This window comes from Paramisgurnus dabryanus, chromosome 7 (assembly GCF_030506205.2).
Source record: "Paramisgurnus dabryanus chromosome 7, PD_genome_1.1, whole genome shotgun sequence".
In the NCBI taxonomy this organism is placed as follows: Eukaryota; Metazoa; Chordata; class Actinopteri; order Cypriniformes; family Cobitidae; genus Paramisgurnus; species Paramisgurnus dabryanus.
The window spans coordinates 21,933,030-22,221,387 of NC_133343.1; the positions used below are offsets into that span (position 1 = coordinate 21,933,030).

The following is a 288,358-nucleotide window of genomic DNA, read 5'->3' on the forward strand; positions in this document are numbered from 1 at the left end:
AAAACTTTGTGCAGCATGTTTGCTTACAACACAAGCAGCAGACTCTGACCATATGTTGGTTTGCGCCATTTTAAACCATAATTTCTCCCACTCGAGTGTAAATGAAATCAGAGGGACTCGCCCAAAGACCACCTCCTCAGTAATCAGGATAGAAACAGTCGAACTGGACAAAAGAGACGGATTAAAATACAGAGTGTAAAAGTCTCTCTCGTCCACTTGTGATCCGATTGACCAAAATGTATCTTAATCCCAAGTATAAACAGCCCCTATGATCATAAGTTTCATCTTTACAGCATAGTTTAGCGGAAACTTGCAGTTGAATGAAGCTTCGGAAAAGCAAAACAACAGAGAACAACGGGGCGTAACTATCGGTAAGCAGGGTAAGCGTTGCTTACGGGCCCGGACCAATCAGGGGCCCGCCCGACTGGAAGAATTTGATTGACAGTCGGCAGCCCCTATCACATATTCGTTACTATCCGCTGTTCCCAGGCTTTCTCATGGGTTTTCAATAGGCTTGTTCAACTTCATGCGGCGCCACAAGAACCCGCATTCGGATGATGTCAAAGTTCCGCGAGAGCAATTTAAAAGCAAACTCCTCCGTATGGTTTCGCGAATCACTTTCGCGGTAGTTTGGCGTCACCCGGCTGTCAATTCTTGTGTCGCATGAAGTCGAACAAGCCATCGCCCAATGAAATCACCGCTAGCGAAAGAGCCCAACCAACCACAGCCCAGAGTTTCTGTGCACGTTTGAAATCGGCTGGTTTGTATCTTTTTGTTTCTTAGCACAAACAAGAAACGATAATGCTTTAAATACCCAAACACTACACCAGACACCTAAAGCAAAGCACAAAGTGCAGCAGTAAGTAAACACATTAGAGCTGAAGATCTTTGCCCGAACCCGACGGGACCCGTCGGGACCCGACGGGCTCGGGCGGGTTCGGGCTTCATTTCTAACATTTTACACGGGCTCGGGGCGGGCTCGGGCTTCCGCTCCGGCTTTGTGAGGTAAATGAGCGGTCAAGTTCAAATCAGTAGCGCAGGATCGCGCTGAATTCATTTACAGTGGATTTAATGATTTTCCTCATCAAAAACATGTAGCCTAATCTTGGTGAGTAGGTTTTTCAATGTTTAACTAAATATGAATCGAGTCTTACATAATTTAGACAGAGGATATAGACTAATGTTGGCAGTAATGGAGAGAAGTGCCGACGCAAATCCCTTGGAGCCTGCCTCTTAATTTCGTTATTGCCAAATACCCATCTTAATTCAGAATGTATTATCTTAATTTAATTCGTTAAGAAATAATAATTTTATTGGCATATTTATAGTGTTTTGCATAAGCCTATTTAGAATGAGATGTTACAATGTTACAGATTACTTATTTCTTTGTTTCAACTTCCAAGTGGCGTGTAGATTATTAGTCATGAATAAATAATGTTAAAACCTGTGTAAATTTCTCATTCTTGACAAAAGCTGTGTGTGTGCGCACATTTAAATAATGTCGGGCTGTAAACGGGTTCGGGCTTCTAAAAAGCTGTCAATCTAAATGTACGTTCGGGTTCGGGCTGCATTCTGTCGGGCTCCGGACATTTCGGGCCTAACTTTTAAGGCCCGATTACAGCTCTAAAACACATGATTTTAAACTGTATGGATCGATCCTGCGTATGTAATGATTGAGCTGTGTTTTGTCTGAAGTTTAGAGCTGCTGTGTGCATCATGCCATCCAGAACTGAAGCCCGGAAAATGCCGCTATAAATTATAGTGTGGTTTTAATGTAATGCTATAGCCTATAATGTAAGTGGGCATCTTTTTATGTAATTAGACCTAGGTGTATGTGTGTGTAGTCATAGCAGTGAGTAACAAAATGTTATATTGTGCTGTCACCAGCAGTGTTTTTTTCATATGTTATGGTGCGCTGTCACCAGGGTTATGTTTTTGTTGTGGTGCGCGTAGGCTATTTCTGATTTTGTCAGTCATCTCATGTCTCTATGATCCTGTCCTATAAATTGTAGCCTGCTTGTGGACATTGCGTCATCACGTGCTGTAGTAAAGGGCCCGCCTTGATAATCCTGCTTAGGGGCCCGGTGTTGGTTCGTTACGCTGCTGGAGAACAAATAAGAGATAAGTAGTCTTCAGATGTCGTGATCGTTGCAGCAATAATCTTAAAGCAATTATTTATAGACATTATTATTCACCCACCTTTATGTTGTTATAAACATGTATAAGTGTCTTTATTCTGTTGAAGATAAATGAAGATACAGTATTTAGACGAATGAGTGTAAGCAGACAGTTGGCGGTACCTATTGACCTCTATAGTAGGAAAAACTAACACTATAGTCATTGGGTAGTGTCAGCTGTGTGATTGCCATCATTTATTAAAATATCTTCTTTTGTGTTTAACTGATTAAAGAAACTCATGCAAGTTTAGAACAACATGAGGATGTCTACCCCCCCAACATATGTGCGACAAAGCTACCATGGTATGGGAAAACATTTGTGCTAGTTTCTCCAGCTATGCATTGTTCTATGGTTAAGCAGTAAGTTACGACGTTGTACGGAAAACTCATCGCAGTTTAGTGTCTGAAAGTCCCAAAAGCCATTATAAAAGTTTATAAAAATGTTTCTAAAAATATCATTGAAAATTTATTTAACTACTGAATCTAGTTCATGCATTATGACTTTTTCTAATCTTATGAGAGCAGCTTATCTATAGCACACTTTAAATGATCTTTGTAAAATGCTGTATTATTTGTAACCCAGTCTGTGAAAACCCAGCAAAAGTCATTATTTTTGTGTGTGTGTTTACAGTTTTCCTTATAAAATAATCCTAGATAATGTAAAAAAAAACATTCTGTGAAAATATAACCTTGATATCTTTATTATTGACTGAGTAATGTCATGTCAAACTAAAGTGAAATTAATATTTGCTCCTAATCTCATAATTATATTATGAGACGTTAGCCTGGATTGAACAAATTAGGTAACATTTATGTTTGTTATACCAAATAAAATATATATTTCACATGGTTAGATTAATGTATATAGTATTGCTGTGTTTATCTTAGTTGTTTATGTTTATTTACCTTATTATATTTTTCCACACTGCATTTTGCTGGTTTCCGATTGACCACAGACAAAAACAGTATTATTATTATTATTTTTTGGGCCATTTTTGCCTTTATTTGATAGATAGTTATTAGGAGGTGACATTGGCAAAGGACCTCGAGCCAGGATTCAAAGTCGTGTCGCCAGAAGTGCGTTTGCACTATGTGTTGGAGCACTGTCCACTACACCATCGGCTCCAACAAAAAAAACGGTATTATTATTAAAGGGGACATTTCACAAGACATTTTTTAAGAGGACAAATAAATCTTTGGTGTCCCCAGATTACGTATGTGAAGCTTTAGCACAAAATACCATATCATTTATTATAACATGTTAAAATGACCACTTTGTAGGTGTAAGCAAAAATGTGCCGTTTTTGGGTGTGTCCTTTTAAATGCAAATGAGCTGATCTCTGCCCTTAATGGCAGTGCTGCGGTTGGATAGTGCAGATGAAGGGGCGGTATTATCCCCTTCTGACATCACAAGGGGAGCCAAATTTCAATAACCAATTTTTTTACATGCTTGCAAAGAATGGTTTACCAAAACTAAGTTAATGGGTTGTTCTTTTTCACATTTTCCAGGTTGATGGAAGCACTGGGGACCCAATTAAAGCACTCAGATATTTATGATATGTCCCCTTTATAGATGACGGTCAGATTTATATCTATTTAACAATTATTTTAACATGTACAGTACAGTTATCAATGAAAACCGAGATCTAGAACATAAAAAATGCACAGTTAACCTTCAAGGTTAAAAAGCAAAAAAAAGGCAATTACCAAAAGTAATTGAACGTGTACTTAATGTAAAGTGTCACATATGAGGACCAATTGGCCAAAGTAATTTTATTCTGTGATTCATCTTGGGACCACTAATCAGTTTCTCTGTGATAATAATGATCTTAATGTCTTCAGCATTAAAAGCCACTGCAGGTGTCTTCCTAATGATTAAAACTCATTTGTGTAAACCCCACGAGACGAGTCTCCACTGTGTCTGTGCTTTAAAAGATGAATTTCTTGAATCACTGACATATATGAATCCTAAAAAGGTTCTTGAAGGATCTAGATGATTGTTAATTACATAATTGAGGAAACTTCTCTTTCCTCAATTATTTAGCGGGAGCCCATAGGAATGAAAAAATCAAGTGCCAATGTCACAATTACCTAAATGCATTTAAATGTTTTTCAGAAAAAATAAACACCTATTTTAGAGCTTCAGGAGAGATCCCAACAGTGTCTCAAACCCTGCTCAGATTTCCCAAGATGCCAACGTGTTCAATCAAAGGTCAGATTTCATTATGAACTCAAAATTTCTAATCATCTACATGAGCAATGCAACTCACATTAATTTTATGAGAACTTAATTAAGTCTCCTGTGTGATAAAAGAGCAACCACTGAGCAATAACATTTTCCTCTGGGAGACATTAGATCGTAGATCAGATCCTAAAAAGCTTTTAAGCTTAAACAATGGAGGATTGACCAGGGTGCTCATAATTTATAGGTGTAATGAATAAGTTATACAGTCTTGTTCAAAATAATAGCAGTACAATGTGACTAACCAGAATAATCAAGGTTTTTAGTATATTTTTTATTGCTACGTGGCAAACAAGTTACCAGTAGGTTCAGTAGATTCTCAGAAAACAAACAAGACCCAGCATTCATGATATGCACGCTCTTAAGGCTGTGCAATTGGGCAATTAGTTGAAAGGGGTGTGTTCAAAAAAATAGCAGTGTCTACCTTTGACTGTACAAACTCAAAACTAATTTGTACAAACATTTTTTTTCTGGGATTTAGCAATCCTGTGAATCACTAAACTAATATTTAGTTGTATGACCATAGTTTTTTAAAACTGCTTGAAATCTGTGTGGCATGGAGTCAACCAACTTGTGGCACCTCTCAGCTGTTATTCCACTCCATGATTCTTTAACAACATTCCACAATTCATTCACATTTCTTGGTTTTGCTTCAGAAACAGCATTTTTGATATCGCCCCACAAGTTCTCAATTGGATTAAGGTCTGGAGATTGGGCTGGCCACTCCATAACATTAATTTTGTTGGTTTGGAACCAAGACTTTGCCCGTTTACTAGTGTGTTTTGGGTCATTATCTTGTTGAAACAACCATTTCAAGGGCATGTCCTCTTCAGCATAGGGCAACATGACCTCTTCAAGTATTTTAACATATGCAAACTGATCCATGATCCCTGGTATGCGATAAATAGGCCCAACACCATAGTAGGAGAAACATGCCCATATCATGCTTCACTGTCTTTACTGTGTACTGTGGCTTGAATTCAGAGTTTGGGGGTCGTCTTACAAACTGCCTGTGGCCCTTGGACCCAAAAAGAACAATTTTACTCTCATCAGTCCACAAAATGTTCCTCCATTTCTCTTTAGGCCAGTTGATGTGTTCTTTGGCAAATTGTAACCTCTTCTGCACATGCCTTTTTTTTAACAGAGGGACTTTGCGGGGGATTCTTGAAAATAGATTAGCTTCACACAGACGTCTTCTAACTGTCACAGTACTTACAGGTAACTCCAGACTGTCTTTGATCATCCTGGAGGTGATCATTGGCTGAGCCTTTGCCATTCTGGTTATTCTTCTATCCATTTTGATGGTTGTCTTCCGTTTTCTTCCATATCTCTCTGGTTTTGCTCTCCATTTTAAGGCATTGGAGATCATTTTAGCTGAACAGCCTATCATTTTTTGCACCTCTTTATAGATTTTCCCCTCTCCAATCAACTTTTTAATCAAAGTACGCTGTTCTTCTGAACAATGTCTTGAACGACCCATTTTCCTCAGCTTTCAAATGCATGTTCAACAAGTTTTGGCTTCATCCTTAAATAGGGGCCACCTGATTCACACCTGTTTCTTCACAAAATTGATGACCTCAGTGATTGAATGCCACACTGCTATTTTTTTTTAACACACCCCTTTCAACTAATTCAACTACTTGCCCAATTGCACAGCCTTAAGAGCGTGCATATCATGAATGCTGGGTCTCATTTGTTTTCTGAGAATCTACTGAACCTACTGGTAACTTGTTTGCCACGTAGCATTAAAAAATATACTAAAAACCTTGATTATTCTGGTTAGTCACATTGTACTGCTATTATTTTGAACAAGACTGTATATCTAACTGTATTATTATTATGGGAGAAGAGTATAGAATGGGACGCTAATACTTTGCTATTCATATGCTTTTAATTTGTCATCAACCCTTGAATTTTCTGTATTTTATGTACTAAAATTGAAATTAAATAAATGTGGTATAGAGAGGCATTGGCAGAGGCACTATAGGAGGTAGAAATGTGTAGAAATGGGTCATTTTCATTGCACCCAGAGACTCACATGAGTGTTATTGAAATGATTATGTAAGTGACTTTGAATTTAAACAGCACACCAACCAATTGACAGGATATTGAATCAAAGGATTCCCGTGCGCACACTGCTCTCAATTAAAATAACAGTAGGTTTGGCAGGATTTGACAACGTGTCATCTATGAATCTGTCAAAGCACATTAAAGGTAACGTGGTACTGTATGTCCGCTGGGAAAGAAAGATGTTTTTGTCCTTTTAGGTAGCAAACTTTTACAAAGGTACTCTCACTGTTTCTTACACAAACGATGCCTGTCTTTGTTTCCCAGAATGTGGCGCGTTCATTTCCCGGCTGAGAAATGTGGTACATAAACACAGGCACATAGTTGAAACATATTTGCCCCAAGGGACATAACAAAGGCGACATTACCTAACCACATACCCATACGTTCTCACAATGATCCTTTTTCTGACAGTATAAGTACACTGACCCCAACCTTGAAGATGGATGGGCGTCTTCCCCATGTTCATTGCAACGCTGAGATTATTAGCTCTTTTGCTGTTAGTCTTTGGGTTTCTCTCTTCTTTTTTATACCATTATAGCTCCTCTTATTGCTCCCTGTCTGCTCTTCCATGGGAATCGTGGGAGATGAGCTATATGTTTACCTGTGGCCCTGACCTGCTCTCTATATTAGATGGGGTCTTATATTGGACACGAGCCATCTGCACAGAGCCTAAGGTGCTCCTTAGCCTACCTGACATCAGTTTCAGTAAAAAGTCCTGCATTAAGAAAACATGAGGTCTAGAGTGCTTCTAGCAATTTGGCTTTTACCTTAAAATAAATCTATTTCTACCTTCCTTTCAGAAATAATTCATGTATTCTGTTGGATGGAGGTGGATGACCTTCCTTTTTCTTTTTCCTCCATCTACTTTCGTTTACAGGATGGCTTTCCTCGTTCTTCTCCATTATCATAATCATTGGTAAATTTTGGAAATCATTAATTTTTGGAGGTCATATTATGGATATAAATTTGCATTGATCTTTTGAGATAAGTTCATAGTGCTATGAAAACATACCAGAAATGTTAAGAATTTAAAAAGTTAAAGGAAAACACCACCGTTTTTCAATATTTTACTATGTTCTTACCTCCACTTAGACTAATTAATACATTATTCAATGTTTGCATTTAATCTTTTTACAGCGTATCGTGAATGTGTTAGCATTTCGCCTAGCCCCATTAGGATCCAAACAGGGATGAATTTAGAAGCCACCAAACACTTCCATGTTTTCCTATTTAAAGACTGTTACATGAGTAGTTACACGAGTAAGTATGGTGGCACAAAACAAAACGTGCCAATTTTTTAAGCGGATAAAAAAATGAGAACTATATCGTATGGCGTAAGAGCAATTGTTTGCTGCACTTCGACCACGGCGTGGGGTAATATTGATGTAATTTTAAGCAAGAGGTGGAATTGTCAGGAGTGATGATGTTACTGCGTTACTAGCAATGTGATGTCATATTGATTATGCCCCAAGAGAGACACACACAAAAACTAGCGCATTTTTCATTGCAGCCACACATAGCCATGTTCAACATCCTATAATAAAGATCTGTGGTGTATTTTGAGCTGAAACTTGCAGACACATTCTGAGGATACCAGAGACTATTTTTTATATTGCTAAAAACACCTACAGTACATTAGGGGCCCTTTAGGTGTTAAAGGGATAGTTCAGCCAAAAATGATATTAAACTCATGATTTACTCACCCTCAAGCCGTCCGAGATGCATATGTCCATCATTTTTCAGATGAACACATTTTCAGTTATTTTAGAAAATGTTTTAGATCTTTCAGTTAATCAAATGTAAAGTTACGATGTACACTCATTCAAGTCCAAAAAATGTGCATCCATCCTTCACAAAATAAATCCAAACTGCTCCACAATGATAAACAAAAGCCTTGAGGGTAATTGAGCGGTGTTGTTGTAGAAATATCCATATTAAAAACTTTATAAATGAAAATAACTAGCTTCTAGTAACACCGCCATCTTAGTCACATCCACATTCAAAATGAGAGCGTATGCAGTTTGTGGAGGGTTCTGTGCTGCTGCTCTGGACCCTCGCATTCCGAATTTCGCTCTCCTGAATACAGAGGAGTCTAACATGGCGCCGTTACCGGAAGTTAGTTATTTTTTTTATAAAGTTTTAAATATGGATATTTCTACAACACCACCTCGTGGATTACCCTCAAAAGACCTTTGTCTATCATCGTGGAGCTGTTTGGATTTATTTTGTGAAGGATGGATGCACATTTTTGGACTTGAAGTAGTGGACCCTGTAACTTTACATTTTATTAACTGAATCATCTAAGACATTTTCTAAAATAACTGAAAATGTGTTTGTGTAAAAAATGATGGACATATGAATCTCGGATGGCTTGGGGGTGAGTAAATCATGGGTTTAATATCATTTTGGCTCGAACTATCCCTTTAAGAGCTTATGCATTTCAACCCTCACCCCCCAACCGCCCCAAAAAATTATTTACATAAGGCAGACTTTCATCCAAAATGACATCCAAATTTGTGTTTTCTGGGTTTGAACCATAACCTTTTGTGCTGCTCTACCACTGAGCTATACAGGAGCACAAAAAGTATTTAAGTATTTAATTGAACAGGCAACGAAATATGAATAATGAGTATGAAAATAATTAAAACGATTTGACTATGTACGCAGAAATTTAATTGTATTCCTTTACTTCACTTTCATCTTTTCCTCTTCATTGGAGTGTGACCCAATTTCTTTGCTTTTGAAGTCTTTTTTAAGCAGGCTGAGTAAATGAGATAAACTAGACACTAATAAACACATATAGTTGTGGTTTGTGTAGTAGTTTTTTTCTTATGGAGCCTAGTTATTCGGCTCGAACTGCAATGCGTGGACTGTACATGGGTTTATCACAAACACACTGTTGGATATCTGTAGGTTTCGGCGAGACACAAAGAACAATTTTCAGACCCTGTGTGCTCACACAGAGTTAAATAAATTCTTTGTCATTTCTAATGAATACCTTGACCTTGGTTGAAGGTGGCAGCCATTGGACCAACAATGAAAAATGTGGTGATGCTAACAACCACAGAGGTCCGTATAAATGATATTCTATTTTTACAGGGAAAGGAAGGAGGACTCTGGAAAACCACGGCATGAGAACGTCTCCCAATACAGCAAAAATGAAACATTTCTCACAGCGACATTATGTTTGCCTCTCTAAATGATCAAATATTGACCCTTGTTTGCTTCTTTTCATGTGTGTGCATGCCTAACCAGGCTTTTACCTAAGGTAATACAATCATTCTACTCTACTCTGTCTGTGATGTCACCCTCATATCATCTACATGGGGTACATTTGCATAAGTAACCTAGCAAGTTGATTAAAACGAACCCCCTTCACCACTCCAAAACAAACCCCTGGTCTCCTAACCTTTTACCACTATACCTCTCAGTCTCATTCGTTTCATTTCCCTAAGTGGTATGATGAGGTGGCGGACACTGTCAAGTTCAGCACTCCCATGTAAATGATGAACAACTTACCCCCACCCCAAACACCCTGCCCTCGTTCAAACCCACCGTGTCTCTCTCTCTCATTCCCTCTCTTCCTTCTCTCTTCCAGACACGCACAAGCGTGCCTGCAGTCACCGAGTTAAATATTTGATGCGGTTGTCGAAGCTGGTTATGCGGCACGGCGCTGCCTCACGCTACAGATGTAATATTCATAACGCCAGCTCCACTAATTATAATCAGTGCCTTTGAAGTGGTGGCGAGACTCAGTACTGAGTGTGAGAAAATGCTGTGAGAAAAAATGTGACGGCAATGGAAAAACATCCCGGGAGAATTACAGTCATGAGTTGAGTGTAATTTCTTAATTTTCAATGGAAAATCTGTGGAGCTTAAGAAACTCCTTTGTGTGATCTTAGCGAAGAGGAACAATGTTTGGCCTTGTTTGCAAATGAGCACACATACTGTACCTCTATGTACCCGTGTGTTCAAAGAAAATGCAAGAAACTACCCATAATGCATCAGTTAAGCAAAGAAGGAGAAGTTTATGCTTTTGTGGTGGTCTCCAAAGGCTAGCTGTACAATCTTTTCTTTATCTTTTTGTCCTCTGAAGTTGAAATAGCAAAGAAATCTGCTGGGTCCCTGCTGCCTTTTTCTTTCTCTCTAAACCTTTATCTGCTTCTCTGATAAGTTTTATGGAGAATAAGCAAATGAAATCTAACTTTCAGGTCTTGGTGGAAATAAATAGTGCAGAATACTGCTTATCATCAAAGATCATTGTCTTAGATCTTTGAAAGCATTAATACTCACTGGAAGCGGAGGCAGGCCATTATATCCCAGACTTCATCAGCATCACACCACATTCCTTATGTAAATGTGCAAAACTCATTTTCATTGATGTTTTCTTCTTACATTACCAGTCTTGACATATCTAGATCGGTGTTGCATTTTAATACCTTGTTAGGGTATTTTATTGAGCCATTTTTCTGATAACTCAAGTAAAGCTACCGAACAATGCAACTGTAATGAAATCATTTATTGTTAAAGAGGTGTATTGAATGTGGAATGCTATTAAAGAGACAGGGCAATTTAGAGTTTTCCCAACAAGATTATTGTAGATCCTTGAACTAGTAACACCATAAATCAGAATTAATTGCATTTCTGAAAACATCAATACCTGCATGTGTCCAAGATTTCTTTTTGTGTTAAGAGTAATGTAGATGGCTGCTGTCCTGTAATGGCATATCTGATGGACAGTTAATTATAAAGCAGCATTGAAATTATGCACATACTGTATCAATGTTTTAGTGTCTTTTGTGTGCTTTGTGGTTGAAATTGTGTCTGAGTGAGCGCTAGTGCATATGTGGGAAGGAAGCCTTTGTTCAGACGGATCTCCTCTCTGGGTCCCTCTAGGAGATGAGAGAAGCTTATGCAGTGCAGAAAACAAAGACGACAAAGAGGCTACAGGCACTGCAGAGCATCTGCAGTACTGCACATTAGCGAGAGCTTTGTTTGCAAAATGATAATGCATCAAACTTTACAGCGGTACTTTACAGTTGCTTAAATAAATATGTTTGAAGATCATTTAATGAAGAATCTTTAATAATAATATTTGGCAGTTTGGGGTTGGTTAACTTTTTTTCTCCTGTAAATATATGGTGTATTTTTAGAGCTACATATTTGTATAGTAAAATACCATAAAGCAAATTTCACATTGCCAAGATATAAAGGTAAAGTTCACTGCACACTCGATGGGGTGTAAGTTGTCGTAATTAGAAACTTGACAATAAGCAGCCTATTGTTTTTTAGTACAATTTAAACACTGTAAAAAGTGAAAGCTGCTCTACTTCAAAAAGACTTATTGTACTTTAATTGCAATGTTATTGTCACAAAAAATTTGATCAATTTATTTGTGTCCATGGCATGACATTAAGCTTTTTTTGTGCCTTGAGCACAAATGTCTTTTTCATGTCAGTCACTCAAATTTCTATAAATAGTTTTTCTTGTCTGTGGCACGACTTTCTTTTTCGTGTCATTTTATGTATTGTTTTCTCATTTTTTCTCTTTGTCGTTTGGGGTAGATTTAGGGTTTGTGTTAGGATGTACTTTTATGTATTGGTTTTTACATGTTTTTCTTTCGTTTTTAAAACTATTCTTGCCTGGTGTTGGGGTTAGAGTTGGGGTTTGGGTTAGGATGTCTAAAAATTTAACAAAGCGACAAATGTAAGAAAATAGGAAAAAACTATGAAAACAATACATAAAATGCCATGAAAAAGAAAGTCATGCCACAGACATGAAAAACTATTTATAGAAATTCATGCAACTGACATGAAAAAGACATTGTGCTCAAAGTACGAAATAAAGCTGATTTTTGTGCCATGGACACAAATAAATTAATCAAATGTTTCATTACTATAACACAACTTTCCTTGAGTTCAGTCTGTTCAATTGGTAACACCTAAAATATTAAGTTTTATACATTTTAATTTTCTCACGTGAAGTGACAGATTTAGAGTGAATTGGTAAAAAAATCTAATGGTAACATCTAAAATATTAAAACATTTTTAACTTAAATTTGAAAATGTAAGTTTAAACTTATATTTTCAAGTATATATATATATATATATATATATATATATATATATATGAAGAGTTTCATTGCAAAACGAGATAACTTTTTTATTTTTCAGAAATCTCGTTTTTTGAGTGTGCATTCCAATTAATATCAATTCAGCTGCAGTGGTTTTGTTTTGATTTAAACCTTCATAACTTAAAAAATACAGCTAAGTAGGACCATAAAATAAAATAATAACATGATAACATAATAATAAACATTTTTGGATAAAAATGTTAAAAACAGAGTTTTAAATCTCGTTTTGCATATACATACATACATACATACATATTTATATATATATGTTTAATTGGGTTTTACCAATTAAAGTCATTTTAAGTTGATCCAACTTTTACTTTTTACAGTGCAGTAACAAAAAAATCATAAAAGAACAAAAATGTAAAATTAGATCTTATGATTGACAAGGTTTTAGCCTGGTCACTTATCGTCACTTATAAATTATATAACTTTATAACAAAAACACATTTGACATTTAATTTCCTTGTTTAAAATAAAAGTAATTGGTTACACTTTATTTTGATAGTCCACTTCAGACATTCTACTAACTATAAACAACTTTGAAACTATATGTCAACTAACTAATTAGTTAACTTTATGTCATTAGATTATTAGTAGACTGTAAGGGGTAGGCTTAGGAAAAAGGTAAGGGTTAGTGGAATTAGTTGACATGCACCTGCAAAGATACTGATAGTCAGTAGAATATCTGTTGGAGAACCATTACAATAAAGTGTTAGTAAATATTAAACAAACAGTTTACTAATACTCTAAAGATTGTTAGTTGATAAGTAGTTGCAAAGTTACTTATAATTAGTAAAATGTCTAAAGTGGACTATCGAAATAAAGGGCCCTATTTTAACGATCTGAAACGCAAGTGCGAAGCGCAAAGCGCAAGTTAGTTTGTTGGCGGATCTTGGGCGCTGTTGCTATTTTCTCGGCTTGAGAAATAACTCTTGCGCCGGGCGCAAATCAATAAGGGGTTGGTCTGAAGTAGGTTCATTATTCATAGGTGTGGTTTGGGCGTAACATCAAATAAACCAATCAGAACGCTATCCAACATTCCCTTTAAACGCAAGGGCGCAAGTTCCATGGCGGGTTGCTATTATTATGACGGATTTACCAGGCGTACGCCAGGAGCGGTTCACAGCTGAGAAGACCGACGTTCTTGTAAGAGCAGTCAAAGACAGAGAAGTTGTTTTGTATGGGGATGGGAGAAACCCGCCCAAATCAGCGTAGGTTAAACAGGCGTAAGAGGAAATAGCCACAGTCTCATCAGCTGGCATCCCCATCGTTGCGCCAAGCGCTACAATGATGTCAGGAGACGGGGGAATCCCAAGCTTGCCAGCATAAATCGGGCACGCCGTGTAACGGGAGGTGGATCTGCCTCAGGACCTGACGCCAGCAGAGGACATCGCTGCGTCCACCCTCACCGCTGAAAGGGTTTGGGGGCTTTGAAATCGGACCCAAGAAAAGCAAGCAAGGTCCAACCCCAAAGTACTCTTACAAATCAAGTTCATATACATTAAGGTTTCTTATGAAACATATTATTTACATAAAATAAACGTAATACAGCCACACAACAAACTTATGAAAATATTTTAATCGTTATTTGCATGAGAATTTTTTTACGCAGCCACACAATAAATAAAAACTATCACAACAATGCTCACCACAATGATTTCCCTGATCTCATGTGTTAATATTTTTTATTGTAACAATTTATGATTTGCAAAAATAACTGTTGCATCTGTGTAGATTAGATAAGCAAAGTGTGTGCGCGTTGTGCACGCTATACATTATGGTCAATCATGCGCCCTTAAAATAGCATAATGAACCACGCGCAACGCGCCACTGACTTGAGACTATTTTTTTTTGTCAGTAGCGCAATTGTTTTTTGAAACTGCAAAATAGCATCAGGGATGGTTTGCGCCGCAACACGCCTCCTTTTTTGCGCTGAACCGCCCAGGGAGCGCAAGTTCATTCCCTAGTTTGCAGACGTGCGTCTGTGGAGGGAAAAACCCGCTGTGCGCCGGTGCAAAATACGAATGATACATGCGTCACTGACAAAGTCAATTGCGCTGGGTGCAAGATAGGGCCTAAAGTGTTACCGATAACCAACAAAACATTCTATGGGTCAAAATTATAGAAATAAAAATTATTTTAAATTAAAAATCAAAACATATTAAGTAAAGATAGTGTTTCATGAAAATATTTTGTATTTTCCTACCGCAAATATATAAAAAATTTATTTACCATTAGTAATACAGTATGTTTTACTAAGGACTTCATTTGGACAACTTAAAAGGCGATTTTTTTGCACCCTCAACTTATTTATTCAGCTTTCACAAAATTGACCCTTAACAACGGTTTTGTGGTCCACGGTCAAATTTGTGTAATTAAACTTTTGAACTATAGAAACCAGTCACTTTCCCATGTGACAACTAGCCCAAATCTCTATAAACTGCATATCACCAGCCATTGGAGACAAACTTGACTTACTTAAAAACTTAAGTGATGATTCCCCAAGCTATGTTAACCTCTTACGAAAAGTTTGCCTGTATGTCTTTTGTCTGTTAAGCAGAGGTTTCCCTGATTTTAAGCAGAGGCAAGCAGGGATAATTGGGATGTGGGCAACAGCCTGTGAGATCTCTACTCATTAGCAAAAGCACTGAAGGCAAAACCACAAGTAGGTCAGAGAGTTCCTTCACTGCAGTACAAAGCAGCTCATCAGCTTTAAGTCTGCACACCTCTTCTCCAGCTTCTCTTTCTCCAGTGATCAGACACCCTGTAACCCTCAAGTACATCATATGCCTCACGGGCACACTCTCCATCAACCCCCGTGAAAGTAGCCCTCCCTGGGGGAATCCATGGGCTTATTTGTGTGCCATTTAAAGCATTGGCAGCAAAATGATCATAAATGTACGGGGCGAGAAAATGAATGCTTTAATGACTAACATTTGCATGGGAGCTTTTGCCAAGTGACAGGAGACAATATAGAAATTGTTAGTTTTTGTGCAATTTTAATGAACATCATCTAAGATTCGTTGAAAATCGAAGTAGCTGGAGGGAAACTGTCAACGGTTTGACAGTGATTATCTCACCAGGGCAATGGTGTATTTATAAAAATGTATGAGATGTCTTTAAAAATCTTCAGGCTTGCGGTAATAGGGCTTTTTTAAATATGCAAAATTATCACATATTTATTATGTGTATGTTTTTCTGTGTACGATGTGAGAAGCTGTATGAATAACAGATGTAGACCCGCAAAAACTGAAGAACCTACGACTGACGGGATCGTCTGATCTTCTGTCTTGGGAATGTGAAACAGAAGGTGGGTGACATGAACAACCACTTTACCGGTGTTATTTCACCAGTGTTTTCACAGATCTCTGTGATTGGTCAGGGGCTAATGAGTGTTGATGAGGAAGACTCCCTGAGTACTAACATCTGTTTTCAAAGCAGAATGTTTGCTGAGCTCTCATTAATAATTAGCTGTTTACCTTTATAGGATGTTGAGCAATCCCACATGAAAAAAATACTCTAGTAAACTTTAATATTTACTAAAGTAAACTGTAGTTTATTGTAAATGACATAACCTTTAGCTACGTCACAAACCTTTAATGGAAACATGAATGTGGTGTACTACTGAAACAAAAGAAGTAAAGTGTGTTAATATTATTACAGTAGCCAAAATCATTAATTAGATGTGCTTGTCTCAATCATCCAATTGTGTCTGGAAAAAATAGTTTAGGGTCATTTTAAATAAAGGTATATGCCACACCTTTCTTCATCTTATAGCAACATATTCACTATGAATGTGTTATGTTGGGCTGATGTTTTTAATTTATGGCCAGAAACTTCACAAAAGCTGAAAATTCCTATCAACCTTAATTCACCATATGCACTTTCAACCTATATCTCATAGGAAAACATACCTATTACTATACACTCTCAGAAATAAAGGTACAAAAGCTGTCCCTGGGGCAGTACCCTTTAAAAAAGTACACTTTTGTACCCAGTGAGTTGCTTATTAGTATTTCAAAGGTACATTTTACAGGCAATTGTCTGTATTTTTTACAGCATTTCCCAACTTTTGGTTATCCACTGAAAGTCTGTTGTTTTACAGATATTTTCTGTAATTGAATGTTTTACCATTAAAATTACAGATAAAAATTTTAATGAAAAATTAAATACATTTTATGTTTTTTATAACAGACAATTCATAGTATTTAATTTTTTTTTTTTTACAATTATTTGGTGTAAAAAGATGGGCTTCAATTTCTACAGATAAATGGACTGCATTTATATATCGCTTTTAACAGACCATGCATGGCCATTCAAAGCGCTTTCCATGTTGCCTCACATACATGGTGCTTGACACCTGGTCAGGTGGAACCGGTGATTGAACCACCAACCTGCCGGTTTGTAGACAACCTACATGGACCACTGAGCCACTGCCGCCCATAATTTAAGGAACTGGCTTTAGTGACGAGTCATGGCCGTTTCACACGATACTGGGCAAGCGGTGAAATCAGGCTTTTCTCGTGTAGTGGAAGCATTTTGTGCAGCATTTAGTGCCAATCTGTTTATCTTCAATGGTGCCTGCCATAATAACATGGGATTTACCATGTTATTGTTATGTTTTTGTACATTCATTTAGGGTTTAGGGGATGTTTATTAATGGTAATATTCTGTACTTTAATTAATTTTGACTGTGAAATCATCTCTGTATTTTTACAGTTTCACCATAATTTGACAGAATTTGTTTGGAAACTCTGCTACCAGGCTTTTTACCATTTTTTTACTGATTTTTAACAGCACATTTCTGTACCTAAATGGCATGATTATGTAAAAAAGAATAATTGTAACCCAACCCCAATGCACCAAAGTGAAGATTGAACTAAAATATACAAATGAGATTGCATATTCTTATCAAGTTGCATCCACGTAAATCAGGTATGTCTTGAATAAGCAGGTATAATTTAAAAAAAGTTAAAACAACTCAACACAGTCAAGATATAAAATATTAAGTTAAAACTACTTGTACAGCCAATGTGATTAAACTTGAAAAAAAATCATATCTGTATATACAATAGCTGCTTCTTACTCCTTATAAACACATTGATATTCTGTAACAGACAATCAAAGGTGAGCCAATGCAGAGGACACCTTCAACGTGAGCCAGTTAGGATGTAAATTAAGCAGCCATCTGTGTCCGTCACAGCTTCATCGGAGCGGAAAGACTTTCTATTTCGTCTGTTTCTCACAGACACTGGAGTTGACTTGTTCTTTATAACTAGTTTAAGATTAAACTATAGAGACTCGGTGAAAGAAAGACTAAAAGCTAAAGGGTTAATTCAGTCTTAAAATATAAATCTGATTTTGGTCTAGATAAACCACTAAAGATCTCACTAAGCATGTCAACATTGTGGCTAAGCCAATGGCATGATTTTGTGGTGGACTATACATTTTTTTTTCTGAATAGCTGGAGGGAGTGTTGTGAAACATTCATTATTTTGCATTATTCATTAGACTGCTGTTGCCATCAAGTACTATTCAACTTTAACTATAGGCATTGTGATATTTGGAAGATTGTACATTGTTTTTATTTTCTAAGAATATAAATGGGTGCCAAACTGAGCTTTACAATTTCTCTTGTCACAATTTCTCTAGATTTTTCTATTAATGCTGTGTCTTGTTAATACCAGCCCCATACACCATCTATACTAATTATATTTTACTGTACTGTACTGAACATATACTTTATTATTTGTAAATAACATTCTTTTTTAATATATCAGAGTGAAATAGCTACTAATATAAATACATATGAATAAATATGAATATGAATAATTATATTAATGAATGTCTTCTTCCAGTTGACATTTTGTTTTGAAACGTAACTAATAGTGAGACTGGAAAAGCGTGAAAAGCTTGAGCGTGCAATGCAAAAGCATGGGACCAAAACAACAAAAGAAAAGAGAAATAAAGAGCTGCTGTTGAAGACTGAGTGCATAATGTGTGACATGCAATCCCACATGATGAGTGCTCTACTTATCACTTCTAATGAGCAGGTTGTGTGCGCACGCATAAGGAAAGTTTGCTTTGAATTGCCAGAATCTTCCACAAATGATTATTAATTTACAAGTCAACATGTTCACTCAACAGTAGCAGCTTCCTGATAAATTGGTGTTGATGTGTTAAACTTCTGGTTGAACTCTTGAGAACTGTTTAAACAGCTTTGAACTCCATCTGACCTCGTCTAAGATTAGATGTTCAGTTTCTCTGAGGGCTGATGGGAATAGATACAGACCAGAGAGAATACCGGATAACTCAAGCACAGCAACAAAGTAAAGCGCAATGCCATCCGGCCCTAAATCATGACAAACTATCTGTACAGAGATAAAAAATTGAGAACCGTCTTGACAGGGTGCGTCCATAAGAAATGAGATAACGCTGCATGTTCTGACAGAAAACAAAAAATACAGTACACTGCTGTCCTAGAAAAGTTTTGCCACTAAATTAAATATATACTCCAAACAAAACTCTCATTACAGACTTGCAAGTAGCAGAATACTGTATGCATGTATTGCCACAGTATGACAGACAGCTGCTTTGCTTCACAACCTTTTGAACTAGCTACAGAAGAAGAATTTTAAGGCATCATGGAAGAACTCCTGAGATAAAGTCTGTTTCAAAAGATAAAAAAACCTAGTTGTAACCAAATTGTAAGCACTGTAAGAAACAAACATTTTGAAAAAATGATGCCCGCCAGCATTTTTTGTGATTTACACAAAAGTTTCACAAAGTGCCTTCCAGGAACATTTTCTTCAAAAAATATATAAACATACAAATATATTAAATGAAACAGACCCTCTGCTTTCAAACAAACAAACATAAAAAAAGTTTCATCCTATCTATATTTTTTCTCTGCTTATAAACTCTTAAATATGTGTATTTTTCTCAACAACAAAAAAATTAGCAAAAAGTTTAAATAATTGCATTTTTGTTATAGATCAGATTCAGAACAATTATCAAAATATACACAGAGTTTAAAATTAGTAAAAAAAATTATAAATTGGGTAAGTGCACATCTAGTGGATAATCGCGGTATTACAGATTACCATAAACCCTCATCAGGAACACGGTTTTTTTATCCAAATATTTTTTCTTAATTGACGAGATAACTCGTCAATGGCGGGGAAAGACTTAAAGGACAAGTTCGGTATTTTAGACTTAAAGCCCTGTTTTCAGATTGTTTATGGTGAAATAGAATGGTTTTGACTGAAATTTCGACATATGCGGCTGCCCTGAGAATTTTCGCGTGTTTGTGTTTCAGCTCAGACCTCTACAATGGGTTTAATGGTGCACTGGAACAATCCTTCCTAAAATGCATTAAACTTTCGTTTACAAAGACGTGAAACTCACCGAGTGGTCAGGGGTGTTCACTGGTATGCTCACCAAAAAATCGCTCCAAAAGACGCATTCCAACAGGTTTTATCGTAGTTTTTACCAACTCCATTGACTTGTATTAGATGTCCTGTGAGGTACGGTATTACTCCGCGCCAGGAACTTTGTTTCTATTCTTGCAATTGGCAAAGGCGGATTAGCGCCACCACCTGGGCTGGAGTGTCTATTATTCAAGCTCTAAGCGGAAGAATATACGGGTGTGAGGCGTTTGGAAAAATAGGTCCACAAGTTAACAACGAATGCTAAAACAGCTGTTGGAAAGCATCTTTTGCAGCGATTTTTGTGTGAGCATATCAGTGAACACCCCTGACCACTCGGTGAGTTTCACGTTTTTGTAAATGAAAGTTTAATGCATTTTAGGAAGGATTGTTCCAGTGCACCATTAAACCCATTGTAGAGGTCTGAGCTGAAACACAAACACGCGAAAATTCTCAGGGCAGCCGCAAATGTCGAAATTTCAGTCAAAACCATTCTATTTCACCATATACAATCTGAAAACAGGGCTTTAAGTCTAAAATACCGAACTTGTCCTTTAAAGTTTTGTTAAAACATTTCAATTTTGGTAAAACTCTCAGGGATTCAAAATAGCAGTCTGCTATCAATGGGCCAATCAGTTGTTGTCCTTAACCCTACAAGGAGATGTGTCTGGAGATGAACATGTTGGTCATGAAGCCAGTCATGAAGCCCTCAGGTTCTCCCAGTGCCAGACGAATCCTGCTGGCCTCTCGACCACACATATGCTCAACATGATAACACTCATCTTCTGTAGCAAGTGGTTACTTTTCTTACTCCATTCGTTTTTGGTTATACCTTCAGTGTAGCATTTAGTTGGACTTTCAAGAAAAATCAACTCCTTTCATTGATTATTTGTTAAAAAAAATGACATCCAAGCACAGGTGTGAGCACACATTATTTTATTTTTATTATTATGAAATATTACACAATGCACACATATGATTCTGAATCCATATTGCATGTGTGCAGATTTATTTATAATGTCCTCACTGATACTAATCTATAACAGTAGCGTACTATAAGTACAAAATACTATCAGGCATTTAGATTTTTGTCTGGAAATCTTCTCCTAAATCCCAACATTTTCATTTAACTGAAGGTTTAGTAATTTAACACTTTAAATGTGCTCACTCTTTCTTAGAAATGTCAATCACTGCCTATAGCCTGTTCCTTCGTGATCTTCTATAGATACGAAACACAACTTAAGCCTCTTTGCTAGATTGACACCTGCAAATGATATCCAAAATCTGCCTGTGCTTTTATTACACACTTCAGCAGCTAGTTTCCCCCACAACACCTACATTTGAAGACACATGTTTTTATGTGATAAGCACAACAAACATTCCCAACAGTAATATCAACAAAATTACATTCTAACATATCTGTATTACGGTCAGCTTTGCTAGGCATTCGACTGGATCTGTCTATCTACAGTTGCAATGTACGGACCATGGGTCACCAATATGCATTTTCCAGATGTTGACTGGAAAGGGACAGTAAATGAGATCATGCAGGCAAACATCCACCCTCAGGGCTTCTTCAGGACAGGGAGAGGTTGTCATTATAGACTATGAGATCCAGCATTTTAACTGCATAAGCCCTGGTGGTATACAGTATTAACAGTATACACATAAAAAAGTGTAATCAAAATATACACATACAACATCAATATATAGACTACATCTTCAGGCCCTGCAGAAACCAGTGGTTTTATTATTGCAGTCGAACAGTTCAATTCAAGCTTTCCATGTAGTTTTATCAGTGGCCTCTTAAATGCAGCTGAAGGACAAGGTTCAATGTTGGTGGGTCTGCAGACAAATGAAAACAGATGGTCTTCTTAAAAACATCTGGTATTGTGTGGATTAGTTCTTTGCTTTGGTTAGTGCGGGAAGCCTAAAGCTTTAAAGTGATCTGGAGTAGCATAGAATGAGCCTGAACCAATAAACTTTAAGAGAAGGTGTTGAACTTTGGCATTGTTCTGTCATCACTAAATCCAAAGCCATCCAAAACAGGCAATTTTTTTTCTTTTTTTCTGGTATTTTTGTGTGTGTGTTGAGGAAAGAATTTTCCAATTGAGAGTTTACAGAATTTAATTACGTAATAAGTATAACAAATGACTTTTGTGCTCAAAACAAAAATTCCGGTAGACTTCAGCAAACAAACAATAACAACAGAGTACCCATAAAGTGGATTATTTCTGATAACAAGCTACATAAATAACAAATAAATTACCTTGTTCAAATCATAGCTAAACCGTATCAACTGCTGTAGTACAGTGAGCTAACGTTACTGTGTAAAATTGATGTATACAATAGCTACAGATCTTGAACTCTTGCCTGGCTGCCAAACCTCTCTTTACACAGTTTCCCCTCGTCATTAAATCAAAACATTTTTATTTTCGACAAGGTATTTGTTCCAGAGGTCATTTAGCCACGAGCCAGACAGATAAACAAACCAGACTGATCTCACGCAAAGTCGTGTTATTGTCATGAAAAATGTGATTAATTTATTCGTGTCCATGGCACGAAATTCAGCTTTTTTTGTGCCTTGAGCACAAATGTCTTTTCCGTGTCACTCGCACAAATTTCTATAAATAGTTTTGTTGTGTCCGTTGCACAACTTTCTTTTTTGTGGCATTTTATCTATTGTTTTCTCATTGTTTTTTCTTATTTTCTTACCATTGTGGCTTGGGGTTTGGGTTAGAATCACTTTCTGTTACATTTTTAGGCATCCTAACCCAAACCCCCACTTTTTAAAGGAGACATATCATGCTAAATCCACTTTCTTAGCTCTTAAATGCATTTTGTTGTATATTTGTAGTGTTTAGAAGTACATAAAAGTTGAAATTAGTCTCTTCAGGTGCTTTGTTGATATCTTTATATTCTGTTTTGGTCATATTTTCCAACCTGTTCTGATTTTGCTATTATCCTTTACGTTTTTTGAAAAATTACGTCACAGTATTTGCAGCGGAACTGCCAAATAAGGACATCAACTCCCAGCCCAACACTACGAGCAATCCGCCATTTTCAATTTCTCGCTGCGATATTGTAGTCCATGCTCAAGGATGCAGAAGTTACGAGAGAGTAAATCAAAATGTTTGGTTGTTGAACCTGTGCCTGGTTGAGTTTTATTTTTCACGGAAATGTCATTTTTTTGTGCACTTCAAGGATAACTATTTCACCCACCTCCACCAGTATAAAGTAGGATTTGCCAATAGACTTCATCTGATTGAGGGGTCAATTACTTATATCTTTGGAGACGACGAGCAGAGCACTTCGGTAAGCTGTAAATAACTTTAAAAACAGTAAAGTACATGGTGGTTATGGTTTAGCAGTGCTGTTTCTCAATCCGAAGGCTGCAGCCCCGGATTAAGTTATAGCATATTACAACAACTTACAATTAACTAAGAATAATAGTCAACTTTATAATTGTTTATATTCTGAAATAAGACAGCCTTGATGACGTATGCAGCCTAGAAATGCGACCTCCGGAGGCTGCAGCCTTCGGTTTTGACAAATGGCATTAACACACCATTGCGATACCTCCATATGAAGGCGTTGTTCTGCAGGTTCGTCGTCCTCATTTTCATCTCGCTCCATTTCCGACTCTGCCGCGAACATATAAGGCTGGATGGACAAGTCTTCCGTTGTTGACATTTTGTGAATAACGAGTGAATAAAAAGTTTCTGTGCAGCTAGATAATCGTATCTCTGCTATAAAACTACAAAAATGGCCGAACGGGGTGGAGTTTAACGAGTGTCACCTCTGAAACCTGGAGAGGGGGCAGGGTATGACGTGCATTTAAAAAGACAGTACCAAAACGAGTTGCTCTCAGATGCACATCAGAAAAGGGGTAGAAAGGGGGCCTGTGGGGCTATAATAATGAGGAATTCAGACCCAAGCATTGCAGTTTTGCTTTATATAGACCACAAATAGATGATTTATATGTAAAAAGGACAGATTTAAAAGCATGATATGTCTGCTTTAACCCCAACTCCAGACGAGAATAGTTTTAAAAGCAAAAAAAAAAAACGTGCAGAAACCAAAACATAAAAGTACATCCTAACCCAAACCCCAATCTAACCCCAAGCGACAATGGGGGAAAATGAGAAAACAATACATAAAATGACACGATAAAGAAAGTCGTGCCACAGACACGAAAAACAATTTATAGAAATTTGTGCTGAGAGACATGAAAAAGACATTCATGCTCAAGGCATAAAAAAAGCTGAATTTCGTGCCATGGACACGAATAAATTATTTACATTTTTGTGACTATAACACGACTTGCCGTGAAATCATGTTGAAACAAACACAAGTTAACTTCGAGCCAGGCCCGTAACTGTGACAACATGCACGCGCCCATCTATAAAATCTGTTAAATGCAGAACTAAATTCTGGTTCCATTACTTTCTTCTTTAGGTCCTTTTTAGGTTTTAGGCTTTCTTTTGGTGACATGCAACCAGTGAGAAACACATCTAATATTGTTCCAGCTTGGCTGTCACTGATTGAAAAATAAATGGAGTTTCATGTCACTTGAGTGTTGAGGGTTGTTGAAGGGGGTATCTCAGACTGTGTGGATGCTGTGAAGGTTAATATAAAAATGCCAACGGCAGAACTATACAATTTGTTTCTGTCTTTATGCATAGTATATCATTACGCTATGGAAGAGAGTCCAGCTGCGTGACTTTCAAGTTTACTGGAGAAGGCGACTGGAGAGGTGGTCAGTGGCTTTTTACCTGAGCTGCTGTTTTCCATCCTTATTTTCTTAACTGATTTGTCGTTGATGTATGGAATCCATCTCATGTGTAAAGATTGCATGTATACGCCTAGGCCCGGGTGGCTGCTTTATCTTGATTACATCTTATCTACCTTTCTACACCACAAATTGATTTCTGTCACTTTGGATTTGCATAAGGTCTTGATTTTTAGTATTGTATTTTCATGCATTGGGCTTTGGTGGCTTTTGTATCAGAATTGCACTTTCAACCTTATGGCCTATAAAATTGCTTGCATTATTCAAAGGCACAGAATTGCAAAATATTGTAATAAGCACCAAGGGTAAGCAATGACAAGTGAATCCAGGTTGTTGCAGTGATTCTGCAATCAGAGGAGGATGAATGATTAGGTATTTTACTGCAAGAGAAGATACTGTGCAAACTAGAGATAGGAAGTTATGTGCTGTTTTGATGGATAACCATTAGGGATTTAGTCTCGTAGAGTATAAATCAAGACTCGTATTAAAATATATATACAATCTATTACAATTCATGATTAAGCTAATCATAAATGTCTTGAATCATTTTGCACTAATTTTTGCATAAAAATCAAATCCCATTCTTTATCACTGCTATAGAAGAGACATCTTAACATTGTATGCTGCTGTAGAAGAAGTTTCTACTATTTAAGCTTTTAAATGAACTGTACAATAAATAAGATCAGTGTCTGGGTAACACTTTACAATAAAGTTGTATTTGTTAAAGGGGCCATATCATGAAAATATGACTTTTTCCATGTTTAAGTGCTATAAGTTGGTCTCTGGTGCTTTTATCAAGCTAGAAAATACGAAAAAGAACAACCCAGTAACTTAGTTTTGGTAAACCATTCTCTGCAAGCATGTGAAAAAATCGGTCATTGAAATTTGGCTCTCCTTATGATGATACCCAACCATGGCACTGCCATTTAGTGCAGAGATCATCTCATTTGCATTTAAAATGACACACCAAAAAAAAAAAAATTTGCTCACACTTACAAAGTGGCAATTTAACATGCTATAATAAATGATATATATATGGTATTTTGAGCTATAACTTCTCATACGTACTCTGGGGACACCAAAGATTTATTTGACATCCTAAAAAGTCTTGTGAAATGTCCCCTTTAAAATGGATAAATGCATTAACTAACAATAAGCAATATAGTTTTTTTTAAAATGTATTCATAGTTGATGTAAGTACAAATCATTTATTTACTTATGTTAACAGATATAACGTTTGATTTTAAAAATGTATTAGTAAATGCTAAAATTAACATGAACTATGATTAATAAATGCTTTTGAAGTATTGTTCATTGGTAGTTCTTGTTAGCTAAGTAATAACATTATATCTATGAAATATTTTATTAATATTATTTTGAATGTATCAGTATTTATTTCTAATATAAAACATACAAGAACAACCGTAATAATAATAATAATTATAATTATAATAATAAACATGTTTATATTATTTTAATTTTATTTTTACAAGCAATAAAATAAAGTAATTCCGTTATTTATATTTTCATTATTTAAAAAAAAGTTTTTTTAATATTTGTGTCTCACGCCAAAATGTGTATTATAACTTAAGCAATATTTTCCCGCTACCTCATGACAGGCAAGTTCCCAACTTTATCCCACAGTGTTGTCAAAATCAGACAGCGTGGGCGTGGTCTGTGACGTCACTCGGGCAGAGTCGTACCACAGCATAGTCTGGCTGGATGTCTGACTCAGCCACGCAGGTTATTTGGGGATACTTTTAAATCGCGTATTGCATCTAATCCGACTACAAAATGCTTATTCATTCTTCATATTCTGGACTACGTGCATTTTGTATCATGGACGCTTTTGCTCGGTGCGACACGAGGTAAGTTATACGTAGTAGCAGTATCATGCGAGTTTGTGCACGCTGTACTCAACTTGGCACTGTCCCAGTCACGCGCTGTGAGCGAGACATGTTGTATTTGTCTGCGTTTGATGGAATGACATTGCTTGTGATGCCATGCAGTAAGATCTTGCACATATCTGTAATCATATCGCAGAAATATTGCAGGGGTCTTAAAATTGCAATGCAAAAGTTTCTCTTATAATGCAATGTTTGTATTGCATTTATAAACTTAAATCAAATGGTAAATTATAAAATTATTTGTCAAATTAATGCTTTCAGGTTTTAGATATTTTTCAAGAAGAAGACCAAGACGAAGAAAAGACTACAGAAACTGGCACTGCCCATGTGCCCATGTTAATGTCTTTTCAACCACACCTGCAAAAGGACTAAAAGGGCAATTCAATAAATGTTTGCTTTTTATCACTGGACTAGTGCCAAAGCTGCAGAACATCCCAACGTCCTGATTCCAGGTCTCTGTGTCCCCAAATTTGTGCTACGACTCTCATGCACCTCGCCCCTGTATTCATCCCTGGCTTTGTGGGGCTGTATGTGTGTTTCTGATCCCTGCCACAGACTGTAAGGATCGTTATCACTTCCATGGTCTGATTAGTTGGAATTTAACTTTTATTTGTGAACCGAATCTAGAACTGCGCAATAACAACATATGGTAGTGGTGGAGTTTTAACCCTCTCAAGAAACTCAAGTGAATGTCAATGGGCTCTCAGGATTTAACTCAAGGACTTTCCAACTGAGTTAGCACTCAGGATTTTATCTAAGGACTTAAATCCAGGTTAAACATCAGCATCAAAATACAGATAAAAGCTCATGTGAATAACAAATGATGAGCTCTGACAGTTTCCAGTACCGTGCACTGTTCGAGTACAATCAGGAGCGGGGTGACGATATCTCCCTTCAATCTGGAGATCTTATCACAGTCTCCAAAATGGCTCTTCTGACACCCGATTACAAGGAGGGTGATGAAAAGTGCCCAAAGGGCTGGCTACATGGCACCAATGAACGGACTAAAGAGAAGGGCAACTTTCCTGGCACCTTCGTGGAGTATGTTGGGGTCATAAGGGCGGCCCTTCCTTCAGGGAAACCTTGGCCAAGACCTGTACCCCCAACACCTGTAGGGCCTCAAATCCCAGGGGCCCCTGCATCAGAAGGTGAGTCTGGTTTGTCTGTAATTCAACAGAAAATCTCATGTACATGATTATTTTTAAATAAAATTATTTTTAAAATAGCACTTTTTGTTTTAATATATATGCAGAGTATATATGATATATTTATATGCAGAGAATACTGTCATCATTGATGGAATAAACATTACCACATCTTTTTGGCATCTGTAATGTTAGACCCTCAATCTTAAAAAGCAAGATGGTTAATTATCCTCTCCCTGCTTTTCGGTTCAGGCACCACAACCCTATAATAAAACGCTTCACTTAAATTTTAAAAACATTGTGTACACATTGTAGAGTTGCACTCCAACTAGGAACTTTACTTTTTTGCTGAATTTAGGGATTTATTATGGAGTCTTTAATTGATTAGAAATCAGTACTTTTATATACATTCAGCATCAAACACAGCACTGTATTTAAAATGTTTTTCATGTTTGCCCCTGTCTGTCTGATCATGGTGCAGTCTCCTTGGTGGGATGTTCGTATGCTAACTAGGTCAGACAGCAACTCTGGTTGTTCCAGCACCACTTCTCTTTTATAGTCTAGGGTGCTTGTCTCTTTTATGGGGGAGGTTTAGGTCGCCTTTGTGGTATTTATGTGTTTTATTCACTGTAGATCCTCGTTTAGTGCCTTGCTGAGTCCATTTTGATTCAGACAAGATGCAGAGATAGTGATAAACAGCATAGCAAAGCCATTTAAAGCGCTGGGAGAGGCAAAAACATGCAGTTCTTTTGAATAATTGATTATTTGGATGGCTGACGGTCAGCCAATCACTGACTCACCCCGTGCCAAGGGATCTTTATGAAGCAAAGACACAACACTTTTATAGATTGTAGAAATTTATGAGCCTTGCAAATTCAAAGTTTACAGGTATGGTGGGTCATTAGCCTCTTTCACACAGTAATTCTGGTAAATTACCATGAATTTACCAGAATGAATTTACCAGTAAATACAAAAATGTGCTGTTCACACATGCAGTGACATTCCGTCTTTTTACCAGTAAGACATCATTCACACATCAGTATCAAAATACCGGTAAATTCGGAGAGAAAGCGGAAGTTACCTGTGGCGCGCGGCCGGCGAGCTCCGTCCGTGTCGTATTTGTAAACGGCGGGTTATGACTTAATACCCACGGTCCGTATTTTGTTGTTTTCACATCTGTGGCAAACGGTCGCGAAGTTGCTAGTGACCAAACAACATTGCGTTAAGCGGCGTCAAACAGAACCTGCGCGTTAGCACATTAGGCTTCACAGATGGTGTGCTAAGGACGTCGGCAATTTGGCAATTAGATGGTAAGCTGTTTTAAACAACTTTGGTGAAGAAATGTGGATGTTAACTTCAGGTGTGCTCGACTTTTAAGCAACATGTGTGTGGAAACGTCCGTAAACAGTCTGCGTCACCTGTATAAAAAACTTTCTGATTGGCCCGCCCGATCTGTCAGCGCGGTCTGACGTCATCTAAATGCCGGTAATGCTATATTTTTCGTTCACACACAGCGCTTACCGGCAAATTACCGTTAATCTTACAACCTGTCTTACTGGTAAATTGGGAGCACTCATTTACCGGAAAGGTTCTGTTCACACATGACATGTTAACTGCAATTTACCAGTAAATTACCAGTAAAGACTGTATGTGTGAAAGGGACTATTGTCAGGATAAATAATTGCAGTGGGAATGCGTTAGTTATTATAGTATTTATTTACTAGGGAACTATTGCAGCTCTAGCAGTACATCCAGATGGATTGATAACATAAAACAAGAAACTGTAATATGCTATATAATTAAAGGCCAATTTTTATGTAATTATAGTGTTGTTGGCCTACTGCAGAGTCAAGAGGCGGCCACTCAAAATTATTTATGGCCCAGTATTAAATATGTTTATCTGGATATGATGCTCAATCAGTGGCTTCTGGTTTAAAACTCACACACAACCTTACTTTTCATTTAAGTTTAAATTATTTTTACATGTTCAATGCAAATTCACAGGTCGGAGCTCATCAGAACTTGAGCCTTTGTACTGTATTAAGGAAATAAAATATTGTTAAAATATTATACTACCGGTATGCATGGAAGTCAATGGATCCCAAAATTGTAACCCCATCTTTATTAGTGCGTATAGTGTTTGACCTCATCTGACCGAGTTGTCCTTGGGCTGCCATTGCGCTAGTCAAATATGCTTTTGACACATGAGGCGAACCATAGGGGTGTAACAACAATACATCGATAAGGATCGATGCCACAAATAAAATATTGATAAGAGGTACCTTTATTTTGACACTCTCTGCGTCCTCATTCCTTGGCATAAGGTCCATCTACACGTTTCTGCCAAAGCACGCATTTTGTTTACTCTCATGTGCTTAGTGTCAGCAAGTGAATGCAGTTCATCAACAAAGGGGTTGTAGCAGCGAAAATACAGCGAAAGAGGCAGAAGACGTTGTGCGTTTGTAAATATTTTGTATTTGGAAAATGGATTGGACAAACAGATTGGCAGAAACCTTTGCCAGCTGAAACTCTACACTGCAAAAAATGACTTTCTTACTTAGTATTTATTTCTTGTTTTCAGTAGAAATATTTAAAAATTCTTAAATCAAGATTATTTATTTTTTGATGAGCAAAATGACTTTAGAAAATACGTTAAGTTTTTAGACAAAAACTATACAATTTAAGTGAATTTGTGCTTGAAACAAGCTAAATTATCTGCCAATGGGAGGTATTTCTCACCCTATTGGCAGATATTTTTGACAAAAATACTAAGTAAGAAAGTCATTTTTTGCCGTGTAAAGACTTTTGCCATCATACGCTTGATTTTATGTGACTTATTCCCTAATAATTTTTTTTTCTCACCCTATTGGCAGATATTTTTGGCTTGTTTTAAGTTTAAATTTACTTGAATCGTATATTTTTTGTCTATAAACTAGACTTATTTTTTAGATATTTCTACTGAAAACAAGACAAAAATACTAAGTAAGAAAGTCATTTTTTGCAGTGTAAAGACTTTGACTTTTGCCATCATAAGCTTGATTTTATGTGACTCTTTTTTTCCCTTATTATTATTTTTTCTTTATAAAAAAAAAATCCTAGTTTGTTGTCCTAATTGGGACAAAGATTGTGCCATTTTCAAAGAGTTTAATTAAACGTTTATTTTATATATTTTGGTTGCATTTGTGAGTTATTAAAAATATAATTGCTTAACAAGGCACATAATATTAAAGTATCAAAATATTCATCAAATCGAATCGTAATGCATCAATGAAAATTTTGATGTATCGGCAAATATCACATCGCTGGCAGGATAATCGATAATGTATAACAACGTATAACAACAAACTGTCCAATTTACAGCCCTATAGCGAACCAGCCATTAAGAAAATACAATTAGATTCAAATATTGCATATGCTTGTTTACCTGTGTCCATGTGTATATATGGATCCCAAATTTTTAAGCACATTTTTATTTGTACACGATATTTGACCTCATCTGACTGAGCTGGCCTTGGGCTGTCATTGTGCTAGTCAGATATGCCTTTGACACATGAGGCAACCATAGGGGTATAACAATACATTTCTAATGATACGATCCATCGATGGCACACACAAAGTATTGATAATCGATACTGTATCGTATAACAACAAGCTGTCCGATTTACTACCCTACCGAACCAGCCAAAACCCACCTAAGATTTGCATTTTTGCTTTATGAACATGGTGGTGGAAATGAGATGAGGGCCAAAATCACAAGCAGAGAGATCTTGAGTGTTTTTCCACTGAGATGAGATCTGTACTATCAAAAATGTTTTTACCACACACTAAACAGCCCTTCAGTTTCAAGTCTGATTTTAAAGGTCTCACTGCCTCTACTGTTATTCAATCAGATTTGTTTGTACACACACAGTTCAGGTATTGTATTGTAGGGTATCTGCATTGGTTGCTCTAGTATTGATGTAAGCATCAACATGATGCTTAGGACAGAAAACCATTCATTTTTACCTCTTTTGTCTGTTGTGACATCTCATCACATTGCTGAACTCGCAAGGGCGCACGAGAGAACGTAAGATAATATTCACACATAAAGTATACCATGTCCAAAACCTCTGACTTATGCAAATGACACATAGTTTTCCATATGAAGAATGAGTGTATTTTGACATCTTCAGACAATATTGCACACATACTGTACAGTACAAAAAATTTTAGACAGTTTGTCTTGTATCATAAATTAATAATAGATATGTATAGATTTGAATTGGTTTCTATGTAGGGACGTTAATATGCGCACACACAAAACTTCTCAAACAGCATGTGAGAAGCTTATTGAGATCTCTTACGTGTCTTCTTTGAGCACAAATATTTACTTTGCCAAGGTCTAAAAGCATGTGAAAATGATAAACGTTTGTAATGATGCATCACTGCGCTGTCAGTTGTGTTTGAGCAAATTGCAAAGTTGACGTCACATCACAGGGTCTCTCTTGCTGTGTACCAGTGTTTTGAATGTAGTACCGACATAATTAGGTCTGTCCTCTAAAAAGTACCCAACCCTAAACATAATTGAAAGTAGACAAATGCCCTTAAAAAGTATACAAATTGATGGATTTCAGGGTATAAGAACAAAAATATTTTTTGTAGAGAATCACCCATGCAGTGCACCTTTAACACATGGATGTTTTTAATCCGCATCATGCAGTTTTGATCTTGTACTGACTTCAGATAACTGGAAAATAAGCAGGTCCAAGTTTCTGCATAGGAGTGGACAGGCAACTGCTTTGTGCATTAGGCTAGTTTTTTAAGGTCAGCAACCAACTTACTTTTGCTCTCTTTTTAACCTTGGCAGAGCCATCACTATTTTTTGTACCGTCTCAGAAAGCAATCCACCATGTTCCTTTAATGTACTAACGGCCGTATATCATTCCTATCTCATTCACAATTGGCTGTCAAGCGTTTGGCGGGTGAATCCTTTCTCAGAGATGCCATGTTGTGTAGCTGGTCTCTCTCTTTGTCTTTTTCTCTTCTCTGTCACTGTGAGCAGTTAATAACCTGACATGTTCAAAGGAAACATCGAGGCAAAGTTCCACTTAGTAGCTCCTCTCCTGCTTGTGAAAGTATCTGTCAAATCCAGCAGTCTTCACGTTCGCCATTATCCTTTTTATTGACTGTGGTTCTTACTCCTTTGAAGAATGATGACTCTCGTTTCTCAAAGACCCTGTGCAGTCGTACGGTTGATGAGGGACAGCCACTAATCTTACCGTGCTCTGATTAAGCACACAGTTATGTGCTAATAGATGAGTCGGAGAGCAGCCAAGTGGGGCGATGGGGTTCACAATTGTTTTTTCTTTTGCTATTTGAGACATGAGCGGCTCACGTTAGGATCAATTTTTCAGTGTCGGTCAGACGTGCAGGTTAAGCATAATGGCCATATTTGTGGCTGGACTTAATGAGGAACAGAACGAGAGTGCGATCCGCCGTAGATTATACTGAGAACATCTTGTACCAAGAAATGCATGCACCGTTTTTATATTAAAACAACCTCAGCTTTGACGCATTTTGTATGAGGGCTGTAAATCTATCAGACAGTGCTCCATATTAAATCAACAATGCGATCCACATCCTTTAGAACACAATATGGAAACTCGACTGGGTGGTATTTAACACAAAAAAGCATTTTGGCACTCTTAACTCTTTCACCGCCAGCGTTTTTAAAAAAGTTGCCAGCCAGCGCCAGCGTTTTTCATGATTTTCACCAAAGTTTAATGGCTTCCAGAAAATGTTCTTCTTTAAATATATAAACATACAATATACCAAATGAAAGAACAGACCCTCTGCTTTCAAACAAAAAAAACCGTTTCATCCTACCTTCAGTGGTTCTTTTGTAATCAGTTTTTGAATATGGGTAGGTTTCTGCAAAAACACCATATTTTGAGCAAAAAGCTGAGATAATTCCATTTTTGTGACAGACTTTTCATAGAGATCCCATTCAGAGCGATCTTTAAAACAGACACGGACATGCAGCAGCTTGCCATATGGCAATACTTCCGGGTTTAAAAAGTTGCGGAAGGGCGCCACCTGGTGGATAATAGCGGTATTGCGGAAAGACGGAAAATCTCGTCATTGGCGGGGAAGCGTTTTCACTTAATTGACGAGATATCACCATCAAAAATGAGACTAGATTAATGACGGATTGGAATTAGAAGTGCATGAAAGATGGATTAGATGAATGACGGTGTGCGAAATGACCGTGGATTACATTCAAACTTTGTCTTTTGTGAGTACTTGGACCTGAATACAACCAGAATGTGGATCGCAGCGCCCCCTAAAGCTTGGTTCAGTTTCTTCATATTTATATTATTACTTTTATTATTTGCAATTTTTCTAGTCGCACCTATAGTGATTTGTCAACCGTTTACTATGTCTGGTGCAAATAAGTGGATTTTTGAGAAGGTATTTGCCAAAAAGCTTACATGCATATAACCTTTTTATTGTCATTAAAGTGAAATGATTGATTCTAAATATTAGAGCTTGATAAAAATGCTCTTTTACATGTCAGATACACTTAGAGGGTTTTGCAACTTGTTCTCCGTCGTTAAAAAAGGCCCTTCAGATTATAAAAAGGTAAGAAAGAAGTGGTTCTTTAAAGCAACACTATGTAGTTTCCATGTAAAAATGACTTACAGCTCCCCCATGTGGTTGAAAAGCGCAACAGTGCCTGGTATCAGACACTCTTCTGCAGGCAGGGGGAGGGGCGGGGCTGTGTGCTCTACCCTCCACTGCCACTTTCAGAGTGTGCTTGTAGCAGCTAGGAGGCTGCTCAGGTTGCAGCAACAGTACAATTTGTACAGTTAAAAGTTGTTCTATCACTGAAGTAATTTTAGAGACATTATTTAAAGGTAAAAAAAACTACATAGTGTTGCTTTAAAGAAAGTGACTGAATGGTTCTTTGAGGAACCATGCATGGTTCTTCTTGAGCATCACTGTAAAGAACCTTTAAAACACCTGTATTGTGTGAGCGTATATAGAGTAAGGGGGAGTGTGCACCAAAGTGTGTAAACGTGTCTGTAAATCCCAGGTGGAGGCCGACTCTGGCCGCTTGCCAGCATTTTTTCAGCTAAACGCTTTGGTTGTTGTAATACTTCTGCTTTGTTTATCAGTTGGTTGTTTTGATATTTGTCGCACTCCTCCTTTACTGTGATTGGACAGCCGAGTGAAAAGTGAGCTGAACGTTTCACCCAATGTTTAAAATTTTTTCCACTTCGGGCGCTTATTAAAAACAATTGAAGTGTGCACGGCCTTTAGTACACTATTTTTTATACATTCTTAGTTTTGAAAATTTATTTTAAAAAATTTCACATTTTCTAGGTTGATAGAAGTCCTGGGGACCCAATCATAGCACTTAAACATGGAAAAAGTCAGATTTTCATGCCATGGCCCCTAAATATTTAGAATCTCACTGGCTATAATGGTTGTACCCTCAAAATGATTTACTATTATTGTGAAAATACTCTGAATTTATATTTATGAAAAAATTGAATTTCAGCCTTTTAATTTTAAAGACATATTGAATTTCGCCAACAAAGATGTAGTTTCACCTAGGCCTACCTGAGACACTGTCAGAAAACATTTGTCAAAATATGTACCCAAATTCTAACTGGGGCAGTACCCTATAAAACGGTCCTTTTTTAAAAGGGTACTGTCCCAGTTACAGTTGGGGTACATATTTTGACCATTTTTTCTGACAGCGTATGGGTTTCAAGTGTTGCCTGTGTATTCCTCAAAGAAACATTTTTTTTTCACTTGTTGGTGTAGATGCTGTTTGTCTACTGCTCTGCTTAAAACCCCTGTTTAAGTTTCAATGTTACAGGCTTCATTTACGGCTTTTGGCTTTTACGGTTCTGCTTAAAATTTGCCTGTGTGTTAGTTCTTCATGCTCCCATGTGACAGGGAGGTTCAGACACAGCCAGTACTCTGGCAGAACACTCGCTGGCTTCCACATTCAGCAAATGTGTGGTGGAGCAATTTCAAACGCGTAACCTTTTCAAAATCCGATTAGGACTTAGTAATTTTATAGCGCCATGTCGGATTTCCTAATCGAATGGCCCTGCGCAACCCAGGTGGATTTGACCAATCAGCAGCGGCCACAATTCAATAGCACAATAAAACTGAAAGACAGCTTTGAAAATAAGCTGCAGTGTGATGCTGCTGCGGATAATAACTCGGGTTCCTATTCCGAAAATTATGTCTCACTGCAGGTGAGGGTTTTATATTCCTACATAACAAAAGGCTGTTAACTCTTAAGTCGGTAATAGCTGTGCTTGTGTTAAGAAATGCGGAAAATCCATGCGGTAGATGTTAGCAAGGATTTTGTGATTATTTCCCCATGGAAAGTACAATTTTATTGTTTTAAACAGAACGAGCCAGTGTTTTGAATGCCAATTACATCGTAGAATAGCGGGGAATTGATGGCTTGGCCTATACAAGACAAATGATAGAACCATTGCTATTCATGAACAATAGCAAGCATTGTGGTGAATGGTAATTCATATGGTGAAAAGTGAAAAGGAATTTCAATGTCTAAAGACAGTTCATGTGGAAACGTATTGTAATTTTATAGACTATTTTGCTGTTTGAGTAAATGCAGAATGCTACAGTATAAGGTTGTGGAAATTTTTTGTTCAAAGGGTCTCGGCCTCCAGGAAACTAGTGACCCTTGAACTCAGATCTGCTTGACTAAAATCACACATTGCTTTTATGTTAAGTAAATCTAGTATCTAATATGTATTGAAGCTTGCATTATGGCTTTTGTCCTTAAAATTATTAAAATAGTTATGTTTTATTATGTGCCACATGAATACAGTATATGACCCTGGACCACCTCTAGGGGTGTGCCATATCATACCGTTCACGATTATACCAATATAATTTTTTACCTGATAAAAAATGTCATATCATGATATCAATGACATAGCGACGATACAACTATATGAAAATTTGGAATTTGACGATGCACAAAATTTTTATATTAAGAAAATTGTCTATAATGTTGTCTAAATAAAGCTTTATAGTAGCAACTACATATGCATATATATATATATATATTTATACATATGGTATGTATATATATGTACATACCATAGGAAATGTACAAAATATCTTCCTGGAACATGATCTTTATATGGCAAGCACTGTTTTATTCGTACATATTTTGCAGGCATCATGTAGCTGTTTAGCATTAGAGCATTTTGTCCCATGGTGCATTTCTAAACAGACGTTTGAAAGATTTCACTTTAAACATGGCAACGGGCTGGTTCAGACATTATAAATCATGAACCCTGACAGTCCATCGCTGCAGTCTCACTCAACAGCATACCAAGAGGACAAAAAGCCTCATTCTCTGTCCCTGTTGTTTTCCATAAAGCTCAGGGGTGATAATAAACACAGCTTTCACTTGGGGCAAAGTTGCGCCATAAATCTGTTTCTATCCTTATTTCTAGACTGTGGCTCAGGATTGGACTGTGGTTTTTGAAATCAGAGAGAGAGAGAAGTGCAAACCAGCTAAAACTGCTCCTCAGTATTACACTTTCTCCAGCTATTTATGAGAGCCTATAAAGACTCATACCTTTTATGTGCTTATTTTATGTCCCCTTCATCTCTGCATTTTAAATGTGGCCCGAAAGGCTCTCGATAAATGTGTCGCAGTGTAATTCAACCAATGCAATACCCAAAGATATAAAATGCAGCAGAATAAAATGATTGGTGTTCAGGGTTTCCCTCAGAAAATGTGTTGGTTAAGGTGGTAGGGTTGTGCAGGTGGGCGGGCCGGGGGCGTGGCAATCAAAGGGGTGGGGTGTACGCGTCATAGGAAAATATTTTTATTTAAAACACTCAAATAAAACTCAATTTTGAAGAAACTTTGACAGAAAATTAACACATACTAGATTATTAATGAATTAAATGTTTAATCAACAGGCTAGTTATCCTCCAGACATTGATGGACCATGTCTTTCTCTCATTTCGGCATTGTGGCGCGTGCCCGCTCGCAGTGTGAAGCGCGTCCACGCTATTCTCCAAGATGCACTTGACGGCCTTTTGTGCAGCAAATGTTTTTTTTGGATGACCTTGTTAAGGTGGGAGGGTATACCAGCTTAGGTGGGCCGCCCGAACTGAAAAGTGCTGCGGGAAACCCTGGGTGGGCTTCTTTTTTTTAAACAAGCATTTGTAAGAATTCACTCTGTTTACGCGTATTGTATACTTTATATTTATTTAATCACATTTGTATATTCTGCAGTTGAAAGATGTACAGTTGACGCTGTTCAAAAGTGAACAACACATTTCCTCCTGTATATGTGCTTAAAAGCAGTACACTTTTTAAATAAAGGTACAAAAGTTTAACTTTTTGTCACTGGGACGGTACATTTTAAAAAGGTCCTGATATGGGTATGTACCTTTGAGGTACCAGGATGTACTTTAGAGGTAGCATCATGTATTCATGAATATCAGTCATGTGACCTGTTACGTCATTCCAGTTGCCTGCCACCATCTTGAGTACCTACCGAGTATCAGTAGGCTACTGACAAGCATTGGCTAGCTTGCTACAATTTACGGATTTCTTATCTTTTACTGCCTACGATTTTTACGGATACAGGAAATGGCTACGAAAGACAATATTTCGCACCTCGACTGTCATGAAAAGAAACGCTACTTTAAAAAAATATCTTGTTAGGGTGTGATGCCTACTCGATCCCTGATGTGTTCTTCCAGCCGCTGTCCGCTGCTACCGAACTACCACTATTTTTACAACACTAAGAAGGCACGACACAACATGAAACTTTGTTCAAAGTATTACCTGGATCTCTACACGTGAACGTGAGCATTGAGAACATTGTTTGTGTACAAAGAGTTTACTAAAAAGAAAAGTTTTAAACACCTGACTTTGGCTGTTATGGTGTCCGCTCGTCATCTTTGCCAGATGTAAAGAATCGATTTCCGAATGCGAATGAATGAATCTCATATAAGGCTCATTTTTCAACTAGAAGGTGAATATTGTTTTTTTACTTGCAACAAAACAACTAATTATCCATGCATTTATATGGAACTATGCTTTAGGAGCTATCCATCTTTACTCTCCTCCCTCCTTACGTCACATTTGGAGATTGATACAATGACTGGGACAATGGCAGCGAGTCAGTTGTTCAAAACCTTCTTTTTAGTAAACTCTGTGTACACAAACAATGTTCTCAAGGCTCGAGTTCACGTGTAGAGACACAGGTGATACTTCGAGCAAAGTATCATGTTGTGTCGAGCCTTCTTAGTGTTGTAAAAATAGCGATTTTGATACTCACAACATATTCAAGGCATAGCTTCTAGTTCTTTTGCGACCACTTCAGGGACTCAAAATGGCGGAAGACAAGTTTAAGATGTGAGTGACGTCAGCTGATATTCTTGAATAGACATCCACAACCATGTTTTTTTGTTATGGATTGCTCAGTTGGTAAACATTGCATTTGCAGGGTGTGGTTCAAATGGGTGTGATTCCCAGGGAAAACACATACTGTCAAAATGCATATACTCTACTAAAATCCACTTTAAGTGTTATCTAGCACCTAGATAGAACCATAAATGGTGCTATATCATGACTATAGCTCCACTTATGGTTCTACACAGCACCACTTTTTGTGCTATTTAGCATCATTTTTGTAGAGTGTACATTGTAAGTCACTTAAAAGCATCTGCCAAATGCCTAAAAGGTAATGTAAATGTAATATCTAGACATATAGCACTTCAGTGGAGTATCCTTCAGCATTTCCTTTAGCATTGATGTGCTGCAAATTCGATTAGGTGTTGACATGCCTGGATGGCAAAGCTTGCTTTTGGAAATGAAGTACAAGAATTCACTGGATACAGATCTGTTTAGAGCTGTATTTTTATCAGTGTCCTGCACTTTAAAAAGTGAAAAGTTGGATCAAATTTCAATTGGTAACACAGAAAATAAACTTTTTCAAACTTTGACAAAACGTAATTGAGGTATTTTTTAAGCTGATCCAACTTTTCACTTTTTACATGGTTTATCTTGGTTTAAGTGATCGTGTCCTTAAGCTTTTACTGCTGTCCATATGTCCATATGTCTTGCATTGAATGCTCTTATTGAGTTGACCCAAAATAAGAAGCAGCAAATGCCCAGTATGCCAACTGTCAGTCGAGGGCAGGAGACTAGAGCCCCTGTTTGGCTTTATAGCAAGAGGTTTGAATGTGTTTAGGGTGGCACGTGTATGCTCGAGGTGTGTTTTTTTATTTACTTATTGATTAAATGAGGGAAGTTTACAAGATACTGCCAAATGTACCAGCACTATACATTTGAATTGCATATAACATGGTTAGCTGCATTGGAACTGAATTGTTACATATGATATTACAAATTAGTTTGGACACCTTTTGGAGCACCTGCCTTCATTCAGCCAGGAAGAACAAATAACATCTATGAAGGACATCAGAATGGCAAGTGGTGTGTTTTTTTACTCTAAGAGATGAAAGTCAGTTTATTCTTTTCATCCTTATCGTGTGTGTGTTACTTTTTATTATATGGGGCCGTTGAATGGTTTATTCTGATTGGTTGAGAAATGTTCCATGGGTGTTCATAATTTTTCTGTAAACTGCACACCTAACTTGTCAAATGTCAGACTGGCAGGCACCAGAGCAATATGAATTATTTGAATTATTTCAAAGGACTGGATATTACTTTCGTTCCACATACCACATTGGGTGTGCATTATTTTCTTATAATTCAATGGCCCATCGTCAAATATTCCTTACATATACAAACTTAACACAAAGAGAAGAGGAATTTCCAGGGAAAGAATGACGAAACAGAATTGTAGTTGACAGCGAATTTATGTTGTCGTTTTTTTATTCAATGTGTTTTAGTTAATGTGTAATATTTGTCTATTTATATATTGTATAAATATATATGAAATATGTTCTTGATGTAACTTGATAAATCACAGGAGCTGTGAGTCCACTTTAGTTTTTTCCTGAGGAATAAAATACAGGAATTAAGTCAGGTAGATGTCTTGCAAACCCATCAAAAGTTTTTTCAACAAGCTCCTACTTTGCCAGTGAGTGCAGTCTGCCAACCCTCTCTCAAGTTAAATAGCTACTCTCCATCCCTCACCTTCTGTTGTCTTTCATCTTCACTGGCAACTTGCAGAGTCTCTGAAGGAGGCGGCACTCCAAGGAAATTAATGATGCATTGGTAAATATGACCCAGGGATCCATGTTGACACAGGTGGTACTGTTTTACCTTGGCCTCATCTTCAATTTGCTCTTCTTTTACTAGTAGCGAGTTTGTTTAAAGTCTTCCCATCTGTCCTGACCTACACAACCTGCAAAATGTTTATACTGGCACATAGAAAAAAGCCTGACTTATTGCAAGGTAGTAGATTCACAGCTTTCAGTTCCATACTCGCCAAAACATAGAAGGTATTTTATTTGCTCAAACAACACCATGTTGACCTGCATTAGACTTTTTTAAACAAAACTGTTTGCCAAGGCAGCTTAGGTTAAGCTGCAATAAAGATCGACCCAATTTCTTTTTGACCACCGAGATTTTAGAAACTGAGACAGTCGTTCTCTGTTTGATGGTTTTCATTAAGTGGTACAGCGGAGCGGGCCATTTATGAATTAAATTAAAGGTAGTTAGATAGATAGTAATTTTGGTCAATATTTACTCATTCTTGTGTTGTTTTAAACCTGTATAAGTTTCTTTATTCTGTTAAACACAGAAGATGATATTTTGATAAATTAGGGTACATTGTAAAAATTCCTTTTTACACATACATTTTTACATTAAATCAACTTAAATTTACAATTAATTTCAACTTTATTGACTAGTGAGTAGTTGCAATAAATTATAGAAATAACTTAAGCTTATTGAACTTTATTTCTACAATTTATAGCAACTCTTCACTACTTGAAAGTTTAAATGAATTTTTAATTAAAGTTGATTAAACTTAAAAATTTAAGTGCACCAACATCTTGGCAGTACACTGTAAACACAGTTGATGATATATTTCGTAGTATTTGTTTATTCTACTATGAAAGTCAATGGATACAGTGGTCACCATCATTTATCAAATGATCCATTTAAAACTGATTAGATGAGCTGCATTTAAAGCAACTGTTAACTCTTTTACCGCCAGCGTTTAAAAAAAAAAGTTGCCAGCCAGGGCCAGCGTTTTTCATGATTTTCATCAAAGTTTAATGCCTTCCAGAAAATGTTCTTCTTTAAATATATAAACATTCAATATACCAAATGAAAGAACAGACCCTCTGCTTTCAAAAAAAAAAAAACTTTCATCCTACCTTCAGTGGTTCTTTTGTAATCAGCTTTTGAATATGGGTAGGTTTCTGCAAAAACACCACATTTTGAGCAAAAAGCAGAGATAATTCAATTTTTGTGACGGACGTTTCATAGAGATCCCATTCAGAGCGATCTTTAAAACATACACGGACATGCAGCCGCTTGCCATAGGGCAATACTTCCGGGTTTAAAAAGTTGCGGAAAGACGGAAAATCTCGTCATTGGCAGGGAAGTGTTTTCTCTTGATTGACAAGTTATCTCGTCAATGGCGGCGAAACAGTTAAATATGGATAAACACATATCACATGTATGTAATAATAACTTTTTTTTGGTGAAAATGTTTAACATTAATGCATTTTATGGTTTTACTAGGGCTCGGCGATTAATCGAAAAATAACCGAAACCGAAATTCAGAACCTCTAACCGACATTATTTTATCATGTCGGTTATTTCGGTTTTTAATCCTGTTAATACTTTCCCTTTAAAAACAAACTGCTGCGTGTGATGTTGCGTAACTCCGCCCCGTCCTGTCAGTGGCACAGCGAAACATGGAGGAGAACTCAAACACTGTTTAACTGAGCAGCAGGATCATCTAGTGCCCAAAAGAAGCACAGTACTTTTTTTTTAAGAAGTACTCGCGAATGTGCAGGCACCTGTGATAAAAATACGGAATGCGCGATCGGGTTTTTACCGCACACGCGCTCAGTTTAATCTACCGATGGGTCTCTAAGCAGCCCGGGTAATGTCATCACATCTCACTCACTCAAAACCGCGAAAAGACGCGCCCGCGTGAGTTTAATTAGACACTTCAGACGTTCAGAGATGACGGAGAGAGAGAACGGGAGAACTTCTAGTCTACATTAACACCAAAAGCATTACAGATGAGAATAAATGGTTAGACATCAGTGCCCAGTTAAGAAAAAATGGATTGAATACAAGAAACGTGTAAAGGATACAGTCCAAGTATGTATTTTGCCCTACTCTTCTCATTACAATATGCTATCTGGATACAACTTATTATGTATGTATCTTATGTCTATAATTAGTCATGGGGGTTGTATGATTCTTTGGTTCATAACTTCCCATTCTGAAAGTTTCATCAATTGTACATAATGACATGCAACATCTGCATAGAGTTAAGTCTATTTAATATTTTTCAGTAATGCAGTTATTTTGGGAAAAATGTGAATAATTGCATTGCAGGCTGATTTAAGGTGTGCCCTAAACTTTCCAACCTTGTCAGTGAACTATGAGGCAAAAAAACAATCGTTTATTAATCGTAACCGATGTCAAATGTTAGATTAACCGAGGTTTTGATTTTAGGTCAAATCGCCCAGCCCTAGGTTTTACCATAAGTAAAAGTAGTTTGGATATCTAAGGCAGTGACCTGAAGGTCACAAAAATAGTTTTATATTATGTTAAAATGCCATCATGTGATCCTCTTATATTGGGCTCAACACGGCTCATACAAAAAGCACATCCATTCATCAATAAGGATCAACCTGGTCCATTCAAATATGGTATGACATCAATGTTTTTGAATTGTATTTTTTCCTGCGTGTCTCACGACTTTCTGTCATATGCGTGTTTCAGCACTAGAGTTGCAAAAAAGTCTTTCCAGTTCCAAAAATGGTTATTTGTACCATTTATGTAGTTAAGAGTAAGGTCTTGGCTTAACTTTATTGTCTTTCAACTTTTCAACTTCCAAATTATGGTTTGAACAGTCCCAAACCTCCAATTGGTTTGCCCCTTAATTCCTCGGCACGAGTATGGCATCACCCCCAACATCCTGAAACCTCAATTACTGCATTAAATTAAGTCTGTATGGTTTTAGACTGCCTAGGCAACATTAGCCTGAGATATTTTTGGTCCAAGTGTATGTCTATTTAAACCCTTAAACTCGCAAAGGAACAAAAGTTCACAGCAGTCATTTCCCTGAAGATTGTTCCCTGTTGACAAGAACCAGGGCTTAAAAGACCTTTATTTGATTTGTTCTTTTCGTCCTTGGTTTCACAAAATTCACTTTGTGGGTTTGCATTTAGGGGGTGTCTTTGACCACAACCTGTTGTTGGCCCTAGTTAATTAGCTTCTTCAAGTCAAATGTACTGCAAGTCACAGGTTTCATGGAAAAGAAGACGGAATTTGTGGTATTTGTGAATCATTCACATTTTTTAGCATCCATTATGGTTTACATTCTTTTCCCTCTGGTCAGACAATATTGTTAGTGGAATTTGCAGGTATGGACACCCAAAACTGTGTATTATTTTAAAAATGTTCCCAAAAATAGGATAACTATTGACTGCATGAAGGAACTATGCCTATTTGTTTTGTGTTGACAGTTGTTATAAATGGTGATCGCCATGGTGATAAAGGAATTTCTCAGTGCTCCAAGGCGCACTTGCGGCCTGTGTAAATGGACATTTTGATCCAGTACGGCCCACGTCTTTGTGGGGTATGTTTCTGGCCCCGCCTTGGCCGTAGTTTGGCCTCTCATTGGCCTGTGTACGCATAACAGATCAGAGCCAGGCCACTGTATTGGTCATACCTCTTATTAAAAGGAAACTCTTGACCTTTGCAAGACACGCCAGACTGAAGCGTGGCCTGGCTCACTTACTTGTTTGGATCAAACAATACTTGCTGTTGCCATAGACTGATTTTATATAGGCATCAAACTCAACTGAAGTGCATTTGAGTATTGAAGTATGCTGAAGGGCAAAAACAAAAGGAGAATTTAATAGAAAAAGCATTTGTTGTTTCTCCATTAGTGGATTTTGGAAGACTAGTCTAATGTTTGTTTCTTATTTGATTTATAGATGGTGCTATATAGAATTCAAAGGCCCACAACCACAGTATCTGTCTTCATCTTACCCTTCCTGCATGAAAGGACATTCTGATCCCTAAGTACACCATAAAAAGAGCGACTGCAATAGCAAAAATGTGGTCACATGGGAAGCGCTGCGTACTCGTCTTTGTTTTACCGGCTTGCTCCTTTTCAAGCTGAGCTATTGGATCGTGAGATGCTGATTAATGTCACAACACATTACCCAGCTCATGCGTCTCTTTCTACAGGCCTGTTTCTCTTCCTCTCTTCTCCCCACTCTCTTTCTGATTTAATCATCGAGCATGAGTTTCTCCTGTAATAATTTATTGTTCTTGTTCTTGTATACCAGAGTTACCATTTCGATGTTGTTTTAAATGCTTTGTTCTCCATAACCTTCTCATTAAACCCACCAAGAAATTTAGCATTTAAAGACATCCATCCAAACACAACCCAGAACGAGGCAAAATTTGGGCCATGAAAATGTAATAGACGTCTGACAATAGCCCAAAATAAATAATCACAATACATTTTAATCACTGTTGACTTTGCTTACATAATGGAATATCATACATCTCTTGCAAGTTATTTTTGTAAAAACTATGTAATCTCATTTTGAGTTTATTTTAGATTATTCATAGCTGGACTATATCGAGTCTGTAGTTAACTTAGACTGTGAAAATGACGGAAATTACTTCCTGGGAAGAATTCGTTTACCCAAAAGTTAAAATGCCATTCTAAACATTTATGACATCCTTTCTTCAGTTGAACACCGAGTAATTTTATATAAAAAATTGAATCAATTCAAAATGGTAAACGGACTAAAGCGCTCAACGCACAGTCTAAAAGTGCATGTCCGAATTCACTTTTGCTAATTAAACCATGGGAAAAATGGTTTGTGCGCTTAGCACACAGTCTGAAAGGGTTGTTCCTATTCTCGTAATGAGTAATGGGTGTGTTTTGGGCGTAATGTGCAATAAACCAATGAGAGTCTCAGTGTTCATCCCCTTTTTGCCGATTGCCTATTTAGATGGCGGAATTTGTAAACTGAAAAACACTTCCGCAACTTATACAACCCGGAAGTAGCGCCTCACGTGAAAGAGAAAGAACTCTGTGTATGTTTTAAAGATCGCTCTGCATCTGATCTCCATCAAAAGTCCTTCGCAAAAATTTAATTATCTCAGCTTTTTGCTCAAAATTGGGTGTTTTTGAAGAAACCTACCCATGTTTGAGAAGTGATTACAAGAGAACTAATGAAGGTAGGATGAAACGGTTTTTTTTTTTTTTTTGAAAGCAGAGGGTCTGTTCTTTCATCTGATATATGTTTGTTTATATATTTAAAGAAGAAAATTTTCTGGAAGGCATTAGACTTTTGTGAAAATCATGAAAAATGCTGGCGCTGTCTGGCAACTTTTTTTTAAAATGCTGGCGGGGAAAGAGTTAAGATTGATGTTAAAATTTTGTTGTTTTTACTTGCCAACTCATCTCTGTTGACATGACTTGTAAATCTGGGTTGATTTAACAAAAAAATTGAAGGCAGCAAAGTATTTTTTACAGTGTACATGGACACAGGGATATATTTTTATAAAAAATATTTAAAAAATTCAGCTTGCGCTGAAGAAAGGAAGTCATACATCTGTAAATTATGAGAGAATTTTAATTCTTTGGTAAACAACTCCTTGAATGCTTTAAGTCTGTTTTCACTTTTTCTATCATGGGTTTTTATATGATATCAAATGTGCCGCATTTGCCACAAAGAGTATTTTTCATTAAACATCTAAAGGACATCACAATAATACTGGCTCCATTACAAAGATATGATACTTGTTTGCTTATATAACAAATCATTGTTTTTTTTAGTAAGTCACCAAAAGTCACATTTGAATGGGACTGTTTAACAGTGCAGATAAATGGATGATGTATGGAGCTACAGATGCCAGCACATTTACAGTACTGTAGCCTAGAGACAATCTGTATAGTATTTTCTTTCTCTATTTCTCTCTCTCCCCTTCCTTCATTCCTTAATTTCTTTCCCTGCTTCTCTCTTTGCAAAGCATTTGAAGTGGACGCGATTATCACTTTAGCTTATGTGCATCTTAAAATAGGTCTGCAGCCCCATGGATGGAGATCAAACAGCATGTACCAGCTTTTTCTTATTACTTGGTTATAAGATCTATCTCTCTTGCTGACATAAATGGGGGCATGATGAAGCGGTGTGGTGGGGTACAGATATGTGATGGGTAAGTATGTGGGAGACACTGGCAGGGGGAATGATTAGGGTTTTCATTAAAATTGGAAAGGAGTAGACTCAGGAGGCATAGCTTTCTTCTTTATTATTGAAATAGGAGTAGATTTTGCTGCCGTATGTAAAAAAAAAGTAGCTAAATCCAAATTTAAGCTTAATTAAAGGCTACACTGTACTTACTTTCATAGCTAGAAAAGAGGGAGATTTTTTTTATTTGAACTGGAAAGACCTTCCCGCTAGGGCATTTAACTAGTTTACATTTTTCTTAAGAAATTCATTTAAACAGAGTTTCTGCATTTGCATTTCATTCAGCCCTTCAACATACTGTAATTGGCTCTACAGAGACAAAAAAATCCCATTATGGTACAGATTTCATTGAAATAGATGTACTTGAGTATACTGTCCAGTACTGTACATGGATCGCCTGGAGGAGAACTACAGTATATTCTGTGGTGGCCGTGCTGCAACATATAGCTGGCATAAGCAAAATGCAAGTTGTTTCTTACATGGTTCTTAGTTAGTCCACAGAGCCCGTTTTCACAGCAAGAATCACAGCGCGGTTTGTTATTTTAATTGCCAATTATAGCCTGCTAGTTGTAGAAAAGCGATGAAGAAATTGAGTATCGTTCCGCCTTTGTCTGATGGTTACCCTCTTTATCACCCACACATTTCCAACCATCCCAGCATTCCTCAGAGGAACAAAACTCAACAAGATCCCCTCACTTAACTAAACTGTTACATTTCCTGTCATTCCTAACCATTCATCTGCGCTCATCTGTGAATGTGGATGTGTGTGCCGTTGAAAGAAGAAAGGTTCTCTCATCTTTATAGAAGATTGTCAGCGTTGCTCTCAAAGTGTCTGGAAAGCTCACCTATTAAATAAAGGCAAGCCCGTTAGCTACGTTTTCTGCAGAACATGTTGCGTTTCTGCCATGCTTTTGCTCTTTTTTTGCTTCCATCACACTCTCAGTGGGTTGTCACGGTTCTTCATACTTTGAAGCTGTTGGATCTCTTAAGATGTCGACACTGAAAGGTTTTGTCACTTTTAATAGATAGGATGAAAATGGAAAAATTCAACTGAAGAAAACCCGATTTCTGTATGTGGAACAGGCTGGATTTTCCATAAGGGGGAAGATGAAAAGATGCATATGACGTTTGACTGCACAGTTGCATGCATACTGAAATCCAGTGTTGTCTTTTTACCTATAGTATAAGGTGTTATTAAAATAGATTTTTCTTAAGAAGTATTTAATCTAGTGATCGGTGGTCTTTAAAGGAATTCAGTTGTGGTCTGTTACTACTACCTAGTTAAAGGAATATTCCACTTTCATAAAAAATTATGATAATTTACTCACCCCCATGTCATCCATGATGTTTATGTCTTTCTTTGTTCAATCAAGTTTTTTAAAGGAGAGCTTTCCAAGGTTTTTCTCCATATAGTGGACTTTAGTGGACCTCAACAGTTTACAGTTTCAGTGCAGTTTAAAATTGCAGATTCAATGCAGCTTCAAAGGGCTCTAAACAATCCCAACAGAGGTATAAGGGTCTTATCTAGCGAAACAAATCACAAAGGAAAAAACGTTCCGACGTTGTTGTATGTAGAATACTTTGTGTCAGTTTATTGTTTAAAATTGTCCGCAAGTGTCCATTTCACATTTGTAATGCGTGACCTCTCGTTGTGATTATGTAATACGTAAGGTCGTGTCAAACGGTTTAGTAGTTGTGGTTTAAAATTACCTTTTTTAAACAATACAAACATAGTATTATATGTTACAATTGATAAAACCAACAACATTTGATTGGTTGATAAATTAAAGTGCACCTATTTCATTGCTAAAAACAACGTTATTTTGTGTATTTGGTATGCTAGTGTGGTTTATGGTTAAAAAACACATTATTTTCCACATACCGTGCATTTTTGGCAAGGCAAGTTTATTTGTATAGCACATTACATACACAGAGGTCATTCAAAGTGCTTTACACAGAAATGAGAAAACAATATATAAAAAAGAAAATGTAAAATTAAGAGATACACGATAAAATCACAATAAAAACAAAGATACATGAGAACAATTAAAGAAAATTAGGGATACACCGAATCCAGGATTCGGATTCGGCCGAAAACTGGGCTTTTTGACGGGGTTCGGATTCGGGCGAATCCTAGATTTTTTTTCCACCGAACCCTAGGCTTGCGCTATGCTGGTCGACGTAACGCGGCCGTTGATTACACACATCGGGTGCTGACGTGGAGATGAGCTTTTTCTTTCGGTGAGCCTTAGGGGCTGGACACACCAAAACTTTTAAACACAGCTGAAAACGCCTTGAGGACGCCAAATTCCAGCTGTTTTTCAGCCGAGCGCTTGGTAGCTGTGATGCTTCAGCTGTGAGCCGGTTGGTTGCTGTGGTAATCTCCCGCCCCTCCTCCACTGTAATTGGACGCCGTGTGAAACCTGACATTGACGAGCGGAGCTTCTCACTCAAAGTTAAATATCGTTTTCTGCGCGGAGCTGCTTGCTTATTGTAAAAACGAGCGTGTCGCAACGCATCGCTTTCATTATGCATAGGCTTATGGTAATTGTCAAAATAGTTTTCCAACTTGTCATCCTGGCATAATGTACAGTTAAAATTAAATAAAATGAAAAATACACTGCTGTGGACGCGTTGTTTACTTCATTAATGTGTTTTACTGTGTTAATGGAATAAGGATGCGAGTAGGATTCGGTTTCGGATTCGGCCGAATCTTAAACGGTGGATTCGGGATTCGGCCGAATCTTAAACGGTGGATTCGGGATTCGGCCGAACCTAAAAAAATCTGGATTCGGTGCATCCCTAAAGAAAATAAATGTGATTTTAATAAAAACAGTTTAAAATGTTAAAAAGAATAAAACAGGAGTAAAAGTGACTTGAGTTAAAGATGGTTCACTTCAAAATGAAAAACTCCGCCACCACCCACCCATCCCCACGCTGCTCCAAACCTGCACGCATCCCCCTCCCCTGACGAACACAAAAGAAGACACCCCGAGAAATGACGGCAAACACAGATATCCTGCCTTCCTGTAGCTCCAGATATCCTGCCTTCCTCAAACGCTTTGATTTTGTACAAAAATCTTTACGTTGTGATTGACCTGTGATTGGCCTGACGTCAGCCGGAAATGTGACGCTATACTTACCATGTTTGAAAGATTCACTCACAATGCAATGCTAACAGGAGTTAACTTACAGGCTGTGAGTCCGAAGCAGGAGGAATTATGATAATGTTGGTCGTGTCCACATCAACCAGCCCAGAAAGTAAACTGTTGCCTACAAATCTGTGTGTTTGTTGTGGTCCAAAAAAAGAGATTTACGTTGAAAACGATAACTTGCGTCATCGTTTACCTTGGGGTTTGTACCTTTTGCATATCGTTAACATGTACTAATACACACTACACGCCAAAGAAAATGTAAAATTGTGAATCAGACCATAGTTGCTCTTTAATAGTTTCTAACAATGGGCCATATTTTAACGATCTGAAACGCAAGTGTGAAGCGCAAAACGCAAGTGAGTTTGTGGGCGGATCTTGGGCGCTGTGGCTATTTTCCCGGCGGGAGAAATAACTCTTGCGCCAGGCGCAAATCAATAAGGGGTTGGTCTGAAGTAGGTTCATTATTCATAGGTGAGGTTTGGGCGTAACGTCAAATAAACAAATCAGAATGTCATCCAACATTCCCTTTAAACGCAAGTGCGCAAGTTCCATGGCGGGTTGCTGGATTTACCAGGCGCACGCCAGGAGCGGTTCACAGCCGAGGAGACCGACGTTCTTGTAAGAGCAGTCAAAGACAGAGAAGTTGTTTTGTATGGGGATAGGAGAAACCCGCCCAAATCAGCGTTGGTTAAACAGGTGTGGGAGGAAAGAGCCACAATTGTCTCATCAGCTGGCATCCCCAGGATGTTGCGCCAAGCGCTACAATGATGTCAGGAGACGGGGGAATCCCAAGCTTGCCAGCATAAATCGGGCATGCCGTGGAACGGGAGGTGGATCTGCCTCCACACATGACCTGACACCAGCAGAGGACATCGCTGCGTCCACCCTCACCGCTGAAAGTGAAATCAGACCCAAGAAACGCAAGCAGTCCAACCCCAAAGTGCACTTACAAATCCAGTTCACATACATTAAGGTTTCTTATGAAAATATTTGAATTGTTATTTACATAAAATAAACATAATACAGCCACACAACAAACTTATGAAAATATTTTAATCGTTATTTGCATGAGAATTTTTTAATGCAGCAACACAATAAATAAAAACTATCACCACAATGCTCACCACTATGATTCCCCTTATCTCATGTGTTAATATTTTTTATTGTAACAATTTATGATTTGCAAAAATAACTTTTGCATCTGTGTAGATTACAAAAGCAAAGTGTGTGCGCATTGTGCACGCTATACATTATGGTCAAGCATGCGCCCTTAAAATAGCATAATAAACAATGCGCAACGCGCCACTGACTTTAGACTAGTTTTTTTTGGTCAGTGGCGCAATTGTTTTTTGAAACTGGAAAATAGCATCAGGGATGGTTTGCGCCGGAACACGCCTCTTTTTTTGCGCTGAACCGCCCAGGGAGCGCAAGTTCATTCCCTAGTTTGCCGACGTGCGTCTGTGGAGGGAAAAACCCGCTGTGCACCGGTGCAAAATACGAATTATACATGCGTCACTGACAAAGTCAATTGCGCTGGGTGCAAGATAGGGCCCAATAAGTGATTGTTGGTAACAAAATTGTTTTTATAGTGTCTCATCTTTTCCAAAAAGTGCATATCTGTACTTAAAGAGTGCATATTAGTACCTGAAAGGTACATATTGGAACCCCACAGATACTTTTCAGTTCCTCACAGGTACATGCCTGCATCGGACCTTTTTAATGGGTACTACTCCAGTGATTTCTTTTTTATGTAGTTTACATCAATTCATTGTGTGTCACTATACAGTATTGAACTTAGTTCCACATAAAAATCTTCATTGTGGAATGACTCATTAACTCACCTTTTTCTGTGAAGTACGCACACACACACACACACACACACACAACTCTTGTGTTCAATACGCTTTTGGCTCATGTACTTCATAATCTCAAACTTCCGCAAACTCCCAGTGGCTGTTAAATCAATCATCTTATTTCTGCTAACATTATTGATACTCTTCTTTCAACTCTCTGGATCTTTCAACACTATACATTCATTAAGTTTATTGTTAATCCCTTTAATGTAAGATAGGGCTGTCACTTTTGAGAAAAATCAAATTCGAACGGATTTCGAATATCATGCAAGTGTATCCGAATATATTCGAATATCTCCCCCCCCTGTGCGCATAAAAAAAACCACCGTAATGGAGATTCACAAAATTATTAACAGTGACAGTCATAAACAGGGTTGTCTGGATTACTCTTTTACTTAATGTTTGAAACAGCAGGTTATCAACTTATGAAGAACAAACTTATATATATAGAAAACATGATTCAGAACAGTTACAAACAATAACGTGAGCAGGAGTATATGCAGACCCAAACGGAATTCGCGCCCGCAGATTTCGGCAGAAAACTCTGCGGAATTCGACGGATTTAATGCCCGTCATTGACAAGCACACATATCCCGCGCTTGAGCGTGTTCGTGAGAAGTAATCTCATTGACAACAAGGACACATACAGCCTATAACCCGCGCGTTTGTGAGCCGTCATTGACAAGGTCATTATCTCTGCGCGTGCTGTTTGCTTGACCATTTTTAATGATAGAGAGCAATAACCCTTTGATACTTGAGATGAAATTAAACTTTTAGATGAGTTAAGCAGATCTCACTTGACTCTGTCGTCTATGTGACGCGCGACAGTCAACACATCATCATTTCAAATCCGTTTACAAGACGAATGCTGTTGTTGTTTAATATAAAGTTTACATTGCATTGTAAAAATGATGAAATTATCTTCATACATGCTAATTTCATAATGCGAACGTATTAACACGTATTTTTATTCTCCTTTAATATTTAACACTATAAACAATATGCCATTTTATATACAAACTATAATTCTATCTTGACAGGCACATGAGGTTCATTTTGGTCCCATCTCGTGCGCACAGTTGCTGTCGTCGGTCTCACTGTCAGCCTCCTTCCTATTACGAGGTGTTACTGTAAAAAATGCGCCACACATGGCATTTTAAAAACCGGATGGTTTATTTATAGTTCGAATACGGATATTTTACGTCATGTTCGAATGAATATTCGAATATCGAATAAAAAGTGACAGCCCTAATGTAAGATAGAAAACTTGTTGAAAAAGATAATATTTGCCATTTCATTTGCCGATGCAAGTAGTGCAGATATTACTCACCAAATTTGAGAGAATGTTGTTATTAGCACATATCCACATTTATAATTCTTTTACTTCTGTAAAAACTGACCAAAAATATTAATGTTGGTCTCTAGTAATGTCGGTCCTTCCCCCTAACACCTGCAAATGACTATCGAGTAACAAAGTCTTTAGAGGCTTTGTATAATAATGGACCACCAACAGAGCTGTGAGCCCAGTTATGCTTACTCGAGTCTTTATGTGTAGCGTGAAGGCCTTGCATCTGGCCGTAAATCTCACCTGCCACACGTCTCCATCTTTCTACGTCCCCTCCGGCTTCAAACAAACCTCCTCATCTTCCATCCTTTCTTCTATGCTTTGATAAGCTCCACAGTTCAACAGCCTACAGTTTACCCCTAGGGTAACTTCGGCACATGCATATATGAATGCACAGAGTGTCTATTAACCTTTACAAACAGCTGGACTGTGCCATAAACTATCAAGATGAAACGTCCTGTCGAGTTTAATATGTCCGTTTCATTTCAGTGCAATCTCTGCTGAGTTATAGTAAAGTCATGACATTTGTGAAATTCAATTATAATGCTATTGCTCATTAATACCTTGAACACCTGCCAATCAGATATGGGGGTTGGAGGATTTGAGGCTTTGCGCATGCATGCGTTTTCCTTGTTTTTTGTGTTTTATGGCTCTCATAAAAGGTCTCGTTGTTTTTCTGGCCCGTTATTAATCATTATATGTCTCTTACATGATATTCATCTTATTACCGCTAATCCTTTTAAATACATCCGCAGTGCTCCTCAAACCCGTCTGATGTTCCCTCCTCCCACAAAGCTGAGAAAAGGAGATGATGTCTGTCTCCTTGCACACAACATTAATTATTTAAGCCAAACTGAATGTAAGACAATGGGACTAACTGAGCATAAAACAATGGAATTTATTACAGATTCTGACTGGCATCCCGTGGGACACCCATTTCTGCACTGAGTGGGTCGTATACAGTGAGGGCCACACATTACTTAAAGTACTGTATCAGAGAATAAACAGAACAATAGATAGTTCAGTTGTGGTATAAAACAAAAGGTAGCTTGTCCATATCGAGTTTGAAGAAATCTTGCAACTAAACTCAAGGTAACTAATCTACACATATAAACTTCCCAGAACACTTTTTTTCTATTCCTGACATTATCGGCTGGGAGGTAGAGCTGCCATTGTTTGTTTTTTAAATGGGGAGAGAGGCATATAGAATTGACCGAGCTGAATGTCAATTCAATCACTTTGTATTACTGTACTCTCCCAGGACACTGCATGTTGAATGGATCTTTACTTTGTGTCACTAAATTCTGCCCCAGTCGTAGTAATTGGATCAATTATTAGCATTGATCACTTCAGAAGACTGTGCATGTCAATATATTTCATTAAAAGGGGCTTTTAGATATTGCTGATTCTGCATGTGCTCAAACAGATTTACATAAAAAGCACATGCAGAGTTGCAGACAATCACAATGAATCTGAACTTTTACAAAGTCTGAACTTTTACAAGTTCAGGCCCCCAGTTAAAGTCCCTTAAGGCAAATTATTTTAGCTGATGGCCATATTTGTAATTTACACTGCCAGCATTTTGCTGTGTTGATTACAATCATAAATGTATATTTGCAATATTTTTAGCATGCGGCCCCCTTTGCATCCCTTCGTGCCCCCCCCTAAAGAAAATGTAGGACAAAAATATTCCAAAGCTTAAAATTTGAAATAAACAAAACATATTAAATTATTCAATGTAGTGCTCTTGGTTGTAGACTTATTCTTCTGCGATTTAATTACACAGAATTTATGTTTAATTTATTTATTTGATAAAATGTGAGATTGTGCCAGAGCCCCCATGATACCATCTCAGGGCCCCCAGGGGTCCACGGTAGATCCCTGCAAGCCCATTTGGGCCGGGCTCGGGCGTTTTTTTTTTTTTACAGACTTTTTACAGGCTTATTTTAGCGTCTCTCCTCATTGTGTATGTGTGTTTGCGTGTGTAGCAGAGACAGGGCGCATCTGAGAGCGCGCATCCGAGAGAGAGAACACGCATCAAAGAGTGCGCGCATCAGAGAGAGCTTAACTCTTTCCCCGCCATTGACGAGATATCTCGTCAATTAAGAGAAAACGCTTCCCCGCCAATGACGAGATTTTCCGTCTTTCCGCAATACCGCTATTATCCACCAGGTGGCGCCCTTCCGCAACTTTTTAAAACCGGAAGTATTGCCCTATGGCAAGCTGCTGCATGTCCGTGTCTGTTTTAAAGATCGCTCTGGATAAGATCTCTATGAAAAGTCCGTCACAAAAATTTAATTATTTTTGCTTTTTGCTCAAAATATAGTGTTTTTGCAAAAACCTACCCATATTCAAAAGCTGATTGCAAAAGAACCACTAAAGGTAGGATGAAACGTTTTTTTTTTTTTTGAAAGCAGAGGGTCTGTTCTTTCATTTGGTGTATTGTATGTTTATTTATTTAAAGAACAACATTTTCTGGAAGGCATTAAACTTTGGTGAAAATCATGAAAAACGCTGGCGCTGGCTGGCAACTTTTTTTAAAAACGCTGGCGGTGAAAGAGTTAAAAGTGATTGATATTGGTCTCGGGTCAGGTCGGGTTCGGGCTGAAAAAATTGCAGGCATTGTCGGGCTGGGGTCGGGTAGGGCTTGAACACTACGGGCCAGGGCCGGGTTAGGGCTGGAGCTTTTTTCCCGGTGCAGGGCTCTAGTCCACGGCCCCCAGTTTGAGAACCACTGGCTTAAAGGGATAGTTGACCCAAAAAAAGAAAATTCATCATATTTTGAGCAATGTTTGTAACCAAACCGTTTTTGAGCACCTTTGATTTCCATAGTATTTTAAGCTGGGTTTCCAACCAAACGTGAAGTGAATTTTTTCAAAATGCGCAATAAAAAAAGAAAAACCAACAAATGCGAATTAGTTGCGTTTCCATCAAGTTGTTTGAGCTTTTGATGGTGGTATGGTAATCTAGCAACCAACAGTAAACAAAAAAGGCACCCTTGGAACACTTAATTTTTATGAAGACACTAGCAGCAAGGAAATTGCGATGACGGCAAGCCCCATATAAGGTAAAGACAACAACAGCTGAGACAGTTAGACGCTCAGTCAAATGGGTTTAATGTTCACTACGTCAGATTTAATTCGGCAAGTACGTTTTTATTTCCCATTATTCACATTTACTCTTTTTTGCGTAAATCAAAAACCACCTGAAGCGAGCGTAAAAACTTTTTTGGGATGAATTAAGGGATTTTCAATCGAAAGTCGGCATTTCCTTCACTCGTTTTTGATGGGATACTTCATAATGCACATAAAATCATGGTGATGAAAACATGGCTAATGTTGCTCCTGTTTCCTGCTTGAGTACAAATATCTTCCTTTGTGTTCAGCAAAAAAAAAAGTATACTGTACAGGTTTGGAAAAACTTGAGGGTGATAAATAATGAGAATTTTTATTTTTGGGTGAACTTTTTAAAGTTTCTTTAACAAGACTTTTTTTAAGATAAAAAACAAATCTTTGAAAGATAGTGGATAGTGCAGATTAAAGGGTGGTATTATTATAATAAGATCCCCTTCTGACATCACAGGGGAGCCAAATTTCAATGACCTATTTTTTCACATGCTTGCGGAGAATGATTTACCAAAACTAAGTTACTGTTTTTTTTACCTTTTCTAGGTTGATAGAAGTAGTGATGTAGTACGGGTCTCAAGACCGATTTCTGCTTTCTCGGACTCGTCTCGGACTTTTTCCTTCAAAGACTCGGTCTTGACCACAGTGGGAGGAGAAGGTCTTGTAATTTCAGACCGAGCCCTTGAGACCAACACCTTTTTTATGTTCATAAAAAAAAACACAACACATAACAATAATAATAAAATAAATAAAATAAAATGCAATGTTTATGGACTCGGACTCGACTGTATTTGAAAACCAATGGACTCGGTCTCGACCATTCAAAGACTCGGTTTTGACTCGGAATAGGCGGTCTCGTCCCCATCACTAGATAGAAGCACAGGGGACGCAATTATAGCACTTAAACATGAAAAAAGTCGGATTTCATGATATGTCCTCTTTAAATGGGAAAAGACCAAAATCTTCAAAACCATTTGTCAATATTACATTATTCCGTAAAATATTTCAAATTATACTAAAAATAAGTAAAAAATAACAATGCATTTTTTTTTGCTGAAATTAGGGCTGGGCAGTATGACGGTATATTACCTTGAAATAAAAAGTGCGCTGCTGGAGCGATGTAGTTTGACGTGCCATTTGCTTATACTGCAAACATCTTTGATCAGAAAGACGAGAAAGAGACACAACAGTTAAGGTCTAATAGAAAGTAAAGGGCGCCAAACCTTAAAACAGACTCCATGGTAATCGCCTTATAGCATCTGTCATATTTTTAATATCAATTTAGATCCGTTTCTCATACAGGTATTTATTCTGTTTGTAGGTTTGTGCATATATTCATAGCTGTTCATTTTACATATTCCCTATTTTTAATGTACTGTATGCATAAATAAAATGAATGCAACTATAGCTTCAATAGTCTATAAAATTAATAACGCAATTAAAAACAAGATTCTGTCTATCAAGACTTAATCTGTTGTTACTGTATCTTCTTGGCATTTTCACTTTAACACTAGCTTTATCTCTTTAATATTTTAAAACTGTGGTGAGTATTAAGTTAAAAGCTATAGTGAGTGGCAAATGTCTGCAAATTTTTATATTCCAAAAACAATTTAAACAAAAAAAAAAAAAAACATGAACTATATGAGTGTCAGGCTTTATAGTATATACAATTTTAAACATATAAAATTTCTCTATCAGCAAATGTCCAGCAAACAATTCAACAAGCGTCGTCTTTACAGCTCCAAAGAGAACAATGTCCTTACTTTATAATAGTTAGGTTCAAAGATATTGCATGACATTATATTGAGAGAGATGGAGTGGAAAATCACTTTCAGGCTGCACATTTGTCCTGTTCGGAAAGATGAAGGTTCTGGTGCTGTTACAGAATTAGTTATGCATCATTTACAGAGCAGCATGATGAAGGAGTGTTACCGATCAGGACCCTTTTAGAAAATGTTTAGCTTGCATGCGTCTGCTGGAGATGTGGCTTGCTTTGGGTCAAGTCACTATGGTGTACATTCCTGTTTGGATCTGCGTTTTTTGGGGGTCTGCAAAAAGAGAAAACATTTGTAGATATGCATTCCTTCTCTCTGATCACTGAAGTAGCAGTGTCATCAGCTCTAAGCGGGCGGGCTAATAGTGGTCTGGCTTTAATTTATTTTGCACGCTCGTAGCGTGAGACGGGGAGCTTAGCTGGCTCTTTGTCACGAGATGATAAGTTTCTTAGCCGTTAATACGGTCTGTGCCCCAGGTGTGTTTTCAGTTGCGGAGACTTTCCAATGACCACATTTAATAAACACAAGAAAGCCAGGATGCCTGGCACTTCAGCGAGCCTTAAAGTCAGGCTGACCTGTATTACAATACAATCACAGCCTTTATAGATCTTTTTTGTTATAATTCAAGTAAATGTTCTCATAAAAGTGTCATTATTTACACTCATATTGATCCAAATGAAAAAAAAACACACCATAAAACTGTTCCATATGACTTTTAGTGTCCCTAAAACAAACAGTAGCTTAGTTTGTGCACGAATTTTATGCTTTTAGAGAATCAGAGCTCTCAAAACTCATTTGCAGATAATCAAATGTAATGCATTGGGACACATTGGGCCAGGTTGGAGATCATTGATTGATTTTCATGTCTTATAACCTATAAAACTTGGCAGGTAGTAATATGCATATGCAGCTGCTCTCTGCAAATGCATGTTAGCCAATCAGAATGATCTTTGCCAAGGGTGTGAATTTGGGCCAGGGCTTACCCATTTTGTCTAAACAAAGGATGATGGGGGAAGTGTTTGAGACCCTGTTTGAGACGTATAATTTTGAAGTTCTGTTCAAGCTATGAAGAAGTGATGATGTTAGTTGTAGTTGATTTTTGTTTAGTTGCATTGTAAAAGTTTCTGAAATCTTGGGCTGTCAAACTTAATCTTTTACAAATAGTGCTGGGTTTGTAATTTTTACTGTTAGTAATAAAGGTGCTGAAGAGGTTCTTAGCACTGATACCATAGAAGAACCATTTTTTGCTTCTTTATGGAACCATTTGGCTAAATATGGCTCTTTTATGACATTTTGACACGTGTGTGAAGGTACCTTTAAAATTATACATGTGCACACAAAGACATAATTAAGGGGGTACTGTAGGTGGAGATATATGAATCAAATGACAGGTGGAGTAAGGAGTTGAAGAAATAGAGTGATGGAGGGTGAACTCCATGAGGCACTCTGGGACAGTTGTTGAATTGCTGCCGTCTAGTTTTCAGGGGTTGTTTTAATTGGCTTGTTTTTCTCTCGGACGTTGCCGGAGGTGTAAATGTAAAGCTATAGTGTGCGGCTCGGCAGTATTTTTTAAGATAATGGTAGCGTATTAGCCATTGGCCGATTTAATTTGCACTTTCTCGTAATTACTTATGTCTTATTGTGAATATTTGATGAGGGTTATACATTAATGCATGTTGCCTGCATATGCATATCTGTGTGTTTGGTTCTAGGCCTCACAGAATGTTTTTTTTTTACTATGTGGCTGTGGGTAGTCCAACATGTATTAAATTAAAAAATCAAACCATTTCCTTTTTTTATTTTCCAACTTTGTGTAAAACTATGCATACTACTGTGTGTTTTGACTATTCCTGTAGGAATTTAGATGTCATAAGCACCAAGGTAAGTCTGTTTGATTGACAGCAATGGAGTGGCGAGCAAACAGAGGGCAGTCCTGTCCACTCTATAACTTTCACATTTCAACACCTCACCCCGACCCCACGAGACCACATTTCACACATGGTACTGTAGTCTGACCTTCAGAGAGTAATGCACTGTTGCCTCTCTGTTCATTGCAGTGTCCACTTCAAAGGACCTGGTCTCAATGTTTTGAAAGGAACTTTTGTCCTCTGTAAAGAATGAAATGGTGTGATATATATGCTGTACATTATTGTGCAAAGGTCTTAGACTTCCACCAGAAGTTATTTTAGCAAAGTTTAATTACCGTCCATATTAAAATGTTCACGCTCTTTATTAAGATACAAACAAAAAATTCAGGAATATGGACAGAAAATGTAAAAAAAAAAAAAAACATTAAGAACATCTTAAATTGACAAGACATTTGGGTTTCACTGCATTAAGATTTAAGAGAGCCTGCAGGTGTAAAGTGAGGTCACACCAAAATAACACTTTGCTTATAATTTATTTTATTCTGTTTTTTAATACTGCATACAAATTTCCTGTATTTTTGATTGTATTGTAATAGACTGAGAAATAATTATATAGTGCAAAAAGATTGAAGGGGACATCTGCCTTTTTCCGTGTTTAATTGCTATAATTGGGTCACCAGTGCTTCCATCAACCTATAAAATGTTAAAAAGATCAACCCAGTAATTAAGTTTTGGTTAACCATTCCCTGCAAGCATGTGAATAAATAGGTCATTGAAATTTGGCTCCTCTTGTGATGTCAGAAGGGGATAATACCGCCCCTTAATCTGCACTATCCAACCACGGCACTGCCATTTAGTGCAGAGATCAGCTCATTTGCATTTAAAAGGACACACCTAAAAACGGCACATTTTTGCTGACACCTACGAAGTGGCAAATTGAACATGTTATAATAAATTATCTGTATGGTATTTTGAGCTAAAACTTCACATATGTTCTCTAGGGACACCAAAAATGTATTTGACATCTTAAAAATTATTGTGAAATGTCCCCTTTAAGACTTTTGCACAGTGTTGTATAACTTAGTCTTGGTTGCATTGTGTTATAGCATCTGTTTGGTTTGTTTCAAGACGTACTGAAGAGCAAATGAACAGTGTTATTGTATAACATTCAAGCCATTAGCAAATCGCTCATTCAAATGTCTGTGATGTATTAGCAGCTCTTAGTCTGTTGGGATATGTTTTGGTTCAAATATTGACACACATTGAATCTAAGAGTTGACTAGGCCAATAGTGGCTTGCACACACAAGTCTATTTCTTGTGCATGTAGAGAGTTCATCTGGTCAGTGACTGCTTTGATGTTCTTGATAATTAAACCATCATTGTGCGTTGCGACATTCAAACCATTTTAGAATATTTTGTATCTTTACAAAGGGTTGTGAGTTGTATATGAGTTGTGGTACTCCATGTGTAACATTTTTGGAAAGCTCTTTGGAAGCATTTATGGAAGAAAGGTTTAATTAATTAAAACGCTGAATAAATTTTTTTTGGTCATTTATTCTTATTAGTAGCCTAGTAAAATCATTCATATTGCTGTTCACTTACCAGTTGAAGGCTTAAGCACAGCCACCACATGTAGCTAACTTTTAACAAGATTTACTGTACACTAAAAAAATGCTGGGTTGTTTTTAACCCAGGGCTGGGTCACTATTGGACAGGACACATTGCTGGGTTAGAATGACCCAACTGCTGGGTTGTTTTCACCCAACTGCTGGGTTATTGTCAATCAACCATGTTCGAACAACCCAGCAGTTGGGTTAAAACAACCCAGCAGTTGGGTCATTGTAACCCAGCAATGTGTCCTGCCAATGGTGACCCAACCCTGGGTTAAAAACACCCAAGCATTTTTTAGAGTAAACTATATTAACATTTACCAGATAAAAATGATTTTGCTAAAAACATCTAAATAAACGTCTGTGGATATCAATAAATTATTTATTACCTCCGCAGTTCATGCGTGGGTAAAAACATGGATAAACAGCGCTTTGTGAACCACCATTTCATAAACTATAACAACAAAATATTAATTATTCTGACATAAAATACCTGTTAAGAAATTCAATGACATATAAGCTGGATTGTTTTTTACTTTTCTGAAAATGTATTATTCCAGTTATAATATTTATTAAATTAATATTCTTCACACTTTTAGACCCCTATTTTTACATTGTATGTATAGAGGAAGTGATTGTTATTATTATAAGAGTTTGTTCAGTTCAGTAGTGTTGTAATTGTGTCAAAAACAGTGTTATAAGTAAGGAATAATTTACGACAGGCCATTGAATTATAAGAAAATAATGCACACCCAAGGTGCAATTCGCGTCGTGCCGTTACACCGCGGGTGTGCATTATTTTCTAATAATTCAAAGGACCGGAGTCAATTATTCCTCTTATACCACGGTTACCACAAACATTGCTCTGGTGCCTATTTTTAAGACATTTGACAAGTTAGGTGTGCGGTTATCAGAAATTAATGCATACCCACGGAACATTTCTCAGCCAATCAGAATACAGCATTCAACAGACCCGTGGTATAACAGTAAATAAAAATGGGATCAGCATATCGGTTATCGGGCACATAAGCAACCAAATATTTGGTATCGCTTTAAAAAATCAGTATTGGCCTTATAACATTATGATGTCCCACACTTACATCAATACCGTTTATGCATCTTTTTTAATATTAAATATCATTGAGCTTAGTTAATGGCTCACCTGTTGTTGTGACAACGTATGTCATGTGATGTGTCAACATGGTGGATGTAGTGCGTCCGAATTTCATTCACACAATCTACTATTCATACTGTTGTAACTGTCGATGAGTAGGTACTGTACTTCTTTCTATTCAGGATGTACAAAGCATTGTGTAACTGATACAATTGTAATTGATTGGATAACCTGCATCTTTAGTGTCATAGGTCATTTTCATTTTCCATGAAATCATCATTGACTTTTTTTCCGTTTGACACTGCAATATATAATGCTTGTCCTTTTGAGACAATTTCAGAAATCTATTTCTCATTGTTTAAAATGGATTATGTTAAACTGAATATATGTATGCTTTGCATGTTTCCAATATCCATCATCTGTGCCATTTGTGCTTGTGTGTCACCCCATGGCCTGATGTTTGTACGCAAAGTCTAGAATCATTGGATATTTGCCACGCGAGGTACAAATAGACACTCATTTGCATTTTATGAAATGGAAAAGCTGTGGCATGAAATGCGGCATTATTAAAGGATTTGCATAGGTCACCACTGCCCGCAAGTACACATCTTTAAAATGAGCAAGCTGACCTGAGACAGATGTCTACTGCTGTTAACTGCTTACGGTTTTGTGGAAATAGCATGTTTGCGAGTGTAATGTATGCCAAGGTAGTACTGTATGTATATGCATTTAATATGTATGTAAATAAGACTATTCCTAGAAAGCAGATGCATAGATTTACCATTAGATCTAGGGACGGATAGAGATGCTGTCCCCACGGGCATTTGATACCGGGTAATTTTGTGTTCCTTCTGCTTTGCATTTTCATATCAGCAGTGTCATTTTTTTTTTTTTTTTTGTGGTGGTATGTAATATATTTACTTAGGAACATGCGCCTTTTGTATCTACGCTATGTATTTCCGCTGTACTCCCCAAAACATATTTCCGTGGGTAATTGGACACACTTAAATCCTTCCACGTTGTTGAATGCATAAACACCACTCATCCTTGAAATTGTTTTGTCCTTTGACTTTCTTTCAGCTTTTTTACAGTCGCCTGTGCTAATACAGTATGCATTCAGAGTAAAGCTGCTATGCAACAATGCAAAATTGTGAAAAGCGCCATACAGTAGTAATAAATGGAGATTGTTTTGTTGTGGTACATGCGCTTGAGTTGTTAGAGCAAGAACAGAGGGATTGAACAAGTCGCAAGCGATGTTTGTTTAAGGAAAAAGACTAAAGCACACTGGGAAATAATCCAGGCAAGATCCTACAGATTTCCATTACCGAGTTTCCAAACACCGATGAGATGGCACGCACATAATCTCACACGAACGCCCGCTTAACGCACACTAATGAAATGACATTCAAAAGCACGACTGTAAACAAACAGATCATCGCATGCAAAATATTCACGCCAACAGATGTTTCCCCTGGGAAAAGGTTGCGGCCTCCCATTTCAATCCAATTTGTCTGTGGGGAGCACTTTGAATAACACACAAACACTTCTTTCCAAGCGCACACAGGTCTGAATTCGAATGCACACCTCTACAGAGGTGTCTTTTGTGTTGAACTCATGGGTAACTTTGGAGAATAATGCCGAGGATATGCGGTTGTCGATGCTGCACAGTGCCGATAAAGTTAATTACATTCACAAACACAGTCGCCCTGCACCTCTGCCCTGACTTTGGGTGGGAGGGATTAGAGGTGTACAGGAGCAAAGCATGATCCACGAGCCTGTGTTGACAACAAATATAGAAAAGTTTATCTTTGTTCCAGAATATATAGAGATGCTCTGCGGTATCTGTGTTATCTCTTCGCCTCAGTATGCGGTAACGGTTCTTTGTTCTTTCTCTTGCACGCTTCTTCTGTATTCCCTGTTGGCCAAGCCTGACTGGGGCAGTATGTTGTGTCTTTGGTCTGTGCCAGTCTGTAACAGTAATACAAGGGACAGTGCACCTGTTCAGCCCTCTCCCTGATGCGCCCTCACAGCGGAGTGCACGGTTACGCCCTCAGGCAAGGACACCTGCAATCTCTAATCTTCAGCTGTCCCGTTCTCTCTCAAACCTCGAGTTATTTCATTTTTTCCTTCAGTCTGTTGCATTTACATTTTCTTTTACCTTGCTTTTTCTGAACCCTCAAAGGTTTTCAAAGTTCTTTGTTTCACAGTGGTCTTTGAAGGTCGTAGTTTTTGCTGCCATCTGTTCTTTTCATTTTCTTGTCTTTTGTGTTTTACCTGTCAACCCTTTCATGAAAGTTCTGATGGTAACAACATAGTTTTGCTGTTGTTTGTTTGGATTTCATAGGCAGGGTCACATATAATGATTTTTTACGTAGAAGTATATATGAAGAGTTTGGTTCCAAAACTGCGATAAACGCCATTTTTATTATTTATCGGAAAAATCAGTATTGTATCAGGTCAGTATTTAAAAGTAAATTCTTAATTTTACGTTAAATCCGATATCCGCAATGTTATTCTGTCATCTTTTCTCCCTTTTTCCCAAAATGCAATAAACGTCACTCCTCCTTTTCTGCAGAATGCAATAAATCCGTAAACAGCAATGGCGGCACGTTGAATACACACAAAATCCTAGTATTCCTCATCTACTTTATACTTTGTGATCAACAAACAAACAAAAACTTGATGGCATTGATAAACCTGTGGTGGTTTTCTCTAACAGGAAATAAATGTAAGCCATCAACATCTAATAATTTACACGAGAGGCACTCGGGGGATGGAAAAATGCCGGCTGTTGCTTGTTCTCCTTACAGCATCAAGCTTCTGTCATGCTTACACATCGACCCCAGGGGATCTTATGAAAAACTTTCCATTATTTTACGCCAAGCCAACGAAAATGGAGCAGGACCAAAACATTTTACAGCTGATCGCTGTCAAAAAAGTTCAGCGACGATGTCCCAAGTATAACCGCAGCAATGACAGTGTTCTTAATATGACAAAGTAAGTGTGTAACATGGCAAAGATTAATGCACATTTATATATTGATTCAATAGTTTATAGCATTTTGATTTGAAAGTTTGTAACAGAAAATAGTGATTTTCATCTTGTCACTTTCTTGGTATAGAAAACACGTTTTTACCAAAATCAGTCAAAATGGATTTATTGCGTTTTGAAAACAAACTCTTCATATACAGTTTATCATTCAGCAAACTAAATAAGAAGAACAAAAAAGCATCTGTCTTTAGTAGGGCTCTTCTGAATACCATTTTTTGAGCTTCGAAGCTCTAGTAGAAATCAAATCGAATATTCGAAGCTTCGGTAGGAGGGGCTGAACATATTTTTCTCTTTAATAAAGGCAGGAATCTCTGTGTATGTGTGTGTATCTGTCTGTCTACAGTTTTATCATGTGGCGGATGTGTTGCTGCGGACCCAAGGGAGTGTAGTGCCTTTTTTTCGCGCAATATGGACATGTGACACGTTTAGAATTAATAAACTTTTAATAAACTACAGAACAGCGCAAGCCGGAAGCGGCGTGCCTGTCACGCGTCCTGCGAGAACAGCATTAGTGAAACAAAACACAAGAGCAATACTTTTAATAAGATAGTCTAACAAACAAACATTCCCGTATCAGAAATTAGCAGCACAGTAATTACTGACAACGTAAAGGGTACGCCATTTAAATAAAACAACGAAAATGAATAAACGAAGTTCAACAAACTGTAATAAAACGGTAGCATACTTTCAAAATCAAGTTTATTTATAACACTTACACCATCCAATATGTTTTTTCATCAGTAGAACAATAAAGAAGATATTTTGCAGAAACCCCGGTGCTCCGTCATGCAAGTCAACCGATCCGCCACTTTCAGAGCTAAAGCATATATATCCAATACAAAAGTAATCCCCCATAACTCCGTGACAAGCAAATCAATCAGTTTTTGCAAGAAACTGAACGTTATTTACACACTATTAGCGTGAATGCCAAAGCAGGAAGCGCGCTTTCCGTTTGAGGCCATCTTCTACTGGTGGCGTTTGGTGGCTGTTGGCCATGGATGTTGGTCTCTCTACGCCACCTATAGAGCGGGAGCGTGAAGCGCACTTCCTGCTTGGCAAAAGCTTTGCATTAACACTGTAAAAATATTTATAATCGAATCTCAGAACTGAAAATCGAATGTCAACCCACAGAACAAATATTCAAATATTCTGGTCCAGCCCTAATCTTTAGGAACCCATCTCTCTTAAATCTGTAGTGATGCAGGCCAAGAAGAGCTGGCCGAGTCTATTTTTCCACTTTTATTTTTCTCGTCATATCCCTTTTCCACTTTCTCTCACCTCTCCTGATCTTTGTTTTTTACCATTGCACGCACTAAAAAATATTTAGTTTACTCTCTCTCTCTCTCTCTCTATCTCTTTCTCTCTCTCTCTCTCTCTCTCTCTGTGTCTTTCACACTGCCTCTCATTCATTTCTCATGAATCCCATCAATCTTTGCTCTGCCTGTTCACTTCCTCCCCACTCCATCCTTTGATGTGTGAGATAAAAGTGAAATACGGGTTCAGAGAAGTTTTATGATATCTGATAAACTCATGTTTCTTCCTCCAAATTTATTCCCCCGTCATAAGTGTTTTATGTAAGCGGTGATGCAGTGGCCTGTGAGGCTGACAGCCAGCCTCTCCCTGCAGGCCTGAATCACAACCCCAGCTGAGTGGAACTGACAAACATATACACATTTGGGCTTACATAAACACCCCCCCCCCACACACACACATAACCCACAACCTTTATTCTCTCTCTCTCTTTATCACAGATGCTCGCTTAGTCATACATAGTTTTTTCTTCGCTGTCTGTCGGACAAGCACCAGTCTGGAAGGATACGTGTTGTACTCAAAATTTTTACAGATTGGTCCTGGTAGAACACGTCGAAAACAACAGCTGAAATGTCAGCCTCTTGTCTGCCCTTGTTAAGCTCAAAATAAAAATAAATGAAATTAACAGAAATTAATTTATTCGGAAATAATTCACACTTTACTATTAAAATAATGGAATAAAAGATGCTTATGAGGGACAATTTTACCGCGTTGTCCCCTAAAGGAAGAGCCATTGCTTTGAGTTATTTTGCTACTCCACCTTGCAAAATTGATTTATATGCCCACTTCATATTTCTATCATCTAACTTGGGCTACTAGGGTACTCACCTGCTGAGGTTAAAGGTTTAGTCCACCTCCCATCACTCCCAACAATGATCTGTGTGGTGTGAGAACATCAGGTCTAGCTGTTTTCTTTATATCTGGATCTGACCCTCCTTCGCCTCCAACCAGCCCCCCCCCCCACCCCAAACGCTATGTACACTCCCACTTGTCACCTAAGTGTGCTCTTATCTTCTAAAAATATCATGGTCCCATTGCTCAAACGCATTAGTTTTTCATGTGCTGAATTCCTAATGTGACAACTCAAACTTGCACCTTCAAAGTGAGATGAAACAAAATAAATAGTGAATGAGGTTTGCGGTTTATAGAGGGTTGTAGGGCTTTTCATTCAGTCCTTTGTTAATATTTTGTATGGAAAACTGTTTTGTATGCAATCCATTCGGCTGCTGCGTAATATCTAGTGCTCTCAACGTTAGTTGTTTAGTCGACTAATCGGTCGATGCCGTCTTTGTCGACTGACATTTTCATTGGTCGACCAGTAGCATAATTTATTTATTTTCACCAATAAAGACATTTTCATTGATGTACTCCTTGATATTTATTCCTTTATAAGCAGCTATATATTACTGTATTCTAAATATAATTAGCCTATGTTTTATCCCCAACTTTAAATGGTTTAATTTAGGCTATTTTGTAACAGTGCCACATTTAGTGCACCACAGAGAACACTGTGGAACCGCACCTGTGGCTGGCTGCACTGCTACTTCGCTCAGAAAGGAATTTAGGTAGTTTTACTTTATTTATTCAGTTCGAACGCTACTTGTTTTGACTTTAGTCTGCAAAATGTCCAAGAAATCTAAATCTTTTTTCTGGCGGCATTTTAGATAAAACGTCACAGAGTTTGGGTTCGCCTGCTCACAAGGTTTGCGAAAAGTAAACGTTACAGGCTATTTTTGTGTAATTCCTTCATTCAAATAGTAAATGAAATACAGAAATAAAATAATTAAAATGAAATTCTCTCCTGATTGTGTTCCAAATTATTAACATTTACGTCTTTGGATTCTCAGTTGGCGGAAACATCCTCTTTTGCGCCTTTAAGTTTTGCTTTATAGAACGAATTTCTTTAAAGTGAATTTTGTTTTGTATAAATTGTTTCTTAATATATTCTACTCTTTATTTCATACCTTACAAGCGGAAAAAAAGTACACACAAAGTAGTTTTACACTCCAAGAGTGTTTGTACATTGCAAACTTTCCTTCTCTTCCTATAGCTGGCCTCACTTTCCTCTTGGTTATAGAGAGCTCAGAGGAACTACTTTAAGAACAATAATGTAAGCCACATAGTGAAAGATCTTGAAGAGCCAAAACGGACACTGTGCGTGTGAGTGAGAAAGTGAGAGTTTCGGCAGTTGGAAGTGACCCCTGTAATGCAGGTGACGTCTTCCATCGGCAGCGGGGTGCATGAGAGCAAAGGTTAATGGATAGTGCGGTCCTTCTCCTGACAGCCTACTTAAAACGTGCCCTGTGAGAGGCATTGAAAGTGTAAGAAGGAAGAAACTATGCCAAAATGTACACACACGCACACAGAAAGACCAGGAGCCATGAATCGTGTCTGTTTTACATTTTTTAAAGACTCTCTGGGCAGCAGTGATCGGTTTCTACCCTATATCAAAGCGGCAAAGCATATCCTGAAGTCAAGTGCACACCTGTGTGTCCCGCTGAGAGGCACTGATGAAATTTAAAGCGGATGTCAAAAATTCTGAGATGAGCAACCAGTGGCCTTCCAGCACTAATAACTGTTTAATGGTTAGATGAAATGCACACCCCTCCCGTACACTGCACAAGTGGCTCTTTGTACTTCTGTGCTTGACGGTTGATTCTGGCCAGGGATGTGGCCTTTTTTTATATAATAATTTTATTTTCTTCCTGGGTCAGCACAATTTGTGTCTTAAGGAAAGAGACATTAGTGATGATGAATGTGTTTTTTGTTCCATTAATCACTTGGTTGAAAGGAGTGTGGACTAAAAGAGAGAGAGGGAGAGACAGAGATAGCCTTCTTTGTTTGCTGTCCAATAAATGATTTATGTCCTTGTGTGGTAAACACCACCTGAAAACGAGCTCCAATCAAACTGACAAAATGAAATACATAACAATATTTAAGTTCTGTAAAGAAAATGGGAGGTGGAAGTTATATTTAAAGTAGGTTTATACTTAGAAACAGTCATTACTTAGACAACCTTTGTTGTTACACCAAACCGTGACCAATTGGTAAACCTTCTGGCTTTAAAGCTAACATAACACACACTGTTTTTGATTATATTACTGTATGTTAATCTTGAATTCCTATTAGGGATGCATAACGATTAATCGTGATTAATCAATAGCAGAATAAAAGTTTTTGTTAACATCATATATGTGTGTGAACTGTGTATAATAATTATTATGTATATATAAATATGCACACACGGCGCACAGCGGGTTTTTCCCCCCACAGACGCACGTCGACAAACTAGGGAATGAACTTGCACTCCCTGGGCGGTTCAGCGCAAAAAAAGAGGCGTGTTCCGGCGCAAACCATCTCTGATGCTATTTTGCAGTTTCAAAAAACAATTGCGCCACTGACCAGAAAAAAAAAGTTTAAAGTCAGTGGCGCGTTGCACGTTGTTCATTATGCTATTTTAAGGGCGCATGCTTGATCATAATGTATAGCGTGCACAACGCACACACACTTTGCTTATCTAATCTACACAGATGCAACAGTTATTTTTGCAAATCATAAATTGTTACACTAAAAAATATTAATACACGAGATAAGGGGAATCGTAGTGGTGAGCATTGTGATGATAGTTTTTATTTATTCTCATGCAAATAACGATTAAAATATTTTCATAAGTTTGTTGTGTGGCTGTATTTTATGTAATAAAATAATTTTATTTATAATATTACGTTTATTTTATGTAAATAATAATTTAAATGTTTTCATAAGAACCTTAATGTATATGAACTTGATTTGTTAGTCTACTTTGGGGTTGGACCTTGCGTTTCTTGGGTCCGATTTCAAAGCCCCCAAACCCTTTCAGCGGTGAGGGTGGACGCAGCGATGTCCTCTGCTGGTGTCAGGTCCTGAGGCAGATCCACCTCCCGTTACACGGCGTGCCCGATTTATGCTGGCAAGCTTGGGATTCCCCCGTACAAGGACGCCGGTCTCCTCGGCTGTGAACCGCTCCTGGCGTGCGCCTGGTAAATCCGTCATAATAATAGCAACCCGCCACGGAACTTGCGCCCTTGCGTTTAAAGGGAATGTTGGATAGCGTTCTGATTGGTTTATTTGAAGTTACGCCCAAACCACACCTATGAATAATGAACCTACTTCAGACCAACCCCTTATTGATTTGCGCCCGGCGCAAGAGTTATTTCTCACGCCGGGAAAATAGCAACAGCGCCCAAGATCCGCCCACAAACTCACTTGCGCGTTGCGCTTCTCACTTGCGTTTCAGATCGTTAAAATAGGGCCCACAATGTATCAAATGAAAGTACAGACCCTCTGCTTTCAAACAAAAACAAAAAAGTTTCATCCTATCTTTAAAAATACAAAAATTTGAGCAAAAAGCTGAGATGATTGCATTTTTGTAAAGGACTTTTGATAGTGATCAGATTCAGAGCGATGATCAAAACATACACAGAGTTTTAACCATTTTTAACTGATTGAATGCTTTAGTGTTTTATAAGTTGGGTAAGAGCACCACCTAGTGGATAATAGCGGAAATAGGGATTGCCGTAAAAACTCGTCATTGGCAGGAAAGTGTTTTTTCTTAATTGAGAAGATAACTCGTCAATGGCCTACAACTTTGACAAAATCAGAATCAAGGACTGGAACTGTTTTATAAAGGGAAACAAACCATACTGTTACACAGCTATACTATATTAAAACAGTACATTAGCACTATTATGCTGTTGTTGTTGTTGTGCGTGCATACATTTCTGTGTGTATTTTTTAAAGTAGATTTTGTTTAATTCTTATTTTTAGGTATTTGCAGTGTTACACATTTTCATTTTACTGTGAGATGGACAATTACACATTTACCTGAACCTGGGCTATCAGTTTATAAAGATGAGGTTGTTCTACTTTATAATTCTTGTGATTAAACATCATTTGGCGACCCCCAGTTGAAGACCCATGATATAAAACATACCACAGGTCTGTGAATAAAAGTGTCAGGAAACTTTCCATAAATAGTAAATGGGATTCTCAAAATGTGTGTTCCGCTTTTGTACCATTAAAGATAAGCATATGCTCCACAGTTTCTCCTTTAGATGTTGTTATATGTAGGTAAGAAAAAGGATTAGCCAGGCTTTATCAACCCAGAAGGGGATATCTCCATCTTTCACATTATTTATCTGTGCTCTGAAGCGACTGCTTATCTAAATGTGTGAACTGTGAATTTTTATATATCCATTTCTAGGCTAATAAGTTGGTTTTACAGCATTGCTGTGATAAGATGTTTATTTCAACTGCATCTGAACGCCTGATGCGAGCTAGAAATAGGAGTTCTTTGTTTCGGCTCGCACGTTGGAAATCACAGCATCGTATTGTGTTGGGCAAGTAACAATAGAATGATGGGAAAAAAAGATCTGTTCTTTCTCTTTTTATATGAATATTAATACAAGCATTACAGCTATTCCTCCAGAGGAGGATTCATTTGAATTCATTTAGCTTTTATTATCAGGTCATCAGGCGTAGTTGCTTCAGAGAAAGCGGGGGAGAGAATGCAATCATATCAGATTGTTAATTGAAGTGGCTGTATATGAGGGTCTTTTATTATGTACATCATTCTAATCTAACAGTGTTTTGGTCAAGGGAAGTCATGAGAATGAAAGCTATCGTGTATTTGATTGCTTTGAAAATATTTAACACTGCTGCCTATAATCAGTCATAATAAAGGTATAGTTCACCCAAAAACAAACAAAAATCTGACATTGTTTACTCCCCCTTAATTATTTCTTTGTTCTTAAGAGCTTTCTTGGTTACAGTGGTAGTGGATGGTCATGTTGTGTATAGTAAAACCCATAGTAAAAAAAAAAATTTTTATCGGCATTTAAGTTCTGAAGAACAAAGAAAGACATTGGGAATCAACTGTCACAAGGGTGTTTAAATAAAGTTTTCATTTTTTCACAACTTCTCGTTTATCTCCGGTCCTGTGATGCGTTGGCACGACCTCACGTAATTGTGTAGTGACGTAGAAAGGTCAAGTGTTATATATATAAAATGCACATTTGCGGACCATTTTAAATAATAAACTGACACAAAAACATTAACTATTATCATTCGACATACAACAACATCGGAACGGTCCTCTTTCTCCACACTTGTAAACACTGGTGCGTAGTTTCGCATACGTCATCTGTGACCTCTTGACGTGATGACGTATTGCGGGGGTCGCGCTGGCGCATCACAGGACCGGAGAGAGACGAGAAGTTGTGGTTTAAAAGTGAATCTTTTTTGAAACTCATTTGAAAAAACTGCTAAATGTTGAGTTAAGTGTTAAGTGTTGGGGTCCATTATAGTATATTCAAATTATACAAATCCTGGAATGTTTTCCTTTTTAAAAAAATTATTTGATGAAAGACATCAACATTTTGGATGACATAGTGGTGAGTAAATTATTATATTTTTTTAAGAAAATGGACTAATCCTTTAAGACATGAGAGAGATCGCATTGCGCTGTTAGGATCGGAGGGCGTCCTCATAGAAAATCTCTGTAAAAGCAAAGAGAGTAGACAGATTGGTTCATGAGATTGGCAAATTTAGCGAGGACCAATCGAGTCATTTAAAGGTGCTCTAAGCGAATTCACTCATTTAAGGCCATAAAACATTTTTTGTTTCAAACAGTAAACATCTCCTCACTATCTGCTAGCTGCCTGTCCCCTGAACACTATAAAAAACGCGGTCTCTGTAGACAGCCCAGGCTCCACAAACTGCAACAAAAACAAAGTGGTCAAACCTACCACCACGAAACATAACAAAGTGTTCCCGCCAATAAACAACAAGAAGCATTTGGGAGTGGGGGCTGGGCGCATTCATGACTCTTTCAGAAAGTACGGAAGGGAGGGGGAGGGGAGGGGAGGAGTTAGCTACAACACTTCAAACGTCAACAAGAAGTGACATTACACAGATTTACTTAGGGGCTAATCACACCAAAAGGGCTTTTAAAGGCGGAGTCCATGATGTTTGAAAGCCAATGTTGATATTTGAAATCACCTAAACAAACACGCCCCTACCCCAATAGAATCTGGACCTTCTGTTGACAGACCCGCCCCACACATACGCAACCCGGCATTTGATTTGATTTGATTGGCTATAAGTGTGTTTTGGTAGTCGGCCCGTCTCCTTTTCCAAACCGTTTTTCAAACATCGTGGACTCCGCCTTTAACACTTGGAAACGCAAGGGCGCATAAAGAGCGCGCAAACGCTCCCTGCCCATAGAATATCATTCAAAAAAGGCGCCTGCAACTGCCATAAACGCTTTTTGTGTGATTAGCCCCTTAGAGTGCCTTTAATGCCGTTATCGGATTTTTGAAATGCCGTTTACATTGTATGCGTAGGTTGCGCATGGGCATACAAGACTCCGGGCTAAAGTCATTTTTTTCTGGTGTGTATCCTGTACAGTAAGTACACACAATTTTATCAATATATCTGACTCAGAGAGTCTTAGAGAAATTAGTAATCTGAAGGAGAGAAATTAATAACATAGATCTCAACATCCTCTGGCTCTTATCCTAATTATAAGGAAGATGATCTGCGCAGTTAAAGTGAATGCTGGAGTCGCTGCTGATAAACTGTGGTGCCATTTGTCTAACCGCACCCCTCCGCTCGTGTGTCCCAGGATAGGAGGTGTGAGCGAGTGGGCTGTCTGATGGCAAACAGGTGGGGCTGTGGAGGAGAGTTTTCTTTTTAATTGCATCCCTCTGTTTTCCGCTGCTCTGTTGATAAATCTGTCTTTTCACTCCGAGGGAGTTCTCCTCTTTTACGTGTGGGCACATGTGTTTGTGTGCACCTGCGTGCGTCTTTGCGTGTGGACGAGCATAGCTGGAGTGCAATGGAAATGCGAGCGTATTGTTGCGTCTCAGTGTGTGTTCTGTTTACACGGGAGATGTTTTAGGCTCTGCATGAGATGATGCTGTTTTATCGGCACATGGAGGGCTGGTGTGAATGCACGGTATCCCTTACTTCTCTTTTCTTTATATGGCCATCATTCGTCTTTCTGCGACTCCGTATTAATCAAGGTACAAGAGGGACAGCATGTGACAAAGCAATCTCCATTGTGCAAGTACTGTCATCATTCATCAGGCTTTAACACAAACATGCACACACACACAGCACATACAGCACACACACACTAAAGATACAACATTGTGTAATATTGCAAATGATAATTGTTATCTTTTTCTCGTGAGGTAGGTTTTTGTCAAATTTAGCTGACTTCTGGTGGCAATTATATGAAATTATTGGAAAAAAATACATATAAATATCCCATGTGTGCATTCACACATACTTAGCTCCTCTATTCAAACCAATCATTTCCAAGACCTCTTTATAATGTGGTTTGAATAATCTCTTTTAAATGACACCATCATTATACCAGCATATTTTCCTCACTTCTAAAGATATCAATTAGTTAATGAGAGCTCAGTAGCACGTCTGCTGGATTGCAAGCTTGGTTTGGTAGTAAAGATGAAGGTGAACAAAGAGAGCTTAGATGAATGAGGTGTCCTTCGGGGAGGTGCTTCGAAAAGTAAGTGAGGTGTAGATGTGCAGTGGCACACTTTGTGACAAAGGGAGCCGAACGGCAATGAGGGAAGTGACAGCAAAGCAGGGAAGCGAGTTAAGCACTGGCGAGAGAGAAGAGTGAACCGAGACACCGATTTGTGTCGCTCACCACCAGCTCATGAGAAGAAATGCTAATGCATACACGATAAGCACACATGATTGGTACCTACTTCTCTTGTGAGTTGCCTTTAAACAAAGATTGCTGTTAACATCACCTGCACTGCAGAGATTGTGTTTCGTGCATAGCATCTCAAACGTGATGTCTAATTTAGTGCGATTTTACAGTTCATTTCCAAGCACAAGATGCTTCTAAATGTAACTAATCCTTTTCTTACCAATGGGAAAATAGCTTTCTCTTGTGAAAGGCTTTTACTCATAAACGATTCTTCTGTAGGATATTGTGGGTAATAACATCAAGGTTGTTTTAATACGATAAAATACTAGTATAAGAAACAATACAAAGATTTCACATCTACACATCATAATAATTATGATAAAAAGCTCAATTTTGGTTTTCTTTGACCATAAAACCATTTGAAATTAAAAATGCATTTAAAGAGCACCAATGGTCCGATTCACGATTTTACATTTCCTTTGGTGTGTAGGTGTGTATTTTTAATGATATGCAAAAGGTACATACTCCAAGTAACGATGACTGCGTTTACATGCAGCCAATAACCCGTTCAAATCCGGAATATTAGCAATAACCCGGTCGCGCACGTCCATGTAAACACCGGCAAAAACCCGAATATGCTCATATTCCTGTTTTTAAAATCCCGAATATTACCCCTGGGTTACCTCCTTTCTAACCCGAAATTTTGGTCATGTAAACGCGCATCGGGATATTCCCATCAAAAGGAACATTGATTTGTGTACTGCGCATGTTCTATTCGCAAGGAATCTTGGTCTTCTGAGTAGAGAAACTTCTTGTATGCGCCAAAAAACCCGCAGGGAGTAGAGGTAAGCATGGCGAGAGAGATGCGCCACACTTTTAGAGCGTGGAGGAAACCAATTGCAACAATCGCGTTTTTCACGTTAAATTAATATATAGCTATTCTTGTTTTTCAAAGCATACATGTATAATAAAGGCCAAATAGATTGTCAATAGTTATGAGAGTAACTAGTTTTTTTGTGTGTGTGTGTGTGAATTTGAATTCAAAATGTAATACTATGCTATTCATATTTCGTTAAATACAGTGAATGTGTGAAAAAGTTAAAGATGACAGCATAACTGCAGCGTCGTCTGCATCTTGATGCAGTTTCTAAGATTAAAATTACTTTAATTTAACTGATCGACACAAATACAAAGCGGCATAATATAACTGATTGCTTACCAGCATTAAAACCACTTAAAATAAAAACCTTAGGTTTTTTCTTTGTATACAGCGTCCGCTCCGTGTATAAGGATGTTGCAATAACGCCGGTGGCTTTATTATTAACTGACTGAATACTTATACCTGACATTTAGATATGAAAGTTTATCATCAACAGTACCTGCTTGAAACATTATAAACATTGGTGATCATCTGCCGACTCGACTGTTTCTGCACGTTCTCAGTCCGCTTAATTAACGGCTTTTCGTTCTATCCGCGTGAGGTAAACATTTTTGTTCTGTACTTTTTTACTTGCATGTATTTCTACATATTTTCGTCCAAGTAACACTCAGGATATAATGTAAGTTATTATAGATAGCATATAAGCTTGTTCTGAAAGGATGACAATTATAAAAATTATCCATCCAGCTTAATTTAGCCAAAATAATGATTTATTCGTTTTCATACTTTATAGATGTTAATTTATCTACTAATATATTATTGAAAATGCCATAAATAAATATTCATTGCCTTCTGTAAGCTATTGCATTCGTTTTGTACATTTATAGTTGCATGAATACTGTCTAATTTTAATTTCTTTAAGACACTGTTGTGTTCTGTATTTACCGATGCTCTGTAAATATGCACTTAAAAAACCTTCTTGTTAGAAAATCGTTCTTCAATTAATTTTTTTTTTCAAAAGTATATTTAGCTGAAGGCTAGTATAGCTTGTTAATCTTTTTCTCATAAAAGGAAAGACATGTAACTTAGCCTACCCTGCTTCTACATCGGTGCAGCTTGTTCTGGATTTAAATAATAATTTTATTTTAGTAAATGAAGGCGGTAAAACCGCATTGCGCAATAGTGAGCCACGCAAAATCACCGCATTTACCTTTTAATCACAGTTTACATCGGGATATTGCCAATTCCATGTATACAGGGGTAACTCTCTCTGCTCACGCATGTACACGGATTATTCCGAATGTTTCAGAAACCCGAAACCCGACCTTAACCTGATCATAACCCGAATATTTACAGCATGTAAACGTAGTCGATGATGCAACGTAAATCTTTTTTTTTGGACTACAACAAACACACAGATTGTAGGCAACAGTTTACTTCCTGGGATTGGTGATGTAGAGAAGACTGACATTATCATAATTCCTCCCGCTTCGGACTCAGCCTGTAATGGCGCTTTTCCATTGCATAGTACTCCAGGGTTTAGGTCGGGTCAGCAGTCAGCTCACCTCACTTTGGCTTGGTTAGCTTTTCCATCAAGTTTAGTAACACTTCGGAGTGGGAGGGATTATAGGCGTGTCGTTATATTTGCGCTGCCTACTGCTGTGACATCATACAAGTGAGAGCACTGTTGGAATGCTACACATTCCCATGCATTCATTTATTTCTCAGTCCGGACCAAAATTAAAATTGACCACCACGAATAGATGTTTGCACATCACGTTTCTCAAATGACAGTTTCTGTACAAACACCCATGGCGTCAGTCATATTTAAAGAAACAGTATGTAAGAAATGTATATCAATTAATCATAAAATGGCCCTGATATGTCACTAGACATTAAGAAATCATTTTCATTTCAAATACTTATATCACTGACAACAGTGGTCTGGCCAGGATATTGTCATTTAAAAAGTGGAGTTGCAGCCCTCAACTGATGTTTATGTTGTCATTTTGTGTATTGGCCACCAGTTGGGTGATTGCAGTACCAGTTTTAGCCACAAGTTTTGTGATTGCAATACCAGTTTTGGCCACAATCCTACATACTGTTTCTTTAAGCATATAGCGAATGTGCCGCCACAAACTGCAAGTTTGGAAAAAAACTGGTATGGTGTTCCTGATTGTCAACCTGTGGATGTTTTTCATCTCTTAACGGGAGTTTAGGAACTTACAGCAAAGCACAGATGACAGCAGGTTTACTCGAGACAGCGCAAGCTAGCACGAAGGTAAAGCTAATCTTTTACATTATAGCGATGACGCTGGCATTGATGATTCTCTCAGACCAGTCAGTGATCTACAGTGTTTGTGTCACGGTATCAGCTCTGGTCGCTTGAAACCCCAACTGGGTGGTACAAAAAAAAAGTATCGGGTACTACATACTACACTCTGTGGAAAAGCCCCCATAAGTAAGCCAAACCGACCCTAACCGTAGGGTACTACGCAGAAGAAAAGCACCATAAGTTAACTCCTGTTAGCATTGCATTGTAACCGAATCTTTCAAACATGGTAAGGAGCGTCACATTTCCGGCTGACGTCAAAGGTATTCAGGCCAATCACAACGTACAGATTAGCTGGCTTATCAGGGACACAGCGCTTTTTAAATCCATGAGTTTGGTACAAAATCAGTGCGTTTCAAGAAGACAAGAATATCAGGAGCTAAAAAAATGTATGGTATGTGGAAAATAATGTGTTTTAACCATAAACCACGCGGACACATTGTATTATACCACATACACAATATAACGTTGTTTTAGCAAGGAAATAGGTGCCCTTTAAACAAAAAAGACTTAAAAAAAGCCGCCTTTACTCATATTTACCAAATGCCAATATAAGTGAAAGGCACTGTCATTTCTAATATTGACTTCAATCTTCTCAATAGAGTGAAGATGTGCTTAGTGCATTGTTTTTTACATATTGTGGTCATATTTCTTACATATTGTTTTTATATGGTCTTTAAACTTTACTAAAACAACAAAGATGGTGGTGGAATAAGACTTTTGTCCATGATATAATTGTTTGATTTACATTTATGCATTTGAATTCAGTCTACACATTTTTAAACAGTATGCTTGTTCTTTGGGTTCAACACACCTTTCCAAAGCTAACGCAATGCTCTTCCATTTATGCTACAGGAACGTCGTTTACTAATGCATACACAGTGTACATTGTATATATTAAGCTGTCATTTAAAAAAAAACTTGCATACACAGATAGGGCTTATTAAGCAATTGCTGCCTTTCTCACAAGGTGACATCACATCAACATTGTGCACGTCTTTTAATTGCTGCAGCAGAACAGCAGTTATAGTACAGTACTGCAGGATAATTGCAGGAGTCTTTGTCATCATGTAACCACTGTATGATGAAAAGGAAAGTTAAAATCGAGGCACAGAACATGTAAGACGTTTATGTCATATTAGCTTTGTGAGGTTTGAAGGGTTGTGTAAAGAGGTTGTCAAGACACTAAGCGAGTAATTATGTGAGCGGTGGTGTAGAGACGAGATTCCTTGTGTGGATAATATACAGTAGTAAGACGTTCTCAAGTCAGAGGATAAACTCCCTCCATTATTTCTTCAAGTGTGGAGAAAAGTGCACTGTTTTCTATCAACAGAATGTACAGACATCATCAAAATACTGATAAATTGTGCTTAACCTACAAAGATATGTTTAATTTTTTTTATTAATCTGCTCATTTTAAGATGCATAAATTTGCTCACAAATAAAATTAAAATAGATTAAATAGGTTTCTTTTTCAGATTATGCACTTTCTTAGACATTTTGAGACCTATGCTGCACTGTAAAACAAATGCAGCATTGATTTCAAATACATATATTTTTATGTTACATTAACTTAACAAATTAAGTTTCAACAATTTCATCTTGTTTTTATAAATTTTGTCAAATTATCACAAGAAAAAACTTAAAATAGGTTGAATTGACTTGCAAAACCAATTTGTTTCAATTTCATGCTGCATTTTTTTACAGTATGGGCAACAGCCTAAATATTAATAATGCTAGGCCTCACTTTGTGTTAACTCTTTCACCGCCAGCGTTTTTAAAAAAAGTTGCCAGCCAGAGCCAGCGTTTTTCATGTTTTTCACCAAAGTTTAATGCCTTCCAGAAAATGTTCTTCTTTAAATATATAAACATACAATATATACCAAATGAAAGAACAGACCCTCTGCTTTCAAACAAAAAAAAAACGTTTCATCCTACCTTTAGTGGTTCTTTTGCAATCAGCTTTTGAATATGGGTAGGTTTTTGCAAAAACACCATATTTTGAGCAAAAAGCAGAGATAATTCCATTTTTATGACGGACTTTTCATACAGATCCCATTCAGAGCGATCTTTAAAACAGACACGGACATGCAGCAGCTTGCCATAGAGCAATACTTCCGGTTTTAAAAAGTTGCGGAAGGGCGCCACCTGGTGGATAATAGCGGTATTGCGGAAAGACGGAAAATCTCGTCATTGGCGGGGAAGCGTTTTCTCTTAATTGACGAGATATATCGTCAGTGGCGGGGAAAGAGTTAAGGACCCAAAGGTGCAAACTTTTGCAAAGTAATTTGGTCTTTCCCTGCTTACCAAAGTTCAAAAATTGATCTAAATGTTACAAATGAATCAATACAAATACATAGATACATAGTTCAGACTGATCTCACGGAAAGTCGTGTTATAGTCACGCAAAATTAGCTTAATTTGTTTGTGTCCATGGCACGAAATTCAGCTTTTTCGTGCCTTGAGCACTAATGTCTTTTTCGTCTCACTTTCTATAAATAGTTTTTCGTGTCCGTTGCACGACTTTCTTTTTCATTTAATTTTATGTATTTTTTTCTATTTTCTTACCATTGTCCCTTGGGGTTGGGGTTGGGGTTAGAATCCCTTTCTGTTACATTTTTAGACATCCTAACCCAAACCCAAACTCTAAACCCAACTCCAGTCGAGAATAGTTTTTAAAGCGGAAGAAAAACATGTAGAAACCAATACATAAATACGTCCTAACCCAAACCCCAAGTGACTATGATTTAAAAATAGGATAAAGCTATGAGAAAACAATACATAAAATGACACGAAAAAGAAAGTCGTGCCACGGACACGAAAAACTATTTATAGAAATTTGTGCGAGTGACACGAAGAAGACATTTGTGCTCAAGGCACAAAAAAATTATTTTGTGCCACATGAATAAATTTAATATAATTTTTTGTGACTATAACACGACTTTCCGTGCCATCATTGAGATTTTGTATTTTAAAGTTTTCTTAAAGCTCACGTAACACACGCTGTTTCTGCATTTCTGATGTTAATCTGGAGTACCTATAGAGTAGTATGACATCCTTTATATCTCCGAAGAGTCTTTAGTTTAATCAGATTTATAAAAGAAAAATTAGCTTTACCGAATCTTTCCGATAACGTACGAAAAAATGAAGAAGGAGGAGTTATACCGCAGGAGGAGCGAGTACAAGTCATGCAACACTATACAACACTGTTTTAACTTATGATTCACTACATGTCCGTGTCATTTATATAGTATGCACCCAACTATTTCCAACATAAGACAGAAGTCTTACTTACCGCGTGCAACTCGTGACCCGGTTGGGAAAATCCACCGCATCAAACACACACGCAAAACTCCGCTGCTACCCCGGATAATAAACTATATCCATCGTTTTCATAAGGCTGGATGTCTTCTCCTTACATCCAAAAACACACTTCATCTTTTGTGCCATTGTTGAGTTTTGAAATTAAACAAAGCTGAGTGGCGTGATAAGCTGTTTGCAAGCTCTAGCGTCTCCAGCTGATTAACGCGTGGGCGGGGTTTTCCAGGGGAAGTGTCCATTTAAAAAAGTGATGCGTATAGAAAACCCCTGAAACGTCAGTTGGACATGTAATCGAAAAAAACTTTCCGAAACTTGTACGAACCCTGGCGAAGTACATTCGGCACAGAAATACTCTGTAACATGTCCAACTGCTTTTTTTGACACTTTGCCTACGTTTAGCATGAGGAAACAACTCTATAACTGTGTTAATAAGTCAGAATGCTTGAAATACCATTGAACCCCCCCTTTAAACACATAAACCCTACAACGTGACATCATATCCTGTTTTCTTTATTTATTGCAGTGTCCGAAGTAATTCACCGTGCAGTGTGACCGCATCTTGACACTGATATTTTATTTGTCATTGATGACATTACTGTTCATTAAATGATGATGGCTTGAGATACATTACGAGAGTGAGATAAGATAAGTTTAACAGCCCTTAACGGGCAGATGGTATGCTGTATTAGTTTTATTTTCAACTATCATTACCTCCACCATCTCATCAACTCCACACACAAACAGAAAGAAAAGCGCATGTGTCCGGTGTGGCCTGAACACAGAGGATTGCCTGCTGTGCCCTTTAAGTCTAATCAATTACAACATTGTGTGCATGTATGGCACTGCGGGAAAACCGGGGTCCTGCTTTAACCCTGTTTCGAAAAACTGCTTTGTCGACCTATTTATTTAATTACAATTGATTTTCAGTTTTTACTTAGAGCTGAATGGTTTGTTTTTTTGTTGTTGCTGTTGTAGTTTTGCCACCCAGTTGTTATTACAGACTACTGTGTACCCTCAAGGCACAAAAAGAATTACATTACAGCAGAATCTCACTGTGCTGGGTGATGCACTCTTTTGAATGGATAGTTTTTCCATTTCTTATTTTTAACCATTACAGAAACTCACTTAAATGGTAAGACACAGTAAATGAGTACTGTTTTTTTAGTTCAAAGCAGCTGGTGGATTATACTGACTAAAATCCTCCTTTACAGTAATGCAGTATGTTTCATCTGTGTTGGGTAGTGACAGTCGGGGAGATAAAATCACAGTGTCTAAGAATATGACTGTTTGGGTAGTCTGATTCATATAGGTAAATTAAATAGTATGGACAGTTCATTTCAATGAGTCATCTCTAAGTTGTGATCTCATCAGTCGGTGTGGCATTTTATGATTTTTTTTTTTTTTAAAGTTTTTGCAGTATTAGTTGCATTTATTTTGTATGTACAGTGGGGTCTGAAGATAAAGGTACATGCAAAATGAAGAAACATTATTATATAATTACTTGGACATATTTAACATGCTGTACATTTTTCAGGTCTTAAAGAAAATGCTATAATTTGTGACGTCATTAACAAAGTATAACAAAGTGTTTATTTAAGCATTGTCTCAATTAAACAAATAAACAAACATAAATTCTCAACATGAAAAATAAAGTGGCACTGCCAAGGAAATATAACATCACATAAAAACATTGGCATATACCATATTTTCCAGACTATAAGTCGCTTCGGAGTATAAGTCGCATCAGTCAAAAATGCGTTTTGAAGAGGAAAAAACATATGTAAGTCACACCGATGTCGCGTCTATTTAGAAAATGATTTCACAAAATCCAAGCCGAAGAACAGACATTTAATCTGGAAAGGCAAGTTATTCAACTAAAAAATAGCACACAACTGATACGTGTCCGTGCATAAAGATACCTGGGAGGCTGAATAGGCTAAATTAACACAACAAGCCAAATCAAGTTCAAAAAGGTCCTGAAGTCATTCCGCATCACTGAATAAATCCATTGAATAACATAAATACAGGAGCAGCATAGAGGAGACACTCAGTGAGACGAAAAGTTGTGGTTTAAAAGAGCATATTTTTTATTTTTCTTGTCAAAAATGACAATCGTTTCGCTAGATAAGACCCTTATGCCTCGTTTGGAATTGTTTAGATTCTTTTGAAACTCCGTTGAAAAAACTGTTAAGTGTTGAGTTAAGTATTAAATGTTGGGCTCTATTAAAGTCCATTAAAATGAAAAAAATCCTGCAATGTTTTCCTCAAAAAACATAATTTCTTCTCGACTGAACAAAGAAAGACATCAACATTTTGGATGACATGGTGGTGAGTAAATTATCTGGATTTTTCTTTTAAGAAAATTGACTATTCCTTAAATAAACAGCATTTACGCTGCTGTTACTTCAAAGGACTGCATGCCAGGCATACCTAACAAGACGAGCTTCTGTAATATCTGAACAAATATTCACAAAAAAATTAGTAAGTTAAGAACTCCTAGCATATGCCTATCAGCTCTCAGTGCTTTTTACATTTAGTAATTTAGCAGACTTTATGTTTAAAAACGCACTGTAATAGTTCAAATATATATGCTGCTCTCTCGTCATTTTGAGGTTGGAGAGCCCCAGGATGTTTTCTTTTGAGATGTTCATGCATACAGTAGATGTTTTGCTGCTATGGTATGCCATTTCAGTTTTACACCGTGTGGAGAGCACCATTTGATTTGCACATCTCTGCTTAAAGTATCCCCACACTTTTGATCACGTTCTGGCTGTTCGGTATAACGCCTGATTGTCAGTATCACCTGGAGCTGAAGCCGGCATCATTTCAAAAAACAGTGCGACGCGTTCCAGCCCTAGATAAAACACTCATATGACAGCTATTCTTCAAAAGACAATTTGTGATGTAAAAATAAAAATGTGCAAAACAGACGTTTTGATATGGTTATGGCTTGCATACACACTACCACACGTAGTTTTCAGCCCTTGTAAACATCATATAAGTCATTTTCTTTCTTGATGTTTTATTACCAACTATTTCTACAGTATGGCTGCAACATCTATTGGTGACATTCGAATGTACACAACAACAGTTTGCTGAGGTTAAAAAAAGCCACAGTGCAATCAAAACTGTTAGCATAATAATTTCTCTATAGAGAAAGAAAGAAGTACTGGAATATAATGACAGGCTTGCTGGGGCCTTGCCTCACAGCTTGCTGTTTACTCCCCACTATTACACATCTGCTGTGCGCTGATCAGGACAAACACACGTGTACCGCTTTCTCAGTGGACCCCGGTGTCATCCACATGACATCCGTGTGGACTTAAACTACGCGTCTTCACATCTATTTTCTCATTCACCTCTCTCTCAATTATTCTAATATGCCGACCTGCTCACCGAGCCAGCTGTGCCGTTTTTTACATTTGGTTTGTTGGACGGTGTGGGGGATAACTAAATATAGGGGGCAACCAATGGGTTACCTAGCACAGGTGTGTATGATAAGGTATTGTAAATCATGTGGGGAAATGCCGTTTGTCAGCGTGTACTGGGAGCCCCCTAAGCAGATGCAATCTGTGAAGTACAGCTGGAGATGAGGTAGGGGGTCAGATACGACATTGAAGATTCACACACACCCTAGTCACTCTCACTCCCTTTCTCTCTCTGGGTCAGAGGAAATGATGGGGGTCACTAGTGATCTGTCTCTGTCTGTAGTTTGCATATGGGATAAGATGAGTGAGTTTTGGTCGGTTAGATTACAAGTGGACAATACTAAATACAGGTGTGAAACGTTTTGAGCTCGACCACTTTCGACCACATTCCGAGGTAGTCGAAAACGCATTGCCCGGATTGGTTTATGTGGTAAAATGTGTTCGAGCAGCCACAAACTGTCCATTTATCTAATGTGATTTACCGAGCACAATGTTTTTATATTGGCCCTGACTTCTAGCGCGAACCCACAGTGTTCAGCGCGCTTTTCAGGCTTTAATGGATAAAACTAAAGCGGCTTTCATTATTGCGAGTGTGTAAAGGTTGCATGAGCTTATTTCATAAATTGCTCTTTTAAGTGTCTAAGAAAGCTCTTGTACAGAACTTGCAGCATGTTAGGCTACTAACAACACAAGCAGTGGTACTCTCACATAATATTACTGAGCATCAACTTTAACCTTTCATTACTCCTGCTCGTGTTTTAACAACAGCAGAAGCACTCACCCATAGATAATAGCAGTTGTAAACCGGGCCATACAGTATGCACTCATAAATAAAGTGTCCACTCACTTCATTTTAGGCAAAATCTGATACCCGCCGTGTTATTCTGTCATCTTTTCTCCTTTATTTCCAAACCGCGACAAACGCCAGTCCTCATTCTCTGCATAATGCACTAAATCCACTTAACCAATCACAGCGCACCATTCCACGCATTGTAAGCAATAATGGCGCCGCTTTGAATACACACATAGTTTTCCTCATCTACTTTGTACTACGTGATCAACAAACAAACAAAAACAAAATGATAATTTTGATGCAATTGATAAACTTGTGGTGGTTTTCTGTGGCAGGGAAGAAACGTAAGCCATCAAAATCAAATAATTTACGCGAGAGGCACTCAGGCGTAGGAAAAATGCCGGCTGTTGCTTGTTCTCACACGACAGCATCAAGCTTCTGTCATGCTAACACATTGACCCCAGGGGATCTTATTAAAAAATTCCATTATTTTATTTAAAGTCAACGAAAATCGAGCAGGACCACAAATTTTTACAGCTGATCGCTGTCAAAAAAGTTAAACTACAACTTCCCAAGGATGACAGCAGCAATGACAGTGTTCTTTATATGACAAAGTAAGTGTTTTGTTTTAATGGCATTAATGTTTTTTTTATCAGTGTATACCACTAGTCAACTAAATGAATATAACATGGCAAAATTGAATGCACATTTATATATTGATTTAATAGATTAATAGCATTTAAAGAAAAGGATTAGTTTTTATAATAAATCTTTGAAAATCAAATTATGGATTTTAATTTTTAATGTTATTATAAACTAAAGATGTTATGTGAAAGTTTGTAACAGAAAATAGTGGTTTTCATCTTGTCACTTTCTTGGTATAGAAAACACATTTTTACCAAAATTAGTCAAAATGGATTTATTGTGTTTTGGAATCAAACTCTTCATATATTGTTGTGTGCCTATGTGCATACTAATCTTCTTTTACTTTTTATTATTAAATAGTATTTAAAAGTATTACTGTATTAATAATAAGCTTTGTAGTAAATGTTTATACTGTGCAGAGCTGGGGGGATTTTTACTACAAGCAATTTTTAGAATGAGAATTGCTTTACGTAAAGAAATTTAAAGTTAAACTTTTTGCGTCTTAAGTTTAAATGAGAGACACTATTAAAACATCCCTGTCTTCACTTTACTCATTAACTCGTATTTACATTTAAGCCTGTGGCAGATGCTTTTATCCAAAGCGACTGTAGATTCAAGCTATACATTTTTTATCAGTACTGTTTGTGTTCCCTGGGGATTAAAACCACAATGTTTGAGCTACACAAGCTCTTTTATACAATAGTCAGATGGCAATGTCTTTCTGAAACTTGTGAATGAGCATATAAAGAAAGAGTATTAAAACTGTGATCATGATGCTTAGTTTAATATAGAGGCAAAATCATTATGATTACATTGTGAATATAATCTAGCATAGCTACATCCCCGCAATCACATAATATTGCCTCAGCGTAGCCAACCTTCAAACAACGTTGTAACAACATGATCAAAAGGTTGATATTTCTACATTGTGCGGTAAAGGTTGTCACAATGCTGTCACAGTGTTGCCTTTTAACCAGCCTTCAGGGCCCTTTAGGTTGTGCGTATGTATACAAAACCAGCGAACATCAGCCTTTAAATTTGACAGCTAGATTCATAAAGAGAAAAAGTTAAAGAAAGAAGGAAAAGTGAAACGCCATCAGAAATCCTTTGGTAACTTTTCTCCTCAAGTAAGTGCACATGACCCTCAGTTTTCAAGGTTGGTCTTATGCGTTCTTATTTCATTTACATTCAGTCGGATAAAAGCCTTTATCTTTCTTTCTGTTGTATTCTGGTAAATGTGTGGATTGGAGACAGTATCTTATGCATTAGATTTGGTCATTGCATTGGTGATTACCCATGGGAATGGGCAGACGAAAAGAATGAGCTTACTTACTATCCATTTGGTCATACACATCATACTGTATGTCTCATTTCTTATTATTTTCCAATCTTGCAATTATGTATCTATTCTTTACATTACTTTTCCTATCTCTTTCTCGCTCTCTCAGATGCAGTCTGGAGCAGAATTTGTCTGTATTTCATGTGCTGTATTGAGCTGCAGGGCTTGGATGTGTAATACGTGATAAATATTTAGTGGCCAGCAGGGGAGATTTGGCCTACATTTGCTGTCTCTTACTTTAAACTGCCAATAACTGTGAGGAAGACTACCGACTACTTATCTCCCACACAAACACACACAGGCTTAGACGGCACATGTATACATCCACCGCACACATTAACGTCAAAAAGGAAAAAAATAACTTCAGTGTGCTTTTATCTCCCTTTTCTTATTAATTATGCATGCCTCAGTGGGCCACGGCCAGGCACTTGTGAATGAATACATTTGTGGCACACAAACACACAGTCTACTTCCCCTCATGGTAGAGACGAGGTCTTTAATAGCTCATTAAGTGGCATGCTGTAAGTGAGCGTTAATGTTTGCACCACACTGGATGGAGACCACCATAGATCTCTTTCTAAATCACACATCTACACATTAAAAATATATATGTAGTGGTCCTAATACATATATGCATATATTTAAATAAATCAATTTTTTTAAAGCTACACACAAATCTTTCTTTAGTTGCTATGATCTGCCTTCTGCCTCATGGAGGCTTTAATTGAAGAGGCATGTGCTTTACGCCCCTCTAGTGGGACTTTGTCATTGGCTGCAGGCTAAACATCCGAGGCCAGGCCCATGCCAGGTGTCATCATTTTGGGAGAACCGAACTCTCACTTCCCTCTAGTTTTCCTGGATCCATCACCTGCTCCACTCTCTCGTTGCATGCATTCGTCTTTATTGAGATTGTGTATTTCTTTGTATTGTATTCACTTTTAGTTTATGTCCCATTGTCTGACTAGAGTGTTTCATATAACTTGTCTTTCTATCGTGCTTTTTTACAGACAAGATAAAATATATACAGCGAAAAAGGCCAGCAGCATCACACATCCAGTATCAAAATCTATCCCTCGGAGGCACTTCATAGCGCTTGAATTTACTGAAATTGCTCTGAATTTAATAAATCGACAACCTTCCTCTTGGCATCACTTTCTTGCGCTTCATCATAATTTTTATCTCGGCCTGCGTGCACCAGATAAAATTTGTAGTTACTATTGATTCCTGTAATGTATTTTATTTTTCCTTCAGGAATAGACAATGAGCACGTAATCGATAGGCTACGAGGATGCGAGGGAGGAGCTGGGTGGTGCTATTTATCTGGACAACTGGTTTGGATAGTGCATCGAAATTCAATTATTTTCACCGACATATTTTTGCCATTATCTTAATAAACTATTCCGAACGCACGCTCGGCGGGTAAATGCGCGCGCAGGTGCATGAGAATCTATAGCAGTTTGGCAGTTTGGAAACAAGCAGCAGTAATCTCTCCCATGTTGCTGGGGGTGGGACCTGCTATCACTTGTGATTGATAAGGATGTGGATTGGAGAAATTAAAAAGCTGTGCGGTGTGTGTGGCTGTGGGTGTTGCATGCGTCTGCAGCGCATGGCTAAACATAACGTTTTACTGCGTTAGGTGTTCACACTGGTTATTTGTGTGAATATATTTGTGTGCCATGACAGGGGTCCTCCGGTCTCTCTAGTCCACTTCTTTCATCGCTCCAGCCTGTGGTGAGGTCAAAGGCTAAACAGCCCTTATTGACACAGTGGGGCAAAGCAGGTGAAGAAACAGGAGGGAGTTTCAATTTCACACTGTAATGGAGAAGATGACTTTAGCTGTGAGGGGCGGGAGGTGAAAGAGAACTAAGAAATGGAGGTAAATCCTTCAAAAACATTGTAAAGGTTTACAGGAGAAGACTTATCCTTTATCGCTGTGGCAGGAATGTCGTGGCTGAAGACCTTCAGTTAGACCAGTGCGATTCTTTATAACTCTTACAGCGTGTAGCTTTTGTATGGATGTTGTGCACTTTACTCACCCCCACACTCTAAAAAAACAAACGGTGCTATATAGCACCAAAACTGTTGCTCTAGATCGTAACCATAGAAGAACCATTTTTAGTGCCATATAGCACCGGTGAAGCACCTGTGTAGCACCTGTGTAGAACCATATAGGGGCCATATAGCACCACTATAGCACCACATATGGTTCTACAAAGCACTATATGGTTCTACACAGGTGCTTCACTGGTGCTTCACCGGTGCTATATGGCACTAAAAATGGTTCTTCTATGATTACGAGCAAAGAACCACTTTTGGTGCTATATAGCACTGTTTGTTTTTAGAGTGATGTCATTCAAAATTTTGATGTCTTTCTTTGTTCAGTCGGGAAGATATTAAGTTTTTTTTTAAACATTCAAAAAATTTCTAATTTTAATAGACGTTATTGGACCCCAACAGTTTACAGTTTAAATGCAGTTAAAGGGACACTACACTTTCGAAAATATGCTCATTTTCCAGCTCCCCTTGGATTATGCTTAGCAATGTCTATCGCATGATTAGACCATAAGCATCACGCTAAAAAGTAACCAAAGAGTTTCAGTAATTTTCCTATTTAAAACTTTACTCTTCTGTAGTTACATTGTGTACTACGACAAACTGAAAATTTAAAGTTGCGATTTTCTATATGGCTAGGAACTACACTCTCATAATAATTTGACTTGGCTGCAGCAGGCGTAGTGATATTACGCACTTAAATGGTCCCCTTGGTTACTTTCGATAGTAGGGGAAATTTTTCAGACGCTGCGTAATATCACTGAATGGAGATCAGCTGAACGGATTCCAAAATGGTAAAAATCTAATGTTTAGGGGAGCTGGAAAATGAGCATATTTTCAACAAAACGTGGAGTGGCCCTTTAAAATTGCAGCATCAAAGGGCTCTGAATGACCCCAACCGAAGCATAAGGGTCTTATCTATCAAAAAAAATTCTCATTTTTTTGGCAAGAAAAAAAGTTCTTTTAAACCACAACTTCTCGTCTTACACCAACCGTGTGACGTGCCATCGTGACCTCACGTTATGCGTCATCACGTCCTCACGTTATGCATCATCACGTCAAGAGGTCACGGGTGACGTAGGCGAAACTACCGCCCGAGTGTTTACAAGTGTGGAGAAAGAGGACCGTTCTGATGTTGTTATATGTGGAATGATACAAATTAATGTCCTTGTGTCAGTTTATTGTTTAAAATGGTTCGCAAGTGTGCACATCACACATGTAACGTGTGACCTTTCGACGTGCTTACACAATTTCTTGAGGTTGCGCTGGGGCGCCACACGGCTGTTGCAAGAAAAGAAGTTGTGGTTTAAAAGTGCATTTTTTTCTTGCCAAAAATGACAATCGTTTTGCTAGACCCTTATGCTTAGTTTGGGATCGTTTAGAGCCTTTTGAAGCTGCATTGAAACTGCAATTTTAAACTGCATTTAAACTGTACATTGTTGGGGTCCAATAAAGTCTATTAAATTGAGAAAAATCCTGGGATGTTTTTCTTAAAAAACTTAATTTCTTCTTGACTGAACAAAAAAAGATATCAACATTTTGGATGACATGGGGGTGAGTAAATTATTAGGATTTTTTTTTAAGAAACTGGAGTAATCCTTTAAAGGTGCAATGTGTAACTTTATGAAGGATTTCTTGACAGAAATGCAATTAAACAATATCACTCGAGTAGGAGTGTGATATAGGTCTGCAGCCTCTGGCCTAATCATAGCCGTGACGATATAGACCTATATCACACGACTCCGAGAGCGATATTGCTTTTATACAACAGTTCAACGGCACACGTTTGAAAAAAGAAAGCAACAATGGAGTTATTTTAAAAACCTATTGTTTGGGAACTGTCTTCCACCATGACTTTGAAGGCGAGAATGACAGGTAACACTTTCGGCGGTTTTGAATCTCATAACAACTCAATAGAAGGAACAGCTGTTTCTAAATATTACCGTTTCTTGGTCACAAAGTGTAGTTTTAAGATTAGTTCAGTTGAGAATATATATGTATTATATCCAAATCTGCAGTCGATTAGTAAAGATAGTGCCTATTTGAACATTTGCTTAGAAAGATTCACACTCAGAGACCCAGGCTGTTTCTCAGTATGCCTTCTTCAGTGATCTTGCATCCTTGTGTTTTCGCTCTACGTGATCATTAACCGTTGAAGTTCAATTCCAATTCTCAAGAACGCAAGTACAGAGGATGCATGAAAATATCCAGATGTGTTCTTGATATCGAGGATGCATCGAGTGCAGACTTGCGCGCTGAAATCGCTTTACGCCCCAGAAGTATTTACGGCAAAACAATGGCGGAGTTCATGTGACCAACAGGAAGATCGCACACATCTCAATTCTCACAAGTGCGTTCTGTGTTCTCGCGACCTTCTGAGTTCGTTCTTACAAGGTTGTCTGGCAAGACCGATCTCCACGAGAGCACAAGTCCGTTCTTTGCGTTCTTGGAATTGAGAAACAGCCCCAGACACACCAGCGGACATCAGTGTTCACTTAAGCTGGGCGTACACGGTGCGAATTCTGACGGTCGGAACGTCGTGAGCTCTCGCACACGACACGAGTGAGTTTATACGAAAATAATTCGGACGCAGTCACACACGACAAGATTTTACTGTACGACTTGACGAATTCTGACGTAAGCATTTTCACACCTGTGAGGATGAAGTAGGCTACCTTTCGTTGTGGCAGAATGTACAAAAAATAAAACAAAAAGAATAGGGTAAAGATATTGGCTTAGTATATAAAACAGCCTGGAATTTCTGTTCTTTTGTATTTCTATTTATGCATTCAGAAATTGCAATATAGGTCTAGTTCTGTGGCGGTGAAGGAATTTCTCTGGCAGTGATTGTTCGTGCTAGCGCATATGCGGTTTTACCGTCTTAATATATCATTTTGTAGTGCCAAGTAAATATCTATATTGCTATTATTAATGTTACATATATTGTTGCTTTTTTATAAATATGACCGTTCAAAAAACACATTCAGTGGGCCTATTTATTTATTTGTAAATGCAGAATGAGGAGCAATGAGGTAAAACGCAAGCTAACGTTACACGTCTTTCCCTTTATAATTAAATTATTAAGACAACACATCTATAGCCAAATATTTATTTGTAAAACGAAAATAATTTTATTTAATATAAAGCACATTGTCTAGGCTTGTTATGTGCAAATGTTCGGTCAATGCGGTGTCTTGAAGTAAAAGTGAGACCGCAGCATTTATGCTCCTGTAACTGCACAAAATAAATGCCATACAGAAGGCATTGCATATAATATAGTGCATTTTCACAGTAGGCCTATATGTAAATTAATAAATAGCAATACAAATATAGTATGAAAACAAATTAATCATTATTTAAATAAAGTTTCAGAGATAGCCTACTTTTTTAGTCATTTAAATGTTCTCATCATTTCAAAACAAGCTAAGGCTACCATATAACTTACACTGGGCTATATCATTTGTTCCTTTGGTCGAAAATATGTAAAAGAATATATATGTGGGTAAAAATACCGAACAAGCTCAGTTGTTAAAGCAGAAGCTCCATAATAAGATGGGAAACATCTTCTCCGCATATGATCATCATGTTTATGTACTCTCTCTCAATAAATGCATATCTTAGCCTATTAAACACATTCCGTTGCTTTTTTCTGTCGCGACAGCCCTCTTAATATCCAATCATTTATGAAACTACAGCAACTTTGGCACAGCTTGGATTACACAAAAATTGCGACATTCTTTGTACATCCTGTACTATTTAAACCAGCGGTCTCTGCACGGAGTCTAATAATTTTTAAATGTATTTATTACATAATTTAGTTGGCTTATTTTATGTTTACATTGTAAATAATGATAAAACATATTAACAAGTAAAGAAAAATCAACAAGCAAAACAAAAAAGTTTTAATATCAGCCTCGTTTAATGCATTGTGGTAGCACTTATCAGAACAGCGGTATAGCCTAAAACAACTACACTCTCTCCTGTTTCCACACACATCCAAAGCTGTGACCCGACATCACAAAAACACGTATGACAGGTTTTTTTCAGGCAAATAAGCTGATCAAGAGGTCGTCACTGAAAGGACCTGTACATATTTGTCATGATGTCTGGTCACCGGAGTGTGTATGTGCGCGAAACATAGCCAGCTATAGAGTAGTCATCAATATTTGAAGTAGCAGTGCTACATTTGTCTTTCTTCTTCTGCGTTTTGTACATTCTGATTGGTCAACTTCAAGTGCTTTGCCAGATCGTCTCGTACACACGCACCAACACTACGAATTTATACCGACAGCTCCCGAACTTTTTTGACATGTTTAAAAATTATCGGGAGGTCGTAAGGTGCTCGTAACCTGCTCGGCTCGGCTCGTAATTCCTCTCACACGGTGCGAGCCGCGACCATACGAGCATGAACGATTTGCTCCCGAGGAAAAAAATCGCATGCGAGCCCCTACGACAGCAAAAATCGCACCGTGTACGCCCGCCTTTACACCGCAGACCACCGCCCTATCTGGGCTATAATCTCTGACAGGGATTGCCTTGCTTTGATGTAGGCATATCTGTGTTTGATGATTAAAAACGAGATCAAACCAGCAGTATTTGGTGAACTTATTGAGACACATGGAGAGAGTATAAAAACAACGTGTTTAAAGGAGCCTTACTCACTAATACTAAAATGACCAGTAGGTGGCGGAATGATACAAACAATGAAGCGGTTACTGTTATGTTATCAGTACAATATTGCACGCCTGGAAAGAGCTCTTAGCCAATCAGATTCGAGAACCAGAAAGAACTGCTGTATAATTTAATATACATAACTATATTAGCAGACCTTTCAAAATGAACTGTATTGTTTTATTACCTTAGAATTGAGAAATTAGCTGTTTTATTTACATAAATCGCAGGTCACTAGGGATGCGCGATAATTTGCATGCGTTAGACATTGCGCAATCCCAGGGAATGAATAATATCCTAATACAATGTTAAATATAAATGTACTGTAAATTTTCTTTTTTTTTTAAGAATGAAAATGTTAATGTACTTACTGTTAAAAAATTCATCCCCTTCATAATCGCACTAATATTTTTAATAGTGAATTTGCAGTTTTAATATTGGTTTTAATATCCAGTGACTCCCACCATTCTTTGTTCCTTTCAAAGCATATACATCTCTCTATCCCACACACTGTAGTCCCTTCGGCACACAAAGGCTCTGTATTACTGTATAAACATTACTATGAGACACTGGATATTGTGGCATCCCCTAGCGGTTACAGAGACACATTACTGAATGTCATATAATGAGAGAGGGGGTTGTGTAACACACATTTAAATGTATTGTTTTAAAAGTATGAGGGGAATATTAAAAAAGCAAATGCTGATGGTGTAGCGAATAAACAGATCACCAAGGTATATAAATTCCATGCAGTCCTTTGATTTATGTTTGCTCATGTTTGCTTATGGGGCCTTACGTGCGTATCCACGTTTTCAGCTGGCTGCTCCTGACTCTGGACACTTAATGGCTTTGAGCAGAACTGCTGATCCATTCAGTAATTCCCTGTCATCCTGACCGCAGCTTGTTAAAACACACACATGTAGGGCAGTGAAAATCCTAGAAATTGCTTTCTGTCCTCTTAATAGAAAACGGATAAGATCTGATAGGCTCGAGAGCACCTGGGTTACACACATGGGGCTTTGTACAATGACAGAGATACCCCCACAGTTTAACATAGTCTTGCACTTTAAACTCATAAACGCCTATAATTGGATCCACAATGGCCATAAGAAGTGAAATTTATTTGCCCTAGAGGTCCTGTTCCAGTAGCACCATTTTTTTTTCTTTGTTGAAATTGGAGATCTTCTGATTGTATTCAGGTTCCTGCAAGCTAATTACCATATTTTGAAATGCTGAACCCTGAGGAATAATACTGACATTATCATACATCTTGGCCAAACCAAACATAATATGACATTTTTTTGGTATTTTTGTCAGTTTTACACCATATAAGCTGGTGTGTGAAGCAAGACTTTGGCTCAATCAAATTAGTACAGATTATCCATGTAGATGTGACATCTTAAAACAACCCAAAACTGAAACATATTTAGAGATATAAAGTAGAGAGCATCGCTGTATTCGTTTACCTGTGTTACTCTTATCTCAGTCTTATCTAAGTGTTCTGCGCTTTTCCTGTTCTACCTCCACTCTTTGCGCCTCACCCATCAGCATGTGCCTCACGTTTTGAGAAATTGCCTTTGTGATGTTTTCTGACAGTGATGTTAATCGAAGCACAACTCTCATAGTATCACTTCAATTGAAAAGAAATTTGTCCTCCACCTCCTTTACAAAGCCAAACAAACTGTGACCACATTTACACACGCATATGAATGTAAAAGTCCTCGAACATGTGTGGAAACGTAAACATGACTTTACGCTGCCACAGATTGAGGGCATTTCAAACCCACAAACAACAAACAACTGAGTAAATACTAGCAACCCTTAATGTCAGAATAAATCACTGATTCCTCTATATGCAATATTTATTTTTTTTTTACATTTATGCATTTGGCAATTGCTTTCGGGGAGAGCGGGGCACATTTTTTCTGAAGTTTGCTAATTATCCATAATTTTCATTTTAGTTTATGACAAGATCATAAGGAGCACGTGATGGACTTTTCTGTCATTCTGCTGAATGATCTCCCGGATAGTGACGAGCTCCCTGATCTCTGCTTCAGTCCAATTTGCCACCATTTCTCGTTGTGAATATTGATCTGCATTTAAGTCTCTGTGTCAAAGAGATGAATCATAACTTCTGGTTGCGATGACACACGCGTCCTCACTATGACACGCCCCTTAATGTTTATGCATCTGGTTCACACAGAATGCTTTCCGTGTACAGTATGTTACGGCAATGTTACTACTGTAGGTCCTCTTTACAGGATCGATCCCAGAACATTTACAGAATGCATTTTTTGTTCACACAGAAGCCTCTCTGCCAATTTTACGGAAATTTTCTGGGACCAAAGTGCTGTTTGAATATGGTTTAAGTTGCAGTAATGGAGTCAGACATCAAAACTGCCAACAAAGCTTTTAGAAACTTTTCAGCCCGTTATCATCAAGGCATACTCCTACATAAAACAATGCTTTTTGTGAAGAACAAACTTTAAATTGGTACTTGTCATTTATAGGGCACGGCAGCTCAGACCAACAGCTTTAGTCTTTGACATGGCCAAAGTAGGCAGTTGCTGTAATGCAGCCCTAAGTTACCTGACTTCTGAGTCCAGTTAGCTTTAGTAGTCATTAGTCTAGGGTTTCACTTACATTTTCCATCATGAAGACCGAACGTTTAGAGACATTTTATTGTTTGTCTGTCATTCAAGCACCCTGTCTTTGTCCATTGTTGTGATCTAATAAATTCAATTGAATGTGAGAGCACATTTTATGATGAAAGTGTGCAGAAATTCATTTTTTTACAACAGCAATTTTCCAATTAATCATTTGAATAGAAATAAATCACCAGAAAAATGCTCCTGAATGTTCACTTTCACTAGATTACACTTGACATTTTAAGCACGGCTCTGCATTAATCTTTTGTCTAATAAATCTTACATCAGCTGCTCACTAACAATTAAGCAACATGAAGCTTCCCAAACAAAGGGAAATAGGGAAGGACAGAGGAAGTCGGAGAGAGAATTATGATTCCTCCCACCATACTCTGACCTGTTTGTTCATTCATAAGGCGTTTCTTGTCGAGGTCCATAGAGAAACCTGCTGGATGTTGAGCAATTAAATGCGCCGTGTGTTGCTGGAATACCAATGCGCTCCGCTGTTAACTTGTTTAATCCCAAACCCCTAAAGTCTTTGTGCCACCTGCATCAAAGCCTCAGAGGTACTTTTCATTAATCTTTGGGTTTTTACGCTATCATCTGCTTTTTTTCTAATACTTGAAGCCACAACTATATTATTAGTAAAGCATTACATCAACCTATACATTTTCATATGGTGTAGTCTAGAATGTTGATTGTCATAAGTAAATCTCATAGGGGAGATTTCACAAAACAGTTGTGCAACTTTTGTGCGCTGTAATTTATTGTAAAAAAAAACTGCATCCTAACTGACTACACAACCCATTTTAAAGGGGAAAATAATCTATAAATAATCTGACTTTTTCTTTGTTTAAGTGCTATAATTGGGTCCCCAGTGCTTCTATCAACCTAGAAAATGTGTAAAAGATCAACCCAGTAACTTTGTTTTGGTTAACCATTCTCTGCAAGCATGCGAAAAAATAGGTCATTGAAATTTGTCTCCCCTTGTGATGTCAGAAGGGGATAATACCACCCCTTAATCTGCACTTTTCAACCATGGCATTGCCATTTAGTGCAGAGATCAGCTCATTTGCATATACAAATACACACACATAATGGCACATTTTGGCTCACACCTACAAAGTGGCAATTTTAACATGCTATTATCTATATGGTATTTAAGCTAGAACTTCATATGCATACTCTGGGGACATCAGTGATTTATTTTATTTGACATCTTAAAGTCTTGTAAAATGTCCCCTTTAAAGGAATTTTTTTCTTAAAAAAAAAAATATTCCGAAAAATGTACGCACCACCAGGTCATCCAAGATAGAATCTATGTTTTTTTGAGGAAAACTGTACAGGATTTTTTTCTTCCATATAACGAACTTGGACTTCAACAGTTTACAGTTTCAATGCAGTTTAAAATTGCATTTTCAATACAGCTTCAAAGGGATCTAAACAATCCCACCCGAGCAAAACAATCTCAATTTTCACCCCAAAAATTAATTTTTTTTAACTTTTAAATCACAACTTGTCTTCTTGCATTAGCCGTGTGTTGAACCAGTGTCACCTTACGTATTACGTAATCACGTTGAAAGGTTACGCATGACAAATGTGTAAACAACAGTGTTTACAAGTGTGGAGAAAGAGGACCGTTCCGACGTTGTGTGACGTGGAATGATACTAATAAAAGTCCTTGAGTCAGTGGTCCGCAAGTGTGTTTGACACGCGTGACATTTTGAAGTGATTACATAATACGTAAGGTTACGCTGTTCCGTCACACGGGTGTTGCAAGACACATCTTAACACATCTTTAAATGTGTTGTCCTTAACATGCCTTACTAAAAACATTACTTGTGTCAGAGCTGATGGTGTAGTGGGCAGTGCTCAAACAGACGGACTTCCGGCTCAAGTTCTTTTGCCGATCCCATACTCCTCTCTCCACCGTTTCCTGTCATCTCTTAATTACTGTCTATCATATAAAGGCAAAATTGCCCAGAAATATACAACCCCAAATCAGAAAAAGTTGGGACACTGTAGAAATTGTGAGTAAAAAAGGAATGGAATAATTTACAAATCTCATAAACTCATATTTTATTCACAGTAGAATATAGATAACATATCAAATGTTGAAATTAAGAAATTTTGAAATGTCATGCCAAATATTGGCTCATTTTGGATTTCATGAGAGCTACACATTCCAAAAAAAGTTGGGACAGGTAGAAATAAGAGGCCAGAAAATTTAAATGTACATATAAGGAACAGTTGAAGGACCAATTTGCAACTTATTAGGTCAATTGGCAACATGATTGGGTATAAAAAAAGCCTGTCAGAGTGGAAGTGTCTGTCAGAAGTCAATATGGGCAGAGAATCACCAATTCCCCCAATGCTGCAGCGAAAAATAGTTTTCTGAGTTTCTCAGAGAAAAATTGCAAAGAGTTTTAAGTTATCATCATCTACGGTGCAAAATATCATCCTAAGATTCAGAGAATCTGGAACAATCTCTTTGCGTAAGGGTCAAGGCTGGAAAACCATACTTGATGCCCGTGATCTTCGGGCCCTTAGATGGCACTGCATCACATACAGGATTGCTACTGTAATGGAAATCATAACATGGGCTCTGGAATACTTCCAGAAAACATTGTCAGTGAACACAATCAACCGTGCCATTCGCTGTTGCCAACTAAAACACTATAGGTCAAACAAGAAGCCATATCTAAACATGATCCAGAAGCACAGGCGGTTTCTCTGGGCCAATGCTCATTTTAAATGGACTTTGGCAAAGTGGGAAACTGTTCTGTCATCCAACGAATAAAAATTTGAAGTTCTTTTTGAAAAACTGGGACATAATTTCATCCGGACTAAAGAGGACAATGACAACCCAAGTTGTTATTAGTGCTCAGTTCAGAAACCTGCATCTCTGATGGTTTGGGGTTGCATGAGTGCGTGTGGCATGGTCAGCTTACACATCTGGAAAGGCACCATCAATGCTGAAAGGTTTATCCAAGTTCTAGATACATATGATTCCATTCAGACGTTGTCTCTTTCAGGGAAGACCTTGCATTTTCCAACATGACAATGCCAGACCACATACAGCATCAATTACAAAATCATGGCGCGTAGAAGAAGGATCTGGGTACTGAAATGGCCAGCCTGCAGTCCAGATCTTTCACCCACAGAAAACATTTGGTGCATCATAAAGAGGAAGATGCGACAAAGAAGACCTAAAACAGTTAAGCAACTAGAAGTCTGTATTAGACAAGAATATGACAACATTCCTATTCCTAAACATTGGTCCTCCTCCAGCTGTTCCTTATATGTACATTTAACTTTTCCAGCCTATTATTCCTACCTGTCCCAACTTTTTTTGGAATGTGCTCTCATGAAATGAGCCAATATTTGGCATGACATTTCAAAATTTATCACTTTCAACATTTGATATGTTATTTATATTCTATTGGGAATAAAATATGAGTTTATGAGATTTGTAAATTATTCCTATTACTTTTTTACTCACAATTTCTAGTGTCCCAATTTTTTCTAATTTGAGGTTGTATAAAAAAAAACTTGTGTGCATTTTGCAAGGGGCAATGATGTATTTTAAGGTATGTCAGTGCAAGTTGTTTTTATTTTGGACAGCTCTTATATTTATTTTCTACTGTAGGACTAGTCTATTCCCTGTCCTGGTAACCGCTCATAAATGAGTTATTATTGGAACAACACATTTTGTGTTGTTTTAACACATCTTGTGTTGTCCATTTTATTTATTTGAACACAAAATCAACATAAAATGGCATATAATAGGGTAAAATAACACATAATATGTTAAATAGCATAACATAAAACATTGTGTAAACAATTACCACATCCTTTCTTATTCACGATTTGGATGGGATTAGTTTTCCAAACAACGTTTGAGCTTCAACATATCCCCCACAACGTCTGTAATTTTATGTACTGATTCGGACGGGACTAAAATTCTCGGGTTATTCCAAAGATGGGAGTGTCTGTTTTGAGCATTTGGGCATTGCAGAAGATCACATGCTGTGAATACGCGTGTTTGAAATGTTTGATATTTTGCTTTAAATGTAAAATTATTACAGAACATGTAATTTATCAAATCAAAAGAACTTAAAATAACTTCTACTAAAGTTGCCTTTGTGTTTTATATAACTGGCTGCTTATAAAAAATTATTATCTTTATTAATAAACATTACCATTCTGGAGTGGAACAAGATATGGTTGAGTTTCTTACCAGTCTTAAAGAATCCTGCTTTATTTTTGGCAAGATTTTGATAACTTTTTATATCTACTTAAGGGTTTTTATCATTTAACTTTGATTGGGTGGTTAAGAACACACTTTTCTGTGGTGTGACAAAAACACATATTTAATATCGCTTTACAAAGACTTTAATGTGATTCTCCTGTGTGAAAATTTCAGCGGGGTGCAATAGGGGCCTCTGCTGTGCAGATTAACACGCCAATTACACGCGCTTCCAAAACACAACGTTTTCCTGCTGTCAACAAATGCTTGTATGGAAGATTATGTTAAATAAACAGCCATATTACATAAAAAAGGAGAGATACAGCAGTAGGGTCTGTGGAAACATCAGCGGGTGGTACACATCAGATTAATTAGGGTTGTCACTGACAGTGATTCGCATGGGCCCTAGAGTACTACAGTTTCTGGCACCTTATCACTCTTATAATCACAAAACAACCTCAGATAAGAATTTCTCCACGGTGAGATTGTAATTACGCAAATGGAAATGTGATGTAAATGAATTGGTTACCTGTTCAAATGTCAGTCTGTGGCTTTACCTGTACAAATCACATAACCAGAAGTGTCACACCCATTCACACCAAGGAAGCACGCCTGTACGCAATTGTATTTGGAATAGGACATTAAAAAAATGTCTTTTTGTTTTTTGAAATTAAACAATTATTGTAGGTTATTTAATAAATACATTCACAAAATTTCAATATTTTCCCCAAATTTACATTTACATTTACATTACCTGGGATTTATACTGAACAATCTATTACCTGTTTAAAATTGAAATGCATATTATATAATATTTATTTATGTTTTAATATTTAGAATATTATTTTTTTCTTACATTCAATCCAATTTCATATTAATATTTATTATTTTTTATCTTAATATTTTTTTAAAAAATTTGTTCTTAGAACGGACACAAAGTTGTGTTCTTAGAAAGGACATTATTATGCTATTTTATTGTCATATCTAATCAGTGACATAAAATGGTCTCAAGACAACACTATCGACTATCACCATTATTTCTGGGGCAATTAAAGGGATAGTTCACCCAAAAATGAAAAATCTGTCATCAATTACTCATCCTTATGTTGTTTTAAACCTGTATGAATTAATTTTTTCTGATGAACACAAAAGAAGACATTTTGAGAAATTATGTTAAACACATAGCATATAGTGTCCATTGACTTCCTGTCGCCAGCGGTCACTTCGCCGGAAATCGACAAGCTTCCATTGAAATCAACGAGATTGCGTCGCTAACCGTTGCTAGTTGTTGGTGATGTGCACATAGCTTAAAGAAATTCATTTTCATACTGTCGTTTGTATTGTATATAGGGCTGCAGCTAACAATAATGTTTTTTAAATATTCGACTGATCTATCATTTTTTTTATTTTATTTTATAAAATCTAACCTTAATATCTAATATTCCCTGAGTATGCTCATGTCAAAGACTGAAATCAATGTAAAATTAAAGAGTGAAATCAAACAACGTAGCTCATAATAGCTGCGTTTCCATAAAAGATTTGCACAAAACTTAGCGTTATTTTCTTAATGTTGACAAAAAACTGTTGCGAAATGACAGCGTTTCCATTTAACCAATGTTATGTGACAAACATAATTATGTCTCGCGATGAGTCATTCCAAAAAGAATGGCGTTGAGTGGGTTCGATTTCATATGGTGCCGCACAGACCGACATGCAGACCGACATACAGATGACATCAAAATACCGAGAGAATGATCCAAAAGCATACAGAGCAATTGACTCCAAAATCGCTCTTGCGGTAGTTTCATGTTTGAGCATGTTGGATTTTGTGACGCCACATGAAGTCAATCACCCCCTCTTCTGTCTTTGTCTTCCAACCAAACATACTGTGCCATATTTAAAGGAAAACACCACCTTTTTTCAATATTTTACTATGTTCTTACCTCCGCTTTACAAATTAATGCCAACCTGTCTTTTTTCAATGTGTTCACTTAATGTATGCGTGTTGTGAATTTGTTAGCATTTAGCCTAGCCCCATTCATTCCTTAGGATCCAAACAGAGATGAATTAGGAAGCCACCAAACACTTCCATGTTTTTCTTATTTAAAGACTTTTACATGACTAGTTACACGAGCAGGGGCGCCGCTAGCAATTTTGGGCCCTATGAAAAAATAGGGGGTCAGGCCCCCCCATACCCATTTTGTACCAAACATACAATCCAACCTACTGTAGCTATTCAAAATCTTTGTCTGTAATTTAATAATACAGAACTATTTATTTTGCTATTGTTTTGACCACAGTTATCAGTATTTATAGATACCTAAAATGTCTGCAGCTAAGATAATTTATTGTGCAAGGCAAATTTAATTGAAAAATACAGTACATTAAATGAAATATTCAGAGAAAATGCAACATTCTTAAAGAGTAAAGATAAATGTGACCATGTCTGTGAAAGCCCAGCTGAAGTATTTCTTTGTGATTTACTGTTTTCCACATAAAATCATCCTATATAATGTAAAGAACATTTTGTGAAAATATAAACTTCACTGTAAAAAATACTTTGCTGCCTTAAAATTTTTTGTTGAATCAACTCAGATTTACAAGTCATTTCAACTTACTATTATTTATCTTGACTAGAGATGAGTTGTTATAACTACAGGTGAGTTGTTATAACGTATAAATTTAAGTTGACTTTTCTCAACTATATTTTATAAGTTGTGACAACTAATTTGTTTTGACATGACTTGTAAATCTGAGTTGATTTAACAAAAAAATTTAAGGCAGCAAAGTTTTTTTTACAGTGTTGATATGTTTAATGTTGACTGAGTAATGTCATGTCAGCGATTGAAATCATAGTGAAATTAATGCTTGAAATTAAACTGTGATGCTTTTTATCTCACAATAAGATTTGAGGCTTTAGTCTGGTTTTCAGAGACAGTCTTAGTGACATACTGTATACTTGAGCTGTTACACACACGACATTGTAACATTTAAAAATGGCGAACAACAACAATGCATCTTTTCTATGTACATTCTGCCTGAAATAAGACTGGGTCAGCAATGCTTGACCAAAGCGGCGTGGTGAGCTTGAACCTGCTTACATCACGAGGCATTTTTTGGACCCAACATTCAATAGGAAAATTCAACTGCAGTAGCCACCCTTCAACCTGAAGAGGGCAGCACTCAGACGTTTTTACACCATATATTGTAGTATTGAAACACTTTATATCCAAATGTCAAAAAACTTACTAAAATCAATGAACAGCACTAATAAAACCCCATTCTTACAGATCATTAACTAAAAAAAGTTGGTTTAGGGTTTAGTTACTCTTTAAGAAAACAGCCATACTGTTATTAAATGATTCTTCAGACTGTTTTTTAATCAACGGGGCTCTAAAATGAAATGAATGACAACTATAGCAGATTACGACATAGATTTCCATTGATTTCTTAACCCTGTTGCAAGTTGAGATGCTTTAATATACATAATTTGACTAGTTTAGCCTTAGTTGCATTTCAGTTTTATCACAACCAACTCGATTTACGACTGCATAAAAATGCTTCCTTGGCATATTGCGTTACACAACAAAACAGTGTGTAACCGATCGCATTTCTAGTTTATGTTAATTAGCTTATACGGGCTACGTTAATTTATATAAGGGCTGACTTCGCGTTAGAATCATAACATAAAACAGGGAACGTAAATCACCTTGTGTTTTTTTAAACTGGGGTGAACAGAGCGAAGACTTAACAGTGGAAAGAAAACTGCATTGTATTGCTCCAGCGTCACATTGTGTAAACTGCATTTATAGTAAGGAAGTGCACATATGCAGATATCATAGCAAATAGCAGTAAATACACACACCTTATTCTCTTCTGAAGTTCACGCGCACTGTGAGACCGTGGATTGAAGACGGCGCTAAAACGCAGAGTAAAGACGGGGCGGAGCTAAGAGGGCTCAGCTTAAGGGGGTTGCGTGTGCGGCACAGTCCTTGGCTGGGGCCCTAAAAAGTTCATGGGCCCTTAGAATCGTCCTAACTTTCCCCCCCTTACGGCGCCCCTGTACACGAGTATAGTGGCACAAAATAAAATGTGGCAATTTTTTTAAGTGGATAAAAATAAAAACTATATTGTATGGCGGAAGAGAACTTAGTTTGCTGAACTTCGACCTTGGGGCACAGTAACATCATCACTCCTGACTACTCCCCTCTCGCTCAAACTTCCCTCAATATTACTGCGCCCGAGGTCGAAGTGCTGCACTAAGTTCTCTTCCGCCAAACAATATAGTTTATAGTCTCATTTTTTATTTGCTTAAAAATCACCACATTTTATTTTGTGCCACCATACTTACTCGTGTAACAGTTTTTAAAAAGGGAAAACATGTAAGTGTTTGGTGGCTTCTAAAATCATCCCTGTTTGGACCCTAAAAAATGAATGGGGCTAGGCTAAATGCTAACACATTCATGATGTGCTGTACAAAGATTAAGTGCACGCATTAAAAGATAGGTATGTATTAATTCATCTAAGTTAACGTATAAGAACATAGTAACATATTGAAAAACTGGTGTTTTCCTTTAAAGAAGATCTTGTGAATAACACATGTCAGGTGACCTGTAAATGCGAAAAAAAACTTTTATGTGGGAGTTTATGTGAAATTATGTGAAAGGGTCCATTGGGCGCATTTTCAATTCGCTATTTCATTTTGCGCAATTTGAAGGGGAAATGGAAACGCAGCTTATGAGTCTTTATTTCATAAACAGAGTCACATTTGGCATTTCCTAATGCAAATCGCAGTGCTTGTTTGATTCTGCATGGTTGCTAGAGAGGTTGGTTACACTGAAAAAACGAACTTTTTGGTGTAGTAATATTTATTAGATTAACTCTCATAATTTCTACATAATAATATTAACATTTATTGAGAACTAGATTTTCCTAAGTAAAATGATGATAAATACACAATTAATTCATGTAAAAAATGAACTGTGTGGGAATAGTAAGTCTTATTAGATATTTTCTTGTATTATTTAACTGTTTTATAGTCACTGCACATAGTCCTAAAATAATTAAGTAAATTTTAAATCCATTTAACTAAAAAATCTAAGTAAAATTTACTTACATTTATTTGCACATGTTGTAAGGAATACCCACAATTCTTTGCGCCTGAATATTTTTATTTTTTAAGCTTTATCACATAATAAGAACCGATAAGAACTTTAACTACTTAAAGCTCCAGTGTGTACTTTTTTTAGTTAATTCTTAGCAAAAACCCATGTTTTCTTCCAAAAGTATGTGCTCATTCATGTGTAATTACTTCCACCCCACTAATCAAAGTATTCTCGTAAGTGTAGAATCTGCTATTTAAAATACATACCGCCGTAGCGCTCTCTGGCTGAATCCATGTTGTGCCTCCATCTTTGAAATACATTCGCCGACGAGGGACATTCCTGAAATTCAAGCTCCGCCTTTCGCGCTTTCAGAGCACACTCAAGCTGGCCGCGAGCTGAAGCCTACGGAGGTTGCATGTGTAGGCGGTATACGTCATCAAGACAGTCTTATTTCAGAATATTAACAATTATAAAGCTGACATTTATTCTTAGTTAATTGTAAATTGATGTAATATGCTTATGACTTGCGAATGTAATGCTCAGTTAATTTAAATAAACCAGGCTTGATGACGTATGCAGCCCGGATATGCGACCTGCGTTAGACTGAATCCTTCGGCCGCACGCCGTGATAAACCTGCGATCTAATGCTTTGAAAGCCTGTTGAAGAACTATTCTCGAGGACATTAAAACAAGTCGCCAAGGAAGCGAAACAGGGATTTTAAACGACAACGCGACAGGAAAAACATCAAGACCAAAGTCAATATTGGAGTTAGTTTTCCAAGACGGGGCTCATTGGACTCAAGTTACTTTCTATCTTCACCACAGGTAATTCAGCATATTCGTTTACATCTATACAGTTTATGTTGTAAACTTGAAGTTTTATAGTTCCTTGGCTAACTATAGCATGGGTATGCGTAACACTTGTTAGTGTAAACGTTCATGTGGTTTAATGTCTTGGAACAGCCACACGCCGTCTCTCCGCCCATTTATGTAATCTGAGGTACTGAGATAAATGTTTTTCATCTTTTCTGAACTCTAACACAAACACACGGTGTACAGCGCTATTTTTAGCCTTTCATTGATAAAAGCGTCTGATCTGCGCGTCTTTCGTTTCATTTTACAAGCGTGTGAAAGTTGAGCGATCTTATTACCAATATCAGAGAAAGCTCTTACATATACACGGACATGTAACGTTTACTTAAACATAAGCATTGGACTCTGACATAATAGTTCGCGTCCATTTAAACCCGTCATTACTCTAGCTCATGAGTAAATGACAGGAGAGGAACTGGTCCACAGACCATCTCCTCAGTAATCTGAAGAGAAGCGGTCGAAAATGGACAAAAAGAGACCGATTTAAACACCAAGTGTAAACGTAATGTCTCTCTCTCGTCCACTTGTGATCTGATCGATGAAAACACATCTTAATACCAAGTTTAACAGCCCCTGTGATATTTTTCCTCGCGTGGATGAAAAAGGAGTGTCTAAGCTACGTTTATGATTGCTTTTTGTAACTTATGTGATTTTAAGCGGACATATCATGACAATCAGACTTTTTACATGTTTAACATAAATCTGTGTGCTTTGACGGATCACAGGCAAAGGACAATGCAAATTGTTCATTTTTTTTCATTGCTTTTGCTTTAGCTACTGGAAGCCATGTTAACCTTGGCATGACAGGGCCACCGTACTAGTTAAAACGCGTTCCGAATGGGGGGGGCTAGAAACTAATAATCAGTTGGTTGTCATATAGAGCTTTACCGCTAGATGGGAGTAGATCCTACACAGTGGGGCTTTAAATATTTGTTAGCAAAATGTCATAAAGGTTTAAGCTCTTATATTATTGATATTGTTTTTTTGTAAATAATAATTTTGTGAAGTCACCGTTCAGGTGATCAGTGTTTCCTTACATGAACCCTGTTCAGAACATTGTATTGTAATTCTCTCCACAGTGCTACTAATGCATGTCAAAAACGCAGTTTGTGTGCGTTTCTGTTCAGAATCAAGTTTATTCAATGACTGACTTGTTGTCAGTCATGAATTTTGTGTTATAATGCCATTTATAACACTAAAAATAACTAGGTCCATAGAAATATGTAAAGAAAATAACAAACAGAAAATACAATTTATTTATTTTAATAAGGACATGCTTCAATTTTCAAAAAACCTAATAGACTTTACCTAAACGATTAAAATAAATCTAACTTCTAAATAAAATAATTAAGTAACATTTAATTAATTATTTAACATATGTTTTATTATGCAATTTTAAGTACATTTTATTTGATTTTAGTAGGTAAGTTTTACTTATAAAAAAGCAGTAAATTTTACTTTAAAAAGTTCGTGCAAATTGTTACGAGGATTTTTTTAAGTAAATTTTACAAGTTGTTTTTTTTCAGTGTACCGACCCAGGTCAAAAAAGTTAAAAATATTGCCAACTCATAAATATAGACCTATAGACCTTTTGAAAGTAGACGTCAAAGTTAAGTCACTGCAAGCTAGGCGCGCAATGTGGTGGCAGAAAAACAGTGGAAATGAATTGTACACGAGTGAAACGAGCAAGATAACTCACTAGAAAATGTCGTTGTGCTGTTGTGTGTCAAAATAGGAATACCAAAAAAAAGATGGCCTTTCTTTTTATAGAATACCATCGTCGAAAACACAATTTAAAGATAATCGCAAGTGTTTATGGGTGCAATAAGCCCATAAACGGACCGAATGTAGTAATGAAATTATCGGAAAATCTTTTAATATTTAGAATAGAAAATAATTAGAGATGTCTGGTGTTCTATCGAAGTTTGTTCCCTCTTTGTGTTTCTTATAGCGTTTTCATCACATTACGTTTATCATTTGTTTGAAAAAAATAAAGATTTGAATGGGTTATACTGAAAAAGCAATAATATCACAATTTATTAAGTATTTCATAATTTTTCCATTTCTATTAATGGTTTTTACCTTATATCTTAGCCTGTGTCTTCTTCCTGTTTGTTCTACCTATTCATTTAGCTGACGCTTTTATCCAAAGCGACTTACAATTGTTATATATGTCAGAGGTCGCACGCCTCTGGAGCAACTAGGGGTTAAATGTCTTGCTCAGGGACACAATGGTGTCTCACAGTGGATTCGAACCCGGGTCTCTCACACCAAAGGGGTGTGTTTTATATACTGCACTGCACCATCACCACCCAACAAGATTATTTATCTAAAATTATTATGTTCACATAATTAATAAATATAACACACAAATTATATGAAGTGTTATTAATATATAAAGAGGACTATGCATATTAATTTGTATGTTAACATAATAGTTTTATAATAAAAAAGTTTTAGTTTAGAACAAACATGTAGGCGATATATATAAGGAAGAAATAATAGAAAACTTATTATGAAATATTTAATAAATGGTATTATGTAGAATATAAATAATTATGTTATATATTATATAGAAAAATAAACGTAACGTGATATCAACGCTACGAAAAACATTACACTTAAGGAAACATATGAAAAACAGACCTTGACAGAACACCGAATCCATAACAATCACAGTTTAATGCTAAAGCACTTCACTCCGCTACTGCAGAGCTGCCACTTTCTGGCTCCAGTTGTGCTCCCCCCACAAAAACATCATCTTTGCTTGCAAACATGAATGGTCTATACTGATATTATATGTAGACTGATATTGCTTGATGTTTATCAGGCCCTCCATAAGTTTCCTGTAAGTCCACTTTCAGTATATCACTGTTTATTTCCTGGGATTCCTTACTGTACCTCTGTGTGTGGTTGAGTATTATTAAGTTGCATATCTACCATGCTTGCATGAATATGACAACCTAACCATTCCCTAAAGGGAAATGATACTTGGGTTTACAGGCAGCCACCTAAACAGGGAATTTGGTCTCAGCAGTGGGATTTCTCATCTCTCTCTCTCTCTCTCTCTCTCACACACTTTCTCTCTCTCTCTGACAGGCCCTTTTGGAAATGCTGTAGAGCAGTGTGCTCTGTCTGACCAAATCCCAGCGGTGGTACTCAGGCTGACAGAAGCTCTGGAGAGACAGGGTAAGTTTTGCCCTCCACATCACCAATCTAATTGAACTCTTTAGAGAGTTGAACACTACGACTTAAAGGCTCTGATCAATTATACCTGTCACTCCAGGAATAATAATATTGTTTTTTGAATTTGTACTATGGTAATACCATACAGTATTATTCTTTGACGTATCTTGGAATACTATGTAAATTTCATACCAATATCATGACTATTGTAAATTTATATAAAATAAAAAAAATGGTTAACGCCATCTCATCACTTTTTTAAATACAGTTTAGTGGCATGTTTTGCTTAACATGTGGTAACATCAAATTAAACATCTGACCTCTGTCCTGTGATCAAGGCTGGGATAATGAGCCATTGTACCGGACCACCCAGACCTCGACTGGACCCCCAGAATTATATCAGGCTTTAGAAACAGGTCAGTCATTGCCTATCTGTTCATCTGTGGTTTATCCTGTACGTGCTAATGACAGAGCATTAAGAGAGCCAACTAAACATGTCTTTAAACTGCTGCATGGGTAAACGAATCCTGTGGCCCTTTCTTAGTGTGTTGTACCAGGTTTCATGAATTCTTCTGGTGGCCCGAAATATACAGTAGCAGATTAACACCTGCAGATGCTATATAGATTTAGAGATTGTTTGAGATACCCGAAAATAGGATTGTTTGGCTTTCATTGGCTAAAAGTAATTAAAATGTATTAAAATCATGAAAGGGATATAATTTATTCAGACATGTACTGTAAATAAATGAAAGGAAAAAGTTTACTGAAAGAGGAGATTGGAGGCAGGGAGCTTGCAGTGTTTACATGAAAATATAACCCAGAAAACCAATACTAATGGAAATAGGAATAATATCAAAAGCACTTATTTTTAGCAACTGCATGTCAGCAGTGTATATCCAGGGCACTGCTGTAAAAAAGTTAGCAAAGTTCAGCTGAAGTTCATATTTCGCACCACAAGGGAGTGCTCTGGCTCTGTACTTTTTTGGGAGAGTCTGCTTCCAAAAAAACTCTGCACTACCATTGGATAAGCAAGACACACACACACACACACACACACACGCAAGGGTGCGCGTACTTGTGATCTTCTGCTCGAGTAAATGAATTTCCCACAGAAGAGGAGAACATTTCTTCACATACAATAAAGTTTTTTCAGACTAGGAATTTTATTGGATTTTTGGAAAGTATGTGATAGACATACTGTCAGAGTATGCATTGCAAGTAAATACAGTATGGTTTAGCAACAACTATACTAAACCCCCATCTCCTGAGTGTAGGCTATATAGAACATGTGCACTGTTAAAAGCTGAGCTGCCGCAACTTAACAGCCACAGTCGATCCTAAAAATTATTTTCAGGATTGATACATGCACAGACATAACCTGAAGATGTGTTCACATCACTTTCTTTGAAGTACAGGTACACATGTTCACATGTACGTGCACGAACAGGACAACACAAAAATCCATATAAGGGCAAAGGTTTCTTTACGACTTACTGCACAGATTTTGAAATGTATGTGTTTTGACACATGAGCATGTCCATTTTTCTACCTAAACTTAAAAAATATGTGTACAGTATAGATATGTGAATGTAGATAGCCTATTGTCTAATATGTATGTGCTCTAACAATGTGGTGATGCATGTAAGTCAAGTTAGGTTGTACAGTAGGGTGCTTAAAATTTAAAAAAAAAGTTATTTTCATTATCTATATTATTTTATAGTTACCTTTTTACTCAAATTGCTCTTGCTATTATAATTTGCAGTACAAAGGCAAAATATACAGTTAGCATTTATAATTATATTTATATAATTGCATTTTCTTCAGCGCTTTTTACAAATTTGCAAAACAGATTTACACAAGGTCAGTTTAAGAATCAGTAAATTAAATTAAAAAGGGACTGCATCAAGACATTTTTAGCATGAAAACAGTAAACATTAAAATTGAGGCAATTGTAAATACTTAAAGGGGACATATCATGAAACTGACTTTTTCCTTGTTTAAGTGCTATAATTGGTTCACCAGTGCTTCTATCAACCATAGAAAATGTGAAACAGAACAACCCAGTAACTAAACCATTATCTGCAAGCATGTGAAAAAATAGCACATTGAAATTTGGTTCCCCTTGTGATGTCAGAAGGGAGTAATACCACCCCTTAATCTGTACCTACCAACCACAGCCCTGACATTTGGTGCAGAGATCAGCTCATTTGCATTTAAAGGGACACACCCAAAACAGCACATATTGCTCACACCTACAAAGTGGCAATTTTAACATGCTATAATAAATTATCTATATTTTGAGCTAGAACTTCACATACGTACTCTGGGGACACCAAAGATTTATTTGACATCTTAAAAAAGTCTTGTGAAATGTCCACTTTAAGCTTTGCAAAACAAAAACATTTTAACACAGAAAGTAGAGACAAAAGATCTCTGTACAATAAACTGTATTTTCTTTAAAACCTCTGTAAAGCCTCCTGTAATCTCATCAATGCTCCCACGTTTCCAACATTTGATTTATTTAAAGGGGACAGAGAATGAAAAACCATTTTTACCTTGTCTTTGTTGAATAATGGTAGTATACCTGCATTCACGAACATACAAAAAGTGCTAACATGCTAAACATCGAAGTCTCATAGAAGTTCCTCTTTTAGAAATGTCACCCAGAAAACGTCCCAATCTGAAAAACTGAAGCTTATGACATCACGGGCATCTCACTGCCCCTCCACTTTAAAATAATTGGCTACATTTTTTGAGTGGCAGCAAAGTCAGCCAATCAGTAATGAGATTGCAAGTTAAGCCAGTAGGGGGAGCCAAATAGGTGCAAAACCACTTGTTTAAAATCCCCCACCCTAATAGAGCTATCTGAGAGAGGTTTTTAGGAAGCTTCTAAGGCATTACAGACCCAAACAAAAAACTAAATTGTCTACACGTCACATTACAGAACAAGGAGAAATACCCCGTTCAATCATTCTATGTCACCTTTAAGTGAGAGATGTGAAATCATTATACTGTATATGTATTTTCTCTACAAGCATATCTCTTTACAACTATACAAGTACTTCCATGCAAATCTAACCTTTGACTTCTATAAACAACATTAACAACATATCCATCACCCGTTTCCTGTAGTTATATAAGAGGTTGAAACGTGGAAACACTTGCACCGTTTCACTTTCATCAGTGTTTTGGCAGACACGCATCATGGTTGCCATTCACAAGCCCAGCCAAAAAGCGGTGAAGTCCGGTGGCCACAGAAAACCAGAGACAACATTACATCACCCATGCTAGAGCTTGCGCTAACCAGCCACCGATTTGTGGATCAACAGTGTGTTGTCATAGGGACGGCAAGCTGTTTTAGCCACAGGGTTACATCTTTTTTTATGAATGCAAAAGGGAGAGGATGCAGAGAGAAATGAATCAGGTGCATCAAAGATCAAGTGCACACATTAAATCCATCTAAAGGAGGATTGGCAAATATGTGCATGCATACACAGTCTGCGATAAACGAAAGCTAACTTTACTGTAGTCTCCGTGGATACAGAGACAGGAATAGAGAGTTCAGCTAACCTGTGCCCACTTGACAACATACCAGCAACCGCTCTCTTTTTGACTTTTTGTCCATATATTCATTCTGTCATTCATCATCGTCCCATTTTTCCTCTTTTCCCTGCGTGAGAGAAGCTGAGCTCAGCAATACACAAATTAAAAACACTGTTCTCATCTTCCACACTTCCTCCCCTCCCATTGGCTGACAATGATGTCATCCTGTCTCATATGCAATAGTCAATAACCTATTAGAGTCCAGCGTTTTACAGTCAGCTTGGGCAAAAGGGACTTCTGCCGCTTGAGCTCTTCCACAGCCTTTGTCTGATTGGAGTCTTTTAGCGTTTGTCTTGATTAACACACCACCAGTGTCCTCGGTCCTAAAGTCGTCAAGATTTTTAAGGGCAGATAGTGTAATGCCCCAGGAGCATTGTGTAAGGCGTATGGTGTGTGTAATTGTTTTTCACTGCATAGGATGCTAAGTCTTTTTTATGCCATGTCATTTATAGATGGCAGAAATGCAATCATATGTGCGTATTCATTTTATATAGCCAGAGTTTCCGTGCCCATTAAAGTACCCCAGAGGGTTCATGGTGATGGTATATAAAAACTTAAAAACTTTTGGAAAGAACATTTTCCTGTGATCTTTAAATCATTATAATGTTTGTTATTAGCATCAGTTGCAATGTTTTTATGAAAGTTATTATAAAGTTGCAATTTAGCGTTTTTGGGTTGGATGGGAGGTCTCATCTGTTTGTTTGTATACTTTTATTGATGAAAATACTTGTTATACTATATCCTTTATTGGTGGTATACACACACACTGCAATTCGCCTGTATATTAACCGTAAACACAATCTGTAATGATTATTACTTCAGTACACCACAACAATATTTCAACTGTTCTGATTGATCAAACATTGCACCTGTACAGACTTACTGTGCTGTAGATGTGCTGACCTTTCTGCAAGATTAAACTGGCCTCGCTAGTTTTGTTTACACCCACTGTACCTTCAGCAATCCATCTTTTTTTATGTCCATCTCTTTTTCTTCTCCTTTCTGCAGATACAGCCTTGGAAGTGATCACTAGCTATGATGTCATCCCTTTACTCTCTCTCTCTCTCTCTCTCTCTCTCTCTCTCTCTCTCTCTCTCTTTCTCTTCCTCGCTATCACACACACATATTCAGTTACTCCTGCCTTGCTCAGCCTTTCTGGCTTTTAAAGTTTTCTGATCGATTCATTTCGGTACGGTAGAGTTGGATGTTTGATTTCGGATAGCTGGGCTGCTTTGTTCTTGGTGCTGTGAATTTGAATGATTTTGTTTCAATTAAGATGCTCTCGCACAGTTGTATGGCCAGTTGGTTGATGTAGTGTCAATAAGTAGCCTACTTAAAACACAGCTTTATGTAGTTAAATAGCTATTGGACAAACAATAAAAATGCAAACCTGCACCACTCTCATTCATGCACACACATTCATACTAGGTATGCACAGATATATGGCCTATTTTTTTCCACTATCGGACATATCTTGATTAATCACATACAAAATAAAAGTTTTTTTGCATAATTTATGTGTGTGCACTGTGTGTTATTATTTTATATACAAAAATACACACACATTGATGTTTGTTTTTAAGAAACATTTACATTGATATGTAGATATATTTTGATATATTTTATATTATAAATATAAATAAAAAATATACCTAAATAACATTTTTTCAAATTCATACGTGTGTGTGTATTTATATATATACATATTATATACACACCAACTACATAATATATACACGCAAACACAAACTTGCTACACTGTAAAAAAAAATAGATCAAACTGACATTATGTTAAACCGACATTACTTTAAAGGGCACCTATTTAATATTTATTAGAGCTAAATATTCCGCTTATACCACGGTTACCACAAACATTGCTCTGGTGCCTATTTTTAAGACATTTGACAGTTTAGGTGTACGTTTATTGAAAAATAATCAACACCCATGGAACATTCCTCAACCAATCAGAATACAGCATTCAACAGCCCTGTGGTATAATATGAAATAATGCATCTCTGTAAGTTAACAGGCATATTTCACCCAAAAATGAAAATTCTGTTGTCATTTACAGTACTCACCCTCATGTTGTTACAAACCTGTATAAGTTTTTTGTTCTGCTGAATACAAAGGAAGATATTTGTAATGAAGCAGGAAACAGAAGCACCATTGACTTCCTAGTAGGAACCAATACTACTTTGTAAGTCAATGATGCTGAAATGAATGCAGGTTTGTAAAGACATGGGGGTGAGAAAATTATGACAGAATTTTCACTTTTGGTTAAACTATCCCTAATGCCCTTGATAACCAGCATGTTACATAATATGGCGGAGCTCTGCTTCTTTGCAGTGTAATGCCAGCTTTGTACCATCTCTGTTTTTCCATTCCCATTTCTGCCGGTCCTGACCTTCTTTTCATTTCTCCATTTTCACTTATTTCCCTTCTCTCACTCTTTTCATCTTCTCCTCAAAGGTTTGATTAGATGGTGATAGTGCCAAACCACAGATAAATTCAATTTTGAGCTTACAGCAGCTTTGTGTCTCCATATGCACCCCCTTCTCTCCTCCACATTCATTTACTTATTTGTCTTCCTTCATTTGGGCAATTTTAATAATTTTAAACTCTTGTCATCTGTTATCGATGACCAAAACACATTTTCTCATCAGCAGCAGGAAGAGTAATTTTATATAATTAAGATTGATTTTTCTTTGCAATGTTGCCATCTTTTTATTTTATGAGATTAAAGTCATTTAATGACCTGCAGCTTAAAATCAGTCTGGGGTTTAGTCTTGTACATTAGGTATACAATATAATGAGGTTTTCTGTATTTGTGAACCAGTTTTATTGGTCAGATTTGTTCATGTCCCTATACACTGGCTCATCTTGTCTTTGCTTTCTTTGCCTTAAATGTTTACATCTCCCCCTCATTTCTTACACTCATCATCACCTTCTCTCCATGCGTGCTCATTCGTACACAAATGCAGCGCGCCGTAATCTTGTCCCACCCCAGAGGGTAAACAGTGGCATGCCGCAGTCACCCTGAACTGAACTGTTGCATGCTACTAATATCCATGCTTGTGAGTGTATGCATGGGCGAGACTGTTATTGTGGTGCTCAACTAATTTTTTTTAGTCCACAAAAAAAACCCCAACACAGAACAGAATGAAAGACACTACAGTTGTAGTAAAAGGTATATTTCACCCAACTCCCCCCGCCCCAACTTGTGTCTTTTTGACCACTGTCAGAAAACATTGTCAAAATGGTCCCTAGCTGTCACAGGGGTGCGGTACCCTTTCAAAAAGTACACATTCGCTCAGTTCATATTAGTATCTAAAATGTACATATTAAAAGAGTGCATATAATTATCTCAAAGGTACAATTTGGTGCCATATGAATTAATATCTGTACCTAAATGATGCACAATAGGTTTTTTTAAAGGGTTAATAAATATTCTTCATTAAAGTGAAAAGGGACCAGTCAGGTTAAATACAACACATTTTCTTTATGGCAATTCTTTTGAACTGGTTTTGGGGTCTGTGAGCCATAAATAAGTTGAATGAGTTCAATTCTTTGAGGAACATGGCGCTGCTGGCCGGGTCCACTGTGGGCCTTGCGGTCACACTGGAATGATGGCCGTCATCTCTAAAGATATTTTCCCCACCCTGTTCCTAAAGGTCACGATTTACTGGAACAGCCCTCTGACAAAACAACTTGTACAAAACAAGTGTGACATCAAAGCTAACAGTAACACGGCACACTACACCCGTACCCAGAGGAAAATTTAATTGGCCAAATGTTGGTCTTTTCATAGTTCAGGGGACTTACTGGAGTTCTCAGTTTTATTTTGTGAAGTATCAAATTGATCCCAGATATTTCTCTTGAAGTTCAGGACAAATTAAACAGACACAAACTTGTTGATGTATGATAAGAGAATAGAGCTGTGAAAGTAATGTGGTTTGCTTAACTAAGATAATTCGTTCAAAGAATTAGAGAGAAATGTTTATGTTGACTCTCAGTTTTGAATGCAGACTTGGGATGCAGAATTTGGTGTCTTGACCGAGGGGCAACCATCCGATATCTCTGATAAAGCCAATACGGAAGTGACTTAAACTGCAATTCATCGACTGGCCACTAGAGGTTGGCTTCAAAAGAGAGTCAATTCCCATAGACCACCATGTTAAAATGCCCAACTTTACATTAGAAATAATATGTTTACAGCCTGGTACAAAAAGTGTTTTTGGTCTATATAGCAAATTTTGCCCTTCATGACAACTGTGAGGGGGGTGAATTGTTTTTGTAACTCATCTGTTTAAATATTTAAGCCTTAAAATACCGCATAATTAAGAGCGTGGCCACTTGAATGATGGGTGAACTTCCATTGATGTCACTAGAATCGAGTTAGGCGGGTGTGGTTTCAGAAACTAGCCACCTCAGCTTCATCCATGTCCCACCTCTTTACCCATTTTCGGATATCCGCGAGTGATGCGCAGTGACACGCGGCCAATATGGCGACGGCAGGCACCGCCTACTTTAAGCTTCAAAAAAGCTCTTTACAAACCTATGGGTGATGTCACAGACACAACGTCCATCTTTTTTTACAGTCTATGGTCTTGACAAATCTGAGCAAAGTCTTTTTAGAAACTATTTAAACAACACAAGTACAGTTTTTAAGGGGGCATTAAAACACTTGGAGACCGTTATCATCTTTGTGTAAACTAGAAAAATGTGAATTTGAGTACTAGGTGTGGGCGGTATAACCAAAAATCCATTTCACGGTATTTTAAATTGTATTTCACGGTAACTGTATGTTTCGCGGTATATATGTTTTTCAGTTTATATTGTTTTTGGAATATAAAAATTTGCAGAAATTTGCAGAGGAAATGTTTAAGTTAAAATGCCCAGAAGATTAAGTCTTGATTGACAGAATCTTGTTTTGGAATCAGATATTTATTTTATAGGCTATCAAAGATATAGTATGCATTATATTTTGTATTTATGCATACAGTGCATAAAAATAAGCGGTATGTAAAATGAACAGGTATGAAAATATGCACAAACCTACAGGCAGGATAAATACCTATGAGAGATGTTTGTACTATGAGCAAACAGCGTGTCAAACTACATCGCTCTACCTGCCAACGCCTCACTGATATAAACATGAGTTTTGTCTAAGCTTTCTTAAAGTTCTGAAAACTTTTATTAGCTATTAACTATTGGCATTATATGCAAGAAGTGACGTAGCTCCTTGTGCACGCCTCGAGAGAGAGATAGAGAGAGAGAGGAAATTACAGAAATTTCTCGTTGGTCTTGACAAATCTGTTAACAATCTGTTTATATGGTAAGTGCATATAAACAGATAAACTAAAGACTCTTTGCAGATATGAAGGATGCAATACTACTCTATAGGTACTCGATATTAACTTGATATAAGCAGAACCATTGTGTGTTATGTGACATTTAATGCTTTAAAAATCCTCATGTATTCCACAATAAAAAATGTTTTTCAATTTTCATTTTCAGCCACTTTTCCTTTAAGCCACCACACATCTCCCAGAGGTACGCAAACACACATACAGCCATTCACAAAGCATAACCTCAAATGCTTTCTGTGTCAAAATAGATCAGCTGAGCAGACACTTGCTTAAATCCATGAGATTTGAAAAGCATTACTTAAACATAAAGCTGGCTTGTTTTAAATAAACCGTAAGGCTGGCTGACCCTGTCAGGGGTGTGGGTATTCAGCATTCGGCCTTAAATGCCCCTGTGCATGTCCTCTGCGAGCCCAGTGTCTGAATGCCTTTCTCTGTTTGCACCCGTAAATACCATAAACAAAAGCCTCTGGGACTCTTATGTTGCTTCAGAGAGTGTCTGGTGACAGGAAGATAGAAGAGGTGACGGAGAAAATGTAGCAGGAGATCAAGGGAAGTGCCAGGTTAGTAGAGGAAAGGGACCGGGACAGCAACCCTAAGGGTTAAAGTAAGCTTAGCAGAGCATGCTTTCACACTGTGTTAGTCTGTCTGTGCGTCTGTATGTGTATATGCAAAGCCTGATAGTGTCCTGGACAGGGTCAGGTATGCTGTTTTGCATAGTTGCTGTACAGACTGTCACCAAATGCCTGTAACTCTGGTAATCTGCAATGGTCAACTTTTGTACCCCAGTTGTCAATGGGGCTGTACCCTTTCACAAAGTACAGATTTGCACCTAAAGAGTGCATAATAGTAACTGTGAGGTACATATTGATACCAAAGAGTGTTTATTAGTACATCAAAGATTCATATTTGTACCTAATGGTACATATTGGGACCTTTTTAAAGGGTACCATTTTTTTCTAACAGTATATTGGTCAAGGGACTTAAAGAACAACATTTTAAACAAATCTTAGCCAGTTTAAGTCTAGCTGGTCTCCCAGCCTGCCCAAACTGGATTAACTGGTCGGCTAGTTAATCTTCCAGCCTCTACTTAAACGTAAACCAGTCTAGACTGTCAAAACCAGCTACAGTAAGACCACAAAAGCAACGTACTGTACAGTGAGCTGTTTTTTGCAGACTGGGATTGTGTTATTATTTCTGCAATTTTATTTTTAGTTTGTTCTCTCAAGCAACTGCCTTTTTGTATTCATGATCACAGTTTGGAAGAGGTTCACATGAGGAGATCAGAGTGTGGTGCCATGAAGGAAACACTTTGATGTGTGGTTGAAAATTCAACTGAGTCAAGTGGAGAGAAGGAGGAAAAGGGGAAAATCCAAATCCATTTTTGTCACGGTGTGGAAGCTTCAAACATCAAATTACAATGCGGCGCACAGTTGAACATCTCAAATGCCTACACACACAGACAGCGAATCCAGCTGTGAGAAATCAAATTTTTCATCTGGATGTCTTTTGAAAGGTGGTGAAGCCAGCTGTTTATAAGCGGACATCTGTGAAGATCTGAAGTTTTCCCTTTTCAAACTCCAGCAAAAATGTACCAAGTTAAAACTTTCTCGAACTCTGTGTTGTTAATGATTAAACTCGAGCATATATTGCAAATGTTTTAAAACCTTGAGCTTGCTAGCTGTCCTTCCAAAGCTACTCGATTAGATTTGCATCTGCAGTCTGTGTGATTCTCTCAAATGAATGTCACCAGACATGTGTTATTCGATACAGGCCAAACAACCAGCAAGTTTCAGACACATATTTTTCTTTACCCTGACTTCATAGATATAACTAGATATTTAAAAAATCTACTGAGCAAATATGTTTTAAAGCAGGGGTTTTCAAACTGTGGGTTGGGACCAGCTTGTGGATCGCACAGTGGGATAAGGTGGGTTGCGCAAAGTCGCTTTGCTGTTGTGGTGAATGCCACAAAAAAAGTAAATTTAGTCCAAATTATAACTAGCAATGATGATGATTTTTGACGATCATTTTACCTCAGTAAACATGAAATATTTGAAGTACTTTTAAAAAGAATAGATGTGATGTATGCTGGGTTTTATACGGTATAATAAATAAATGGGTATGTTATTTGCCATAAATGCCTGAATAGTCTATTGTGTATATAAATTAAATTAATCCTGGCATTTTAAATTGATAAACATATCCCAATGCATGTCATCGTAGCAAAATTATACCCCAAAATATACTTTCATACCTAAATATATTAAGTTTCACCTGTTGTCGGTAGAGATGCTAATTTAGTACTGTAAACGCCTCTGTTGGTCATATTCGAGGAAATGTGCAGACGACCACATTGGTTGTATGAATTGGAGGACTTTATGAAATTATTTTGATGTAACATTTAAGTTTACTGTCACCGTACCACAGGTGGGATGTTTGGCATTACATACTGAAAACAATATTTCTTGGTCTAAACCTACATTAATCTTGACAAACTACATATAGTTGGAAAGCTCTATGTAGAATGTAGTTATCATATTTCATCACAATTTTGTAAAAAGAACGACGTAGTAAGAGTATTTTTTTAAAGGGTCACAAGCCAACAGGTGGGCCCAAGGTGTTGTTACATATTTATTATTACATATCCTAAAACCTAAAAAAATCTTGACAAACTATATTTTGTTGAAAAGCACTAAGAATATTGATGATAGAAACTTATATTGGCAATCATTCGGTTAAATGTCACTGACCCCATAGGAATGCATTTGAATAATTAGATTTTTACAGTATAACAGTAATATCCTATAAACTTTAAATAATCTTGACAAACAATATGTTCTAAGATTTTTTTTCATATTTCAAGGCCATTTGATGATATAAATTGTATAGTGACAGTCATTTCGTTAAATGTCACTTACCCTGTATATGAATTTGTATTTATTCATAATTATTCAAAATAAATATATAAACCTTCAAAATCTTAACCTATATATCATTGGAAAGCTCTAAGAATGTAGTCGTCACCTTTTTGCAATTATAACAATAATACAGTGACAGTAATTTATTAATGTGTGACTAAGAATATGCAGCTTACCATTGACACCTAGTGACCTAAACCACTAAAAGTGTGACAGAAACCAATATTTTTGTGATTTTTAGCTTGAAATTTTGATCAGAAATAGTTGAGACTTGTGACTTTATTTCTTTAGCATTTTGGGCATAAAACATTTTAATTTTTATATTATTTATATATAGATAAAATACATAATTTGTTACATGTAAAATGATATATCTATTTTCTAATGTAATATTCACAACTCCAAACACTTCAGTGAACAACTGTTAAGTGTCTTTTTTAAACCTACATTTTATTAATAAAATGAAAAGGAAAATAAAAACTAATCAATTATAAAAGAGTAAAAATTTGTTTTTCCATTAAAAAAATATGTTGGTGGGTAGATTATACATTTTTGAGTGGGTCACAAAATGCTAAGTTTGCTCTAAAGGAATAGTTCAACAAAAATTAAAATTGTGTCATAATTTACTTACTCTCATGTTGTTACCAACCTGATGAACACAGAGGAAGATATTTTAAGGAATGTTTGTGACCAAACCGAGGATCTATTGTCTTCCATAGTATTCTTTTTTTCCTGCTATGGAAGTCAATTTGCTTACAAACATTCCTTAAAAATCTTCCTCTGTGTTCATCAGAAGAAAAATTCATACAGGTTGGTAACAACATGAGAGTAAGTAAATTATGACACAATTTTCATTTTCGGGTGAACTATCCCTTAATTTCACCTCTATTCTCAATGGAGCTAATATACTTGCTTTTGATTTAAAGGTCCATTTCTTTTTCGCAGTCATTTCATTTTTATGCTACACAATCACAGCTTAAACCATAGTGTGAGCGAGCAGTGTTATCTGCATGGCACAGCCCAGAACTGAGTAAAAGATGAGATAATGCGACAAATGAAATTATGGTGAACTGCTTAATTCCCTTAGGGAAGAAAAGCACCACTGCCTTACCTATCCACGCCTTTTCTGACTTTTATATCAGGACATATAGTGCATTAGCTTTCATTTTAATTATTAGATTTGATGTGAAAACTTTTCTGAAAATAATTAAATAATTTGATGCTTTTTCCCTTTCAACTGTCCTCATGCTCCATGAATGGATGAAAATGACGTTTCAATAACTTAACTGTTATCTGTCGAGATTGTTTCTGTTACAAGGTTTTCCTCACCAGTTTCTACTGTATGTCTTAATAGCAAGAAAATTATATTTATGTATTTAAACAGTAAATTTCCTTGTTTAATTGACCAACTATGCACACAGATTATCAATAAAATAGCAGCGTGTTTCTAACACATATGCTCTCGTGTATATTAAGGGCCAGATTTACGAACAGCTTGCGCCAGCGCAAACCATAATTTTGGCGTTAAAAATAACGACTGTCGGGATTTAATAAAGACGTGCATTGGATACTTAGCGCTGAAAAGATGTGGTCTAGTTATTTTTGTGACAGATTGCATATTAAGGGTGTCACGATTTCGATCGAAATTAAGTCACAACCTCGAACTTCTAGTTAAAAAATGGGATCGTCGATGCTGCCACACCCCACGTCACGTCCGGTCGGCTTGCCAAGCGGTGGAAAAAAACCTCTCAGAGATTTATATTTTAAACACAAGGGATGTATTGCTACAACTCCTTGAAATGCATATCATAAACAGGATTACTACCTAGAGATCTGACTTCGACAGAGCACAGCTCTCTGCACGTGCGCGAGAGTGAGAGAGGCGCCAAGATGCAGCGGGTAATATTTTTAACAAAAGGGATAGTTTGCCTCAGCTTACAGGAAACGCATAAAACTGAACAAATACGTAAGGATTACTATTTTAGTTTGTTTAGGGTTCGGACAGATGCGAGAGCGCGTGCACATGAAACAGAGAGAAGCGCAGCTGCTTATCACAAGCTGGATTTATTTGTAGACGCTATCCAAGACGCGCGCATTAAGTGCAGGTGAGTCCAAGAAGGAATCTTCTCTCTACAAGCTCTCTCGCGCAAAGTGAAGCCCACAAACCCCCATGCGAGGAAAATCATGCAATGTGCATGTTAATGTGAAACTATAATAGTAATAATTAATAATGGCATAGCATTTTTTGTCTTTCAAAAAAAGTAAAAACTGAGAATCGAATCGAATCGTGACTTTAGAATCGAAAATGTAATCGAATCAAGGGTTTGGAGAATCGTGACACCCCTATTGCATATGCACTTCTAGGAGTTTCCCTTTCAGACGCAAAATTCGGAGGAGGGAATTTAAATGACTCAGGCAACGAAATTTACAAATGTTTGCGCGTGTGATATTACTGGTATTTGCACCATTATTTAATGTTGAATAAAAGCATGTCTTAAATCATTTTACACCTGAAATGGCTGCAATTGTAGCTGATAAAGAGGAAGTTTGGCGGAGACAGTACAATGATTTTTTCCACACGTAAGAGTTTATTTGTAATACCAGAAGAACATATTATTCAAAAATACTGTTTGCCAAGCCTGAAGTCACAGGAGGAAAAGTCAGACAATACTTTCTCTTCATTTTTTGTTCTCCATTTTTTTCAGTTTACATGGCTTCATTAGCTGGGATTTGACACCTCGGATTTTCATGTGTAATGTCCGTGGTGCTAAACTCAAGATCATCTCTGCTTATTTGCGACCCTGAACTAATTAGCGCTGCTCTTAGTAGATTGCGTTGGTCATTATAGAAATCGGCTGTTGCTTCTGTGTTATTTAATATGCGCCTTTTTAGTAAATAACCTGCAGATATTACCACTCCCGTCTGCGCTTTTTTTAAATTGCGCTCTTGCGCTAATTTGCCCCATTTAGTAAATCTGGCCTTTACTGTAGTGTTTTCAGTTCTCCTGCTTCTGTTTTGCGCAATGTAATTCAAAAATCATGGATGAATGGGTTATTACTGGTTGCAAAAAGTATTTAAATAAACACGTTACTTCTAGTTTGCTGGATTTTTGTTTAGTCCAAAACAGTTGATATGACAGTACATCAAGGGTATTGTCAGGAATAGCGGATGGATGAACCCAATAGCAGACGATGTCGGGGAAAACAGAAAACACTTTATTTTGACAAAACAAAGGCCCACGTGGGGGCAAACAGTAATGTATAACAGACACAAAAACACTAGACTAGACCGAAGACTTGACAAAACACTTGACTAGATACCTGACTGGAATACACACAACTTGGAACATGAACAATACAAAATGAACCTGCACAGAAACAAAGACAAGAGAACATTATATAAGAGAACCTAAACAAGATAACGAGGAGGGAACAGGTGATGGGAATAAGTAATAATTAACAATAAGCAGGCGGACGAGGGAGCGGGGACAAATGACAAGACACCGGAGGCACATGCCAAACACAAAAACAAGGCATGAACCTCCACACAAGGCCAGGGACTGCCAGAACTCTGCCACCACGACAAAATACAAATATAACAAGACTTCAAGGCAGAGTCCTGACAGGTATGGTTTGAAACAGATCAAAATATGCAACTAATGGCCGATTCACACGGTACGCGGCAAACCGCGAGTGTTTAGTTCTTTTTCAATAGGAGACTTGCGGAAAGCTGCAAAACAGGGGCGGTTACAGAGGTGAAGCGGAGTTGGTCCACACGCCTTGCTCGTGCACCCAAAATCCTATTCCTTCTCCGGACATGGTACTTCATGACAGGCGCCTTTGAAGATAAACATATTTGCACTAAATGCTGCACAAAACGCTTCCAATACAAGAGAAAAGCTGAAGCCGCGCGGCGATTTTGCCGCTTACCGCGTACCATGTGAAACCGCCATAATCCATTCCAGTTTCTCAGATAAGTTTTGCCCATGCATTGTTTATTGCTTGTGTTTTCCTAACTTGAATATGATTATGCAGAAAAGGGATTATATAAATAATAATAAAGGATAGTGTAAATCAAAATAAGGGATACATAAATCATAATGAGCATTACAGTTTGAAAATATGACATACTTTTTATTGTTTGGTAAACTATTGCTTTTTAAAAATAAAGCATATTTTGATTATTTAGATCTCTGTGTTAAATTTTGGCTTTTGTTGTGAAAGTGTTCATGTGTAAATATCTGGTACTGTACTGTAGCTTAAGCAGAGTCTCTGTTCCTTTCAGAGGTTTATTACTAACTTTTTTCTTGCCACTGGTTTTTGCTTTCTCTTTGGGAGTTGGAAGGACTTGATTCTTTGTAAAGTCACTTTGGAACAATAGCCGTGTTGGGAAAGGTATGCGTATAAATAAATTGAAATGAAATAGTTTCAAAAAACACTCATCTCCGGGTTCCTCTAACTTTGACATAAAATGTATTTATTGGGTGTATCCTCAGCCTGAAACACCAGCAAGGCAGTAAGGTTTCCTATCCTACACAATTTAATACGAATGAGTGATGTTTTTGTTTTTTTGAACAACTATAATTTACACTTTTATTTTTCTCCACGGCCTGCATGAGATTTGTAGGTCAGTGCTTCCACAGGGACTAAGCCATCTGTAAAATTTGAACAGCAGATAATGACCAGCTGAGGCGGCTTTATTCAGAGCCAGTGCTGACCTTTACTCAAAAGATCATGGTGAAAATGCTTTTAACCTCTAAAACCAGTCTAAAGGCTTTTAGGCCATTATCACAACCTTCTGATCATGTGTCCTAACACATTTTAAGCAGGTACTATGGAAAAGAGTAGTATTGGGGTAAAAACCCCATCTCATAATGATTATGATTAAGTCTCCTGGTAACCAACATAAGGTACCAGGCACAATAAACAAAGGATTGTCTGATCAATAGTTTTAGGCTAGACAGATTGCAGGGTTGAATTTGACAATGACTTTAATTGACAGGCATGTAAAAGGGTGAAAAGGAGAGAAGGGGTGCTGTTAAAGCCTCTTGATGACCTCAACAAATCTGTTTGTAGTGAGTTGGACACTTTACAAACTGGGCATTTAAAAGCACAGTCAGAGAAATCCCAACGATATATGGATTAAGACAAACTGGGGAAACGATCGATTCGGGCCACTGGCAGGTGAGAAAATAAAGATCAGCAGATGGAAATCCACTGGGATGGTGATTAGAAAAATAAAAAATGCGTGTGGAACCACATGATGGAAAAACAGTACAAGCCTTGGTTAGACTGCCTCAACAAATATTTGACAGGTTTTTGATTTGGCTCTTGGATTTGGAATGTTGGGAAACATACAGTAACTGGCATTCACGGGAATCCACATTTTTGCAATTGTTGTGTAACAGTGCTGGATTAAAATAGATGTGCAAAATTTTTTTTCAAAATTTGCCTATATAGTATGTATATGGTCACTTGATGTGGATAAAAAAATCCATACCAAGACATGCACATAAACTATGATGAAAACATTTACTGTTTAAATTATTGCTAAATTATTAGAGATCTTAACTCTTTCACCGCCAGCGTTTTTTTTAAAAGTTGTCAGCCAGCGTTTTTCATGATTTTCACCAAAGTTTAATGCCTTTGAGAAAATGTTCTTCTTTAAATATATAAACATACAATATACCAAATGAAAGAACAGACCGTCTGCTTTCAAACAAAAAAAACCGTTTCATCCTACCTTCACTGGTTCTTTTGTAATCAGCTTTTGAATATGGGTAGGTTTCTTCAAAAACACCACATTTTGAGCAAAAAGCTGAGATAATTCCATTTTTGTGACGGACTTTTCATAGAGTTCCCATTCAGAGCGATCTTTAAAACAGACACGGACATGCAGCAGCTTGCCATAGGGCAATACTTCCGGGTTTAAAAAGTTGCGGATAATGGTGGATAATAGCGGTATTGCGGAAAGACGGAAAATCTCCTCATTGGCGGGGAAGCGTTTTCTCTTAATTGACGAGATATCTTGTCAATGGCGGTGGAAGAGTTAAGCATGATCCTTTAAGTTGTTTAAGTCGTCCAAATGCTTATAATCAGATTTTTTTTAAATAGACTTTTACAAATCATTTTAAAAATGTTTCTTATTGTCCCTATTATTATATAATGATCACTCATTTTGCCCCATTTGACCCTGTCATTGCCGGGACCACCCATAATTGTTTTGTTTTTCAACTTAGGTTTCTTTGTTAAAGATTGGCTGCTCAAAAGTATACTCGTAGTTTTATCCAGATTTGACTGAGTTTGTCAAGATTACTCATACATTTCTCATCATTCATTTGCCAGGTATTGTGCTTTCGTTGTCCAAAATCCAGCAGGTTGTTGAACGTACTGTCGGAAAGTATTTATGAGTCTGCACTCATGCATGATCTGTAAATAAAAACGATCTCATCTGAAATATGAGGGAGATTTGTCAGCCTCTTTTACACCTTTCCAATACATCAATATGCCATTATGATTTCAGCGCAGTGAAGGCCCCTTTAAAATTACTACTGTATAATTGCAGTCTTCCACGCCACCATTATCCAGAGCTTTAAGTTATTGACTAAAAGACGACCACTCAAATGCACTCTCTTTGTTAAGCTTGTGACTGGATCATTGTCCCCAGAGGGCATAAAAATGGTCAGACCACCACTGTGTAAGTGAATCGTTATGGGTTTTGCCAAAGGGGGAAAAGGTTTGCGAGGGTAAATAATGGAGAAAGCACTTTGGATGTCTATACTGAAACATTCATTCTTTCTTTCTTTCTTTCTCACAGACCCAGCAGTTGTGGATTTTGAGCAATATGAATTAGCCGTTTTGGCTGATACTCTCAGAGGTTACCTTCAGGATTTGCCTTGCCCGCTCATCCCATCTGTAGTGTACAGTGAGCTGATCTATGCAGCGCAGGGTAAGCAAAAACATTCAAATCTATTTTTTCAGTTTTTCTCATTTCTGTCATTATTTATAAAAGTCATGATTTCGTCCTGTCTCTCATGCAAAGCTATCTTGAGTTTTAGAATATAACACAAATCATATCCACCTTGAAAAGTTTCATTCAGTACAGTAACCTGGATAAAAGTCCTCAATTTTAGTAGGGTTCCACAAAAGAAAAGAATAAAAGCTATGTTTTTTGGGGTAACATGAGAAGTACAGTAAATGATGTAGGGCTGCCTAATGATTAGTCACAACGAAATTGTTTGTTTACATTATTATACACACTACATCAACAAATATGTATATATAAAAACAAACACATTTATGTGTAATTTTAACGAAAAATATATTAATATAATAAATATTTATGTATGATATACATTTTATGTAAATATACAAATGTTTATACACATGCAAATATTTCTTAAAAATATACAGTACATGCATGTGTGTGCATTTATATATACATAATTATTATACACATTACACACACATTTCATATGTAAACAAAAACTTTTATTCTGTAGTCGTGAATTATTAGTCGCAACTAATCGTTAAGGCCGTTTTACACGGTATGCGGCAACCAAAGTCAGTTGTTCAAAACCTTCTTTTTAGTAAACTCAATGTTGTCAATGCTCGCGTTTATGTGTAGAGACACAGGTGATATCATGGTGTGTCGAGCCTTCTCAGTGTTGTAAGAATAGCGATTTTGATGCTCACAACATATTGAAGGTATAGCTTCTAGTTCTTTTACAACCACTTCAGGTACTCAAAATGGCGAAAGACAAGTGAGTGACGTCAGCTGATATTCATGTATAGGAGACGTGCGAAAAGCGGCAAAACAGCGGCGGTTACAGAGGTGACGCGGAGTTGGTCCACACGCCTTGCTCGTGGACCCAAAATCCTGTGCCTTTTACCGTCAAGACTCTTAATGGCAGGCGCTGTTGAAGATAAACATATTTCCACTAAATGCTGCACAAAACGCTTCCACTACACGAGAAAAGCTGTAGCCGCGCTGCGATTACGCCGTGTACCGTGTGAAACGGCCTTTAGGCAGCTCTAAAATGATGACATAGATTGTATTTTTGGTTAACTATTCCTGTTTGGCTCTTCAGTTTAAACTCACAACCAAAATTGTTGCCTTTTTAAAAAATATATATAAAAAAAACCTGACAGATTTCAGTGGACAGACACAGGCTTAAATGAGAATGAGAACAAATGCAGTGTGTGTGTGAGAGAGAGATGCTTAGAAAGAGAGAAGAAAAGGATGTGTGTGCGCGTATGTGTGTGTGTGGAGGCGATGCTATAGCAAAGGGTAAGTTTACATCTCTTTCTAACCTCCCTCTGCATAACACCCACTAAACATGAAACACAAATGCACACATGGCGACAAATTATGTAAGAAACATTCTTGAGTAATGCCTGAATCATGATTTCTATGGTTGAAAAATAATAACAAGGATTCTTTCAGCCTTAGAGGAATAGTTCAAGAAAAAATGAAGTTCACCCAAACCTTCTTTCATCATTTAATCTCCCTTATTTTTTCCAAACCTGTACGACATTTTGAATAATACACTGGTTGCAATTTACATTTACATGCATTTATGCACTTGGCAAACAGTTTTCAAGGGATTTTTTTATTCAAGGGATGTTTTTATCTGTGTGTGTGTGTGTGTGTTCTCTTGGAATTGAACCCACAACCTTTGCACTTACCAATTGAGCTACAAGAACACACTTTTCATGCATTCATTTCAATGTTGTGACCAGCGTTGAATTCAAACAATATAGGTTGGGTCTTGATTTACCTACCGTCATGTAGTTATATGGCTGTGTGAGTTTCTTTTTTCTGATATACACAAAAGAAGAACATTTGATAAATGATGATAAGCACACAGCCGGTGGAAACCATTGACTTTCATAGTAGGATAAACAAAGCCTATGGAATTCATTGGGAACTGTCAACTCTGTGCTTAACATATTTTATCATGAAGTAAATAAATATGAAAAGTTTGGTTCCAATACTCGATAAACAGCATTTTTTTATATTTGTTACCACCAAAATCAGTATTGTATCAGGTCAGTATTAAAAAGTACATTCTTAATTTTACGCAAAACCTAATATCACTGTGTTATTCTGTCATCTTTTCTCCCTTTTTTTCCAAACCGCGACAAACGCCAGTCCTCCTTCTCTGCAGAATGGTATAAATCGTCTCAACAAATCACAGCGCACCATTGCACGCATTGTAAACAATAATGGCGCTGCTTTGAATACACAGAATCCAAGTTTTCCTCATCTACTTTGTGATCAACAAACAAACAAAAACAAAATAATACTTTTGATGGCATTGATAAACCTGTGATGGATGGAAGAAACGTAAGCCATCAAAATCTAATAATTTACACAAGAGGCACTTGCGAGATGGAAAAATGCCGGCTGTTGCTTGTTCTCCTGACAGCATCAAGCTTCTGTCATGCTAACACATTGACCCCAGTGGATCTTATGAAAAACTTTTCATTATTTTACTCGAAGTCAACGAAAATCGAGCAGGACCAAAACATTTTACAGCTGATCGCTGTCAAAAAAGTTCAGCGACGACGTCCCAAGGAGGACTGTAGCAATGACGGTGTTCTTAATATGACAAAGTAAGTGTTTTTTGATTAATGCCATTCATGTTTATTTTTAATCAGTGTATACCACTAGTCAACTAAATGAATATAACATGGCAAAGATAAATGCACATTTATATATTGATTCAATAGATTTATAGCATTTTGAAAAAAAATTATGGATTTGAATTTTTTATGTTATTATAACCTAAAGATGCTATGTGAAAATTTATAACAGAAAATAGTGGTTTAATCTCATCACTTTTTTGGTATAGAAAACACATCTTTACCGAAATTAGTCAAAAAAGATTTATTGCATTTTGGAACCAAACTCTTCAATCATCTTTTATCACAATACTTCCATAGTATTTGCTTATCCTACTATAAAAGCCAATGTTTTCCACCAGCTTTGTGGTTATAATCATTTATCAAAATTTCTTCTTTTGTGTTCATCAGAAAAAAGTAATTCATGCAGGTCTAAAACAACATGAGGGTAACCGATGACAGAAATTTCATTTTTGGGTGAACTATGCCTTTAAGACAGTGATTCCCAACCAGGGGTACGCGTACCCCAGGGGGTACGTGAAGAGTTTCCAGGGGGTACGCGAAAAGATTTAGATTTTGCTTTGATCTAATTTACTTCTAATAAAAATTTCTTTCGTTTGTCCAGTCATTTACCTAAGATTGATTTTTGTGAGGAAAGCATTGTAAAAAGGACTACTTTAAATGTAATTTTAATCTTATCATTAATATTATTCACCCGTCGTGAGTAAATGCGCTGCATGCTCCAAAACGCAATAGCGATGTCCAATTCAAGAACAATCTGACTATTTTCAATTAACCTGAATAGTTTCTAAAGACACTAAATGTATTAACTACAAATAATGTTCAAATAATAATATTCATTCCCGCTGCCTTTGCATTTTCAAATGATGCAAAAAAATATTTGCATTGTTTTTGGCTAACATATTTGATGTCTTTTGTATTTATAGTGAATGTCTTAACACATTTTATTTCTCTTTAAATTTGAAATTATTTAACTTATTTGCACATTTTAATTATCAGTAACTTAAATTAAGATTTTAGTAAATTTAGGGCATTTACTAAAAAGGACGTTAGAGCTCAATTCCAAACTTGCGACAATTTGCGTGTGATTTACTACAAAGGCGCAAATAAAATACCCAGGCACAATAATGACATAAGCACATTTTCATAATGACCGTTGCAATCTACTAAGAGCACCGCAAATTAGTACAGACTCGCAAATAAGAGAACTCGGCAGGACATCGCAATGAAAATGCGGACTGCGGAGTGTGAAATTCCAGCTAAGTAAGTAAGAACCGGAGGACGAAAGATGATGGGTTAAAAGAAGTTTTGAAATACCTGATTTGACTCCTCCTCGTGACTTCTCCTCCTCTTTTCTCCAGCAAATTAAACATAGCATGGCAAATTATATATATATATTTTTAAAAGTAGGTTCCTCTGGCAAAATGTAATATTATCCTCCCATTAATGTTCCTTCTAAAAGGAAAACTTCCACAAATGCATATGCAATAAGGTCGCAAAAATAACACCTTTTCAGAGCTAAATATCTACTGCGTGTCTGTAGTAAGTTCAGTCGTTATTTAACACCAAAATGATGGTTTGCGCAAGCCGTTAATAAATCTGGGCCTTAAAGGGGTGATATGATGAAATTTTTTAATTTGTAACATAAGTCTTTGGCGTTACCAGAGTCCGTATGTGGCGTTTTATCTTAAAACACCCTACAGATAATCAATTATAGTATGTCAAAATTGCCATTTTGTAGGCCTGAGTAAAATATGCCATTTTTGGGTGTGTCTTTTAAAATGCAAATGAGCTGATAAAATGCAAACACTGATCGCAATGATAGTGGTTTGTTGAAATAAACATGCTTCATCAGTCAGTGCTTTTTACTTTAATGTTTAAAATGAATGAATGAATTAATATTTCTAATTATTTGTCTTTAAAACACAACTTTGGTTTAGTTTCGATGAAGGGGTACTTGAGCCTTACTGATAGGGCTGTGGGGGTACTTAGGGCTAAAAAGGTTGGGAACCACTGCTTTAAGACACAGCTCAGCCAATACCTCCCGTCCTTATCTGCAATCTCCTACAGTAAAACCATTAATAAATGAATTACTTCATAATGTCTGAGTTGCTGGTCCTATGGAGCAGGGTGCAGCCTAATTGCATCCATTTAGTTCAGGCAATAGGAACATATTTGATTGATGGCCTATACACCTAATAATTTAGTCTTGCATCTTCAGTTATGCTGGCGCTGTTATGTGCGTTACTTAAATGAATTGCAAGATTTAACGTAAAATATTGCTCTCCCTTCCCAAAGGAGGAAACTAATATTCGTTTTGTGATGCAGTGAACAGCTTAAATCAAGGCAATGACTCAGTGTAATGCGCTTGGGTTTATAATACATTGTATTGGGTATATGTGTTCTGCAAGCCTTACAGTGCTAAGTCACTACAGGATGTGCCATATTGCATATTCAGCATTTGTGCATTAACCGATTTAAAGAATCAATGGGCTGTTATTGCAAATAAGCTTTCCTGGAAAGTCCCTTTGTCAAAGCGTGCCCCCAACAATGCCAAACCCCACCTCTCGCTTGTTTTCTTTTTTGATAAAACCTGGCATGCTTTTGTTTGACACCCATACATTAATCAACAAACCTAAACAAGCTATTTTTATTTGTGTGAAAAGCCTACGCATTGTTATTTTAGTCATCCATAATTTCCTCTGAGTTTTATGAAGCATGAATTCAAAGTAGAACAATCTAATTAATTTCAAGCTTTTGGTAATTTACTCGTTTAAGACGGCAAAAATTGCCTTTTTCGGAGACTCTGTGTTGATGTGTTCAAGTCTCATTTTCAAAGCATTGTTCAGGGTTATCTGTCATGGTTCACATGCCTGGAGCACCGGTGCCCATCTGGCTGACCAGGAGCCAGTGTGCCCCCTTCCAGGAATGCGATTGGTTGTCTGCCTGGCTATCGTTTCCCGGGTCGTGCTGAGTCCAGATGGGCTCGGCCAAGTTCCCAGCCTGCAGCCCGTGACGCTGGCCTTTATTGAACCAGGGTCACTCACTATCGGCAATCCCTGTGTGGGTGGAGATGTTGGGACCGTCCGGCTTCAGACCGGGGGTGCAAGGTTACATGGGTGTGTGTCTGTGCATCTATTATGTGCGTCTGCATACTCGCAGAAGCCCTAAATTGGTTCTTGTACGAGTGGTTTGTGCTCCGGCCAAGGTCATAGTATTGACCCGTTTTTCAAATCGGCAGATTGTCAATCATTCATCACTCGACCCTCTGCCGCAGACAGCCCAAGACCTTTGACCTTTTAACACTTATCTTATATAAGCACCATGGCAGAGATGCCTTAACCAGCCAACACCTTAATGGCTTTGTTCACGCTCATAATTCATGTAGGAAATGCGGTTGGCAGGGGATCGAGCGGGGGTGTTGGGGGCGTGAGAGCAGCTTTTAGGCATGAGTCTTACTTACATTGAAATTCTTGTGACAGGTGAGATTTAAGGAGACTATATCACAGGACTGGCCTATGTGCAAGCTGCCCCATTGACACTGAATTATGACCATTGTATAGAAAGATACAAACTACCAAGTGTGAAAACAAAATGAGACTTAGTAAATCGGTCTGTCTGTCCATCTATCTATATCTGTCTCTTTGTCTGTCTGTCTGTCTATCGTATCTGTCATGAACAAGAGACTGCTTTTGCATTAGTAGACAGCGTCTCTGTTTCTACAAATGATGAAGATAAATATTTATTGTGTCTAAGGGACTTTGGGATGATAAGCTGCTCATATCTTTGCTGTCACAAGGGCGCTCTTTACTGCAGATAACACAGATGCTTGGCTCTTTACTATGGGAAACCATCTCAGAGGAGATCATCAATAAGTTGCAAGCTGTCTAATAAAAATGCATTGTCCTTGTGGTTGCTTATAGACAATGGATGAGAGACCCATGTTAGCCTAGCACTCTTAACTCCTGCTAGGCTGACCTCCTAGTCCTAGGTCATGGCTTTTGTAATGTGCCCGGTCATCAGTAGCACTGTGCAAATTTAGAACTTCAAATTATTTGGGAAAATAATCAATATGTAGTTACCTTATATCAATATGTACAGTAGTAACACAACATACAAATCTCTAAATGCTTTTGTAACACAGTCTCTCTCTTCTCAGAGATCCAAAGCATGGAGGAGTGTGGACAACAACTGAAAGGAATCCTTGACTCCCCCAGTGTCCCTCAGGCTAACCATCAGCTCCTGGTTCATCTGACTCGGCACCTATGGAAGGTGACACAGACTGGAGGAGCAGCTCAGGCAAGCCCTAGGCTTCTGGCTTTGGCCTACAGCGAGGCCATCTTCAAAAATAACCACTTTAGGTATTGTAAATCTTATTTTTTTCAACTTAAAGCTGCCAAAGTATTCATTGAAGTAATATGTTTAATTGTTTCTGATATCTACATAGAAGGTATGTGGCTTTATTAAGTGCAAAAATGTGTGAGCAAAAACGTGACGTTTTTGTGTCCTTTTAAATGCAAATGAGCTGATCTCTGCACTAAATGTCAGTGCCGTGGTTGGATAGTGCCGATTAAGAGGCGGTATTATCCCCTTCTGACATCACAAGGGGAGCAGCATTTCAATGACCTATTTTTTTCGCATGCTTGCAGAGAATGGTTTACCAAAACTAAGTTACTGGTTGATCTTTTTCACATTTTCAAGCTTGACAGAAGCACTGGGGACCCAATTATAGCACTTAAAAATGGAAAATGTCAGATTTTCATGATATGTCCTCCCCTTTAAATGCTTTTGTCATATGTAAGTACATACAGTAGTTAAAGACACCAAATTTAAAGTGTGACGAAATCTTAAAGTGACTAAACCATTTAGCACATGTTCTCTGTGAACTATAGTACACTATACAGTAAAATAATCATTTAGTCTCTGACATGGCCTTTCTCAGTCAATATTAAAGATAACACGGTTATATTTTCACAGAATGTTCTTTATATTCTGTATGATTTTAGGTAGAAAAAAGTAAATCATAAAAATGACTTTAGCTGGGTTATCACAGACAGGGTCACATATTAGCAGTAAAACCCTTAATATCAGAAAATGGTTCTTGATATAAAAAGTTTTTTTGCTGAATCTAAGTTAGTTTAAGGTAACTTGCTGAATTAAGGTAACTTTTTGAATTATGATAAATTATGGAACAAGTCAAAGAACTTTATCTCGGTCTAAAGGAAAAGTCATTTCCCCCTGAATTGGCTGGCTCACAATGGAAATATGTATAATTCAGACCTGCGCTGAAACCGGAGAAGAATATATCACCATGTAGAATTTCGTGGTTACTCCTGTGGAAAAAAAAACTCTATAAATTTGAGTTAAAGCATGTGCAAGTAACTGCGCATATACACGTTTTTCAAATTGCATGTACATCCAAATTATTGGTTTAAACAGGAAGCCCAGTTTAGCTTATGTCGAGACCTATCTTATTTTCCCGGTTTAATTAAAGTAGAGCCGGGTGAGATGAGGGAACTGTTATGCCTGATCTATCTCTCAGCCAGTATACGACAGCTCTTAATGTCTGCATCCCCTGTACAATCTCCTGAGAGGAACAACACAGGACAAATAACAGATGGGAATGCTTATTAAAATGTGTTGCACTATGTTACTGTCCCTTGTTCCTGCCATTTAAAAAGTACCAGGATTGCATGTTGATAACTCTCAATATGTTTCACGAAAGTTATTACATGGCTCACTGGAACGCTGAATTCTGATTGGCTAGTTGCATATTCCATGCAAACCTCCGCATATCCAGGGATTAAGTGGTACCGGATATGATCACCATATTGTGGTTTATTTTGTGATAATGAAGGACTGACTCCATATTAGATGTTGCTACATTATCATATTACTGAAATACATTTATTAGAAAGAAGGTGGATCTTAACTTTGATAATAGGGTCCTTAAGAAGAAAAACTGGTGATGATATCACATGGTAATACATACTGTAGGCTGCACAATTAATGGATAAAATAATTCATAACACTTCACAATAAGGTTTGTCTATTGTTTGTTCATTGGGCATCAGTTACCATGATACCATGTCCAAAATTACACTGCAATGCCATTTACTTTTTTGTGTGTTATTACAAAGCATAAAGTAGCTAAGGACGTCACACTGTCCTGAATAAGGGACTTTAGTGCACATAATAAAGAGTAGAGTGCAAGTGAGTCACTGCTAACTCAGTCAGCTCATTGTAGTCCATTAAGTCGCCTCAGTCTTATTCGATTGTGAGCTACTTTTCTGTCCCTCCGCCAAGAGACTCCGGTGGGATTTTCCCTCCTTATAATGGCCTGTCAATAGTCCCCTTGCTCTAGGGCAGTCCTGGCAGAGGGAGAGAGAAAGGGCAAGAGACACAGAGAGAATGCATTATGCCTCCAACAATTATTCTGGTTAGTCATCCGCTTCGGCCACTTTAAGGAGGTATCACAGGACCTAAATTACAACCAAATGCACAAGTAAATGAACATTTGGCTGACCTCATGAAAGAGAAGAATCCAAAATGTCATAACCATAAAAAAGCAGTCAACCACTAAAACTCATGACATGACGTGTGTGAGTGAGTGAAAGTATGACTAATTTAATTTTTGATTCATTGGTGCATGTTTTATTCCAATAGTTTTATGACTGGGAATACACACAAGGGCGAAGGTTCTCATGGAAGATAAATATAAAAAAGGCAGGACTGTGCAAAAATCTAAGATGCAAAAAATAATACATGGATTTATGGGGAAATCAGATCTCTTTGTGGGCCATACCATCTGCTGTGAGACTCCAAAAAATGTTTGGAAATCTTTACTGATATTTAATTTTCACTGATTTTAACAATTAACCTATTTTACAATGACCTGTCAGGATTTTTTAATAAAGTAATGATTATGTTTCCTAATGAAACTCATTAAAATACATTATATATTATTACAGTAGTAATCTTATAGTATTACTAAGAAAAAAATCTCTCTCTTTTTTCACGCCAGTGCGGATGTAAACCCAGAACATCATGTTAAGATTCTCGAAGCGCTCATCACGATTGGAGGCCTTGCGGAAATACAGGCAGCACCAGGTAAGCCGTCAGAAGTCCCCATAATTTTGTGCATCATGAGTCTCGGATTGCTTTCCGTGTAAACTCATGCTTCTTAAATGTGTTGTCTTTAAATGAGGTGCTGTGTTGTAGACTTTTAATAGTAGAAGCATCTTTTGTGGATGTAGCTTTAATGTGTTTGTGTCTGATGGAGAGAGTTGTTGATGAGAGCTCAATGGATGTTCATGGTAAGCTTAATAAAGGGTAATGATACCCGCTTTCGAAAATTGCTTCTGCTTTACTGGCTCCAGTCAGCCGAGACGAAACTTAGTTGTGATGGATCTTGCCATTATGTAGACTACAAACATTAAGTTTCAGTCGTTGGACTTCATAAAAATGACTAAAACTTGAAATAGATTACAAATAAATATAGGTCTGTTAAATGGCAGTTATCATCTAGATAATCGTCCTGTTTTGGAGGCATGTTTTTAAAATCTGCATTTCTGTGGAAAGTGTTGAAGGAAATATGAATTGTCAGTTAAGCACAAAGGAATATAATCTCAGGAAAAGGTAAACGATGCACATTTTAGTATCTCAAAAGTACATATTTGTACCTTAATGGTATAAATTAGGACCTTTTTTTTAAGGACCATCCCAGCTTGTTGGAAGATTTTTGAATTATTATTTGTTTAAAATTAAAGACAGATGCATATTTTTGTGTAAATAAAACACATTAAACTTAAAGTACCTGTGAGCTATTAGGAATTGTGTTTATTAGTTTCTAAAGTTGCAGTTGAGATTAAAAAGCATTTATAAATTTGTACACCAGCAACTATAAAAAATAAAATCTGGGTAAAATACAAAGCTGACAAATGCTTTAATTTCACAGCATAAACTTGTTTCAGTTTGTAAGCAATTTCATAGAAACCCTCACTGGTACATTTTTTCATAAAAAAGTTTCTCACAAGTTTACTATTCACTTTAATAGTATTTCAAGTAATTGGAAACTTCGGTCAACAAAATCTCTGACACAGAGGTTTACTGTGGGGTGAAGGAGTAGACTATAACTTATAGCCAATAAATGCACCCCCTATGGACACACTTGCAGATTTATGTGGTTTTCTGTGACCTGTTTTTGCTGTTGTGAGGTCATAACCTCAGCCCCAAGGCAGGACTAGGGGTAAAGATATGGGTGGCAAGTTTAAGTCTATAGTTAAACTTGATACAGTGATTCAATTTGATTAGTTGTCATAACTTTTAGGTAACAAAATAAAAAAAATGTAGATACAGAAATAGCAATGCTTCTACTGTATTACCTTTATATTTCATACACAATATACTGGCCCTCAAGTGCTCGTGTGGCATTTATATGGATGAATTAACTCAGAATCTGCAGAAACTATGTGCCCAGGCTCTCCATCCTAATGGTTTCATCTAGTCGCTCGCTAAAGGCTACATCTTAAGTCTTAGGAGACAGAACTGGTGGCATATGAGCAAAGTAATCCCCTTCACACCCCGAAATTTGATTTATACAGTCCAAAACCCAAAAGTGCTACTAAGGCAAAAAAAGGGGGCTAAAATGCATCACAACTCATCCATGTATGACTGACTGCATTCCTGCGCCAGGCAATATTGTACCTAGTAAATGACCGAACAGCTCCCCTGCCTCCAGCTTTCTAGTTTGGCCGTAATGTGTCCCAACTTGGTAAAGTTTTATGGTAAAACACTGCATTTAAAGTGCGATCTTTCGGGGGCTGCGTCGGGGACAATCTCTCTTGGATGACTCCGCTTGTCAGATGGTGATGGATTCAGTGTGGCTGTTAGCTTGAGCTCTGGAGGGGAAAGTAAGAAAGGGAGTATAAAGGACAGAGGAAAGATAGAGGAAAGCAGGCAGAAGGGTATGACAAATCCTGACACTTTTTCTGTCACTGTCAAGAAAGTTCACCCAAGTATGTAGAATCTGTCATTATTTACTCTAGGAGGAACAGCGAGAAAGCATTGGAGAGAGGCTGGTTGAGGCAAAAATGTATGTGGCCTTTGGATGACCCAAAACCAGAGGGCAGGCAACTCGATTTATGTCAGTCAAACAATGACTCACTCAACACAGTCAGATACTTTAAGAATTGCAGATTTGTGTTGCTTAAAGCAAACATTCATTAACGGATCATTCTTTAGAGTCAGTTTCTAATTAAAGTGCACCTATTTCATTGCTATTTTGTGCATTTGGTATAATACAATGTGCTCGCGTGGTTTATGGTTAAAAACACATTATTTTCCACATACCGTACATTTTTGTTGCTCCGGATATACTGCTTTCCTCAAACAGTCTGATTTTGAACAAAGCTCATCGATCTGTAAAGCTCTGTCCCTGATTGGCCAGCCAACTTGTACGTTGTGATTGACGTTGATTACCTCTGACGTCAGCTGGAAATGTGATGCTCCTTACCATGTTTGAAAGATTCGGTCACAATGCAATGCTAACAGGAGATCGGAAGCGGAAGGAATTATGATAATGTCGGTCTTTTCTACATCACCAATCCCATGAAGTAAACTGTTGCCTACAATCCGTGTGTTTGTTGCAGTCCAAGAAAAGAGATTTACTTTGGAAACGATAACTTGCATCATCATTTACTTTGGGATATGTATCTTTTGCATATCGTTAACACATGGGCGTCGGAACCATTATACGTGGGTGGGACAGGACCCACCCACTTTTTAAGACCAATGATAATGGACCCACCCACTTTTTCTCTAATTTAGTGCATTTGTCTGTTCACTTATCAAAGCGCTGTTAGTCCAAATCCATTCCACTAGAGCAGGGATCCCTAACCTTTGCTTTTTTTACACCGCGGACCCGTTTCAGCTTTTAAACATAATTCGCGGGGGTGAGTGGACGCTGAGTTGCTGTTCGAACATAGTGCTGAAAAACCTCCTTTGCCAAATGTTTTAAACAGAAGTAAATGTCAAACAACCATGCATTAGGAAAATTAATAACTGCTTTATTTATAGTATATTTTCTATAGACGTGTAAAACCATATTATAGCGGATTATTTTACTTTCATTGTTTCACGAGTTTGCCTGCCCATTTAGTCTTAATAATTAACAGTAAACGAACTTAGCTTGGTGTTCTTAAAGGCAGCTCGAACCTTAGGTCGGACTCGAGCCCCAAGTTCAAGACACAGAAGAAAAAAAGAGGAGATGATGAGGAGAGATGCCAGAAGAATTGCGTCTGTCGCGGAGGCACAGAGATCCTGTTTTGCTTTTAATGATGATTAACACAGCACTAAATGTGGTTCCTTTCAAACGTTAAAAGTGTAGGCTAATCGTTAAAATATTATTACTGCTGTAAAATAGTTTATTTTGATTATGGTCCCACGATCGCTGGATAATTTTCACGTTTTTTTTTTTACAGAAGCCTGCAATTACTTTTCATTTGCGACATGAACGTCCTCACGTAGGCTATTGTTATTATTTGCGAGGTACATTTGCAGATAATTCATAAAGTCATACCTCTGTTTAATCGATTGTGTTTTAGAAGTACACATGCTCAAACTCTTATGACAGCATTGTTTCCCGACGGATACCATAAAATAAAGTGATCTCATTTCCAGAATCTCACATTTATATTTCTCCAAGAGAGAGAAAGAGAAATTTGGTATAACAAATAAAAAAGGTATGCAAAAGTTGTATCAGTTTACCTTCATTCGTTTTTCTTACCTTTTATTTCCTCAAAATAAAAAATAAACATTGTAGCCTACTGTCAGCAGAGTAGAGAAAAAAAATGACACAGAGAAAGATAAATGAAACATGACATCTGTCATTATTTGCAAAATATTTAAAGGGCTATTACCAGAATTTCGACCATAATAGGCTACTGTCTTTAATTTAATAAACGCAAATGTTCAGGCTAATTAAAAGGAAACATGAAAATGTCATCTATGGCAGTAAATGTATTTTTCGGGGGGGGGGGGGGGGTTATTTGGGGACCCACCCACTTTTCATTTGCTTCCGACGCCCATGCGTTAACATATACTAAAACACACCAAAGGAAATGTAAAATCGTGAATCAGAACATAGTTGCTCTTTAATGTGTTGATCTAGTTTAGAAATCAAACATTTTAAACTCAAACTTCACTTTAACACTATTAAAAATAGAGGTTCCCGAATGGTTCTTTTTTGACTATATGGTTAAGAACCTTTAACATCCACAAAACATTTCTGCTGCACAAACGCATCCTTGTAGCGGATGAAGATTTTACAGACTATTAACTCTTTACCCACCATAATTTTTTTAAATGTTGTCAGCCATTTTTTATGATTTTATCACAAAAGTTTAATGCCTTCCAGAAAATGTTCTTCTTTAAATATATAAGTACAGTATGTCAAATGAAAGGTCAGACAAACCCTCTTCTTTCAAAAAAAGTTTTATCCTTTCTTTATTTGTTCTCCTTTATCACCTCTCAGATATTTTCTTCAAAATACTACATTTTTAGTAAAAATATTTATATAATTGTTTGTATTTTTGTAGAGAACTTCTGTTAGAGAACGGATTTAGAGCAATGATAAAAACATAAATGGAGGTTTTTTTTGGATCAGTGGATGCTACAGTGTTTTATAAGTTGGGCGCCACCTAGTGCATAATAACGAAAATTGGATTGCCAAAATACTCATGATTGCCAGGGAAATGTTTTCTCTTAAATTGCCGATATAACTTTCCAATGGCATGGAAAGAGTTAAAAAGTAAGAGATAGCTTAGTGTTAAAGCAATGCATTAGCAGCGCGAAAGGTCATGGGTTCGAACTCGAGGAACACACATATTGATAAAAAAGAAACATTTGCGTAAGAAAAGTGCTGTTTCCATGTGTATACCTTTAAATGCAAATGAACTACTGCTTTTGTTAAAAAATAGGTCTGCTTCCTGTGATTACAATCTGGGACAATATTATATTTAGCCGCATCAGTTGTGCTAACAAACACATTTAGGAAAGCTTTTGGGTAAAGTTAACCTGTCAGTAAGTAGGTGTGGGCTGGGCTTTGGCAGTATGACATCACATTGACAAGAAAACCAAAACAGCATGTCTAATGAGACTGCTCTGGTTTAATTGTGATAAAAAAAAATGAGGAGTGGGTGGATTTGTTTTCATTGTAGGGTGGCCATGTACACACATTTGTGTACACACATTTATGTCCAAACACCTTGTAAAAGTGGATTTTGTATAATTTGGGCCCTTTAAAAAATAAATCTTTTTTTGAATAAATGATTTATTTCTTTGTCTCTGCATCTCCTTTTAAGTATAGTACAGGTTTACATATTTAAGGGTGCATAAAATAATATTTTTGAAGAAAAAAAATGGTCAATAAATGATTTAGAAAAGTCAGATCTGTATCTTTCTCTCCCTGTCTTTCCAAGGCATCATGTAAAGCTGTTCTTAGTCATGCCCTCCTGACTTTAACCTCCCTACATAACACAGACATGCACACGTTCTCTCGTGAGGTCAGGTTGCAACCTCATGGAGTTCCCCACTGGCTGACCCCGAGTCCCGGATGACCCGGTGAAAATGACCAGTGCTGTCTTCCGCAGCCTCTCAACTGCACACAATCACATGCTTCAGTGTACCATGTAATAATCTTGAACTGCACTTTCTGTGGCCTTTGTTCTACAGACCTTTTTTCCTCTATCTTCATCCATTTCGGGTCATTTGCAAGCATAAGCTTAAATTTGGGATTCTGCTTGGTCATACAGGGCTCCAGGCTTGTTCAGGGTAGTCATTATGGGTAGACCTACAGCTGTAGTCTTGATAGTGGTTTACTTTTTCATGCATATGGAAAGCTGGGTAAAAATGAACCACTTCATGTTTCTAAGAAACTATAGATGAAGTGCTTTACTTATAAAAATGCTGGTTTAAATTTACACTCTAAAGGCCATAGTATGGTCCATTTTTACACATACGTGAGGGTCTGCTTGCAGTGCGTGTGACGCAATTTTTTGAACACGCACCACCAGATTTTTGAAACTCCATGTACATTGTACGTGTGTGTGGGTCGTGCATGCGCATACAATAGTATATAGCCCAGAAGATGCATTGCGTTTTGTCGCAATGCACAATGTGACCAGCGTCTGTGTACACATATGAGCAGTGAAGGGGTAAACTTACTTTTAAAAGTAATGCATTACAATATTAGGTTACGCTTAATTCAAATTCGTAATTCAATTTTTTTTTATTGAATTATTTAAACTGAAAAGTAACTCGCATTACTTTTTTTTAAATTAACTCTCATATTAATGTGTACATTTATAAAGTAATGCTTTACTTTACTCGTTACTTCAGAAAAGTAATATTTTATGTAATGCACATTACTTGTAATGCGTTACCCTCAACACTGCATACGAGTTAAATAAACTGTGCGTTCAACGGATGTGCGTTCAACGGCTGTGCGTTCAACCGCTGTGCGTTCAACCGCTGTGCGTTCAACCGCTGTGCGTTCAACCGCTGTGCGTTCAATCGCTGTGCGTTCAACCGCTGTGCGTTCAACCGCGCACAAACGTTCGCGTATATGTAAAAAAAACAGGCCATATTTCATGCTCAAAAGTGTTTTCGGTTCTGTGGACTGTTTGCTTTATTTCGAAACCGTAAATAAAATTACAGTCCCCCCAGACAAACGTGCTTATGTGATCGCATGATTCAACGCATTATCAGCCAAAGTCCGCATTTTTATGTGGGGGGCACATTTTTTCAAATACTGCCGATTTTCGCAGCATAAATTGTTGATTTCCGTGTGCAAAATATGTGGGGCTTGCATGATTTCATAATCCCCACATTTTCGTAGCAAAAATCACATATATCTTAGTAGAGAGTTGAAAAGTGTTGCATTTACTTCACCCAAGCGCAGCCATGTCCCGTTGCCATGGGAACATTATGAATTGATGTGATTATGTGATGTGAACATAATTGAAAAGCTGCAAAAGCTGCAAACTGTTTTTGCAAGTTCCCGCAGTTTTTGCAAGTTCCCACAATTTCATCGTATAAAATTGCATAAATGTCCCGCATATTCCATCGCATTTCTTAAAAAAACGTACCGCAAGATCAAGGATTTCTGCAACAATTACAAAAAAAAAACTTTGTGTTTTTATGGAAAGACTGAAATTATTACAGTTCTGCATTTTTTTTGGTTCGGTTTGCTTTAAAACTCATGTGAGATTAAAGTGTCCTCTCATTAGTTAGAATGCACTCGCATCTATAGACAGTAGGTGCAGGTTTTTGTGTGGGGTTTTGTAGCTGTTCTTGTATTGTTTGATCACTTTAATCGCAGCAATATTATTTCACTGTGCTAGTAAAGCCCATGACTTTTAAATTGTAATCGCCTGGCAAATTTTTGTTGTTTTGGACATTTGATCTGAATTATGTTTGTCCAACCGTGTTTGCAAAACACACTGCTCAAACGGAATCCGCACCCACCAATTTCCACGTAAAACTCAGCGAATTTAATGCCCGTCATTGACAAGCGCACACATACCCCGCGCTTGATCGTGTTTGTGACCAGTAACCTTTATTGACAACAAGCACACATACACGGCCTATCCCGCGTGTTTGTGAGCCGTCATTGACAAGTACATTAACCCTGCGCGTGCTGTTTGCGTTGACCATTTTTAATGATGGATAGCACGAACCATTTGATATTTGAAATGACATAAAATGTACCACTGAGTTAAGCAAATTTTACTTATGTGACGCGCGACAGTTAGCACATGATCATTTCAAATCCGTTTACAAGACAAATGCTCTAGTTATGATAAATATAAAGTTTACATTGTGTTGTAAAAATTATGAAATTATCTTCATACGTGCTAAATTCATAATGAGAACGTATTAACACAAGTTTTTCATTCTGCTAAAATATATATACAATAATATTTGTAATTTTATATACAAACTACAATTCTATCTTGACATGCACATGATCTGTTTCATTTTGGTCCATTTTAATTCAGGGTAAAAGTTTGTTTTGGTGTATTCATTATTTATTGTAAGCCTTTAAAAAGTAATTATTTAAGATGCAATTTTGTAATATTTACAGCTTAAATTCAATTTTTTTTTAAACATTTCAAAGTAATTCTGCTGAATTCCGCCAATTTTAAACAAAAAAATTCCAAACAAAAAGCTTAAAAAATTCAGCAGATTCTGTCTGGCCCTGGCCATTCCCCATCATATTAATTCTGGTTTGTTGGTCCGTATTGCTTGGTCTTACCACAAGCGATATGCTCCAATGTTTTTTCAGTCGGAACGATTGTTTTGGTGGGGATCCAATCGCGATAGCCATGTTCATACTGTATATGTCTAAACGTTGGGTCAGTCTGTATATTACCCAACCATGGATAAAAACACATCAGCATTTTACGAGTAGGTTAAAATCTGTTGGGGAGATGAAAGTGGTGAGGGGAATATTACATTTTGCAAAGACAAACCTATGTGACCTATTAAAATGATGAAAGATGTGGCACATCTTATTCCAACCCCCCTTCACTCTTAAAACTTCACATGAGGGTAAATAAAGTATAAGATTGATTTAAATATTTATGACATTCTATACTTAGAATACTTTGGATGACATGTTTACTGTATATTTCACATGATATTAGCATCAAGATGTACTTACGCACTGTGGACTGATTTAACTCTTTTATTTTAGCATTATGCTGTGCATTAATGCTTAAAAAGAGCAGATGCTCTCTCTTTCTCTCTCTCTCTCTCTCTCTTTTTCTCTTTTTCTCTCTTTCTCTCTCTTTCCTCCCTTTCTCCCCCTTTCTCTCTCTGATTATGGCATTTCTTCATTAAAGAGATAGCAATCTCATTAAGGTTGCCTCAGTTGCACTCTAAAACACATTAATCTTCCTCTAAGGATCCCCTGCCTGCTTTTAGCATGGGTGGAATCAAGCCCTGATTAATATGACGTGGACGATCTTAAGCTGTTTAACCAGTTTTACCGCTGTTGATAAGATGATGAGCAAAATTAGCCACAGCCGATGTTTGACGTCGTTCGGTAGATTCTGAAAATACCAGAAGATTAATATCTTTTGCGAACATGGTCCAGTTTTAAGTTTTGCAAGATCAAGGATAACACAATAATGAGCTTGAACTGCATAATAATGTCATGGTCGGATATTTTTAGTGTCATAACTTGTCGTGCCATTTTTTCACAATATGACCTTGATGATGATGTTTTATCAGCCTGGTATCTCACTGATGGGCTTTTCCTTCTCATACAGGTCATTGTCTCTTTATTTATTACATACTTGTAAGTTTTGGAGCTATAAATACACTCATGCAACACACACACACATGTTCGCACACACATTGTGAATAATCTCCGTTGGCGATGTGCCATCTAATCTTACTCAAATATTTGATATGAAACGGCCGGTGTGGAACAGGCATGAAGCCAGACTCTCATTACTGTCTGCCCACTGTTTAACACACATTAGGATTGATGGAACAACTTCGACACAGATAAAATCCTGAAAATGTCATGTACTAACTGCTATATTCAGCACAGAAAGAGATAGGGAGAAAGAGAGGGTGATTTGTGAACATACAGTAAGTAAGAGGTCACATACCATACTGTACATTTCTATATAGAAACTCCCATGAAGGCATATGCAAAGATTGAAATAAAATGGGTTTTGCGCATTGGTTAGTAAAAGTTTCTTTCGGAGTAAACAATTGACACCGCCACATATCCAAACAGTTTTCAACGTCTCTCGCTGAAATTGTCTATTTGCATGCCAGCAGTTTTTTAAGGCATCAGTACTCACCCATAAATATTTACAGATGGTGTACATTCCATAGTTTTTTGGTGTAATTGTTTGGATGAAAGGTTTTTGGCAGTGGTCTGACACTTGCAGTTATTTATAAAATAAATCTTTATTCTTAGGGCACTTATTAAAGGAAAACGCCACAGTTATTCAATATTTTACTATATTCTTACCTTAACTTAGATGAATTAATACATCCCTCTTTTTTGTTAATGCGTGCACTTAATCTCTTTACAGCGCGTCATGAATGTGTTAACATTTAGCCTAGCCCCATTCATTCCTTGGGATCCAAACAGGGATGCATTTAGAAGCCACCAAACACTTCCATGTTTTCCTATTTAAAGACTGTTACATGAGTAGTTACACAAGTAAGTATGGTTGCACAAAACAAAATGTGGTGATTTTTTAAGCGGATAAAAAATAAGAACTATTGTATTGCGGAAGAGCACTTAGTTTGCAGCACTTTGACCTCGGCGCACAGTAAAATCATCACTCCTGACTACTCCCCCTCTCGCGCAAACTTCCATCAATATTACTGTGTCAGAGTCGCGCATCACGTTTGGTGTTTGGTGGCTTCTAAATACATCCCTGTTTGGATCCTAAGGAATGAATGGGGCTAAGCTAAATGCTAACACATTCACAACGCGCTGAGCAAAGATTAAGTGTACGCATTGATAAAAGATAGGTATGTGTTCATTCGTCTAAGTTAAGGTATGAACATTGTAAAATATTTAAAAAATTTGGTGTTTTCCTTTAAAGGCGATACTTTTTATCCATTCGCTTGGATGATTTTATCTAAAGCAGCATTACATGGATTCAAGCTATACATTTAATCATCCTGTGCATTTACTAAGCATCAAACCCACTACTGAAACATTATTGCTGTACATTATCACAGTTTATTTCTGTATCTCCCTTTGTGTTTTGCCTATTGGTAGATGTGTATTGCGGTAGCCGTGGCATTATGCTGTCTTCTGGAAATGAGCAGGTGATTTTAATACCAATAACTTTGTTTTCATTCGAAACAAATCCTTTTATGGTGGCCTGATGGCCCTTCTGTGGTGCTGAGGCAGTAATTCAACTTTATATGTATCTGGCTTACACACACACTTTTCACTGCCGGCACAGCCGCTCCGATATGAAATGTGGTTTCACGGTGAAAGGATTTCCATCAGTACATTAAGCATGTGAGATATACACTCTATACAATGTTTGGAATGGATATATAAACAAATCTGCTGTCTTTGCTGAGATGTCTATTAGATTAAAATCTGTGCATGCAGTCACTGACCTCAGGTCAGTGTAGGCGTTAGGACGAGCTCAGGATCTGTATTCCGTCAACATGCAAAGCTCATTACCAACCGTGAACCGGTTTGCATGTATTCATTAGCGCGCAGTATGTGCTTTTAGTTGTACGTACACAATGCGTTGCTGCCGTGATCATCAGCCAATCCTGCTTACTGCAATACTGATCATCCAATTATGTGTTTGCTCAGCCATGACATCATACTGTATGATGTGCTCTAGAGGGATTTATTTGGTCAGATGAGCCTAGTAGTACATAGACAAAAGAATACAGCCGTCCTCTCGAATGCAGGTAGAGAACAAACAGTATGTGCAAACTTTGAAGAAAAGGCTCAGTGGACAGAACTGGATGATAAGAGCGAGCGTGTGTTCGTGAGTGTAAGCAAGTGCGTGTCACAAAAGAATTTATACCATCATAAAAAACAAATAAATCCTAACACACAGCTATTTGACCTTGACTCTTTCTATCTCTCCGTCTCTTTCTTTCTTTTTTTTCTCTCTTCTCTTACTCTGTGTCTTCGGGGGCAGAGTTGCAGAGACAATCCGGACCAATTAATATAACAAATTACCGGCACACATGCAGAAATGTCATATGCAGATACATTGGCACTCTGCCAGCAAAGGAAATGGCCTGAAAATAAAACAGAAAAAAACTGCCTGCTTTCAACTTGGCAAAGAGAAGTCCCTGTGGGAGAGGAAATTGCTTTAGGTGCCAGGAAAGAGCAGAGTATCAATGCATATGATATTGGGGTCTTTAACATCAAGATCTCTGTTCTATATAAACTTTTTTTTAAACACAATGTATCAAGCATCCATATCTTCTTTTTCATTATACATTTTACTATAAGATTTTGTGGCCCAAAAGTCATTTCAGTCACACTTAAAGGTATTTCATGCATTCTGTTTATTAACACTATTTAAGAGTTGGATTCCTCATGCTTAACATAGGCAAAGTTTTTTTATCGTACATGAAAGATTTATACATATCAATCTTGCTTTATTTCTTCTATTGGCAGTTTCAGTGCAGGAAGTACAGTGCAAGTCCTTATATGGGCACTTTAAAGGATTAGTCCATTTTCTTAAAAAAAAATCCAGATTATTTACTCACCACCATGTCATTCAAAATGTTGATGTCTTTCTTTGTTAAGTCGAGAAGAAATTATGTTTTTTGAGGAAAACATTCCAGGATTTTTCTCATTTTAATGGACCCCAACACTTAACACTTACCTCAACATTTAACATTTTTCAACGGAGTTTCAAAGGACTCTAAACGATCCCAAACGAGGCATAAGGGTCGTATCTAGCAAAACGATATTCATTTTTGACAAGAAATATAAAAAATATGCACTTTTAAACCACAATTTGTTGTCTATCTCTGGTCCTGTGATGCGTCAGCACAACCTCATGTAATTGCGTAATGACGTGGAAAGGTCACGTGTTACTGTACGTATATGAAACGCACATTTGCGGACCATTTTAAACAATAAACTGACACAAAGACATTAATTAGTATCATTCGACATACACCAACATCGGAACGGTCCTCTTTCTCCACACTTGTAAACACTGGGGCGTAGTTTCGCATACGTCATCCGTGACCTCTTGACGTGATGACGTATTGGGTGAGGTCGCGCTGGCACATCACAGGAGCGGAGATAGAGGAGTTGTTGTTGTTTAAAAATGCATATTTTTTATTTTTCTTGTCAAAAATGACAATCGTTTCGCTAGATAAGACCCTTATGCCTCGTTTGGGATCGTTTAGAGTCCTTTGAAACTCCGTTGAAAAAACTGTTATGTGTTGAGTTAAGTGTTGGGCTCCATTAAAGCCATTAAAATGAGAAAAATCCTGGAATGTTTTCCTCAAAAACCATAATTTCTACTCGAATGAACAAAGAAAGACATTAACATTTTGAATGACATGGTGGGAGGAAATTGTCTGGATTTTTTTTAAGAAAATGGACTAATTCTATAGCGCACGCGCACACCAACCAAGAGCTGACACGAAATCAGTGTCACCAAAGAAGTGTGTTGTTGTTTGTGAGGGAAATTTAAGCTTGTTTAGCTTCCCAATGAACCCAGCATTATGGAAACAATGGATAAAGTTTTTTTCCAGGCAGGGTAGCAACGGAATTGTTGGGATTTTGCTGGATTTTGTTTAAACGAGTCATGAGTCACAGGTGGTAACTACATCAAATGTCTGTGTTTTGTTGGCAATCGGTGCGTAAGTGCATATAATGTAAATGACACGAACTTGTAATGAATCATAAGTTATCCAGAGATAGTGGGATAATGTTGTGTGTGTTGCTTGCTCGCGTACCAAGGAGCTTGAGCTTATTCAGAAAGAATCGGTACAGCTGATCTGTCTTTTATAAATCTGATAAAACTAAAGACTCTTTGGATATATGAAGAATGTAATACTACTCTATAGGTACTCAAGAATAACATGAGATAAGCAGAAACAACATGTATTATGTGAGCTTTCGAGTAATCTGACTTTCACTTGGTTTCCAGTCAGATCCATCAACATGTTTCAACTCTATGCATATTTTTTATTTTTCTTGTCAAAAATGACAATCGTTTCGCTAGATAAGACCCTTATGCCTCGTTTGGGATCATTTAGAGTCCTTTGAAACTATGTTGAAAAAAACTGTTAAGTGTTGAGTTAAGTGTTAAGTGTTGGGGTCCATAAAAGTCCATTAAAATGAGAAAAATCCTGTAATGTTTTCCTCAAAAACCATAATTTCTTCTCGACTGAACAAAGAAAGACATTAACATTTTGAATGACATGGTGGGAGGAAATTGTCTGGATTTTTTTTAAGAAAATTGACTAATTCTTTAACTGGAATAGCGCACGCGCACACCAGCCAAGAGCCGACCCGAAATCAGTGTCACCAAAGAAGTGTGTTGTTGTTTGTGAGGGAAATTTAAGCTTGTTTAGCTTCCCAATGAACCCAGCATTATGGAAACAATGGATATAGTTTTTTTCCAGGCAGGGTAGCAACGGAATTGTTGGGATTTTGCTGGATTTTGTTTAAACGAGTCATGAGTCACAGGTGGTAACTGCATCAAATGTCTGTGTTTTGTTGGCAATCGGTGCGTAAGTGCATATAATGTAAATGACACGAACTTGTAATGAATCATAAGTTATCCAGAGATAGTGGGATAATGTTGTGTGTGTGTTGCTTGCTTGCGTACGAAGGAGCTTGAGCTTATTCAGAAAGAATCGGTACAGCTGATCTGTCTTTTATAAATCTGATTAAACTAAAGACTCTTTGGATATATGAAGAATGTAATACTACTCTATACTGTAGGTACTCAAGAAAAACATGAGATAAGCAGAAACAACATTTGTTATGTGAGCGTTCGAGTAATCTGACTTTCACTTGGTTTCCAGTCAGATCCATCAACATGTTTCAACTCTATGCATATTTTTTATTTAGGCTTGGTTCCAGTTTTAGCACTACCTTTTGAAGTACAAGGGCGTGTATAACTCTTTTCCACTGGGATTTCTGTATTTGATAGAGTGAGTGGAAGAAAGAAAGTGGGAGACAAGGCAAGTACAAGGGTGTTAAAATCTATTTGAGTCTGACTTGAGTTTGCATTTTCTAAACTCATGAGTATAGAACTTAAAGTGCTTAGTTTTCATTTCATGGTGTTAACTGATATATTACATTATAGATATTGTGCAAAAACTTGACATTGCTTTAAAAGCGAGTCAGTTACAAAATAAATAGATGAAAACCAGCTCTACCAATAAGGATTATTTACGATATAATGGAAAGCTTTTAAGGCTGATCCAGCAATATCACATGAGCAAGAGTGCTTGTACTGGATTTCAGCATTGGATTTGGCTGTAAGCCCACATGTAATCAAAGCAAGTAATGATATTCAGTACATTTTATAATAATTTGATTATACTATAAACTAACTAACATTTTAGATAAATGGCCAGTTATGTTGCCTTTTATTGTTTTTTCACTAATGAAAATGGCTTATGGTCACTTTCTTAGTGTCTTTTCACTTATTGTCGCATAACATTTTTCACAACAAACACATGGATTGTAGGCAACAGTTTACTTCCTGCTGATGTAGACAAGACCGACATTATTATAATTCCTCCCGCTTGGACTCACACCCTGTAAGTTAACTCCTGTTAGCATTGCATTGTGTGTGAATCTTTCAAACATGGTAAGAGATATTCAGGCCAATCACAACGTACAGATTAGCTGGTCAATCAGGGACAGTTTTGTACAAAATCCGTGCGTTTCAGAAAGACAGGGAAATCTGGAGCTACAAAAATGTTTATCCACATAGTAAAGAGTCCAGGAATCTGCTTGTCAAATCATGTTAGAGAATAAAAACGTATTATAGTAAATTTAGGATATCAGGAAACTGCTTTTACCCTATAGGTTTGTTATCCTTATGTTACAAACGCAACATAAAGGCAGGGTCAGGTTGTCAAAGATGTTTGTCATGACTATACCTGAGGGTGGAAGTTAGGAAAATGACAGGAAGTGGAAATCAAAGTCAACTTAAAACAGAAAAATGCCAGACTTTGAGCATGAGAAACGTTTAAAACTTTAAACCAGTGCTGAATGAGCAAAAAAGGCTTTGTCTGCTGTGACTGATAATGCTGTGTGATTTACGAGGCTCAGCCCCAGGCTGGGGTTTTTATGGCTTTTATGTGCTCAAACCAGGGGTATAGTTTCTGGGGGGAGGTAACCCCCCAATAATCCAAACTAGCAATTACAACCCTTTCCAATATTTATACAATGATTAATGAAAACAAATGTACAGTTGACACTTCAGACCCCCAACGTTCAAACCAAATCTACGCCTTGGGGTCGAACGATGTGGGCAAAGCAGTTTATCAGGTCATCTGCACAGTCGCCGATACCATCTCATTCTGGTCCGTGAAGAGTAATGGTGTGACATTATGGGCCTTTAGCAAACCCGTCGAGCAAGGGGTCAAGGTTAGCCTGTATGAAGATGTGAAATGGGCCCTGATATTGCGCTGAGCCAAGATGTGTAAAAACGGCTCTAATTTCCCTTCACATTTCAATAAAACAACCACCTCACCTTTCCTCTCACAGTGGAAAGTTTTATAGGCGGCGGGGGGATCGTAATGGTCAGGATGGCAAGATGGAAGCATGCAAGTACATCTCATTCCAGCCACAAACACACAAAGAACAGTCAAGAATGCATGCATTGCATACTCTATATACACATAGGTGTGATCTGTAAACATTGTCTTGTCTAGTGATGGAGCAAGAGTAATGAATTGTGCTCCTTTAAGAGCAGTAATACTGGTTTAATGCAGTTTTTGTATTTGGTATTGATAGCTTTCCTTTTTAGAATTGTTGACACTGTATTGTAGTTTTACCTTAGGGCACAATAAGATGTTTTTCCCCATTCAAATTTATACAAGGTGACTTGGATGTAATAAGCATGGGATATTAGATTTTGACATTTCTGAAAAAAATTGTCTCTCTTGCAAAAAAGTACATTTGCTCAAACAAAATTCTCACTTGACTTTTATAGTAACTGGCAAGGAATGTTTGGAAATCTATACTTATACACTTTTCTACTCGCACAATAAAGCAGTTATGAGCAAACACCATATACTGTAAGTCGTATATACTATTTATTGTATATTAAATTATTTCTTTTTACCATCAGTTTTCATCGCTGATACTACCATGATACTTTATAAATGTCCTTAAATAAAATAGATTTAATGTATGAACCAGTTAGAAAGGATAACTACTGTAGGTAAATGTGAGGTCATGAATCAGACCTGGTTATGTTCTAGTTAGTATACATTCAGGGACACATATTTCAGCCCAGTTACTGAGTCAGGACATGAGGTCATTTCTGGCATACTGGCATATAGCTCTTAGCTTAGAGCAGCTGCCCTTCTCATCCCTGCTGTTTTCTCTTTCTCTCACACACACGCAGCCTAACATGGCAATGATCAAATACCATGACTTTTGGCTTAAAGGTTTCACCCCAGTGCCAAAGGTCAAGTAGATTTAACCCATGAGTTTTGTGCACAGCCATACAGCATCTCCCCTTTTGATCCCCTTAGTGTGTTCCCTTCCTCCAGGGTTGCTTTCTCTGTCTCCATAATGCTTTTTCTTCATCTCTTTACTTTATAAACCGTCTGTTTACTGTAGAGTGTCTTTGCATGCCTAAATAACTGATAGATGTTCAGTATAGTGCCAAACACTGGCACTATTTGCATTCATCCATGTTTCATGTGCTAGTTCTCACGTATAGAAGTGATAGGAATCTGTCCTGCTGATGTATATATTATGTAAGTACAGTAAGATAACTCTTTACAGAGCCTCTTCTCATCTGACATTGGCTGAGAACAATGGCCTGCGATTTTGTGTGCCGATTTAGCATCACAGAAGTGGCGAAGCTCGGTAGCACATACAATGAAAACCTCGCCCTGTGGGGTCTGACATCTCCAACAGCTTCTGCCATGAATGTGCAACATGATACTCTTTATTGAATGGCTTATTGCCGATGGAACAGCGATACTTTATCCCTAGCGTGCTTTCCTTCATGAGGGATTTCGAAGAATATCCTGTCCATTATGGAGTTGTTGCACGCCCAGTCATGTGTCAGTTAGACCCGAGGTTCAGAATGTCCTGCTTTGTTTATTGTGTAAGGTCTGAAAGTTCTTGCACGACACTGTGGATGTGGGCCGGTTAACTGTGTGTTATTGTTCTTCTTACTCAAGCATACACAATGTCCCCTATGCACTAAAAGGTAAAACTGAACACAAAATGAATGCTTTGTTTATGGATAATCCCTAAGCAAGTTATAGCAAAGTACTTGCAAAGGCATAGCACACATTGAACTCATATAAAATTCACATACCTACAGTAGAAAATTTTTGCCAGCCAGCATCAGCATTTTTTATGATTTTCACAATGATTTTAAAAACTTGTCATTGGCAGGGATGCGTTTTCTCTTAATTTAGAAGATAGCTCATCAATGGCAGGGAAAGAGTTAAGAATTAGACTCATCATGCTAAACAAGTGTCAAAAAAGCCACTTGACATGTGACATATGAGTATTTCTGTGCCAAATGCACTTTGCCAGGTTTTGTACAAGTTTCGGAAAGTTTTATTTTCGAACATGAAAGATTCATACATAACAATCTTGCTTTATTTCTTTCATGGGCAATTTCAATGCAGGAAGTACAATGACATATGACATATGAGTATTTCTGTGCCAAATGCACTTTGCCAGGGCTTGTACAATTTTCGGAAAGTTTTATTTTCGAACATGGAAGATTCATACATAACAATCTTGCTTTATTTCTTTTATGGGCAATTTCAATGCAGGAAGTACACTGGAAGTCCTTATATGGGCACTTTAACTAGAAGAGCACAGGCACACACCAACCAAGAGCTGACACAAAATCAACGTCATCAAAGAATTTGGTTTTAAAAAATGTAAGCTTGTCCAGCATCCCAAAGAACCCAGTGTTATGGAAACAATCGATACAGTTGGTTTATCCGGGTATCAGCAGAGTTTTGCTTGTGCATATGTTTAAAGCTGGATTTCGTTGAAATAGGGCAGTCCCAACCGGGTCTTGAGACGAAGGCGGTAAGTAAAACTGCATCAAATGTGTTTTTTTGACAATCATCGCAAAAGTGCATATAATGCAAACAACACTAACTTATTCAAAAATAATCCGTACAGCTGATCTAAACTACTACTAAAGACAAATGCTGCCTTCACGTGCTATCGTAATTATGGTAAATACCAAAATCCCACTTGGAAAATGCACATGAACACCCCTCATGTGGTATTTTCCACTGGGCAACTCGTAAAATATTTTGATGCCCGAGTTGCCGAGATGAGATTACCTTTGACCTTTTCAAAATGGCGGAGAGTAGCAGCAACGTCGTGAATGGTTGACGACAACAAAAGCAATGGTAAATACCAGTTCACAAATGGAAAATGCACTTGAACGCAGCAAACTGGTAAATTCTAGTTCACAAATGGAAAATGCACTTGAACACAACACGCTGGTAAATACCAGTTCACAAATGGAAAATATCATCTTTCCCATAGCATGTGAAGGCAGCATAAAAGCTCTGGATAGATAAAGGATGTAATACTACTCTATAGGTACTCAATATTAACATGAGATAAGCAGAAAAAACGTGAGCTTTAAACATTGTCTCAACATCTATTAACATTTACATACTGATTTCCATCCACAAGTACAGTCTCGAAATAGCCATTCATTATCAAAAGGCTATGAAAATAATTATATTTTAGACCTCCGTGATGGAACTGTTGATCTTGAGGTCTCTAAAATATTTAGATTGCAACATTGTAATGCAAATCCACACACGGTTCGTGTTGGACAGGGCAAAGCACTGAAAGAGATCCAAGAGCTGAAGATTTTTTTATTGCATTAGGGAGGCAGCATTGGAGCTCCATTGTGCCTGGTCTTAAGACTGCTCTTTGGTCTTAATCTGATTGGCTGTTATGGGGAATTCTGCATGGTTGGCTAAAGGGATTCTCTTTGGGCTAAAGAGTTTGGATTTCATTACCTAGAAATTAAAAGAGGCTCACACTCGATCCAATCAGGACTGCTGTCTAGCCTCCAGAGCAGTAGGACAGGGCTTGAATCAGGAGGGTGTCAGAAGGTGACTCATTGGTTATGTGGATGTCTTTGAAGAACAGTCACTGATCCTGGATTCTTGGTCTTGTAGGACAATCGGCTGCTTTTCAAGTTAACTGGAGATGTTTTGATTCATGTTTATATTTATGCAATTGGCAGATACTTCAATCTATAGCTACGATTTACAATTTCAATCTATAGCTACGATTTGGATATGATAATAGTGGATATGAAAGGCTCTAGGGCCTTATATCATGACAAATTAAAAGTTTTTGATTAGAAAGTTGGGACATAATTGAAGAGCTCAGATGCAAAACCCTTTTAGTACATCTGACATGTTTTCTTTTACAGTAAATTAGACTTTTTTAACAGACTTTAATGGATTCTACCAACAAAAATTGTATTTCTGAATAGCCTGAGGCCGTGATTAAGCGGATTTGAAGCGAAAGTATTTTAATGAATGTATAATTGTATCATTATCTCATTTTTAATGGAGGTGCCGTTTAGCTGGTTTTGCATATGAGCTTCTTAGTTGTAGTTTGATGTTTTTTGCATCTAATTTGAGTCCAATTTTTTCTATGCTGATTTGATGGCTGGACATTTGATGGCACCAAATAAGATTCTCCAAAAGTTTAATTTAATTCAGAGCTACACTGGCCCTATCCAAAAATCATGCCAAAACAAAAAACTTCATGCAACATTGTGCTAAAAACACTGGAGACAGTGATCTGTCGACAATCATAATCAGGTGGGATTTAACCCTCCAAGGCGAATGATTCATTTTGAATGGATTTTTCAGCACAGTACTGTATGTTTGGACTTGGTTGTTACTCATAAATCTTTTTCAGCCTGATCTCACGAGAATTTGTACATATTTTACGAGTTTGCTAAGTCGTATGAATTTGTACGAAGTTAAAGGCGGGGTGCATGATCTCTGAAAGCTAATGTTGACATTTGAAATCACCTAAACAAACACGCCCCTACCCCAACAGAATCTGGACCTTCTGTTGATAGACACGCCCCACACATACACAACCCAGGCAACCATGTCGGTTAGACACGCCACTTACTGCTGATTGGCTACAAGTGTGTTTTGGTAGTCGGCCTGACTCCCTTTTCCAAAAATTATGCACCCCGCCTTTAATTATGCAAAAGCGTACAATTATCATAAAAAAACAACAACTACAAAACCCCACCCCTAACCCCAATGTCGCAGGGGCAAAGACAAATCGTACAAAAATGTACAAATGTGGTCATTCGAATTAATACAAATTTCTCATAAAATACATACAAATTGCCATGAGATACTGTTGATCTTTTTACATGTTTTTGCAATAACGATAGTGGTACCAGTTTCATATAACAGCAATTACAGCTATTTTGATCTACTAAGTATTTTAGGTGAAACTTTCAGACAGTTATAAACAAAGACAAGCTTGCAAAATAAAAAGTTACTTTTATTTTAAGGTCTCCTTGTTACAGTGTAAATATATAATTAAATGCGCTCTAAGCGAATCTGTGTGACGTCACTTCTTGTTGACGTTTTAAGTGTTGTCAAACAAAACGGAGCGTAGCTAACTCCTCCACCTCCCTTTCGTGCTTTCTGAAAGAGTCAAAAAGCGTTGTGGCGCGTCTAGGACAACTCTGAGGCATCGTACATTGGACGTGCACATTAAATAGTGTAAGCTTAGTCAGATAGCAACAACTTCAAAATGCTAAATATACGTTAGCAGCCAATGTTAATCGCTAACGATTTGGGACAAATATGATGTTATTTTATGTTAAACTATGTGAGTGGCGCTCTGTGGCACGACAGGGATTTGAGCAGTGTCCAGAGTCACAGCGGACAGACACGTCAGACACCGGCGGTGTCCTTACATTCATAGAAACATTAATGTGTTCTGTTTTTAGATTCATGGCGCAACGCGTGTGCGACCCCCTTTAGGATTTGGGGTTTCGTTTAGCGTTATGCATAATTTACTGTCATTACTCTGGTAAATACATGTTACATATAACAAAGGCAATGTAAAGTATTGTGTGACATCAATGCGTATTCCTGCATTTGTCCCACATCTAAGCTTGGATAGTATTTTGTGTAAGAACAAAATAAAAGTTGATGCTCTCCTACAAAACAGCTGCAAAAGTATCCAGACTTATTTGAAATCTCTTTATGACATGAAATCTCTTTAAATGACACCAATCACTGCTTGACGTGAGAGCATAAACTGCTTTCCCTAACAGCCCTGCTGGCTGTAGAATGTTGTTCAATACAATTAAAGATGTCCTAGTGCTTTAGCTTCCAATCCAGGCTTGACAGACAAAGAGCAGACGTCAAGCCAAGATGGCAGGAAAACATCACATGTCCCGAGATCAGGGGCAGGCGGCACATAATCATTTCTGTTGTTTTAGTTTGGTAAGGGCTTTGTTGATGGAACAAGGCTTTAGGCTTTGTTGAATGTAATTGATTTAGTTGATTGACGAAATATGGAAGATTAAAGATTGGGCAGTCTTTACATCTCTTTAAGTGACATTCATTTATAAAATTTATAAATTTAGATATGATATTTTTACAGATGTTTGCCATTGTGGTGAGGAAACATCAACAAAAATATGTCAATAAGTTCGCATCATAGGCTTTGTGTGGTCGGTCTTATATAACAATTGGTTGGATGAACATGTGGGTGCCAGACAGAGAGAACTTAAAGATACAGTTACACCTCATTTTACATTTATATTTCATGCATTTGTTATTCTTAAAGTGTGACTTAAAGTGTATTCAATATATACAATGTGTGTACCCGTGACCCCTTGCATTGCTAACCAAGAACATTTCCAGCAACTGTCTCTCATCTGTTTATTTGTCTCTCCTCCTCTGTGAGTCACCCACATTAATATCAAAGCAGAAAATGAATAAATAATCAAATTCAGTACAGTACTACACCCATCTTTAATCTAAACTGAAATGAGTTATGTGTTCGCTAACCCACTATTAGCTTCCAAGAACTTCTAATATAATTCACTCAGTTAAATGAATTCTGGGGAACATGAGGACAAAATCTCACTAAACCAAGTCTTCTTGAAAAGCCCTCAAGAAAATTATTTGAAGGAAGGAGATGAAACTGGTCGTTCATCATGATAGACTTATCTATGTTGATATATGATTAATTACTATAAGCCCTGATTAGTTGGAAATAATTACTGAAAATGATAACATGGTGGAAGAGAAACTGATTATGGTATTAATTATGATAACCCCCTTCACCACGAAGGTCTTAAACCTCGCAGCCACAAGTGTGCGTGCATGTGTGTGTATAAGACTCAGTCATTAAGAGTTAAAGGGTTACTGTAATGAGTGCCAATTTAATGTAATTATCAAATGATGAACCCCAGGGAGGATTTATCAAGTGTTGTCAACTTTGTGCCCTTTCATAAAACTGCAGGGGTCAGAAGAAACACAAGATAACGTTTTGTTTTGGGACGTCGCTTTGGAGTGTTGACAGTTTGGGAGCATCTGCACTGTGTTGTTGCTGATTATATTTTATTTTTACAGTAACTGTTCACCCCAAAATCTGAAATTTGTCATTTTTTTGCCACCATAATTAAAGCCTGCTGCTATTCTTTCTCTGGGACTCACTAAATTATTGAAGAATCATTACGCAGCTCTTGCCGTTCAAAGACATTTTATAGTGATGAGAGCTGTCACCTCCAGCTCCAGATATAACAGACTGATCTGAAGGGAATTCATAACTATTTCATTGAGGTGGATAATTGTATGACATTATACAATGGGAATTGTACAAAAACTTATGATTACTAAAAAAGGATTGATGAAACCCTGTCCCAAACCTAATGTGCAAAAACAGAACCTTCTAAAGTCTGCAAATACGATGCAAAGGCCTTTAAATGGTCTTTCAGTCTAGTTCTGTAGGCTACACAATCATGGGGAAGACTTGACAGTTGTCCAAAAGACGACCATTGACACATTGCACAAGGAGGGCAAGACACAAAAGGTCATTGCAAAAGAGGCTGGCTGTTCGCAGAGCTCTGTGTCCAAGCACATTAATAGAGAGGCGAAGGGAAGGAAAACAAGTGGTAGAAAAAAATAAATGTTTTCATAAATGAGATCGTGTTGGATTTAAATGTTAAATATATTTTTAGTTGTATCTAACTTTTTTGTTAAATTGTGAATTGCAACCTACCTCAATTTCGAAATGCAATGAGAAGCTACGGTAGCTGCCACAGGACAAACATGTCATCGTCTGAGACAATGTAGAGATGAAACACACTCTTTAGAACAGTTTGTGGCTACTGTAGAAACATAACTGTGACTTCCATGTAAAGAGACCATTGGTGTATGTAGAAAAAAACGGCTCGTTATAGGGATAGTTCACCCCAAAATGATAACTTTATTATCAGTGGTGTATAAAGACCTCACTTAATGAACTGTCTTGCTTTTATTACCAAGTTGTAGTAAAGGCATAGTTTAGCGCAAAATTATAATTAAAAAAAAAAAAGGGTTCTTGATGCTTCATAATATTATTATTGAAAGGCTGATGGAACACGGACCTTTTTGGCAATGTTTTTCATTCTTTTTTGGGGAACAAATTGTGAAACTAACTGAAGTCAATGAGACAGACAGAAGCCTCCCGGTTTTCATCAAAAATATCTAAAAATGTGTTCTGAAGACAGTATGAGCACTTGGTGGTTTAGAGTGACACATGAGTAAGTGATTTATGATAGAATTATCATTTTGGGGGTGAACTATCCCTTTAATATAGCTTGGTAATAAAAGCAATACAGCTCACCACTGATAATAAAGTTATGTATATGATATTGCATTTCTGTCAAGAGATCCTTGTGAAAGTTCTACATTGCACATTTAATGTGAACCATTGGACCTTTAGGGTAGTCCTAATTTAGTGGGTCAGGCCTCAAACTCAAACTTAAACTGATGTGAGATGACAAATACACTGTAGTTTTTATCTATAACCTTTTATTATCAGCTTCTGTGGTACATGATTTGGAGTAGCTCTTAAAGATGAAAAATTTGCAGTTCGAAACAAACAAAAGGCAAGGGTTTTGTTAGTGTGGTAAAAAACACATGGGGAAAGAACAGTCCCAGACTTTATAATGAGAGTAGGACCTCTTCTGTGAAACAGGCTTGAGGATTGCGATGGCTCTGACCCACAGGAGCAGACGAGAATGGCAAAAGGAAAGAGTAGGAAAGAACGCATGAGATGGCCCTCAGGCGGATCTCAGACTGGTGCTGCTTTCCTCAGCACATTCTCACGCCATCCCCTCGCTCCACTTTTTCTCAGTTTGAGAGTCTGAGCTAACTTTCAGCAAAGTCTCATTTACCTCCTCCCCCATCCTCCAGCGGAGTTATATAAGTACGGAAAAATATGATCTCTCTTCTCTTTCTGCTGTGCTGCCAAGAAGCTGTATATAACTGATTATGAACTTTGTTCTTGTAGTTCTGTGCATAGTTTTTTCAGACTGCAGAGTGCAGTGCATGGAAGGTTCTGCTTTTAGGCAAGAGTGTTTATTTGCTGAATATAAGTTCAACAAATACTCTGACAATTAGCTAATGTGTAACAGTTTTGGCAGATGCTTTTATGCAAAATGACTTACAGTTTTTATCAGTGATGTGTGTTCCTTGGGGATCGAATCCTTTGCGATCACGCAATGCTCTACCAATGAGGCTACAGGACCACTAAATAATAGTCAGAAAACTTCAGTAAAAATAGGATAAACATCGGTGAGAGCTACTGTATAAAGAAACTGTTTTAATATGCACAATGCATAGAAATAAAAAATATCAGTATAATAGCATAAACATTAGCTGGAGTTATAAAGAATTTGAAAGTATTGCCAATGAAATTTTGGGGGTTTGCTGAATACATGGAATAATTGATTCAAGATCATTTAATTAATTTTACTAATTGAAAATTAATGCATAATGAAGCTAACACAGCCACGATGCAAAGCTTTAAACTTTCACCCAGCGTCTAAAATGTTTTTTATGAATATTAAAAGCTATTTTAGTGGATTTAAAAGAGGAACTATATTGTATGGCGGAATAGCACTTTTGGGAGTACCTCGACTCGCCTGAAAAATCCGCTCCCCTTCTCCCTCTCATAATGGGAGAGGGAGGGTGTTACTGCGCCGAGTCGAAGTTCTCCCAAAAGTGCTATTTCGCCATACAATATAGTTCCTCTGTTAAATTCTCTTAGAAAAGCGCTATGTTTTATTTTGTACCACCAAACTTGCTCGTATAACTACTCATCTTAAATAGGAAAAACGTTGATGTGTTTGGTCACTTCTAACTTTATCTCTGAGTGGTTCCATTGAATGAATGGGGCTAAGCTAAATGCTATCAAAGTGTCGCAGCGCGCCCCAGCGCTTACGTGCACGCACTAGATGATAGAGGGATGTATCAACTCTTCTTAGTTAAGGTAATAACATAGTTTAATATTGAAAATGAGTAGACTATTCCTTTAATCTAATTCAGTACTTATTGTCACAGCAATTTCAGATGTAGCTAATTGTCTTTGTCTTTTTGTTTTATTGCCAAGATAAACTAGTGTTGAAGATTTGTGTTTATATTCATACTATATAGTACCTACTGTTTTAACGATCAACAAGTAAATACTTAATCGAATTCAGTACTTACTGTCACAATATGCGATTTTGGACGTAGCTAATGTCTTTGTCTTTTTGTTCTATTGCTGTGATAAACTAGTGTTGAAGATTTGTGTTTATATTAATACGATATACTATATAGTGCCTAGTGTTTTAACTGTCAACGAGTAAGTACTTCATCTAATTCAGTACTTACTGTCACCGTACGCAATTTCGGACATAGCTAATGTCTTTGTCTTTTTGTTCTATTGCTATGATAAACTAGTGTTGAAGATTTGTGTTTATATTCATACTACTGTATATATATAGTGCCTAGTGTTTTAACAGTCAACGAGTAAGTACTTCATCTAATTCAGTACTTACTGTCACAGTACGCAATTTCGGACCTAGCTAATGTCTTTGTCTTTTTGTTCTATTGCTATGATAAACTAGTGTTGAAGATTTGTGTTTATATTCATACTACTGTATATACTATATAGTACCTAGTGTTTTAACGGTCAACAAGTAAGTACTTCATCTAATTCAGTACTTACTGTCACAGTATGCAATTTCGGATGTAGCTAACGTCTTGGTCTTTCTGTTCTATTGCTATGATAAAGTAGTGTTGAAGATTTGTGTTTATATTCATACTACTGTATATACTATGTAGTGCCTAGTGTTTTAACGGTCAACGAGTAAGTACTTCATCTAATTCAGTACTTACAGTCACAGTATGCAATTTCGGATGTAGCTAATTGTCTTTGTCTTTTTGTTCTATTGCTAAGGTAAACTAGTGTTGAAGATTTGTGTTTATATTCATACTATATACTATATAGTACCTACTGTTTTAACGATCGACAAGTAAATACTTAAACGAATTCAGTACTTACTGTCACAATATGCGATTTTGGACGTAGCTAATGTCTTTGTCTTTTTGTTCTATTGCTGTGCTAAACTAGTGTTAAAGATTTGTGTTTATATTCATACGATATACTATATAGTACCTACTGTTTTATCAGTCAATGAGTAAGTACTTCATCTCATTCAGTACTTACTGTCACAGTACGCAATTTCGGACATAGCTAATGTCTTTGTCTTTTTGTTCTATTGCTATGATAAAGTAGTGTTGAAGATTTGTGTTTATATTCATACTACTGTATATACTATATAGTACCTAGTGTTTTAACGGTCAACGAGTAAGTACTTCATCTAATTCAGTACTTACTGTCACAGTATGCAATTTTGGGTGTAGCTAATGTCTTTGTCTTTTTTGTTACTAGTGTTAAAGATTTGAGTTTATTTGAAATGTTTTGTTCACATTTGGGAAACAGTGAATTGATCCACTTTTAATATAACTACTTCATATCCATCCACAAAAAAGTCAACGCCTTTGAATCTGTCAACCAATCAGTATCAAGCGTTCAAATGTCAATAAACAGACACATGGAACACATCCATTTGTGATTCTGTTCCAGGTTCAGTTGTGATACCTCAAGCAAATTTGGACTATTAAAAAAGTAAAGATCACCACAGCTGCAGTGTATTCGCATGTACCATCTGCGCTTTGATTCTTTGGACAGTTCTTGGAACTTGTGGTTGGCTTTGCAGTGTCTGTAGCTGAGTTTGCTTTCAGATTAATGGAAATTTACTCCGTGGTCTGTCATCAAAGCTGCTCTCTCACGCTGCCTGAACAGCAATCAGCAGGCTGCCAGCAACTTTTATGAGCCAGGAGAACATCTTTCACGAAGACCTCAACGGACCTTTGCTTTGCACTGCTTGCCTGTGTTGTTCTGTTGTCATGTTATCCACTTGCTATACCGTTTTACGTGCGTTTTCAGCACATGCACTGCGGTTAAAACCAAATGGCAGTTTGCTGAGGAGTAGTATAAACATAGATCTCAGAGTGTTCCGTTTGCATCTGAAGTTCGTGCCATAAACAGAGCGAGCAGATGGAGGGAGCAAGTAAATGTACAGCAGTACAGCCTCTGGGTTTGTTTCCAGGCGATCCCCCTAGGGAAGCAGCAGCTCCTGGCCGGTCTCCAGCCACTGCTGCTCGCACCCACAGCTCAGCCACTCACTATGGCCAAGTTTTGGCAGTCTGCCCCTTCTCTCTGGTACTTTATTGATAGAACACGTCTTTCAGCCCTCACTCGCTTTGGCTAACGATGCTGTCAGAGAAGAATGCTGGCTCAAGAAGCCACCAGCCCTCGACGTCGCACGCAACCTAACCAGAAACATTTTTATGCCCTTTTTTATTAACATGCACTCAAACTTTTTTTACTTACTGCAGTCATGCTTGGAAACATTGAACAAAGTGGATGATTAAACACTGTTAAAACAGCTTAGTAGATTTCATGGTAAAGCATTACAAAATGAGCTCAGTTAAAGATTTGAAATGAGGAAATGCCATGTATTGTACCTAGCCACACAAATGAACAACTGGCAATAGCTACATAGAACTATTCGTTCTTTTACAGTATATCTAAAATGATCTACCTATAACGGTGGCCTAGATAGTCCTGTGATATTGAATAGAGAATTGCAGGCAGAGAGAGCACAAGAGTGAGCAAAAATATTAATAACTGGTTTCTTTATGAAAAACACAGGATTGCACTGACAGTTCAACTATACGTTTCAGGCTGTTCATATTATTCCCCTCTAAAAATCAGCTTTATTAAAGGAATAGTTCACCATAAAGTTAAAAAGGCCCTCATAATATGCTCACCTTAACTCTTTCACCGCCAGCGTTTAAAAAAAAAAGTTGCCAGCCAATGTTTTTCATGATTTTCACAAAAATTTAATGTCTTCCAGAAAATGTTCTTCTTCAAATATATAAACATACAATATACCAAATGAAAGAACAGACCCTCTGCTTTCAAAAAAAAAAAAAACGTTTCATCCTACCTTCAGTAGTTCTTTTCTAATCAGCTTTTGAATATGGATAGGTTTCTGCAAAAACACCACATTTTGAGCAAAAAGCAAAGATAATTCCATTTTTGTGACAGACTTTTCATAGAGATCCCATTTAGAGCGATCTTTAAAACAGCCACGGACATGCAGCCGTTTGCCATTGGGCAATACTTCCGGGTGGATAATAGCGGTTTAAAAAGTTGCCGAAGGGCGCCACCTAGTGGATAATAGCGGTATTTTGGAAAGACGCGGGAAGCGTTTTCTCTTGATTGACGAGATATCTCATCAATGGCGGGGAAAGAGTTAAAGTCACCATGAAGCATTTCCTAGCTATAGTCTTCTTTTCCGTACTGTGAAGTATATCTAAGTGGAGCGGCATTTAAAAGAAAAAATGTAGGGCAGGATTTAATTTAGTCCATCGAGAACTGTGGATCATTGAAGTTGGGTCATGTTGCTAATAGCTAATCACTACAAAGGTCTGATATTTCATGCAACGCTGCGCAGACCAATCGTCGGGTGACTTGAAGCAGTGTGTGTCGGTTAGAATTTTTTTGAATTTAGAATTTTTGTGACACCATGATTTTTTTTATTCAAACTACTGATCCAAGCATTCAATTGTGTTTATTTGATTGGTTACATGTTTGTGCTGTTGGAAACCAAGGCGATTTTAAACCACGAGAATGAGACTGTCTCCAATATTATGGAAAAAGTAGTTAGCAATGGTGATAAATGATTAATTTGTACGTGGCTTGTCTTAAACATATTAAAAACACCACATATAAATAAAAACCTGATTTTCCCCACAGTGGGACTTTACATTTCAATTGCATAGTGATTAACAGTTTAAATATGGCTTTGAAATAGCATTAATGGTAGCCAGTTTTCTAAAGCACCTTCATAATAAAACAATAAAGGAATCCTTTTGACTACAATGGGTATTATATGTTGTTTGAAGCAAAACTAAACGTTTGTGGGAAAAAACAATTCATATTTTAAATGTGTGCCAGTTGCCAGTTTTTGCCCCCCCCCCCAGTTTTCGTATAGGACATAAATTTAATTGGAGAGCTAAATTCAGTCATATACTTTGATATAGCGATTTTGTTAATAATGCCTGGCTCACACCACAGGATAATCGGGCCGAATTTACCCCGATTTTCCCCTCCCGAGAATCCGAGGGAAAATCGGGCAATGGACCTTGATCGGCTCTGAAGTTCGGCCCAGATTATCCTGTAATGTGAGACGTTTAAAAGTCTAAACTTACACCTTGCGATATGCTCTCAAGCAAATCGGGGCCGCCCCGATCTTATCAAACATATGATATTTAGGATTTTAAATCTGCATAATTACGTCAGTACTTTCACAATAATCAATGAGAGACGAAGATGATTGACAGCTTTCGGGACCGCGAAACAAGCTGCAGTACGGGTAGACAGCGCAGCCGGAGAAACAGTTTGTGGAAGTTAATGTTTCATTCTACTTTCATTCCGCCACAACTGCAGCTCGTTGGGGCAGACAGGCGATTTAAAATATCGAAATGAATTCCTTGCTTGATTCACGTTGTTCACTCTTTTATAAACATTATCTAAAATATCTTAAAAACAACAGAACATGATGATGGTCAGTCACATCACGCACCTGCAGCTATTCTGTGTATAGAGGAAATTTTATAAAATAAATAGGCATACACGAAATATGTTGCACTTAAATAATTAGCATATTAACAAAACGAATTTAAATTGATATGACAATTTTCAGTTATTTTTTGTGACGTGCTCCACAAACGCACAGAAACTGATTGCTGAAACACCGCACACTTGTGAATCTGATGCGCCTCATATCCAGACTTACAACGTTTCACATTAAATTACATATTTGTCCAGAACCATTGGTAATGTAAATACTGAATTTAACACTAGACACTACACTGCAAGATAGAATAGATTAGAATAAAATAGAAACTTTACTGTCATAATAAAACTATAATGAAATTTGTTTAGAAGCTCTCAAAGACCAGTAGCCTCAGAAGAATAAACAAGAAAAATAGAATTTACATAGTATATAGCTAAAAATAATATCACTGCAGAGCAGTATATATACAGTGGAATTAAATAATGCAAACAACAGTGCAAAATAGAGTTTAACCAAGCATAAGCATTTAGCAGCAATGCTTATAAACCTACAATAATATTCCTGTTAGGAAGAAACAGGAAAACAGAGCATTGATAGAAATAGCATACATCACTTAATAGTAACTCCTAAATGTGCAAAAAAAAAAAAAAAGTGATATATAGACTAGCCAATTATATTTAAAATATGTTTTTAAATAGATGTTTAAATTTAAATAAATCTTGCATAAGGATTAGACCTGAGTTGGTGCTAGATTGTGCATACATCTACAGTATGCATTCAATACTGCCTGCATAACACATCCTTAAAACATATCATGATCATTGCCATAAACAAGAGCTGAGGAGGAGAAATCACCTAGGTTTCAAAATGAAAGCTGCTACTTTGTAAATATTTAAAAAGAAATCATAATAAATATATCATAATCTTCATTCCTTTATATACTCTTCTCCTGAGGTGACGTGAAGTGCTTGCTCTGGCAAGATAATCCTAATAATATCCTTTAGTGTGTGATGCACTAGGATTTTAAATTCCTGTAGTGTGAGCATGTTTAAGATTTGAGAGAAGAATATCTGACAAGATTCTCCTTATGTGTGTGCTGCAACCAGATTTCATAATCTACCAGGATTTAAAAAATCCTGTAGTGTGAGCCAGGCATAACGTGTATATCTGAATTCATCCAATGACTGCAAATATACTTAATCTCAGACTAATTTATTCAGTGCACAAATAAAAAACGAGGAGTCACTTTGGTTCACTATTTGGGGAGTCCAGTCAGAACAGGGAACAATCCAAAGATAAGAGCAGGTGAGGAGTCAGAGGGGCAGCAGAGAGATCAAAAAGCCATACGAACCATAGACAGCGCAGAGAGTGACAAACAGTATGCCGAGCGAAGACAAAACGAAAAACATTGCATTTGTTTCATTGTTCTTAAAATTATTGCTCATTACTGTTCACGAAGCAACAGTTTTCTTTTTCCTTTTTGTTTTTGTCTCTTTTTTTATGTGAGACTGGTGCGTAGCCTTATAATCCTAATTGTGTTTTTCCGCACAATATAACGCCTCCTATTATAAAAAAGCAGAGCCACAAACATTTAACTTACCATTAAATGAGTTATAGACTTCTAGATGCTGTGCTTCGGTTTATTTATTTATTGTTTTGTAGCAACACATTGCAATAATCCAGGCAGGATGAAAGAAAGGCAAGAACAACTTTCTCCATATCTTTGAAAGAGAGGATAGACTTTAATTTAGAAATTGATCTAAGATGACAAAAACTGTTCTTAACAACAGCATTATTCTGCCGGTCAAATTTAAGATCAGAGTCAAAAATAACACCAAGCTTTCTCACATTAGACAGTTTTTTTCCAGGGAATATCCCTAGGCTGTCATAAGCATGAAGTTGTTCGCCAACCAACATTATCCTTGGTTAGACTTTCACATAATGACACCTTTATGCCCATGTTAAAGTGGTAGATATATTTGAGAATCATTCTCATACAAATGATAATGAATCCCAAATTTCTCAGAAAATGGAACCGAGAGGGCTAATATAAAGGGAAAATCAAGTTGGTCCCAAAATAGAACCATGAGGAATGCCACACACTAAGGGGGTAACAGTAGTCTAACTGAACTAACTGAAAAGGTCCGACCTTTCAAATAAGAAGAGAACCAATTCAGGGCTACCTACCCTGGGTTGTGTTTCTTGGCTAACCCCCCACCCCATTGTCCTTGTGGTTACGCCGCTGTCCTACAGTGTGTTCTGTCATACAAGTGTTAGCCATTTTCAGCACATTCTTCATATTTGTAATGTCCCTGTAGGGTGAGGTCTGGTCACAGAAATAAAGAAAAAATTCCCTCAACCTCATACTATTTGGTTCTGGGGCCACTGTTCCACTAACTCTTTCCCAGGCTGCGCCCTTCATGACGTTCACCAGCATTCACAGCGAGAATAGCATGTGGTGCCGTTTGCACTGTATACTTACAGAAAGAAGTAGTTCCAGCGCGTGGCCAGTGATGTGCCAGGCATCGTTCAATGGATCTTCCCACATACGGTATATTCGTCTTGTTTGTTTACTAACAATGTTGCTAAGGTCACGGAAGCTTCGTGTTGTTTTGCACCTAATGGAATAGGAATTCTGTGTATGGTGGTTGGTGTGAACCCCTTGGCTGACTTTGTAGCAAAATGCCTTTAAGTAAATTGTTCCCAAAACGTGGTTTCCTTTCCTTAATTTATATCCCAGTAGATTCTTGTATACTGTTTCATAGTGTTCATCTTGGCCTTTGAAACTTAACTTAGCGTGGAACTCTCAGCTGCCTTTGGTATTGCTATGCGGTATCTGCATTTTCTTGTAAATCACAGTGGAAACAAATCTTAGTTTCATTATTATAGCTAAGGATATTCAGTTGAGGACAGAGAATCATACAGTGTGTAAGAGAGAGGGAAACTGGAATCAGGAATAGACCACAAGCAAGGACTCAAACATGAGTCACAGTGTGTTGCCGCACAGCCCAGTTGGCTATTAATGCAGACTATTTTGTTTAGTTTTGAAATCACCTAAACAAACACGCCCCTACCCTAATAGAATCTGGACCTTCTGTTGATAGACCCGCCCCACACATACGCAACCCAGGCGACAATGTCGGTTAGTAGACATGCCCCTTACTGCTGATTGGCTACAAGGGTGTTTTGGTACTCGACTCCCTTTTCCAAAGCGTTTCTCAAAACTTCTGCACCCCGCCTTTAAAAGGAGGTGAAAGAAGCCCTGTTGTACAATTTACAAAATCCCATCTTTAAACCTAGTCAACAGGCCTAACCGCAAGTCAAATGGGCTTACAGTATCAAAGCCGAAGGTTGCTAAGATGGCAAATTAGTTAATTCCGTTCAGACAATGCACGACAATGCTAATCCATGGAAATCCAACTGTGAATGGTGAAAGCCAACTTTACTATAATGATCTTTACATCCACCTCTGTCGTGTTGGTGCAGGAATGCAAAGACATTAAGTGGCTCACGGTTTGAAACTTTTTAAAACCCTACCTTTAATGCCTTGAGAGTATTTCTAAGGGCTGCATTGGTCAATTAAGTGATGAATTTTGACATAGAGATTAGGGGAAAATGGCACATGGTTGGTGACAGGATTAAGAGTGGGCTAGAGAAAGGAAGTTTTGGAGCAACTGCAAAACAAACCTGAAGAATCCACGGCACATGAAGACAAAAGGGCTTTTTGTTCTTCTTTCATGTTCTCCACACACAATCCCACATGTACCCACTGGAATGATCTTGAAATGATCACCAGAATGATCTGATTATCCTCAAATGACCCTCTGTCTCCTGGGTCTCGGCTTTACTGTGTTTAATGTTTCTTTAAAGTGCCTTTGGGACAACAAGGAGAAAAATACTTCCCTACTGATGCTGACTGTAGCAATCAAAGAGAACTGGCTTCAGTATGCTGCACCACAATTCTTTAAATCACACGTCTTTAGATCTTGGAAAGTTTTAAGGCTTCTGGATTTCTGTAGGTTCTGAAGTTTTTGCTCTTTTATCTGTTTGTTCTCTTTTATGTGCTTCGGATTACCCGGGGGTTTTATTGTTAAGATGTGTTTACAGAAGTGAGGAGCTGATATATTTTATGGCCCTGATAAAGGTTTATGACTGAAATGCCCCTTTTATTTACATGGTGCACGTAGAGGGAATAGTGGATAATTGTGGCAGGTATTGGCTTTGTTACTGAAATGGTTACTTTTGTCAAAGCTAACTATCCCACGTACAATTTATCATTTTAGTTAGCACTACCTGTTTCTCTATTTAAAAAAGTTTCTGCAAAGTTTATAATATTGTACTTTGGTCACAATGGCAGATATTCTCATTCTTACTTTCTTTGTGAAATTATCACATACCTCTCAAAACTGTTTCATCTCCTATTTAAGGGATAGCGTATAGGCAGCTGGTTGAGAAATAAGCCCCAACTAGGCATGGGCCGGTATAAGATTCTGGCGGTATGATAACCTTTAGCAAAAATACCACGGTTTCACTGTGTTGCGGTATTGCCATTGCAACACTAAAATGTGTTATTTTCAAATGCCAGGTACAATAAAGCCTTTAAATTATAATATGCTTTCAAAACATATATAATATTTTCGTAATATATATTAAATGTAAACATCAAATCAATCACATGACTTAATGATTTAATGAATTTTGTATAAACACAGCTCATACCTTGGAGACGGTATCACAGAATATTTTAGTGGTTTTGAAACCTTGACTGATTTAAACCTCGGTATACCTTGAAACCGGTAATCGGCCCATGCCTAGCCCCAACAGTGTGATCCGAACCCGATGCAAAGCGGAATTGGCTTATTTCGCGATAACAACCTACTGCCTATACGCTATCCCTTACATGACTATTTACCTTATAAGTAAGGTAAGGAGCATTAAGTATTATGTTGAAATATTTTATTTGCTAATTTTAATGTACCTTCCGTGAGGAAAACACATTTACTTTCAGTTTTAAGATAAGGCCTTTAAATGTTATGAACACACTATTTGGTAAAATCATTTATAAATATAATGCCGGAAATGTTATACAAATACATATTTATATTTAATTTTGTGTAATATTAAACTGTACCTGTTAAAATGATTTGCAGCTTCTGGGTTACCGTCAGGCCTTGACATGAACTCTTTTGCTCACCAGCCAAAGTGGCTAGTTGTTTTTCAAAGTTACTAGCCACTCAGCATTTTTACTGGCCACACTTTTGCAAATTTACTTGATTTAGCTATATTAAATTGACCACCCAAATTAAGACTACATTTGTTACCTGGCTTATACCAGTATAGATCATATCATATATTTACGTGCATGAAAAACATGCTAGTAAGGCATAAATAGATTAATTTCTAATGAATATAATAACTCTTTCCCCCGCCAGCGTTTAAAGAAAAAGTTGCCAGCCAGTGCCAGCATTTTTCATGATTTTCACAAAAGTTTAATGCCTTCCAGAAAATGTTCTTCTTTAAATATATAAACATACAATATATCAAATGAAAGAACAGACCCTCTGCAGACACGGACACGGACATGCAGCAGCTTGCCATAGGGCAATACTTCCGGTTTTAAAAAGTTGCGGAAGGGATAATAGCGGTATTGCGGAAAGACGGAAAATCTCGTCATTGGCGGGGAAGCGTTTTCTCTTAATTGACGAGATATCTCGTCAATGGCGGGGAAAGAGTTAAAGTTTGGGAAGGACTTTTGATAGAGATCAGATGCAGAGCGATCTTTAAAACATACATAGAGTTCATTCTCTTTCACGTGAGGCGTTACTTCCGGGTTGTATAAGTTGTGGTGGATAATAGCGGTATTGTGGAAAGCCGGAAATTCTCGTCATTGGCAAGGAAAGGGTTAAAAGTGGTGCAGGGGTGTAGAAGATAAACACAAAAACCCTAGACAAACACTTGAAATATTTATTAACAATAGGAGTAAATACTGTCAAGACATGTACATGAATTTTACCGTCAACTTGTTTATGCAGATTGTATTTTATAAGCTTGATCATGGTTCTGTTAAAAGTGATTTAAGAATTCAAGAAGCTCTTTTACTAACAAATGTCAAAAAGGTATTATTGTTGCCCAATGTAGCCTTCATTAATAATATGATGTGCAAACCTCTCCGCTCACGGGTTTCCCTTGACTTCGGACAGGAGTTGAAGACAAGTCTGGAATTCACACAACGTATGATGGAGATGAAATCTGGATATAAAGAAACTGAAGCCAAAATAAAATCTTTTAAAAACGACATGATGAATTTAAAACGTGACATTGATTTAATTTCCCAAAGTTTGACTACATTGAAAATCAACATCTGAAAACCAAAATCAAAAACTTCAGACAAATCTGGGACGTGTGCATTCCGATATACGATTTGAATTTCTCTCCGCTCTTGCCCAGAGAGTTTGCACACACTTTAAATCTCTTCAAACACTTCCATGCAATTGTTTACCTTTCCCGAACTGTGTATGCACTCATGGGAGTTGTAGTTTCCCAGTGTCGCATTACGCATTGTTTATCATTTCACATAACTTTTAAGAAAACTTTAAAAAAATTATATTCAATCTGCCACTGTGCCTGATGGGATTGTCTGTCTTACCCGCCACAGCGACAGAATCTAGCAAAAAAACTCCCTTTTTTTACTGCTGTGCTTGTCTCTTTATGTTCAGTTTAATTTACTAGCACCATAATGTTATTTTGTTTCTAAAATTAACAAAAAGATTTTTGAAACAGGCAAAAGATCCGTACACAGCATCATACTGTTCAACCAATATTGGCTGTCAAGACTGGTTGTAAACATAGCTTAGACGTGTCACCGCAAGCATATATAATAGCTTTCAAAGTCTTATTTTCTTTTAGTTGACCAGTCAAAATAGTTTATTGAAGTGATTTTCTATTCAACATTTTTAATACTATCTCACAGATCAAGCACTACATCAAAAAGACACCGTCTCTGGACTTTTTCTCATTGTAGATAAAGCATACACATTTCCTGCTTCACTGGAGCGTCTGTCTTTTAGTGCAGCTCGCGTGCATGTACGACATCCATCTACAGCAGACACGGGAGGGGTACGGAGGCATCAGGGCTCATTGGACGGGGGCTCCCAAAGGGACAACCTTCGTGCTAAAGTGACAGAGCAAGTCACTGCTACTGACAGGCTCCACCGTACAGCCAGCAACTTGTCCTTGGCGTGCGGCTTGTAAAAAAGTGTGTAAACTTGTGGCTGCACTTCAGGCGACGGAATCCATTGCGTGCTTTATCTCGCGACCTCTCACGCGAGCCCAGACGTCAGACTTGAGAGCCGTGGCTCCCCTCCTCCTCTTTTCCATCTATCTCGCCGCCGGTTGTCTCTCCAGAGGGTTCGAGTAAATACTGACAGGGTTCTTAGTTTGATAGAGGGCTCGTATTGATCCCATCACCTTGTGGCACGTGAATACCAAACACAGCAGAAATGAGAACGTGTCTATTTTCATCAGGAGTTATGTGGTGGATAAATCGCAGCTCCCGTAAAAATGTCAATGCTCTGTGCAAACGCCAGTTACATTACTACAAATATCCGCATGCATTCTGTGGATTAAAGAGGGCTTGGTCTGAGAGTGAAGTTTCCAAGACAACCGAGATGGTCTGTATTGATAAAACCTGACTAAAGGTCAGAGGTCAGTCTAGGCAGAGTTTTATTGTCGGCTTTTGTCTTGGCCCCAAACCCTATGTGTATTGTGCTTCAATGCATTTTATTTTATTTCAAAAACCTAGTTTCTGTTTTCAAACACTAGTTTAGATTATATTAAGACTGACAAGTTAGTTATCCATTATTGCTGTTATACTTTTTTTATACATAAATAAGCTTTTGTAATTTCAATCTGTCTGCTTTGAGTTATAAGGAAGAGGCTCCGGTGACATTCGTCTGCTAAGGTTCATCTTCAGTACAGTCTCTCCTCATTGTACCGGTGTAAAGGATGCCTAGGTTGCTATACTGAATAAAGGACTCCCATGCATGGATTCACATTGCTAAATTATACCAAGGGATTTTTGTGGGAAATCCAAGAGCTTGTCCTCCGTCTGAACCGGGCGAATAGGAAAACCCCGTCTATTGGACGTAATTCCTGTGTCCTTAGCGAAGGCTCTGGTTTGTGTGGGAAACAAAAGCAGCCTACATGCTGGCTTTCTTCTGAAATGCACAGAGAGCTTTCGGAGGTATAAGCTAACAAGAATCTAAAGCCTTTTTTGCAAAAGCACATCTAAATTTCCTCCGTCGTTCCTGATCCTTGGGTAAGCTCGGTATAATGCGCCTGTACAAGAAATATCATGTTGTGGGAGTAAATGGCTAATCTGGGACACTGGGTAATGTGGGTTCAAGCTTTTATACTGTATGTATACTTTTTTGGCATGTAACACGAAAGTCTATATTCTTGTTACAGTTTTCTAGCTGGGTTGGCATGTCTTCTGAGTTTCATGACTGCATGGCCGTGATGTCACTGAGGAGGGTGGGGCAGTTGTCCAAAATAGAGACCCCAGGAGTAAAGAACCCAATTGTTAGTTATTTGTTGTTAAGGTCATGATTGAATCTGTCATGATTAAAGCAATGATCCAAACCTTTACCGGTGATGCTTGTATTGTATTCATGTATTTAAATAAGGATTTAAGTTTTGGATTTTCCAGATTCAAATTTCTGTGGAAAGGTTTTGGATATTAATGTATATTTTGCCATATGTGTTTTAGATTTAGGAAAGTCAACCTACATATTAAAGAGCACCTATTACATTGCTTAAAAAACGTTATTTTGTGTATTTGTGTCTGATACAATGTTTGCATAGTTAAAAAAAACATACATTGTTGTTGCTCCATAAATCCACAATAGGTACATGGTAAGAATGTTGTCGCGCCTAAGTTTTGATTTCTGCTCAAAATAATTAAGTAATATAACAGCAGTTACCAAACAATCCCCACAATAATCCCGCAAAGAATGCGAAACGAACCTACATGAAATTGCATCATTGTAGCCATTTAACCCTTGGTTTTGGTACAATCGATCTGCAGGTCTGAAAACACCCTAACCGAACTTGCTATGACATACAAAGCTGTGCAATTTGCTCTTTCATCTGTCTGGTACCATGTAATCTTCCTGACACACAGTTTGTGTTAAGTTATAAGCACTTGATCTGTACATTCATCATTTTTGAGGTGTACTTCCTTTACCCATGATGCATATGTTTTTATTATACATTCATGTCATCCGCTTAGTGCAGCCTGTCCTCTCTGTTCTCTTATGTTATTAATAGTAATATACCTGCTTATAATCCATCCTCTGATTCCTGTTTGAGTTTATACTCAGTCATGGAGTTAAAGTCAACACAAAATGGCATTCACAACCCAAGTAAGAGGGAAACGGGTTTGCTATATGGTTGTTGCAGGAGATGGGTTAAAACAATGGCATTGAGAAATTTTTCTTAGTTGGAATAATGTGAACCGATGCATCATGCATAATAGGACCGTAAAGTTGCGTTTATGGAATTTGGGTTTTAGGGTGCTTTCACACAGGCACTGCTCAACCTTGGGCCGAACCTAATACAGGAAGTTCTCCACATGTTTGAGTCACTGGGCTTCCGTCATGACGTGAGCCGGGTGTTATATTGTGGGTAAACAACAAACAGTGCAATCTCGGTCCGTTGCAGCGATTCACTGTCTCCTGGAGGTTTTAAGCATTATAAAAAGCAAAAAGCCCCCCCCCCACCGACGGTTATGTTACAAACCGTCACATTTGACTCACGTCATAACCGTCATCACCAATGTAATTTGGTGCGCTCCGAGGCCGCACCACTGTGCACCACCTTATTAGGCTACGTTTACATGGAAACGATCTGAAAAGAAACCGCAAAAGTGGTGCTGCGTTATCACTTTTTATTCCGCGTTTATACGAGCATTTTGAGGGGGAAATCTGCGTGCATATGGTGACGCAAAAGTGTGTGATATTCGATGTAGTATGCACTCCAGGCGGCTAGGTGGCAATGTGAAGCACTGACACACAACAACACCAAGTCCGTGAGCCTGCGTACAACCTTCTTCCTAGTTCTCCCAGGTCTCATCCAAAGCCGTCTGGTTTGCCTCCGACGAATTGGCACATCAACAGTTTCACTGAGGTAATTAATGTGCCTTCTCTGATCAGTAATACTTGCTGTGAATAATTCGTACAACTGCTGGAAAGACTTTTATATTTATCAGAGCTGCTATGGCAACTTGAAGGTCCGACGTATGGAAATAATCTGACATGTTTGTTGTTATTTTCCTGAACTGGCGCATGCCTGTGACGTAAACGCGTGCGCGACGAGAGCCACCGTGAGCAGACTTTTGCGTTTTTACTCTTTAGACGAGAACGCGACGGTAGATCGTTTTTAAGATTTCCACTCTGAAGGGTGGTTTCACTTTTTTGCGTTTTTAAGCCCCCAAAACGCCGTCACCGTGTAAACGAAAGGCACATCCGATAAAATATTTTTACGTTTTTACCCTCGAGCGTTCTCGTGTAAACAGGCCCTTAATCTGAAATCGCTGTTAGTTTGAGTTGTTTATAACATGCATTTTAAAAAGCAACACTTGTCAAACATAATCATTATACATATTCTTTATTATCATGAAAATACCTGAAAAGGTTTGAAAAACAGCAATATAAATACATGCTTCCATTTCCTGGAGATGTGTCCCTGCTGAAAAAAACAGCATATGTTGTGTTTTGGTGCTGGTTTGCTAGTGAACAACCACCACCAGCATTAGCACCAGCATACCATGCTATTGCACTCTCAGAAATAAAGGTATCTAAGGATTTCATTTTAGTACCTCAGAAGTACATTCTGGGACCAAAGAGAGCTTATTAGTACCTCAACAATACATAATAATATCTCAAAGGTACATATTGGTACTAAATGTTTACATATCTGTACCTAATGGTCCATACAATTACCTTTTTAAAGGGCGCTGACCCACTGACAGCTAGGGTACATATTTTGATTTTTTTTCTAACAATTTAGGTCCTTAAGGTAAGGTAATCTACCCAAAATTGTATTTTGTTTTGTATTCCTGTAAAGGTATCAAACATAAACTTAGGGTACAGCCCCAGTGACAAAAAAGGTACAGTTTTGTACTTTTATTTCTGACGGTGTGGGACAATGATATTTACAATATTCTTGTCTACAAAAGTGTAAATGTAAGGTGTAACCAGACACTTGGCATTGTGTAGCACTTGCTTTAAATTAGTTTTTTGAAAATTGTCTCGGGTAATGTGATTTGGCTTCGCAGAACCGATCGGAAACAATCTGTTTCATTCAGTCTGGTTCATTTGGGATTCATTCACCATGTGCTCTGTGTTTTGTTTGTGGTTCTTTAGTTATTTGTTTTTCCACTGTTTGCATATTGAAGCTGCACCACTCCTTAATGCGCTACATTGGTCAGTTTATTGCCGGACGCACAGGCTCGGTATAGCACTTAATTAAGGCCAATGAAAACATCACTTTGCCTATTAAATGTTTAAGCAAGTTCCTCTAAACATGATCTCTCCTTGTGTTTTCCCTAAGCGCTGGTTATGGATTTTGGAACAAACTTCAAAAGCCTCGCAAACACTCGCTGCTATCCCTTCCACTTCTCATTACTCCCATAGAAAGAAGCTTGTCACATTATCATAGTGTTTACTCGGGTGTTCAGTCCTGTACACTCTTAAAAATTAAGGTGCTTAAAAGGTTGCATAGAAGAAGTATTTTTGGTAACTTAAAGAACCATTCTATTTCTTTCATACAATGTTATAATCTAAAGAACCTTTTGAATGCTATCAAATCAACATGTAGTTTTATGTTACTTTAACTTAACAAATTAAGTTAAACAATTTCAACTTGTTTTTCTAAGTTGTGCCACTCAAAACTTGTAGGTTGAATTGACTTGGATAATTAGGTTGTTTAAACTTCATACTGCATTTTTACAGTGTACTAAGAATTCTGTTTTTGAAACAGAAAGGTTCTTCTGACGTTAAAGGTTCTTTATAGAACCATTCACTGAAAGCTCCTTTTTTAAGAGTGTAACACACTCAAGAAAGCTGCTCTTTCAACTATCCTATTGCTTTTTCTCCACCATAAGCAATAACCATTCCATCTCCCCCCCCTGCATGTTTCATTTCCAAAGCCGGACACAGGCAAAGAGCCAATATAACTCAGTGCCTTGATGTTTTAGTCCCAGACGCCTGGCTTGATCTCTTGTTGGCGTCCGACATGCTGTGGTATTATGTTGTGCAGAACTCCTTCATTCTAATTCACCACTGCTCATCACTATCACTAAACATAAAATGACAAGAGCCATGCAAAATAGTTTGCTTACTATCATTTTGTGAAGAATAAAAACAGTTGAGACCATTTGCCTGTGTTTAAAACGACAAAAACACTTGTTAAAGTTCACTGTAAAAAAGTTGGTTATCTGATTGCTTAAAATTCTCAAAATTTCTTTAAAAAAGTAGTTTTTACTAGGGCTGGGCTGATACAACTTTTTCATGTCTGATACCGTTGTCGATACCACAAGCTTTATTTATCTGTTGATCCCGATCCAATACCATCTCTATCGCCCTTTAAATCAATTACACTGAAAATAACACATTTGTTAGCCATAAAAATGTAAAGTTAATGTGTGAAGTAAACCATAACTTAAGTATGATAAACATAAAAAAGTACCTCCGGACAGGTTGCCATGACAGTTAAGGGCTGTGTTGGTATCGGATCGAATTGTACTCCCCGACTTTCACAATATTCCATCCAGACATTTTTCGCCAATATCAGACTAATATCGATACAGAATATCGGATCGGCCCACCCCTAGTTTTTACACACTTTTTTGAGTCAACTAATATTTTTACATTGAATTAACTCAAAATTTTACATCAAGCAGACAATTTACTTTTTTTAAGTTGAACCAACAAATGTTTTTACAGTGTTGGTAGTGTTGGTATTTTTACAGTGTACATGATTTCAACAGAGATACACAAACCTTATTTTTTGATGGCCATGTACATGAAAAGTTTTTCTTCCGCTTCTATTGAAATTGTGATGCAGTTAAAAAGGTTAATACTATTGCCAACTTTCAAGTTACTTGCCAAATTCATTTTTTTCATGTTTAGTGATGTTAATGTATGAATAGTTTATTATCAAATATGACATTGCAGTCAAATGTATGTACAGTATATGTGAAATGTGTGGGCAAAAATATGTGGGTAAAAATGTTTACACACAGAAATCGGGATTCATCAGTACTGTAACTGTACGACGTTCACATTTCCACCAGTAAGGGCATAAAAAAAACGCTCTGGATGCCCTGCCAACGACGCTTAACAAAAAGAGTAGTGGATGCTTTTGATTCCTTTTTCCTCCTGTCCTAAATGGCGCACTACATGTGGACTTTCGGTCTCGAGGCTTTAAATGGCTCGTGCTCGCTTAATCTACGAGTCCGTAGGTTGTCCCATCTGTCATTTTTACGCCCCGAACTGTGCTCATCAGCGCCCCCTTTGCACCCTTAATGTGGTCTTCGGCGAAGCCCACACTGCTGCAGGCCCCACACGTTTTACCAACCCAGAAGTCCTTGCGAAAGAGCAATCCGACGATGAATAGGAGGTGTTCACACCACTTCTCTTCCTATTTCCAGCGTGACGCTCAAGTCTGTCCCAAAATACGACTTCAGTGCGCCCGCAAGGGTCCCTAAGGTCTGCACTGTAAGTGTGGACTCTGAGGAAGTCCACAAGTCCGGAGTGTGCCAATTGGTACAGGGTCATTCTCTGAAATCCTCTCAAGTGGAGGACTTCTATTAGTTTCCGCCTTCTGATTGGTTGCCACCGAACGCTTCTGCCTTCAGTTTGGTTTTCGTAGAACTGCGTCATAGCTCATTACCATAAAGTTGAGCTGATTTTGTCTCTCCTCGACAGTCACACCGTGCAAGACGCACCACTGGTCGCCAGAGCTCTCGCACAGTAAGAATGCACAGCCATTTTTTGTGAGTCAGCACAAATCACATGTTGTTTAGTTATTTTTAAGTAAAGGGTGTTTTGTGCTTTGAATAACTGTGCGAGAGATGTTATGCATATAAATCTCTTATATGGATATTGTTGGGTGTATATTGTGCTAGTTTGTAACTGTGAGCACTCTATTCATAATTTAGTATAATCCAGATTCTTTGATTTACAATAAACATGGTAATTTTTGTGACTGTAGTAAATACAACCTGAGAAGCCATTATGTGTAAATACAAACACTAAGTACACAATTATTTTTACACAGTTATTAGTGAATGAGTTCTATTGTGGTCTGTGCCATGTCCTGATCTGATACCACCAACTAATTCCTCAGTATAAAGGGGCTTTGGGAAGAATTACCCTGTTATGTAAGATTCAGACTTGTGCTGTGAGAGGAAAAGAAAGGGGGGCATGAGATTGAGGTCTGCGCTGGCTGCGAGTTTTACATCGGGTGAGTGGTAAAGTAAGGCTGATGCACTTTAAGCTGATTAAGGGTTTGTTGGGTCAGTGTCCCTGTTTGAACCATACTGAAGGGGGAAGGGGGACATTAGCTGCTCCCCTAGGCAGTAGATGAGCACAGGCTCGTTCTACTAGACCAGAAGTCTCTCAGACGAAAGAGATGTGACCCACATGAAGTACTGACGCCAAAGACTTAATGAGCTTGGAACGAAGGTTGTGTGTATGAAAAAGAGAGAGTGCATGTGTGTCTGTGTGTGTCTGCTTTACAATCCTTTGGAAACAAATTTGTAATCATTTGTATAAATGTTGTTAATATGGTGGATATGGTTGGCTTATAGTAATAGAGCATTAGTAAAGCATTGTTTTAGCAGCACAAAAGGTCATGGGTTCGAATCTAGGAAACACATATACTGCACTCATAAAAAAGAATGCACTGTAAGTCGCTTTGGATAACAGCGTATGCCAAATGCATAATTGTAAATGTAATGTAAATGTGAATGTGTGTAGATGTGACATTCCAGTGAAGGTAAAAAGTAGATTTACATCCATTTTGAATAGCAGGGACTGTTTGCGTCAAATCATATTAAGTGAAGCTTTTGTTGTCATTCACCCATGTGTGTACGTGGTGAACAAACTTGCATTTCTCTTAGAGGGCTTGGTGTGTTTTACATAAACTATTTTGAGGTGTACGATAGTAATCATCCTACACATGGGGCACGCAAATAGTAACTACAGCACATACTATAATTGTATTCACTGCCAGAGATCTGCATACACAGAGAACCTCAATCCAACACTACCACACTATAAAAAAGTTGGTTTAACTTAAAAAAGTAAGTTGTCTGGTTGCCTTAATTTTAAGTTAATTCAACTGAAAAATATTAGTTAACAATTATTTTAACTTTTTGAGTTAACTTATATTTTTAAGTTAAATTAAAGGAGTAGTCCACCTTAAAGATGGGGTCCATTGACTTTTCATAGTAGGGAAAGGACCAGTTATTGTTCTACAGTGGTGCTATATAGTGCTAAAGATGGTTCCCCTATGATTACAAGATTTTAGGACTATTTAGCACCATTTTTTGGGTTTGTTTGTGGGCATGAAGCACAGCTGCTCTCCATCATTTCCCCTGTGTGCTAGACAAACACTCAGTAGTTATAAGCATGCTCGCTGTGTATAAACCTCTTACTGTAAACGCTGTAATTCACTTAACCCAGACGTGTGTTCTGATCCCATGGGTTATAAAGCTTCAGGTATGTGAACACACATTTGAGTGATTAAACTAGCACATTTTGCACCATATGCTTCCAAATGTATCCACCACACCGTTTCACATTACTTGTCAAAAACTATTTAACTAATCTTTACGTGATGTGTAGTCGAATTAAATGCTTAGAAGTTGCTTAGAAACTACAATGGTACTTTAGGTGCTTACAGCTATACAAATAATAATCAAAGGGATTATAATATATCATATTTATATATATATATATGATAGTTTCATTGTTACTGCTGAATACTCCTGCTGTCAATCAAATGATCAAGTCCACTCTTTGGTTAAGCCTGTTGAAATGTATTATTTTATCATTTTTGTGGCCTGTGTTTTGTCTAAAATGATATCAGATGTCACTACACTACCAGAGATTTAATATAGTCTGCACTCTGTCAGATAAAATGGCACATAAAAGATGTGATTGGTCACTGTACATGTCAGACAATATCTTCCTGTGTAAGTGGCCAGCATGTAATGTGGACCAGACATGATAGTGAAAAGTTTGCTTTGATGAACAATATATGAATCAAAACCATTTTAAGCATTTTAGCTTCAAGTACCACTAGGTGGTATGCATTTAAAAGACCACAAAACAAACAATGTATGAAAGCAGGCGTCAGCTGCTGTGGACTTGTCTTCAAAGCATGTGATGACACTATCAGGGCCAGCTGCTTTAAGGGCTTTGTTTGTACTCCTCACATCTTACAGAGACTGAGCAGCAATTACAGTACCTCCACAGAACCGTAATAGCAGGCAGCGAGTTTACAGCCTCAAAACAACATAAGGTCATTCGTCTGATCAGATAGCGAAATGTCAGTGATAGCTGGTGTATTATTATTATACCTTCGGCTGCTTTTGAGAGCCGTAAGATCTTGTCACATGGATTGTTAATATCTTTGTGGGACTTCTGTGGCGGATTGATCTGTGAACCTGTTACAGATGTGGCTCTAAGTTGTATATATATTAAAGGGAAGTGTAATCTTGCTTCCACTTTTGGGTTTGTTAATATCATCAAATTAAAGGTAAATGTGCTTAGAATATTAATTTTGTGGCATAGTTTCTTCTATAGAAATTCAACAAACAGTTGTAGAAAAGTCACATGGTTGAACCTATAGATCAAAGTGATGTTGGTACTAAACTCACTGCATTTTATAGCATATATTTTATATTATTTTACAGAACAATATGGACCTTTCTCTTACTTGTGCGTTCGCAAAGCGGAAGTTGGAATAGTAGGGTAAACGCAGCAGTGGCTGCTGGTCGCTGCGGTGTATTTTTCATGTCGGGGACATATCATGAAAATCTGACTTTTTTGTTCATGTTTAAGTGCTATAATTGGGTCACTAGTGGTTCTATCATCCTAGAAAATTTGAAAAAGATCAACCCATTAACTTAGTTTTGGTAAACCATTCTCTGCAAGCATGTGAAAAAATAGGTACTGTAATGGAAATTTGGATCTCCTTGTGATGTCAGAAGGGGATTATAATTCCCCTCAATCTGCACTATCCAAGAGATCAAGTAATTTTGACCCACATAGAAATGGCACATTTTTGCTCACACCTACAAAGTGACAATTTTAACATGTTATAACAAATTATCCACCATGTATTTTGAGCCAATAATTCACATACGTACACTAGGGACACCAAAGATTTACACTAGTTTACATTTTAAAGTCTTGTGTAATGTCCCCTTGAAGGATTTGTCAACCTTTATGTTTGATGACTTTGATCGACTTGTCCAAAAGAATTTATCAACTGCCAAAGCAAATCTCAAGACAGGCTATGCATTCTTTCTATTTGCACAAATACATAAAGTGATAAAATATATTGTTGCAATGGTTAGCGGTGAGCTAACTCCTTTGGGTTTTCATGGCATAGGGTTAAAAAATCTTCAGGTCCCACATATATGCCTCTCATCTTTAATTGCTCAATAGACAATCAAAGTTGGTTCAAAACATTATTTATTATCACAGAACAAACTGCAACCGCAGCACATAAGGGGCAAGATAAAGAAAAGCTAACAGATTTAGCAACAGCAATGTTAAGAACAGTCATAAAATAACCGCAAACCTTCAGGAAAATTTCTCCTTTTAAACTTTTAAACAACCTCAATACTATGCAGCTTTTTTCTCCTCATTGACCGGAAAGCATCAAGCTTTTAATCTCATATTCACCAAGCTAGATATGCCATTAAAACCCAAAGGAGTTAGCTTACTGCTACCGATTCCAACAATTCATCTTATCACAAAGAACATGTAGGATTTCTCATGTTTTGTTTTAACAGTTGATTCATTCATTTTCTAAAGGAGACCAATGTCTCCAAACTTAAAGGTTGGCAAATCGTTCAGGGATTGTGAAAAATACACCCATTTCTCTTTTCTTTTTTATTAAAATATTAGAAATGTTGCAAGCACAAACTGTAATGATATACAGTAAAGTACAGTACAATATAACTAGCATAATATAAAATAAATACTTTCTAATTTCTTGCTTTGTTATAAAAACAAATTTTCACATCATAAAAATACAGCAATTCTAACAACAGCAATTTGACATTTGGTTTCTTCCATGACCATTTCAAACGAAGACACATATACCTCAGCGGTGCCATAAATGCCTTTACCCAACTATGACAACTTTACCCAACGCGGAAGTGAGTGAATGGTCAGTTAGTACATTTACCTTTAGCTAGATGAAGATATGGACGCATATGGATATATGCATGCTGTTTTTTTAACATGTAAAACATTTAGAGTATGGTAATCTATGTGATATAAAAATGTGGGTGCATAAAATATTGTCCTGAAACAAGGTGCACTGTAAAAAAAAGTGTAAGATTGAAAGGCTGGCGTAATGTACAGTAATGTATGAAAATTGCTTTCTCAAATGGGCAAAGGATTTCCTCAATCATTATATAATTTTTGCCACTTAACTAATAGGGTTATATTTGGTTCATTGTAATTACTGTGCTGAATCAGCCTCTTAAATTCAGCACAAAAAATCTATATTTTGATGAGTGGACATCTAAAATATAATGAGCAGAATAGGAAAAAACATTTTAGTGAAGCCAGCAGAATTAAGAGTCCTGTTCTTGCAGCTTAACTCTTAGTGTGGCACTACAAACGTAAGGGTTGTGGGTTTGAATACCAGGCAACACACATGCTGAAAAAAGTTTATCTTTAATACAGTAATATAGAGTTACATATCTCTTTATTTGTCTAGAGGAAGGAGAGATTGTAACAATTGTTTAAAAAGCACCTATTTCATTGCTAAACAAAAAACTTTATTTTGTATATTTGGTATGATACAATGTGTTCGCCTCTTCCTGAAACGCACGGATTTGAAAAGCTCTGTGTCCCTGATTGGCCAGCTAATCTCTACGTTGTGCTTGGCCTGAATACCTCTGATGTCAGCCAGAAATGTGACGCTCCTTACCATGTTTGAAAGATTCGGTTGTAATGCTAACAGGAGTTAACTTACAGGCTGTGAGTCCAAGCGGGAGGAATTATGATAATTTCGGTCTCTACTACATCACCAATCCCAGGAAGTAAACATTTTCCTACAATCCGTGTGTTTGTTGTAGTCCACGAAAAGAGATTTACGTTGGAGACGATAAATCGCGTCATTGTTTACTTTTGGTTATGTACCTTTTGCATATCATTTAACATGTACCAATACACACTTACACACCAAAGGAAATGTAAAAATGTGAATCGGACAATAGGTACTCTTTAAAAGTAAAAATGAATAATACGTTTTGAATTATGTATAGGCAGCCGGTTGTTATCGCAGAAATTAGCCCTGACAGTGTGATCAGGACTCAATGCCTTACTCATAAGTAAGGTAAGGAACATTAAATATTGATTTAATTTTTTTATTTGCTCATTTTAAATGAATGCAAACCTTTCGCAAGGAAAACCCATTTACTTTTAGTTTTAAGATAAGACAAGACGTTCCAATGTCAAGATCATGCTATTTGGTTTAATCATTTGTAAATATAATTTTATATTTGTTATTACAAGCCATATTTATACTTATTTTTTGTGTAATATAAAACTGTGATGTGGCATCATCATATCACCTTGACTCTTACTCTTATAATGAATACAACAGGGCCACATAGTAAAGCAATGTAGCCCTCAGGAGAGCATTACAGGTACACTTATGAATCTTCCTCATATCTCTTTTTAATGTCATGCCCTGCCAGCAACTTGCTGGGTCGAAGCGAGGAAAGCAAGGTAGTTTGGAGAGCAACAGAAGGAAAGACAAGGTGTTTTGTCTGTTCGACACTTACTTTGCCATCTCAAAGACACATTTAACACACATACACGAACAAACACACAGTGTTTCCTGGAAGGCCCACAATACATCATCAAATAAAGCGTCAAACGATGTTGTTCATCTGTGCCCGAAGCTTTACAGCTTTCAACTTGCTTTTGAATCTCAGCCCTCATCCAGCCTTTCATTCTCTGGGTCCCTGGATCGAATAACATGAAATGTCATCCAGGCTGAGATGTGTGTGTGTGTGTGTGTGTGTGTTTGCACTCTTTATAAGCAGTGTACTAGAGTCTCAAAAATCAATGAGATATTTACATTTTGATGACAGTCACTTTGTCCTCCAGGCTCAAATGCTACAATTCTCACCCCCTCAATCTTATTGGATAATATAATTTGAAATAGGTCCCTATAGAAATATCCCATCGAATCAGCCTGCCATGTGTCTGTGTTGTAAATTAATGGCAACGTGAAGTAGACTCACATGCATATTTTTTGTGTTTTTGTCTCCTTTTGTGGGTATTTTTGATTAAGATGAAACGTGTTGATGAAATATGAAGTCTACACAAAATGTGGTTATTTTTTGCTCATGCAAGAGATGAGGGTCAGGAAGAGAGTCAGCAGTGTTATTTTGTGAGAGAGATAAAATAATGAATTACTGAGCTGAGAAAAAATATGTAGAGCAACAACAGGAGAAAAATTACTTTTGGGGGGTTTACTAAGAATTTACAATCGTATTGCAACTGTGGTTTATTTGTATGCACCGTCTACGTTGTTTAGCATCTGATTCACAAAAAAAGAATGCAAATCGGGTAGGTGCACAAAACTTTTGATTACACTTTATATTAAGGGTAAATGAATCATACTAATCACCTGCCTTTTTTAGTTTTGTTGAATCGTACAAGAGTTTATTATCCCACTTGGTGCTGTTCGTTTGGGCAGGTGTGAACGGAGCAATCGAACTTGGGTGCCCACCATAAGCTGGCCGATACCTGCTTGAAAGGTGGTCTCGGTATGCTTTCAAACAAACACTGGAGTGGTTTGATTGTGGTGAGAACAGGATCTGACCTCAAAGGGACCTAACTGTAAAAAGTACTGCAATAATCCAGCTGCCGTAGTTAGCTGCGCTGTGGATTATGGGATGAGGAAGTGTTTGTTGACGGTAAGCACGAGCAACAAAAGCCTGTTGGCAGATCGCGGACAAACTTTTCTGTTTGCAGTGCATTAAATCATTATTTTCATTCTCAAAATGAATAGTTTGTTTAGATGGTTTCAGCAGTAACAACATCAACAAAACTCAGCAAAGAATCAATAACAATAGGGTCCTTTAAGATTAGTTTATTTCTGATAACAAGCAAAATAAACAAAAAGTAGATTACCGTAGTTCATATTTCATATCTAAAGCGTATAAAAAACAACACTGAGCTAGCTTAATGTTACTGTGTAAAATGTGTACTATATATACAATGTTAACTACAAACCGGCTGACAAACCTCCCTTCACATAGCAGTGATCCATGATCGCCGTCTCCTCTCGTCTTTAGGAAACCAAAAATTTTTTTTGTTTTCGGTGAGGTATTTGTTCCAGAGTTGGTTAAGTTTAGACATTAGTCAGACCATTAAAAAAACAGAGACCAGAAAAGTTCCGACCAGACGCGTAACCGCGACATCGCACGTGCGTCCGATGAAACCGTCTATACAAATTATGTAGTATAAAACAACCATGACCATATTCTTGCCAGTGTAATGATATTATCCACATTTGACCAAAATTGAGTTTAATTTGACATACGTGCATATTTTACACTAACGGTGGTCAATACGCGTTCTTCCGATCATTAATTAGAATGGCCAAGTCGCGTTTCATATTGACACATGAATACACTCAGTTTATTAAATAGCCTACGTCTTAGTTTATTTAATATTAATTATACATTTAATAAATGTAGATGACATGATTTCACAACTTTTCATTGGCCATTTAGATATGTGAAGCATACTGTATACGGAAATGAACCTGGACATTCAATCTGTCGAAAAATGGACATATGTGGTTTTTATCGGACAGCGACGATATTATAGTTGTGCTGTGATCTCCATTATTTTCTTAAATTTCTGAAATCTTTATAGTTTTCATCTTAGGCTTTCAACTCAGGTTTTTGCATTCAAGTACCATGTCCAAAAATAAGCAGCACAACTGTTTTGTAAAACGGCCCTTGAGAGAAAGAATATAGCTGGAATTTCTTACTGAGGAAAATTAGTGTTCCCATGAAAGATGTTCAAGTAACAGAAAATCTTCCACTCAGCAAGCCTGATGTCCCATTGTGTGTGTAAAGTAGGACTGCAGGTCCACTAGTACCGCCTCAGTGGTAGATGCTGCCGCAATTGTTGCATAAACTACTTGTGTTTTGATTGCCCAGCACTTATGGCTTCACTTCAACTGTTCTCAAATCAGTTTGCCACGGAGCATATCAACCAAAACACAGGGGTCAGACTGAGATTTTTTCTCTCAGGAAAGAAAGCAAGCTTTTTGCTTTTCTAAGCTGCAAGGATGGTCAAGGTTAAACATTAGATTTAAAACAGGGCCAAGCACGCCATCAATCAAACATACCAATGAAATGTATACATTTAACTAGGGAATGTCAGTGGGTTGACAGACCCTGAAACAAATATTTGATTAAATGCAATATCTTAAGCAGGCACAATTTTTTCCCCTTAGGCCCCCATACATACACACCCATTGCTCAGACAGGGCAGAATGTGTGCAGAACGGTCATGTTATTGATCCAGACTCTTGCATGTCCATTACATCCTGTGCAATAACTCATTCTTTAGGTTGCATGAAAAGAAAAGAATAATGCATTACATGTTAATCATTAATGGTTAGGGTTAGGGTTATTTTAAAAGATATCTATATAAAAAATGGCCACACCATGATATAGCCTAACCATACAGTATATACTATGTATGTTTATTTAAACATATACTCCTAATATTTTAATGTATGTACAAAGACATGGTATTACCACAGTACCACGTTCCCAAAACGCTAATGTAAAGCCGCATTTATTTAATATAGTGCTTGCCGTTTTTATGACCTCATATTAATTGAGAGGCTACATGGAAAGTTTGTACTGTTTGCATGTTTTTGCTGAGTTTCCATTTGTCACACCAGTAACCATTTGAAATGAAGTAGATTTTTTCACGCAGCACTGCACAGAAAATGATGACAGTGATGATGAGGCAAAATTGGTTTCATGTGCACCCTATTCCATGCTGCCAGATCTGCTCCTTAAGCATTTGGTTGTAGTCAGCTACAAAGAGACAACAATGGGCTGTAGATGGATGTGTCACCATTACAATACACAGAGGCTGATCTAATCAGGCTGTTCATATGTTTGCATTGCATCGGACAGAAAGCCTTGCTGTCACATACTTGAGTCTTTTCCTAATCCAAATTTCTATTCAGCAACCCAACGCTCTCTTTCAGCCCGTTTTCCTTAAAGGAAACTTCATTCTGGTTATCAGCAGGCTTCGAAATGTGCAAGTTCAATCAAATAAAGCTATAGTCTGAATGTTTTCAGTGTTTGCTTGAAGCAAGCAAGGACGGATTTGCATTATTGACCTTAGGTTTCCATTGTGTGTGTTAGATTGGGTGGATTACTGCTTCTATTACCGACAAGATGGCCTTGTCCATCAAGCCAGGCGAGTGGGCATATCAGCATCTGCAGTGACCCTGGGGAGATTTAACAGCTCCAAAGTCCAAAGGAAGAAGTTTAGATACAGAAATATCCCGTTAGACTGGAACAGAATTTTATTTGAGGCGAAACATCTTCCCAAAGATGATTGTGTCGGACAGCAGTGGAATTTGGATGGATGGATAGATTGACGACTGCGGGCAAGACTGAAAATCTAGTTGGTGAGGTGAGGCGAGTGAAAGGTTTGTGGTGTGAGGGTAGAGGGGGATGATTGTTATATTACATTAAAAATGAACTTCGGGTCTTATAGCCGTTGCTTGTTGACTGTTGGTCGTGCTTGGGGAAAGTGGGTATATTCATTTTGGACCCACAAGAGATGATTTGTTGTCAATTTGAATGCCAGTGATTGACAGCATCATCTTATAGTGTGTTTCTCTGCTTCTTCTTTTAAACACTGGAGGCCTGTACATAAACTATTCCCTAACCAAACACAGCTACTACAGTGGTCAAATGTTCAATATTTTGTGCTGGTTGCTTACTTAATTTAGAATTACCCTTGATTGATATCCTAAAATACTACAAACATGTCACCACACTTTTGACGAAGGTCAATTCTTTCTCGGCTGTCATGGATGAACCTTAACCCTCGTTCTACTTTCACCCTCCCCCAGAAACTCTTTTCCTATGTCTAGGTTTGCTATTGTTGGCCTAGGACATCCAGACATCAATTCCCCACTGAGGGACAGATGAAAGAAGGTCAGGGGTGTAGGTCGTTCCTCTTCGCACTCGCAGCATAAATCCACCTACGCCTATCAATTCGCCTCTCCATCTGGGTGTAAATAATGACGCCATTGTTGGACCATTTCGTGTCCTGCGCCCGAGCGATAAGCTGAATATAGTTGTAACGGCTTCACGTCTGACTTTGAAAAAGTGCTACTCTATCTGTGTCACAAGCCACTGATTTCTTCAGGCATAATTACCAGGGCCAGGATTTCAACCAGTCAGCATATACACTTTACATATCTGTATATGTGCATACAAAGTCTTGATAATAATGTCGGTGTTGGAATTTAAAACCTTGCTTTATTAAGCGTAATGCTGCGTGCTATTCTGCACATTGGCTTACTTGAAGATCTCATGACTTATAGTGCTAAACCATGTATGTGATCCTCCTAATTCCACCGACTGGATGCCTAACCTTTTCTTTGATGTGCAGTTGTCTTGATGTGTGCATGACTACATTACTGTAATATGATTTAACCCAAACTGCCGTTACAGTCTTTGATCTTTGCGATTGTGGCAATTTTGACCTTAGACCTAAATACAAGTCTTCTGAACATTGTTTGTTTGTTGGATTTCTGTGTTTTTGTCTTGGACACTAACATTAGCATGCTTATTTCTTATCCCTAAAAGTAGGAATGAGCACAGTCCTAGCAATACAGTATATCAATCATATCATAATGACTCAATAAAATGCCCCCCCCCCCATTTTTTGTATAATAGCATTATTAAAGGGAAACTTCACTATTTTGGAAAATATGCTTATTTTCCAGCTCCCCTAGAGTTAAACATTTGTTTTTTACCATTTTAGAATCCATTCAGCTGATCTCCGGGTCTGGCGCTACCACTTTTAGCATAGCTTAGCACAATCCATTGAATCTGATTAGACCATTAGCATCGCGGAAAAAAACAAAGAGTTTCAATATTTTTCCTATTTAAAACTTGACTCTTCTGTAGTTACATCGCGTACTAAAACCGACAGAAAATTAAAAGTTGCGATTTTCTGGGTCGATATGGCTAGGAACTATACTCTCATTCAGGCGTAATAATCAAGGATTTTGCTGCTGTAACATGGCTGCAGCAGGCATAGTGATATTAAGCAGCTTTTCATTTTCCGTCGGTCTTAGTACACAATGTTACTACAGAAGAGTCAAGTTTTAAATAGGAAAAATATCCAAACTCTTTGGATATTTTTTAGCGCGATGCTAATGGTCTAATCAGATTCAATGGATTGTGCTAAGCTATGCTAAAAGTGGTAGCTCCAGACCCGAAGATCAGCTGAATGGATTCCAAAATGGTAAAAATCTAATGTTTAACTCTAGGGGAGCTGGAAAATGAGCATATTTTCAAAAAAGTGGAACGTCCCTTTAAAGTTTTATCTGGGGAAACATTGCAATACTTTGGGTTTTCCATATGCCTTCATGATAATCAACAGCAGTGTTGGTCCAAAATGTAGCATAGATTTATAACAGTCATAAATAAAATGTGTATTGTGTGAACAATGCACTGAATGTTTTTATTTTAAATGCAATTGACTGTTTTAGTGATTTTTATTTTTTTATTTTGCCTTACAATTTCTCTGTTATCCCTCTCTGACACTATTACACTTCATCTCATTATCTTTATCTTTTGGCCCGTTTCCCACTCCCCCCACCCCCTTACCCCAACCTCCCTTTCCATCACCCATGATATCTATCGCTTGCTCACGAAAATCTCCACATTCCAGGCAGTTGTACATCTGGCTGATGTCAAAGTGAGGGGTGTCATTCTGCATAATTGTCATACATGTCAGCTGATTTGAGCCCTTGGCGCTCTGGCTCTTTTGATGGGGTGATGATAAGGGGAATGGGTTAAAGAGGGGGTCATGAGGAAGGGGGAGATTGGGACAGGGACAGAGACACCATCAGATGAGGACGAGACCCTGCTGGCTCATCTTTCTAATGGATGCCCTATAAAAAAATGGAGTGGGCTTCAGCATATATTTTCTTCTGCATTGTTCAAAGGGGTCCTAATGTCAGAAATGTCCCAACCTGTCCCATAACTGCAAACGTCTTCAGCTTCACAGGTGTAGACAGTTAACAGTTTTGCCTTATCAATTGGAGCCAGATAATGAAAATGTAGAAGAACAAGCATATTTACCAGAACTACCTTTGCAAGCTCCTAATTCATCTGACTTATTCTGCACTTACAATAGAGTTTACCACAGTAATCAGTTAGTTAGACAAACTTGGTGATATCATCCTGCTTAGCTTTCAGGCCAGCGTCTCTGGAGATGCATCACTTCCATTTCTCAATCTTTCAGAGTGAACCTGAAATCCTTTTACTCCTGGCAGATACGCTGTATGGCAGCCCCATCCTGCTTTGTAAGCACTTGGAAAATTCCAAGTTCCATGATCTGTCCCATGATCTAAGTCAGGTGTTTGATCAAATCAAATCCTGTGGATCTAGGTATTAAACTCACATCAGTAAATCGTGCAGCTTCAGGAAATTTTGCAGACAAACAGTGCAATTATGCTTATTGTACTTTCATCAAGCATGTTCTTTAGTTACTGAGACTTTACATTTTCGGTCGATTTGGAGCTCTTTATCTTCATGGATAATTGTATAAAATTGCTTTGCTCTGTGGAAACTGTGCTTCAACACCTCAACATCTTTGGGCACAGTAAGAACAAATTATTTTTGACATTACATTGCAATTGGGTCATTGTTGTCAGCTTTTTTTTGTCGAGTAGTTTGCAAAATAAATTGAAATATAAAAATGCTTGGCAAAGTGATGGCCCACTCACAGAAATTAAAGATAGTCATCTCTGAAACATTTGTTTATTTCTAATGGGCTTTATAAATGGGTTATGCATACAGTATTGTATATAGTTTCCTGAAGGCCTTATATTGTCAGCTGAATTATATTAAAAAGCATAATTATATAATATATAATATTATACGGATAGTTAAAGGACAAGTTCGGTATTTTACACTTAAAGCCCTGTTTTCAGATTGTTTATGATGAAATAGAACGGTTTTGACTGAAATTTCAACATATGCGGCTGCCCCGAGAATTTTCGGGTGTTTGTGTTTGTGTTTCACCACTCGGTGAGTTTCACGTCTTTGTAAACAAAAGTTTAATGCATTTTAGGAAGGATTGTTCCTGTGCACCTAGAAACCCATTGTAGAGGTGGGACGTGAAACACAAACACCCGAAAATTCTCGGGGCAGCCGCATATGTCGAAATTTCAGTCAAAACCGTTCTATTTCATCATAAACAATCTGAAAACAGTGCTTTAAGTGTAAAATACCGAACTTGTCATTTAATGTACATTGTCAGAAATAAAGGTTATTAGCTATTAGCTAAGCTTATTAGTACCTCAAAAATACATATTAGTATCTCAAAGGTACATATTGGTACTAAATGTTTACATATCTGTACCTAACGGTCCATACAATTACCTTTTTAAAGAGTGCTGCCCCACTGACAGCTAGGGTAAATATTTTGACTTTTTTCTAACAATGTAGGTCCTAAAGGTACGGTAATCTACCCAAAATTTTATTCTGTTTTGTATTGCTGTAAAGGTACCAAACTGAAACTTAGGGTACAGCCCCAGTGACAAAAAAGGTACAGTTTTATTTCGGACAGTGTATCTAGTTAGAGATTATTTTAAATCATGGAATGAACTGGGCAATTCCATGCAAATATCAACCTTATTATGAAAAGTAAAGTTTTTTACCCAGAATTTTTAACCATAGTGATATTTTAAATGTAAATATTTGGTGGTTTATATACCCAAGTCTCTATTAAAGTTTTAAAAGCATTTTTATTATGTTCCATAGTTAGGTAAGTGCCCATTTTGTAATGCCATAACATATTTGTAGCTCCAAATTTCACTCTCTTTCTGAAACTCATGGATTGTGTCCCTGATTGGCCAGCTAATCTGTACGTTGTTATTGGTCTGAATACCTATGATGTCAGCTGGAAATGAGAAGCTCCTTACCATGTTTGAAAGATTCGGTCACAATGCAATGCTAACAGGAGTTCATTTACAGCCTGTGAGTCCAAGCGGTTTTCTCATACGTCACCAATCCCGGGAAGAAAACTGTTGCCTACAATCCGTGTCTTTAAATGTAGTTTGAAGAGCCATCCCTTCTCCATTTGTTGGGTATTTCTGCTTTCGGATTGTACCTTTAAATTCGCAGAATTCCTACAAAATATGTTGTCTTCCAAAATTTTGCATCAACTTTTTTTGTCACATCCAGAATGCATGCATATTTCCCTCATCTAAAATAAAAAAACAACATGAGTATAGATATAGATTTTTTTATGTCTGGACTCTATCATCTGGGGTTTAAGAAAATATCAACAGATTGCTCAATTTATTGGTCATAAATGTATTCTCTGAGAAATTATATTACAAGTTTTGACTGCAAAGTCACATCCATAACACTGGAATTACCCAATTGTCATTTACATGAGCCTTTTAACGAAGCTACACAGTATTAAAAAAGATTTCAGACGTTTTTTGAAAATGATCTTACCCTTTATCTTATGCATTGTTCTTCAAATGAGTCTCCAAGGTAAGCCAGAAAAGTTTATGTGATTTATTGTATAGCGTTTTAAAACAATTAACCCAAGTGGGATTTGTGTGTTGACAGTGTAATCTACAAGAATAAGCATCAGTTCTGTATACAAGCATCTGTGCTAGATTTTTGTTAACTAGACACAATAAAGTTAAAGTCATTTATTTAAGTATTTATGCATAGTTACCACCTTAGTCACAGTTTATTAGCCAGCTCATCAGTCACATATATGTAGACACATTAACACAAAATCAATCTATTTATGTTTGTATAAATGAGAGGGTGTGATCAAAAGAAACTGTTGGATCTTATTTTGCATCTTTCAAATTGAACATAGATACGATCGCACACGCAACACATGGGTGACACGCTCTGCTTTGTACTACAAGAGTCGGTTGACATGCAGATGTCATGCACATTACTCCAACGCACAGGCACATAAATTCAAATGCACGTGAACAATGGCAGCAGCTAAATGGGTTCCCAGCTGGGCTGCCCAAACAAAACCTTATTGATATACATCGTGAGCAGCTCACAGCAGCTTCGGGTTTCAATCAAAAATCATATTTGACATAATGCACATCATACAAAGGACACCTCTAGTTTTCTATGAACTGTATGTACTGATCAGAACTGAAATTAATCAACATTAGAGAACTAAATACCCATGTCAGTTTTCATACACAACCATATCCCAGCATGCCCTGAGATGCGGTCGAGTGTAATTCCATCAGGCCCAATTAGAAACTTTGCTTGATGGATTGGAACCAAATGTTATAATGTGTATTCTCAGCAATTTACATGGGCTAAGCCCTGTGTGCTTATGTGCATAAGCGTGCATGTCTGTGTGTGTGTGTGTGTGTGTGTGTGTGTGTGTGTGTGTGTGTGTGTGTGTGTGTGTGTGTGTGTGTGTGTGTGTGTGTGTGTGTGTGTGTGTGTGTGTGTGTGTGTGTGTGTGTGTGTTTGATATACAGCAGATGCTGGTTGTTTATGCCCACTGGGCAGAGAACAGATGACACCATGGGCTATCTCAACAGACGAAAGCTCCCAGGGTAGGGTGTGGCATTTTTGTGTCCAGACATATATGCATATGCATATATATGTGGCCAAATGAGCCTGACCCAGATAATGTTCAGGGTTACAGCCATATTAATGCAATGTATTTTATTTACCATTCTATCGCTTGAATTGTACTGTATGTTAATGCAAAATATGTTAGGTTGCTATTTTGTGTAGCAACTGTAATGTGCTGCGTTTACACCAACCGCGTTTCACGTCTACTGCGCCTAGTTTGCCGCTTGAACAGTTTGAATGAATTTGTCCGTCTAGAGCGAAGGAGACGCGCCGAAAAAGCAAGCATTTGACGCGCGTCAGAGGCAAAATCCGCTTCTTGTGGGAGGGGCAAGTGCTATGCGGTTGTCTGTTTGAAAGATGACTGATGTTAATTGTGCATTTATCGAGAGAGTTACTGGTTTGTATTTGGTAACCTTACTATAGAGGGAAAATTAACGGCATGAGTCGATAAAAATCACGTGACTCAAAAGTAAAATGTGTACCTGTACAACTTGCCAGGTTGCCCGATGTCCTCACTGAAACACTTCCAAGCGAGGTTCTTTTTTATTCCTGTCTCTTTAGAAATAAGAACTTGTGTTTTATAGCTCCGGGTGCCTGCTTACGGACAATATCAAGCCTTCCGGTTGAATGAGTGACTCCGGGCGGGGCTGCCGCCACAGCAGCAAGCAGGCTCCTGATTGGTTAACGCGGCGCGAAATTCCGTCAAAGTTCAAAATTTTCAACTCGGGCTTCAGCCGCAAATTCGCGTCAAACGCAAAATGCACAAAAAGCACCATTCGGAATCGCGTATTCCTGCCGCGAGATCTACAGACACGCGTCAGCGCGTATTCACATTGACTTAACATTGAAATCACTCGCGCTTCACACCTCTACCACGGCTGGTGTAAACGTGGTTTAATGGTGCGTTCACACCAGAAGTGGAAGAGGCGGCAAGCGTTAGTGATTTACCTGTTAAGTCAATGCAAAGACGGGAATAGGCATCCTGCAGCGCGGTAAGCGCAAATGGCATGACACGAGTTGAAATATCTGAACTTTGGTGGATTTTCTAAGTTTACTCAATTTGAGCTGTATAAACCCCTCCTATGACGTAAATTTACGCGTGAATGTCTCGAATGACTAGAATTTCATGCGCAACTTTCACACGCGAGTGATGCGAGTAAACTCAAAATGTTCAAGCATTCAACTATGCACAAATAGCGTGTTTTTGCCGCCTTCTTCTGTGTCTGGTGTGAACGCACAGTAAGCATCCTATAGACTTACACTATTACTTATATCTTAAAGTTCCATTATTTTCCATTTAGCATTGGTCCAAAATTACCCAAATGCAGTGCCAACGGTGAACATTGCGCTGGCAGTTCCTGACCCAACTCTCCCTATTGGTGGAACTGTATGGTGTGAGGAGTGCTGGAGTAAAGCAGGCATTTGGATGAAGAGCAGACTGTATTTTTTAGCTCCCCTTTCCGTTAGGTCAGATTAATTTGCCCAGATTTTCCACCATTAATCCCATTATGTGCAACCAAATCTACAAGGCTGAGCACCTAATCTTACCCTGCAGCACACACATACCCTCCCAGTGGATCTTAAACTTCTCACCTCTGTATCACCCCATGGTTTTAGTTTTTTCCTTTGCATTATTCCGTAACTATCTGGGGCAGCTTGTCTGTTTGTGAGAGTTTCTTTGGTGAGCTGTCCACGGGCACATGTTTTACATTCGAGACAAGCCAAATGACTTCATTTAGTCTTAGAAGGCTTTTAATTATTTTAAATCCAGCAAGTCTCAGTGGAGCTATGCCCACAGGTGAAGAACTACAGTATATGCAGGGTTCAAAATGATAATTTGCTAAGTGCCAAATGGAGCGAAATGAGTAAAATGTTGGTCTGTAACTTTGTTGGAAAGTGCAATCTACAGTATTACATGATTTAAATTGAATCTATAATCTGTGCCTCACTAATTTATGTGACATAATAAACCATTCAGCTAAAACTTTTTTCCACTATTGATCCACTATTTGCATGTCTTGGGCACAAGACACAAGTTAATTTGCTTGGATGCACTTGTTAAGAAATGTATTTGGCGTTACACTTGAATTATTAGCCTTTTGTTGTGAAATCACAGACGACACTTAAAAATGCTCAGTGCATGTCTCTTTAGCATTTGATGCGAGACCTCGGTAGACCCCAGTGTCCTCTCGTACCACAGTCACTGCCCCATTCGTCTTCATCACAGAGGATAAGTGACATGGCAGTACCTTAAATAATTGACGATGTGCTCTAATGATTGGCTGCTCAGTCAACAAAGCCCAGAGTGCACTGGGTCAATGAGAAATCTGGTGTCAGTTGTCATGCTCAGAGGTGATGTCATTGTATCAGACCCAATCCTCCGTATCTCTCAACAGAGAAAATGCATGATGGGTCACACCAAATTGACTCTCACTCATGTCATGCTGCATTACAGAGTCAAATAAAAAATCAAAACGGCACAATGATATGCAAACATGCGCTGAAAGCAAAGAAAAAAAGGCTTGTTGGGTCTTTCTGTGCATCCCAGGAGGGATTTTATTACATACCCAAGTATTGTATATGGATCAAGTTACAATTCACATTACCCAATCATGTATTGTATCTCATAAGAAAGCATCACAGTTTGATTACATGCGTCTGAATTTGATATCATTTAACTAATAATTAATTAAATGTAAACTTCAAGAGTCTTGTCTGCCATGTGATTGTCCCATAGCCGGCTTGGTAACATTCACCAAAGCATCTCACAGATGCTCTGTGTTTGTAAATAAGTGCTACAAATGAGCTTTAGCATGCTCCTTTGAATTTTAGACATACAATGTCATTTGTCCTCAGTAAGATGCGTGCAGCTCATATCTTTTGACCGCAATAACTGTGCCCATGCACATAAGAGAGCCATTCTTGTCTTATTCCGTTCACCCAGCTGATTTAATCTAGAGACCACAACTAAATCACCCTCTGCTTTGGGCTTAAAGACAGATCTGATAAGATGTTGTCTTTATTGCATACACATGGTTAAACTACAGAAGGTCAAACTAAATTGTTAGAGCGAATACCATATACATTTTATAGGTATGGGTAAAAAATATTATTCACAGGTGCATTGCGATGTTATATCAAGTTTATTTTTATTTATGAGTATTGATAAAAATACACAGCACAGAACATTACAGACAGATAAGTTCATGTTGAAAATCTGCTTAATTGAAACCATTCAGCAAGATAACTAAAGCCATACATATAAAGAGTTTGGTTCCAAAACGCAATAAATCCATTTTGACTAATTTCGGTAAAAATGTGTTTTCTATACCAAGAAAGTGACAAGATGAAAACCACAATTTTCTGTTACAAACTTTCACATAGCACCAAAAAGTCCCACAACTACTTTTTCTACTGCTAGCATTTGAACCCATGTATCATTTGTGTTAAAGATAATGCTTGTGCAAGAAATACACTTTAGTATTATTTTTCACTTGGCAATGCATCTAATAGGGTTTCATGTTTATGTAAGTAAAATTGAGGTAAAAAAACATCTTCCAGCTACAGTAAGTAGTTCCATTAAACTATGTTATTACCTTAACTAAGAAGAGTTGATACATCCCTCTATCATCTTAGTGCGTGCACGTTAGTGCTGGGGCGCGCTGCGACACTTCGATAGCATTAAGCTTAGCCCCATTCATTCAATGGTACTAAACAGAGATAAAGTTAGAAGTGACCAAACACATCAACATTTTTCCTATTTAAGACGAGTAGTTATACGAGCAAGTATGGTGGCACAAAATAAAACGTAGCGCTTTTCTAAGCGGATTTAAAAGAGGAACTATATTTTAAGGCGGAATAGTACTTTTGGGAGTACTTCGACTCGCCTGAAAAATCCGCTCCCCTTCTCGCTCTCCCATTATATTTACCCTTTAACAGGGTAGCTTCTTCAATTAGTCTTTTATTGATGTTAGCTCTTTCTTATTTCTTTTTGGATCGTCAAATTGGTGTGACATATAGTCCAGAGTATAGTCTGTTTTTATAGGTCTACGTATGTGCACAGTCGAACGCACAGCCTTGCAAAGCATCATTTATTTGACTTGTAAGTGTACACAGACGTTCGACGCATGCGCATTGTGACAAAAATACAATGCATCTCCTGGGCTACATACTACAATCTCCTGTAGGCTCATATGCGACCTACGCATACAAAGTATGCTGGGTTCCAAAAATCTGGCAGTGTATGCAGACCCTCGGATATGCATAAAAATGGACTATACTTTAACACCAAGTTTTTTTTTTTACATTCTGTAGCTCATTTCACATGTCTTACTATGTTTTCTGTCTCCACTCATCTTGTCTCCTCACTTCCTCTGACCTCCTTTGAGGAAGACTTGGAGATACCCCCCAAAAAAGACAATTTTCTTATACATTTTATTCACCCTTGTGCCATTCCAAACCTGTATGGCTTGCTTTAATTTGAGGAATACAACAGGTGAAATGAAGACTGTGCTGTTACTTTTTCATGTATTCCAATGAGGATTGAACTTTTGAGAACTTTAATTTTGGTATGCTCCTGTTGCAAAGCAATTTTGTATGGTTTACATAGCACATGATTTGTATGGATTAGCACATGAATTGTACTCTTCTATAGCTCATTATTGTGTGAGAATGAACTTCAGGATTGTAGCAGAAGAAAAAAGTAATCTTGTAACTGATGCACCTTTTTCGAGTTTTAACCATGTAAGGGTGCATCAACACAAAACTAGAAACTGTGAGTCTTTAAAATGTGCATATCATAATGTGCGTTTAAAATGAAAAAAAAAAGTTTTCACAGACATTACTTAAAGTTTAATATGGTTGGAGTGACCAGCACCATGTTTTGCATTTTTAGCTTTAGCATATTCAACCTATTGTACATTCATGAACTCTTTGAACTCATTCCAAAGTGTTTCTTTTTCTGCAGTATGACGATGTGGTCTGGATTTGCATACGATGCAAACAAACACCCATTTTTACAAACTTGTGTGTGTGGTACGTGCATGTAAGAGAGAGAGAGAGAGAGAGAGAGAGTACACAACAGCTTGCTTTATTCTCATGGGCTTAGTGGAATCCATGTTTATCCACCTGGCCCCAATTTACAAGTCTCTTGAACAATCGTACTCTCCCATCTCTAAACTTGCCAATACCGCAACCGTTTCGCACGGGCCGCTTAGCCTTTCTGCTTCCTCAATGGGATGGTTTTGTGCAAACGGATCCCCGCCTGCAGGGTAGGCAGGGGTCAGCTGCAGTTTTCAGTAGCTACCGACTCCAATGACAAGACGAACTGAACGGTTCACTTTTGGTGAATTGTCTGTGTTTATATTGGATTATGTGATTTGTGCTCAATGCATTTAGGTGTTTATTTTATTCATCTGCTTCTGGTTTTGGAGGTGCACCAAAGTAAGGTCACTTTAAGGCAAGTCAGCCATTTTGGTTAACCCCCAGGCAGCTATTTTCTTTGCAGGTTTTTTCTAGCTCGTGTCTTCTTGAATGAGAAAAGATTGAAGCTCACGAAACAGTTTACTTACATTTTAAAAACCATATTTCACAATGTACCAGCTGCATTTGCACATGGGACTCAGTTGGCAAATTGTAAAATTTTATGTAATGCATGGAACGCTTTAAACAGTTTTGTATTGTTTATAAGTTTATTGCTTCATCATCACTTCTGCCTCTTTACATATGAAGTTTATTATCACATAATCAAGGACCTCATTATGTATTAGGTGTGAAGCCGGGTGTGATTGCATAAAATCTGAGCTTCTTCACTGTAAGGGTTTCTCTGGGTTTAAACGGTCCCTGAATTATAACAAGTATCTGGAAGTTGCGCGCGTAATTAATTTTGTCTGATAACCGTGCAAGTTCCAATGAGATTTCATGCTGAAGTGAACAAACTATCCAATAAAGCCACTCTCTCCCCCCGGCCCTTAGTTACAATTATAACCAGCACCTGATGCCTGCTTCATCCCTTGATAGGAGACTGAACTCAGTGACACTTGCATGTCATTGTATCTATTGCTGATTGCATTTAACTCCCACGGTTGTGGTTGCTAGGCATTTGAATTGCATCCAAACAAAGAATGGAAAGATGCAAATAAGAGTGGCATCCTCGTTTAAAAACCACATGAGGAGGACGCATTATAACTTCTATACATATTTTTCTACAACAAAAAGAAACCGTTCTGAAAGGTTAGAAACTGAGAATGAGCTTATATAAGTGACATTATATGGGCTTTTGTTAACAGATTTGAAATGTCTAGTTTTCATTCCCATGGATATAGCACATTGTAATGAAATATGCAATATAAGCTGATCAAACCTACACTGTTAGAAAAAATGGTCAAAATATGTACCACAGCTGTCACTGGAACAATACTAATAATATGGTAACACTTTACAATAAGGTTGTATTAGTGAACATTAGTAAATGCATTAACAAACACAAACAAACAATGAACAATATGGTTTTTCACCATGCATTAATTGTTTTAAAGCTAGTTAATGTCAATATCAATACAGTTATTCATGTTAGTTCACGGTGCATTAATTGATTATAACAGCTATAAAGTTTGATTTTATAAGTAAATGTCACAATAAACATGAACAAAGATTGATCATTGCTCTAGATCAGTGGTCTGGCACCAGGTTACCCGCACAGAGTCTGTGAGGTGCCCGCTGAAGCACATTCTATTAATAGTCTCAATTGTAATATTTATTTATTGCATATTTTTTATATTAGTTTGGCTTCTTTTATTTATGTTAACATTTTAAACAATGATGAAACATCAACAAGTAAAATAAAATAGAATCAACAAGTAAAACAAAAACATTTTGAGTAGACTGTATCAAAAAGTAGCCCTCCAGATTGTTTTATCCATTGTGGTAGCCCTTGTTCACAAAAAAGTTGGTGACCCATGCTGTGGATGTTAGCTAATGCATTAACTAATTGTTGTAAAGTGTTACCAGTAATACTGATACGAATATGTTCCATTAGATACAGATATATGGGTGATTCTCACGAAAACTTGGTTTTAAAAATGTCAAGCATGAAAATGTAAAAATTGCTTCAATTTACTTTTTTTCCCACCAGACATTGAAAAACAAAGTCTGGAGTAAATGGGAACATTAATTTAAACACTTTTACTTATCATTTAACACTTTTTGTAACATAATTTAAAAAATTAGTCCTAAAAAATCTCATTACCGCAACAGTCAGAAAACATCAACACTGACATATTTTCAAAATGACATGACAAACCTGAAAGAACATAATTTGGAGATTCTGCACATGCATTTAAAATCAAAGTATTATGCTTCTATTAATTAAATTAACATTTAATAAGCATCTGTTGCGGTAATGATAATCAAAATGTCGTGTAAGCATTCTGACAAGACAATATTTCAAATTAACTGTAAAAAAATTGATCTTACCTGGTAGCCATCTTGAAGTAACTGGTCCATGTTGAAGTAACAAACTGGTCCATCTTGAAGTAACAAAATCATTAGTGCCGTGGTGTTTCAATAGTTTCGTGAGAATCACCCATATATACATTTGGTACCATGTGTACAAGGGGTGCACCCAGGGCTTGACATTAATACCCGCCAACTCGCCAAATGCGGGTAGATTTCGGATGTGGCGGGTAAGAGAGCCTATCCCACTTTGGCAGGTAAAATTTTTTATTGTAGTTTTCTTAAAAGTTATGCGAAATGCCAAACAATGCGTAATACGACACTGGGAAACTACAACTACCATGAGCACTCCCTGCATCCAGCGCAACGTAGGCAGGCAGTCGGGGTTGGGTTTTTCTTTTTCAGCGCCCGACAACCCCAGTGCCACTTTTAATATATTTATTAGAAGTTTATAAGAGGCATTCGGAAACGGAAATGGAGTTGTTTGGTAAAACACCTGTTGGAAAGCATCTTTTGCAGCGATTTTTGTGTGAGCATATGAACACCCCAGACGACTCACTGAGTTTCACGTCTTCGTAAACGAAAGTTTAATGCATTTTAGGAAGGATTGTTCCAGTGCACCAATGCAACCATTGTGAGGTGGGGGGTTGATTCTCGGGCCAGCATCATATGTCCAAATTTCAGTCAAAACCGTTCTATTTCATCATAAACAATCTGAAAACAGGGCTTTAAGTGTAAAATACCGAACTTGTCCTTAAGTGTGTTTGCAAAAACCTGCACAGATTGCTTAAACTTCGGCAGCAAATACGTTATAAATTGTAAAACATAACAATATCTGGACATGATTTTCATAATTTCATTTATTGCGACCCTGTCGCAGGCCCCTCTCACCCCTCATTTTTAGAAACTCAACGGATCTAGACAAACACAATAATTACCTATTTTGTATCAAAAACCGCAAAGTTTGCACCCCTGATATATGATAAATATGAAGAGAGAGACTTCGTGTTTCTTTATTATGAGATAGATTTTGTGAGAACTGAATACAGTTTTCCGAATTGTTATTACTGTTCTTATGAAATCAAAAATCAGTGTAATAGTAATTGCTTTCCCATAAAGTCCTTTTGAGGTGAACACTAAATATAAACTGTAGATTCATTCTACAAAAAGAGTAATACGAGTTAGTTAGTTTGTCACTATTTGCTTCTCAAATTGACACACACTCTTACAGTTGAAAACGTTGTTCTAGTCATGCGCCCAGGAGGTTTTTCCAGTGCTTTACTAAAATACATTGGGGTGGTTTCCCGGACAGGGATTAGCTTAAGACAGGACAAGGCCTTAGTTTAATTAGGAAATATAACTAGTTTTAACAAACATGCCTTACTAAAAACATTACATGAGGCGAGATTTCAGATACTGCAGCTGAGGTAATTGCAGCATCAACTTCTAACCACATACTACAGTATCGAGCCTCTGATGTTTTGTTTGTTGAGTCTTTTATCATATCATATGCTTGATATGTAGTTTTAGGGGCTGTTAAATCATCATCGTAAGCTGTTGATTAGTCTTGGGAATGTGGATAAAGCCTGCCAATGTATGTAAGTAATCTTTATGCCTTGCAGACTGTTCTGGCTCAGACGGGCAAGAGTTAAACAGCCCGTCGTCCTTTATCTGCTGAACTGCAGAATGCTGAGCAATGGTGCCTGATGCCATGACAACAGAGGGCTGTTCAGAGAGAAGGGAAGCTTAAGAGTAGGCGTGTGGAGAGAAAGGCAAGAAAAGTAGACCCAGGAGAGAAAAGAAAGAAAGAGAGAAAGGTGAAACAGGGGCTGATTTAAACTTGAGAACGCTGAGCAAAAGTGACCAAGAGGCGGTGAGAGACAGTAGGAGAAAGGAAAGGGGCATGGGGGCGTGGACTGGCAGACGCCAGATCCTTGTTACTCTGTGTCATCTGAGTATTGCATCAGTCCGAAAGGGACGCTCACATTGCAGGATGACATCACAGGACCGCAGACTGCCTGACATCCAGAAATGGAGATGCGGTGGTGGTGGCGGAGATGGAGGGTGCTAGCTCTGCTAACTAATACGCATCATTCGCACTTTATATTATTATATATATTATAGATGTTTGAACAGTTGAAAATACTGAAGACATCTATTTTAAGTTGTAAAGAGGTGGCAAATAAATACCAGACAGTATGCCTAATCGTTCAGCTCGAATCAAAGCGTACATTATCCAAGACTCATGACTACTTCTACAGAGTGCACCCATTAGAGACTGATATCTAGTCATGCTCGAACAGTATATCCGATACTACAGAACTGAATCTGCAATGTGCTTAAAAATCTGCCTTGGTGTTGTTCCAAACCATGACAGAAAAGGCTTTTGTGAAAATATCCTGCCCACTCTTTCATATAAAATATTTTTTTTCCCCGCCAGCGATTAAAAAAAAGTTGCCAGCCAGCGCCAGCATTTTTACTGATTTTCACAAAAGTTTAATGCCTTCCAGAAAATGTTCTTCTTTAAATATGTAAACATACAATATATCAAATGAAAGAACAGACCCTCTGCTTTAAAAAAAAACAAAAACATTTCATCCTACCTTGATTACTTCTCTTCTTATCACCTCTCAAATATGGGTAGGTTTCTTCAAAAACACCAAATTTTGAGCAAAAAGCTGAGATATTAAATTTTTTTGATAGAGATCAGATTCAGAACAATCCTCAAAACATACACAGAGTTCTTACTGTTTCTGTGAGGCGTTGCTTCCGGGTTGTATAAGTTGTGCCACCTGGTGGATAATAGCGGTATTGCGGATTGCCAGAAATACTTGTCATTGGCAGGGAAGCATTTTCTCTTATTTGACGAGTTAACTGGCGGATTGCGGGGAAAGAGTTAAAGTAAATAAGGACTAGAACATTCTCTTTATGGTGTATTATTAAATAAATGAGAGAAATAGCAATATCTGATTTGTAAACGAACAGTTTGAGTCAGATATTTTCAATAAATCAGTGTTAAGCAGTCCCGCCAGAAAAATGCGATTATGCGATCGCATGATTTAACGCATAATCAGCCAAAGTCTGCATATTTATGCAGGGCACACATTTTTTCAAATGTGCCACACTTTCGCAGCATAATATGCAGATTTTTGCGCCCAAAATATGCGGGGCTCGCATGATTTTATAATCCCCGCATTTTTGTAGCAAAAACACATATATCTTAGCAGAAAGTTGAAAAATGTTGCATTTACCTCACACAAACAGCCATGTCCCCTGTTGCCATGGGAACGTTATGAAGTGACGTGATTATGTGAGGTGATCATCATTGAAAAGCTGCAAAAGCTGAAAACAGTTTTTGCAAGTTCCCGCAATTTTTGCAAGGTCCCTCAATTTCACCACATAAAATTGCATATATATCCCGCTTATTCCATCGCATTTTTTAAGTAAACGTGCCGCAAGATCAAGGATTTTTAAAGTAAACGTGCCGCAAGATCAAAGATCAATTTTTGCCCACAACAATCACAAAAAAGCAAATTTTCCAAACGCAATGAAAAGCTACAGTAGCTGCCACAGTATAAATATGTCGTCATCTGAAAAAAACGTATGGAAAAAATGCACTCTGTAAAACAGTTTGTCTGTTTAGGGCTACATGACAGCTACTTCCATGTAAGGAAACTCGCAGTGTATAGATAAAAACGGCTCATTCTAAGTTAATAAAAACAATACAATTCATTATGTACTGTAAGGTCTTTATACAGCACTGATGATAAAGTTATGTATATTATATTGTCAAGAGATCCTCCTAAAAGTTACACACTGCACCTTTAATCTACCTTTCAAAATAGACTATATACATAGGACTAAAGTTTTAATCTTTTTCTCATTATTGTTTGACAAAAGACTTTTTTATTACTATTTGGACCACTTTTATGATATTTCATGGTGCGTTTTGTCATTTTGCATGTTGAAACCCTCCGCTGTCATTCACTTTTATTATATGGAAAGTAGTGGCCATGCAGGATGCTCTTCCAAAATTGACTCATTGTTCAAAAATTCATTTTCAGTATTCCAAGGAAAGAATAAAGTCATGACACTGGAATGATATTAAGGTATGTAAATTATTACAGATTTTGGGTCAACTACAGTATTCCTTTAAAGCGTGCATCTCTAGTTGTTTTCGTCTGCCTGTGGCTTTGAGAGAAACAGCTTATGGCTTATTTAGGCCCTTCGAAACATCACATTTTCAGGCAGCGAGACAGTGACGGAGAGAGCAGCCTGATTCTCCTGAGCTCAGCAGAATAAAAGAAAAGGTGATCGCTCTCACTGTGTAATTTACATTGGATTAAAATTAATTCCCCCCTCACAATATCAACTGGGGAACAATGATATTGCTTCTTTTAGCTTTCAAACCGTTTATGAATTATGTATAGTGCACACAGTGGTCACACAGCAGCTCTTGTGTGCTTTTTCAGTACCGCCCTTATGTCTGTGTTTAATATGGAACAATGAAGCAGCCTATTTGCATGTGAACTGGAATTGTGCTTTCCACTCTAGTTGCTGGAGTCACAGAGAAATTATGTGACGCTCAAGGCTACATAGTCGAGAGAGAAACAGCTTAGTCAGACTTGTCACTCAGCAAGTAAGAGACTCTGATATCAACATGATGGAAAATGTCTTTCCACTCGCCATTCTGAAATGTGCAGGTACTCAAGGAACATAAAAATTTCCCCAGCCCTCCTTAATCATTATTTTCGAAAGGGTTTGTAATCATTTAGCTGGGTCTTGTAGCCAGGCAGATTAGAATCGCTTTCTGCTAGTCATGCCTGACTCATGGGCATAATGTGGATGTGGGGAAGCATTTTAAAGCAAGTAATTGGTAGAATGATGACTGAATAATGAATCCAGGTGGTAAAATGTGTCAAGCATGTCATCTTGCAATTGTTAGACAAGGCAACAGTTCATAGCCTTTCTTTAGATTTGTCTGTTATTAGGCTAGGCTTTGTCAGCAAATGCAATAATAATGTTTAGGTTTAGTGTTTTGTCAGCTCCTTTTTCAAACTTTGTTAGTTTCCCTGCTCAGTGCTGCCTACGTGTTGGCCTTCTAAAGCGTTTACATAAAGTCGCTTTCCTGCGCTGGTGCAATTCATAGGATGCATATGTTGATGCCGTTTATGCATACAAGGTGCAAATTATGAGGGGGTTAATGATACAGAAACAAAACTAAATGTAGGGAGTTGGAAAGGGGCCGAATTGTTTTATGAATATTATGGTTATTCAGCGAAGTTGCATCACTGCACTGCCAAATTTGCAACGCTTCCAGGAACAAGATCAACAAGACCTGTCGATTCTGTGCATGAGCAAAGACCCTTTCTCAGAGGATTCCATTTTTTAACGGTTGGCAATTGGCTCTTTTTACTGGGAGGCAAGACTTAAGGGGCCATTCTGATCGCTGTGATCTCCCCCCCATTCATATCAATACCATGATCAGTCCTTCTAGATAAATCTGGTGTTTTTTTGTGATTGTTGCATGCAAAAAGCCTTATTCTTGCGGCACGTTTTCTTAAAAATGCGATGGAATATGCGGGATATTTATGCAATTTTATGTTTTATTGCGGAACTTGCAAAAATTGCGGAAAAAAAGTGATTCATCAGCATCAAGGGTTTGCAGCTTTTCAATGATGTTCATGTTGCGTAATTAAGTTCAAGTCACTTCATAACGTTCCCATGGCAACAGGGGACATGGCTGCGCTTGTGTGAAGTAAATGCAACATTTTTCCACTTTCTGCTAATATATATATGTTGCTTTTTGCTATGAAAATGCAGGGATTATGAAATCACGCAAGCCCTGCACATTTGATGTGCAGAAATTGGCAATTTATGTGGCGAAAGTGCGGCATATTTGAAAAAAGGCGGCCCCTGCATAAATATGTGGACTTTGCATTGAATCACGCGATCGCATTATATCGTTTTTCTGGAGGGACTGCATGATGCATACCATGATTTTTTAAAATTATAATCTACTCTACATTTCTCTTACATTTTTGTATAGACTTTCTAACTAAACAGTTTGAACTTGGCCTGAAGAACGTATTTTATGCATAATTGCACCCGTTCAGAAAGCATACCTTGGGTGTCTTAAATGTTGCCTACATAGGCAACACACTGTTTAGGAAAAATTTGTAGTGTTGATATAGACAGAAACACATTAGCGCTGCAGTTGGTTGTGCATTAAGGTTTCTGTGGTGCATATACACTTAAGTCTAATGCCCAAATCCCCATGTGTCGTATGCCCATCCCCGGTGTTACATGGGCAGCTAGCAATACACTTTAGTACTAGCAGACTGACTCAAACAAAATATGTTTTCCTATTCCTCAATGTTGAATGCCATTTTTATGTCCCTATGGCATTTATTACTCGCTCATTATGTATTGCGTGTAAGTGATTAATATTTTCCCAAGGCTTTTGTGGATTACTGCGCCTTTTCAGTTGCTTGTCATTGTTTTGGATCCATCTGTCCATGCTGAACTGAAGCATAGACAGTGACAATTAAGCAAGTTTGACAGAGTTGACAAGGACAGCCTTTGTCAGGCACGAGCCATCTGGAGGGTCCTCCCTGCCTTTCGTTAAAGAGATGCAAACATTGTCATCCTTTTTCTTTCCGCTCTCGCCATGGAGGCGGGACGTCCTCTTAATGGACAGATAAGACAGATGCTAACAGAGGCAACTGGAAGAGACATGGAGGGAGGCAGATTGCATCCACTAAATAATTGTTTTCTAATGCAGGCCACCAGCCATCGCTGCATTGATGAGATGTGTTTACACGAGACGCTACACCGCAGAGCAGCAGTTAGTAAAATATTTAAGTTGCAGGCATTTGTGCATTTATGTAAATACCTAAAGTAGGTTACATTTTATTCTTAGTAATAACCCATATTTAAAGGTTATTAAATACACACATATTCAAAGTCGGGCAGTGTGTTTATATGTGCATATGTGACTGGAAAGATTGGATGCACAAAAACCATGACATCCCTTATTCTGTTTCCCCATCAGATTTGCACCTCATAGTAACGGTTTCTCCAATAGGTTGTAGACTTCCGGTCCTCTGATAAGTTCATTGGCTGTGTTAAAAAACGGGGCTGCCAATAGTGGAAATTTAAACGGACGCAAAGTCCGGACTTGGGCAACTTTGTTGCAAAAACCTCATCTGATTGGCTCCCAAATCAAGAGTCTTCGTGCCGCACAGCACCTAGCAGCGCGAGAGATCCGGGCGAATCCACTGCGTGCCGGAGAAGAGGGGGAACATATATGATGTCACTTCTGAATCAAACGTCAACGTCATATTCATCAGATTGGAGAAGATGCTACTGAATCCGATATGCTTTTCAGATGTTAAATATGTTTAATAGTTATTATTTGCTAAAATGTAAACGCAACGAGAGGAATTTGCTTCACGAGTGACGGTTAGATGAAGTGTCCCCCCGTTGTTTGCGCACATAATGGACTCCTCCCCGTGAAAGGAAAGGGCCGGTGGAGCTGGTGCTCTCTGACTGAAAGGAAGACTACCGTTTCATGGTAGGACGGAGTGGATTGTAGAGCTGGTATCTACTTTCTATTCTGTCGTAGTGTTTAGGTTTTTTATTAAAAATGCTAGATCGAGTGATATCGCATGAGAGAAGCCTGGCGCTTTGACAGATTTCATGCAACGCAGTTTGTCTGAAGCAGGCATTCAGACTGTTGAAGTTGAGCTCTCCGTTCAGTCAGACGAGCATTTTTATGTCTCCTTCATTCGGCGGTGTTGAACGTTTGAAAAATTGGTGATAGGCTGCTCGATCACCAGAGGACTCAGACCATGTACAATACAGTGTGGAATACAGAAAAAGACGATGACGACTGGAGGGACGTGATGATGCCCTATTCCACCGAATTAATATTTTACATTGAGATGGACCAGCCGCCAGGTAAAGCTTTTACATCATTAAACTAACAGTATCTACTGTATGTCTTCAGTCATATTATAACCTGACATTACATTCTTCTGTAATGACAAATGGACCGAGATATTCCCTTTTGGATTTACCTCTCGTTATAATTTTATGTGTGGCTTGCCTTGTAATAAAACATATTAGTTTATGCCTCTTCATCGAACTTGATTTTCTGCGTTATCGTTTTAAGTGCATGATAGCCAAAACTACTTGATAGATAGATAGATAGATAGATAGATAGATAGATAGATAGATAGATAGATAGATAGATAGATAGATAGATAGATAGATAGATAGATAGATAGAATTCTGCCTCTTCTGTCATAGTCTCTGCCTAGGGCCTGTAAATGGTTAAATGAGGAGTCATCATCATCATCGAGAGAGAGAGATTATGTTACAGGTCCTGCTACCTGCTATAGTCACTGAGGAGATTTTAACGTTTTGAATTTCTCACCATCAGATGTTTAGATATGCAAAATGTTTACAATCCACATGCATTGTCTGAAATGGTTTGTCACCTTAACTGCTGTTTTATTAGATATGCTTCGTGCACTCCAAGTCATTTAGCAGATTGGGACTTTATAAAGCAATGATTATATACATATGCTTGTGCTAAATGCTTATGCTAAAGCTCCCTTAAACCCTTTTGGGGTCTCTCAGTAAGTTGAGCGGTTTTCTAAATGTTGATTTTGCTGTTGTGCACGTCTCATTCACATGAAGTAGCACTCATGTGTCATTTATTGAGCATTTTATTGCCATTAACAATGATGTCATAGACTGGAAACAAGATCCTATTCAGAAGTCATGGGCATAGTTGACAATGGCTCATTAATTCATAATGTTAATTCTTTATGGGATGATTCCTACAATAAAAAGACAAATGACACTTGGAAGCATGAAGTGTGAATGAAACAGGAAAAAATGCAGTGTTTAAATCAAATCGATGAATAAATAAATTTTGTTTGGCACATGTATGAATGGTTTTTAGCCTAACACAAGAGGTTTTAATGTATTAGCGCAAAGAATAAATAGTTTGGTCCATGATTGTTGTTAGATTAAGATTACACTGTCTTTCCATGAACTGTCTCTCAGGTCCAATGATTCCTACAGTGTGCCCATGAATGTGAAAAGGATGAATCATTATATTACATTTATGGCACGCTGTCAGTTGTTCGCGAGAACAAAGCTTAACGCTCTGTCATAACCTCCTCATTTCCAAGAAAATGAGCGGCAGTGAACTGACCGAATTTGGCAAGTAGGACTCTGGGTTGAATAGCCCTTCGATTGCTCTGCCATGGGGATGAATGAGCGCAGCCTTGTGTGATCAACCCACACATTAATCTAAGCTTTCATTCTGTGCCACTGCACACAGGTCTATCAGATCTGTCCTTTTTTTCACTCTCCCTACCTTTGTCCTTTTCTTCCCGTTTATTGTCCGTAGCCTCTTCTTGACTTATCATCTGCTTTTTTATCCAAACTTGCAACTCTTTCTTTCCAAAATAAAATGCAGTTTTTTAGAGCCACTGCGGGACTGTTAAATCTGCCTGGGCCGTGAAAAGATTGGTAGATGAGAAGCTTACTAGGATTGTAAACAGAATGGGGATCATATGCATTTGTGAATTAAAGTAAAAGCAGAATAAAAATGTTAAAGGGCTCAGCACTAAGTTGCCGTCTCTGTGTGTATGTGTGTTCGCAAAGAAGCAAGCGATCGCTTTGTTCTGTTGCAGTGTCCAATGAACACAGGTGCTACGCCTCCCCCAGGGGAAAGTTGGCCAGTGTCTCTGAGGGCCAGTGATGTGTGAGTGTAATAAAGGTTGCTGGAGCCTTTTGCTGTGTGTGGACAACAAAAGTGCAGTGACACCAAAGAAAAAGTCAAGCCTGTACATTTTCTTTAATGGGAAATCATATGACACAATAGGTGGAAACATCACTGTTTCTTTTTTTGATGCATGGTCCTTTGTTCTGTTCTTTTTTTGGCTTAATTTTAAACATAATATATTGTGCTGAAAATCCATAGTGTAATTGTTGTGGATGGAGGCTTTTCCTTTGTAGTCTTGCTGCTGACATATGAATACACATGACACTTTCTCTGTGCACACACACAGACGTGGGCAAGTTGTGAAAACAACCGCAATACATTTTATGTCATAATTTATGCATACAATGCATCGTGACAACAAACAAGTTTACTGTGATGTATCTATCTGTACAGCGGTGTAGCGTATGCGTCCGGCTTTGTGTCCGTCTCTGTGTTAGTGTGTGCCTTTTCTCTCTGGAAGGAGCGCTTTACTTCCCCCTCCTACATCGTTCCCCAGAGCTTTGCGCTCGCTCTTTCTCAGTCCGCCTCCCCTCCTGCTTCTCATTGGCTGTTGGGGACCTCTCCATTGAGAGGGTTTGTTAAGCCAGCAGCATCTGAATTTAGGAGCAGGGATTTTCCCTCTGGCTTTAGTCTGAAAGGCAGAGTGAGCGAGCGAGGAAGCAAGGGAGGGTGGAGAGAAAGCGAGAGCGAGTGGGAGAGAGAGAGAGAGCGAGGGAGAGGGAGAATAAGAGGACTCGTGTCACAGACAGCTGAGTGCAGACTGTATACATGCAGCTGAAAAAGGAACCAGAGGAGGACGGTAAGGGAGACACTGACTCTTCTCTTTTCTCCTGCCTCTTTGTTGTCACTCGGATTGCTTTTGTCTTTTCTGTCTTATGGCTATTGTCACGCTGTAAAGAGACTGTCAGGGGTGGACAATGGCAATTAGTGTCCATCCTATTGTGTAGGAAACATCCTAAATCTTGAATTAATGGTATTATGCACTATCGACAGCAGCATGAATTAAAATAAGACATTTGATTATTCCTGGATGTGCCATGCTTGAACAAATTATTTTATTTTTAATTATTAACGTTTAATTCTTGATTAGAAAGTTTGTCAGTATGAGTGTCTTTGTTATTTGTTAAGTGCATATAGATTGTTTTATATGTTACCTAAGTCCATATGCGATAACCTGATTGACTATTTAAACCACCTATGTGCTTGTCGATACTTGATTCATTCCCCCTTGAATGGGACGTGGCAGTCCACGCCTGCTAAACCTCTCAATGGCACTGTCTATGGTACATTTCCTTTTGCATGCTAATGTTCCCCTCCATACAAACCTTAAATCTAGCTGAATGTATGCGTCTCTGTTTGTGTCAGTTCATGTGTGCATGTGTTGTTTCGAAGTAAAGTTGCACTGTGAAATTTCGCAAAAGTTGGATTGTTGTCCTTTTTTTAATTGTGCACGAAATGCAGAACAGTGTCCACCTGAGATTTGTATTGAGTTGCATTTGCTTGCGATGGTTTTTATGTTTGTTTTCTGTAGCGTAGTACTTGGTTGTCAGTTGGCATTTGCTGCTCACACCGTCAGCGACAAAGCATCACAATCTTTTCCAGTTTCAGTGGAAGTTTGGTGACGTCCCGTAACAGCGATCGTCAATGTGGGTGTGTCTAATGACACAAAAAAGTTAAACTTCCAAGCGTTTTTTTGCCAGTGAAGCTCAATTGGTCCATTTCTTGTTAGCTGAATTAGAGTTGGCAAGATGAAGTTGATCTTTGCAGTCAGCAATTTCCTAACTTTTTTAATGATAGATGTGTGTGTACCAATGCCCCAAGTAGCTCAATGTTTTTGCTCTCTGCTTAAAAACTCAACAATGTGTAGATTCTTAAATACGATGCTTGATGAATATATGTTCTGAGTGTTAATATTGTAGTGGTATTAAACTAATTCAAAATTAGCACAAAACATCATCAAGCAATAGTGACAAAAAGGTCTTTTAATGATCTAGTACAAAAGAGATTGGCAAAACGCATCAACAAGGTCGCTGGTGTTGTGAACAGTGCTTCAGAGTTAACGTATGGCTATACGTTTCTTTGTTCAGAGCTGCGCAATACTGCCGTACCACTCGCTCCTTTTTCCTGACCTATCCCATTCTTCTTCCTTATCACTTTTTTTCTCTTCTGCTTGCATTGTGTTGTTATTCCTTTGTTTGATCTTTAGAGAATAAATGAAATATGTACATATATTGATTGATTTTTGCATGGTTTTTGATTTTGCAAGTTTTCCATGCATTGTGGGCTTGAAAATGATTTAAGATTTAAAATTAAATGTTTCTTTTGTCATTCAGATTAGCTCTTTTGTTTTTTTGTGTTTGCCATAAATCAAGATTGTAATTTGTTTGGACTTGAAGATGGCCTTTGTAAATTTATGGCAGAGCTAGGCTATGTGGGCTTTCTATTGTGTGTCCCCTGCTGCAATATCTCTGAAACTAACACAGAAAGGGATGAACAAAGTATAGTCACATCTCTGCCTCTTTCTAACCCCTTCTTTTTTTACCTATTTTTATGTTCTTTTCTACACACATCCCAACAGTACCTGACAAAGATATCTGTGTGTGTTTAGGACAGAGGTGCTCGTACAGATAGAGCTGACAGTGGGAAAACTGGTGGGCAGGAATTTGAGGTTTCAGCTTGGCTGGTGCACCTGCCTTTGCTGCTGTAGAGAGCGTTTGGGGAGGGGGTCATTTCCCTTTCTGGTGGCAGGCTGTTACTGTAGCTCTGTAAAGGGCTTTGTGGCAAAATGAAATGTATAAGTATTGTAAGCTAGTAAATGTATGCTTCAGAAACACGTGTGTGCACATTTGTCTATACAGTACATGCAAATTTAAGCTTTTTTATTAAGCTATAGGATTAAAGGTGCATTGTGTAACTTTTAGGAGGATCTCTTGAACGAAATGCAATATAATATACATTACTATTTTTTCAGTGGTGTATAAAGACCTTAATTAATGAACTGTTTTGTTTTTATTACCTTATGAGCCGTTTTATCTACATACACAGCGGATCCTCTTACATGGAAGTCGCCATTTTGCACCGCCATGTTTCGACAGTAGCCCTAAACTAGTGGTCGACCAATTTGGTTTTTTTATGGCCGATATTAAGAAAGCTGTATGGCCAATATAACACACATGTTATTACAGTAAATAAGAGAGAAACAGAAAATTGGTAAAAGTTAAAATTATTTTGTTATGCACAACATTTATAAATATACCCTTTTAAAGTACTTAAAACATATTTACAAGACATAATTAATGTGGATATGACAACTCACGGCCGATGCCTATAATGAAAAAGCCCAAATATCGACCGATATATCGGCCTCTGCAATATATTGTCCTATCACTACCCTAAACAGACAAAGTTTTGTCACTATTTTTTCTCCAACGATGAAATGTTTGTCCTGTGGCAGCTGCCGTAGTTTTTCTATGTGTTTCGAAAGGGAGGGGTGAGATCTGAACTGAGCCATTGGTTGCAATTTGCGATCTCACTGCTAGATGCCACTAAAATCTACACACAGCACCTTTAAACATGCTTAGTTTATTGTGCATATCTAAATTGCACATCTAACTTTATTCATTTGATTAAGTCATTATTAAGTCAATAAAGAAATTTAAAGTCATAAATTTAGTTAGGGGCAAAAGACAGTGATCACCATGTCCACAGGGGGGTGCTGTTTTGGTATAATGTATACTGTATTTTCTGGAGTATGTCGAATCAATCAAAAATGCGTCATGAAGACGAAAAAACATATATAAGTCGCAGTGGACTATATGTTGCATTTATTTAGAAAATTATAATTAACGAATAATGAATTAATAATTAACAGACATTTAATCCGGAAAGGCAAGTTATTCAACTAAGCAATAGAAATAGTAGCCCACAGAACCGCAGGATGAATAGATGTCCGTACGTTAACATAATACAAACAGTTATTTACATGATACACAATAGCATACAGAACATACCCGGAAGGCTGAATAGGCTAGATGAACAGAACAAGCCAACGTGCATCCGTTCAGCTGCAAGTTCGCCGGTTCGTCATTCCACATCACAAATACAGGAGCAGCATATAGCGGACCCTTGCGGCTGTAGACGTAATGTTGTCTTTTGGTTCGTATATGTCAAAATTAATTCATACTGACTTAAAATTCGCACCTGATTATAAGTCACAGGACCAACCAAACTATAAAAAAAGTGTGACTGATAGTCCGTAAAAAACTGTACTAATTATCACAGTTTTGAATTATTTCTCTAAATAGCAACGTCTGGCTGTTAATAAAGGTGCATTTGATTAATAAATGTTTAGCCTATGATCCCAAGTCATTAGATGAGAAAGGAAGTGGGTTAACAGAATTTTCTAAGTAATGATACACACGATCAGACCGATACTCCAAAAGCCATAAAGGACAAGAGGGTGGGCTATGTTAGTATTTGATAATGCAATATTAATATGATAATTATTGTGTCCCTTTTAAGCAAACAGAAGAGAATAAATTGTCAGATGTCTTTACAAAGCTGCCAAACTGCACACTCTAACAGGTGGCCAGTGTTTCCCTCAATATTTGCAAGGACAGGAATGTGTATAAGAAGGGCATCTTTTGGTCTGCCAAAATGTGTTTCTCTTGCGGAAATGCACCTTTTCCTGTCAAGGCATCTGGCCAGTGCCTCTTAGTCCAACTGAAATGGTAATAGTGTGTGTGTGTGTGGACACGCACCTGCAGGAGTGGAGTATGGGCCGGGATGTGTCCATTAGCTCGGCTTTTACTGGTTGAAGCAGCTCACCCCACCAGACTAAGGTGTTGCTTTTGGACCAGTGGAGGGAGGAGTTGTCCCTGTGCCCGGGTCTCTAACTTGCACTAGACTCGTGCTATCTTTCTTCAAAACCACGGCATTTAATTGATGACTTGCTCAAAGAAAGTCATTCACACACCCCTCTGTCCAGTTGCGTAAAGCCTACAAAACCATATTACTTATAATACACTCTGCAAAAGTGTGCAATATATAAAATGTCATAAGGTAATGAAATAAGAAGACTCCAACTAATTAGGACTCATTAGTCATTTTTCCTTCTGTTTATAAGTGCTATGTATGAGCTTGAATGATCTCAGTCCGTATAGTCTTCGAAGATGTCAGTTGTGTTCAAACCACAGGGTCATAACACGTGCCAACAACAATATCCAATCTATTGGCTGCCATGTGCATAGCATGTCACTGTGCGTTTATATTTTGTGACCTCCCTCCTGCCAGTTTTTAGTAACGTACCAGACTGCTAGTGGGACCCAGAGCATTCTAGTATCGATTCAAGCTTTTACGATATCCGTATGGTCTCTGGTTCTTTGCAGTCCCCTTCCAGCAAGCACAGATATACACACATGCTCTGTGGCAAGAACAGGTGGGTGACTGTGTGTACTAAAGACTGAAGTATACTGTGGTTTCAATGTGTGCACTAGAGTATCCTAGATGTGGTCGTTTTTGAATTTATGAAAACGTCATTAGCAATATCCTGCTGCTCTTTGCAAGCTTTGTTCTCCTTCTGCTAGTGTTTCAAGGTATTGCAACTTCGCATAAGTGCTTGGTGAGAAAGCTTAGGGTATATCTTCGGTTTCACTTAAAAGCCTACCGCAGATGTTATTCAAGCAAGAATAACACCCATGCATTGAGAAAGGATTGGTGGGGCTCTGGATTTGAGGCCGCTGTTGCAAGCTTTCGACTAGGTCAGGGGGAGGATAGTTTGGCTTGGCGGTAGGTGCAAGGCATGAACACTGCGTCTCTGTGATTTTCAGACTGAGTAACAGCCTTCACTTTTTTTCTCTCAGTCTCAAAGCGAGTAAGTCTTTGCCAGCAGCACCTGGCCGAGCACTTGCAAAAGTTTGCAAAGTGACTACACCAGCTTTGCTCACAAAAAAATGCACTCTTGCAAGCAACTCGATAGCAGAGTGGATAGTACTAGCTTCAGTCAAGGTAATTACGTTTAACTAGTCTTGCCCAAAGTTGCATTATCTATCACTTATAGCATTTCTCATTTACCTGGACACTTGATTTGGTTTTAGAGGGAGTTGATAACTTCAATGTAATGGGAGGAAATCCCTTGAAAAAGCATGCTGTTGGGCATGATTTTTTTATCTTCAATTGAGGGTGTTGCTGGTGACCCCTGACCTGCAAGACAGCAAGGGCAACTTTCCTGCACGCTGTTGGAGCAGCTGTTGTTTGCTCTTGCAGACAACAAAGGGAGAGCAACATGCGTAGAAAGGGATTGCAAACCTATTTGTTACAAATTCAACAAGTAGCAGAAAAGAAGTCATCTGCCTTTTGTTTACAGTTCGCACAGTTCAACCAGAATATGTCGTTGGTGCATTTTCCACGAAATCCGATCTTTTTGCTTTTTTAGTGGAATTCATCGTTGCGTTTTCCGAAACACACGTATCTAACTACAGATTGCGTAAAAGGGTCAAAGCTTGCAGGCTGGTATAGATATGCATTTTGTGGGAAATTTGAGATGAAGTTTACGTCAATCACTAAAACTGGGCGGTAAACTGCAAACTGTTACTGGTTTTTGTCTGCCAGTAAACCAAAGCACTAGCCAGCGTCCTTAACGGCACCACTATCTGAATACAACATTGCAGATTTTGTGATGATTTGTAAGTATGGTTTATTTGGCTAAAGAAGTGTTTCATTGAGGTTTCTGTTTTATAGGCTGTGTGTGTCTAAGTGGTATTGAATATACTTAATTTGTTGCAATTGTAGCTCAATTTTTGCGTTCTCTTGGCAGTGCTAATATATTCATGGGAACAGGCTGCTTAAAGCTTTTTGTTAACTAGACTGAGTTTGGGTTAAGATTAGGTTTTCATTTGTAAGACAACCTAAACACTAACTTTTAATGTCTACAGATAGGTTACAAAATTAACAATGTTTAACAGCTTTGTATCTTGCCAATTGTACTGATAAATCTATTTTCTTTCCTTTCTTTTCTTCTACAGCTCTTCCTCCGAAACCAGCAAAACCCATGACACCAGTAAATGGTAACAGTGTGAAAGAAGCCGCCAGCGGCTCATTACAAGAAGCAGAATGGTACTGGGGAGACATATCAAGGTACGACTTATATGAACTTCATTTCTTACTTGATTTCAGTTTTGAGTCTCACAAGCCGTGTCGTGTTGCTCATTCTGGTGAGACCACTGCGCTCTGCTGGGCCAGAGCCAACTTTCTCTGTTCTTTTCTTTCTTTAAGGGAGCCAGTGAAACTTATTTTGATCTCCCTTTCTTTTGGCTCACTTGTCCTTAAGGCATGTATGCTTGGCAGCAGCTGTACAAAAGCAGAAAGCCAATGAAATGGTGGAGAGGCAAACTCTAAAGGGGGTGAGGGTTAGTTGGCATTATTTAAGGCGAGGGATAGAAGAATCCAAATCTCTAAAATGTCAAGCAGTCTGGCCCGTTTCCAACGGAGCCCATAAAACTCTCAGGTTTTAGCAGATTAGTCTGCTGCTTAGTGACCAGCTTTAGACCTGTTTGATGTTGGGCAAGCAGAAAGTCTGCAGATGTGCTCACAGATCTCTGATACCCTCATAGACCTATGGTGCTTTTAGTCTTATCTTGAATCTGTCCTTTGCGACTGACTAGTTTAAGAATCAAAAAGGAACTAGTAGAAAAGCACAACTCCAAAACTAAATACAGCCCATTTGGAATTTGGAAAAAGTTTGTTCATCTGTGTTTGATCACAGAGGTTTTATACTTAATGTAATTAAATCTCACTTTTTGCAATTACATTTTAAATAAAGCAAATGTGTTTAGTTGTGGCAGTCGAGTACTTGTTTTAACTTTTATTTAGTGTAAATAATCTGTTACTACTTGTTGAAATCAGGTTTACTAAAGAAGTTACTAAATTATTTGAATCATTATGTATCCCAACCTGGCGACTAACTTGAAAGTTGTGCAGAATCAGCAACGTGTGATGGTTTTAAAGGTACACTCCACCTTTTTTGAAAATATGCTTATTTTCCCTAGAGTTTCTATTTTATTTTCTAGCTCCCCTAGAGTTAAACATGTAATTTTTACCGTTTTGGATTCCATTCAGCTGATCTTCGGGTCTGGCAGTACCAGTTTTAGCATAGCTTAGCATAATCCTTTGAATCTGATTAGACCATTTAGCATTTTGCACAAAAATAGCCAAATAGTTTTGATTTTATTTCCTATTTAAAACTGGTATCTTCTGTAGTTACATTGTGTACAAAGACCGACGGAAAAAAGTTGTGATTTGTAGGCCGATATGGCTAGGAACTATACTTTCATTCCAGTGTAATAATCAATTGCTGCCGTACCATGGCTGCAGGAGCCGCAATGATATTACGCAGTGCCCTAAAATAGTCCCCTGCTTTTGAAAGTTACCAAGGGGTAACTCTAGGGGAGCTGGAAAATGAGCATATTTTCAAAAAAAGTTGAGTGTCCCTTTAATAGTGGTCATCAAATAATATAATTGCATCTCAAAATCCTGTTTCTAACAGCATTTCTTCCCTTTTTTTAAAATGCAAGTCGCATGCCCTTAAAGGGATAGTTCGCTCAAAGATGAAAATTCTGTCATCACTCTCATGTTATAAGGAATTTTGAGGAAGAGAATACTATGGAAGTGAATGGGAAGCTCATGATCGATTTTGTTTCAAACATTCTTCAAAATTTTTTGGGTAAACTATCCCTTTAAGTGTAACATGATCATATGGTCTCCGTACTTGCTAGACTTATCGGATATATGATTCCTCATAGGATTAACCTGAATTAAAGTACTGTCCAAGCAGTGAACGTTGACTGCATGGTAGAGTTTATGGGCCACACTGGAGCCAAAATTGCTCCCATTTGCTTGATTTATACAGATGCATGGCCTTAATGTGCACAGTTCAACTAATTGTCTGGATACAGTTAACTTGCTGATGCATTGCCCCATTAAAGCATTGCTTTGTTATGGGCTTTTGACCACAGTACCTCAGAGAAGGCTAAATATACCCCCCCTCCTAGGAGCCAGGGTCAGCTGAGCTCCAGCATGACTAGGCTTCTGGCCATCGGGCACAGACAGTGTGGGGAACTGGAGGAGCTGGAAGTTGGTATGACATTCCTTCCATACAGTCTAAAATAGACTGTCTGGAAGGGGGCAAAATTGAGTCTTTGATGTCTAACGCTCCTCCTCTGGTTGTCTGAAGGCAGTTTGGAAGCAGCAAACAGACAGACAGACAGACAAGAGCATGGAGCCATCACGCTGTATGTGGGTGTGCAAGATTGGGTTAATAGTTAAACCAGTCTAAGTTGTCTCACTCTCTCCCAGACGGCTATAGCAGACAACATGGTCATAGACCAGTGCCTTTGCCCTCTGCCAGACCAAATACAGCCATCTGAAAGTGGAAACGGTGGTGAGAAAGGCTTTTGCGTGTCAGCCCTTTCCACTGTGTTTTAAGGCAGGGGCCACAGGAAACCTGTTTTAGCCGTCTTTACTAAGAACGAAATTACGTACGTCTGGACTGTTGCTCAGTCTACCCCCTTTTGTTTTTAGGGAAGAAGTGAATGACAAGCTGAGAGACATGCCTGATGGTACTTTCCTGGTACGGGACGCCTCCACTAAGATGCAGGGGGATTATACGCTAACCCTAAGGTAAAACTTTACATTTCATTTCCTTTATTCGTTTCATTATCGTTAATTCAATTGTTTTTGTTACTCAAATATCCATATCCTCCTTTTTCCTATAGGAAAGGTGGAAATAATAAGCTAATAAAGATCTACCACCGGGATGGGAAATATGGATTCTCAGACCCACTCACGTTCAGCTCGGTGGTGGAGCTCATCAGTCACTATAGGCACGAGTCTCTGGCGCAGTACAACACCAAACTGGACGTTAAGCTAATGTACCCCGTCTCCCGCTTTCAGCAGGTAAAGCACTGGCTCGGCTGTAGATTGGGTGTGGGGGAATCACATATGCAACCATGGAAACCAAATGGCACTCTCTGTGTTTGCTGAATGAATCGTGCAGCTTGTTGAGAGTGAAACCGCAAAGGCAGCAGAATGCTTTTGGCATGAAATATTACTTTGTTTATTGCCACAGCAGCGCAAGTCCTAAATAATTGCACACATCCACAATGTCAAAAGGCCATCCAGGCATTTATTCGTTTCACCCACCCCTCCCTCACTGTGCCCTCTTGGTGTCTTACTCAGGCACACAGGTGCTCATTATTTAGGGGGTTCCTCCAAATAACCCCTCGAGAGGCACTTACAGATTCCAAGATTTGAATTAATGAAAAAAATCCCTGTAAGCAAAACCTACAACTGCATCTTGCTGCGTGCAGGCAGCCCTTTTTCCCCCCACTGCACTTTACTGCTCTCAGCAGTTCATATCAATAACAATGCATTTATTCTCTCTCAGGATCAGCTGGTAAAGGAGGACAACATTGATGCGGTGGGAAGGAAACTCCAGGAATATCACAATCAATATCAGGAGAAAAGTAAAGAATATGACAGACTCTATGAGGAGCACACAAAAACCTCACAGGTAAGCCATCCGATCAATAAACAAGCAACCTATTAGCTGCAGCATGGACACAAACGCTATTTTCAACCAGTCAGCTGCATTGACAAATTTACTGTTAATTACACAACCCCGATCTACTGATTGCAGGAAATTCAAATGAAACGTACCGCGATAGAGGCCTTCAACGAGACCATCAAAATTTTCGAAGAGCAGTGTCACACGCAGGAACGCTACAGTAAAGAATACATCGAGCGATTCCGCAGAGAGGGCAACGACAAAGAGATCGAGAGGTATGCAGAGCTACGCCAATCTATCGAATGGTTTCTGTGGAAGCTAGTCTTTCTCACATTGTTCTCGTTTTATTTTTCTCAGAATCATGATGAACTACGAGAAACTCAAATCGCGTTTGGGCGAGATTCACGAAAGCAAGACCCGGCTTGAACAGGACCTAAAAACTCAGGCTCTGGACAACAGGGAGACGGATAAAAAGATGAACAGTTTAAAGCCCGACCTCATTCAGCTCAGAAAGATCAGAGATCAGTACCTTGTGTAAGAGGAACTTACGTTTACAATTCATGTTGTTAACATCACCGCTTTCTTTAATTTAATAGTAAAAAATGTCCTCTGCTTCTCTTATGCAGTTGGCTTAACCACAAAGGTGTTCGACAGAAAAGAATAAACGATTGGTTGGGGATCAAAAACGAGAACACGGATGAGTAAGTTTATATTTTTAGCTTTGATTAAGAGTTCTCACCATTTCAGCATCTATCACATCGCCTTCTTGTATTTCCTCTCCTGACAGCGTGTACTTCACCAGTGAGGAAGATGAGAATCTGCCACACTATGACGAGAAGAGCTGGTTCGTCGGGGACCTAAACCGCACACAGGCGGAGGACTTGCTCCACAGCAAACCCGACGGAGCGTTCCTCATCCGAGAGAGCAGCAAGAAGGGCTGTTACGCCTGCTCTGTAGTGTGAGTTTCCTGTAAAGAAATACATGACATTAAAGGGACACTCCGCTTTTTTGAAAATATGCTTGTTTTCCAGCTCACTGGAGTTAAACATTTGATTCTTACCATTTTGGAATCCATTCAGCTGATCTCCGGGTCTGGCGGTACCACTTTTAGCATAGCTTAGCACCATCTATAGAATCTGATTAGTCCATTAGCATCGCGCCTAAAAAAATTAACCAAAGAGTTTTGATATTTTTCCTATTTCAAACTTGACTCTTCTGTAGTTGCATCGTGTAGTAAGACCGACTGAAAATTAAAAGTTACCTTAGATATCTGATTGGTTGATTGAAATGTTGTTCCAGGGTCAACATAACGTTGCCCTTAGGACATCAACCACTGGCAAAATCAGGAGAGCCGCCATAACATGGCTGCAGGAGGCCTAACCCAAAGATATTACGTATTGCCCGAAATAGTCCCCCGCTATTGAAAGATACTAAGGGGACTATTTTTGGCTGCTGCGTAATATCATTGCGCCTCTTGCAGACATGTTACAGCAGCAAAGTCCTTGATTATTACGCCAGAATGAGAGTATAGATCCTAGCCATATCTACCTAAAAAATTTCCGTCTGTCTTAGTACACGATGTAACTACAGTAGAGTCAAGTTTTAAATAGCGATGCTAATGGTCTAATCAGATTCAATGGATTATGCTAAGCTATGCTAAAAGTGGTTGCGCCAGACCCGGAGATCAGCTGAATGGATTCCAAAACGGTAAGAATCAAATTTTTAACTCTAGGGGAGCTGGAACATAAGCATATTTTCAAAAAAAGTGGATTGTCCCTTTAAAGGTTTAAACAGGTTAAAGATGTCGTCTATAAAGCAGTGTTTTCTGTATATCTTAAGTTATCCATGATATGGAGATATATACGTGAGCTATATCCTATATTTTACCAGCTCTTTAAACGCACATTACCACTACATTCTTTCCCAATTACGCATGATGTACCCCAACCCTACACCACATCAATTTATTGATGCTATTTGATTACACACTGCAAGGCTGAATCAATCACTTTAAAAGCGTTATTGACTTGGGTTGTCATTGATGCCTTTATCTTAACTCCGTCTCTGAGGTCAGATTCTGGTTTGGAAACAGCTTGATAATCAGATCTCTCTTTCCTTTCTGTAGCGTGGACGGTGAGGTGAAGCACTGCGTCATCTACAGCACGCCTAGAGGCTTCGGTTTCGCTGAGCCCTACAACCTGTACAGCACTCTGAAAGACCTGGTCCTGCACTACCACCAGACCTCGCTGGTCCAGCACAACGACTCGCTCAACGTCCGGTTGGCGTATCCCGTGTATGCACAGATGCCCTCAGGCCCCCGCAGATGAAGACGCGCCCCCCCAAATTAAACTGTATACACTTTGGGGGATAGGTTACTGAACAAAAAACCTACCAACAAAAAAAAACACTTGCTGCAACACACACGTCAGCCACCTTGGAGTTATATATTTTTACAAGAACATTTTGGAGGGCATTCTTTCTAAAGACTGCTTGATTTGCACAAGGAAGTTTTAAATGTTTGTGAATGTGAAAAAAGCAGAAGGAAGCAGAGGAGGCGAGTTTCAGGTGACCCGCGCTGCTACCTAAACTCCAGCTGGGACGTTTTACATGCTTTAGCTTAAGCTTTTGTTTCCTTTCGTTTCTCACTCAGCTTTCCGTTTGTCATTCAGCTTTTGTTTTTGGTTGTATTATCATTCTTGACTGATGTAAGTCGAGAAATATTTTGTTTGTTTAAACTCTCTGTTGAAAGGTGAAACTATGTAGCAAACAGACGACTGACACTTTCTAGAGTGTTCGCACAGTGACTGCTGCTGAACAAGGGATTGTGGGATGTTTTGGGAGGGCACAGGTGAAATACGTGTTGTCTTAAAAAAAGAAAAACTTACACTAACTTTAGATTTTTATTTTGTTTTGGATTAATTTTTGTCCTTTCTAAGCAGTTATGATCGTTACAGTTCAGGACAGAGACCAAAGTTGGCAAGGGAAGGACTTTTTACATCTGGCTTATATTTATAAAAAGTTAAAGATACTGCTTAACACACCTTGTTTGCAAACTACAAACAATAGTTCAAGACTGTCCAGTGAATTTTTTCTTAATTTAATTTTTACCAAATTCGCATGCACAGACACAGTCGACATGAAGCACTTATATACAAATGACAAGTGACCGCTGCACGTGTGCACACCAAATTTAAAAGAAAACTAAATTTAATGTGTGCATTTTGACAACTTGTATGCTCAATGTCAGTTGGATTTGTGAGGCAGGCATGCATTCTTCATTGAGCAGGTGCTTCCCATTAGAGCGAATGTGCTTTAGTACATCACTAGATGAAAGTGCAAACGAAAGTGATGGTCTGTGACATCAAATAGCGATAATCACTTGAACCTTTTGAAAAATGATAGGTTTCTTTTTTAAGAAAAACACTCTTTTATTGCATACTACTTCTTTTTATAGCCAGTTGACTCGTTCTGTGTCACTAAAAAGAAAATCTGATTCAATGGTTCGGCTGCCTCCCGGTTTTAATGTCGCACAATAAAACCTTTATGATGATATTCACAGCTATATATATGCACAAGTTATATCACTTCTTATTATTTGTTGGGCACCATGATGTCCAGTTCTGGAGCGTTTCAGTTCACATTCTTCCCATTTTTATCTCCCCTAAATTTGTTGAAAGACCGAATAGATTAACCAGCACAGAGTTGACATAATTTTTTCCCACCCAACTCCAGATCTTTCACATAGCTGAGGCGTTTTTTGTTTAATTTGTTTTTATTTTTTGATTTCTATTCTCTCAGTGCATAGCATACTAAACTGCGTTATGCTGAGCAGCATAATGTTGAAACTGAATTTGCCTAATACAAAATAAAGTGATAAAGTCATCACTGTTATTTGAAAAAGTCAGGTTAAAAGCATTTAATGTAAGCCGCATGCATAAGATGATTGTTGGAGTTGGCCTAAAATTGTTCCCTACTCCCCATTATTTTAACTTTTTATTAAATTGCCATTTTGGGGCACTTGAGTGTTATCGGCATGGACAAAGACAGCAGTGATATGTAGCTGAGCCTGTGACAGAATTCAATGTTTTAACTGAAGCAGGATCTTAACTTATTCACCAATTTAGCAAATCTCTGTGTATGCGACCCTTCATCTGTTTTTTCAGTTTAATTTTTTTTCATTGGTTTGCCAGCTCTTATTCTGTGGAAAGTTTGAGTTACTTTGCTTTGGATCATTTTTCAGCTTTATTTTCTTTTATTTAATCCTTTAAATAGTTAAGGATGTTTTTTTAAAGCAGGACCCCTAAGGGGTCCCCTGTCTATTACTTGAACTCTTGCATCGCTCACCATTGAATGTCTTTATAGTTACAAATATACATTTATTAAAACATGGGAAACCCTTTTATAGTGGAGTGACTATAAAGGTGTTACCAGTACCACACATAAATTGTGTAGTGTTTTACTGAAAGGAAAAGGTTTATTTTATGTTCACAGAGCTCAAATATGACTGTTTATTGGAGTGTATTGACCGATATAGCTCACATCGTATTTGAAGAGTTTAAGAGTGAATTATTAGAGACTGGTAACAAATGTTTATGTTACACAATTCATGCCATGACCGTACATAACTTTTATTGAAGAATTGTTTGGAAAAATGTTTTTGTGTTTCATGAGCATTTTCCTAGGCATCGAGACCAAAGATTTGAGTTTGGTTTGTTTTTCTTGGAAAGTGCAAGTTTTAAAGAGATGCATTTATCTTCTTCCCCTTGTATTTCAAATGCCTTGCTTACATGCAAACTTCATTTTAAATAGTCCGTTTGCGTTGTTATCGCAAACCCCTTGCTTGGCTGACAAATAACAATGTCCTCGACTATTTCTGTCTGTATATTTAAGGGTAGTGCACTGTGGATTGGCTTGGGGTGCTTCTGTTTGCCAGTCAAAACTGATGACAGTTTGTTTACTGAAATGAAATGTAGTTTTTGTTAAGCCTCAAAACTGTAAGAGTCAGGCCAGACTGGCCTTAAAGCAGATGTATTTGTTTTGTTTGATAGTTCATTTTTGCACTCACTTCTTTGGAAGAGTTAAATAGATTCTTGTGTGCCAACATCCTTGAACCATAATTTGATTGTTAGGTCACTAAAACACCCCGAAAGTTAACAAAATCAAGTGTTTCTTTGTCTTGTCTTTACAGATTTGTTTTGCATTCACAACTATTGATCTAGTTGGAGACATTGATGCCGTTTTTATTTTTTACTTTGAAAATTGATATAAAGAAAACAGAAAACGCTCTACCCCACAGTTATTTGTGGTTTTAAAAAAAAACGGCATTGCCGTTCTCTGCAGGGCAGAAAGCAGTGGGGTTCGTTGGCTTTCTTTGTTCTTACACTCCAGAAAGCATGCAATATTTTCTTTTTCCTTCTGAAAGTTTTCAGGGACGTGAAAAAGCATTGCATTGGGGATTCGTATGAGAGACGTTTACTGGAGGAAAAAATGCTTCTTTTGTACTGAAGTGGGAATGGGGGCAACTAACACATTATAACAAGCCAACAGAATCGGCGGTGCACTGCTTCAAAAGCTCAAAGGGGTTTGGGCATGAACCAAAAGAACCTTTCTCCTATATAACAGCTTGAGTTTTCAGTCAATCTCAGTAAAAAAGCAAGTGTAATGACCTGGCTAAAGCTATTTCCGGACTGTTAACTAGAAATGGCCCCTCGTGCAGATCTGCAAAGTTTTATTTGCAGTGAGGTTTGAATATGTTGTGATTCTCATTGGGAGTCTTTGTGTTCTTACCACAGCTGTCCCACCATGATATCCAGCACATTTCTTATAAAAAAGACGATTTTCAAAAAAAAAAGAAGAAAAAATGAAAAAATTTCACTCTCCTTCCCACTTTGACATACGTAAAACCCAGCATGCTTCTTTGGTACTCTTGACTGTTGTTTTGTGTAAAAAAATAAATAAATCTAAAACAAAAAAAAGATGTGGAACAAAAACTGTTAATTGTCTGTTTATGGTGTAGTCAAATATAAATTTTAATATAGCTTATTAAAAAAGACTGCTTTTTTTCAACTCAATTAAGTCCTTCGTTGCAGTGAATAAGACAAAATGATATTGTGCACAAAAACTGAGACAGAGGAAGCAACCGAAGCAATAGAAAGCAGCATTCAGTACCGTTTGCACAAACTCAACAATATATAAATGCATTCTCTTTATAGACCTTTAAACTAATCATATTATACACGTTATTCTGCATAAACCTATAAAGTCCCTTACACCAGCAGTGTTTCTCATCTCTCTTTTATAGACACAGCTCGAGCAATAAGCCACAGGTCCTCACAATGCCCAGGAAATGTACTTAAGACGTGTTGCTCCAGCTTCGGTTAAAATATCCCTCTTTGATATAGTGTTTCATGTCTTCAAGTTATGGCACAAATAGACATGAGACACTATGATCTCTTGGTTATCGCGTCTGGAGAACAAGTGATGCCAGGAATCCTCTCTCTCAGTATTTGAATATCGTTATTGCTTCAGACTTGTTGGTATTCTTCAGTTACAATTTCAACCACAATACAGCATTTTCTTGTATCTGTTACAATAGTTTGTATTGGGTGTAGACTCTATTTGTTATGAGGTGAACTCATGTGTATACTCAATGGAACTCCACGATATTCGGTTCTCGCAGAATAAAGAAAATATTTTGTTCAAAGTCTTCGTCTCTGCATGGTTTTTTTTTTTTAGGTTTTTGGAGTTTCTTGCTTATTAATATACATAAAGTGTAATGGAGGTGTTATCCAATAATATAAATAATTTAAACAGGCTATTAGTTGATGTTATGTAAGCAACAAATAAATGTTAAAACTTATAAACATAACATATTAACATATGAAGATTTTGGTTCCAAAACGCAATACATTTTTTTTACTAATTTGGGTAAAAATTTGTAAAAATGACAAGATAAAAAACACTATTTTCTGTTATAAACTTTCAAATAGCATCTTTAGGTTTTAAAACATAAAATATTCAAATCCATAATTTGATTTTCAAAGATTTATTATAAAAACTGATAATTTTTTTCTACAAAATGCAATAAATCCATGATAAGTTTTTTTTTCAAAATGCTATAAATCTATTGAATCAACATATAAATGTGCATTCATCTTTGCCATGTTATATTCATTTAGTTGACTAGTGGTATACACTGATTAAAAAATAAACATTAATGTCATTAATCAAAACACTTACTTTGTCATATTACAGTTTTTCTCCATTGGTTTGGCTCATTTCTTGAAACAGAAATTACATTCTCAAAACAACATGGACAAACCTCCAAACCACTTGGCAAGTGTTCACAACAGAATTGAATTTCTCATTCATTTCATCAAATTGCAAATATATAAGTACATGTCTCAATAGCTCAGTACATCTTTGCAACTGATCAAGTACAGGTAGCCTACATTTAGCACAATTTCCAAGTGAATAGGATCTTGTTGATCTAAACTGATTGGTTGATTCTCAGTCTAATGGTTGTTCACTCCAAAATGTGTCAGCGTCATTTCATTGTATAAGTCATCACATGCACAATAGTCTGTTCAATTGGCAAAATTAGTCAAGAACATAATACCATGAATAACATATATGAATGCTTTGAACATTTGATAAATTTATTACAGCAATTGACAGTCAGGTAAAACTAAAACTTGACTAACAAAGTAGGAGTTTACGCTTTTGTAGAGAATAATGGCATTGGATGGAAACGAGGCCCCTCACATCCTCGTGTTTGTGGATGAAGCTGGCTTCAACCTGGCCAAGGGCCGAAGACGTGGCCATAAAATTATTGCCCACCGGGCCACGGTGGATGTCCGAGGCCAGTGAGGGGGCAATATTACTATGTTTGATGCCATATCTGAGAATGGTGTGGCCACTCACATCCCCAGTCTTGGCCCATACTATACACAGATGCTCCTCATCTTCTTGGACCGCCTTCATTTTGATTTGATCCCTCAAAATGAGAAAGGTCTCGTCGGGCCTCACCTACCACAATATGTCATTGTATGGGACAATGTGAATTTCTACAGTGGCCTGCTAATCAGGGACTGGTTCACTACTCATCCAAGGATGGTCATGGTGTTCCTACCACCTTACTCTCCTTTCCTAAATCCTATTGAGTTTTTCTCCTCTAGGAGGTGCATAGGGCTCAAAATCAAAGGTCCCTGCTCCATGATGAACGCTGCGTGTTAGGATATTACAGGAGATCAGTGTAGGGGATGGTTGCGACAGGCACGCCATTTTGTTCCCTCGTTGCATCGCAAGGGAGAATAATACACTGTGATGTGGATGAGAATCTGTGGCCAGACAGACAGCAGCGTGTGGAGGGTCAGGCGGGTGAGGATGGTGGCCAGGAGAGGAAGGGTGAGGACAGCGACCAGTGAAGAAATGTTAGTTGTGAAACTCCCGCATTATTTACAGCAGGCTGCATATAATTTTCATTGTTTTTTGTGTTTATATTAGAGTATATTATGCTTTATATATTTTATTTTGGTCTGGTGTATGGAAGTTACTTTGTGTGTGAATAAAAGTCGTTACAATTTCCTTGGCAGTGTGAGTGCAGTGTGTGGTGTCAAACCTTGGAGGCTACTCTTCCCTAAAATTATTTTTTTTTCAGTTTTATACACAATTGTATTCTGTTAGCAAGACAAAAAACAGTAGTAACCATTGTCAATAAAGGGCTAAGACTGAAAGGTGGACATAAGAGATATTTCAATGGTCCCCTGCCATAGTGACAAAACATCTAAACATTTCGACTTGCAGTGCTTACACAATGCCAAAGGGACGATGCATTTTGGGGGCACTGACTTTTAAAATGAGAAGGATATTTAGTTTTGACACATGAGTGAACTATTTTGGGAGAGGTATGAGCTTTTGCAGGTGAACTATGGTGTTGTGCCGAACCATCCACTTTATTTTGACAAAAGCACCAAGAGTGTTGAGAACGTCCGTTTGTTTCAAGAAATGAGCCAAAGCAGTTGAGAAGGATATTTGCCATTTTTGTGGCACTGACTCTTTATATGGGAAAGGAATTTAGTTTTGAAGCATAAGTGAACAGTTTTGGGAAATATATGAGCTTTTGCAAGCAAGCTATAGTGTTGAGCTGAACTGTAAGACTGTTTTGCCAAATTATCTTAGAGTTTTGAGAATGTAATTTCTGTTTCGAAATGAGCCAAACCAATGGAGAAAAACTGTAAGAACACTCTCATTGCTGCTGTCATCATTGGGACGTCCTCGCTGAACTTTTTTTGACAGCGATCAGCTGTAAAAATGTATTGGTCCTGCACGATTTTCGTTGACTTTAAATAAAATAATGGAAAGTTTTTCATAAGATCACCTGGGGTCAATGTGTTAGCATGACAGAAGCTTGATGCTGTCGTGTGAGAACAAGCAACAGCCGGCATTTTTCCTTTGCCCGAGTGCCTCTCACGTAAATTATTAGATGTTGATGGCTTACGTTTCTTTCCCAACACAGAAAACCATTACAGGTTTATCAATGCCATCAAAATTATCATTTTGTTTTTGTTTGTTTGTTGATCACGAAGTACAAAGTAGATGAGGAAAACTAGGATTCCATGTGTATTCAACTCGCCACCATTGTTGTTTACAATGTGTGGAATTGTGCGCTGTGATTGGTTAAGCGGATTTACTGCATTGCCTTCTGCAGAGAAGGAGGAGTTGCGTTTATTGCGTTTTGGGAAAAAAGGAGAAAAGATGACAGAATAACATGGCGGATATCGGATTTTGCGTAAAATGAAAATTTACTTTTTAATACTGACCAGATACAATACTGATTTTTTAAAATGCCGTTTATCGCGTTTTGGAACCTAACTCTTCATATTTTATAATAATATAAAATAATAATTTTATAAAAAACATTTAAAAATAAAAGTACTGTATTTAAATATATAGAGTTCCTGTGTAGTGGGTGTGTTAAGGTTATCACAGTATGAATACAACTGTTTTTAAAAGATCTTCATATGTTGCATTTACAATAAAACTCTTTTCTCACTAAGTAATACAATTTCTTATATAAATAATGAAATTGTTTTGGTAAAGAAAGTCTGGTAATGTTCTTCAGTCAAGATCATTTGGCCTTCATGTGTGTCCAGACTGTTCTGACCAGCATGTGACTTTAGATCAAGGGCTGAGCTTTGACTTAGACACACACAAAGTCTTTATCAGTCAACACAAAAATACACCTTGTGCTAAATATACCACATATGTGACCCTGGATCACAAAATCTTAAGTAGCATGGGTATATTTAAAATAAAAGCCAAACATGCATTGTATGTGTCAAAATTACCAAAATATCATGTTCCAACTAGGGATGCTTAACAATTAATCGTGATTAATCGTTAGCAAAATAAAAGTTTTTGTTTACATCATATATGTGTGTGAACTGTGTATAATAAATTTGTATAAATAAATGTACACACATGCATGTATATGCTTTAGAAATGTTTACATGTGTATATAAATTTGTATATTTATGTATAATTTATATTATATATAAATATAAATACTTAATATATAAAAAAAATTTCTTAAAATTATACATGAATGTGTTCATATTTATATATATATTTATTATACACAGTTTACACACATATGTGATGTAAACAAAAACTTTTATTCTGCTTACGATTAATCACGATTAATTGTTTAGCATCCCTAGCTCCAACAGGTTTAGTAAATTTCTTACAGTAAATAAATCTAAGCTTTATTTTGTGAGTGGATGCAGCTGCTTATGACTTAATTTAGAGAACTTTAAAGGCATATTTAGATTTTTGCATCCTCAGATTGCAGATTTTCAAATAGTTATTTTATTTATACAATCTCAATAAAAAAAACCTTATGACTGGTCTTGTGGTCCATGATTAGGGATGGGTACCGAAACCCGGTATTAAACTGGCCCCGGGGCTAAATTATGAAAGACCGTAGTATCAGTAAGATCTGACGCTATCGGTTCTGCTTTCGGTCCTGGAGAAAAAAATAAAAATAAATGTACTATGTATTCTTGCTTAATAATGTTTTCGTGCACATTTTATCTCACCAAACATTTCTAATTTGCGATTAAGACGTTTGTCTGTGAGATCTGCGAGATCTCTCATGCGCGCCGCGGAGGCTGGCTGTCTGTCAAACACAACCACAACAACGAGCGCGCCGCACGCACACGCATAACAGCACGAAAACTACCGCTTAATACAAAGAGTGACGATGGCGGATAGAGCAAAACATTCAAAAGTGTGGTTATACTTCACTAGAGTTGATGCAGACAACGCTCGTTGTCATACAGGTAAGTGCAACAAGATGTTTGCATGTAAGGGCGGAAACACAAGCAATCTGTCAAAGCATCTTTCAAATGTGTATTACGTGCAGAAAGAAGCTGTGTCCCAATTCAAGGGCTGCGACCTTCTAAGCATACAACCTTAAAAGGGGAGCACTCTGTCTTTCAAGGTGGCAGCCTCAGAAGTCCGCGAAGAGAACTGAAATGAGACAGTCTAACCCTCGGAGGACCTATAATTTGCGTCACCTGTTGCACGCGCCCACCGCGCCTGTCAGCAGGACACAGCGGAGACGTTTCTGACTTATTTAAATAAATATGGAATCAGAAAAATATTCATTTATTTTAGAAAATATGACACGTTGATGTAGATTAAACTATTCAACAGTATATAAAATTAATCAACCTTAGAAATACGCAACATAAACAGAATAATATTAACACAAGTCACAGCCTCAAGTCGCGCTGCTGTGACGCAATCGGTCTTAAAATACGTCCTTAGAAGGTCGCAGCCTGCAAAATTCAACCATCATCTCTGGTGGTTGCCGCATCAACGTCAGGCATGTATGCTAAAATCATGTTGAATCAACATTGTTCACGTCATTTAAAATAAATGTACAATCTCCCTAATTGGTTTGCTTACCTTACTTTGAAATTCTGTTGATTTCTTTTGGGAGAAATGCTGAACGTTATGCATTCAACATATTTTCTACTTCTTTTTAAAATCCCAAATAAAGAAAAATCAGCATGTAAACATTTATTTAGCCTAAATGTCCTATTTAGAGTATTTTTTCTGCAGCTTTCACGCTGGTGCATTAATAAATATATGTATAATATTTAGAAATGATATCCAGAAATTAATTTGTAATAATGAAATGCAGACACATAATTAACTTAATCATGTGAACATAGGTTCGTGATCAAATGTTAACATTGGCACAAAGTACCGATAAGAATACCGTTAAAGCACCGGACCGTTAAGCAGTACCGGTAAGAGTAGTAATACCGTTAAAACCTTAACGATACCCATCCCTATCCATGATAACATAAAATGTACACACACAAAATAAAAAATCTAATTAATCACTGTAAAAATTCTTCGCTGCCTTAAATTTTTTGTTGAATCAACTCATATTTACAAGCAGGGTCGGACTGGGAACAAAATTCGGCCCTGGCAATTTCCTCGTGAAACGGCCCACCACTGGACCGACGACACCCCCCCCCCACTCCACACACAAGCCCACCGATACCAAAATCGCCTCTCTAACCCAATGCTTAGATTTATTGAACATTTATATTAATTTCACAGTATAGTTAAAATTCAACCACCTCAAACTCTCTTTGCCATGAACAAAGCTGACACTGTTTGTCGAAGCACCACAAAAACACTTTACTATTTTTGCACTGTTATATGAAGCAATACTTGTGTAGATGACCCCTTTTATCAAACTCTATTGAATACAATAATATGTAAAGTATATTAATGATAGACAGTGCAGGTCTATAGATTATAAATAGGTCTATAGATTATAAATGTGACCGGTGTGTATATGGTTTATGTAGCTTTCTTCACTTTATATTAGATAGAGCAGAAGCAGTAAAAGTGCCTCTCTTTCTATTTCTCTCTTGCAGATTAAAAGATTACCATCTCTTATATCTAAAATGTTTGCTCAAAAAGCAAAGATGGTTAATTAATAATATTTATAAAAATATAAGAAAGAAAGTGCATTGTGACTTTCAAAACAAGAGCCAGTTGTTATAGCCATAGAAACCAGAGCTTTAACGCATTAGCGCCGACTGGTCGATCAGACCCAGGACCCGAAGCATAATTAAACTGGGACCGACCGAGACCCAACTGCCCCTTTAAAACATAGACCCGGAACTGTACGGGTCCTCTGTGAAGACCTCTAATGCATACAACTCTGCTCAAGTTCAGAAACATGGACACAACGTGACACTGAGCTTGCCTCGGCTCACACCCAATTCATAGAGAAACAGAGAGCACGCGAACACATACCGAACTCGTTGGAAGAGACACGTGCTCGCACTCAAATGTCATTATCATATAGTGTCATTATCACGGAAGAACAAAAAAAGTTATGCCAGATATATTTGGGCGGTTGTTAATATACCTGGGCGACTTTTTCTCGCGGATCTTCTCCGCTCCCCCTTTCTTCTTTTTGGAGCCTCTGTTGTCCATAATGATTTTTCTTAAGTGCAAGGCTAAATGATGCGCTATCATCACTGTAGATTTCCCCATAAACCTAGCGGCTGCTTGGACAAATCCATTTGAGGGGTGGGGCATGGGTGCGCGATCGTAACACACACTGAACCTGTCATGAAGAAGCCGAAAATATTTTCCTATCACCCTCCCCCAAATCCAAATGCAACTGCATTTATACATGACGGGCCGAAAATAAATAACTTAAACATTTTGGCATGAAAAAAAAAATCTCGGAGGCAACCGGCCCACGTGTCGACCGGCCCACCGGGCATTTGCCCGGTTGTACAGATTACCAGTCCGAGCCTGTTTACAAGTCATATCAACTTACTATTATTGAACTTGACAAACGATTGCTAAAACTTAGAAAATAAAGTAGACTTCTTTCAACTATATTTTATAAGTTATAACAACTCATCTCGGAAACACTTTAGTTAAATGACATTTTAATGAAAAATTATATTTGTACCACTGTAGTTGAGGACAAGAAAAATATTTATGTCGAGGGCGGCCAACTAGTTTACAGTGCTCTGACATATGGTGCAAATGCACTTCCGGTGACCCAAGTTTGAATCCCGGCTTGAGGTCCTTTGCCGATACCATACCCCTCTCTACACCCAGTACTTTCCTGTTCATCTCTTAATAACTGTCTGTCAAAATAAAGGCAAAATGGCCCGAAAAGAAAAATATTCATGAACAGAGTATTAATACCTAATGACAATTTAATGGCAAATTTAATTTGCATCACTGGTAAGAAGTGGTCAGTTATGTTGTCTTGGTAATGTCAAGTTATGGTTAAAGTCACAAAAACATCTCAAAAAATTTCATTTTTGCAGTAAAAATTTCATAATTGAACGAATGACAGTTGTCATAAACGAAATTCTCCTTCATGTTAATGGCATGTGTCATGTCATGATTATGAAGATGTAATGTCAGTCTTATGAACACCCCTTCAAGTAAAGTGTTACCCTTATCTCTAGTCAAGATAAATAGTAGTAAGTTGACATGACTTGTAAATATGAGTTGATTCTATAAAAAAAATAAGGCAGCAAACAATTTTTTACAGTGTGCTTTTCAGAACAATTTTACTGGGCTTTTACCCCATTTTACCCTATTCGTGTTTAAGGCGTGAAAACTTGTAAAATTACTGTAGCTTAGGGACAAAAACGAACTTGTGTCTACATGTAGTAGAAAGATATAACTGGGGGAAAAAAAGAAAATGATCTTCAGCTCACAACATTTGAAAGCAATGATCTTATACTGTATATACATATAAAGGAAGACTTTGTGTACATAGCACACCCAGAATTCACTGTGAGTGTGTTATCTACCCCTGGCAGGCTCATTAAACTTGACGCGAATTATTGGAAATGGAGATGGGAGGTGCTGACAGCTCATATTCGTTAATCTATAAAGGCCAAGGGGCAGCTGATCTTTACGTCCTTTATCAACTGCACTCGTCCAGTGGGAGCGTGGGGTCATTGGAAGGGAAGGAGTTTTATCCCCCTGTGTCATCTTGCTGGAACTTCAGAAAACACAATAATAGCAAAATCATTAGTCTCCAAGTTGTGCTGTTCAATAACATCACGAGTTGATAGCTACGGTTATTAAAAGGTGGCGTTTTACTCAGACTGCACACAAGATATTAATCTGTGATTTGGTTGTTTTGCTGAACGCATTTCATTTTATATTTAATTTAGTAAATTAAGTAGCTATTAAAAAATTATCACTTTCGGAATCAGTGATGTTTAATAAAAAGGCAGTTTTATTAGAAACCTTGGGCAAAGACAAATTTGAATTTTCTTGCCAACAACAGATCGCTATTTAAGGCACAAGGTGGTTTACTTTTAAGGGAAGGTATGCTTTATTTAACTCGAATTCTTAAAGGGTGGAGACATCCTGTAAAAAATTGGCAGTGATGAATTTGGTGTGCAGATAACCTGTTTAGTCACCTTGAAACATCTATATTTTTATGGAGTGATTCTTAGCCCCCATTATCATCCATCAAGCCATCCAAACAGCTTCCTGCTGACTGCAATCAAATAACTCAATTATCTAATTAGTCATTACATCATCCTTTTACCTAATGGATAGGATTTATTTCTTCATGTTTAAGCCCAGCAAGAGCGTTCACAGGCAACATTCGCTCCTAATGAAAAGTTTTTCCATGCCTCCCTCCTTCCATTATTTCATATTCGTCCAGAGTTTCCTTCGTTTCTAATTAAATGTTGATTTTGTTTTGGTGCCCGGCCGAGGCAGATGTGGATTTTGTGTGGAGCTTCTATAAAGGATTCACGGCTTCTTTTCCCTGACAGGTTCTGTGGTTTGGAATTCACTGCAAATTCTATCACATTTCTCTCTGGCACAGGATCTGTATTTCTCCACATCACTTCTTAAGTTGTGCCAATTCGTTTGCTGCAAGTACTGCCTTTGAAATTACATGAAAGATGCACTTAATGCAAAGAAATTATTCAAAAAGTGATACTTTAATAACACTTCACAATAAAAAAGTGATGTTGGATCTACTTTAATAAAATCCTTCTTTTAAGGATTTAAGGATCCTTCTTTTCCAACTTTTAATTTTCCGTCGGTCTTAATACACGATGTAACTACAGAATAGTCAAGTTTTAAATAGAGAAAATATCCAAACTCTTTGGTTGTTTTTGAGCGTGATGCTAAATGGTCTAATCAGATTTAATGGATTGTGCTAAGCTATGTTAAAAGTGGTACCACCAGACCCGGGATCAGCTGAATGGATTCCAAAACGGTAAAAATCTAATGTTTAACTCTAGTGGAGCTGGAAAATGAGCACATTTTCAAAAAAAGTGGAGTGTCCCTTTACTAAATCAAAGGAAGATATTGTGAGCAATGTGTAGGCCTGTCACGATAACAAATTTTGCTAGGCGATAAATTGCCTCGGAATTTATCGCGATAGGCGATAACATTGATGCTCCGGGACCATTATAATAATGCAGATACACCTTTTCAAAGATCTATAAACTTTTATTTCTAAACAATAAGTAATACTGGAACTGGAAGACATTTTAAATATCCACAAGAAATGAACAAAATAACAGGATGATTGCGTTTTAGGTGCATATGCATGTTTGTCGTGTTGCCACTTTTAAGTGCTACGTTATTACCACAAATGCGACATAACGGCTCGTTCAGGTTTAGTGGTTCACCTCGGTCATTAGGTTTAAATCCAAAGTACTCCCACACTGCAGCTGTAGCGTTTGGTTTTGAAACTTGGCTGTTTACACTTGGTATCAAGATGTGTTTTTGATCAGATCACAAGTGGACGAGAGAGACATATCACATTTACACCTGGTATTTAAATCCGTCTCTTTTGTCCACTTTCGACCGCTTCTGTGCTGAATACTGTGAGGGGACGGTCCGTGAGACGGTGGGCGAGTCTCTCCGCTGTCATTTGAACGCCAGCGGGAGTAATTATGAGTTTATATGGACGCAAACTAATATTATGTCGGAGTCCGCTGCTTGTTTAGCAAGTATACATGCTGCACAGTATTTTGTACGTTTATATGTTAGAGCTTTCTCTGAATTTTCAGCGCAATTGATGAAATAAGATCGCGCAACTTTCACACGCTTGCAAAATGAAACTGCGGAGATCACCCGCTTTAGTTTATCAATGAAAGGCTAAAATAGCACTGTTCACCTTGTGTCAGAAAAGTCAGAAAAGACGTAAAACATTGTGATCCGATCGATAAAAACGCATGTTAATGACAAGTGTAAACAGCCTCTAGTAAATCCATCTTTTTCTCCAACTCTCGTCTTAACTAGTGTTTTCTCCTGCTACACTTCTCACGCGGCTCTCATCCTCCTCAGTACTCCTACTGTGATAGGCTACGCCAGGAGTCCCCCCTCCCCACACAGATCATGCGACTGACAAATGACTGACGAGGGTTCACTCCTTGTCACTCGTTGCACGGAGCGGTCATCCAGTCTCTTTGGTAGAGAGAGAGAGAGAGAGACAAGGAAAACAAACAAGCATGCAAATGTGAATTATCGCGGCCTAAAAAAATGATCGAGCTCATTTTATTTACCGTGCGATTAATCGATTTATCGTTTATCGCGACAGGCCTAGCAATGTGTGTAACCAAACAGTACCAACGTTGAGGTACCGAAGTACTCCCAAAAGTCCTGTTCCGCCATACAATATAGTTCCTCGTTTAAATCCGCTTAGAAAAGCGCTACGTTTTATTTTGTACCACCAAACTTGCTAGTTTAACTACTCGTCTTAAATAGGAAAAACGTTGATGTGTTTGGTCACTTCTAACTTTATCTCTGAGTGGTACCATTGAATGAATGGGGCTAAGCTAAATGCTATCGAAGTGTCACAGCGCGCCCCAGCGCTTACGTGCACGCACTAAGATGATAGAGGGATGTATCAACTCTTCTTAGTTAAGGTAATAACATATTTTAATATTGAAAATGAGTAGACTATTCCTTTGATGTAATTTAAATGTTGGGCGTACATCTCGACGGTAAGGTCACAGTTATGACAGGTATTATGTTGAGATTGGCCTGTTTTCCAGCTGTTGACTGCATGCACAAGGATTATATAAGAAGGAGGAAATAATAATGTTTGAGGCTTATGTCGATATGTCATTACCATGTACAGTTTTACATTCTACGGCACCTTTAAACAACATGATGCATTACAGTAAAATTCACAGGTGTGTGATTCACCTGGACAGTACTGCCTTCACTGTTTTTAAGTCCCAACAGAGGATCCGTTCAGGCTGTTTTCACCAGTGAGCTCCAATGAGGAAGTGCTGTTGAGTCTACAGTCAGTAAATACAGGTGACATGTGTCTAACTACTCTGGCAGCCCAAGGTCCTCACAGCTAGGAGAGAAGACACTATACATCCGCAGTAAACATGTAAGGAAGCCTTTCATATCTATCCACCATCATTTCAAGGATCTTTTCAGCTCCAGTCAGACAACCTTCAAACAAAGGTCTATGCCGAACCTTGTTTGACGGGACGCAGACCCCGGTGTACCCTCAGATATCGCAGCACAAGGCCTGAGCTTTGATTAATGTGTTCGGAAGGAGAAAATTACTCATTGGTGGTTATGACCGACCTTAGAAATAATAAAATGGCCACTAAAAGTGTTTTTCACACATGCAGCTTTTACACATTTGCATGGATGTCTATTTTTAGATTGTTGTGACGTTTTTCGGCATTTGTGAACCAAGCGTCACGTTTCTGATATGTCATATCAAGCTAAAAATACATGCTGTGAGTTACTTTTATTTTGTTCCATTCTGTTGCTCACCACTGAGCTTTTTTAAGTAAAAATACATCCCTTAGGAACAGCTGCATGGGAAGACTGTGCTCGTGAGTAATCATCACGCACTGCGTTATTAGCCGAGGTAGCATGAAATTTTCCGTAGGACATATTTAATTCTGTTGGGAATGTTTTCTGCTGATTAGTTCCGACCATATTTACAGCGTTAAGGTGCTGTTATTACACTTGCATCAACACTTTATCCATGGAGTTGGATGTAGTCAAAGAGAACAGTTAAGTAGGAGAAACAGAAAAAGAGAGAGGGAGTGGTGGACAGAGAGCAGATGGAAAGGTGGATGTTAGTGTTGGCGGAAGACCTGCAGATTTTGGAAAGAGTGAAGGATTAAGGTGTAGGGTGGAAAAAGGGCTAAGCTTTGCTTATATCTCCTGTTAAACTAGGGGAGATTAATCTGACAGCAGTCATTTACATGTTTGGTTAAGAATGTGGTCTTAAGGATAAAGAACTGCATGGTGTTTGTACTTATTATGACATACAATAAAATAAAAAGTTATGCTTCAACTACAATATAATAAATAGACTATTTCTTGCACGTACGCGAGGGTCTGCGTACAGTGCACGTGACACAATTTTCATCATCAGAAGAGTGCGAATGTGCTGTACGCACATTGCCAGATTATTGAAACCTTGTGAAAAGGTTGCGTAAGTCGAGCGTATGGGAGTGCGTAGTATGTAGGCCACAAGATGTTCTGCAATTTGTCGTAATGCGCATACGCATGCACTTAACGTTAGCGCATTTAGGGATGTGCATCGATGCATCGCGTTCCCATTGAAAAGACCTGTCTAAAAATCGATTCTGAATCGTAAGGCTCCGATTCAGTGTTTCATGCACAGCTTGTGCATGTACTACGGCTCTGTGATCAGTAGGAAGTCCTTATCAATCTAAAATCACTATGAGTTTGACTCGTTTATAACGAGTATTTAAAAAAGCAACACTCGTCAAACACAATCATTACAAAATATTCTCTATTATCATGAAAATACCTGAAACAATCTGAAGAACAGCGATATAAATATTCCTGTAGACATTTCCTGGAATAGTGTTTGTAATGATACTTCTTCTGTGGCACAAATGGAGTTTCTGCATGAAAGCGCCCCCTGGCTTTTGAATGTGGCGGCATTTCACCGTAATTCATTCAAATTCATTCATTTAGAAAACGCGCATTTGCCCGATTTATTGTCACAACTAGGGCTGGGCAAAAAAATCGAGTTTTCGATTAATCGATTTTAAAACGTGGTTGATTAAAATCGATTCTCAAAGAGCAGAATCTATTTTTTTTCATATTTATTTCCACAAACAATGACCGGAGGAATGGAAGCATTTTAGATTTTGCAAGCAAGACGTGTTGTGGCTTTTAATTTCTTTTTATTAATTACCCACTTGTAAACTGCTGTTCATTGTTCTTTTTTTATTAATATAGTATGTGTATTATATCTATATTCATTGAGTTGAATCGAGAATCGAGTATAAAAACCTACCTGAGAACCAGAATCGAAAATTTAATCGAGAATCGGAATCGAATCGATTTGATAGCTTGTGAATCGAAATTGAATCGATCTGGAACATCTGAATCGATACCCAGCCCTAGTCACAACCCTAGTGTGGGTTAAATTAATTATGCTTTGCAAGGCTGTGTGTTCGACTGTGGGTGTTTCTTTAATTTGTGTAAAAACCAACATGATCCCACAGAAAGTCGTATTTTAGTCATGAAAAATTTGATTAATTTATTTATGCCTATGCTTTTTTCATGCTTTGGGCACAATGTCTTTTTCGTGTCTAATTTTTATAAAAAGTTTTTCGCGTCCATGTCGCGACTTTTCGTGTAATTTTATGTATTGTTTCCTCTTTTTTCCCCTATTTTTAAACCCATCAGTTTTGGGTTAGGATGTACTTTTATGTATTGGTTTTCTACATGTTTTTCTTCCGCTTTTAAAACTATTCTCGCCTGGAGTTGGGGTTAGAGTTGGGGTTTGGGTTAGGATGTCTAAAATTTTAAAAGAAAGTGATTCTAACCCAAACTCAAATCGACAATGCTAAGAAAATAGAAAAAAACAATGAGAAAACAATACATAAAATGACACGAAAAAGAAAATTGTGCCACGGACATGAAAAACTATTTACAGAAATTTTTGCGAGTGACACAAAAAAGAAAATTGTGCCACGGACACGAAAAACTATTTACAGAAATTTTTGCGAGTGACACAAAAAAGACATTCGTGCCTAAGGCACAAAAAAAGCGGAATTTCGTGAAATGGACACAAATAAATAGATCAAATTTTTTGTGAATATAACACGACTTTCCGTGAGATCAGTCTGGAAAAACAGACTATACCAAGGGCTTTATCAAATCTAAAGCAGCTAAAAATCATTGTCACTCCCCAATAAAAAGGGAAATACAGTTTTATTACAAACAGAAGCCTTAGGCCACACCAGTTTTGTTTGAAAATTTGTTTTAATGGCCATACATAAATATTTTCAGGTTAAAAATCTCTAAATAAAATACTTTAAAATGAAATATAAAAAATATAATACCAAGAACTGTTTTGTTTCAAATTATTTCTAAAATTATGGCATTTTGTGAGAGAAGTTTAACTTTGTTCCTATGACTATACCTGTCACCTGACATTTCAGTGGAAAGTGGAGCACTATCCTCAGTGACAATGTTTACATATGGGTGGTGCTGGGTGTGTGAAAGAGGGTTAAATTACAGGATGTGTGGTCAGGCCTAAAAAAAAATCTGCAAAGTAATGTGTATAAATATAGCAGTGACCTACAGGTACTTTTCAGTGGCCTTCTTTTAACCCTGTGCCTTGCGGTGTAATGGGCAGCCTCTGAATAAGAGCTTGTGTTCTTCTGGCCAGGAGGAAGGACTGTTACACTCTAACGGCTATGTTTGTCCACCCTGTGCTCAGGTTAAAGAAACTCTGGCATATTTGTTTAAGCCATGGCCTTGTTTTTTCTGATGCTGTGGCCCATATGGCGTGTTTGATAAAAGCTCCAGTTTCCCCAGCGGTGACTGGAACTGACGGCAAAGCCACAACATTATAGGAACTCTGCAGCACATGTCCAGCTCCTATTTCAATGGTTTAATGAATGTTTATTTAATGTTAAGACCTGGCTGTCTGGGCTTTCATTAGCTGTACCGCACCAGTGTGAAAGGAGATGTGAAAAGTAGGACTGGAGATTAGTTCAGGTGTTTCCATACTTCTGAGTAAGACGCTCAATCCAATTTGTGAGCTCAGTGCTTTTGTGACGTTGGGCATAATATTTTATTGAATATCTGAACGTAGTACTGATACTTTCTACTATATAAACTATACAGTATAACTATAGCGTACTGTATATTGGAATAGTTGAAAATCAGCTTTGTCATAAACTATACACTCTAATAAATGTGATATTTATGTTATGTTTATTATGTGTTATACTCTAAAAAGTAGGGGTGTTTGATTGACATTGAGACACAGACCGTTTGAAGATCGACTGTAATGCAAGAATCTAATATAATGATACAAATCAGATATTTTTCCCCAACAGTTAATTAAACATTCACTAAAGACATAACAAATTATATCTGTGTGAATTCTTGTCAAAAAAGATATTTTTAAAACTGTTATTTTGTCTATGTGTGCATATATCAGGCTTGCGCACCTTGTGTGCATGCTTCAGATGTGTCAGTCAGCATGAGGAAGATCATTTTTGAGTCTTGTTGCTATTTAAACATCAATCAGGTCTCGAACTTTATCTCTCTTAATAATTATTTTTACATCAAGCAAGTCCTGACCTTTTTTGTCTAATTCCTGCATGTTTTAAAACCGAAACCAAAGTCTCAGACATGCAAATGGATGCACACACACCATTTGTATTAGTTAATTATTTAGAGTGGTACAACTCTCAGAAAACATATAAATAAAGACCATTTTAGATGTTTGTGACTATTTACTAGTGCTGCATGATAAATCGCATGGGATATCATGCGCATCTCATCAGTAAAGCCGGTTCTTTGATTAGCAAATCGCTATCACCTGCTTTCAAATGGAGCAGCATTTACTACACAGAGCCATAGTTCACCATAGTTCACTGACAGGCGATACGTCCATGATAATAAATGCGAATTGTGTAGTAAATGCCGCTTCATTTGAAATTAGGTGATTTATCGTGCAGCCCTACTATTAGGGCTGTCTGTTTCAATTTATCCAACAACGTGCCAAGCCAAGGGTCAAACAGATTTTACGCATAATTGCACATTAATAAAGTTAGTGTTGTTGAATTGTTGTCGTATTATAGTCACAACAATTTTTTACATTTATTTGTGTCCATGACAACTTTCTTTTTTGTGTCATTTATTGTTTTCGTATTTTTCCCCCTATTTTTAAATCATTGTCACTTGGGGTTAGATTTGGGGTTTGGATGTAATTTTATGTATTGGTACATGTTTTTCTTCTGCTTTTAAAACTATTCTCGCCTGGAGTTGGGGTTAGAGGGTTTGGATGTCTTAAAATGTAACAGAAAGTTCTAACCCCAAGTGACAATGGTAAGAAAATGGGAAAAAAACTATGAGAAAACAATACCCAAAATGACACGAAAAAAAGTCGTGCAAGGACAGGAAAAACTATTTATAGAAATCCATCCGAGTATGGTTCTGTTTTTACATCTTTTCAAAAATTTTACTTTGTGGATACAAAATTTTTGAAAAGATGTAAAAACAGAACCATACTCGGATGGATTTCTATAAATAGTTTTTCCTGTCAATTTAACTTGTCAATTTATAAGGCACGACGTTCAAATGTCACAAACACACTTTTTGGTTTAATCATTTATAAATATAATGTTATTACAAGATTATTATATTTAATTTTTGTGTAATATTAAACTTTACCTGTCAAAATGATTTGCAGCATCTGGGTTACGTGTGTTATTAGTTTTGAGCGGTTGTTATCTGGGAATAACAAACCTGTAAATGTCGCGGCCAATAACAATCAAGGATTCCAACGAGACATGAAATGAGTTGAAGTAATATTCAAATAAATATATGTTGATTTTACATCATTTTTACAATGCACTTCTTTTTTAAGTAATATGATAAAACGTACATTCATAATACACTGCAGGACTCACGCTGCGTTCATTACTCAACGTCATGTGAACTACGCCTTGGTTATTATGGGAAAACAAAATGTTGAATCCGAAGGAATCGAGGAGCTCAATATTTCAGAACATTTATAAATCCAAGTCAAAAATAACAAATCAACACAACCTTAGCCAGACCATATTACTATAATTATGTTTAGTGTGTTATAAGATTTGACAGTGATGCTAAATATCCTTCGATGAGGTCACAACTTCCTTACTGCTAAGGAAAATACGAAAGAGCTAACGCTGCGCCTATAAAGATTTTAAAGTTACACAGACTTTCCCCTGTGAAACCGTAATGGAAGACATCGAAATGTCTTCTTGAAAATTTCCTCAAGCTAGAATGCTAACAAAATAAAATAAGGGAAATGAGAGTGAAGGAATGGAACAATAAATAAGGGAAGGGTTAGACAAACACAGCGGAAGAAGGAAATTTACTTGAAATATAATCGTGTGCAAGATGGAAGATTTTAAAGTTTGAAAGGAAGTGTATTTTGGTTTGCTCATGCAGAGGAATTATTCCATTTTGCTGCTTCTTACGCCTCAAAACTTAGCATCAGGCATTAAGAGAAAGAGTTAGGCGATATATATATTATATCACCACAATGTTTATGCACCCCTTGTAAATGTTACTAAATATAAAATTACAAGTAAAGGAACAGAAACATTTGTATCAAATGTTTGTTAGAGTACTGATGCAGAACTGTTTTGGGGGATATTGTGAAACAGGAAGATTTTAGTGTTTGTAAATGGTTCTCATTGAAAAAAAGATGTGTTTTCATCCCAGAGTTAGGTCAAATATGGACATTTTCTAGGTTAATTTTACCCAATGGTTGAAACAATGCAGCATTTTTAGTGTGAGTGTGTGCGTGTCCATCATCAGTCAGCTCTTTCCAGCTCCACCACTCCATCATTCCCTAATGGAGAACCCCACCCCATCAAGTAACACTACCTTTCCTTCACTCACACTAATTATAGCTCTGCATGTACACACATATACACACACATCCCACCACATTTCTTCTTTGCCCTGGAGGAGAGAGCCAAACCTCCAAGAGTATTTTTAGACTCTCCGATTAGCAGTCTAATTCTGATGGAAAGCATAAAAAAAATGCGAGAGGGCTGCAACGCAGCTCTGCTCGGAGAAATGAAAAAAGAAGGATGAAGATCGGACTAAATATCAGCTGCACAAAGACTCGCATTGTGCAAACACATAATGCAAACATCATCAAACAAGGGGCAGGGGACAGAGTGGTTTACGAGCTTTTCTTCTCTGTCACAGTTTGCCGTCTTGGGCATGTGACTGGATAATTATAGTGCATCTGTTTGAAAATGAGTGAGAGAATGTACACGGACACAAAAAGCTTCACTGTCTTGCCTGCTGAATCACTGGTTACACGTCTCTCTGGATCCCGTGGGCCAAAAGCCCAGCAGAAGGGTCTGGAAGTGGAACAGGGTGAACTGAAAGGCTCCATACAGCAGCGGAGAGTGGCTGTGTTGGTTGGAGCCAGAGCCCATTGAGGAGCTCAGCTGACCCCACACAGTCAGTCAGCCGGGCTCTCCTGCCTTTATCACACGTCTGGGTCACGCCAACACCTGATACAGGCACAATGCCTCGCTGTTTTACTGCCAGATTGTGTGTGTGTGTGCATTAGCTGTACTGGGTTACTCAGCTAAGTCCAATTTTGTCACATGTGTTAGTATTAATATAGTGTATGATCGGATCTGTGAATGTGTGCTGTACAGTATTTATATGCTATAAATGGAGCAGAGTATCAGATGTAACCCATCGTTTGGGTATGATCATCTAAATATAGACAGATTGATACATATACACTGAGTCAGAGAGAGTGAGGGAGATATAATCGCCTGATAAGACCTTCTGTTTTCCACTGTCATGAAAAGCTCTCCAGACTCCTGGAGTGACAAACTATTTTCCCCATGTGTGCTTCCAGATTTTTTGCTCTCTCTCTCTCTCTCTCTCTCTCTCTCTCTCTCTCTCTCTCTCTCTCTCTATGGGTGACCATGTTTAATCCCAGCTGGACCTCAGAAGACATCTTATATTGTGCCACACACACACACACACACACACACACAAATGTGGTGTTGATAAACTATGTTTATCTCTGTTTATGAGCCCATATGACCTGTGTGTTATCTTTATGACCGGTCATCAAATATTTATATGTACTACTTATATAGTGTTGTCACTAGGCATGGGAAAATTAAAGGAATATTTCACGTATGTAGTTCATGTGATGGCTGGATGCGTACAAAAAGGGTATGCACGGTAAAAAGTGAAATGTTGGATCAACTTTAACGGGGACATATCATGAAAATCAGACTTTTTCCATGTTTAAGTGCTATAATTGGGTCCCCATTGCTTCTATCAATCTAGAAAATTTGAAAAAGATCAACCAAGCATGCAAGCATGTGAAAAAATATGTAATTGAAATTTGGCTCCCCTTGTGATGTCAGAAAGGGATAATACCGGCCCTTAATCTGCACTATCCAACCACGGCACTGTCATTTAGTGCAGAGATCAGCTCATTTGCATTTAAAAAGAAACACCCAAAATGGCAATTTTACATGTTTTTATAAATTATCTATATGATATTTTGAGCTAGAACTTCACATAAGTACTCGGGGGACACCAAAGATTTATTTGACATCTTAAAAAAGTCTTGTAAAATGTCGGTAACACCTCCAAAAATTTAAAATGTGTTTTATGTTTTTTCAACTTAAATTTTTCACTAAAGTGAAACTAAAGTTAAATTTAAAGTTGATACAGAGTTTAGGCTCAAAATTGTCCATCGCTTTACTTCAGAAAAAAAATAACAGCAACCGCAGCCAAGAAGGAAGAGTCGGATTCAGTCTGCATATTTCCATTTTCAGTGTTGGGGTAACACATTACAGGTAACATGCATTACGTAATAATATTACTTTTCTGAAGTAACAAGTAAAGTAACGCATTACTTTTTAAATGTACACATTAATATTTAAGTTACTTTAAAAAAAAAGAAATTGCAAGTTGTTTTTTTAGTTTAATTAATTTGATTAAAAACATATGTACTGAACTAAATGTAGTCACATTATGCACTATATGGGCCCTATTTTAACTATCTGAAACGCAAGTGCGAAGCGCAATGCGCAAGTTACTTTGTGGGCGGATCTTGGGCGCTGTTGCTATTTTCCTGGCGGGAGAAATAACTCTTGCGCCAGGCACAAATCAATAACGGGTTGGTCTGAAGTAGGTTCATTATTCATAGGTGTGGTTTGGGCGTAACGTCAAATAAACCAATCAGAACGCTATCCAACATTCCCTTTAAACGCAAGGGTGCAAGTTCCATGGCGGGTTGCTATTATTATGACGGATTTACCAGGCGCACGCCAGGAGCGGTTCACAGCCGAGAAAACCGACGTTCTTGTAAGAGCAGTCAAAGACAGAGAAGTTGTTTTGTATGGGGATAGGAGAAACACGCCCAAATCAGCGTAGGTTAAACAGGCGTGAGAGGAAATAGCCACAATTGTCTCATCAGCTGGCATCCCCATCGTTGCGCCAAGCGCTACAATGATGTCAGGAGACAGGGGAATCCCAAGCTTGCCAGCATAAATCGGGCACGCCGTGTAACGGGAGGTGGATCTGCCTCTACACAGACCTGCGTCCACCCTCACCACTGAAAGGGTTTGGGGGCTTTGAAATCGGACCCAAGAAACGCAAGCAAGGTCCAACCCCAAAGAACACTTAAAAATCAAGTTCATATACATTAAGGTTTCTTATGAACAGTGTTGTTTTCGTCAACGATGACGATAACGAAATGATTTCGTTGACGCACCTATTTTTTATGACGCTAACGCGACGATGACTAGCTAAAAATGTCTCTAAGGTGACGAAAACATGACGAGACGCTTTCGAGTTTTCGTTGACGAGACGAGACGGAACGAAAATGAATGTAAGTCTGACGTTTACAATGCATGTCATTTCTGCATATTTTGCGTGAAATCTGTCTGTTTTTAGCTAAAAAGTATCCGCAATGCTGCCGTTTCCTCTCCTTGTTTTGGGTCAACACAGTCACGCCCACCACCCGGCTGCCGCCATGCCGCGCACGCGCACCAGATTTCAAACAACAACACCACACCTGCGGCTGTGGCGAGTTCGAAGGACGTTGCGGAGGCGCCAATAAACGGAAACGATGAGATGATTAATGGACATACTTTCATTATAATCCATCAGACAGAAAAACGGAATGCATATTGGGAGACGACGGTAAATGTGGCCACAAATAGGGCAAGAATGGGAAGAATACCACCAACCTCAAGCGGCACCTGAAGGCTCATCACGCTAATATTTTTTTGTAAAGGTAACTAACCAGTCACGCTGTTAACAATCATATACATTTTACTCGACATTCGGCTTGTGACACATTTCATGGTAAGCTTAAGGTTTTACATGTATCTACTTGTCAAACCTAAGCCCATTTCCTATACTTTTTGTGGTGTATTTAAATAAGGCAAGGCACGCGTTTCTCAAATTTATAAGTGAGGTCTCAGCGTAACACACAAACTCAACATGAGGGTATATCAGGCTCAACTTTTTTGTTATGACATGCGCAGAAGGCACATCAACTAAAACAATGGCAAGACCTCAGGGAGAACCTTAATGCACATTTTAATAGTATTAAATACACCACACTTTTTAACCTAAATTAATTTGTTAAAAAATACTTTTTTTACTAAAATTGACTTAAACTTGACTAAAACCTTTTTGCGTTTTCGTCGACTAAAACTTGACTAAAACCTTTTTGTGTTTTCGTCGACTAAAACGTGACTAAAACTAACAATTTCATAAGTGACTAAAATGTGACTAAAACTAAAAGCATTTTCGTCCAAAAGACTAAGACTAAAACGAAAACTAAAAGGGCTGCCAAAAACAACACTGCTTATGAAAACATTTTAATTATTATTTACATAAAATAAACGTAATACAGCCACACAACAAACTTATGAAAATATTTTAATCGTTATTTGCATGAGAATTTTTTTACGCAGCCACACAATAAATAAAAACTATCACCACAATGCTCACCACAATGATTTCCCTAATCTCATGTGTTAATATTTTTTATTGTAACAATTTATGATTTGCAAAAATAACTGTTGCATCTGTGTAGATTAGATAAGCAAATTGTGTGCGCGTTGTGGTCAAGCATGCGTCCTTAAAATAGCATAATGAACCACGCACAACGCACCACTGACTTTAGACTAGTTTTTTTTTGGTCAGTGGCGCAATTGTTTTTTGAAACTGCAAAATAGCATCAGGTATGGTTTGCGCCGCAACACGCCTCCTTTTTTGCGCTGAACCGCCCAGGGAGCGCAAGTTCATTCCCTAGTTTGCCGACGTGCGTCTGTGGAGGTGTGCGCCGGTGCAAAATACGAATGATACATGCGTCACTGACAAAGTCAATTGCACTGGGTGCAAGATAGGGCCCTATGTGTACACGCCTGTGTGGGAACAGTTTGAGTCAGAAACTGAAATGACAGGCCAGAGCTCGAAATTTTTGTGATGAAATATGCAATTTCTGAATGCAGAACTTTTCGGTCATAAAAAACACCTGCAAGGCCTGAAAGAGATCAAGTCTCAGCCAAGAAAATGTAACAAAAAAATAACAAAAAAAGTAACGTAAGCATTACTTTTCATAAAAAGTAACACTGTATAAAATTTTCTGTAATTATGCAGCTGGTTGCCAGTAACTTAATGTAGAAGATAAAGACTAAAAATGTTTCATGTTCATTTAACTTTGAAACTGTTGCCAGTAAATAACATAAATGTAAAATATACAGTAAATTACTGTCCGCTAGTTGCCAGTAATACTGTAATTTCTACAGAAATTTTTTACAGTTTAGGTAACGCAACTAGTTACTTTGTTCTGGGAGTAACTTAATATTGTAATGCATTACTTTTAAAAGTAACTTTCCCCAACACTGTTCATTTTGCCTTCACTCTGTTGGTTGCCTGGTGAGCAGCAGGTGTCCTATCAACATAAGTGAGCTCTGTGTTTATTAGATATTAGGGGAGTGGGACAAGGGATATTACTTGGTAAGATCCACAAAAATCCAGGCCAGTGAATTAGCTTTTTCTGTTCTGTAGTGCACAGCGGCTCCGGCCTGGGACCAATGTAAAAAATTCTCCTCCAGGGTTAGGAGGTGAAAGTCATATCCAGCTTATTATCCTGACTTATGTTTGTGCTGCATTTGTGAGTATCACAGAGGAGAGGGTATTTGAGGACACAAGCACAGTTAAGGCATTGTGTGGATACATACAGGCAGGTTACGCTTGCAGAAGAGAGAAAGATAGGTAAAGACATGCTAAGAGAGAGAATAAACGACAGAAAAGTATTGGAATTAAAGCTATTAAAGAATATTGGGAATGTGTTTCAATGTGTTTAAATGCAAGCATATCCAAATATACAAGCATACCAAAGCTGCTGATGTTCAGAGAGAAGTTCCTATTCTTTAATATCTTTGTAATTTGGTTTAAACTTCTTTTAAACACAGCAGATGCTTTTAATATCTCATATATTCTCTGTCTGTGTCAAACAACCATAGATGCGTTTGTGTTCCATACTGTATCTGCTGATATAATCATGGTATGTTTGTGGATGCACACAATGTTATATTGAACAATATTGACTTCCAATATTTGGAATTAAACATAGGCTCCCTTTAAATTAAATTGACCAGATCCAACATGACAGAACAATCTGGAATATTAAAGTGAAACTTAAAGCCAGATACTGGCTTTCTTTGAAAACATTGTTCTTTCATCCTGGTCCATAAAATTAAAGGTTAAATTTGTAATTTTAGGAGGATTTATGAAAAGAAATGCTATTTAATATACATAACTATGTTTTTAGTATTGTATAAAGACCTTACATAATGAACCGTTATGTTTTTATTATCTTAGAATGAGTCATTTCTATCTACATAAACATACTTGAAGGCCAAATATAATCCTTATTACTTGACTGCTTGGTTACTCTCTGCTGTCTCAGATGACGACATCTTTGTCCTGTGTTGGTCATCATATCTTTCCTATGTGCTGAGATATACATTGCACCTTTAACTTATGAAATATAATACATTTAAAGTTAAATACAAACTTCTAGGTTACCTTTCTTGGTTACATTTCAAACAGTTTTCTTTAAAGTCAAGAAAACCTTGAGATTTCAAGACTTTACACTTACAAGGCTCACTGAACTTTTAACATCCATAAAACTTTTCAATTTAATTGTATGTTTAAAATGAGAGGTCAATAAGGACAGACAGTGAATAGGCTCGAAAACATATTTTTCTCAATATTTATGAAGTGAACATTTCTCTGAACTTGTGAGTTTACCACTACCACACCTTCTGACTCTCATGTCTTATTCTCTTAAGAAGTCAGTTTCAAAACCAGGGCATTAATAAGACCCAAGGAACAGCTGTTATGTTTCTTCAGCATCAAAGGGAATATTAGATTTGGCTTGTGAAATTCTTTATGATGCTCTTTTCACCTTTATAGCAGAGAGTGACCTTGAAAGGACCTTTTATTGGCAAAAACAGAAGAAGAGGTGAAAGATTCACTCTATGGTATGGATTCAAATTCACACTCATGTGTGAAGAGATGTTTTCTCGGTATCATGGGAATACCAGTAAAATGAATTAGAAAATAAGCAGCTTAACTTATTAATATTCTTTCCATATGAGTCCTTTGATCAGGGTTCATTTAGAGGACATGTAGACCTACTCAATAAAAGGGCAATTAGTTTGGTAATGCCCCCTGGTGGCAACACTGCGTCTCCTTCATTAACTGAGTATCTCTAACCGACCCTGGGTCAGCGTAGCCAAAATCTTTTGAAAAATGAATGAGGCTGTTATTAAGATGAACAGCTGACACTGGCAACAAGCCAGACTGGGCATCTTTGCTGTCTCTTTTTGATCGTCCTCCTTCCCACTAACCTTTCTGGCAGTTTTTGAAACTAAATGAGGGTCCACAGGTAACCCCACTGTGCTTTCTACCTATATCTAAGGGGATGCCTGTAAAAACCCTGTTCTTGTGATGTTGTTTCACTCTTGGTGCTGGTCTCAAAAGTAACAGCGCCCTGCCAGGCCTTGACCGGGGGCCTGGGGTTTAAAATGTGTGGAGCCGGGTCCCTACGGATCTTGACAGCTAGCCGTCTGGGCCACAGTCAACTAGAGTTCAGCCTTTTGAAATGTGCTGGCAAGAGATTGGACAGCTTCCTGCCACACAGAGATGAATGAGGCCAGTATGTCTCTCTGGCTCCACTCAGATAGACAGAGGTAAGTCAAAAGAGGAGTGCAGAGGACTTCATGGACAACACCTGGCAGGAGTGTGGTGTCGGTCTGACCCAAATGTGGTTAGCCTCAAAGGATAGATAGATAGATAGATAGATAGATAGATAGATAGAGAGAGAGATAGATAGATAGATAGATAGATAGATAGATAGATAGATAGATAGATAGATAGATAGATAGATAGATAGATAGATAGATAGATAGATAGATCAAGACTATGGGCCTCTATTTTAACGATCTAAGCGCATTGTCCAGAGCACACAGCGCAACGTCTAAATGGGCGTGCCGAATCCACTTCTGCTGATTTAATGACGGGAAAAATGGTTTGTGCGCCAAGCGCATGGTCGAAAAGGGTTGGTCCTTTTTTTTAATGAGTAATGGGAGTATTTTGGGCGTAACGTGCAATAAACCAATGAGAGTCTCAGCTCTCATCCCATTTAAAAGCAAGTTGTGCTGGCGCTATATCTAATCCCTATTTAGATGACGGACTTTGTAAACCGAAAAACTTAGCGGAGGAAGAAGATCCCCAGTTTAAGATTAACATTAAATAATTGTGTTGTTTTTCATGTGCATTGAAATTTTTATTTTTTATTAAAACCTTTAAAACCCGTTTTCTTTTAGTCATGGAAGTAAAAAAGCAGGCTTTTAACTCTTTCCCCGCCATTGACGAGATATCTCGTCAATTAAGAGAAAACGCTTCCCCGCCAATGACGAGATTTTCCGTCTTTCCGCAATACCGCTATTATCCACCCGGAAGTATTGCCCTATGGCAAGCGGCTGCATGTCCGTGTCTGTTTTAAAGATCGCTCTGAATGGGATCTCTATGAAAAGTCTGTCACAAAAATGGAATTATCTCTGGTTTTTGCTCAAAATGTGGTGTTTTTGCAGAAACCTACCCATATTCAAATGCTGATTGCAAAAGAACCACTGAAGGTAGGATGAAACGTTTTTTTTTGTTTGAAAGCAGAGGGTCTGTTCTTTCATTTGGTATATTGTATGTTTATATATTTAAAGAAGAACATTTTCTGGAAGGCATTAAACTTTGGTGAAAATCATGAAAAACGCTGGCGCTGGCTGGCGGTGAAAGAGTTAATTGCTTTAAATGTATGGCTATCCAATATCATCAAAAAAAATGTACAAGTATGTAAGAAAAGGTTTGTACTCTAAAAATACTTTATTTGTAACAAACAGGAGATAAAGAATTTACAAACGGCTCTCTGCACGTTTCAGCACTTGGACAGTGTCAGTTTTTTTAAAGAGCACCAATTATGCTAATAAATGAGCACGTTAGCACGTTATTGTAATATCCCATAGTACATACATGTTATTAAAACTTGAACTAATGCACTGTGAGTCTTATAAATTGCTTACATACCTCACCGATTTCCCACTGTCTGGAAAACGCTCGGTTTAGTTCCTGTCTCCGCCTCCCAAAATGTCTAGTGTATTCGGATTGGTCAGATGACTACTCAACTGTTATTGGTCAACTGGGTTCGGCGTGTGTTTGAAAGGTTACGCCCCTGACTACGCGTGGGTTTTCCGGTTCTGACTGAGAGTCACAGGCAACGTAAACAAGCGCTATATTTCTCTATAAACGATGGTGTCTGTACTGCCTTACCACTTCAAGCTCGATCCAGAGAGTTCAGACGGCGTTACGATATAAACGATCTCCGTCAATTAACGCGATTGGATTTAACTTTTTTAGGTGTCCTTAGCTCTGCCAGAATGCTAAACGAAGACGAAAATGTGTTGCAAAGACATCCAAAAGGTAATTATAACGTACTACATTACTTTGCAAACTATATGGAAACACCAAATGTAGCACATAGAAAGTATTTTTTGAAATGATTATAAAACTATTTCACTTATTAACATTATTTACTATAGTAAACTTTATTAAAAAAGCCTGCTTACATACTATATTACTGTGCAAACTATATGGAAACACCAAATGTAGCACATAGAAAGTATTTGTTGAAATGATTATAAAACTATTTCATTTGTTAACATTATTTTACTATAGTAAACTGTATTATAAAAGACTGTTTACATACTATATCACTGTGCAAACTATATGGAAACACCAAATGTAGCACAAAGAAAGTATTAATTGAAATGAATGTTCTACATTATTTCACTATGGGAAACTTTATTATGAAAAACTGCTTACTTATAAGTGCTATGTTTTTACTTATTAGGTTTTAAGGAGAATGCAACAGGTTCCAGGGCCTCTTACCTGCGTGATTCATCATCCAGGTTTTGCACAAATTGTCTAAATCCCTACACACAGAACATTTATTGTACCGACTATAAGCCTTTGAGGTGCAGGACTAGATTAAGTTTTATTACATTTTTAAACCAATAACACTAAAGTATCATTATAGTAACAAAATACCCAAAAGAACAAAAGATGTAACTTTAAAGAAAATATAATAGTCAGTCAAAAGTTTTATTTATTTATTACAAATATATATTTAAATGTTAAACAATATACAAATAAACATACTTTAGTAACCATATTGTGCTCTTGTTTCAAAAAATTTTCAATTCATTTCTTACAGCTATCTATTCAGATAAATGGCATATCAAAGCTTTGTCAGCTGGTGCTATTTAAGACGACACTATAAGGTTATCATCCTGTCGTGTGTTGTTCTCCAGATACGCTTGGAGCTTCCTGATCAGATCGGTCACAATTTTGGCTTTCGATGACCCCTGCACTGAAGATGGCATGCAATCACGTCCTCCTTTGAAGGTCTCTCAAACTGTGATGCCAGGTCCATTGGAATCAGGGTTTCCTTCAGCTTATCTTCAAATACCTCATCAAACACAAGCCTGATCACATCATCCACATAACTGTAGAAATATTGCAGTCAATAAATATTTTGTTTTGATCATTTATTTCCCTGCTTCATACATTAAGTTTTTAATTATGAATGTATTTGAAATAAAACATTACTGCTTACGGTATGTCACTTGTGTGTTTTGGGAACATAGCCTTGTACTTTCCCTCCTGCTTTTGTTACGGCTTGGTGACATTGTAATGGATGGCTGCAAGATACACATACCTGTAAAATATAAACAAGCAATTAATTTATTGTAAAAGTAAATACTACTTTATTTAACAAAGTTACTAAAATACTAATATACCTGCACAGCATTCCAATAAATGAGAAAATCAAAAAATTTTTGCTGCAAATCTGAAATCTCAGGCTACGGACGGCAAAGGCATCCACTGATGATGGTGATGGAAACATTGTGAAACGATGCTACTGCCTGGGTTCCTATGATTATGCAGAGAAAAAAAACTTTGTCATCATCAGTTATACATCTAAGACTGGTAGTGGTTTCACTAGCTAAATACATCATGTGTGTTACACACCTTTGCTCCTCATATGCCAGTCTGACTCCTTGTACTGTGTGTTATGATGTTGCATGTTTGCATACAGTGTAGAAGGATGTGTCCAGCTGCGAATCTAAGATATAGACAAATAAAACAAACATGTATTCAGTCAAAAAGACATATTATAACAATAGAGTACCATGACTGTAAATCGTTAGACTATTCATTAAAACGTTAATGTATTACATATTCCATGGCCCAACATTAGCAACACACATTACGTGTTTACTTCGTTTCAAAATCTAAGAAAGCTTCAAGTAAATACAACAGTAAAATACATATAACTTTAAACAAATCATCTGTACTTAGAGTTTCTTGAGTTTGATCATGAGAACAAATTTTACTGGTAACAGTTTAGCTGGCATTTGTATTTGTATTTAGCTTAGCAACTTAGCAAGTTTGTAAACATGTCTAAACCAACATCGATAAAAAAAACGATAGTCTGCATAATTCAACATACACGTGTGTAAATATGGTAGGCCTACGTTGTTTATGAAATACAGTATTACAACACAAGACAATTAGCTTGCAAGCTTAGCTCTACACGCACATTATGTTAATCTCCGGTTACGTAACGTACAGTAAAAGGCAAATAATAAACGTGAATACTTACAGCCTGTGATCCAGAAGTGCACAGTAATCCAACTTTCAAGAGGAGACCTCGCGCAAATCCAGCTTTGGTTCATGAGAAGCAGTTATTGTGAAAACTCCGTGAACAACTTCTGACTGGATTTTTCCGGAACCGTATTAAACATGATGTCCTCTGTGTAAGTCCATAAAGTGCTATTTTGCCCTCGCATCTAAAGAGACAGCGTCTACTCGAGAGATTTAATCGCTTAAACAATGAAACAAGAGTTTGCAAACAGAGTAAAAGCAGGGACTCCCAACCTCCGCCATTTTAGCTCTCTTCTGACTCGGCGCTCCCCACCCTCGTCTTTGAGGGCGTACCCAAGCAAAGCAGAGAGGGCTGAACTATGATAATGTTGGTCTTATCTACGTCACTAATCCCAGGAAGTAAACTGTTGCCTACAATCCGAGTGTTTTTTGTAGTCCTCGAACGTTAGAGACGATAACTCGCGTCATCGTTTTCTTTGAGGTATGTACTTTTTGAATATCGTTAGCATGTACTAATGCACACTTACACACAAAAGGATGTTTAAAAACGTGTATCCCATAATAGGTGCTCTTTAAGCATTACTTAAAAATGTTTCTCATCTCACCATATCCACAGGTACAGAGTCATCATATACAATAAATCCGTGAGGTAGCATTTAAAAAAAAACATTTAAAAACAGATGCATTTGTTTAAAGCAAAGCATTTATTTACTTACCAGGCTACAGGTGAAGCAGCTCTTTGCGCCGTCTAACATCTCATAATTAGTCCTCATTTATGTCCAAGAGACTCAATAATAATCTTTTACATTCAATCCTTTAATCTTTCATATTTAACAGCGTTTTTGTGCTGCTGCGCATTCATGTATGTGATAAGCAAACCCGCGTTGTCGTCCCGTTTATAGGCGTATATTAGTTGCCTCAAAATAGCAACGCGCCAACAATGCGCCTGAACACACCTCGTTTTCAGACCTGAACGCCCATGGGCGCAAAAGGGGGCGCAAATCCATTTGCTATTTAAACAACATGGCGCTAAACGTAAAAATGATACAGTAATTGCGCAGGGTGGAAACTAGCAAAAGACACTTGCGTTGCGCATTGCGCTGCATTGCGCCGGGTGTAAGATAGAGCCCAATGTGTTCTCAATTGGTTGATCATATCAGTGCCTTGCACAAACTGCCTCTCATAAATTATAGCACATAAAAAAACAAATTACCCTAACCCTTTCCGATTCATTGCATGACTCACTGTTAATAAAAATTTCATTCAAATGACAGTCTCAAAACATGCTGTTTCGACGCAATGTCACCATTAATTAATGCTCCATGAATGGACAATGTTTGTGGTGAGATGCAGTAGCATGTTACAAAACTATAACTGTTGTATTTTAGACTAACATTGGTACTGTACATCTACTTCAGATATATAATGCAGTAGGTGCTGTATTAACCAGCTACTTACCCTATATAAAGCAACACACAGTTCCTTAAACTTACTATTAACAGCACCCCTCCATGACCCATTTCTTAACCAGCATGTGGTAGAAATAGCTGCAGACAGAGCCGCGTATAATAGATTTAAAAGCCCATTACTTCAGGCATGAAATAAGGTGGCTTGGCTCAGAGTTGGCCATACTTCAGTGGAAGCCATATCTCTTGATGCACTGATTCATACCCCACCTTCACTGCTGGGTTAACCACAAATTAGGAATGTTCAGGAGGTGAATTAGGTAAAGAGTAATTATTTTCCTATCAAATGCACAGGTAGCCAAAATCTTGGAGCCACGATGCTTAAGAATGGCATTGTTCCAGTGCTATCAGTGCTCGTGTGAGAAACGCTGGAGAAACTGGCTGGCTCTTCATCACTAAAGAGAGATTCTTGGAAAGAAACCAGTTTCCTCTCTCAGCTGTTCTAGAGCTGATGTTTCACTTATATTTATTCGTCCCAGTCACACCGATACTGTGGATCACAACAATACTAAAACGAATTTAATCCAACCATTGAACAAATTTACAAAATGACGACTACCTATACTGTATTAACCCTTGGTTAGGTTTATGCCCCGCTCACCCCTATACTGCCCCTTGTTGTTTCTGTTAGCTAATACATTAACAAATGCATCTTTATTGTAAACTTTTTCTTCTTGTTTCTGTATGTAAATGCTTAACATGAATAAAAATAAATTATCATGCAAAATTGCACAATTAAATGGAAAATTGAGATGGGTGGGGAGGTTACTGTGGAATCTTCCGCAGCAGAGATTGTTGATGTTGTTTTCTCTTGCCAAGCTTTTTTACTGCACATTTCTACAGTTACATTTCCCGCAGCTCTTAAGCAGCCCAATGTGTTTCCATTTAAAACCAGAGTTACTGTGTCTGTAATTGCTACTGAATAATTAGTTTGGGGTGTTGACAGAAAAGCAATGCATACCGCAGCAATAAGACTAAGTTGTAAAGCAAGGTTGCGGTTAGGGGAGACCAAAGATACCTTCAACCCAGCAATCAACAAGACTGCATTACAGTACGTGCTAATAGGGAGGGGGTCGACTGAGGGGTTAATTAAAATGGATATGGAGGGGGTTTCAATGACACTCTTCTTTTATGGGCAGTAAATGAACACATGCCGTTACATTCATGCTGAGCAAAGAAAACTATAGTTGCAATTACGACATGAAATATGTGTGTTTTTTGCGACAGTGAGAGGTTTATTTGGATGGAACGAATTATAAACTGCTGACGTTAGTTACACACTGGAAAAATTTTAGTGTGAATTAACAGTATATTGAAATTAGCTCTGCCTACATTACAGTATCTCTTGTAAATTTTTTATCTTTTTCATTTAGGATTAATATTATGGTTTGCTGTCCATAGTACTATGCAGGCCATTAAATTCCCACTATAAATTATTTATGTGATCACTTCAATATATATTTATTTAACTTTTTGGCACTTTACTTAATTTTTTAATGATTTTTTTAATGCGCTGTTGGTCGGCTCACATTGCCTGCATCTGGTGAAAACTTTCAATATCAGCAGGTGGCGGTAGTTGGTATTCATTTATTTAAAATTGAACAGCGTAAGACACTACTGGGACACAAAACAAAGTTGCGCTTGCTTACCAGTTTCAAACAAATCTCACTCACGGGTCACCACATTTAGATTTGTGATATATATTCGTAAAGTCTGATAAGTTGCAAATAGCACTGGTTTGATAGCCATGGAATGCGACATGCAAAAAATGAGAGGAGCATTTTGTGCGTTCACTCTTGACTTTGTCCGTTTTTTTGGACGTTACTGTGAATTTGAGCTTCGTCCATCTAGTAGAGAAAAAGGTCATGCCATGACTTGGCAGTTTTCTACTGGTCACATATCTTAAAGTGATACGAATTCACAGGTCAGAGTTCACCAGACTTGAAGGGCCTCATTTATAAAATGCTGCGTAGAAACCATCCTATATTTGATCTTTCGATCATTAATCAAAAAATGCATATGTGTGCTTCATAAACCAAACGTATGCGCAGAAAACGCGCGTACCGCTTTCTTTCAGATGTGAAATCTATAAATTGCAAATGATCTTGAACTTGTGCGCAGCTGAGAAGTTTCAGATCTCCGCTTTAAACAATGCCTAATTAATGTCATAGACATATAAAAGAGCGCTTGTCAATGTTTAAAACCTTTTCGAGCAGCAAGAATGGCTTACATTTCCAGAAACATGCGGCAATCAGACAAAAGCAAAAGTGCGCACGTCTGCTCAGACGCTTATGTGGCTCTAAGGACTTTTCCACATCAAAGACAGTTTTTATGAATATTGACTTTGTTGTGGATTTACGATCAAATCTGTGCTTACGCACGCTTTATAGACCGTTTCATCGGGCGCACGTGTGGTGACGCGTTAAGCGTCTGGTCCGAACTTTTCTACAATGACAAGGATTATTCAATTTTCTTTAAAAAAATCCAGTTAATTTACTCACCACCATGTCATCCAAAATGTTGATGTCTTTCTTTGTTCAGTCGAGAAGAAATTATGTTTTTTGAGGAAAACAATCCAGGATTTTTTCATTTTAATGGACTTTAATGGACCCCAACACTTAAAACTTTACTCAACACTTGACAATTTTTTTCAACAGAGTTTCTCTAAACGATCTCAAACAAGGCATAAGGGTCTTATCTAGCGAAACAATTTTTCATTTTTGACAATAAAAATAAAAATATGCACTTTTAAACCACAACTTCTCTTCTATCTCCGGTCCTGTGATGCGCCAGCGCGACCTCACGTAATTGCGTAATGACGTGGAAAGGTCACGTGTTACATATATGAAACGCATATTTGCGGACCATTTTAAACAATAAACTGACACAAAGACATTAATTAATATCATTCAACATACATCAACGTCGAAACGGTCCTCTTTCTCCACACATGTAACTGGGGCGCAGTTTCGCATACATCATCCGTGACCTTGATATGAATGAAATGTTATAAACATAGTAGGTGTCGATGTACGATTGCTAACTCAGACTTCGTACAATCATAATGTTATTCTCATTGTAGCGAAAAACTAGCAGTTCAGGTCAGGCTGCAAAAGGACATACGTCATACTTTGGTATACAGAAAAAATGCAATTTGCACAAGCTTGCATTTTCGATCTGATGCATTTGCATGTGCATTAATGGAGGTCAATGGAAAGAAAAGTGTAGTGTGACCACGCCTTAAGCCAAACAGCCAATCAGAATGTTGTGACTCTATGACAAGCTCTGCCAGTTATTGGACATGCTAAATCCGCCTAAAAAAACACATGGTGTGAAACACAGAATTTTTTTTATCTGACAATGCTCAAAACCTGTTGGACGCCTGACCGCACGATTGGTGCTTAACAGTTTTCTAATTCTCAACTTATAATCTAATAATTGTTTGTTACTTAACATGTAGGTGTAGCTTTACATATAGTCAAACTACGAAAATTTTATAGATTTCTGTCTTTATTTCCAGTATAGTAACTAAACAATTTTAAATTGAGATATATTATAAGCAAAACTACATTAGATGTCATGAAAATCTAGTGAGTTTATGGTCTGTGCATATGCCTGGTTGTCAATTTCCCAACACCACCTTAACTCTCAAACCAATGCTATGATTTCTGTAATATAATGTACTACAATCTACAGTGTAGATATGATCATGAATCTTCATTATAGATATGATCAAGTTCAAGTCAAAAATACATTGGATACAGAAGATCTGTGAATTAAAACTCAAAATCTTGCCCTGCACTCATGAGACTTGTTCTCTTATCATCTCCAGCCAAAGCTTTGCATTTACAGCACACTCAGACTTTGTCTGCAGGGCATTAGATGAAATAAGACAGTTTATTATAACAATATCTCACAAGGCTAAGAGTTCATCTGTCATAAGAGTGCGATAAGAGCTCACAGCAGCTTGTGCGGATGACGTCCCGACTGCTTGGACCTCCGAATAACCCTGATGATTATATCAGCTATCATTAGACAGCCAGGGGAGCAATGTATGCTTAAATAACACCCAGCCCCTTTTTCTCTCTATGTGTGTGTTTTATAAGGATTGTCTTTTCCAATTAAAGCACTAGACAGATGCCCATTATTATTAGACAATATTATTACTCAAATCAGATGGAAAGTGCTCAGTGTGTGTGTGTGTCAACCCTTTCTGGGTCATATCCCAAAATACTGCGCTCTTATCAAAGTTAGACACAAGTCTTTGTCTTTTATCTAAGGAACCTGTTCATATGCGAAGCCTTCGTCATGGCATCAGCTTCTATCTTATTTTATGATTTAATTATCCCCTAAGAGACTAAAGCAGTTTGTCGCAAGCTAGTTAACAAATTCACAGAGGGATCAGATAACCCTCGGTTCTCTGTATCTCTCTCACCCTGCTTTTCTCTGTCCTGTCACATTTTCCCCCCTCCGCCTCTCAAATCAATGTCACGCACAAGCAGGCAACTCGGGAGTCAAACTACGGTCAGCGCACTTTTCTTGCATCATTTGAAATTGAATGGGGTTGAAACTTCCAGTGCATTTCATAGCCGCTCAACTCTATAACTTGATGAAAGGGGGAAAAGAAGTTTTTGTTCAATTCTTTTTGAGAAAACCGTCTGTTTTAATGCACTCAAGTTCACCTCAGCCATCATCAGTCACAGTAAGAAGCAACTTTAATCCAGTTAACATTACACAACCGTATTCACCTTAACACAGTTCATTCAGCGGTCACCACATTGTAGCCGAAGAATAAGAAAGAATTTGCCCTCATTGACAAACTGTGCATAAAAGTGTTTTATGAATACCAACTTCCACCTTATTTGATGAAATCTTTGTTACGTTTTAATTAGAAATTATATGAATTTATGAAATATTGCATCCTGAGGTTAGACATTTAATTTTGGTAATTTACGGTTTTCTATTTAAAATATAAAGAACATTTTGTGAAAATACAAACTTGACTCAGTAAGGTCATGTCAGAGATGGAAATTAAAGGAGCGGTGAATCAAACAATCAATTTTAACTTAATAATTTGTTATATAAGAGGTCATCATACAAATGAACATCCTGCAAGTTTCACATTCATTTATGATCAATTCTGTGTAATTAAACCTTAAAAAATAAGGCTACTAACCAACATCACTACTTTGTATAACTTAATATGTTTTGTTTAATTAAAATGTTAAATTTTAAAACAGTTTTTTGTCATATATTTTCTTTGGGGGGGCGTGAAGGAATGAACTCTACACAAGGGGGGCCACACGTGGAAAACGTTTGAGAACCACTGAGTTAATGGGATAATGTTTTGTGTGTGTTGCTTGCTAGTGACTAGCACTGTCCGGGGTGAATCGGTACAGCTGATCTGTCTTTTATAAATCTGATAAAACTAAAGACTCATTGGAAATAGAAAGGATGTAATACTACTCTATAGGTACTCAAGATTAACATGAGATAAGCTGAAACAGTGTGTGTTATGTGAGCTTTAATGCTCATGATCTCATTAGTTTATAGGACTTTAGCGTGCTATGTCTTTCGTATCACATCACAGACTGTTTTTTCACACAATTAAGCAATTAAAAATCAAATTTCATATCTGTTTTTCACTATAAACAAGAAGTTAATTTAGCGATAATAATCAGATGACATAATCCCTTGCGTAATTCAACACACTATCACTTCTTTTCCATTTTTGAAAAAAAGGCTTTTCATGGGATTCAAAGGCTTTGTGGATTACTTTATTTTATTCTCCCTTTAACAACCAGACCAGAAAACATTTTAAATGAAATATGGTTTGAAAACCACCAGTCGCATCCTTTAAGGTTTGCAACAGTACATTAAGCATCATTTAAGTGAGTTATGTATAACATTGAAGCCATTTTGTCCAAAGCAAACCCAGTGTATAACAGCAATAAACAGTACTATGGCAACATTAAGAAACAAAGACATGCAAAATCGATACAGAATCAGCTCTATGTGCACCTTTGTGTTCAAATCCTAATTGCCCCGCATGTAGACTTTTGAATGAATCATTTGATTAGCACTGTTCAATACAAAAACACGGCCATTATGTATCAAACATGACAAAGAATCAATGGAGATGGATACTGGTGAGCTGTGGCTGGACATTAAGGATAATTTCAATTGCTCATAAATCGCTGAAGGATTTGATAATCAAATCAAAGTTATGTACTGATCAATTCAAACTTTGTTTTAGGTAATACAGTGTCTCAATGGCTAATCATCTCTAAGGTTAAAAGGTCACTCAGTATAAGACGTGTGTAGGGGGGTATACATGTATGTGGTTTACGCGGACATGAATATTGCATAATGACATGTTAATAATGCGATTATAAGTGTATTGCAAAACTGAACATCTTAAAAACACCCTAAATGGAACTTCTTCATAAATTAAAGACTTCCAATATGTTTTCAGGATGGTTGGGCTTAGGGATAGGGTAAGGGTAAGAAAGTAGAATATAGTTTGTACTGTACAGTATGAAAACCATTGCGTCTAATGGAATTGTCCCTGTAAACCACACCGGCCTGTGCGTGTGTGTGTGTGTGTGTGTGTGTGTGTGTGTGTGTGTGTGTGTGTGTGTGTGTGCGCGCGCGCGCGTGAAAATTGCAAAAGTTCGGTTGAAATCCTAATACCTTCTATTACTTTTTTAATGTGATCAGTAATGGCCGCCGGATAATAAAAAATCACACAGATATTGATGATGGCTAAAGTGAGCTGCTTAATTCATTTCTATTCGAGTCGAGTGGATAAAGTCTGCCAGGAGATCTAAAGAACAGCACATTATTGATCAGGAAAACATTAATGTACCTTAAGGACTCATTCTTAATGAGCACAATTGTTTTCTAATTTGCTTTTATAGCATCCTCCATAGACTTTTGCTGTCAAAGAAAGTGCCTACAGGCTTTAATGAGATTTATCTCTCACTTACCCTGTTGCTGTGCAGGTTTTGCGTGAGTCGCCACGGTGACAGTTGTGGTGAAACAGTAAAGCATCACTGGCCAATATTGTGACAGGTTTGGGGATCTGGCTCACAGGGACACAAAAGAGATTAAATGTCCTCCTAACAATGAAAGAAAACGTTGACATTAACAACATCTTAATTATAGAAACTGTTAGACTGTTACCATGTATATCAGCAGTATATTATTCTATGGTTAATTAAGACTCGAGCTCTGGGCAAACCAAAAGTTGTCATGATATATAAAGTAACATGCAAAACCAGACAGTTAAGCAAACATCGACCGAAGTTAAAGGAATATTCCATTTTCTTAAAAGAAAAATCCAGATAATTTACTCACCACCATGTCATCCAAAATGTTGATGTCTTTCTTTGTTTAGTCCTGAAGAAATTATGTTTTTTGAGGAAAACATTGCAGGATTTTTCTCATTTTAATGGACTTTAATGGACACCAACACTTAACACTTAACTCAACACGTAACAGTTTTTTTCAACGGACTTTCAAAGGACTATAAACGATCCCAAACGAGGCATAAGGGTCTTATCTAGCGAAACGATTGTCATTTTTGACAATAAAAATAACAAATATACACTTTTATACCACAATTTCTCGTCTAGATCCAGTCCTGAAAGCATCAGCATGACCTCACGCAATACGTCATGACGTCAAGAGGTCACAGAGGACGAACGCGAAACTCCGCCCCAGTGTTTACAAGTGTGTTGAAAGAGGACCGTTCTGATGTTGTTGTTTGTGGAATGATACTTATTAAAGTCTTTGTGTCAGTTTATTGTTTACAATGGTCTGCAAATGTGCGTTTTATATATGTAACACGTGACCTCCCTACGTCACTACTGTACGCATTTACGTTAGGTCGCGCTGGACCGGCCTAGACGAAAAGTTGTGGTTTAAAAGTTTATATTTGTTATTACATTTGTAAGTTAAGACCCTTATGCCTTGTTTGGGATCGTTTAAAGTCCTTTGAAACTCTGTTGAAAAAAAACTGTTACGTGTTGAGTTAAGTATTAAATGTTGGGCTCTATTAAAGTCTATTAAAATGAGAAAAATCCTGCAATGTTTTCCTTCAAAAAACATAATTTCTTCTGGACTGAACCAAGAAAGACATCAACATTTTGGATGACATGGTGGTGAGTAAATTATCTGGATTTTTCTTTTAAGAAAATGGACTATTCCTTTAACTTCGGGCCAAGCACGTTATCGTGGCAACGCACGTGTGTGCGATGAAACCGTTTATTGTTCAGCTAAAATCAAAAGGAGTGCAAATATTTTTGCTCATGTGAATGAATGTGTCAAAGATGAGGAGCTCTCGAGAGTTAGCAGGTGTTTTAACATTTGAAGTTTAAGAAAAAGAGCATTGACATCTCACCTTCTGAGTTTTTCCTGTTTCTGGAAGTCTGTCAGTAATTCCATTTCTGATTTAAGAGGTGTGTCTGTGTGTTCTCAGCCTTCATAAACATCCACTTTGGCAGGATACGTGAACAGATCCTGAGCTGCAGCATACCACACATACTTTAGTACAGTGCTGCATTGTAACATCACATCCGCAAATTAACGCAAGAACACCTCTTACATTTCTAAGGTGCTTGATGGCTCCATAAAGACCTGAAGCTAAACAGAACTTTATGCATTGAGGTTTTAAAACCAAAATGGGTGATTACATTTGATCCTTACTCATCGTGCTATATTACTGTACTCTTTCTTGTGTTTTTATATCTACATATTCTTTATACATAATCCCATTATGTTCCTTTACAATATTAAATCAAGAACGGCATAACGGCAAAAGTTGTTTTAAATGGATAAATAAATAGCAAAATAGTCTGTTTAAGCAGTCATTAAGCAGTTATTGGGGCTAGCAGCCATAAAAATGATTGGAAATGAAAGAAGTCCTTTATGTGTCGAGATGTCTTCGACAGCTCTTGTCTTGGCTCATCCTTAGACCCTAAGCTCAGATGCCTTGTTAGCAGGCTGCAGATTTAACTTTAGCCGATTAGCCTCTTAGCTTGTCAGTTCTGTTAGCGTATACCGTGTCAAAGATCTTGAGTAGGATTTTGATTGTTTCAGTGAACCAATAATACTGTGCTTAAAGTCTTAAAGAAGGATTGTGCTGCTTTCTAACTGCACCTTAGGTCACCTGCATCTGAACTTTACCTTGTCATATTGTGCATCAAACAAGTTTGTAAAGGTACTATGGGAATCTTTCCATATACAGTAAGGCAGTGCTATAAGGCACTGAAGGCACATATTATGATACCTCATTGGTCCAAAGGAGATCATGTAGCACAGCAACGGTACATTAACACGGGGCTTCAGTGTTAACACTTCACATTTACTTTCAATGGGTGACGTCATGCGTTGCCGAACAGAATTGTGAATCCGTCTGTGTAACGTCACCTTCAAGTGCCAATCCTGGCATCAAATCACCTTATGCAAATAACCTGGTGCAAAGCCAGCCAATTACGTTTATCCAAGACCGGAGAACAGAGGAGCATGGGTTGTGGTCATTGTGATTGGCTGTTGGCCACGCTTCAGACATGCTCTCCATCAAGCGTTAATGCTCATGCCCCGTGTGAATATACCGTAAGTGTATATTATAGGGATGCACGGATAGGATTTTTTTGGGCTGATACAGATACCGATTTAAACAGACATCTTCTGGCCGATACCGATATTAAACACTTGTATACAATACTATACAGTTGGTCTATTAACTAGTTTATTTCTGCATCAAAATATTTTTACTGAACATGGATTGGATCTAATTACTGTAACATTCAACTGACCAACATAATAAGAGAGGCACAAATTAAGCTAAAACAAATATAATAAGACAGCATGACAACCTTCAAAGGTGGTTTTTGCTATTCAGATTTATTTTATTATCAACATTAACTCATTTTTTGCATATAATGGATTTCTTTATGCAGTTAATTAATAAACAATCGGTATCGGCCTTTCTCGTGCTATTGCCGATATGCCGATGGTTTCAAATTAATCAAAAATCGGCAGATAAATATCGGCGGCCGAAACATCGATCGGTGCATCACTAGTATATTATCATTTCATAATCTAAGTTATTTAAAGCAAAATGTCCTGGCCACTCTTTTTCATTCAAATGAAAGCTAATGATGACCAAGGCTGCTAAAGACAAGATATTTAAAAAACAAAAAAAATTGGGTTGATTAATTGTGGTGGGCTTTACTTTTTTGACATTTTTAAAGCTTAATGGCCTCTGATTACCATGGTCCTTATCAACATAATCCGCCATTTTTTATGATCCCATTTTTTATGTGCCAAACAGAGTTCCGAATTTTTAAGGACTACAGAGAACGGCCAGTTTGGACTATAGCCCCCTACTTCCCAGATGCATGACAATTTAAGAGTTTTTAACTAACCTCCGCCCACAGGAATACGCCAGTCGTCAGCTAAGCTACTAACTAAGCTGCTGTCGAATCACAACACGCTAAACAAGCTACACAACCAAAAATCATTACGTATTTCTGAAGGAGGGACTGCATAGAACAAGGAAGACATCAGCCCGTTTTTAGGACAGTGAAAACAGCGCTGTAGAGATAAGTAAATTGTGTAAAAAATACTGGAAAAATAGGACCTTTAAGACGCAACATTGCCATCAGTATTAACCCACTAAATTAAAGGTTCAGTGAGGAGCTAATTTCGTATCATAATAAGCCTTTTTAAAGGGATAGAACATTTAATCACCCTCATGTTCTTCAAACCTGTAAAAATGTCTTTTTTTTGCTAAACACACAGATATTTGTAATTACTGTATGCAGAAAACAGAAGCACTATTGAATTCCATATTAGGACAAAATACTACTATGGAACTCAATGGTGCTCAAAAACGGCTTGGTTTCAAACACTGCTCAAAAATAAAAAATGACAGTTACAAAACTGTCCCCTGATGGGACTCTTGCTTGTTATGATTGGATTTAATTACAAATTGTTTTGTGTTACATAGCCACAGCCATTGTCTGTATTGCTTCACCTTGTCAAGCATGGAATCAAAATGATAAATAATTGCTATTTGGATTGTTAAGACAGTTATAAACCTCAAAGCAGAGAATGAGAACGATATGAAAAGATGAAGAAAGACGATCGTAAGCTCTGACAGGAAGTATGTATTGATTGACTTAGTACGCTTATGGCTTTTAATTTCCCTGACTGGCTTTCCACCCTCAGCGTTTGATGGATGAGCGAAGGTTTCAATCTCCATTCACAAACTGGTGAGACACATATGCGCACACACCAACAACACACCACACATACATACACAATGAAAACGTGTGCCGCAATGCATTGCATTAAGAAGTTCGGCAGCAGTAACTGCAGTGTGCGAATTGCTGATAGAAAGTTACTGGAATTAATCACGGCCGCAAGTTGAAACACATGCATGCACATATGCATTACATAGTGTTATGGGACCCCTTACTAACAATGCATCTCATGAGACTTTACCATTTTGATTTATAGCCCGTTATTAGTCCATAATAAACATTTACATGTATGAATAACACATGAACCTAAAATAATTAAAATGAGAACAATTACAGATCTGTTTCATTCAGATTGGTCTGCCTTCTGAAGAAAGTTTAAGTAGCTTTATATTTCTAATGTTTTATAACGCTTTTAATATGGGCTGCATCAAAATTCACACCTTTTTTGCATTTAATTTCCCGGAAACTGTGATGTATTGGATGAGGCGATACATCTTGCTTGACGGAGTGAGGCAACTAGTCGAAGTCATGAATTCTGATGAGTGGCAAAATAGACCCGAGAGAGGGTGTGTGGATCTGCATAGAGAGGTGGATGTAATTGAAGGTATTTTAGAGTAATTATTCATGTATAACAGAGGAGATATGAGTAGAGATGTTTAATCCAGGTCTCTAATATGAAAACACTAAGGGATGTGCACTAATTATGTACCACAATGTTTATGGCCCTCACTCTGTGTAACCACTACTGTATGTACAGTTATGTCCTTCCGACCCTGATTTTACTCTGGATATTTTACATTAAAGAAGCAGTGTGTAAATTTAAGGAGGATCTATTGACAGAAATGCCATATAATATACATAACTATGTTTTCAATGGTGTACAAAGACCTTATAAGAACCATTATGTTTTTATTACTGTTTAATCTACATACACCATGGGTCCCCGTAATTCACCATTTTTCTACAGTAGCCCTAAAGTGACAAACTGCTCTACAGAGGGTGCTTCATTACTACATCAGTCCCTCCAGAAAACGTGATTATGCGATTGCATGATTCAATGCATAATCAGTCAAAAGTCTGCATATTTATGTGGGGGCAGCATTTTTTAAATACGCTGCACTTTCGCTGCATAAATTGCAGATTTCCGCTCGCACAATTTGTGGGGCTTGCATGATTTCATAATTCCCACATTTTGAAAAATGTTGCATTTACTTCACACATGCACAGCCATGTCCCCTGTTGTCATGTTAGGAAGTGACGTAATTAGGCGTCGTGAACAGCAATGAAAAGCTGCAGAAGCTACAAACAGTTTTTGCAAGTTCACACAGTTTCTTCTCATAAAATTGCATAAATGTCCCGCATATTCCATCGCTTTTTTAAGAAAATGTGCCGCAAGATCAAAGATTTTTGCCTGCAACAATCACAAAAAAACTCTGCGTTTTTCTGGAAGGACTGACTATATTAACCTTGTTTCTTGACCGGCTACTTACTGCTATCTCAGACGATGACATGTTTGTCCTTTGGCAGCTACCGTAGCTTCTCTATGTGCCTGGTTGCATTCACAAACTTACCACTAGATGCCGCTAAAATTTACACATTGCACCTTTAAGTGAACACCAAACAAAATTATTTGTTGATAGATACATTAGAATTTAATGATTTGTTGTAATGTTCAAGAACCAGCAGCCTTGCCTGTTTCTTCTGAGTTTGTAGTCCTTGAGTTTTATTAGTTTCATGCTTTCTGCAACCAATAATGTATAGCATAAAACACACCGTAGATAGCACAAACGTTTTTTATCCTTGCTGCAAAAAAACATATATTTAAGGCAAGACATGCAACTTACTATTCTTGCTACAGTTCATGGTTCATTAAATTATTTTTATTATTTATTAATGAATTAATCCTTTCCCTCGTGTGGGAACAGTTTTTGTGCAATGATGATGTAATATGTTGTCCATAGTGGTTTTTAAATGTTTGCATTTGTGCCTGCATAAGCCCTTGTACTTTGTTCAGACCCCTAACCCCCCTTTAAGGGTTTTTTTCCCATTGTGATCTCAGGGTAAAATTAAGGTTATATTTAAAGCAGTGGGCCAGTGGATGTTGGTGGAGTTATATACCATTTTACAAACCAGCATCAGTTGCGAAGAGAAGTTCAAATAGGTCTACAGTGATAACCCTAAACCAGTTAACTTAGGTAATTTAATTCCCCTGCTGAGCAGATGAACCTCCCTGAACCACCTACAAATGTTAAGTGGATGTAGAGGATCAGGTTAATTCACTAGGGCAGTAAGGTGATGAGGTGTCTCAAGACAAAACCAGTATAATGAGTCATAGGTCACAAAGTGTGAAAAGGTCAATAAGAAAAATAATTTAACATATTTAACAACGTATTAACCATTTTATATAATCAGCATACAGATATGAGTGTACTTGCAATTGAAACCATGTCCCTAGAGCTTTCAGGACAATATACTGGATTAGGATGTACTTGTTCCATACTTTAGCCTGTTACAGCTGATTAGCAATACAGCTTTTCCAGTCATAAGCAGTGCAGAGAATGCATAGGAATCTGTTTTCAAGCCACCTGCTGGGTAAGATTTTAAGGGGATTGGATAATTCATTCCGAGTACATTTAAGAAGAGGTTGGCAAGGGGATAGTAACTTTAAAATTTTATATGATGTGAATATTAGATTCTAGTAATTTCTTTGAAAGTCGTAGAAATGGGGAATGAGGCAACAAAGGAGAGTGAAAAGGTGGATTATGAAAAAAATAATAAAAGCAGGTACAGGTCAAAGCAAAATAGAGTGAAATTAAAAATTAAGAAAAAGCAAAGACGACAGTAAAAATATTAGCCTAATAAGTGACAGTTCACACTGGAAATGGTATAAAGGAGATGCAAAGCAAGACTTAACATTAGGGTTTGGCAGAAATGTGTCCTTTAGAAACTGATGTTTCAGTGAATAAGCATTAATTGTAATACAGATTTATATAGCATTTTTACAGATTTAGCTACATGCTAATTAATGCTATATGCTAGTGATTAAATATAGAATAAAAACTGTATATACCTAGGCATAGATGAATAATAAGAGCTATGTACATTATAATGACATATCGTGAGCCTCAAACGCATTGTTTCCTCATTTTATCTAACGTTAAACTTCGTGCAGGCAAAGACTGCTGGAAAACAGGCCAATTTCAACATAACACCGACTGTGATGTCACAGTTAAGATGTACGCCCCAACATTAAATTACACATTAAATTAATTACAAAGTTGTTAAAATGCTAAAAACAAAGTTGTGACTGCTGAGTTAGCGCTACATGCTAATTAATGTTATATGTTAGCGTTATAGGCGGAAGTTCTATTAATACGCTTTGCAGGTCTATACTGAAAAAAAACACAAACTTACCACTCAGAAACGTCCATTAACCATCCCTAAACAATGATTTGTTCGTCAAAATCTGTATTTTCGTCGGATTCAGGCTAAAATATAAGTTATGTTATTGTGAGCTGCTGGCATGAGCCGCACATCCAATCAGAGCAGAGCTCAACATTATTATTCATGACCCTTCCAAATAGAGCAAAAAATTGACTATTTCATTCAAAGGACAAATCCTAAAGTTGTAGTGCAATGTCTTAGTTTTTGATATGACAAGTTTCAGTTTCAAATTCTGGAAGGAGGGACATACGAAAAAAGAAAGTTAAGTTTCAAAAAGCGTACCCCGATTTTTTTCTTCTAAAATCATGTTAAAGATGCATATAGCTCTCAGGGGCTTGAGCAGCAAATCAAATATTCTCTGTAATCCGGTTGAATCAAAAGAAACTTCATGAATTAACATCCCAGAGACTGCGGGAAAAGTACAACTTGAAAAAATTCTGATTGTAAAATATTTCCAACTCATTTAAAATTCTTATTTTGGGGAACGGAATATAACTGCTATAAGTAGTTTTTTCAAAGACAATAAGCCCCCCTTCCATCATGTTGTGCAACTATGTGAAAAATCATATCAAACTTTTTCTCTCGTTGTGGGAAAATATCGATCGCCTCTTTCGTTTTTCACTTGCAGCAAATTGAATTCTCTGGCTCGAAAATATTTGTCTCCCTTGACCAAATCAATTAATCTGTCCCTTCTGACTTCACTCACTCACTGCAATTGTTCGCTTTGTCGTCTGAAGTGGTCGCCACTTAAGAACGCAGCTGCCTATAACCCTATTAAGTTCTTCTACAAAAGCCCGTTCATTCAGCTGTAATAGGATGTAGGGATCTATACAACCTACTTCTTCCTGATATCTTTACATTAAGTTACATAATGAGCTGCATGGGCATCGATGCTCTACAAGAAACCATCTGTGTTTCCACTTGAACAAATTCTTCACAGAGATACACAGGAAAGTGAATATGAAATAATGTAGTTTATGTCTGCAGTCTGCAGGTAAAAGTGAGGGTCTTTGTTCTTACATCTGCAGTTCATTTTGTCACCACAGGGGGACAATGTAACTGCTATAATTTCTGTGTGAAGATGAATTTTTGACTACAATATACAGTATGCATTAATGTAGTCCAGTGTTTCCAAATCTTTTTGTCTAATCTACCTTGTACAGCCCTATAGGTACGGCTTAAATAGTCCTTGCTTAAAAGCAAACCTTTTTATTTTAGCCTTTTCCCGTATCTTTGTAATTGTATAAAGGTGTTACATAAAGTATTGCTATATTTTAAAAACTACTTTAAGCATGCATAATAATTATTATGTTTAACCATTTGACAGTCCAAATATTTTTAAAGGTATAGGTTTTAACAAAGCAACGTTAAACTTTTCCAGGCACCTCAAGAATGCTACTTGTTGTTCACATACAGTGTTTATAACACAAAATATTATGTACAGGTCTGCTTTCAGTAAATTAAGCATTTATTTGTGTCATTTAATAATGTATTCATTCATTTTGCTTTGTTCTGCAAAATGTGTTCCAGACAGCAATGACTTAAAATAAAAATGTTGTAGTAAATGAAAAACTAATGAGATGGAAGCTAATAATAAAATATATGAAATACTGTATCAATCTTGTCTTTGTTTGGCCGACTCAAATACAAATCAAATACTGCCCTCCTATGGCTTAAATGTGTAACCATCATTGTGATGCAGGCAATTGATTACTAAGGCATTGAATCTGTATGTTATGCTGTCTTCTAAAACCAAAGCACTAAAAAGACTATAAATACATTAGTAACAATGTAACTCAATGCTGCCTGTAGGGCTGGATGGAAAGAAAAAAAAAGTTAAAGTTTCTTCTTCAGTGCTGAAGTCTGAACTTAGACCTTCATTATAGGTAGGCAGCCAAGAGGGATTTTCAGAAACACAGAACCTTGATGAATTATTAATAATAGCAAGACTGCAGAGTCTTGGGGCAAACATACACGAAAAGTGTTGGATTTCTGCTATCAAAATTTAATGTCTTATTAGCAGCGTAATGTAGGAGATGGTGTGAGAGAATAACAGAAAGAGAATGAAAAACAGATGAAGATGGAGAGAGAAAACAAAGGATGCATCAGTTGGCTGTTAAAGGCCACAGCGAGTCTCAAGAGATACAAGAGTGGAAACATCTGTGTTTCTGGGACTGAGAGAGAGAGCTGTGGCACGGAGACCACCTGCAGGTGTATATGAGCATATGTACTTGCAGGTGTGTATGTTTTTGAGGGGTTCCTCTGTCACCTCTTCCCTAGAGAGCTGGGCACTCGTGCAGGGAAGACAGGATCTTTTATCTTGGCTGATGTCCCAATCAATCAGTGTGACGTTGATGGAGACCCCAGTGGCCAGACCCTCATACAAACCAAACCCTCCCAATATGTCATTATTAACCCTTACTGAAGAACAGCTTTGAGATTTAAGCACAACTATTTATTTAGTCAATAGGAGAGAAAACGAAACCATTTCATACAGATTATTGTATAAGGCTCTCCCAGTATGTGTCTTACTTTCCTTGTAAACCAGTTTCGGGTGAAAACTTTACATTTAACGGTGTACCTGTGTTCTGCACCATTATCTGTATATACAGTATACCATTTTTTTAGTATACCCCGTTTTTCAGTGAGAGTTTCTTTCTCCTAGTTAATGAATTACCGGTAATGATCTAATTGATGAATGCATTGAGCACTTTGGCCCGTTGTTAAAGGGACTGCCATATTGGAGATGGTATGACAGCACTATAAACATAAGTGAATTGGAAAGTTTCTGCATGAAAAGCCCAATAACATTTACATTTCTAGTTAATGTCACTTAAGTTACGTTATTTGCGTTATTTTTATTGTCAAAAATGACAATCGTTTTGCTAGATAAGACCCTTATGCCTCGTTTGGGATTGTTTATAGTCCTTTGAAACTCCGTTGAAAAAACTGTTACATGTTGAGTTAAGTGTAACACCAAAAACTTGGTGTCTATTAAAGTCCATTAAAAATGAGAAAATCCTGCAATGTTTTCCTCAAAAAACATAATTTCTTCTCGACTGAACAAAGAAAGACATCAACATTTTGGATGACATGGTGGTGAGTAAATTATCTGGATTTTTCTTTTAAGAAAATGGAATATTCCTTTAAGCATAAAATATCACTTAACATAGTGCCATTTAGTGGCAATTATCCCTCAATTAGTCCTTGGGGTCTATATGACCCCAATCAACATTTCATTAGTTAAAAAAGTGTTATCTCAGAGAAATAAAATTTTGTGACTTTTCCAACGTTATCTATCTATAAATACACAAAAAACTGGGCTTGATTCGGTTGTTTTGAAGGTATGTAAAAAAAATTATTAATCTGGTCTTTGGGGTCAATATAACCCCAATTGAAATTGAATGGGAAATGCAAAACAATTTTGTTTCATTTGTCAAAAAAAATCAATAAATCCAGCATAAATCTGAAAATTTCCACACAGAAATAAAGGCCTTGTACTTGTGCACAAATGCAATGTAGAAAACACAAGCTCACACACATACAATCACAGACAAACACACACAGGTATGACTGCCATAGAACCTTTGTATAGAATTTGGCAATCAAAATCAGCCACAAATGCAGAAAAAAATATATAAAGGGGTGTGATCTAATGCACGCACATGTACAAATACACACACACACACACACACACACTCACACACACACACACACACACACACACACACACACACACACACACACACACACACACACACACACACACACACACACACACACACACTTACCTTCAGACAAGTCTCTGTGGCATTTTGTAAATTTCAAAATGCATCAAAAACTACACAAATTTGAAAAAATGAAACTATCTGAAATAATATTTATTTTTAAGGTCCTTTTTAATGTTTATATATACATACATTCACAAAATGTATCACTAAAGTGGTGATGTGAGCAGTTGCCCATATCCAGTAAAATTAATGGCTTTCTATGCCCCCTGCTGGTCAAAGCTATTTCTATCTTAAACGGTAGTTTCTATACGTTTATCTCTAACCCGCAAAAGGTGGAATTCTACACTTAGATCAATATACAGAAACAATTTAAATTAAATTTAGATAATCATTTAAGTGATTTTTTCATTACAAAAATCAACATTTCACATGCAAGCTAATAGTGTTATTGAGGATTTGTGTGGTAAATGGGTACAAAAGTACTTCAAATCTCTCAAGACACAGCTTATATGTATGTATGTCTCTGCGTTTCCTTCTGATTGGCCCAGATGAAAAAGTAGTACACTTCCATAATTTATAAAGTGCTTTATTTTCACGCACTAACTTTGTACTAAATTTACTTCAAATTATTCTTTAGTACTTTTTAAGATGTTCTTAAGATGTGTATTTGCACTAAAATGTGTTTTTAACATATATCTCTGTATTAAAAATGTATTTAGTTAACAGTTATATTAAACTTGAACCCATCTTTCATAGTGGTACCTAAATACTTTTTTAAAATACACTTTTAGCACATTTTTGTAAATATTCATGCATCTCACAATAAAGCACAGAAAGATGTACTAAAGAAGAATTTTTAGTACAAAATTATTGCACAAAAATACTCATGCACCCTAATACCCTGCAGGTAATAAAATGAATTCAACTCAAATAAATGTATATTTGACCATGCCTTTCTTATTATGGCATGTAGCAGGTGACAGGGCCCCCTCACAAAGTTGCTTAGGGCCCCCAGAAGGCCAGGATCGAATCTGCTTACCCTAAACCTTACACCTGATTTGTAGTTCCCTTTCAGTCGGTCACTACGACGTCACGTCGTGACCGACGAATTGGGAACCGCTCCGCGGGTGACCTATCTACTTCGAGAAACTATAAAAACGCCAATGAACTTGGCATGCAGGTATTTGCATAATGCCGGCGCCGCCCCGCCAGGTGCGTATATAAGCCGCAGGTGCACAATACCAAATTAGCTTTTATTGCTTCGAAGCCGGCAGACATCTGCTCTCGAGAAGCTTTCTATCTGATCTTCGTAGATCCTGTTCTGGAAGGGAAGAAAATAAGATCTCAGCTTGCTGAAGTTGGTTGGGCAAAGACACCTCAGCGGAGGCTCGCAGTGTTTTTTCTCCACCCTTTCTCTCTCTCTCTCTGTCTCTTTAATTTAGGACTTGAGTTCGAGTGAGTGCGTTGCCTCTCCCTGTGTGTTTCACCAGCTCGCACAAAAGAGTGATTTCCCTAAAAGAGCAGCACGTTTGAGCTTTGTGTCTTTTTAAAGACAGCCACTCATTCGTGTCACGGTCGGGGTCGTCTTTTTAAAGATGGATTTCCGTCCGTGTTCGGTTTCTGGATGCGGTGTGTTCATCGCCCCCCGGGATGGCCACCAGCGTTGTCTTTCGTGTCTGGGGCTCCAGCACGCAGAGGCAGCGTTGCGTGATAGTTCATGCTCCATCTGTGAGGGCATGACTATGGCGGATTTGCGGAGACGGGTGTCGTTTCTCCGGGAACGGCGCCCGCCTTCCAAGTCTGGTGCTGCTAAGAGCGCAGCTACCAGACTTGCGAAGGATGATCTCCATATAACGGTGCTGGGTCGGTCTGCTGGTTCGTCCAGCAGCTCCCAGCGCCCTGATCCGTTGCCAGCGGAGGTCCCGATGGAGACGAGCGGCCCGTGTTCTACGGTGTCCTCGCGCTCTGTCGAGCCTCCACCCGACGCGATGTCCACCGTAACATCGGAAGGGGGGTTGTCAGCCTCGGACGTCGATCCGGATCCGCTCCCGCCTTCGGGCCAGGTTGCGGCTTCTGCGTTCGACCCCGAGATGGCAGCCATGCTCGCCCGGGCGGCGGAGGCGGTCGGCTTGGAGTGGACTAAACCTCCCCCACCTGAACCGTCCCGCCTCGATGATTGGTTCTTCGGGGGTGCCAGGGCTTCTCAGTCCTCGCCCCCGGTGCCTTTCTTCCCCGAGGTGCATGAAGAGCTGACGCGGTCGTGGAAAACCCCGTTTTCCGCCCGGAACCGACCGTTTCAGCCTTCACCCCTCACCTCTCTCGAGGGTGGAGATGCCAAGGGGTACACTGGTATCCCGTCAGTGGAGCGGCCGGTCGCGATGCAGTTGTGTCCGGCCGGTGTCGCTTCCTCCTGGCGGGACCAGCCTACTCTCCCCTCACGGGCCTGTAAGCAGTCTTCGGCGCTGTCCGGTGCTGCTTACAAGGCTTGTGGGGAGGCAGCCTCTGCCCTGCATGCCATTGCATTGCTGCAGGTCCACCAGGCTAAGGCTCTGAGGGACCTGCACGCGGGAGGTCACGACTCGGCGGAGTTCTCTGAACTGCGTGCGGCTACGGATCTGGCGCTCCGTGCGACCAAGGTCACCGCACGCGCCGTCGGGCGTGCGATGTCTACCCTGGTAGTCCAGGAACGCCATCTCTGGCTGTGTCTGG

The 288,358-nt window shown here is 37.7% G+C and overlaps 1 protein-coding gene and 2 long non-coding RNA genes across 5 annotated transcripts; 2 read left to right on the top strand and 1 right to left on the bottom strand.

Moving 5' to 3' along the window:
* The first annotated feature begins 26,553 nt into the window (after positions 1-26,553).
* pik3r3b (phosphoinositide-3-kinase, regulatory subunit 3b (gamma)) lies at positions 26,554-236,051 on the top strand. 3 transcript variants are annotated; one of them, XM_065264612.2, is made up of 16 exons: positions 26,554-26,712; positions 27,013-27,899; positions 111,708-111,797; positions 112,133-112,210; positions 130,501-130,632; positions 137,491-137,692; positions 140,356-140,441; positions 225,810-225,921; positions 228,364-228,462; positions 228,558-228,738; positions 229,229-229,354; positions 229,481-229,623; positions 229,706-229,882; positions 229,975-230,049; positions 230,136-230,306; positions 231,474-236,051. In XM_065264612.2, the coding sequence occupies exons 2-16, from the start codon at positions 27,572-27,574 to the stop codon at positions 231,673-231,675; spliced, it is 2,202 nt and encodes a 733-aa protein (XP_065120684.2). In that variant the 5' UTR covers positions 26,554-26,712; positions 27,013-27,571; the 3' UTR covers positions 231,676-236,051. The 3 variants fall into 3 exon arrangements, with proteins under 3 accessions (XP_065120684.2, XP_065120685.2, XP_065120686.2); XM_065264613.2 differs by lacking the exons at positions 26,554-26,712; positions 27,013-27,899; positions 111,708-111,797; ... (2 more) ...; positions 137,491-137,692; positions 140,356-140,441 and adding an exon at positions 216,487-216,944; XM_065264614.2 differs by lacking the exons at positions 26,554-26,712; positions 27,013-27,899; positions 111,708-111,797; ... (2 more) ...; positions 137,491-137,692; positions 140,356-140,441 and adding an exon at positions 219,413-219,586.
* A 26,927-nt stretch (positions 236,052-262,978) lies between these two features.
* On the top strand, positions 262,979-264,567 carry LOC141282408 (uncharacterized). Its single transcript, XR_012337044.1, has 3 exons — positions 262,979-263,488; positions 263,919-263,976; positions 264,379-264,567. It is a non-coding gene; the product is annotated as an uncharacterized lncRNA (long non-coding RNA).
* Positions 264,568-264,869: 302 nt separating this feature from the next.
* LOC135788760 (uncharacterized) lies at positions 264,870-266,317 on the bottom strand. The gene is made up of 3 exons (XR_010547450.2): positions 265,734-266,317; positions 265,100-265,193; positions 264,870-265,001 (listed from the first exon to the last, which is right to left on the bottom strand). It is a non-coding gene; the product is annotated as an uncharacterized lncRNA (long non-coding RNA).
* Positions 266,318-288,358: the final 22,041 nt, after the last annotated feature.

Coding starts and splice junctions, on each gene's coding strand:
- pik3r3b (XM_065264612.2), top strand. CDS start 27,572: ATGATGAGCTCTGACAGTTTCCAGTACCGTGCACTGTTCGAGTACAAT. Junction 130,633..137,490: donor GCTGATCTATGCAGCGCAGG/GTAAGCAAAAAC, acceptor CTCTCTTCTCAG/AGATCCAAAGCATGGAGGAG. Junction 229,355..229,480: donor AGCACACAAAAACCTCACAG/GTAAGCCATCCG, acceptor TACTGATTGCAG/GAAATTCAAATGAAACGTAC.